This window comes from Heterocephalus glaber, unplaced genomic scaffold (assembly GCF_053883595.1).
Source record: "Heterocephalus glaber isolate CG9 unplaced genomic scaffold, H.glaber_assembly_v1.0 deba00001465, whole genome shotgun sequence".
Classification (NCBI taxonomy): Eukaryota; Metazoa; Chordata; class Mammalia; order Rodentia; family Bathyergidae; genus Heterocephalus; species Heterocephalus glaber.
In genome coordinates, this window is record NW_028258312.1 from 669,580 (window position 1) to 957,937 (window position 288,358).

General features: G+C 46.8%; 2 protein-coding genes, 1 long non-coding RNA gene and 1 other non-coding gene across 11 annotated transcripts; 2 read left to right on the top strand and 2 right to left on the bottom strand.

Moving 5' to 3' along the window:
* Positions 1-17,180: 17,180 nt before the first annotated feature.
* Positions 17,181-207,891, top strand: Nrg2 (neuregulin 2). 4 transcript variants are annotated; one of them, XM_087180791.1, is made up of 12 exons: positions 17,181-18,476; positions 168,876-169,047; positions 175,599-175,717; positions 184,182-184,302; positions 190,157-190,237; positions 190,609-190,667; positions 195,771-195,794; positions 199,760-199,862; positions 201,875-201,998; positions 202,289-202,416; positions 202,985-203,212; positions 205,979-207,891. In XM_087180791.1, the coding sequence occupies exons 1-12, from the start codon at positions 17,792-17,794 to the stop codon at positions 206,724-206,726; spliced, it is 2,592 nt and encodes an 863-aa protein (XP_087036917.1). In that variant the 5' UTR covers positions 17,181-17,791; the 3' UTR covers positions 206,727-207,891. The 4 variants fall into 4 exon arrangements, with proteins under 4 accessions (XP_087036917.1, XP_004841912.2, XP_004841913.2 ...); XM_004841855.4 differs by lacking the exon at positions 190,157-190,237 and having other exon boundaries at positions 17,184-18,476; XM_004841856.4 differs by lacking the exons at positions 190,157-190,237; positions 195,771-195,794 and having other exon boundaries at positions 17,184-18,476.
* A 2,206-nt stretch (positions 207,892-210,097) lies between these two features.
* On the bottom strand, positions 210,098-253,713 carry Psd2 (pleckstrin and Sec7 domain containing 2). 5 transcript variants are annotated; one of them, XM_087180793.1, is made up of 16 exons: positions 253,575-253,703; positions 241,591-241,837; positions 241,413-241,500; positions 239,691-240,140; positions 239,095-239,289; positions 236,599-236,679; positions 233,853-233,965; positions 233,170-233,232; positions 221,210-221,298; positions 220,220-220,263; positions 219,240-219,430; positions 219,001-219,071; positions 218,472-218,629; positions 217,527-217,671; positions 215,538-215,681; positions 210,098-212,235 (listed from the first exon to the last, which is right to left on the bottom strand). In XM_087180793.1, the coding sequence occupies exons 2-16, from the start codon at positions 241,784-241,786 to the stop codon at positions 212,038-212,040; spliced, it is 2,226 nt and encodes a 741-aa protein (XP_087036919.1). In that variant the 5' UTR covers positions 241,787-241,837; positions 253,575-253,703; the 3' UTR covers positions 210,098-212,037. The 5 variants fall into 5 exon arrangements, with proteins under 5 accessions (XP_087036919.1, XP_004841909.2, XP_087036918.1 ...); XM_004841852.3 differs by having other exon boundaries at positions 221,210-221,299; positions 233,174-233,232; positions 241,413-241,837; positions 253,575-253,713; XM_087180792.1 differs by having other exon boundaries at positions 241,413-241,837; positions 253,575-253,713.
* On the bottom strand, positions 235,500-235,572 carry Trnat-agu (transfer RNA threonine (anticodon AGU)). The gene has a single exon. It is a non-coding gene; the product is annotated as a tRNA-Thr (tRNA).
* A 5,343-nt stretch (positions 253,714-259,056) lies between the features above and the next one.
* LOC110348491 (uncharacterized) lies at positions 259,057-260,608 on the top strand. The gene is made up of 2 exons (XR_002393758.2): positions 259,057-259,236; positions 259,496-260,608. It is a non-coding gene; the product is annotated as an uncharacterized LOC110348491 (long non-coding RNA).
* Positions 260,609-288,358: the final 27,750 nt, after the last annotated feature.

The window sequence follows — 288,358 nt, forward strand, 5'->3', positions numbered from 1 at the left end:
CTAGTTTCAATCTTTGGCAGGTTGAAATCCAGTTTTTCCAACACCATTTATTGAACAGGCTATCTTTTTTCCAATGAGGGCGATTGACTCCTTTGTCAAAGATGAGGTGGCTGAGTATGTCTGGAGTTGTTTCTGCATCTTCTAATCTATTCCACTGATCCTTAGGTCTGTTTCTTTGCCAGTACCATGCTGTTTTTATCACAGTAGCTTTGTAGTATAGTTTGAAGTTGGGGATTGTGATACCCCCAGCCATGTCTCTGTTGCCCAGAATTGCTTTTGCTATTCTGGGTCTCTTCTTGTTCCAAATGAATTTTTGGATTGTTTTCTCTAGTTCTGTGAAGTATATTGTTGGAATTTCAATCAGCATTGCATTAAATCTATATAGTAGTTTTGGAAGTATGACCATTTTCACTATATTGGTTCTTCCTACCCAGGAACAAGAGATATCTTTCCATTTTCTTATATCCTCTTCAATCTCCTTCTTCAGAGTGCTGTAGTTTTCAGTGTAGAGGTCTTTTGCTTCCTTTGTTAGGTTGATTCCTAGATATTTCATTTTTTTGGATGCTATTGTAAAAGGAATTATTTCCTGAATTTCTCTCTCAATGGGTCTACTATTTGCGTATAAGAAGGCTATTGTTTTTTGAGTGTTGATCTTATATCCAGCTACTCTACTGAATCTGTCAATTAGGTCTAGAAGGCTTTTGACCGAGTTTTTTGGGTCCTCTATGTAAAGTATCATATCATCAGCAAATAATGACAATTTCACTTCTTCCTTTCCTATCTTTATTCTTTTTATTTCTTTCTCTTGTCTAATTGCTGTGGCTAATGTTTCCAGAACAATATTGAACAGGAGTGGTGAAAGTGGGCATCTTTGTCTTGTTCCTGATTTTAGTGTGAAAGTTTTCAGTTTTTGACCATTTAGTATGATGTTGGCTGTTGGTTTTTCATATATAGCCTTAATCAGGTTGAGATAAAGACCTTCTATTCCAATTTTCTGTAGCGTTTTTATCATGAATGGGTGCTGGATTTTGTCAAATGGCTTTTCGGTATCTATTGAGATGATCATATGATTTTTGTCCTTGACTCTGTTAATATAGTGTATTACATTTATTGATTTATGGATGTTGAACCATCCTTGCATCCCTGGGATAAATCTGACTTGGTCAGGGTGTATGATCTTCTTGTTGACACTCGGTATTCTGTTTGCCAGTATCTTGTTGAGGATTTTTGCATCTATGTTCATTAGGGAGATTGGTCTGTAGTTCTCTTTTTGGGTTGGGTCTTTCCCTGATTTTGGAATCAAAGTCACATTTACTTCCAGGAAAGAATTTGGAAGCCTTGCTTCCCTTTCAATTTCCTTGATGAGTTTAAAGAGTAATGGTGATAGGTCTTGAAATGTCTTGTAGAATTCATCAGTGAACCCATCAGGACCTGGGCTTTTCTTTGTTGCTAGATTTATTTATTACATTTTCAATTTCACTCATTGTTATTGGGGTGTTTAGAATTTCTATATCTTCTTCATTTAACTTTGGTAATTTGTATGTATCTAGGAATCTGTCCATTTTTTCTGTGTTTTCCATTTTATTAGTGTACAGATTCTCAAAGTAGGTATTGATGGTTCTCTGAATTTCTGCTGGATCTGTTGTGGCTTCACCTTTTTCATTCTTAATTGCATGTATTTGAGCCTTTCTTTTCCTTTTTTTGATAAGGTTGGCTAAAGATTTATCAATTTTATTTATTCTTTCAAAAAACCAGCTCTTCAATTCATTGATTTTTTTGTATTGTTCTCTTAGTCTCCATTGCATTGATTTCTGCTCAGATCTTTATAATTTCCTTTCTTGTATGAGCTTTGGGTTTGTTATGTTCTTCTTTTTCTAGGAGCTTGAGGCTCTGCATTAGGTTATTTAACTGAGTTCTCTCTGTTGTCCTAATATGGGCATTCACTGCTATGAATTTCCCATGTAGAACTGCTTTCATTGTGTCCCACAGATTCCTGTATGTTGTACTGGCATTATCATTTACTTGTAGAAACTGTCTAATTTCTTCTTTAATTTCCTCTGTGACCCATTGGTTGTTCAGGAGAGTGTTATTCAATTTCCATGTGTTTGTGGGTGTTTTGTGGTTTCTTATGTTATTGATCTCCAATTTTATTGCACTATGGTCTGATAATATACAGGTGATAACTTGAATTCTTTTACATTTACTTAGATTTGCCCTATGAGCTAGCATAATGTCTATTTTGGAGAATGACCCGTGTGCAGCGGAAAAGAATGTGTATTCTGATTTTGTGGGGTGGAACACTCTATAAACATATATTAAGTCCATTTGTTCAACAGCTTGGTTCAGTTTTAGAATTACATTGTTAATTTTTTTCCTAGATGATCTGTCTATCTGTGATGCAGGGGTGTTGAGGTCCCCCACTACAATTGTGTTATTGTTTATTTGGTTTTTCATGTCCATTAATATTTGTTTTGTATAGTTGGGGGCATTTGTATTTGGTGCATAAATATTTAGGATTGTCATCTCTTCCTCTTGGATTGTTCCCTTCACAAGGATGTAATGACCATCTTTGTCTCTCTTAATTAGTTTTGGTTTGAAATCTACTTTGTCTGCAAATAAGATTGCTACCCCTGCTTTTTTCTGGGATCCTGTCGCATAGAGAACTCTTTTCCATCCATTTACTTTCAGTCTATGAATTTCCTTTTGAGTTAGGTGTGTTTCTTGTATACAGCATATTGCTGGGTTTTGCTTCTTAATCCATTCTGTCAGTCTGTTTCTTTTGATTGGTGAATTGAGGCCATTAACATTGATAGTTATAATTGAGAGATATTGACTCATTCTTGCCATGATGTTTTATTGTTGGCTCTTTTCTTATTTTTCCCCCTTTCCCTTTAGTGCCTTACCTTGCACGGTGTCTTCTCTCTGTTGGCCCTCCTGGAGTTGTGACCTTCATTGTCTTTTTCTAGGATATTGCATAAAATTGTTTGGAGTGCTGATTTGGTGTTCATGAAATTTCTCCGGTGTTCTTTGTCGTGAAAATATCTAATTTCCCCATCGATTTTGAAAGATAATTTTGCAGGATACAACAGTCTAGGTTGGAAGTTATTTTCTTTTAGGGCTTGAAATACTTCACTCCAGGCTCTCCTTGATTTGAGGGTTTGTGTTGAGAAATCTGCCGTGATTCTGATGGGCTTTCCTTTGTAGGTGATTTGTTTCTTTTCTCTAACTGCCTGTAGAATTTTGTTCTTCTGTTGGGTTTCTGGGATCTTAACTATTATATGTCTAGTTGTAGATTTTTTTTGGTCATGGCTAGTTGGAGTTCTACATGTCCAATTCTCTACCTCTGTCTGGGAAGTTTTCTGCTATTACTTCTGTGAACAGTTTTTTTATGTCAGTTGTACTTTCTCCTGTTTTTTTGTGCACTCCTATCAGTCTTATGTTATTCTTCTTTGCATCATCTAGCAGCTGTTGGATTGATTTCTCATGGTCCCTTACTATCTTTAAGAAATTTCTGTTTTCATGGTCCTTAACTGCGATCCTGTCTTCTATATCTGATATTCTGTCTTCAGATTCCTTAGTCTGCTCTGCATGCTTTCAATGGAGTTTTTAATCTCCTGAATATCTGTTTGAATCTGTTTCATGGTTTCCATTTCTTTCTTATACTGGGCATTCCTGGCTTCCAGCATGTCTCTGATCTCATCTATTTTCTTGTCTGTTTCTGCTCTAGAGCCTCTAATCATGTCTTTCACTCTACTCACCATCTCTGTATTTATCTGGGAAATTATTTCTGCTTTGAATTTTTCTAGAGCCTCATGCATCTGCTTTGTTACTTTCTGTGCTATCAGTTCAGGGTGTCCAGGTGGTTGATTATCCAACTTTTCCACCTCATTTCCCCCAGAATTTCCTTTTTGTGGCATGGAAGCCTGCGTTTGTGCCTTGCTTAAATGTCTTCTCATTTTTGTTTTTGGTACTGTCCTTGGCTTAATTCCTGGGTTGATATTTCAAAATTGCTTAATGCAGGTATCTTTGTTGCTTGTGTTTAAAACCCTTGTGGAATGATTGCTTTTCAGAGGTGTCTTCCAGATATGGCTTGTGTTTAGGTTTTGAGGTGCTAATGACTCTGAGGCTATTTTATTTTCCTTATACCAGGAAGGAAAACTGATTAGATCAATCACAACATGTTAGGCCAAATGTTACAATGAGCAATACCATAGCATCAAGCGCAGCTTAGAAAATGTCAATTTGTGGTAGTTATTAATCTGTCACATTTAACTATGTGAAGTATAATCCCCTGTGCCTCTGTAGTGAGGGACCAGGTAGCAGAAGAGCCGGAAGGCGGGGTGGGGTGGGGGGGAATGGAATTGGGCTTTGCAAGCACCTGCGTGGCTAAGCAGAGCACCGGATGAAGGTGGGGCTCCAAGCCGCTCCCAGGACCTCACCGTGCTGTGGGCAGGAACCAGAACACAGTTGAAGAGCCTCAGGCTGCTTGGCCAACCCAGGGAGAGAAGTTCCTGATGAAGGTGGGGCTCCAAGCCACTCCCTGGACCTCACCATCATGTGTGTGTGTGTGTGTGTGTGTGTGTGTGTGTGTGTTTGTGTGAGTGTATAGACAAAAGAGAGAGGGAGAGAAGGGAATCTTGTGGTAATGAATGCCTGTGATCCCAGCACTCAGGAGGCTGAGATAGGAGGATTTCTGTGAGTCTGAGGCTCACTGGGCTACATCAGGAGTTCAAGGCCAGCCTGAGCTATATAGAGAGACCCTGTCTCAAACCTCCTCCCAAATAAAATAAAAAGATATAAAGAAGAAACCAATACCATTTATTAAAGAGAAATACAGTTGTTTCATAATACTTAGTCAGAAAATTAGCTTTATTAATAAGACTCTTCTTAAGCATTTACTATATATCAGACAGTGGCCTAAATTCTTTACATGAAGTATTTGATGTAATCCTCATAAGATAACCATGTGGAATAAGTACTGTTATTATCGCCATTTTTTCAAATGACGTGGAGGATAACAGGAGTAATTTACCCAAGGTCGTGCAGCTAATAAGTAGTAGAGTGAGCATTTAAACTCAGGCAATTTGACTTCAGAGTCTACCTTCTTAACCACAGTGCTGTATTGCTTTCTGTTTGATTGTGTCCATATGGTGACAGAAGCTTAGTGACCTCAAATGTCTGCCTCAGGCTTTTGTCTAAATTTAAGCCTCAGTAAGCCGGTGTCCCCTGGAGGGCTAGGCCTCTTTCCAGCGGTGCAGATTGAGGAAGGTGGTGGTAGAAGTACTGAGGATCAGAGGTGAAAATCTGCACAGAATTCTTTTTCTCAAAAAGTCAAACAGATATTTCTACAACTAGGATTTTTCTTTTTTGGCCTCCTAATAATGAAGGGAAAATAAAACTTTGAATAAAATGAGTTTTTCTTTAATAAAATAAAACAAAAACAATTTCCTCCTGCAAATCTCTGGTCTGGTAAAAAAAGATGAATGAAAGCTAAATTACTGTGGTCTTGAATCCACTGTCCCTCCCCTTTCTCCCATCTCTATCAAGAGCTTATGCTCCATAGATAGTCAATAGTTAACATTTGTATTTAGTTTCTCTTTTACTTGTTCTTTTTTTTTGGTACGGGGGTTCAAACTCAGGACCTTGTGCTTGCGAAGCAGGTGGTTTTTTACTTGTTCTTTGCAAGGATATCTTACCTTCCATTGTTATTACATTCAGTTTACCCTCAACTCAGCCCCCACTCCCTGCCTTTCCTGTCCTTCCCTAAAGTATGGGCGGTGCCAGTGGTTCTCTGGCCCTCTAGCCACCAATGGATTCAGTGGAGGCTTGCCTGGAGGGCAGAGGGAAGGGCAGGGAGAAGTGTTGGGGTGTTTCTTCTTCCTCACTTCTTCCCTACTTTGGGGCCCAGAGCTACCTGGAGCCCCTCCTACATGGTTCTAGCACTCAGAGGGACCAGAACATGTTCTTCACCCACCCTGCACATCTAGGAAAGGAAAGATGCCACCATTCCTACTACTGCCTCCACACACCTCTTTTCTCTCTTAACTCTGACCATGTCTTCATAAATAATCCCTTAATAAGTTATTTTTCAAGGGCCTGAGGCAGGAAGATTGCTGCAAGTTTAAGGGCAGCTTGGGCTATAGTGAGTTCAAGGCCAGTCTGAACTATATAGTGAGATCCTGTCTCAGAAAAATATTTTTAATAAACTGTTTTGAGTAGAATACTATTTCTTTCTTGGGACCCTGCCTGGTATATTTCCTCTGCAGTACTCTTTCTTTTTTCTTTTTCTTTCTTTTTTGGGTTTTTGAGACAAGGTCTCACTAGGCAGTTCAGGATGGTCTTCAACTCACTATGTAGCCCAGGCTGACCTTGAACTCATGGCGACCCTTCTGTCTCAGCCTCCTGAGTGCTGGGATTACAGGCACCACCTGTATGCACCACCACACCCAGCATTCATTCACTTTTCTTAAAGTCATGGAAGAGGCCTAGCTTTCCAAATCTGTATGGTATAAGATTAAATAGGTCCCCTCATGTAGACTGTCCCAAAAGTAGGATGATTAGATTTTATCACTGTGTTTCCAACATGGCTGAGGGGAGCAAGACTCTGAATGTGACAGACATGTGTACCCTGTTACTTGTATCAGAGAAAGTTCACTTTGCTTTTTTATGGCTTAAGTGAAATGACCTCAAATTTATTAATTCCCTATGCCCTGAGACTTTGATCATCAAGCAACCTTGTGATTACTAAACTGGTTTCCTAGGCTTGATCAAGAGAAAAAGGTATATTGGAGAGGGGGCACCAAAACTGGAAAAGTGTAGTCTTCTCTTATATTAATCAAATGGATTTCTTCTTCTTTTTTTATTAGTGTGTGTTTGTAGTGAATGCATATAACATATCTTGATCATTTTCAACCCCTTAACTCCCTTCTCTTTCCTCTTCCACCCCACTCCTGTTCTCCGACAGACTATCTTCTAGTTTTCTATCACCTCTCCTTTATTTAAAAGAAAAAAGAATACCATTTCCCATTCTCCCTTTCCATATGCTACCTTTTCCTTTCCAGCTTGAAGTCCTCCATTATGTTTTTTTCTCTTGCTTATGGCTTCTTCTCTGTGTTAAGATGAAGATTCCTGTTACAAGATCTGTAGACTAATCTGTACCCATTCTCTGATGCTGCATCCATACTCTGTTTTAATAGAGGAATCATTTTAAAGACCAGCTTCTGTCTTGGTGCTCTTATATCCATCCTTCTTGTTTTCAGAAGAGTTTCTGTTCTTCAATTATTCCCTTTTCCCCCACAACAATTTCTACCTTTCTATTGGGACATTCAAATTACCACACAAATATGCTCTAGCAACTCCTACATTTTCTATTTTAGTAAAAACCCTCCCTTGATTCTACTTCCTGCATCCCCACCTAGTGCTTCATTTCTCTATTCCTCTGCACTGAAAAAATTTATTTGAAAAAGTTGTTTATAGTGGTTGTCATCACTTCCTTACCTCTCATTGATTCCATTCTGGCTTCCATCCATCAATCCACCGAAACAGCTGTAGTCAAGGTCATCAGTGACCTACATGTTGGTGAATTCTATTGCTCCTTTTCATCTTATTCATTCTCTTATAAACATTGCACACAGTTGACCAATCTCTTTGAAAAATACTTACTTATCTTGGCTTCTATGACACCATTCTGCAATTTCCTTTCCAAACTCCTCCTCCTCCACTCAACCTCTAGATGCTGACTAAGCTCTAGACTTGCACCATCCACATGTAGCTATTGAGCACTTGAAATGCAGCATGCGTGAAATGAGATATGCTGCAACTATAAAATACACTTGATTTCAAAGGCTTAGTATGAAAGAAAGAATGTAAAGAGTCTTATTAATAATTTTTTAGGAGTTCATGTTCAGATGACAATATTTTGGATATATTTTGTGATTGAAGTTAAATTTCACTTGTTTCTCTTATTTTAAAAATGTGACTACTAGTTTAAAATTACACATGTAGCTCACATGTGTGGCTCACACATATTTCCATTGAACAGTGCTGTTCTAGACTCTCATTTCTGTCAACTTTCTCCTTTTATCATCTTATTTAGTTCCATAGCTGGTTCCATGGCTGGTTCCAAATACCAACTATATTTTGATTCCCCAAGTTAGATCTCTGACCCTGACCTCTCATTTGAAGCCCGGATTTACCTGCCCAGCTAGTACTTGAATTTCCATTTGCATCTCAGTATTAATATGTCTTAAATGGAATTTCTATTTCCTCCAGCCCTATTGCGTTACTTATTGAGTCTCCCATCTCAATCAACGGTGCCGTCATCTGTCCAGTTGCTCAAGCCAAAAACTTGAGTCATCCTTGATTATTCTGTTTTCCTCACCCACTTCATCTAATCTTCCAGCAAGTCCTACTGGTTTCACCTTCAAATTATATCATGAATTCCAACAAAATTTCTTCATTTGCACTGCTACTGCTCAAGTCTGGGCTACTGTCATCTCTCACCTTGACTACAGCAACAGCTTCCTAACCAGACTTTGATTCCACTGTTGCACCATTATAGTCTCTGGTCCGTATCTCAAGGCGATCTTAAAAAAACCCGCCAGATCATGTCACTCCTGTGACTCCCCATTTACTTAGAATAAAATCCATACATTCTATATCTCGCACAGCACAGCATGAGCCTGATCATGGCTTATTTTCCCCACCTCATCCCCTGCCACTCTTTTTCCTTGTTCTAAAAACCTCTAACCTCTCTGATCTTCCTTTTGTGCTTTGATCAAGTCAGGCTTTTTTTTTTGCCTCTGGTCCTGAGTATGGTTGGCTTCAAATGCTCTCCTCAAGTGCTCTGCCCAGAGTTTCATATGGCTGATCGATTCCTCTTCATTCTGCAGATCTTAGCTTAAACCTTGTCTCCTTACAGAGACCATCCTTGCAGGCAGTGACCTCTCCTAGTCATTTTCAATTCAATCATACAGTCTCTCTTTCATTCTTTCACTGAAATCTTTCTTTCTTTGTCTCCTTTTTAGTGTTTGGCTCTCCTTAAGAGTACAAACTCTTTATAAGCAAAGATTTACATGTCTTATTTGGCCTGAATTCTCAGTATCTGCTATAAAACTTGATTCAGGGTAGGCACTAAAAGTAGTTTTGATGATAAGTTCCAAAATAAATAGTAATCAAATGGATTTTTAAAATTTAAAATATTTGTTATTTTATTTTTTTTGTATTCCTGGGGATTGAACCTAGGGCCTTGAGCATGATGGGTAAGTGCTCTACCATTGAGCTACATCCCCAGCCCTCAAATGGATTTGAAAAAAAAAAGAATAGCTAGGTGTGGTGGCACACACCTGTAATCCCACCATTTGGGAGGCTGAGGCAGGAGAATCACTTCTGAGTTTGAGGCCAGCCTTGGGTAAATAGTGAGTTCAAGGCCATCCTGAACTACCTAGTGAGTCCCTGTCTCAAATAATGATAATAATAATGATAATTTTTTTAAATGAATAAAAATATTTTTGGAATGAACAGATTTATTTTGGAATGAATCATATGAAATGTCTTAGAAATTTAGGCATAACTTAAAGAGTTATGCATTAGTCCCTGACAGACATTAATCCTTGAGTTTGTTCTATCAGCAAATACTGAGGAGGACAAAGCATTGCAGAACATACTAGCTCTACCCTTAGACTTGGGAGAGCTGAGAGGGCAGCAGGACAGAGTCTCTTGAGAGGGAAAGGAGAGGAGAAAGGAGAATGGTCTGAGTGTGTGTGTGTGTGTGTGTGTGTGTGAGAGAGAGAGAGAGAGAGAGAGAGAGTGTGAGTGTGTTGGGAAATTCTAGGACAGGGGTTGGTTCAGCAGATAAAAGCTTACCTGACTAAGGGCTGGGGACTTAGCTCAGTGGTGCCATGCCTGCATTGCAAGTGCAAGGTCTTAAGTTTGATCCCTGGTACGGGGAGGGGGGCGGGGGGGGCTTACCTGACGAATTTTTCCTAGGTTTTCCTATAGCAGGAACCATGGCTATTAATTCTTTAACATCTAGTTCAGTGCTATCCAGAGTAGATTCATAATACATGCCTTTTGGTGGAATGAATAAATAAATTTATAAGTTATAATGAAAATTTAGGAAAGGTAAAATGTTAAAATTACTGACCTTAGGTAATATTGGAAGTATCTAGGAAGCAAATGAAAAAGAACATACACAAACTGAAAATTATGATATAGAAACACAGTTGAATTGGCTACTTAAAGGTACACTAGCCTGAAGATTTGGAAATAAGAGATTAATTTCTTCTTGTCCCACTTCATGCCCCCAGAGTTGAATCAACCTTAGAGTTCCTGTTGACCTCAGGAGAGGACTCTTAATACACAAATCAGGAAAACAGAGTGAGGGAGGCAGAATCTTTGAAAGTTAAACAGCAAAAATGTCCATCTCAAGGACATCTCAGTTCTTTCCCCACCCAAATTAGATGTGCTATAACATGCAAGAGAAAAGTAATGATGGTGTCAAGCATGACTATATGATCCAATTGTCATAATACAGGATGGATACATCTGAGTTCAGACTGTATTTCTGCTGTGGTCTATTTTAGGGAAATTCTGGATTTGAATTGAAAAGTGATATCTGGAAAAGAGATAATAATTTATGCTCACATAGCACTTTTCATCCAAAGGTCTCAAAGCACTGTACAAAGAAATAGGTATTATTATCCCAGATGGAGCAACTCAGACAGAGAGCCTAATGCCCTTTTCAGCAAAAGGGAATGGGAGCCCCTGGACTCCCCTGAACACAGCCCTAGACTATACATCATTGAATCATGACCTCTTACCCCCCATCCCTCACCCCTCATTACTGGGGATTGAACCCAAGACCTTTTCACTAAGTTGTATCTCCAGCCCCTTTTTAAAATTTTGAGTCAAACTCTTGGTCAAATGCCCAGGCTGAGCTCAAACTTTCAATCTTCTTGCCTCAGCCTCCAAGAATAAGGTTAGAGGCATACACTACTATGCCCAGGTATGAAGGACCTCTTTTGATTGGGAACTGGGACTATTAATGATGAGACTTTTAAAAAAATAAAGCAGAACATCTTAAGAATTTTAGCATGCATGCAAAACATGAAAATGGGCACTTTTAAAACTTAAATTTTGGGTAAAGTGTGACTTTTAAAGTAAGAAAGGTGGTTCTTATAATCAGACTATAATGGCTAACATGCTGAGCATTGTTCTCAGTGCATGATATATATCATTTTATTTAAGATTTACAGGGCCAGGGTTTTTGCTCAGTGGTTCTGCCACCTGCCTCACAAGCGCAAGGTTCTGAGCTCAATCCCTGGTACCCCCCTCCCCCCCAAAAAAGATTTACAACAAATTTAATGAGGTAGGAACTATTATCATTTTACAGTTGAGGAAAGTGAGAGAAATTAAGTAAATAGGCCAAAATGTCAGTTAAGCAAGAGGCACAGCTGGAATTCGGATGTAGACCCTTTAGGTCCATTGCTTTTGCTTTTAGGCAGTTTCTCTGTGCCAGGCACTGGGTGAAGCATTCCAAACGAACTATCTCATTTAATGTTCACCAGACTCTTAAGAGGTAAATATATTATTTCCTAATTTTACTGGAGAGGAAAACAAAAGCTTAGAAAGGCAAAATGACTTGCCCAAGCCCATATGTCAGTAGAGGGTGGAGTCCAGATTTTTGTTTGGTTTTTTTGTACTGGGGGATCAAACTCCAGACCTTGCACTTGCCAGGCAGGTGGCGGAACCACTGAGCTAAAGCCCTGGCCCCTGGGTTTTGAAAATGAAACAAAAGAGCACCAGGCAAGGAGTCAGGGTTTTAGGGCTGCTCTTGCCTCAAACTCAGCTGTGTGACTTTGAGCCAATCAATGGATTTCCACCGTCTCCATGTGTTTCCTCTGTAAAAGGAGGGCATCAACAACACTGATACTGAAGTTCTTCTCAGCGCTAAAATTCTGATGCTCAATATCTGTTTTCTCTTTAGTCCCTTGCTTGACAATACTTAGAGGAAAAGAAATTAGCCACACAGAACCTGAAAGTGCCTCTGAAAATCAAATTTAGAAAACAGATCATAAAAGGGAAAAATAATAGGTTTACAAAATGTCTTTATTTAGAAAGTAAGACTGTCCTGCAAAGTCTCTGGCTTGATTTGTGAGACTCTGTGACCAGATGAAGGTCATACAAATCTCCCTGCCCAGCCAGCACCCCTGGGGCAGAGAGTCAGGGAAGTTGGTTCTGGTCTTTTCTGGCCTGATGAGCTGGCTGAAGCTGGAAGAAGCCCACTGTGTGTGGGAGGGATTTGAAAGGAGAAGCCAAGCATTTCATGTAGGTGTTCTATCTTGAATTCAGAATGTCTATACCATTCTGTCTACTTCTGTTTTTGTTCTTAGTGATGATTATATAGTGACACAGTTCACTGCTGCCATAAATGAGTTTTTTCTCCCCACAGCCTGTGGTAAGCCATGGTGTAGTGAACAGGACTAGGTTCCATTTCTCTTTCTGATTCTGTTCAAAAGTGTAAGTCTGTATTTGTGAGAAATCTTGGCAAACAAAACAAAACAAAACAAAAAAAGTTATCTGTAGCTTCGGCATCATGAGAAAGTGACTTAAATTCTCTTAGTGCTCCCATTTTCCATATTTTTTTTTTTTTTGGAAAATGATGCGTATACTACTTGCTTCCCAGTGTTATGAACTGCAAATAGTATGGGATTTATGGAAGTGGTTTGTGGAGATGGAGATCTCTTAGGTGACAATGACAATGAGGCTGAGAGAATGCCTCTCACCCAGACACCTGGTGGTGTGCACGGGGCAGGTGATTCGGTAACAAACAGGCTTGAATTACAGTCTCGACTTTGCCTGTCATTTGGCAAGTTATTAAACCCCTGTAAGTCTTTTCAATTTGTAAAATGTAAAATTGAAATAATAAACATGAACCTCCTGACACAGGATAAGCAATTAATAAGGGGAGCTATTATTATTTTTATTATCAATTATTGAATTATGATACAGTTAAGAGCTTCAGAATATCAGATCTTATTTTATTTTCTAAAATGCACATACTAATTCACTTAGAATTCCAGGAAAAGACCAGTATGAAAGTGGGCTGTCCTCAGACGCCAGATACCCTGCTCTTCTATGCTAAAGGGCAGAGGCTAATGCTGGAAGTATAGCCTCGTACATATCACACCTAGGAAATCTGGACACCTTTCCTCTCTAAGTCCCTACCTTCTGGGACTGCAGGACTTCTGCTAGACCTTTGGCATCACCAAACTTACATTTGCATTCTAAGACCTTCTAAGCAGGATATGATTATAGAGAAACAATTCCTAATACTTTTTAGAAGATCTCATTTTAAGATAAAAATTTTTTCAAGAAGTTCTACTGGGCTGGGGATGTAGCTCAATGGTGCAATGCCTGCCTGGCAAGCACGAGGCCCTGAGTTCAATTCCTGTTACCAAAAAAGAAAAAAGAAAAAAATAATAATAGTTCTACTTTAAGTAGCCATTGTTGGACAAAATACCTGATAAAAATTCAACCACAAGGGCCAGAGATTTAGCTCAGTGGCGCCACACCTGCCTCACAAGTGCAAGGTCCTGAGTTCGACCCCCGGTACTGCAAAAAAAAAAAAAAAAAAAATCAACCAAAGTAAAAAATTCAAGGATCCTCTCTTTTAAAAAAATTTTAAAATAGGTATTACAAGAACTTGATACAAAATTCACAAGGTACAAAAAGAATACCATGAAAGTATTCTTGCATCCCATTCTTCAGTCACCCTCTGCCCTTCTCCAGAGCCAACTATTGTCTCAATTTCTGTTCCATCCTTTCAAAGGTTATGTATGTCCTACAAACATTTACATAATAAATTTTTCCTCCTTACTGGGGATAATTTTTTTCTCCTTACAGTGCCTCCTGCATGCTAGGTAAGTGTTCTGCCACTGAGCTCCATCCCCTGCCCTATATATTTATCTTTTACAATAAGACAAAAATGGTAGAATGTCTTACCATTCTTCTTCACTTTTTAAAAATTTAACAATGTTTTGGTATGTTTTTAAATGGATATACTTTTTAAAAGAGTGCATTTTGTTTTATTTTATGCTGCTGAGAATTAAACACAGGGGTTTATATATGCTAGGGAAGCAGTATTCCACTGAACTATATCCTCAGCCATCCTTTTTTTTTTTCTTTTCTTTCTTTCTTTCTTTTTTTTGGCGGGGAGGGGGGTGGTGCTGGGCATTGAACCTAGGGCCTACACACTGAGCTATACCCCAGCCCATTTTTAAATTTCATTTTTAAAATTTTGAGACAGGGTCTCACTAAGTTACTAAGTTGCTGAGGCTGGGCTCAAACTTGTGATTCTCTTGCATCAGCCTCCTAGAGTGCTGTGATTACAGGCCTGCAGTACCATGTCTACCTTCTGTATTTGTGTTTTTGTTTGTTTTTTTGAGACAGGGCCTCGCTATGTAGTTTAGGGTGGCCATGAATTCAGTGTGTAGCCCAGGCTGGTCTCAAACTCATAATAATCTTCCTGCCTCAGTCTCCCAAGTTCTTGCATTTTTTAATATAAAGAGAATCTTCTGTCTCACTTAGACATTCTTAGCTCTTTGATTGGGAATCACTGACATAAGTTAATTATCAATAACACTCAACATTAATTCTGGCCCTTACTTTGTGCCAGGTATTGTTCTAAGCCTGGTATACAAGACCCATAATCTACATTCTTCTAGTTTCAGTTTAAATATTATCTCCAAAGAAGTCCTGCTTTATCTATCCCTATCTATCCCTTTATCTCTTTATCTATCCTCTATCTATCCCTTTTTCCCTTGCTATTATTTTCTATCATTTCATCCTGTTGATTTCCTTTGGAATACTCATCACTATGAGCAATTAGTTACCTATTTGCCTGCTTGTTTACTCCTGCCTTCCCAACACAAGTAGTAGCTTTGAGAGCAGGGACAGAGTCCCTTAGGCTCACTGCAGTACACCAGGAAAAGTTCAGTGCCTTGGTACAGAGGAATCATGGGTTGAGTATTTATTGACAAGTACATAATGAGCAAAAATATCTAGCTTTCTGAGATATACTCTATTATTTTCTCCATTATTCTGGTGAGGAAACTAAGGTCTGGAGAGTGAAGACTCACCCCAAAGTTACTGAGTGACAAAATTGGTTGAACACCCAGCCCTGATTGACTGCAGAGCACAGATTCATCACTTTTCTGCTCCCAGAAACAGAATACTGAGTACAGTCATGGCTGTGTGTGAATATAAGTCCCCTTTTCTGACTGGGACTTTCTTTTCCATTGAGATAAGAGGGTAGAGTTAGCCATCCTCCTTATAGTAATGTTTTATATTTTGTGAGATCTGTGATCTATGAAAATGAAAGTGGGGTTCAATGAAAAGACCAACAAATTTGGCTTGGTGACTGATCTACATTTCTTTTCTCCATTTTCTATTTCCTTCACTGAAGGCTTGCTGGTCCTTGTTCTATGCCAGACATTGTGTTGGATGTAATTGGGATCCAAAGACTTATAGAATATAGGTCATAGTTCTAATCATAGAATATTAAGATGCCTTTCTGATGGGAGATTTGGGTGCATTAACAGCTGTTTGAAGTACTGGATGAAACATTATTCTGGTGGTGACAAGATTGGAGGTGATCAGTGATAAGGCAAAAAGTATTGCATGAGTCAGTGCCACACTAGTATTAAGTGTGAGGCCCACAGTAACAGAGAGGAGGAAGGGATTAATCCCATCCCATACATGCATGATGATGGAAGTGGTGGTGTCTGTGCAAGAGGTGGGAGATCAGATATGATGCTGAGCTAGGTCTTAGAGAAAGAATAGTTTTCCAGGTAACAAGGTGGAAGTGAGGCTTCCTAGACATGAGTTATCACAAACAGAAGCACTCAAAGAAGCAGCACAATGAGCTGAAGAATGCCAGGATAGAGGGTTGGCTCTCAAGATAGAGAACTGGCTGAATAAATAGAAGAAGCCTGTGAAGAGCCTTACTGAAGAGTCTGGACTTCACTCATGACAAGTGTGGCCGGAAACATCACTCTGGTGTGACAGAATTGGAGGTGGTCAGTGATAAGGCAAAAAGTGTGGTCAGGAGGCTTTGCAGTTGTTGAGGTGACAGATGATGGGGACTTAGATTTTAGATATTTGCAGCAGAGTTGGAGAGGAAGTAGATAAATTATAGATTTTTTAGAAGGTAGAGCCAAAGGACTTGGTGATTGATTGGATAAGGGACGATAAGAGAGTAGACTAAGTGACTTACTGAAAAGGATTAGGTGGCCAAGTATAAAATGATGCCATTAGTAATTATAGGGAAATTAGAGTCAGGTGTGAGAAATAATTTTGTTGGTTTTGGATATGTAGAGTTTGTGTCTTACACATCTAGGAGGAAAGTCTGCCTTCCTCTTTCCTTTCCAGAGTAACAGTCCTAGCCTAAGTCAGACGTCCTTGGGCCAGTTTCCTGCAGGCCCTAGTAAGGGATAAAATTCTCAAAGACCTCACTGGCATTTCTCAGCTCCATCTCCTTCGAGCATAATAACTGAGTATTAAACTGGGTATTAAAAACTCCCTGAGGAGTTGAAGGAGGCCAGGGCAATGGGGAAAAAAATAAGAATCAAGATATATTATGTAAAGGTACAAATCTCCATTGTTGAATGTCATATTGTATACCTAAAATGTACCAATAAAATTAATTTTTAAAAAAACTCCCTGGATCTCCATTGATAGAAGAATGGATTATGGATATACTGTATATTTTTAAAAATTGGACAATGGCTCCAGTGGAATAAACTTCTGGCTCTTGTAAGCATCAGATTTTTATTTAAAAAAAAAAAAACACATTTCTATCCAGCAGTCTCCTGACCATTTTTGGCTCTCAAGTGTCCTCTCTTCTCCCTTTGAGTTGATTTTTAAAAGAGAATGGGGTTGCACAGCATGCAGCCTGGTTACCCCTGACTACTGGAGAAAGCCTGGAGTTTTAAGGACTGGATCCTTTTCCAACCTCCACCTCTGATCAAGTGACCTCAAGGGTGCCACAAGACTCTTCGTAGCTCTAAACCTTTACAAAACGACAAGGCTGGGATCCTCCCCCACCTCAACTTGAATATCCAGCACTCACCAGGCGGTGGCACGGCCGAGCACGTGGCTCCTCTAGGGGCCCGTTTTGTTTAGGGTCCTCCTAGGGAAGGGGACAGCCGAGGAGGCCGAGAGGCTGGCGCGCCATCCTGGTCGTGGCCACCTCCCTGGTTCCTACCGCCAAGGGCCAAAGGCAGAGGAACGCCCTGTGTCCCACTCCCACGTTCGTAAGATGCTGTCAGAAGCCGCTCTCTCTTCTCCGCCCTCTCCTCACGCACTACCCCCACTGTCATGCCAATGAATCCCAAGAGCAAAGGGTGGCACGATTCCTCCCTCACGCCCCTGCAGTCTTGAAGGCGAGCACTAAAGCAGCACAGCCCCAAGCTTCCCCTGCAGAAGCCGCGCTCCACTTGCTCCGGGGGCAGAGGGGGCGCGACAGAGCCAGTGGGCGGGCGTCCCATCCTCCGCATCCTCCTCCAAGTGCAGGCGCGCGGGGAGGGAGCGCTGCGCTGCGCCGCGCTGCGCATCGCGGCCCGCTGGCTGCCTGCCCCCTGCCCGAGCTGGGCCACCTCCCCGGGCCGCCGGTGGAGGGCTATACGAGGCGCTAACGTAACGCTGTTTCCGGTTTTCCAGCGGGCTCTGTTTCCCCTCCCAAGGCGGCGGCGGCGGCGGAGCGGCGGAGCCCCCCAAATGGCCTGGCCAGATGCGGCAGGTTTGCTGCTCAGCGCTGCCGCCGCCGCCGCCACTGGAGAAGGCTCCGTGCAGCAGCCACAGCGACAGCAGCAACAGAAGCAGCAGCAGCGAGACGACCAGCAGCAGCGGCGAGAGCGGCAGCAGCGGCAGCAGGATCAGGAGCAGCAACAGCATCTCCTGTCCCGCTGCGCCCCCAGAGCCGCAGCCGCAGCCCCGCAGCCCCGCAGCCCCGAGAGCCGCCGCCCGCCCGCGAGCCACAGCCGCCGGCGGCATGAGGCGCGACCCGGCCCCCGGCTTCTCCATGCTGCTCTTCGGTGTGTCGCTCGCCTGCTACTCGCCCAGCCTCAAGTCTGTGCAGGACCAGGCGTACAAGGCACCCGTGGTGGTGGAGGGCAAGGTCCAGGGGCTGGCTCCGGCCAGCGGTGCCAGCTCCAACAGCACCCGCGAGCCACCCGCCTCGGGTCGAGTGGCGCTGGTGAAGGTGCTGGACAAGTGGCCGCTCCGGAGCGGGGGGCTGCAGCGCGAGCAGGTGATCAGCGTGGGCTCCTGCGCGCCACTAGAAAGGAACCAGCGCTACATCTTCTTCCTGGAGCCCACGGAGCAGCCCTTAGTCTTTAAGACGGCCTTTGCCCCTCTCGACACCAACAGCAAAAACCTCAAGAAGGAGGTGGGCAAGATCCTATGCACTGACTGCGGTGAGTCGCCCCCTCCCTCTGCCAGAGGAAGGGGGAGGGGGTGAGGTGGAGGAAAATGGGGGTGGGGCGGGGAGGTGCGGCAGGTGCCCAGGCCTGGCAGCGTCCCGCCGCTGGGGCGGGGGGGCGCCCCCAAGCAGGGCGGCTTGCACGGATGGTGAGGGGTTGGGGTTGGAGAGGAGGGTCAAGCGCAAAGTGTGCCAGGGACTGGGGGGGGGGGGCGCGGGGGAGGCGCCGGCCTGTGCCAACAGGGATCTGCGGCTGATGTATGGCATGTGGGGCTGGAAAGCTGCCATCATAGCCCAGTAGCGGAAGGAAAAACGGAGAGGTCCGGGCGGTGCCGTCCTGAGGCTCAGTGAGTCAGGAGTGACCCTCAGAGGCCTTGTGCGCTCTGTTCCCAAGGGCCTGCCTTGCCCAGGCTGGCAGGGTCTGCAGGAGCAGCTGGGCAGACTCCCAGGCTGTGAAGGCCTCCGTTTACAAGTTCTCCTAGGGAATGATTGCCCTCGCCCCCTCCTTCCTCTCCCGGGCTTGAGGCTCGCTGCTCTGCTCATCCTCACGGCTGGCGCAGGCAGAGTTGGACTTTTTCTGCTACTGTTTTCTGTCCTCCATGTGGCTCTGGATTTTTTGTTTTTTGTTTTTTTCCCACTACGTGATTGCCTGTCTTTGCTAAGTGGGTAGCACAGCCTTCTCCTAACCTGCAGGATCAGCGAGCAGATGCCTCACAGCCGTTTCTGGAGGATCTTACTAGGTCTTTGGTTGATGATGAGGATGAGGATGAGGATGAGGATGAGGATGAGGATGAGGATGAGGATGAGAATGATGATGATGAAATAAAGTAACTTACTTCTACTGAATGCTATAAGTTCAGCTCTGACATCTTGCTGGCTGGTTGTACTGACTGCATCTCTTATCTTCATGATGGTGGGTGCTGCACAGGAATGCAGGTGATTAGAAACAAAACACTGGCCAATAAAATTAATTTTTTAAAAAACACTGAAATCTGTCGATCTGGAGGTCTCCCATGTCATGTGGGAAGGCAAAGAAATGTCAGCTTAAGAGCTTTTTCCTCTTGTCCCTGAATTCAGTGCTTACTTCTCAGGTAGATATTTTAAAGAGAATTGTCCCCTCGGTGGAGTATTTGGTGTTAGTTTATCTTGTGCCTGTTCATACTGGGGCTTCATTTTGTCCCAACTAAGGCTAAATTTATGGCATTTGGTGTGACTGTGGGGTATGTAATCACTGACTTGGGGTAGATGTCCTAGACTTTTCTTAGTTCATATGTTTACCAGTTTACCAACTGAATCTGGGTAGTGTAAACAGGCTTGAGTTGCAAAATATGTGTAGCAGCTCATTGGAAGTTTTGCTGCCCCCATCTTTCTAGATCAATGCCTTTGACTTTTGGAAGCTTCTCTTCCCCGCTTTTCCACAAGGCAAATTTTAGGAGTTTAGTTGTGGGAGTATATCCAGGCACTATGTTAAACTGTGATCACTTTAATGAGAAGAATCTTGGCAGTGTCTTAAAAAGATGGGAAAAAACTTTGGTGATAACAGCAGTTTATGGGTCTGATATTACTCCAAGGAATATTGTTGACTGCTTTTTAATGTTGATTTTATGCTCTGAAATGTTTTATGGTGATAAGTTGGCCAGTTAAGAATTTTAAATTTTTTATTCTATTAAGTATTTTGTTTAAGATCCCTTGGGGAGCTGTGGAACTGTACCATGCAGTGGAAATAGATAGTAAAAACATTTACTGAACCTTGTCCAAGGACAGCTTCTGTTTTGGTTTTTGGTGAATTGCTCCTGAATATGCAAGTGCAAGCTCCACATGATCTGGAGCCTGGGCCACTGAGGACCTGAGAGTGATTGTCAGATAATCTCACAGAAGAAGGGGCTTCTCCCCTCATCCTTCTTCTCCTACTTTCTCTCAACATGTGCATTGTCAATTACATCTTGTTTGCTTTAATGAGATTTTGATAGCTTAACAGTTGAATGCTGAGATACTGAATGATGTGAGAATCAGAAGTACAGTCTGCTTTTAGGATATGGCCATCTCATTTTATTAAAATAGCATGTGTAGCACACTTCTCAAAAAGATAAATTTAGGACTGCAGTCACTGGTAAAGGGAAGGCCCTCACACATCATAAATTATCGAGGAGCAAGAATTGTATGGCAGTAAATATTTTGGAATGCAAAACAATTGCTTTGAATTGATAGTGTATAGATAAGTGTCTGGGGAGCTTTACATAAGGGGATTAGAAATTAAAGGTTGTATTTGTGAGAGGAGATTTGTGGAACTGGTGATAATATGGCAGAAGAATATAAGCTTATTTTCTAATTTTCTATTATGTGGTTTAAAAAACATAGACTGTAATGGTATATTAAATAAGGAAACAATAACCACAACACTTTCCTTGTGCTCAGCAGGAAATAGCTAACAAATTCATTTTCTGTTTTCCATTCTAAAGAAAGCCCTCTGGGCCATAGGGTCATTGAGAACATTTTCTCCTTGGAGCAGATTTGCCCATTGCAAAATAGGGAAATTGGCACTTGGAAACTGACATCCTGGCCGTTTATATTGAGCAACTGAAGTTGAATTGTTACTTTGTTTTGCCAGCTTCAGCTATGAGTGTGTCTGGGATTCAGAGGTTTGGTTCCTAAGGTCATCTAGAAAGCTGTGTTTAGGGGTGAGGGGCAAGACTTCGGCATAATGTAGCATATGCAGGGATATTTTGGGCTTAAAAGTTGACATATGGGGCCAGGGATTTAGTTCAGTGGTTCCGCCGCCTGCCTTGAAAGCACAAGGACCTGAGTTAGATCCCTGGTACCCAAAAAAAAAGTTGACATACGCCTCAGTAACATCAATGAAAGAGTCATATTGGACACCTTCTAAAGGTCCTCATGAGTAGCTAATTTCAACTGTGAAATGTTGACTTGAAGACTATACTCTCAGGTGGGAAATGGTAGAGAGCAGTGCTGCTGGAATAGCAATACCTGCCAGAGGGGTTTTTTTTTTTCTTTTGGTACCAGGGATTGAACTCGGGACCTTGCACTTGCCAGGCAGGCAGTGGAACCACTGAGCTAAATCCCCAGCCAGAGGGGCATTTCATAGATCTAACGTGTATCATTTATCCAGAAATACTACCTCTGGTGGTAAAGTTGAGTAAAATCTGTGCATTTCTAAGAGGATTGCATACATGAAGGTGTTTTCTTTGCCTCTGTGGAAAGGAGAAGAAAAAGAGTTAGAAAGGCCTCACAGGGATTAGCAACTCCATACCATGCTATGAAAACATCCTATTCTGCAAATAGTCCCACATTTTAAAAGATGGTTGCGTATATTTTGGTATAATTACACTCTATCTTGTTGCTTTCTTATATCCATGTTTTTAAAGCTGTTTCTCTTGTTGTTGTTGTTGTTGTTTTTTGTACCAGGGATCAAACTCGGGACCTTGTGCTTTCGAGGCAGGCAGCAGAACCATTGAGCTAAATCCCTGGCCCTCTCTGTTGAATAGACGCAATATATAGCATATATATATATATATATATATATATATATATATATATATATATTCTTTTCTTCCTTTGGGCCTTGCTGATTTTCACTTTTCCAGTGTATAGTACACACTACTTTGTTGTTAAACATGGACAAGGTGCATGGAGTGTTTGCATTATTTAGGATAGTTTTAAATTAATTTGGCATCCAGAATCATATATTAGAGGAAGGTAGTTCACAAAATTCAGTATAGCAAAAGCAACTGCATATTTTTAAAATGCTGTTTATTTAAAGAATCTTTTCTTCCCCAGCCAGCTGGAAACCCAGCTGTGCTGCAGCTTGAAGATGGGAAAGTGAAACTAGATTAGAAACTGACCAGTCCTGGTAGTGAAGAGGTTTGGTTAGAGATTTGGGGTTGAATCTTCATCTTAATGTCATTATTTCTTAGAGTGGCTGCTTTTCTCTTCAGATTTCAATTTTTGGGGCAGAAACAATACCTTATTTTGGGGGGGGGGGGTTACCAGGAACTGAACTCGGGACCTTGCATTTTTGAGGCAGGCAGCAGAACCACTGAGCTAAATCCCTAGCCCATCAATATCTTGTCTTTGGGATCTTCTTTGTCCTGGCTCTCCTTCAGTCCTTGGGCCCCACTTCTTCCTGCTCAGTGTTCTGTACTGTGCCTGGTTTATTGAAGGACTCTTCCTAAGTGTCTTTTGAATGGATAAAGTCAAGTGAAGTTCAAAAAGAAAGCCTCTAGATTCATGACAAAACAATCTAAACTCTGATATGAGACACGAAGTACTGTGCTGAAAGGCTGAGTTTGATGATAGCCTTTACCTGTCGCTATGGGAACATTTTTTCCAAAGGAGTCCTTATCAACTAGAGTACTTAAGCCACAACATGCTTAATCATTGCGCTGATTAGTGTTAATGGGATTTGAGCAGTGGAGAATAAAGGTTTTTGTTGGAGAAGATCCACTTTTTTGTAGGGTGGGAGGCAACAGATTACCACCATCCCACCTCCAAATTTAAATAAAAATGAAAAAAATATTAGTTTGAATTAACAAACAAATTGGGATCTAGAGAGGATGGTATGTTAATAGTCCAGGTGAGTAACTTCCTCTTGGCTTCCAATCAAAGCCAATGTGCTTCCTCTTTACCATCCTCTGTTATTTAGGACATTTACACCTTACTTCCTAATAACAGTTATTTTAAAAAATAAAATTGCGTTTCTATTTTTGGATATATAACACATTTACATGGCTCAAAATCCAGAAGGCACATAGGAATATGGTGAAGTGTCCCTCTTACCCCGTCCTCAGAACCTAGCTCTAAGGCAATTGTAAAATAACTCATCCTTGAAATGTGTATTTCTCTAAAAAACAAAATGTTTTTCAAAGTAGTCTATTTTTCTTAACAGATGAAGAATGTTAATTTTGCCATTCAGCCAATTTTATGGTAAAACTTTCCCAGGTAATAGATATTGTTTTTAATCTGTAGCCCATGGTCTTGACTATCTAGTTCCTATTGTATCTGAGTCCTTTTTTTTTTTAAATCTCAAGTTATCTAACCAAAGGATGCTCTTTTCCACTTAACCATTACCCTACTTTGATTAAGAAATGAAAATACCAATTTATTTTTCAGAAACTTATTTTTCAGATATTTTGCTATTAAGATATTTTCCTTGACAATGAATTTTGTATCTTCATTGGGATGCTCAAAGGAGCGATCCAAAAGTTTTTCACTGACACTTAGGGCAATAGCTCCACTCATAAAGCAGTTCATACTTTTTGTGTGTGAGTGTGGTACTGGGGATTGAACTCAGGACCTTGCGCTTTCAAGGCGGGCAGCAAAACCACTGAGCTAAATCCTTGGCCCGGCCTTGGTAATCTCACAGTAGCATCCATGTGGGAAATCACAAGATTTCATAAACAGAAAGAGAAAACTACACAGTACATGACTGATTAGATTTTTATTCAGAACCCAAAGACCCCAGTTGTAAATGAAGAGCTTGATTTTGACCAAACACAGATGTATGATTCCAGGGGGATTTAGCCCCCTGAAAATTGCTTTGAAATACGCTTATGAGGTAACTGATTTGAATATAGTGTTTAAATTTCAGAAGATCAAGGAATTGCCATTTGGATAAGTAGAAAAAAGTAAATGTGCAAATATCTAACCAGCAGGAAGTCTTAACTTTCTAAATCCTGTTGGCTTAGTGGCATTTGGTAATTCTGAATATTGATTTCGGAAAGGAATGGTGATATCAGTATCAGTGAGGTTTCCCCTCTGCAGCCTAAGAACTTGTTCTTGGTCTTTCTTTTTTTTTTTGAGACAGGGTCTCATTATGCAGTTCAGGCTGGCCTTGAACTCACTATGTAGCCAAGGCTGGCCTTGAACTTGTGACAATCACACCTGGCTCTTGAGTCATTCTTTTCAAAGCCCAAAGTGTTGTTAATATAGTTTGCACTAAAGGTAAAAGAAACCTGCCTTCCCCTAACACCCCCAATTTTAAGCTTGGATGGATGGATGTGGGATGAGGATTTTTGTCCTTTCTAGCGAATTAAGCCTCTCTACCCACTTACTTTTTGGAATTTGTACATAGAAATAAATCTACTTTATGAATTTCAAACGATGACATGGGGAGCTCTTTAGAAAACTGGGAAAAGTAGATAAATTGACCGTGGAAGTGCTAAATTATGACAAGTTTGAAAAATGACTGTCTTATATGAAATTAAGCTCTTTTAATAATAACAATGCACACACAGGCGAATCTTGCTGAGCTAGAGCACCATACAAGGCTCTAAGAACTTAAGTAAGCACATAGGATGATTAAAAGGCATTAGGATGACATGAAGAAGACATGCCGTACCCATGTAAGGAGCTTTTATCAATCTGGGGTCAAAAGGCAGATTCACCCTGATTGAGGTCAACTGCTGCTGATCAGCTGTGGTACTTTCAATAATTACGAAACAAGGTGAAATTAAGGAGCCTTTTTCTCAGGCTAGTTGCTGCAGGGAGCACGTTCCATATGTGTTCCAGTCTTCAGTCACATTCCCTTCCTACTCTGTATAGGCAGTGAGAGCCAAATAGCCTCTCCAGGGCCCTTCTCTGGGACAGAGGCCTAGCATCTCCAGGGCTTGCCTGTGCTGCTAGTTTCTTGGGGATGGGAGAGTTGTAATTTAATGTTTCATTTCTCCTAGCAGATGTTTCCAAGGTAGCTGAGGCACAGATATCCTGTAGAGTTTCTGTATCTACTAGCAGCACAGACCTCTCTCAAGGTGTGATGGTCAGGTCTACTTTTTATTCTTTGTCTGGAAACAGAATCATTTATGGCTTTCTTTATCATTCACAGATTCCCTGCCTTGTGCTAAGGACATTGGCTTGCCTAGCCCTTCCTTCCTTGACTTATTTTATAAAGACTGAGGATCTGTCTTTGTCCATTAGACTGAGATGATCTATTTGATTTTGATCTTGACATTGGCACAATGAATAGAAACCAAGATGAACTAATGCTTCTCAGAATTGAATCAATGGAAGGTCATCACATGGCTAAATACCTAGTGCAGCACATGGAAAAGTCATGATAGTTATCAGTGAATGGATGTTGCACACATCACTAATTCTGTTGTGACTTGTGATGTGATTTGGTATTCCAAAGGCCCTATTGTTTAAAAAGCTTTCTTTTAATTCCATCATTTAGATGTTTTGTTTCAACAAATATTTGAATATGTACTTTATGTAAAGAAATAGGTGCTTTAGGGGAGTTGCATCAGGCATAGCCCCTATCATCAATGAATTTACAACTTTGAAGTATAAAAGTATAACAGTACTTCAGCCTAGATTATGATAAATCCTATAAGATATGCCAACATAGTGCTTTTGGGAGGAGGAGGAGAGTTGTAAAGGAACGAAATCCTCCAGTTAGAGGATTAGAGAAAGTTTCTTGGAGATATAGTTTGAAACAAGAGTCCAACAGTCAGAGGCAGATGAGGTGAGAGTGGTTTGTGGCTAGAGAGAGATGAATCGATTGATTAAATCAGTCCCACTCAGAGAGCAGCATTCTCGGGAGAAGAGAGGCATATTTGTAGTTGACAAAATAGCAAGGAAAGGGAGAAAAGGGTGAGGAGGCTGGAGAGGTAGTTTCACTGGTCTTGAATACTAGACTGATGTGTTTATTTCTAGTTATGAAAGCAATATTTGAAGTTTTAGGTTAAAAGCAGCTTGTTAATGTTTGGTAGTTACCGGTGAACGGGTCTTGGACACATTTCGTTAACTTTTCCCCTAGTGTATCATGGTTTTTGGATGCTATTATAAAAGGTATTATTTACTTCATGTTATTTTCCAGTTACTCTTGCTAGTGTAGTTGTTCATTAGTATCCAAAGGGGACTGGTTCCAGGACCCATTGTGGATACCAAAATCCATGGATGCTCAAGTCCCTTAAATAAAACGTAGTATTTGCATGTAACTTACACACATAGTCTTCTGTAAACTTTAAATCTCCTGTGAACCCATGATACCTAGTACAATGTAAATGCTATATAAATAGCTGTCATGTAGTGTTTAGGGAATAATGACAAGGAAAAAGCTCATACTGTTTCAGTACAGATACAGCTATGCTAGGCTTTACTACATAGTACACTGTTGATAGATGCAGAACCCACAGAGACCGAGGGCTGGCAGAATACAATCAGACAATTTTTTATTTGTTTTTGCAGTGCTAGGGATCAAACTCAGGGCCTTACATATGCTAGGCAAGTGCTCTACCAGCCCTTTTTTTTCAGATGTTAACTTTATACTGTGTGACTTTAATACATTCACTTATTAGTTGTAATAAAATTTTTCCTTTTAAAAATTTTTTGTAGATTCTTGGAGCCTTTCTATGTATAGGAGTATGTTGCCAATGGGGGGGAAAGTTTACTTTTTCCTTTCTAATTGGTTCATCATTTATTTCTTTTTCTTGCTTTAGTGAGCCAGCTAGGACTTACAAGAATGATGTTGAAAAGGTATGAGGAGAGCAGACATTCTTCTCTATTCTTGGAGGAAAGCATTTACTTTCACTGTTGATTATGATGTCAGATAATGGTTTTTCATATAAAGGCCTTTCCTTTAAAAGAAGTCTGCTAAATACAGGGTAATGAGTAAGAGCTTGGGGTCCACAGTCAGATGGACTTCGGTTTGAAAATAATCTTTTGCATTTCCCAGATAGGTGATATTGGGCAAGTTATTGTCTTAGTTTCCTATAAATGGGGATCATAAGAACACTTAACAGGATTGCCATGAGTATTAAATGAGATAATGCCTGTAAAATGATTAACACATCAAGTGGCGTACATTTATTATTTACAAAATCTTATGAATACAGACCAGTGTGAGCAGGAAGACTAGGGAAATGAAAAAATTTAAATTCTAGAAGCAGACCAAGGGGAGAAAAAAGGGGGAGTTTTCATGAACAACTGTATTTTTCACTCAGATGTTCCTATTTATCTCTTGTTGAGAGTTACTGGGTTGGGCTGATAGAGGTGGTGGTAAGAAAATGATAGATTATGTGTGTGATTTTTTTTTAAGGGAAGCTTATGTGTGTCTCAGTGTGAATCCTGGACCCATGCAGATCTCAACTAGGACCCAGATCTTAATGTGCCCAAGAGTATGTGCTGGTCAATTTCTTGAGAAGTTCATAATGGGCATTATTTTCCTCTGTTTCACAAACGAGAAGACTAAGATCCATATTCCACCATGCCTCTTTCAAAATTTCAACATAGTTATGGGGTAAACCAATTTTTTCAGTCCTGCTAGCACTGCACTTTAACTTCAGCCAGTCTTAGCTACATTTTACACTTGTCAGGAAGAGTTGCTGAAAGTCCCTGGAAAATGGGACTTCCTTATTTTCAAAGAAAGCAGGGTCCCTCACCCACTCTGATTTGATTTGGAGGTTTCCAGATTCAGGGCTGAGCTCACACTGAATCATTCACATTCTCTCTTTCCTTGCTTCTGTACTGAGTTGGATCTGGTAGCTGCCTGTGGCTAAAAAGGCAGTGATAAGGGGTCTTGTAAGAGGTGGCATTTTTTAGAGTTTGTGAGGTTTTATTTTAGTTTGTTATTTTATTATTAAATGTTTGCAATACATAATAAATACATTCATCATGGAGTTATTTCAGTTTTAATTAATGTGTGGAACCTGATTAAAGTGTGAAATTTAGCTCTCCATAAGTGCTTGTAGGATGAAGACTCCTTAATATGAGGCCTTCTCTCTTTGTTGGGTATTGCTATCCTTAGGTGCTCTGCTATTAATCCCCTGTGTGGTGGCCCAAGCCTGTACTCCTAGCACTTGGAAGGCTGAGGCAGGAGGATCACTGTGAGTTTGAGGCCTGCCTGGGCTGCATAGTGAGTTCAAGGCCAGCCTGAACTGCACAGTGAGATCCTGTCTCAAAAAAAAAAGTACTTATTTTTTGTTATTCTTAGAGTCATACTATTTATGGTCTGTATCAATTATACAACACTAATCATTTGCCGCTATGCATTGTTGACTGTCCTTTAATCAGTATCTTATTTCTTCCACCAGATTATAAGATCTTTGGTGACAGAAATTTAAAATATGGGTAAGGAAATGTTTGAGTGCTTGCTACTGCTGAGTAAAAAGGCAGCAATGAGTCCATTTGATTTTTCTATTGACTACTTTTATCCTAGACAACTTTCAAAATCTCTCAAATGACACCCCAGCACAAGGGACTAGAATAACTATGGAAAATCAGATATTTTAAAAAGAGCAGAATTTTGCTTTTTAATCATGTTTCAGTTAGTTTTTTTTTTCAATAGTCCATAGGTTCTTTATTTTCTTGCAAGTAATTCTCTTTTTTTGAGCTTCAGAATTATCTCTGGGGCGTTTTCCTCACATGTCAATATTTTGGTTCGTGTTCCCTTTCTGTCTTGATTAGTTAGCATTCTGCAAAATTCACCAGTTTCACTTGCCACCTGAGATTTTTGGCTATTCCCCAAAATATCCAAAATATCCAGAACAATTCTGGTTTTTCATTAGGGTGTCCAATTGTACTCTGTTAACCTAACCTGTTCATGCTTCCAAGTAACTACCTTAAGAAGAGGCTTGACCACGTGCCATTTCTGTAGTAAACTGAAATCATAAATGTAAAGTACTAGGCTGCTCCTTTTTGCCTAGTAGATAGCTGAGGGGCTTCTGGAAGCAGTACAGGTTCTTAGATCATTGTTTTCTCTGAAAGGGAAGATGGTGAGAACCCAATATTTCTTCCTAATAGCTATCCTTTGACATATTCATTCTTTCACTCTTTCCTTGAATGAGGCATTTTCTCCTTGTCTGGTTGAAGTACTGGGTGGAGAAGTTAGGGTACAGGCTTCTCCAGATGGAACTGTCTTCCTGAGAACCCCTGGTCATGACATTGTTGGAGACCCTGGCACCCAGTCTTCTGGAGTCAGAGTCCCTTCCAGTGGTGCCTATGGCCACAGGTATAATCTCAATGAGGGGCACCTCACACACCTGCTTAGACTTCTAATGCATTTCACAAGCACTGCCCAATTGATAACTGGGTAGCTTTGTATGGCTTTAGAGAGGAGGATTTATTTACCGTTAGGATGGAACAGATTAGGTAGATCTCTGTCTGAATCTGTCTCTGGGTGAAAGAACACAGCAGGGCTGCAACCACTGCAACTTTCCCTGCATTGTTGTTGGTTGATTTGATTTCAGGGAAAAAATAATGAAGAGAAGAATTTTTTAGAAAGGAAAGAGAGGAGTCTCAGACCATGACATGATCCTTTTGTCACAGAGTGAACCAAGGCTCATAAATGAAATTTCTTTTGAAGAACAGTAGGCTTCCCTGCCAGACTGTTTACTATTAGTTGGTTTCTTTTTCATAGTTTCTTTTCATGGGTTTTGCTTCTGAGACTTTCTTACCTGAGGCTCCACCTCTCCTTCCTCTCCCTACCTCACTTCACATCTTCCTGCTCAGGCCTGCTGACTTACTCATGCTTGTCAGAAATGCAACAGCCACTCCTCGGCCCCCATTTCCAAGAGTCAGACAAATCTCCAGAAATTTCTAGTAAGAATTCTCAACCCTTTCTTGGACTTTAGATCTGATAGATCCAGTGGGGAAAGTGAGATCAAGGCTAGTGTAGGTTAAGAGCAAAACTACATCTAACAGGTCCAGCTACAATTCTCACAGGTTGGGTGCTTTTGGACAAAATGTGAAGTTTTTCCAAGAAGACCTCTCTCATACTTCCAGATGTCATTTCAAAGGGACTGCCTTCTCCAAGAAGCCTAGTGACATTTAGCATTTAAGTTGTCTTGCCAAGTGCCAACAGGGATCCCTTCCCAATGGTACCCCCAGGGCTCAGCACAGGGTGGTTCACGATAATTTTTTTTTTTTGTATATCCTTTTATTGGTACATTTTAGGTGTACAATATAATGACATTCATCAGTGGAGATATGCACCTTTACATACTCTCTTGGTTCTTATTTTTTCCCCCTTCCCCTGCCCTCCCTTCAACCCCTCCAACCCTCCCTATTTACAAAGACTTTGTTTCCGTTTTTTCATTTTCTCATATTAATTCCATTCCCTTCTTTCCTTTCCCCTACCCCTCCCACTCCCCCCTCCCCTTTGCCCCTTTTCTTCCTATTTCACATTATCTATTATACCTTTTAGTCCTTATTTACACTTTCAGTTTCTCACACTAGAGAACCTATTCGGTATTTACACATGTGCGTCCTGTTTATTTCACTTAAGAGTATCGCCTCAATGTGCATCCATTTAGCAATAAATGTCTCTAATTTCTTGTTTTTGATGGCTGAGTAGTACTCCATTTTATTTTTAAAAACCCACATTTTCTTTATCCAGTCTCCAGTTGATGGGCATTTGGGCTGTTTCCAAGTTTTAGCTATTACAAACTGTGCTGCTATGAACATGGGTGCGCATATATCACTGTAGTATGATTCTTTTAATTCTTTGGGGAAGATACCCAGCAGGGGAATAGCTGAGTCAAATGAGACTTCCAGTCCTAGTTCTTTGAGGTATCTCCATACTGATTTCCACAGTAGTAGCACCAGTCTACACTCCCAACAGGAGTGGAGTAGGGTTCCTTTTTCCCCACAGCCCCGCCAGCATTTGTTGTTGGTTGATTTCGGTTCACGATAATTCTGAGAAATCCCTAAGATGTGGAAGTGGGTGGTGTCACCCTCTGGGCAGAGCAAGACATTGCCTCCTATGAGAGAAACCTTTGCTGCTGTGAAAGAATCGAATCTGTAAGTTGGAGGAGGTACACGGGTGCCATCTTTGCTTCTCACTATGTAAATTACCCGAGTGGACTTCCACCATAGGTGGCATCAGCTCGGGTAACTGCAAGGGCAGTAGGAGCCGGGACCGGTTAGGAGTACTGCTGGCACCTCGACCACCTTTATCCCGAGTCTACCTTTGTCACCACACAGTGTGGGCTTTGCGCTACTCTGGGTGGTGTCACAACACAAGTCTTTCTGACTTGTACAGAAAGAAGTAAAAGTTAAAGTTGTTGATCTTATATTACTTCTGTGAAGGGATCACCAAAAACTTTAGTGTATATGTCTAAAAGAAAAAAGAGCCTAATCATTCCAGAGTAGAAGTGAATTTTGTCATTGTAAGAAGAACAGAAAAGGGCAATAGTGTTGCTCGGTCCACAGGACTCAGAGGGTAATCTCATTGATGTTACTCTCCATGCTGTGTTACAAAGATTACTCTCTTTGGAAGAGTTTGCTACTAAGACTTGTGATGGGGGAGAGCCTCATGGCTGGCTTGCTGTTGACATGGTCACCCTTAAGGAGAAGCTAGTTTGTAGATCCTGCCATGAGTTCCTCCATTGCTGTCATAGATGCAGTATTTGAGTTTTCTGCTGTGCACCTCACATGCTTTCTTCCCCTCCCCTTTCAGATCATTCCACCAAAGGCTCTTCTTCCTTTGGCCACCTTGTAAAGGATACAGTCCCAAGGGGCTGTTCTTGGTTCTCTTCTCACCTATATCCACCAGAATGAGTAACGCTACATGCTCTGGAGCTGGCCTTTTACTTGAGCGAATCTTTCACTGTGACTTACCAGCCATATCAACTTGGGCAGGTTAATCAACTTCTTTGTGTAAAACTGCAAAATGGAATTAATAATGCCTACTTCTTCTTCTTCTTTTTTTTTGGTACTGGGGATCGAACTCAGGACCTTGTGCTTGCGAGGCAGACACAGCACCACTGAGCTAAATCTCCAGCCCAGTAATGCCTACTTCCTAGCATATGATAAGACATGGTGAGTAGTAACTCAGTTCATGTGAAGTGCTGAAGACAGCACCTGCTTGGAGAAAGCCTTTGAAGCAGGCAAGCTGCAGTCACTGCTACTGTCAGGCCAGTCATTAGTGGACAGCAAGTGGCTTTGGATTCAGAATAACAGTTATCCAAATCCTATCTGTCTTCCTTGCTAGCTATGTAAATTTAGGAAAAATCTCTTAATTTGGTTGAGTTCCAGTTTTCAACTGCCTGTAGCACATTGTTTCATTTATCTATTGCTGCATAAAAAAACACCTCAAAACATAATGGTGTAAGCCATCACTGGTTATTTCTTACAGTTTCCCACAATTCTGGGACTTGAGGGGCTCAGCTAACAGTTTTAGTACCATTCAGATAGTTTGAGTCAGATGGTAGTTGGACAGTCAGGGGATGAGACTGGGCCATTCCAAAGTTTCTTCTCTGACATATTTAGTGGGTGCTGTTGGCTGGCTTTTATCTGGGAGTTTAGCTGGGGCTCAGGGCCAGGGCCCTTACCTGGGTTTCCTCACTGCAAGAGTGAGCATCCCCAGAAAGGGCCAGGCAAAAGCTATACTGACTTCTATCCTCAGAAGTCAGTCACACAGCATCCCTTTACAATATTGAGTTTGTTAGAACAAAAATATTAAATCCTGCCCAGATTCAAGAGAAGATACATACTCTGCTTCTGGATGGAAGGAGTGTCAAAAACTTTGTGGACATTACAATCTGCTCTCAGGTCCAAATCACATATATTCTTCATGCATGAAAAATACACTCATCCCCATCTTGGAGCTTCCCCCCCTCCAAAAAAAGGTCTCATTTATTATGGCCTCGGGCTCAGGCCCAGAGGTCAGGTCCCATTGTGTATATAAGGTGTAGCTGTAGATGGGGCTCCACCAGTGTGGTTCCTTGAGTACAGCAAGTTCAGCGCTGTTCCTCTTGTTCTAAAGACTGAGACTAAAGAGAGAAGTTATCTACCCTTCACCCTGAAAACAGTGCTGAGATAGATGTAGGATAACTGCTATGGATGACTCTTTTTTTTTAATGGTAATGGTTACATTTTTAAGTTTTTAAAATTAATTTTATTGGTACATTTTAGGTATACAATATAATGACATTTATCCTTGGAAATTTGCACCTTTACATAACTTCTCTTGGTTCTTATTTTTTCCCCATTCTCCTGCCCTCCCTTCAACCCCTCCATCCCTCCCTATTTACAAAGACTTTGTTTCCATTTTTTCATTTTCTCATATTAATTCCATTCCTGTCTTTCCTTTCCCCTACCTCTCCACTTCCATTTCCCCTTTGCCCCTTTTCTTCCTATTTCACATTATCTATTATACCTTTTAGTCCTTATTTACACTTTCAGTTTCTCACACTGGAGAAACTATTCAGTATTCACACATATGTGTCCTATTTATTTCACTTAAGAGTATTGTCTCAGGGGCCAGGGATTTAGCTCAGTGGTTCTGCCGCCTGCCTTGCAAGGGGAAGGTCCAGAGTTTGATACCCAGAACAAAAAAAAAAAGAGTATTGTCTCAGTGTGTATCCATTTAGCTATAAATGTTTCTAATTTCTCATTGTTATGGCTGAGTACTACTCCATTTTATTTTTAAAAACCCACATTTTCTTTATCCAGTCTCCAGTTGATGGGCATTTGAGCTGTTTCCAAGTTTTAGCTAGTACAAACTGTGCTGCTATGAACATGGGTGCACATATATCACTGTAGTATGATTCTTTTAATTCTTTGGGGAAGATACCCAGCAGCGGAATAGCTGAGTCAAATGGGACTTACAGTCCTAGTTCTTTGAGATATCTCCATACTGATTTCCACAGTGGTTGCACCAGGCTACACTCTCACCAGCAGTGGAGCAGTGTTCCTCTTTCCCCACAGCCCTGCCAGCATTTATTGATTGATTTCACGATAGCAGCCATTCTTTCTGGGGTGAGGTGGAATCCCAGCATTGTTTTCATTTGCATCTCTCGAATGACCAGTGATATTGAACATTTTTTCATATGCTTATTTGCTGTTTCTACTTCTTCATCTGAGAAATGTCTGTTCATTTCAGATGCCCATTTTTGGATTGGGTCTTTAAATTTGGGAGGTCTGATTATTTTTAAGTTCTTTATAGTTTCTAGATAGTAGACTTTTGTCTGAGGAACAGCAGGTGAAAATTTTTTCCCACATTATGGGTTGTCTCTTCACATCATTGGTGGTTTCTCTTGCTGTGCAGAAGCCTTTTAATAAGAAGAGATCCCACTTGTTGATTGTTTGTGCTAGTTCATGGGCAATTGAGGTTTTGTTCATAAAATCTTTTCCTACACCAGTGTCTTTAAGAGTTCCTCAGGTGTTCTTTGTCTTGAAAGTATCTTATTTCTCCATCAATTTTGAAAGATAGTTTTGCAGGGTACATCAATCTGGGTTGGAGGCTGTTTTCCTTTAGGGCTTGAAATAGGTCACTCCAAGCTCTTCTTGTCTTGAGGGTTTGCATTGAGAAGTCTGCTGTGATTCTGATGGGCTTTCCTTTGTATGTGATTTGTTTCTTTTCTCTAACTCCTTGTAGAATTTTCTTCTTTTGTTGGGTTTCTGGAATCTTAACTATTATATGTCTGTGTGTAGATTTTTTTTTTTTTGATCAAGGCTAGTTGGAGTCCTATATGCCTCACTTATCTGTATGTCAAGTTCTTTTCTCCTACTTGGGAAGTTTTCTGCCATCACTTCTGTGAACAGTTTTTTATGTCATCTGCACTCTCTCCTGTTTCTTCATTGACTCCAATCAGTCATATGTTATTCTTCTTTGTATCGTCTAGCCACTGCTGGATTGATTTCTCATTGTCCCTTACAATTTTAAAGAAATTTTTCTTTCCCTGGTTACTAATTGCAATTTTATCTTCTCTATCTGAAATTCTATCCTCACATTGGCTCATTCTGCTGCGTAAACTTTCAATGGAGTTTTTAATCTCTTGGAAATCTCTTTGCATCTGTTTTATGGATTCCATTTGTTTCCTATGTTGGGATTCCATCATGTTCCTCAGCTCCTCTATTTTTTTATTTTTATTTTTTGGTACTGGGGATTGAACTCGGGACCTTGAGCTTGCAAGGTAGGCAGCGGAGCTCATCTATTTTTTTTATCTGTGTCCTCTCTAGATTTATTAATCATGTCTTGCACTATGGGCACAATCTCTGCTGTTATCTGAGAAATTATTTCTGATTTCATTTTTTCCAGATCCTCTTTTCTTGCCAGTTCAGGGAGTCCAGGTGGTTGAGTATCAGATTGTTCCATCTTGTTTCCCTTTGGGGTTGCTTTCGGTGATCTGGGAGTCTGGTTTTGAGACTTGTTTAAGCATCTTCTCATTTCAAGGTGGGGGGGTTGTGTGCTGCTGGCACCCACGCGGCTCACCTCCTCACTGCTGAGGGCGGTAATACAGGGCCTGGAAGGTTCACCTCCTCTGTGCTGGGGGCCTATTTTCTTTTTTTAATGGTAATGGTTACATTTTAAAATTATTATATTTTTATTTTTATTTTTTTATTTTTATTTTTTTTGGTACCAGGGATGGAACTCAGGACCTTGAGCTTTTAAGGCAGGCAGCAGCAGCACCACTGAGCTAAATCCCTGTCCCTAAATGATTTTCTTTTTGAGACAAGGTCTTGTTATGTAGTTCAGGCTGGTCTTGAACTCACTATGTAGCCCAACCTGGCCTCAAATTTGTGGTGATCCTCCTGCCTGTGCCTTCCAAGTGTTGGGATTACAGGTGTGTATTACTGTGCCTGGCAGGTTTTTTATTTTAAAATTTGAAATAATTTCATACCTACAAGGAAGTTGCAAAAATAGTACAATGTTCCCAAATACAATTTTCCCAGCTTCCCCAAATTATAGTGTATAAAATTATCAAAACCAAGAAGTTAATAGTATTAATTAATCTATAAGATGTTATTCAGATTTTGCCAATTGTCTTACTAATGGCTCTGGTCCAAAATCTAATCTAGAATCCCACATCATCTATACTAGTCAAGTCTCTTTAGTCTTCTCTCTGGGGTGGATGTTACCATTGAGAAGTGAGGCCAGGGAATTAGTCACCAGTCCCTAGAAGACATGACATCTAACTGAGTATATGAGTAGGGTTACTGGCTGTGAATGATTCTCTACTGTTCTTGGTTCTGTCTACGATCCTGGTTCTGCCCTCTGAATTAGTCTTCCTTTTCTATAAAATGTAGACTGTATTTGCAGCTAAGTAGCTTCTGCAACCTGCTTCATCTCATAGATGTATCTTTCAGTCTAAGCTGGTGGTGTTCCTACTAGTACAATTATTTCTTTTTTTTCTTTTTCTTTTTTTTGGTACCAGGGATCAAACTTAGGACTTTGCGCTTGTGAGGCAGGCAGCAGAAGCACTGAGCTAAATCCCCAGCCAATACAATTCTTTCTTAAAATGTGTGGTTTTTCAGTGAAGCTTCTTGGCATATACTACACCAGACAAAAGTCACACCCACAAATCTTTTCGAGATAAACTCTTGCCTACATTGAGTGCCCTGTGAGGCTGCTTTTGGATGATACACTTAAGATTAGTAGAAGGATCTGTAAGAATCTTTACATCCTTAAGGTCTATGGATGGTCTCTTATGGTCTCAAGATTCTTTGTGACACTGTATTTGATCTTTCAAGTCAAAATATCTTATAAGTCAAAATATCTTAAACTGAGCTCAGTGTCTTCCTTACCATATCCTATTATGTTTAGGACATTCCCATCTGTCTATCTATTTATTTATTTATTTATTTATTTATTTATTTATTTGATACTGGAGACCTTGCACTTGCGAGGCAGGCAGCAGAACTACTGAGCTAAATCCCCAGCCCCTCCCATCTATTTAATTTCCCAAGCCACTACACATGTCAGAATCATCTCTGGCTCTTTTGTCACCATATCCCCTGTACACAGTAAATTGACAAATCATGACAGTTTTTACTACCACAAAATGTCTTCAGTCTAGTTCTTTTCATTCAAAGTGCCCTAGTTGGGTACTGTATCTCACCTAGACTACCATAGTACCACACATAGAATCCCTTACCTTTAGAGACTCTGTTCTCTTCCATCCCACCACAAATCTGCAATAGCTGCCCACTGTCAGTGGAATAGAGTGAAACTCTTTACAGGACATTTAAGGCTTCCCACAATTTGGCCCCTGTCTGCCTGTAAGCCTTTAGCCTGCTCTTCTATGCATGCTTTCTATTATAGCCAAATCATACTGCTTGAAAATTCCAAACAAATTGTACATTTTTCTTCTTTGTGCTTTTGCTCATTCTGTGTCCTTTTCTTGGCATGCTTCTCCTTTCCTACTCAATTTCCAGCCTCCTCATCCTTCCAGGCTCATCTAGAGCTCACTTCTCCTCACAGCTTTTTCTGATCTGTCAGAATGAACTGTGGCCTATTTGTCTCCGTAGCAGTTCAGAGCTTCTCTCTAAGCCTGGGGGAGGAGAACAGTGTGTCTCCCACACTGTGGGTGTCTTCAGTGCAAGAGGGAGCCGTGCCAGAGGATATATCTTATTTATCTTTTTGTGCCTTGCTCAAGTTAGATGGCTGACAACTGCTTGGTGATTTGAAGAGAGTAACTGTAGTACTTTACTTAGAATTAAAACTGGCCACTAATAAGCCTCTGTCTCATGGAAGGAGACTGAGCTGTAATATGTTGGTAGGTATATGAAGCCAGTTGAGGCAGCCACTATAGATGAAAGTTGGGGGTGGTTACAAAGTGCTGTGTTGGATTTTTTTGTTTGTTTTTTTGAGACAAAGTCTCACTATGTAGTTCAGGCTGGCCTTGAACTCACTGTGTAACCCATGTTGGTCTCAAACTCTCGGGGATCCTCCTGCCTCAGCCTCTGGAGTGCCACTGTACCTGGTTTGAAGTCTTTACTATCATTGTTTCTGCTATTTATATTTATAAACATCAAATCCCTGATATATATGTTAAAGCCAGTTTTATTAGAATCTGTGAAAAGCATCTTGAAGATTCTACTCAGAGATAGGAGAACTTGGTGGTTTTGTATACCACTGTTTCCCCATCACCTTCATGGTAATGGCCTACAATAGAAGCTCAATAAGTACGAGTTGAGGCGGTAATGAGCAAAGAACTGATTTCTTTTCCTGTGTCCCTCTGTAGGCTACCTACATGTGCCTGTTGGATACCTATATGTACCTATACGGCTATTCCGAATCAGTGGTGCATACACGTTGTCACAGCTAGTGAAGAATCACTTGAGGCCAGGAGTTTAAGGCCAGCCTGGATAACACAGCAAGACCAAAAAAAAGAAAAAAAGAAAACCAAAATAAAAACAAATTGATAAGCTGAGTGAAGGGTTATTCAGCACAAGTGATTTACCCAAGGTCCTCTTGATTCTCAGAACTTCCTGCTTTGCTAAACAGGAGTGGGGGATGTGTGGACAGGGTGACTGATAGCAAGTGGATGATTGATTTGCAGTCTGAATTGGGTGGTCAGACATTACAGGCTACCAGGAGAGTTAGGCTTATCCTTGGGTGAGGAAGAGGACACTAATCCAGCCCTGTGAGTTGTTTTTTTTTTTCTTTTGTACTGGGGATCAAACTCTGGACCTTGTGCTTGCAAGCAGGCGCGGTGCCACTAAGCTAAATCCCTGGCCTTGTTTGTTTTGTTCTTAAATGATGAGAATCCCTCCTGGAAATCTGCCTCCCCAGATTCAGTCTCAGTCACTGCTTTCTGTATGACCTGGTACAAATTGAACTCATATTTGGGGCTTTATTTTCAGAAAATTGTGGTTTCTTCTTCTGTCTTGAAGACTGGTAGAGAGAGTTTATAGCCAATTAGGAAAGGGGCATGGCATCAAAATAGAACCTGCATGGGTTTATAGTTTTCCTTTGAAAATTTTAGCAAAATTCTAGGCTGAGAGAGACACTATATGTATGGAATCCTGAAGCTAGACTTCCCCTGTATTTTATTCTGAATATCAAACCGAAGCTGCCTCCATGAGTCTGTGATTATGATTATTGCATGGGATGGGTTGGGGCAATTTAGGAAAATGGGGGCCTGACCTTCTCCTGCCTTCGAAATCCACAAAGGAGGGAGAATGGGGACATGATGAATAGTTGATCAAAAATGGGCAGTGTCCCTCCTAAATTAGGACAGCTGGTTCAATGATGAAATTACTTTACTCTGTCCCTAGCCCTCTGGACCAGATGCCATGAAAACAGAAATTAACCTCTGGCATTGGGCAGCTCTCTTGTACAGTGAGGGCAGCATATCTCTTCTCTCCGCCCTTGCCCAGCTCTGGGTTCCTCCAGGGAAGACGCAAGACTGTGGGAGGAGGGGGCTTATTGGCCCCATGCACTGAATTCGAGGAAAAGGGGCAGATTCCATTGACAGTTGTCTTGAAGGATGTCAGTTCTGCATCTGGTTGGATTTTCGCTTGTTCTTGGAGGTTCTGTACCTTCCTGGTTTTGGTAAGGCCAGTTCAAGGTGGCCAGTTCACCCTGCACTCCATAGATAGGAGAGTTGGGCTGTTTGATCTCTCTGATATTCCGGAGGAACTGATTCTGCTACAGGGCTGGCTGAACCATATGGCAGCCTAGATTACAGAGATTGTTGGCGTTTGTCAACAGCAAGAGCAGGCTTTTTGGCTATAGCAAATCCCCTAGGTAGAGTTGCCACACCATCTGTGATCGCAGCATATAGGATCAGCTACGTGGGCATGCAGTTCTGTTCTCATCTACTTCCTGCCTCCAAAAGAAAAGGAGAGGCAAGTTCAAAATAAAATATTGGTCAATAGATTTTTTTTTTTAGCTCTTTGATGGTATTTTCTTTGAAGTATGCAAGGGAGATCTAATAGTTGTGTATCTTGGTCATGAGAGATTTATGACTGAGTTGGGGATATCACACTAACAAGTAACATGAAGCAAAAGGTACATAGTAATTGCATAAAAGTAAAATAGAACATAGAATTCAGAGAAGAAAAAGACCAATTAGGGTTGGAGAGGCTCTAGAACAGAGTTAGGACTGGAGGTTTGCTTTGAAGAATGAATAGATTGGGAGGATTTAGGAGGCTAGTGAAAGGCTGCTAGGCAAACAGAAAACAAAACAAAAACAATATGAGCAGAGGTAGAAACAAGCAAGATATCTTTGCTGGACAATGAGGAGATTCACAGGTTGGAGTAGAGATATAGGTCGATAAGATTAGGGAAGCAGGACAGGACCAGATTAAAGAGGGTCTCTAGAGACAAAGGAATTTAGACCTGGTTCTAGAGGCGATAGGGCACCATTGTAGGTATTGGAGCAGAGATATGATACAGAGGGAGGAATGTTTACAAATTCTTTGTACATACAATTCAGAGTAGACTGGAATTAGGGAGGGATCCTTGTTCTGCAGATTAAGGAGGCAGATAGAAAGTCCTAGAAGCTACAGAAACTGTGGGAAGAGGCAGGTAAACTAGCAGTTTTCTTTCCAGAATCTGTGAGACTTGGGATGAGCTGGGTAGCAGGCATAAAGGAGAAAAAAGGGTCAAGGCTTTGGTGTTGGAAAGCTGGGAAGAATAATAGTGCCACTAATGAAAATGGAGACATTATAAATAAAAATAATTTTAAGGGGGAAAATGATGCGTTTGGCAAAGATTTTATTTACTTAACAAATACTTACATCATATTTATTATGTACTTGGCACTATTCTAATCACTTTCTAAATGTTAACTCATTTAGTTCCCACAATAACCATGTGAGATAAATATTGTTATTATCTACTTTATTACAAACGGGGAAACTCAAGCAAAGGAAGGTTAGCAATTTGCCCAAGCCCACAAACCTGTAAATAACAGAGCTGGGATTCAGAACCCAGGCCATCTATGCTAGGCTCGTTCTTGTTGATGGGAGACTCATGTGGAAGAACAATAGTAGTGTTGGATGCTTCTTCTGCTTAGAAGGCTTTGCAGAAAATATACAAATGAATATGAAGTGGCCATACCATCAAGGAGTTTGTAAAGATCTAGTGTCAGGATGGCATTTGTTAAATCATTATTGTGGATACTAAGTTATATGGTACAAAAGAAGGTAGCAGTTAAGGAGAGACAAAGAGCTAGGCAGAGTGGCGCAAGCCCATAAACCTAGGTATTCGGGAGATTAAGGCAGGTGGATTGCAAGTTTGAGCTCAACCTGAGCAACTTACTGAAACCCTATATCAAAATTAAAAAGGGCTGGAGGCATGGCTCTTAGTGGTAAAGTGCATGCCTAGAATGTGTGAGCCCCTGGATTTGATCCCTGGTGCCCCCCCCCAAAAAAGAGAAAAGACAAATATACATTTACCTAGGGATATCAGAAATGACATAAAGGAGAAGAAGGAGATGGAATTATAGAAAAAGTCTGACAGACCAATCAAGTTATATTTTGGTAGTTGATAGTAGGGAAGGTCATTCCTGGTAGAGATGAAAGTTTGAATGAAATCATGGAAAAAAGAAAGTTTCAAACCTGTTTTGAGATTAGCACACTGCACTGTACCTAGCGCAACACCTAGCTCTGCATGCCTGAACCTGGATGGGAGGTGGTTTTAGTTAGGCTGCAGCAGAAAGCCTGCGCTGAACCAGCAGAAAGAGGGAAGGCTGGGGCTCCCTTAATGGAGAGGAGGAGGCTGAGTGAGAAGGTGAGACTGGAGACAGACTTAGAGGTCCATGACATAAAAATAAGGTGAGAGTGGTCGATGCCATAAGAGCAGAAGACTCCTGGAGAAGTGGCTGGAGGAAAGAAGGAGCTGGGGCCTGAGAAGAGAGCCTTCTTGTTTTACACATGCAGATATCCAGTCTACTCTTACTTCAGGGCCTAATATTCCCTAAGGGAAGTCCTGTTAGCATGCAGGCTGTGGTTGGTTCTTCTCCTAGACTAGGAGACCACTCCTGGCTCTCCACCTTTGCCTTCAGGTCTCCCAGCATCCTGGAAAAGATGAAGTTCTTGTTCTTGCTGCCTGTGTATTCAGGAATCCTATAGTGCTTCGCCTAGACTCAAGAAGGAATTAGCATGGTATTAGGCCGTGCTCATGCTGTTGGTGCAGAGGTGCTATTTCAGGGCATCATGAGTCCCTTATAAGATATGGAGCAAAAGTGATGAGAATGTTAGGTCGTAGATCTTGGGGACAGGTAAAGAATGGTCCACTCCAGTATTCCATACCCACTCTATGCCTTATGATTCTTCTTAGGAAAACAGTGGTGAGTATACAGAGAAGTTAAAAACACAGAAGTCAGGCATTGCCTGTGGAATTCTTCATTGATAGCCCTAACGTCAGGCTAAGGAGAGAGACATCGGTTTAAACTCCAATGTGCTGCTCTCTAGCTCTATGACTTTAGGATGACTGACCTCTTCAAACCTGCTTTGTTAACTGTAAAATACGGCTAAGAATATTTGCTTTTCTTATCTATCAGGGATATTGGGAGGATCAGAGGAGATAATGTCCATGAAAGAGCTTTGAGATTGCACAGTGCATGCTGTGATTATTCCAGATACTAACCAGTCTGCTTATTCTTATAGATTAGTGCTCGGAGAGTTCCTTTTGCATAGCCTAGTTACAGTCCTCCTACCAAGGACTTTAAGGGCAAGGTCACAGAGTGCGTGTCCGAGACATGGGATAGACTATTTCCTCAGCCTGCTTCGTGGGCTCCAAGATGTACTCCCCACTGTTCCCCACCCCCACTCCCATACATTGGCCATCTTGGAAGTTTGACTATGCCTAATAATTGATGGCATAGTGTATATGATGGAACAGACTTTTCTTGAAGGCAGGTGGACCACATATGCAAATTTTCTTTTTTCTATCCTGAAAAGCTATTTTATCTCACCCTTTGTTAGCAGAAATCTTGCTGAATGCATCAGACCCTTTTGCTGCCTCAGGAAGTGTGGAACTCAGTCTGTCTTTCAACATCTTGCAATGTGTCATGGCCATCCTTTCTCACTGCACAGACCTCTAGAAGTAGAATGTTGACTTCAGCATATGTATCCTGATCCATATCTTAGGACATCATTTTTTTTTTTTTTGTACTGGCGATCGAACTCTGGACCTTGCGCTTGTGAGGCAGGCAGCAGAACCACTGAGCTAAATCCCCAGCCCAGGACATGATTTTTTAAAAATGTCTCTAATGACAATTTTGTCATCATTTTCTCCTTGCTCCTAAAAGTGAAAGGCAAGATGCATTTGGGTGAACAGATAGTTTATATTATCCAAGGTTTGACTGTTTAGGCTTCTGGGTATTAGTGAGGACCTGAATCCCCTACCACTGTCCTATAAACTCCTAAAATTAACCCCCTAAATGACAGAACAACCAACCTGATCTCCACCATTCTTCTCTTCAGTATAAATTTGGTTCTTGTTTTCTTTTTCTTTGTTCTTTTGGTGGTACTGGAGATTGAACCCAGGATCTTCATACTGAGCTATATGCCCAGCCCTTTTAAATTTTTTTAAATTTTGAGAAAGGGTTTTGCCAAGTGCCTAGGATGGGTTTGAGCTAATAGTTCTCCTGCCTCAGCCTCCCAGAGTGCTGGGATCACAGGTGTATCCCACCACACCCAGCCTAGTGTTTTGTTTTGTTTTGCTGTTTTACCTTTTGAAAGTTCTTCAGATTCCACTACAAATTCAGAACCTTCTGCTCCTTACCAGTGGTTTCAGTCTCTCATTGATTATCTGGGGTGGGGACTTCCCATCTTTTGAGTTGATTGGCAAGGGGATTTCTGAGCCCCTCACTCCTCACCCCTTGCTGACCTCTTGCTCAGGGAGTATTGATGAATTTATAATTAAGACTGTAAATCCTCAAGTAGAGAGGGGTATGAGAGAGGCACTAACATATTAAGCCTGTGCTTTTACTCTGTCTGGTTCTTACAACAACCTAAAGGGATGGGCCTTTGTTTCCCAGTTTTACATGTAGGAACTTGAGGCTCAAAACAGGTGAATTCCTAGCTAGTCATGCTAGTTGTAAATGATAGGGCTAATTTGAACTCATACTTTCTAGGAAGAACAAGCTTGAAGACAAGGAGAAGTGATAAGGGGACTGGCTCTTACTGAGCAGCTAGTCACTTCCCCCTGTAATATGGAGACTCAGGAGACAACTGTACTTGGTGGTTACTTAAAAAGTTCTGTGGTTGTTTTCCCTGCCCATCTCTGGCAGGTTGGTGACCTAGGCCCTCAGGTTGGAGCTGTGCTGTGTTTTTCAGCTTCTGCTTCCAGTGGCTCCTGATTCAGGTCAGATGCTGCGTGGTGCCCTAGAAACAACCGGGTTTCTAGCCCAGCATGAGTCCCTGGAGCCCCTGGGCCTGCTAGGGCAGTGCAGGCAACACCTTTCCCTTGAGCTGTGTTTGTTTCTATTATGTCATTTGCTTATTATAGGGAGCCTGTGAAGTGTTAGTTATCACTTCCCCGTGATTCCCTGCCTTTTCTTCTCAGTCTGTGTTCCCCTGTGCTTTGGGGACTTTGGGGGACAGGGACTAGGTAGTAGCATTCCAAATGGCCCCCTTCTTCATTTGGAATCAAGCTTTTCTGCTCATTCATTATCCCTTGAGGATGAGCTTTTGTTAGAAACTCTGGCACTGTGAATGAAACAGAGGCCCCCTGTGGTCTGAGAAAGGAGTGCCTCAAAGGGTTAAAAAGGGAGCAAACTGGGGAGCAGGGCCCAAATCAGGGAATGGTGGGATCTGCAGAGGATCTGCAGGTATTTGGCAGCCTCTGCATTTTGGTGTTCTGCTTCCTGTCACCTTGGCGTGCACTTGTGCTCTTTCTTAAGCTCTGCTTTTGCACATGGAGCTGATGAGGTCTGGTTCTAGAGTCAGAGCCCTGCCTAAGAGACAGGAAATTGGACAAATGCCTCAGATTTTAGACTTCGGGGAGCTGTCAGTTAGGTGACTGGGCAACAATACAGGAGATACGTCACTATGCACTAGTACACCAAATAAGATCTCAGTCTGTTAGGGAGTGGGGCTCTGTCCTAAAGTTACCATGTGAAGCAATGGGGTGTCTTTCCCCACTGACACAACCATCCCACATCTGCGTGTCAGTGCTTTGTGACACTCTTCTACTTCAGTGCCCTTTTCAACCACTTCCCCACATGAGACCTGGTTACATTTGGGCCATCTCCTGGAGATTTTGTCATATCTTCCATGAGTAGCCTCCAAACACGACTTTGATCAGCTTTGCCTTGATCTGAAGCAGCTCCCATTTTACATTGTTCCCACTCAGGGACAATGAGCAGAAGGGAGCGTTGTTTTTAAACAGGTGTCAAAAAAGGACCCTGGGATCTACATTGCTCATCAAGAACATTTGGGCCTATAGATTTTGAGGTTTTCTCTGGAAAACATTGGAAGCGTTAACCTTATGATTTTGCATGTTCAGAGGGATAATTATAAATTGCCGTTCGTAGTCACCCATCCTCTCTTCTGCCTCTCTCATGCAACAGACGTCCCTGTTGTCTGAGACCAGTCCTCCTGCTCTGTCCTATTGTCCATCACTTTCCACCTTCTCAGGAGCCTGACACCATTGATTATCCTTTCTCTTTGCCCTCCTCTCTCATTCTTCATTTCTACCCAGTTCTTTTCCATTTTTCAATATACAAAAGATTTTTCCATCTTTGTCACCTTTCTTTCTCCTCTTCACAGCTAAACTTCTTGAAAGAACAGTCTACATCTTGTTTCTATTTCCTTTCATGCCCCTTCCTCAATTCCCACTTCCTTAAAACTGCTCTAAGCCTCATCCCTGTCTTATTTCACCTCTCAGCACTTTGGTGCTATTGACTAACCCTGGCTTTTTGAAATGCATTGTTCCTTTGGCTTTCATTTTGTCACAACCTTAGTTTCCCTCCTGTAGGTAGAGCATCCTTTATTCAAAATTCCTGGGACAAGAAGTTTTTCAGATTTTAGACTTTTCCAGATTTTGGAATATGTATGTATACATAATGAGATATCTTGGGGATGGAACTCAAGTCCAAACACAAAATTAATTTGTGTTTCATGTATTCCTTATACATATAACCTGAAGGTAATTTATACTGGGAATTGAAAAATGTATTTTATGTGCCTGCATTTCTTTACTGTGTCCAGTAATATGAGCTCAGGTGTGGAATTTACCATTTTAGGCATCTTATTGGCCCTCAAAAAGTTTGGACTTTGGAAGATTTCAGATTCTGGATTTTGGAATTTAAGATATACAATCTATATCTCTCTGGTCATTCACATTCTGTTTTTTCAGCTCTCTACCAAAATTTTCAATGTGGATTTTGTTCAAGGTCTGTCCTAGTCTCTGTGTTGCTCCTATCCTCGCCTATGTGTTTCTCCTTAGGTGGTTTTCATTATTTCAGTTACTAGGTCCATGGAGACTTTCAAATTCACATCTCCAGTGCTTTAGTTGGAGACTTTAAGCCCGAGATTCATATACTTATCTTCTTGTTTATCTCCTCTGCTTACCCATTCCTTGTGTAGAGTTGATCTATGTACAGAACACATCTTAATTCTTCTTTTCATTCCTTTTCCCTTCCCCCCCATCTCTTGATCCCCTTCCCTTTAAGATTTATCTCCCTACTTCTTGTTAGCTACTTTTTTGGGGGTACTGGGGATTGAATTTAGGACCTTGCACTTGCCAGGCAGCTTGGTGCTGCTGAGCTTTGTCCCCAGTCCTATTAGCCACCTTTTATTTTGCTCTTTATTTATACTTTGAATTTCTCATATAAAAAACCCCACATGCTATTTAAGCTTGTCCATATCATGACCTTTTAAAAACACAAGTCCAATCATATTTTACTGTGCCACTCCTGCCGTGCTCCAATCTCCTCAATAAATATTAAGAGCAAACCCCTTGCATGGTCTGTGAGCCCTGTGTGATCTCACCAGTGTTGCCTGTCGTCTCTCCTCCTCCCTGTGCACTTGGCCATATGGGCCCTGGCATGACATGATATAGGGCATTTGTATGTGCTCTTTCCCTTCTCTGGAGTGCCCTTCCTTCTCCTCCCCAGTTGATTCCTGTCTGTCCTTCTCAGCTAAGCTCCAAAGCTACTTCCTTAAGGAAGTATTTTTGGAATCCCACGCCATAAAGACACCATGTCTGTTCACACAGGGTCACCATCCCTTCCACACCTCTTCTGTACTTACTCATGGTAGTAACTAAAACCTCTTTGATTCTGAATATCTATTCCCTCTACAGCATAAGATCCTGAGGGCAGAAACTGCATCTGTCATATCCACTGCTGTGTGCCCAGCTACAGCACAATGCCTGGCACATAGTTGACACTACGATATGTTTAAGTTCATGAATGAATCACAGCTGAGCTGAGGAGGACAGAGTCCAGATGAATTTGCTTGGAGGTGGATGGAGACGCTGCTGTCCCCCTAGTGTCCATTTAGAGAAGTCAGCAATAGTTCAGATGTACAAGGCCCTGGGTTCAATCTCTAGCACTGTAAGATAAGTAGATAGGTGATAGATAGATAGATAGATAGATAGATAGATAGATAGATAGATAGATAAAAGTTTACATTTATATGAATCATAGTTAGATTATCTGGTCCAGAATTTTAGTTTTAAATATGAGAAAACTATGGTCTAGAGAAGGAAGTCACTTCCCCAAGGTCATAGACTGCTGTAATAACAGAGTTAGAACTCCTGTCCCCCACTCTAGCTCTCCTGCACCACTCACCCCTTCCTGCCTCTCCTACAGGTGATGGGTCTGTACTCTCTGGTTAAAAGCAAGGCTCTGGAGTCAGAAAAGCTGACTGCTTCCTCCCTGACTTGAGGGTGTGGCAAGTAGGAGCCAGCCTGTCCTGCAGCAGCAGCAGCAGCAGCAGCTTCAGAGCCATTTCCTTCCCTCCTCTGTGTGGAGGTGGATGTGATTGTGGGGCTGCAGAGCTCCCTGAGCCAGTGCTAGGCTTACCTGTTGAGATGTGGAGCCCTGAAAGGAGAAGCACAAGGAATGTGTTTGCTGAAGTAACTTGATTTTCCAGTTTCTGAATTATCACAATTTGGGACCAAGAAATCTGACATAGGAGCTAAAGCTTGTAGCATCTGTTACTTAAAAGACCACAGAGTCCCCACTGAAAACCGTACCTATTCTGTCTGACAATAGAGCCTTGGGTAAGGCCTGCAGGGAAGCCCTTCTTCAGTAAGCTGTCCCTTCACACACACTTCACTCTAGCAAGGAGTAGCCACGGAGGAAAGCCGGATACTAAGGATGTGAGCCCCAGAATGCTGGCACCTCTCGTTTCCATTCTCATCTCACTCCTTTCCAATTTTAAAAAAAAGTAACCAGCATTTTCTGAATCTTTTTTAAAAATTAATTTTATTGGTACATTTTAGGTATACAATATAATGACATTCATCATTGGAAATTTGCACCTTTACATAATCCATCTTGGTTCTTATTTTTTCCCCTTCCCCTGCCCTCCCTTCAACCCTTCCACCCCTCCCTATCTACAAAGACTTTGTTTCCATTTTTTCTTTTTCTCATTTTCCCCTACCCCTCCCACTTCCCCTTCCTCTTTGCTCCTTTTCTTCCTATTTCTTTCCTATATCTATTATACCTTTTAGTCCTTATTTACACTTTCAGAAACTATTTGGTATTTACACATGTGTGTCCTATTTATTTCACTTAAGAGTATGGCCTCAATGTGCATCCATTTAGCTATAAATGTGTCTAGTTTCTCATTCTTTATGGCTGAGTAATACTCCATTTTATTAAAAAAAAAAACCCACATTTTCTTTATCCAGTTTCCAGTTGATGGGGAATTGGGTTGCTTCCAATCTGAAATTTTATTAATGTCTTGGGTACAGAGAGCATAAAGGTGCATAAGTCACATCCCTGACCATGAGGAGCTTAAAGTCTAAGTGGTAGGTAGAAAATTCATTTATTCATTCATTCATTTATAAAGTATTTGGTGTGCATCTATTTTGTGCTAGGTATTATACTGGGATTTTGCATTCTTTGAACAACATTTGAGTTTCTCCTCAAATATGCTTCCAGGTACCTAGAATACTGAACAGAAAATCATCTATGTCCTAAGGGAATTTACTTTCTGGTGATGAGATACCAATAATATAATAATAAAAATTAAATAATGTTTACTAGGTTTTAAGTATTACAAGGGGAAAAAAGGAATGAAAGGAGGTAATGGGAGTGCAGAGGGATGGGTTGCAGTTTTTAAAAGAGTGGTTTCAGTAGACTGAGTTTACGAAGTGACATTAGAGCAGAGACTTGAAGGAGAAAGGAAGCTAGATACGTGAGGCGTGGTGCGTTGGTGAAAGGAATTTCTGGAGAGGGAGCACACCTAAGGGAAGCACGCTCGGCATGTGTGGGGAGCTGCACAGAGGCTCCTATGGCCGGCACAGGATAAGCTGAGGTTAGAGAAGCAGCGGGGCTGGATCATATGGGGTTTGTAGGCCATTGTGAAGATTTAGCCTTTTTTTATGGTGAAAAGAGGATCCACTGGAGGGTTTTGAGTCGAGCAGTAATTTATTTGAAAAGGACCAGAAAGATTTCCAGGTTGAGAATTGACTTTTCAGGAGCATGAGTGAAAACAGGGAAACTAGTTTGGAAGCCACTGCAGAAATCTAGGTGAGAGACAATGGTGGCTTGTTGTACTGCGGTTGCAAAGGAGAAAATGAGAAGCTGGATTCTGGATAATTTTTTCAGTGCCGGGGATAGAATGTGGAGCCTTGTGCATGTTAGGCAAGGTTTTAGATATCTTTAAAAGACAGAGCCCAGAGGATTTCCTGATAGATGAAATGTGGAGTGAGAGAGAAAAGAAAGAATATTTTCTGTAACTTAGTGCCTATTAATTTTATAAAATACTGGATTTCAATGAGGTATTTTCAAATGTTTTTTTTTTTTTTTGGTACCGGGGATCGAACTCGGGACCTTGTGCTTGCGAGGCAGGTAGAGGAACCACTGAGCTAAATCCCCAGCCCCTAAATGAACATATTTTTATTATGTCTGTCCCTCCATTACCCTCCTTTATATCAACTTCCCCCTGCTCTTTATTCCTTTCCTCTTGTCTAATAATAATCTTCCTTATACTTCCCTGTCATCTTTTTTAGATTTTGCATATTAGGGAAAGCAAGGAATATTTGTCTTTCTGACTCTGGCCTATTTCTCTTAACAAAATGATCTCTTTTTCTGCATATGACATAAACTCATTCTTCTTTATGGGTAAATAATACTCCATTGAGCATATATATCACATTTTCTGTGTCCATTCACCTGTTGATGGGCAACTAGGCTAGTTCCACATTTTGGCTATTGTGAATTATGACGCAATTAACAATAGTGTATGGATATCCCTATAGTATGCTGACTTCAATTCTTTTGGTATATAATACATTTTCTTTTTTTTTTTTGGTACCAGGGATCGAACTCGGGACCTTGTGCTTGCAAGGCAGGCACCGTAACCACTGAGCTAAATCCCCGGCCCTTCAATTCTTTTGGGATATACCAAGGAATGGTATATCTGGAGTACAAGTTTTTGATCTGAATGATTGGAAGCATGATACTGGCTTTGAGAAGGGGAAAAGTGGGGTTAGATCAAAGTTTGAAGACAGTTAAGGGGTTTGAGTTTGGAGAGTTTGAATGTGTTAGGTGGAAAGTAAAACATGAGCTACAGATATAAATATGGGAATGATCAGCATATAGTAGGTAGTAGGAAAACTATAAAAATAGTTGTGATCATCAAAGGAGTGGGTGTAGGTAGGTACTGCAGAAAAGAAGTGCAAGGATTGAGCCCTGGGCACTATAGTGTTGGGGGGCGGGGTGAGTGGTGAGGTAGGAAGAAAATCAAGAGTGCAGTGATCTGCAAGCCAGATGAAGAACGCACCCCAGGTAGGAGGGAGAGGTGGACTGGTTCAGCGCTGCTGGAGGGCGGACTCAAATGAGCACCAGCCTCATTAACTACTGAACTGGGCAATGTAGATGCCACTGGGGATCTGGACAAAGGCAGTTTCAGTGTAGTGGTAGCGGCTGAAGCCTTATTTAACAGATAATAGAAGGGAAAAGAAGAATTTATTGTAAGTTTGTGGAAAAGGGGAATAAAGTAGAGTGGTAGCTCTTAGGGGAAGTGGAATCAGGAGAGTTTATTGTATTTTTTATTGTGGTAAAATAAAATACACATAATACAAAAGTTGCCATTTTAACCACTTCAACTGTATGGTCCAGTGGCATTAAGCGCATTCACCCTGTGATGCAGCCACCACCATTCATCTCCAGGACCTTTTCATCTTCCTAAACTAAAACGCCATTATTTTTTTAGTGTGGGAGGAGGAACAGCATGTTTATGTGCTGGTGTGTGCATAAGTGTGTGTGTGTGTGTGTGTGTGTGTGTATGCTCATGTGTGTGCGTGTGTGTAGATTACTGATGTAGGACAGTGAAGGGAGATTGTTGAGATGCTTTCCTGGAGTAGGGGAGGGGTGAGATGTGGCATACCAGTTGAGGGCTTGGCTCTTGGACCAGGGATAATTTATCTGCAGGAACAGGAGGGAGGGCAGAGTTCTGAGTATAAATGCTGACAGGTGCATAAATGTTGTAGTGGGAGTCTGTGGAATTTCTCTAACTGTTTCAATTTTCTCAGCAAAGCAGGAAACAAGGTCATCAGTGAGAGTGTGGGGGAGGAGTTGTTTGAAGTTTGAGGAGAAGGAGGGTGTGAAGTAGTCATCTTGGAGAGTGGGTGGGTGAATAGGATAAGCTAGGGAGGGCAGTATGACTGCAGACGCATTAAGGGCTCATCTTCAATTCATGGTCATGAATTTGAAGCGAGACCAGTGTGTGTAGCTGTGTTCTTTCCTCCAGTTACATTCAGTTGCATGGGTGTAAGTACTGGGCTGGATTTAACTAGAATTGTGATTTTGCTAAGTAAAGAAAGGGAATTGTAGTAAGATGGGTCATGAATGTAAGCTGGAGAGCAGGGAAGAGAGGACATCATGTTCTCTGTAAGAGAACCAGTAAAAAAAATCATGGTAGCAAAGAATTGGTGATCGTGTTAGGATAGAAGAATTTCTGAAGTCCAAATCCAAGAGAGAGTAAGCTGGAAGGTAGGATGTCACTGTTGGAAGGGGGAGATATGAATTTGAGATTACAGAGGAGTTGCAATTTTTGGTGATAGCAAAGACAACAGTTTAAGCATGAGAATCATTGAGTAGAGGGAAGTGGAGCACAAGACAAGTAGAGAAGAGATTAAGGAATTGAGAAATCAAGGTGCTGGAATGACCACTTCTGAGTAAAAGTTAAGACAGGGCTAGCAGACATGTGTCCTGCCCTCAAGTCCAGGCCACAAGACAGATAAGTCAAAAGATTTTATGACATGATGTGAAAAGTGCTATGATTTGAAAAGTGCAAGGTAAGGGGGATACAAATGAAGGACACCTAAATCCAGACTTTCGAGTTAGGGAATCTTCCAGGAGGAAAGTCATTTCAGTCAGGAGTTTGAAGAACAAATCCAATTACTGAGGTAAAGAGAGAGGGGAGAAGCACTCCAGGAAGTGGGAACAGTATTGTAGAGGGATAAAAGAGAGACAGGGTCTCACTGAAGTATCCAGAGAAGATCAATTGCCCCAATTGGCATGGCCAACCCCACTTGCCATGGGAAGGGATGAAAGATGAATTTGGGAAGGTAAGCTGAATTGGATCATCACTTAGGGCCTTGGGAGCAATGGGAGAGGTATAGATGGGCTGGGGAAGAGAAATGCTTAATAGATGGATGAATTTGAGCTGTATCCTCTTATCAGTTATCTATGGCTGCATATGTAATTATCCCAGAACTTGGTGACTTGAGATAACATATTTATTTTCTCATAGTTTCAAGGATCAGAAGGCCAGACATAACTGCTCCAACCTAGGGTCTTTCACAAGGTCACAAATAAGGTGTTGTTGCCCGGTGCTGCAGACATCTCAGGCTCAACAGGGGACTTGCAGGCTCATTCATGTGGCCATTGGCAGGCTTCACATCCTTAACCAGAGACATCAGTTTCCTGCCACATGGATTTCACCATAGTGTCGTTCATGACATGGCAACTGACTTTCCTTATTGTCTCTTTGTAACTCAACCACGGACGTAACATCCCATCACTTTTGCCATATCTGTTTATTAGAAGAAGCAAATCATTAAATCCAGCCACACTCAAAGGGAAATGAAAGCATTGCACCAGGCCAGAAATACCAGGAGGTAGTGTCATGGGGGACCACTCCAGGAGCTGCCTCCTACAGTTCTGAGGGAAAGTTCAGGAGTCTCTCAGAGTTGATGGCACAGAATTTTGAGGAAGTAAAAATAACACAGTCAATAATGATATGAAGGTGTGAAATGCCCTATGTGTTTCAAGTGGTAGAAGATACTGCTGATTAAGATAGGCTGTGACTGGAGGTCTTTCATGCTATGTGGAGAAGTTTGGTCTATACTCTTTACATCAAGAGATCCTTTGAGGGCCAGGGATTTAGCTCAGTGGTGCCGCACCTGCCTCACAAGCCCAAGGTCCTGAGTTCAATCCCTGGTGGGGGGGGGAATCCTTTGAGGGCTTGTACGTAGGAAATATTAGCTTTTGGACTTTGATGTCTGTATAGGGGACAAGTGGGACAAGGTACAGAGATATCCCATATCCCTCTCTCCTCACACATGCATAGGCTTCCAATCACGCCTGTCTGGTGACAGGGAGAGTGTGCTCCAGAGACAGGATCTAAAAAAGAACAGTGGAAGGATGAGGAGGCCATGTCAGTGGCAGTGAGCATGGCAAAGGGAACAGATCCAGAGAATGTTCAGACAATAACAACTCATGGAGAGCCTCCTGGGTGAGCATGGGGGTACCAGGTTTTCCTGAAGTCATCCACCCAGGTCACTGTGGGTTTCAGCTAGAACTGAAGGTACCTAATAGAGCATAAATAAGATACTGCTCCTTGTGGATGGAGGGGCGTCAGTCCTGGCATCTGTGGCCTTCACCTGTGAATTTAAGGCACACATTTGTAGTTCTGTTTGCTGACAGTAAAGAGGTATTTAGTTCAAAGCTTTCTTTTCCCTATATTGATTTTTTTAAATACTTGTTTTTCAGAGCAATTTTGGGGTCATAGAAAAATTGAGAGGAGGTACAGAGATATCCCGTATCCCTTCTCCTCCCACAATAGGTAGCCTTCCAATTATCAGCACCTGCCCACCCAAGTTGAAGATTTGTTGTAATTAATAAGCCTACACCTACATATCATTTTCACCCAAAGTTCATACTTTACCTTAGGGTTCACTCTTGGTGTTGTACATTCTATGCATTTGGGCAAGTGTATAAAAACATGTATTTAAGTTTCTTCCTTGTCTGTTAGTCTATTTTTCATTACTATAATGAAAGACCTGAGTCAGAGTAGTTTACAGAGAAAAGAGATTTATTTTGGTTCATAGGTCTGGAGATGCAAGATCTATTGGCCACAGCTGGTGATGGCCTTCTTGTTGGCAGAGTTCTGAGATGTTGAAGAATGTCACATGGCAAGAGATAGGGAGTGTGTGTATGGAGGCATGTATATCTGGTCTCTCTCCCTCTTCTCATAGAGCCACCAGGATTCAATCATGAGGGCTCCACTGTAGTGAAATTATCTAATTCTAATCACTTCACTTCCAAAGACCGACCATAGTCATATTGTTTCCATCCTCCAATACCTCACAGTGGGAATAAAATTTTAACACATGAAACCATGGGGAACATTCAGATCAGATCCAAACCATAGCAATATTTTCATGGCTTGAAACTCATTTCTTTTTAGCGATGAAGAATGTTCCATTGTCTAGATATACCAGTTTATTTATCTATTCATCTACTATTGTTTGCTTCCCAGTGTTGGCAATTATGGATAAACAATGACAAAACCAGATGCTCACAGGGATGTGGAGCCACAGGAACTCTCACTCTTTGCTGGTGGGAATGCAAAATAGCACAGGTACTTTGGAAGACAGTGTGATGGTTTCTTACAAAATTAACTTACTCTTACCATACAGTCCCGCAACTATGCTCTTTGATATTTACCCAAAGGAACTGAAAAGTTAGGTTCACACAAAAATCTGGACATAGATATTTATAGAAGTTCTATTTAAAGCATCCCCTCTGTGTAGAATCCCATTCAGAGTGTGATGGGGAGCACAGAATACAAGGTTTCAGCATTGAAGAGCTCTCAGTTTAGTTCCAGGTAAGAAGTAACACGGTTAGATTTAGGACACTGACTTTGAGGGAACTTTCACTCTGAGGCGAGATGAAAAGAGAGAGACTCCATGTGCTCCAGTTCTGTAGCAGCCACAATCTGACTTCTCCACTGGGCTCTGAAGAGTAGTGAATCCTCCCAGAATGCTCTGCATCTGCTTCTAATGGGCAGGCAAGGGCTTTTGCCTTTTCTATACACTTCAGAACAGCCTCCCAGAATTTCTGGGTCAGTTAGTACCACTGAAAGAAGGTTCTGGGCCTCAAGTTGTCATATGAGCAAGGCAGCGTTTCCTGTGCAGAGACCCAGTGGTGTTAATCCCTAGAGCCTACCACTGTTGAGCCCAGGGAAGCTCGTGGTACCATTTTTCTAGAATCTTCTGAGAAAGAGTAGAATCAGATTGGAGGATGAGTGCAAAGTGGCTCCTCTGTGCCAGAAATATTGAGTACTGAATACATTCCAGTGCCATGTGATTGCTTTGGACAGGCTACCTCATTCAGTACTTGTAACGACCCTGGGAGGTTGGTACTATTTATTGCTTTATTCCATTTTTCATATGGGAAACTGAGACTCGGAGAAGTTAAGTATCTTGCTCAAGGCTACACAGTAAAAGGCAGATGCAGACCTGTCTGACTTTAGAGCCCACATTCTAATCACAACCCTATACCTCCCTGTTTCATGCTCTTGTTATTATTTTTTTTAATCCATCAACCTTCTTGCTGTTTATACTGTTTGTCAGGAGGTCATTTTCCCTCTATTGCTCTGGTAAATAGGCCAGTCTCATTCCTTCTAGGTTTTAAGCTCACATTTAATGCCGACCCATCTGGAAATCATTGTAGTGTATATACATTTTATTTGATTTTAGGTTTGCTCTTTTGGTCACAAGTCAAAGTTAGAGTATCTTTAGCCTGCTCAGGTAAAGAGGAGCTCACTGTAGAGAAACCTAAAGTAAGGAGGAGAAAGGGATCTCTAAGCAATCCAAGGAGAGGATCTGTAAGAGGGCTGGACCTTAGAGAGACTAGCTCAGACCAAATAGTCTTTGCTCAGTCCAGTTTTTATTGTATAAAAGGTGCAATGAAGCAGTGCGTGGTCAGCTGTCCAGTGAAAGGGACCATCAACAATCTTCTTGCTGGGCTGAAATAATATTTTCTAGGCTAGTTGAACGATATTGAAATAGCACCACTCGGGCACCACACTTGAGGGACAGATCTCTGACTCCTCCATCTGTCTTCTGCTTAGACTCTGAGCTTCCTTGGTGGCTGCAGCCAAATGGGACATTAAAGTGTCAGAGGCTGTGAGCACCCATTTCTGTGTGGTCCCCCTACATCTGCATGAGAGTGACAACAGAGAGTCCAACAGGCCTGGTATGTGGGTCTCACAGCATTGGATTTCCTAGAAATTGAAATCTCATTGATGAACAATGAATGGAAGATCTGGGTTCAAGCATTGACTCTGCCACAGCTGGGTGACTTAGGACTGATTCCTACCTTTTCTAGGACTTGGTCTCCTGGTCAGTAAAGCAAGGGGCTTTGGGCCACAGTTCTTTCTAGCCCTTGAGTCCTGTGAGTTGCTAAGTTGGTCCCAAGGTCCCGAAGAAAGGAAAATGCTGGCATCACATTCTTTGCCTCTTGAAGTTCCTGATAAGTCTAAGTAGGAGATCCTTTAATGGAGAGCTTCCAAGAGGGGATAGAGTCTTTCTCAGGGTTTGAGTAGGGCTCTTCCCACTTCACTTACCCTGAACACACTTAGAAGTGAAGTCTAGCATGGCCACCTGGGGCTTGAGGTGTGGAGAGTGAAGATGCCAAGGAAGGATGAGCACACAGGACTCCTGCTCTGTCCAGCCCATCTCCCTGCCTGTGCAGCAGCTCCCCACTCACTCAGCCCATCTCCTGCATTTATGCTCTTGATCCTTAGCTGTGTTCTGTTTATGTCTGTTATGGCTCCGGAATGAAATGAGCAATTTACTTTTCTCCAGTTGGAAGCAGAAGGTTGCTTAATGTAAGTAATAAAGTCCTCAGTGTCTACACCCTGGAGCCCATTAACTGCCAAGTCAGACCCTGTTTGAAGCAGAAGGCACCATGGCTTGCTCAGGATTTGAGACAGGCTGGAGGTTCCTGATATACCTTCAAGCCACTTAAGCTTCTCAAAGCCCAGGAGTGGGGGATAGATTCATGATTCCCTTCTTCTAGAGCAGAGATTTTTAACAGTGATGCTGTTTGCCTTTTGAGCTGAATAATTTTTTGTTGTAGGGTGCTAGTTGAATATTTCCAGACATGCCAACTGTTCGTGGGGACAGTATCACTCCAGGTAGGAACCATTGCCCTAGAGCTGCCCCTGCTCATGCAGGCAGTTTGTGAGTTGAATGAGGCTTTTTGAACCAAGGTCCTTGACTTTTGGCTTCACTTTTTTTTTAGACAAAGTCTCATTATGTAGTCCAGGATGGCATTAAATTTGCTATGTAGCTCAGGCTGGCCTTGAACTCCCAATCCTTTTGCCTCAGTCTTGTGAGTGCTGGATTTGCAAGCATGAATCACCATTCCCAGTTTAGTTTCAATTCTGACTCACTGAAGATCCTAGGGCAAGTTGATGAGACTCTCTGTAATGAGGCCCTCTTATTTTCCTTATTAGAAAATTAGCATATGTTTGTTGGAGAAGATTTAGAAGTAACAGAAAAGTATAAGGAATTTGTCAACATTTCAGTCATCTAGAATTAAGCACCACTAAGGTATATTCTCTTTTTGCATCTTTTCTTTCCATGCCCCTCTCCCGCAAATATACACCCAATCTAGGTCCTATCTTACTTTATGGCAGATTGTCCTTAGAAAATGTAATTTTTTTGTGTGTACCAGGGAATGAACTCAGGACCTTATGCTTGTGAGGCAGTTGGCAGCACCACTGAGCTAAATCCCTGCCCCAGAAAATGTAATTTTTAATGGATATATATTAGGGCATCTAAGTATTGTCTCTTACTTTATTTAATCAACTTTCAGTTGTGGGACATCATTGTAAACCATTTTCTTACTACTAGAGATAATACTGGGATGACAACTCTGTACAGTAATTGTTGTGTGAGTCTGATCTCTTTGGGCTAATTCCTAGGAAGAGGGTGGTGGTGGGTGTCAAAGGATGGAAACTTTTTCAAGGCATTTGATATGTGCTATCAAGTTGCCTCCAGAAGGGTTGTGCATTCCACACCAGCAGTGTGTGAGAAAGCCCCTTCGGGCAATCGGTACTTACAAGGTTTCTTTGACAGCTCAGGCTTCCACTGAAGCTGCAGTCTCCATTTTGTTTGTAATACCTCTCGGGCATCTTACGAAGCGCAGTGGTAATCTGCTTTCATGGCACAGCTGGGCAGAGCATGTACTGAGATCAGTGACTGATGGGACATTTTAGTATTGTTGACAGAAGTAGGACCCAAGACTGAAGGCCCTCAGCAGGTCATGCCAAATGACAACCCTTTCTTTTTGGCTTGGCCCCAGGAATGGGGCAGTGGGTGTTAATGGCCTTTCTCTAACTGGACTTCTAAAGGGGCCACTGACTTTCACAGCCTTTGACCCAGATATTTTTGGTATCTAGTTTTCTGGAGTAGGAATCTAGGTGGCCTTTGTGGAAGGCATAGCAGGTCACATGTGAGGTGGAATTGGCTAGGAGTCATTACTACTATCAGTGAATCCCTCCCTGCCCCTGACACCTTCCCAGGTTCTTAAGTGTATTCTAAGCACTCTTAGTGAAGGAACTATACTTGAAGTGTCATTTTTCATCTCAACATAGGCCTACACAAGAACCTAGATGGCTGGTGGTGCTGTGGCGAGCTTGGGCAGCAGAGTGGCCCATGGCACCTGAGATGTTGGCCTAATGCAGTTGTGAACATGTATGGCTTTGATGGCTCTGCAGAGATTTTGGTGACCAGGAGCACTCTTGCCATGCTGTCTTCATCAAAAATGTAGTCAGCATGGACACTAGAAGGTAAACAGAAGCAGGCAGTGATGCAGTCAGAAACAGGCTTTGAAACCAGGACCTCACTGTCAAATAGAAGCGTAGCTTTAAGAGTAGAAGCAAGATCAGCTTATACTCACAGTGCTGGGAGGAAGATCTGGGTTGGCTGTGACACAACAGTGACAGAGTGACAGTGTTAGGAGGAGCACCAGCTTCTACTCCCTGACTGCCTTTCTCTGGCCAGTATAATGGAGGATGTAGGTGTCAGGGTAACTATGTGGTATCATTAACAGTAATTTCAGACCCATAATTGGGTTCTTTGATGTTCTGAAGGCATGGGAGTATTTAATGGTTTGGGGCCTGTCCTTTCAAATCCCTGTGTTAGGCCCCACAAGCTCAAGGCCTAATAATGCACATTGTTTTTAGGGGGTCTGCCCAATTCTATATCCGCTGAGAGGATGCGAAGTTCCTTCTATTTCTTTTCTCTTCCCCTTCTCCTTCTTCTTTTAGTACTGGGGATTGAGCCCCAGGGCATTGTCACTGATCTACATCCCCAGCCCTTTTTAAATTTTATTTTGAGACAAGGTCTCACTAGGTTGCCCAGACAGGGCTTGAACCTGAGATCCTCTTGTCTCAGCCTCCATGACACCTGGCTGGGTTCCTCCTATTTTACAGGTAAAAGAGGAAGGTGCCTAAAGTTGTAGGATGGTATTTAATTAATAGTAGCTCTAGAGACATAATGTTTTTTTAATTTTTTGTTTTGAACTAATTTTATGCTCCCAGAAAAGTTGCGAAAATAGTACAGAGAGTTTCTGTATGCCCCTCACCCAACTTCCCTAATATTAACACCTTATATAACCATAGTAAAATGATCAAAGCTAGGGAATTAATGTGGATACAATATTAGTAACTGTAAGCCTTATTTAAATTTCACCAGGTTTGCACTCACGTTCTTTTGGTTCCATAAGCCTCCCTGGGACCCCACACTGCATTTAGCCATTAGTTCTCTTTAATCTCCTCTCATATTTAAGTTTCTCAGTCTTCCTTTTTCTTCCATGATCATGACACTTTTGAAGACTGTTGATCAGTTACTTTGAATGCCCCTTAATTTGGTTTATCTAGTGACCTCTAATTATTGAGTTGAGGTTATGCTTTTTGACAAGATTAACAGAAATGATGTGTCCTTCTCAGAACAGTTTAAGGGTGATGATGACCTTCATCATCTGGTTCACTAGCACACGACAGATTTCTCCACAGTAAAGTTACTATCTTTCCCTTTAGAGCTAAAAATACCTTGGAGGATATACTTTAAAACCATGGAAAGTCCTTTTTTTCTCCAAATTGACCACTAATTTTAGCATCCATTGCTGAATCCTGTCTGCAGCAGTTGTTTGTGATGTTTGCCTGATGGTGATTTTCTGTCTCCGGTGTAGCTTCTACATTTACTAGTTGGAGAATATTTTATTGTACCTACTATAAGGTAAAGCTAGAGATACAACCTACATAAAGGGCATTATTCCTTGATCAAATCTTTTTTCAAGCATAATAACTCCTTTTAAAATGTGATCTATTTATCTCCTAGTCTGTATATTGCTTTCCTCTGGTGCTTACAAAAATAGTGCATAAGGCTCCTGCAAACCCCTACCCCAGTTTTCCCTAATATGAACATACTATATAACCATTCTATAATAATCAGAACTAGGAAATTACCTAGTTTATTTGAAGGCTATTAAACTAGGCAAGAGATCCTCCTGGCTTGAACCAAGTGAATACACGGAGAAGCTGATGAGAAGTAGTTGGTAAAGGTGGAACCTACAAGATTTGTGAAAGGATTGGATGTAGAGAGAAGAAAGGAGTCCACTGCAAGACTTCAATCACATCTGCAAAGCCCTTTTTGCCCTGTAAGATAAAAAGGAAGCCATCCTGGACTCCTTCCTCTCTTTTCCTACTCTTTATTCAATCTGCTCACAAATCCTGCCAGTTCCACCTTCAGAATGCTTACGGAGTCTAAGTACTTCTCATCACCTTCCCAATTATCCAAGTGATCTAAGCCACCGTGATCTCTTGGACAGTTGTTTCAGTAGCTTTCTAGCTGACCTCTCTGCTTCCACCCTTGCCCTTCTTTAGTCTTTTCTAATCACAGCAGCCAGACTGACCAAACAATCAAAACCAAATCAGCTTATGGGATCCTTTTGCTCCAAGCCTCACACAGCTTTCTTTCCCACTCAGTTAGGTGAGTAAATCCTCGCTCACTGTTCTGGTCTGTTCCATCTCTGATGCCAACTTGACTTCTTGATTTTTCTACTTTTTCCAACATGGGATTTTGGGATTTTTCTAACCAGCCAGACATGTTCCTGTCTCTGGGCCTTTATATTTTCTATTTCCTCTACTCAGAATGTGTTTCACCTAGAAATCTGCACAGCTTTTTACTTCTTGTTTCCTTTATCTCTTCCACTGCTACCTTCTCAGTGAGGATCCTCTTGACACCCTGTTTAAAATTGCAAACCCATATCATTCCCTCATCCTCTGTTTTATTTTTCACCTTGGTTCTTACTATTATCTAACAACTATATATTTTATTGCCTTATAAATGTTGTTTATTTCCTTTTCCTAGAATTTAGACTCTAAGAAGACAAAGGTTTTTGTCTTTTTTTCCCCTGCTACAGCTGAAGAGTGCCTGGAAAACAGCTGGTGCTCAATAAATATTTATGGAGTGAATGAACATCTTCTGCCTTTATAATTGGGCTATATATTTATCAGTTGTTTCCTGAGGCATACTCGTATTCTCATGTGCCACATGCTATACATTTAGGTAGATGAAAAGAAATTCAAGACATGACCTGCACCTGCAAGTTGCTTATAATTTGATTGGGTTAGTGGGATATTTGTGTGCATAAAGATAACTAATAGTATCACCCTAAGCTATAAGTTTACCTTAAATACTATAAAGTTTAGGGCACATTGGTAGTTACCAAGGACAAACAATATGTCAGACCCAGTTTTCTTTACAAGCTCTTTTAGGCTAGTTATGATGACGCAGAGGAAAACAAGCTCTACCCAACCAAACGAGTCAAGGGCCAAATAGATGGTGTGGATGCTGACAGGAGGCACCCAGAGGAGAGGAGATCATTAGCAGGGACTGCAGCATCAGGCTCTCTGACCAAAATCTCATCTACACTGAGCCTGGGGAATCCAGGGAAGTCTGAGAGATCTGATGTAGCTAGAAGATGGGGTGTGAGCATGTCAAAAAGCCAGAAGATGAGGCCAGCAAAGGGGCAGAAGGGGTCCCAGAGATGGGAAAGGGCCTTGGGTGTCAGAGTTTGACTTCTGTAGGTGGTGAGAAGCTGCTGAAAAGTCCTTAAGGGGGGAATTTAAGTGATCACATTTGATTTGGTGGAGATGGCTTAGGAAGGATTGAAGGAGGGAGAGCAGTTAAGAAGTTTCTGTAGGAGGCCTGAAGTATAACAGGAGCTGTAAGAAAAGGATGAAGGTGATAAATCCAAGTGAATGTGGTAGGATAAAAAGTAGTCACCTGTAGAGAGAAGGAGAATGGTTTATTGAATGATTTCTGACTTGAATGACTGGATAGTTCATGGATAATAGGAAGAAGAGTAAGGTAGGGCTTGGGACAGCAGGAGCAGTGTGGTTAGAGGTAAAGAAGTCCATATGATCACCCGTCAAGTCTGCCTCGGCCTCTTTGATGTCAGTCTGGTATCATTAGGATGGCTGCTGGGCTGGGAAGGACTGTGCCTATCCTAACTCCTGCTGCTCTGTGTCAGAGCTGCCCTCCTGCCCCCTGCCTCAGCATGCAGAGGAGTATGCAAAACCAATCCTGGCATCAGCAGGAGGAGGTGTGGTGCCTGGGAGCCTCTCCTAGGGCTCAGAAGGGAGCCAGCGGGGAGCAGGAAGGAGGCTTGCAGTGCCTGGGAGCCAAGTTCAGCTCAGCTCTATTTTGGGTGACAACATTTACAATGTTCCTTCACCCAGAATCATTCCGCCTGCCTGCCCGCCTTCGGTGTTTCCAGCTGATGGGTTCTCACGCCTACTTAACAGCTGGCTTGGTTCAGGGGCTCCCTAGCTCATCGACTGCTGCCCTTCAGTCCCCTCACTGTTCAGCATGATGCCTGAGTCCCTAGTGACCAGAATGCTAAGCTTGGATCTCCCAAGGCTCTTAGGCCGGGGAGGTGCAGGAGTAGCTCAGAGGCAGAGGGGGCAGGGTGGTCAATGTCAGGGTTCAGGCGCAGAAGCATGTGGGCAATTGACTTGTACTTCTGTGCTTCACTTCCCCTGAAAGACCAAGTTACTGAGGGAGAAAATGCATGATATTGATAATATTTTGTGTTTCCACATCTTTTGTCTAAGAACTTCCAGGCACAAGATCTGGAGTATGCTATTGTCCCAGATTGCCTGTCCCAGATTAACTGAATCTTTCGACATTTATAGGTCACATGTAGGGCTCTGCAGATATCATAGTGTGGAAGGGACAAGGGTCATTCTTTCATAAGAATTAAGACCATTACACGTTCATTGTAGAAAATACCTTGGAATACACAGAAAAGAATAAAAATGACTCCTAATTTTTGTACTCAGAACACTGGCTAGGAGTCTAGTGTCTCTTCCTCCTTCTTTTGTTCTTGGGTATGTGCATGTGTATGTTTCTGGGTATGTGTGTGTTTGTGTGTGGCTCACATGCATGTTATCTTTTCCCAGGTTTCCTCAAGGTACTAATAGGTTGGGGCACACACCCTCAGTGCTGAAGTATTCTCAAATGAGATGGTGGATGGGGGAAGATAAGACTGAGGTTGTGTAGTAATCTTCCCTCCTGAATGATTGCAAAGAGCTACAGAGCACTGGTGAAGAAACCAGTGCCTTTCCTCTTGTGAGATTGTTGGATAGGGCAATGTGAGCTAGATTTGCTACTGAGTTGGGTAACTAGCCAGGTGGATGAATGGAGAGCCAAGGATATTATGGAGAAAGTTTTTCAAAGCAACTTGGTATCCTTTGAAAAAATATGCCATAGGGCCAGAGTTTTAGCTCAGTGGCACTGCACCTGCCTTGAAAGCACAAGGTCCTGAGTTAGATCCCCAGTACCCCAAAAAAAAGAAAGAAAAAATATGCCAAATCACCATCAAATCCCCCATCTAGATTGTAAGCACCAGGTTTTCTACTGATACTTTGGTTTGTGTTCAGTTCAAAGCAGAACCTGATGCAAAGATTGGGTGCAGATGGTACATTTGGGGGTGATCCCAGGAAGCAAGGATGAGCGAGCAGCATGAGTGGGGATGAGACAGGGAAAGAGGGGGAACCGATATGAAGACTACTCTTCAGGTTCCTACTAAGTGCAATGGGACTCAATTCCACTAACACTGCCTAGGAGTCCTGCAGAATGAAATTGTTTGCTTCCAGGATGAGACCCTGAGTCCCTCATCCTGCAGGCAGGCTAGTTCCCCCTCTCCTCTGTCTGAGGGCTTTCCTTGCATGTCAGGAGAGGCACCTGTGCTTGAGGTGTGACCCTTGAGCAGGACAGCTGTGATCACACTGGGCAGCCAAGGAGATGTGGTGCAGAAGTCAAAGTTTTCTCTTCTAATTTGGAAATTTTACAGCCTTTCTTTATCGAGCAAGTTCTTTCCCTTGTGTTAACTGCTCTTCCTCTCTTCTCTTCCTGCAAGTCTCTGGTCTTACCCCATATTTCAAGGGACAGTATGTGTCTTTGACTCTGGATGCTGTTTGTTTTCAGCCAACTCCAAAATTCTGACTCACAATTCTTAGTTCATAAGTCTTCTTTTAGCTTTGTCAGGATCAAGTGCTGGGCCTCCTGGGGATTGAAAATCTCCCTCAGGTGACGCTGAGTCCTGCACTTCTTGCTGCATCAGCAGCAGGGACCAGACTCAAAGAATTAAAGAGGATGAAGAAAACAGAAGGAGTGAGGCAGATTATCTTGGGTCCCCTGGCTGGATCAGGATCAAGTTAAGAGACTGAGGAGATACTAGGTGGCTCTGAACTGGGTTTGTTGACCCTGGCACAGGCTTCCTGAGCACATAAAGTAATCAGATGGCTGGCCCTTTGGGGCTTTCTTGGCTTCAGGTTCAATTGAGATAATCAAGTGTTGACCACAATAGAGGCGTTTTGCAGTCCTCTGGGGGATTTTAGGAATCATGTTCTGACCTGGCAGCTCTTCTGTGGGCAGTATTGAGACTGGTCTTTCATTTTTCTATGGTAGAAACTAGAGACCCAAGGCTGTGTGATTTTTCACTGGTGACAGGAAGAACTAGACTTAGGCTTCCTGACTTCCAACCTAAAGGTCTTGACTTTTAACGCCCCACCGCTTCCTGCCAGTCCTGCTCACCAGCTTAGTAGCAGGGCACCTGTGTTCCTTGTTGTCTTCAGTGGGAACTTCCTACAAAGTAAGAACTGTGTGCAGAAAGAACACCCTTCCCTTCCCCCACATTACCACTCTTTGCCCAGGTCTAGGAGAGCAGGTATTTAACAAAGGTTCCTGGTTTACCTGGAAGTATGATCCTTAGGGCAACTGAGACCAGCAAGAAGATTAACTTTGGCCTCTCTCCTGGTGGAACACTGGCCTGTGGCATTTTCTCAATGCCAGGCTCCATTTAGAGGAGACCATGTCCATCTGTGATGGGCCATAGCCTATTGGCAGCTTTGGAAGTTCTGTCTTGATCTGCAGTATTTGCATGCTTGCTTTTCTTAGGAATCTGTTGCATCTTGGGGTCTGTTGAGGGTATCTTTGCTAACTACTGAGCCCTTGGCTCTGGGGGCTGTTTCCATCTATTTCAGCACTTTGGCAGATGACGCCCCATATGGAAGAGTAGGTTCTGCCATGTCTGTCCTCAGCCTAGGATTAGACAGTGGGATCTTCCCTTAACACTTAAGGGCAGGTCTGTTTTGCCGACCTTTGTTCTGCTTTGTTCTCCAATCACTAAGGAGCATTTGAAATGCTGTTTAGAGATAGAGGAAGCTTACTGTTAACCCTTGAAGCTCATGTTGGCAAACATGTATCAGATAATCTTCATGTAAGATCAGCCTATTTATTCCTGCTGCTCTTTGAGTATTAGTCTGAACTTTGATGGCTTACAGCCAAAGAGATGAGGGCAGATCAGAAGCACAGGGCCAGATATGAGTAGTGCCTTGGGATAGGTAAAGGAAGATATATAGTATAATTCAAGGAAAAAGGGGCACATGTGACAAAGACAGGCCAAGCAGGTTTAAATGTCAGAGGAAGGGCACATTGGCTCAGTGGGGCATCAGATTAGTTGGGTTTAAGAAAGCACTCTGGGTTGATCTGGTCTAGAGAAACCTTCCTGGAAGCAATGGCATGTAAGCCAGGTCCCTGAAGGGATACAAGCATTCTTGATGGTACATGTTATAAGTCTCTTCCTTTGAGTTAGGACTTCATTGCACATTTGCCAACAACAATGTTAAGATGAAGGGAATGAGGTTATTTAGTTAGATATTCATCATGCCAAAGACTGGGAACAACAACCAGAGCTGGAGCATCAGTCAACTAGACTCTGGTATTGTGGAATACCATGTAGCCACAGCACACCATTTTTGTAGATGCTTGTTTATTGACATCAAAAAGTATTCACAATAGGTTGCTCATTTAAAAAAAAAATCAGGTTTAAAAAATCAGAAGCCCAAAGAGGTTAAGTACAATATGAGTCCATTTATACTTATTCACAAGGACTAAACATAAACATGGCTTTTAAAAACCTTTTTGCTTTTACATTTCCTGATTTCTTATACCTATGTACTGACTTGAAAATAAAATGAATTCTAATGTTTTCCTTTCTTCTCAATAAAACAGTTGGAATACCCCCTAATACTTGTGGGAGGACAGCTCCAGAAGAGTCAAGGGTCCCTTGGGGGGGGGGGCGCTATTGACTCTGGCCTGCTCTTGTCTTTGATGCCTGAAGAGATAAGTCAGCTGGCTGGAGACCAAAATATGGGGAGCCCACTCACTTGTGACCCAAGGCAATGCTGGGATGAAGCCTCTGAGTGCTCCCTTTTAGTGGCAAGAACCTGAGTACTTCCCAGGCCCACTGCAGCTGGGGCTGAACGACCCCTGTCTGCACACGTGAGAGCCCTACTTCTTAAATGCAGCCTCTCTTGACTTGGCATTTTAGTCAAGAAGTCACTGCTGCCCACCGTCTACCTAATTACAGTGCCAGGAAGAAAAAGGCACTTTTTCAGGTTTGTGTCTCTCTGGGAAAGGTTAGGAGACGAGAGTGATGGAATCCATCCTTCCGCATTAGTGTGGGGCAGGCTCTCTATTCTCCGAAAAGCTTCTTCAGATGACCTCTTGGTCGAGACTCTGTGTCTGTCTCAGCAATCGCTGTCATCTGAATGTCACATTAGGACATTTGGGAGCTTCCTTTTCCGTCCCTTTCAGCAGGGTTGAGATTAATGTGTACTATATCCTAATTTGAATGCTTGTTTGTATTTTTAGAATACCCCTTTTATCACACATTTCCCAAATCTAAAATCTTTGTCTCTCCTCATTGCCTCTAGGCTCATCTCCAGTCCCAGCCTGCATCCAGGGCCTTTCACTTTCTGATTCATCTTCTTAAATCCTCTGCAGTTTGTCACAGCCAACTCACTGGCTCACTGGTCCTAGACACATGTGCCTGCTGGCTCCTGTGTCCCACTGAACTGCTCCCTTGCCTGTGTGGAACCTAGCTGTCTTTTCCTTGGTCAGCTTGAGTCTTTCCTGACCTTTGTCTTTCAGGGGATGTACCAACTAGTTTGTACCACCTTGTTTGTCATTTAACAATTGTGATGAAAAGCACAGAGTATTTACCATTTAACCACTTTGTATACACAGTTCCGTAGTGTTGAATGTACTCACATTGCCGTACAACAGATCTCCAGAAGTTTTTCACCTTGCAAAAGTGAAACTCTGTACCTATTAAGTGACAGTTCCTCATTTCACTTTATTTAGCATTTTATCAAGGACCGTGTCATGATATTGTGTACACTGAATTGTTTAATTCAGCTAGCATTCATTGATCACTGGAGTTCTAAGTAAGGCCTTGGTAGATTCTAGGGGAATATGAAGCCATTTAAGACACATCCACCAAAAGGAAAGAGATCCTAATTGCTATTGAATAAGAGGTTGCCTTTTCATTTGTGTATGTCTCCTGTCTCTAAATAGATAATATGAAAGTGACCTTATTATGAGCCACAATTCCTTTTTTTTTTTTTTTCGGCTCAAGGCAGAATAAAGTGACTAAATAAAGCCAATTTTAGTTGGTGGGTTACTCTGTGACACTCAGGATAGGGCTGAGTATATCCTTCCTTGATATTCACATATGCTGATGTAAATGAGTGCTTGAGCTATTTGAGGAGTCTTTATATTATCTCAACTAGATAATACTTTTTCTTTTGAGAAAGAAATTGCCCTTTCATCATAGTAAGGTTACTTTTATTGTTTTTATTTATAAATATAGTATATGCCTGTCAGAGAAGTAAAATAGAACAAAACAGAAAGCACAGACAAGCATAAATATTAGTAAGAGGTGTCATACTCTCCCAGAGATGACTGCTGTTAACCCCATGCTTCTGTCCTTTTGGATATTTAAGCGACCAGGGGGCTACTTTAGAAGTTCTATTTGAGGAAGGAAATTCTGAGCTGAGATGTTGAGGATACTAGAGAGCTTCCATGTAAAGATCAGGGGGAAAGCATTCTAGCAGAGAGAAAGTGCATGCAGTGACCAAAGCTGGGAACAACTTGGCATGTTAGAAAAACTGTAAGAAAATCACTGTGGGGCCGGGGATTTAGCTCAGTGGTTCTAGTGCCTGCATCGCAAGCGCAAGGTCCCAAGTTCGATCCCCAGTACCAAAAAAAAAGAAAAGAAAATCACTGTTACTAAGGGGAGGAGGAGGGGAAATTGTATATTAAGCGAGAGAGACAGATGTAGATGGGACTATTTGTAGGCTCTTTTGGGACTCATAGATCAGTGGTTCAAGCTTTGTATTTTATCCTAAAGTCTGAGAGAAGCCATTGGAGGGAAGTGACATGACCTGATCCATTTTAGGAAGATTGCCCTTGATAAATATAATTTTCTCAACCAAAATAAAAATAAAGAGCAAAAAATAAGTTAATAGAAATGAGGAGGTAGATCTTTTGGAAAAGGAAAGGGGACCAAGAGATGAAGGGAAGGAGAAGGAATGGAGAGGAGAAAAAGATGAAAAAAAGAATTAAGGGCCGGGGATTTAGCTCAGTGGTTCTGCCGCCTGCCTCGCAAGTGCAAGGATCCAAGTTCAATCCCTGGCACCAAAAAAAAGAATTAAAATGTGTTTATTATACCAATTCCCCACCGTGAATGTACTCATTACGTGCCACAAACATGTACTAATAACAATAAAAAGTTTAAAGGATAAAAAAAAATATAACTTTCTCCATTAACAAATTAAAAGAGAGACCCCCTACACACATAATAATTATCTCATTAGATTACAAAAATCAATGACCTCTAAAGAAAAACACCACACAACAAATGATCTGGTGTCTTCACTAAAATGGATTGCAAGAGGGGAAAAAAGAAATGGAGGGACAATCTATTGCTCAAAAGAAATCCAAAAGGCATAAAAAATTATTAGGCCAAATCAAGCCATAGTGTTTAGTTACTCATGTTTAGGTGATAAAACTACCAGAACAAAGTAAAGAGATGCCTACCAAATAGTTGGGAGAACAGTTACTCTTGGTTGGAAGAGGAGGGGCTTGTAACAGGGAAGGGACACAAGGGCCTTCTGGGATGACTGGGGTTTTTTTATGCAAAAGTGATTTAATGACTCTAAGCAAGACAAAGCAATAGAATTGTGCTTCTTTTGCAGACTGGGGACAATGAAATGTTTAGCTACAATTCCCCATAGAAACATGAAACAATATTCATACAGAATAAACACCCTCACAAATAACTGATGGGTGATGAACACACACCAAGTTTGACCAAAGCAAAACACAAACTGACAATTCTTGGCGTTATTGATATTTAAAGTTAACATACTTGCTGTATTTAAAAATTCTGGGATGACTGATTTTGCTTGTTTCAAGGCTGCTGGTACCAAGGTGTTTGTCTTACAGTAATAAAGTCTATTTTTATGCTGTTTACTATAGTTGTGTTAGATATTACAAAGCTTTTAAAAATCGACAACTGTTTATGATAAAGTAGAATGAAAGGGGATTTCCTAACCAGATAAAAGTGACTACCATATAAAAATACTAGAGCAAACATCTTTGTAAATGAGGAAATGTTAGATGTATTCACTTTGAAACCAGGAATGAAACAAGATGTCCATTACTACCAATGCAGAAAGCTCAAAGGGGGGGGGGGCGGTGCATAAGACTCAGAAAAGAGGAAATAAAATCGACATTTTTTGGTATTGTCTTTACAGTAGCCCCACTCCCACCCCATCAGCTTCACTTCCTGTAGTTTCAGTTACCCATGATCAACTATGAGCCAAAAATATTAAGTGCGAAAATTCTAGCAATAAACAACTTAGTTTTAAATTGTATGCTGTTCTGAGTAGCATGACATCTTTTTTATTACATTATATTGTTATAATTATTCTATTTTGTTATTGTTGTTAATTTTTTATTGTTAATTTTTTACTGTGATAATTTATAAACTTTATCCTAGTTGTATACGTACAGTATGGGAAAAAGCATCGTATGCACAGAGTTTGGTATTATCTGTGGTTTCAGGCATATGTTGGGGTCTACTGTATTTGCATAGAAACCCCTCAAAAATATACAAATTATTAAAATAATAGGAGAATTTAGCTAGTTATCTTGGAATAAGATGGATATGTTAAAAGTAATTTCCATTCTATACCAATACGTTAGAAAATATAATTAAAGAAAAGACATTTTAAAAACTATCAGAGAAAATCAAATATTTAAGAATAAATCAATCCGGGGCAGGAGATTTAGCTTAGTGGTTTCCCTGCCTGCTGCGCAAGCACAAGGACCTGAGTTCGATCCCCAGTACCAGAAGAAAAAAAAGAATAAATCAATCCTACAAAAGGTGCACAAATACCATAGATTTTTTTTTCTTGAGACAAGGTTTCCCAGGCTGGCCTTGAACTCACTACATAGCCCAGACTGGCCTCAAACTCACGGTGATCTTCCTCCCTCAGTCTCCCAAGTGCTGGGATTACCGGTGTCCACCACCACACCTGGCTAAAAGGTGCACAAATCATCTACATAAAAATGTGTGATTTCATTAAAAGATATAGGAAATTAAATAAATTGAGGGAGATAACACATTCATAGATAGGGGAAGTTAGTATCATAAAGATGTCAATTTTTCAGTTCTCCACTGTTTGATCTATAGATTTCAATACCCTAACAAGTTTTTTTGAGTTCTAAAACTCTGAAAAAGGTAGGAGAAAAGACTTGTTCTACCAAATAAAAGGATGTAGTATGAAACTAAGATAAGTAACACAGTGTATATCCACACAGGACAAACTGACCAATAAAATAGATTAGAAAGTTCAGAAATAGACTCATATAAATATGGAACCTCAGTATATGACATAAACAGCACATTACACCAATAGGGAAGTAAGAAACTATCATAAATGAAACTGGAAAAATTATATGTAAAAGGTGAAATTGGATCCCTGCTATAAAACATCAACCCCAGGTAGTTTGAATATTGAAATACAAAAATACTATATAGAAAGGAAAGCAATAGAGTGAGAGTTCAGGATAGTGGCTACCTGGCATGGCAGGTGGTAAGGAGATGACACCAATACAGTCCAAGTGGTAGATGTAAATGATGGTCAAGATCCTAGCCTTAGTGGAGTGTGGTGGTGATACCTGTAATCCCAGCATTCTAGGAGGCTGAGGCAGGAGGATTGCAAGTTCAAGTCCAGCCTGGGCTTAGCAAGATCCTGTCTCAAAACAAAAAATAAAAATATGCTGGGGAAGGAGTTTACTATAAAGGTTCTGGTTTCAATCTCCAAGCCTGGGGGAAAGAATCCTAATCTTTAAGTGGTGGTGGGTTTGTGGGTGCTCATTACACTTAAAAACAGCCAGGCATCAAGCCAATTAGCAAATAGGCAGCTCTGGTTGCTATGTGGGGAATGGATCGAAGGGTGACCATTCAGTGGCTGTTTACTAATCCAGGTGAAAGTAGGTGACACTTTGTCCTCAGATGGTGGCCGCTAAGATGAAGCATAGTGGGGAAAATCATAATGTATGTTGGAGATAGCAGAGAACTTTTTCTGATGCCTTACATGTGGGAGGTAAGAAATATTCTATTTTCTGAAGCTACATAATTTATTTAACAATCTGCTCTTATTGTATATCTGGATTGTGTACAATATTTTTTGCTCCATGAAAAAGGTCTAAAATGAGCATCCTTGTAGCTTAATCTTCATACAACTTGAATTAATTTCTTTCTTTTTTATGGTATGAGATAAGATTCTCTTTTATTTTATTTTATTGGACTTAACTTTTTTCAAGGCAGTTTTATGAGTAAAATTGAGAGGAAGGAACAGAGATATTCTGTATACCCCACACCCTTCCATACCTGCACAGTCCATCCCCAATTTTGACGGCCCCCACCAGAGCCGTCCAATTGCTGAAACTGTTGTGAACCTGCACCAACAAACACATCATCCTCACCCAGACTCAGAGCGCACATGGGGCCTCACTCTCTCTTCCTCAGGTTTGGATAAATGTACAGTGACATGTACCCACCACTCTAAAATCATTTTTTGTTGTTGTTGTTGCTGTTGTTTTTGGTACCAGGGATCGAACTCTGGACCTTGTGCTTTTGAGGCAGGCGGCAGAACCACTGAGCTAAATCCCCAGCCCCATACAGTGTATTTTTACTGCCCTAAAAATTCTCTGTGTTTTGCATTTTCATTACTCCCTTTCTCCACTCGCTGACAACCACTGATCTTTTTACTGTCTCCGTAGTTTTGTCTTTTCTAGAATGTCTTGTATTTGAAATCATACCGTACATAGCCTTTTCAGATTGGCTTCTTTCACTTAGTAATATGCATTTGAGGTTCTTCCATGTCTTTTAATGGCTTGGTGGCTCATTTCTTTTTAGCATTGAATAATATTCCATTATTCGGATGTACCATGTTTATACATTCGTGTACTGAAGGACATGTTGGTTGTTCCCAGGTTTTGGCAACTATGAGTAAAACTGCTATAAATATTCATGTGCAGGCTTTTGTGTACAGGTAAACTGTCAGCCACTTTGAGTAAATACAAAAGAGCGTAATTGCTAGATTGTATGGTAAAGTATGCTTAGTTTTGTCGGAAACTGCCAAGCTATCTTCCAAAGTGGCTGTACCATTTTGCATTCCCACCAGCAATGAATGGACATTCTTGTTGCTCCACATTCTTGCCAGCATTTGGCATTCCAATGTTCTGGATTTTGATGATTCTAATAGGTGTATATCTTGAATTAGTTTCTTAAAGCTCAAATTTCTAGAAATGAATTGCTAAATATACCAAAGGATATACATGTTTTATAAGGCTTTGACCTGTATTACCATCTTTCCTTCTGATAGTGTTTTCCTGCTTCCTGCAGTGGGCACCTTTAGCACACTAGACCCCTGCACTAGGTCATTTCCCGGACCATGCAATCCAGGACATGAGGTGACATAATCTCCTTTTTCTTAGAAAAAAAGTATTAACACATGGATCAGAGGCTCTTCTCTTTCCTGGCTAGTCTTCCACTCAGACGCAGCCCACTCCTAACCCCCAAAGAACCCTAGGGATTTTTGTTATTGTTGTTGTTGTTGTTTGTTTGTTTTTTTGTGGTGCTGGGGATTGAACTTGGGACCTTGTGCTTGTGAGGCAGGCTATGACACCATTGAGTTAAATCATCCCTGGCCTCGAACCCTAGGAATTTTTAACAAATCTGGATTTGTTTGTTTTTGAGTCAGTTGGGTAAAGACTAAACAAGCTTAGAAGTAATTTAATAATTAATCAAGTTTATATCTTTACCAGGCCTCCAGACCCACCGTGTTGTTTTATACAGTAGACACTAGCCACAAATGTCAAATGAAATTGGAATTGAATTTAATAAAAAATAAGTAATATTGGGCCGGGGATTTAGCTCAGTGGTTTCGCCACCTGCTGCATAAGCGCAAGGACCTGAGTTCAATCCCTGGTACCAAAAAAAAAAAGTAATATTGAGCCGGATGTAGTGGTGCATGCCTGTAATCTCAGCACTTGGAAGACTGAGGCAGGAGGATCACTTCAAGTTCAAGGTCAGCCTGGACTACATCATGAGTTCAAGGCCAGTCTAAACTGCATAGTGAGACTCTGTTTCAAAAAATTTTGAAAAATTCAGTTCTTCAGTTACATTAATCACATTTCAAACACTCAGTAGCTTCATGTGACTAGTGTCTACCATATTGGACAACTCAGATATGGAACATTTCCATCATCCCAGGAATGGGGATGGACAGCACTTGTAGCGGTTGGATTAGTCAAGGTATGGGGTTAGTGAGGGTGCATTATTGGCATTACTCAATATTACTTGCTAGATTTCTCCTTGCTATTCCAAAATCAGTTCTCATCATATCTCATTCTTTTTTACCTCTTCCGCTCTGATCTTGAGCAAGGGACTCTGATTCCACCATAGATAGATCTTTTTTTTTTGGTACCGGGGATCAAACTTGGAACCTTGTGCTTATGAGGCAGGCAGTGGAACCACTGAGCTAAATCCCTGGCCCTATAGATAGATCTTAAGGACTATGTGTGTGTGTGTTGTAAGTCTGATCACCAGTTTGTGTCATGCCTTGATCTAGGCCAGAGCACTTTACCTGCAATACAGTGTCCCAGGGCTGAGAATAGTATCTTAGGGGCTGCCCCCAAATCCAGGGAGGGTGAGTCTTTGTCAGGGTTTGCAATGGTCATAAGAAACAATGTTAGCTTGAAGCCAGAAATCCAGAATTCTCCATTCCTTCTTGTTGCCTCAGTTTCTTCTTGTGCAGTATGAGGATGGAATTGTTCCTCTGCATTTGGAGATGCAAAAAGGGAATGCTTGGGAGGATGAAGCTCCAGATTCTGTATTCTCTCCGCTCATCCTAGAGCTGGGGTCAGCTTCTGCCTGTGTTTATTATACCTTGCTTGTGTCCAGATCCTGGTGTGAGAAACAACTCTTGCCAGTGGCTTAAATATAGCCCTGGGAGCCCCAAATGCCACATTCTAGTCTTGGCTTGTACACTGACTCATGGTATGACTTTGAAAGTCACTTCCCCTCTCCTCTGAACGGGTCATCAGGAATAGGGGGAAGATAATGGTCCTGAGTCACCTCCAGAGAGGAGCTAATTATAATGGGCTCACTGAGGCAAAGAGGTGCAAGCTGAAAGGGCAGCAGAGGAAGCAACTCTGAGAAGGGGCCTGGCTTTCCCCCTGCTTGGTCAAGCTGTCCACTGTAGTCCAAGGCTGTTTCTGAAGGTTCCTTAAACCTCCCTGGATTATGAACAGGGAGATATGAGCATAAACCTGTGTGCATTTTTCTAGGGAGGGACCATAGCTTTCATCAGTCTCACAAGTTAAATAATCCCTAAAAGGTTCTGAATCACTGCCTTGGAGATTTGATTTCTTGGGTCCCTTGGGCTCTGAGCAGAGAGGAAACTTTCTTCTGGGGAACAGAGTGAAGGCCTGGCTTCTCCAGGAAGCCAGAGGGCACTGTTCTAAGTGTGTAGAACAACCCTGTCTTAAGGATTTGGTCGGCATGCATTTAATGAACTGATTCCAACTGTCTGGCACTGAGTCACCCCCTTGAGGTGGAAATGAAATGTTTTAGACTCACCTAATCTCCCATCCCCCACCTGTGGAGTCTGCCCCTCTAGATGTTTGGCCCTAAGTGACCTCCGTATCTCTGTAGACACGCCTCAGAAAACAAGGTGTGTGCCTGGTATAGTGTGCTATACAAGTCCCCAGGTGGAAAGGATATCATGACTAAGGAACAGGAAGACAATCATCTGTGGAGGCTATCTGGGGAGCCCCAAGGGGCAGCTGGATCTGATACTGATGTCCTTAACCCTAAATCACTTTGTGACCTTGCTGGTCACTTAGCTTTTCTGTGTTTATTTTATATCTGTAAAATAGACTGACTTTTCCTGTCCTAAAAACTGACAGTAACTATTGCGATAAAAAGGACTTTAACAAAAATTAGCATGTATTGTGGGGTTTTTTTCTTTTTCCTTTTTAAATTTTTTTATAAGTACATGTTTGCTTTACATAATGTTTACATCTCTTGTATGGAGTTGGTGCATGTACATTTCACATCTTTTTTTTTTTTGGTACTGGGGATTGAACTCAGGACCTTGAGCTTGTGAGGCAGGTGGTGGCACCAGTGAGCTAAATCCCTGGCCCCTACATTTCACATCTTCTTTTTTATATCCCCTTTGGAAATACTCATTGTAGGAAATATGGAAAATTCAGAAACATATGAGAACAAGAAAAATAACTTGTAATTTTACCAAAGTAAAAGTTTTGGTAATTTTCCTTCCAAATCATTTTTCCATGTATATATGTTTTTTTCCTTACAAAATCTTAATGTTCATATGATGTCATACACTTTTCTTATACTGCTACCTAATATTATAAAGTGACTATATATCTATGTTATTAATTGTTCTTCAGAAATCTTATTTTTAGTGGCTGCTCTTCCCTAATTTGAAGGTATCAAAATTTATTTAATAAATCCTCAACTGTAGGCCATTTATAAGTTGCTTCCAAATATTTCATTACTATAAATAATGCTATGTTGAACAACCTTGTATATAAATCTTTGTACCCATCTCTCTTGCTTTATAATAAATTCTCAGAACTGAGATTACGGGGCCAGAGTATAAAGCTGATTCAATTAAGTATTTTAATATATATTTATACCAGTGCAAGATATTATTGAGAATGATGATGCCTACCTGTTCATTCATTGTGAATATAAATCCTCATATGCCTATTGCAGGTGAAGCATTTCTGTGTGTTTGAGGTGGATGTTTCTGTGATGCTGGCACAGGAGGTGAATTTTGAATTCTACTATTGCAAAAGAAGTAGTGTCTATTTTTCTTTTTTAGAATCATCAGAAAACAAATCACTTATGGTAAGAAAGTTTCAGTAAGAATGGACAAGGAGTTTAGATGTGATGTCATTTAAAAAGGACCAACAACGGGCTGGGGTGTAGCTTAATGGCAGAGCCTGTACTCAATGTGCTGAGGGCCCTGGGTTCGATCCTCAGCACTATGAGGGGGAAGAAATGACAAAGAAGCTCTTGCCTATGTGTTTGAAGTTCTGAATTCCAGTCAAAATCCTATGTAACTTGTTTATAACATAAGCAAGTTAAATAATTTCTCAGACTGCAGTAGCCTCACATATAAAGTGGGAAGGCTAATTTTTAACCCATGGCATGAAAGATTATTGTGAGGATGCAGTGAGATTATAGGTATGTAAAAGCAACAGTGTAAGTAAAGTTGTTCTTTAATGATGATAGTGAAGGCTGAGGTAATAGCAGACTCCGAGGGAAGTGTCTGGGGCACTGAGCAAGAAGCAAGGCTGGGAAACATCACGAGAAGTTGGTCAGAGGTCTGGCATGGGACACCTGCCTTATAGGCTGGGCCTCGGGTCTGACCGTCTCCATCATAGAGACCACTCCTAGCCTCTGGCTACTGATGTCTTGACTTCTGAGAAGCCAAGACCTTTCTTAAGTGACACTGGGCACATTAGGATCAACTCTCTGGAAGTCTGGTTAAACGCGTAGCCACCTTCCCTTCCAAATCTGAAGGTAGGATGGCTCGTGGCTGTGAGAATAGAGGAGGCCTCCCTGAGCCATCCACTTACCTACAGGGGTGCAACCATGAGGATCAAGAAGGAATTTCCCTATGAACAGCTCCTCTCTGTTCACAGGAATGTGCAATGCACCCCAGCCCCCAGGAGCCAGAAACCTAGTGTCATAAACAGAGGCTATGGTACTGAGCAGCAAGGGCAGCTAATCCGCCAGACATCAGGGCTTAGCCTGGCAGCGATGGGAGCTGGGCTGATAAGGCTTGATAAAGGGGAGCGATGAGAGGAGAGGAACTACAGAGAGGGAGGCAATCGCAGAGAGGAGGCAGAGAGGGAGGAGGCTCTAGTGCCTGACGGAGGTGTATCATAAAGGTTACCCATAAATCATAAGGATCACCTCCTTCATTCTTTGGCCCTGGGGCAAGACCCCTTCCTTGTCAATCAGCTAAGACTTCTGCATGGAAAGTCTGGTCTTCAGAGCCTGTCTCCAGTTCAGTGGACCAAGGGGCAGCAAAGCACCCTGCATAGTGACAGCAAGAGGATACTACCTGAAAGTTGTTAATAATAAATATATTTAATATAATTTTAATACAATAATGTTAATATATTCAATATAATAATAAATAATAATTAGTATTATTACTGGCACTTTCTGAGCCAGCTCCAATCCAAGAGAATGTAGAATAATTCCAACTTGGTCTCAGTTCTTAAAACTCTAAAGCTGCTCTAATGCTTCTGTGTGGAACTGCCTGGTACCCTGCTGGTTGTCTCACAACTCTGCTGTGCTAATTGATGAAGACTTGAAGAAAAGCACCTAAGGAAGGTATGAGGTGTTCAAAGTGTGCTAGGTCGTGTGATGCAGGCCAGGGTGCTGTAGGAGCTCAGAAAAGCCAGGGGCTGGTGTGGACTGAAGTGCTTAGAACAGGCTACACACAGAACGGACTGGGACCCAGCCCATGAAAGTTTGTGTGTAAGAAGGGAGGGAAATGGAATAGAGCAGCTTTTGTAAGGATGGGAATGTGCTGGGACATAGGAGGAGCCCCAGCACTGTGCGGGGCAGCTGTGGGGCGAGTGGCTGGGGTAGAGAGGCAGGCAGCCAGGTTCAAGATGGCTTTGCACTCCAGGCAGAGGAGTGTGGGCTTGATTTTGGAGTTAACAGGAGTAGAAGGAACCCCAAGTGTGAGAAAGTGTGGGAAGCGAGGGTTTGTTGATGACTCCTGCTGAATTATTTCCTCTTTGCTCTCAATGAGGCTTCTTAAACCCCTGAACCATGTCAGGTCTGCTGAGAGCTGAGCTGTGCTCCCCCAAGCCTGTTCTGTGGCTCATACAGCCATGGGGTTTGCAACTGAGCCCCCTAGAAATCTTTTTTGTTCTTCACCTCCACTTCATGTCCCCTCTAGGTTAGCAGGCTAGGACAGGGGACAAGCTCTTCTGTCATGGGGCACAGATATGAACAAAACCCAGCCTCTGTCCTTAGAGCTTGCATCCTGGTAGAGCCAGACTAAATGGCACATGAAAAGCATGGCAAGCACACTGTTACTGGAAGCCTGGAGCCTCCAACTCAGATCTAGGTCTTCTTCACAATCCCTTGGAACCACCAAATTTAGGTGGCATCTGGGAGTCTGGGACCTGTCCCTTCCTTGACTTCTTCCTTGTTTCTGAGGGAACCCATTGTAGATCAGTGCCTGAGATAGAAGCAGAACTTCATCCAAGCTCTCCACAGCTACCAGGAGTCTCTCCAGATCAGTGGCTCATGTTAAGAGAGAGGAAGGAAAGTGGTGAAAGGGGGGAAGGAAGGTGGTGAAGGTTCTCTAAGAGTCTCGCAGTGGGGAGACCCAGGGAAAGCAGGCAGTGCTGAGAAGACTGGTCCTGCCCCCATGGCCATGCAGGGTGAGGGGGCTACACATTTCTGTCTGTGAACTCCAGCCCTAGGAGTCAAGCCACCTTTGCGAGAAGGGGATCTTGGGGAACATGATGGCAGTTCTAGGCAGTGCCCAGTTCTGGGTAAGCAGCCACTACTGACTGTACCCGATGTGAGCAGTGATCTGTGCTCGGCAGCAGTTCTGTCTCCCCAGCCTGAATCCTGCTGGCTCTATTCTGGGTCCTCATTTCTGGATCAGTCACACCACAGGAAGCCCTTCCTGGGGAGCCACTGTTACTGCTGATGCTTTTGCCAACTCTTCACAACCATGCTGCACCCTAGGAGCTAAGCCTAGTAACACCATCTCTCCTAGGAGCACTTACAGAAACTTCTGCACAACAAGGCTCCTTGTAGGGGATAATCAAGTTGAGATGCATAGATTTCAGCCATTTGGGACAGAGAAGTAGAAGTAAGATTCCTTAGGGAAAAGGAGCTACTTGGTGAGCTCAGAAAAGTATTAGTAGAGGATTTGTAATGGCAAGGGGAAGAGACAGGGAGAGAAAATAGGTAAAAATTCTGTGTTGAATCCAACTGATTGTAGAACTTAGCCTTGGCATTCAGATGGAGTCCGTCCTGACTGAATAGACATTCTCTCTCTCTCTGTGTCCCTTTTCCCAGAGATCAGTGGGGTTGAAGGTGGCTGAATAGCAGTCAAGAGACTTCAACTCTTTTTAGAAAGTATACTGTCTTCCCACCCCCAGCTCTAAACTTATCTGTCCAGGGATCAGTGGGCATGGTGGTAGAGGTCTGAACTCTAATTTCAGCAAGTTCTCTATGTCCTGGGGACAGCCTCAGAAGGAACAAAACAAGGTACAAGGCAGATGTAATTTTTTGTTGATGCAGTGAACATCATGTGAATTAGAAAGACAAATCTCAAAGAACTGGGGCAGAATGTATCTCAGGACAACTGCTTGTCTTGATCTGAAGCAGGGCTCCTACTTTTGCAAAAACAAAATAAAAGATAGATAATAGGAAACAGGGTCAAGGGGATCTAGAGTTGGAGGGAGGAGGAAGGAGGAAAATGGAAAGGGAAGCAATGAGGATTAAGATGCAATATGTACATGTATCAACTCCCCACATTAATGTATTCATTATGTATGGTAAACATGCACTTAAAAAAAAAAAAAAGAGAGCTGGGCTCTCACCTGAATGTCCCTGGCCCCCAGAACTGCTGACTTCTTCCCATTGTGGAGAGAGAATCTCATGGGCTGTCATCATCAAACCCATCTGCCTCCAGATGTTCAGGGAGTAAGAGGAAGGAAGAGGCAGTCATAAGCAGAAGTGGCACGGGAGGTAACAATGTAGAGAGGTGTTTTATGTAATCTGATGGGCCTTAGGGTTTGGGGGTTTTTTTCTGCATTTTCCAAATTTCTTAAGTTTCCAACAGAGCCCTTTGTATAATTATATATTACTACATTAAAAATTAACTTAAAACTTTGTGGAAAACCAGCAAACATTTGTTATCTCAGTTTCCGTGTATCAGTTTCTGTGACTTAGCTGGGTGCTTCTGGCTCTGCCGTGGTTGCAGTCAAGCCGTCATCCCCATCTACAGTCTGCTGGAGTTGAAGGTGCCCCTTCTTAGTGCATCCACATGCTGTTGGCAGCCTCGGATGATCCTCTCCTCAGGGCTCCCTTCTAGCACGGCAGCTAGCTTCCCTGGGCAAGCAATCCAAGAAGGATGCTGGTCTCTGACATCCTAATCTCAGAGACATCATTCCCATATATCTCTTTGTTAGAATGAGTCAGTAAGTCCAGATCACACTCAAGAGGAAAAGATTACACAAGGACATTAGTACATATTCAGTCAATTCAATAAACAGCACTCTGAGGCTGGGCACTCTTATTAAAAAAAAAAAAAAAAGAAGTTTATTTAGCTCACAGTTTAGGATGCTTAAAGTCCAAACCTCATAGCCCCAGTTTTGAGGGCCCTATGGATGCATCTAGCCATGGTGGTTGCTTCTTGGCAGGGACACATGTGAGAGGGGGAAAAACATAGAAGAACAAGAAGGCAGGAAGAATGGAGGTTTGGTAATAACCTTCCACTAGGCCTCTCTTCTTAAAGATCTAACAACTTCTTTTTCTTTTCTTCCTCCTCCTCTTCCTCCTCCTCCTTCTTCCTCTCTCTCTCTCTCTCTCTCTCTCTCTCTCTCTCTCTCTCTCTCTCTCTCTCTCTCTCTCTCTCTCTCCCTCTCCCTCTCCCTCTCCCTCTCCCTCTCTCTTTATGTGGTGCACTGAGCTGGAGCTACATCCTCAGCCCTTTTTATGTTTGATTTTGAGTCAGAGTCTTGCTAAGTCACTAAGCTACCCAGGCTGGGTTTAAATTTCTGATCTTCCTGCCTCAACCTCCCACAGTGCTGGGATTATAGGAGTGATCTGTCACGCCTTGCCCCATAACTTCATAACATAGCCACCTTGTAATCTAAGTTTCCAACATATGAACCCTTGAAGGAACAAACCACATCCAAATTATAGCAGTATGTCAGGAAGAAAAGGTGTAGAGTAGCAAGGGACCCTGTTTCAGATCACAGAAATGTTAATGGGTAGATTTAGCATTTGCATCTAGGTGTCTGTTCAACTGCACATTTAATAGTCTTTTTCTGATGCCTTGATGCCTGTGAGACCCAGTGCCTACTGATACTCATAATTGGGATCTGCAGCTAACCCGAGTTGACTGAACATTAATGGGTTTTGATGCTGGCTGATGTTGCTTGATTTTTTGCAGCTATTCCCAGATTCTCAGGGACATAGCTCATGATCATTCTCTCTTAATATGACAATTTCTGCTATAGTCCTTTTAATTTGTTTTTTTAATTTTTAAATTTTTTTTAATTTATGTTTTGTTGTTCCTTTTTTTTGGTACCGGGGATCAAGCTTGGGACTTTGTGCTTGCACGGCAGGGGCCAGAACCACTGAGCTAAATCCCCAGCCCTCCTTTTAATTTGTTTTTAAGTAAACTTTATTTTAGAAGTTTTAGATTTACAGAAAAGTTGCAAAGTTAGTCTAAAGAGTTCCCATATATCCCAACTAGTTTTGTCTATCATGAACATCTTACATTAGTGTGCTGTTTATTACAATTGATGAACCAATGCTGATACATTATTATGAACTAAAGCCTGTGCTGTATTCAGTCCTTTGTTTCATACATTATTTTGATTCATTCTTAGGCCAGTCCTTTAAGGTTGGCACTATTATCTCTGTTTTACAGCATAAGAAAGTAAAGAGGTTCAGTAACTTGGCTTGATCACAGAGCTGTGTAGACACATACACACATCTGAATGATGGTCTCTCTCACTTGCATGCAGTTCTCTTCCCCTCTCTCATCCAAGGAAAGTATGCACATAAACACTAGTCTGACATCTGGTCCTACCCCCCAGCCTGAACTTATAGAAAAGATAAGAACCTGCCAGGGACTGACAGTATTTTAGTACCTCCTTCTTCAGCTTCAGGCTTTTCATCTGTGAAACCATATGATTAGATTAATAAGCCTGGGTATCTTCTGGCTTTGACTTTCTGCAGCCCCGTGACTTTCTGGAGTCCTGTCCAGAAGACTTAGAGGCTGCTGGTGGGGAAACTGGGGATAAGGTTAGTTCTGTTTCCCCAAGCATAGAGAGTCACTGGCACTGTGGGAATGAGCCTGCACATTTTGTTTTGCTAACTTCTTTTGCAGATCAGTGCGATAGATCAGGATTGTATGGGATTGAGTTAGTTGACTGCCCCATCAAGTTAAGACCCAAGACTGCTGGCTCTGCATTTGAGATTATTGCTCTTTACTGGTTCAAAAGAGTTCAAAAACAAAGCCTCTGGAGAAGGCACCCTGAGAATTTTTTTTTTCTGGAACATTAAAGAAACCCTCTTGTTGAGGAGCTTTAGGCACTAAGGCAAGAATTTGACAGTTAAGACTCTGTCTCCTGATGTAAAGTGGTGGAGAGGTGACTTGTCAGAAGGTCCAGTGCGTTCCACAGTAGTGAGGGCCACAGACCTGAGAGTCATGTAGACCTGGCCTGCCTCTCATGGAGTGGTGACCTCGGACAAGTCTTTCAGCCTCTCTGTATCTCCATTTCCACACATGTGACATAAGGAAAATATAAGCACAGCCACCTCATACAGAAATTCCTGTAATTCGTGTAATAATTTAAGTAGAATGCTTAACGAGCCCATAATAAGTGCTCAACAAATGGTAAATATTTTTAGGATTTCTTCAAATAATACACCATAGAGTTTCCATCTTCCACATCTAAAAGTTATTCTTTCCTTGACTGTGAGGTCTCTTGCCCTTTTGGCATCAAGGCACCCATCTCTGAGAAGTGTGTTCAACCCTGGAATACACGGGCATTTTTCTCATGGACTCAGGTGGTGAGGGTGGGGACCTTTTGGGAATCACCAGCAATTTCCTTCTCTAGCAGTAGCAGAGGAGGCCTAGAGCCTTTGAAGGATGACCCCAGCCCAGTCCTGCCTGTCTGCCCTAGTCAGTCTGTGCTGCCTCGTTTTTCTCAGATGGCCCTTGAGCCCGAGAGGGACACACCTGCCTAGTGAGGTGAGCGGGCCTGTCCATGGGGCTCTCCTGCAGGCACTTCCCCAACCGGGCACCTGGCTTTGTGTCTGCCCTCTCTGGCTTGAGTGCTGTGCTGGATATCAGTTTCAGAGATGGGTAGTGAGGCCACCCCTCCCCATGAAACGCAGATGGGGAAAGAGGAGGTCTAGACCAAGCTGGGCTACATGGCTGGGCCAGCTTTTCTAGCAGGAGGCTCCCATCTCTGCCTATAAAGCCTTGGGGGATAGCAAATAGGGAAAGAGTGGTCTGCTGTAAGGACACACAGGCATTTTTCTCGTGGACTGTGTGTCTTACTGTGTCTTTACAGTACTGGGGAAGGTGTTTGGACCAGGTCTTTTGTTTGTTCATCTTGTTTTATTCCCTCTTTTTCACCGAAAGGCACAGCATTAGAGAAACTGGACTTGATTTCTATTCCAAATCCATTGCTGCCCAGAGTTAGAATTGGCTGAGAAATTCCAAGAAACAAGCATGAGGAACTACAAGAATATTACTGTATTTCTGGGGGTGGCCTGAAAATTTGTGCTCATGTAGTGTATATGACAAGTAGATATTTATAACATCCACAAGGCACTTGTGTATCAATATTCAAGAAGCCTCTTTTCCAGAGGCAGATTGTCTGTCAGCCCACATAAGGCCCATGGCCACATTCAGACCAGGAAATGGGTTTTCCACATACAGGGTACATTTACTGCACCTAAGGAGTCATTCCATGGGCCTGTCCCCTCTGGGCTTAGGAAGGAAGCAGCCAAAGTCTGTGGACTGGAAGCAGAGACCTCATAAGGTAGATGCACCCTGCAAGTGCCAGTCTGTGGAGCTGCTGTCCTCAACCTTGGTTCTGAGAACAATTGATCCTAAGGTCAGGGAGGAGGATTAGGTAATTTTTGAGGCCTATATCCAAGCTGGAGAAGAGAAGTAGGGGATGGTAACAAGTAAAAAGAAAAGGAAGTTAGAGTTTAAAATTTTTAATGATTTAGGCTTTGATTGGCAGAAAAAAAAATACTGCTAGGAGATTATATTAAAATATATATAAGTATGAGTCTAGTTGAGTATGTGATTGTCTTGTATCTGCTTCCAGATCTTCAAGGAAACCTAATCTCTCTTACCTATCACTTTCCATTCTATGATCTGGATGGCAGCTCATGATACTCATATTCATGGGTTACTGACTTACTTAAACTCCCTTTGCCCATTCCCCTGGCTCTAGTGATGAGTTTGCAGATTCCTTCTATGTTAGTTTGTTTTCCATGGCTATAACAAAATGGAAGGAGGCTGAGTACTTTATAATAAAAGAGGTTTATTTAGCCTCCAGTTTTGGAGGCCAAAGCCATCCTCTTGGCTCTGGTGAGGGCCTCTGGCTCCATCACAGCATGGCAGATGGCAGTGTGGTGGGAGAATGTGCACAAAGGGGACATCACATGGTGAGACAGGAAGCTAGAGAGGAGAAGCCAGTCTTGTTCTTTTGTAACAACCCACTGTTGCAGAAGCTGACAAGGGTCACTTGAGAACTACATTAATTCCTTCCAAGGGAAGCAGCCTCAGTGACCTAATCATCTTCCACTAGATCTCATACCTTAAAGGTTCCACAATTTCAGTAGCATCGTCACATTGGGGACCAAGCTTCCAGTACATGAACATTTGGGGGTCACCCTTGAATCATCTCTAGACCATGACAAGTGCTGTGCTGCCCTCCAAAACACAGTCCTTCCCCATTTTGCTAGGGCCAGATGCACTCCGCTTTGGAATCCAGGAAAGGAAAGAGAGAAATCTGTAATTGTTGGCATGTTATTGCTTTTGTGGCTGTTCTCTAGGAGAACAGGAAGAACAAAGTAAGAAAACTGTTTGGAGTTAGGGGTATATGCATTTCTAAACCATGGGACTATTTCTCCTTAATGAAGCCTTTACACACACACACACACACACACACACACACACACACACACACACACACACACACAGAGAGAGCAAATAGGGCCAGGCAGAACTAGGTATCTAGATACTGCAAGTGGCTTTTAGTTTTTTTAAATTTTTTAAAAAGTTGTATAGGAAGTACTTAATGTAGTATAGACAATGTAGAAAATATGGATGATCAAAAAGAAGAAAATTAAGAACATTTGTAATCTCACCCAGTAACAAAACTATAAACATTTTTAGGGTAAATTCTTCCAGACCTTTTGTTGTATATTTTAAAAAATGTTTTAAAAATAGGATTATATGCTTGGGATGTAGCTCAGTGGTAGAGTGCCTGCCTGGCACGCATGAGACTCTGGGTTCAATCCCCAGAACCACCCCCAAAAAACGACCAAAAAAGAAAAATTAAAGGGGAGGGAGGATGATACTGTGTTTGCTGTCTTGTAACCTACTCCGTATTCCATTTAAAAACTTGAGAAACATCTTTCTGTGGCAGTGGCTGTATTTTTATGTCATCATTTTAAAAGATCACATGGTATTTTATTGTGTGGTACAACTATAACTTATCAATTATTTCTTATGAAAATCTTGGTTTATTTTCATTTGTCATTGTTGTTATGCTGGTTTTACCTTTAGAAAAGGTTTTTTGCATATTCTTACTTCTTTAAGATGAATTCCCAGATGGAATTGCAGGAACTAAAGACATGCACATTTTAAGGCTTTTGATACCTACTGCTAAATTACAGTTCAGAAAGCTTGTACCAATTTATGCTTCACCACCAATCTGTGAGTGCTAATTTCTGCACACCCTACCAATGTTCTTTTTCATTTTTACAAATCTGATATGCAAAGTGTTATTTCATTTTAATTTATTTTGATTGCTATTTAGGTTGAACATTTTATTATGCTTGCTTATTAGCATTTTGTGTTTCTTTTATGTCTTTGTCCATTTTCCTATTGAGGTATTTGTCTTTTATTACTTTGCAAGGTTCTTAATATAGCAAAGCTATTAACCTTTATTTTGATAAATGTTGCATCTAGTTTTTCCCACTTATTGTCTGCCCTTAGGTTTGTGAGATTCTTGAGAATGGAGGATTTACTTTTTTTAAATGTAGTAAACATATCAATATTTTTTAGTCTCCCTTTTGATCCATGTTTAGAAATATTTTTGTATTCCTGTGTTGCATAAACCTCTAACTAAATCTTCTAGTGTTTTATTTAACATTTAAACTTTTTCACCATCCCTATTTATTTTTTACTTTGCAGTACTGAGGGTGGAACCCAGGGATGTCATAGCACTGAGCTGAGGATGTATCCTCAGCCCTTTTTATTTTTATTTTGAGACAGAGTCCTGCTAAGTTGTCCAGGGAAGACTTGAACCTGCAGTTCTCCTGCCTCAGCCTCCCTCAGTTCTATGATTGCAGGCATATATCACCATACCTGCCTAATAATATTTTTATATTATAGGTATATGGTATTTCAAAATTTAACTTGTTATTCCAGTACCATTATTGGATTCCACGTTTTGTTACTTAATATGAAATGTCACTTAACGTCCTATGTGTAATCTATTATATTACATTTTATATAAAGTCTAGCACTCTAAATGAAGTCTTTGTTAAACACTACAGTTGTTTCTTGGTTTTATAATGTGTTCCACTGATTGATCTATTCTGGTGTCTGAACCACACTTTTTCTTTAAGACAAAGCCTCACTATCTTGCCCAAACTGGTCTCTAGCTCCTGGAGGCTCAAGTGAACTTCTTGCCTTGTCCTCCCAGTAATTGGGGCTACAGGTGCACTCCGGTGCTGAAGAGACCCTCCCACCCTTCTACCACTAGGGATCTAACCCAGAGCTTTCAGTGCTAGGCCAGTGCTTTAACACTGAGCTATAACCCCAACCCCAAATTTTTCTTTATCAATATTTTTCTAGGCTATTCCCCTACATTTATTCTTCCAGATGAATTTGAGAATCAGTTCTGCCTTTGGGGTTTTTACTGGAATGGTCTTATAGTTACAGGTCAACTTGGGGAGATTTGCATTGTAAAGTTCTCCATTTTTCAACCTATTCCTATCTTTTTGTTTGTTTCCTTTAATGGAGCTAGAGCATGGTTTTTTATTGAGAGATTCCACACATTTCTTACTAACTTTATTCCTATCATTTTATTTTTTATTGACTTTATGAATGGTTTGGTATTTTCACCATATTTTCTGGTTGTATTTTGTTCACATACATGAGAGCTTCTGATTTTTTTATGTTGATTTTGTGACTGGATGGCTAACATGCTGTTTTCTTGCTTTTCCTTCTGTGAGTGTGTGCCAAAGCCATGTTTGACCTAATTTGAGGCCATTTAATTTCCTTCTGGGTCCAGGCCATAGCTCCTCCCTGTCATTCCCTGTCATTGTAACTTGGGGTTTAGGGAAAGAATGGCAGGCACAGTCAGGTCCTTGTCAGCTGCGCCCTAAGGATGGGCATGCTGTGAAACAAATGCCCACTTGGGTCTTCCCCTACTTCAGCTCTTTGGATGCCAGGGAAGTGACTTAACATCTAGTGAAAAATAGGTACACAAATTAAAGCTATGGGAGGTCTCAAGATACGGAGGAGGAAGACATTCTGATGACATGTAGTGCCAATCCGAGAATGCTGGGGAAACTCTCAAAGGCCTGTAAGTGTCACCAGCTTGATCTCTATAGTGGCTGACAGCATGTAAAGTGGCCCTTAATATGGCCTACAGCCAGGGCTGGATCAACTTTTCTCCCTATGTTAGAGAAACTGGGATCAAGCAAATAGTATTCCAGGCTGGTGTCCCCTTCCTTACTAACTTTCAAAACTTTCAGGAAAAAAAGAAGCCTGGTTCGGGGAAGGGCTGAAACAATTGCCTGTTTGTCAGGGTTCTGTGGATAGGGTTAACTAGGAATTGTCATCAGGTTTATGGATTCTACTGTGATCAGATATAAAGATTAGAGCTGCTGTTTCTCTCTGAGTTTTAGCCCTTGGGGATATCCTAGTCACAAACACCCTCTCAAGCCTCTCCCCTCTTTACTGTTCTCTGCTGGAGCCACCTCCTCCCATCCTTCCCTCTGGTCTTTCGTACACGGGTTCTCTAGAGACAAAGGTACCCTAAGAAGAAGATCATCTGTCAGGTCACAGGGATGGAATAGTTAGGGAAAGTCACAGACATGGCTTGAAGTGTAGAGCTGAACTCAGAACCCTATGATCAGCCAAAAAAGAGCTTCTTCGCCTGGATCTTCTGGTGCCTCACTCTGAGTGCCCCTCCTGCAGAGGTGGGGATGTTGTCTGGTCCTGTGACCCTATAAAGGCCACTTCCTTATATGGCATTTTATCGATCTGACCTTTATCATCCAGCCATGTGCCCAAACCTTATCCAGGGCCCAAAGCTGGTTATTCTGTATTCCCTTCCTTTTATCACTAGAACCCAATGCAAATCCGTGCTGCTTTTCGAGTCTCCAAAAGAAGAAAGCGTTACAGTCTTGGTGGGTATTTTACTCCAGTATTTTAGACCATCTTATTCCCAGGATGTTCAGTTTTATAGCTGTTATAGTCTTTTTGCAATGTAAAATCATTATCTTGTGGCATGAATTAGAGAATGTGGAGAGCAGTCGGACTTTTTTTTTTGGTATGGCCCTTTAGGGAGTTGAAAGAGTATTAAGTTTGCCTTTGAACTTTTGCCAGCACAATTAGGCAAGGATAATACTTGTAAAGTGAGGGACACAATACCTGGCACAGAGTTAAATGAGGTTGGTTGTTTTTATTCCTATTATTTATATTATTATTATTCTTTGGTCATGATAGCAACTTAGTTTGCAATATTATATAAGTCCATATGTTAACTAGAGGTATCGAATTTGTCCAAAAAGATAAGAACACAAAAATATTTCCTTTATCCTTCCTGTTTGAGAGGTAAGGTAATATAAACCAAAGGTCATCCCATATTATCTGGGGTGGGGCTAGAGGCCAGAGGTTCACTACTAAACTCCAAAATCTTTGAGGAGCAAGAATTGTGTCTTATTCATCTCTGAAGTCTCTCATGGCCAGCATATAGTTGATCTAATAAATGTTTGTAGGTGAAGGCAGGAACAGAGGGATAAACCATTGTGACCCCTCAGCATTGGAAGGGACACTAAGATCCCTGCATGGAAACCACCCCTTCAGCATCTCTGCCAACCAGGAGTGTTGCCCTGCTGGAAGGTACTTGCAGCCTAGCTGCTCACTCCTTTTGAAAGCTATTAATGGGGTTAATAAAGAGGAAATATTCCATCCATTGAGGGAGAATCTGTTTCTCCTTAATGTTCATCTCTTTATCTTATGTCTGTTCCTCTGAGCTACACAGAATAAATTTAGCTCTTCTTCCCAAGTCCATGTGTTGGAAACTTAATCCTTGATGCAACAGTGTTGAGAGGTGATTAAGTCATGAGGGTAGAGACCTTATGAATGAATTGCTATCATTTTGTCAAGAATGTGTGTTTGTTATAAAAGCAAGTTCAAGCCAGGCATGGTGGTGCATGCCTGTAATCCCAGTAGGCTGAGGCAGGAGGATTGATGCAAGACCCTGTCTCAAAACAAACAAACAGAAACAGAAAAACAAGTTCAACTCTCTCTCACTCCCTCACCCTCTGTCTTCTGCCATGTGCATTACAAAGGCCCTTTCTAGATGTGGGCCCCACTACCTTGAACTTCCTAGCCTCCAGAACGAAACTAAGAAATCAATATATGTCCTTCGTAAATTACCAAGCCTCAGGTATTCTCTTATAGGAGCACAAAACTGACTAAGACAACAGCCCTACAGGTATTTCAAGATAGTTATCATTCCGTACTTCTTTTGACCAAATCTAGAATTTGCCTCAGAAAAGCTGTAGTAAACACTGTGTCAAAGTCCTAATAGGTGGTTAAAAGCCAGGTATATTGGCCCTAATCTTGCAAGGTTAAATTAGAATGGTTCTTACTCAGCACTGACTGCCTCAGGACCAAAGTCTGCTCCCTGGGTCAGAAAAACATGGAATGGGCTCTGAGCTTCTTCCTCAACTCTTCCCCTTTTACCCAGGTCAGTCTGGCCATTTCCCCTTCTAAGTCCCTTTATAGGTTATAGCAGCTTCTAATCTTTTGCCAATACCTTCTGGCAGTATAGCATAGTGGTCAAGGCCACAGGCTCTGCAGCTAGGCCACCTGGATTTGTGTCTTGGCTCTGCCAGTCTCTATTTATTTGCTGTCTCTCATTTTAGTTTCCTTGCTTGCAAAATGAGATTAGTACCTGTTAGCTCATAGGGTCTTAAATTAGTTGGTTCATATAAGCACTTAGCATAGTACCTTTCATATAGTAAATACTGGCTATTATAAAAATTGTAGCTGCTCTTGCTTGTGCTGTAGAGAGAATCTTATATAAAATTCTGCCTTCACCCTGCCAATATCTTGTGTGTAATTATTGGCGTTCTTGTTTGTCACTAAGTAGACTGTGAGGGCCTCTTGGGGTCCTCTCATTTATGGGTTGTTTCTCATTCATTTTTGTTGCCACAGTGCCTGACATATATCATGCACTGGAGGAATGTTTGTTTAATGAGTGAAAAGCCCTGAGTTGGAGCCACCTAATAGTGTGAGACTTTGGACAAGTCATTTAACTTCTTGGAACTTGAATGTTTTCGTGTGCAGAGTGAGAATAATAACACATACCTCTCTGGGACTTCTAAAGATTAAGAGAGAATACATATGTGAAAGTCTTTGCTAAAGAGGAAAACCAGAAAGAGAAAGAGCTTACTCAGAATAGTTGAGCTTTAGCTCCCCGAAGGCTGGGATCAAGTCTTGTTCCTTGTTACCTTTTATGACAGCCACAGTACCTACCTTATGTATAGCATGTGTTTGTAAGTATTTGGTGAGATGGAAGAGTGGGTGTTGGATGGGTGAATGAGCTGAGTTGCACATACTCAGCACATACAATTGTGTTGTCTTGTTTTTCATACAAATAAGCTTTGTTTCCCCCAGACAACTGTGAGTTCTTAAGGGCTAAGTTCATGCCCTGAAACACTACATCCTTCATACTCTAGCCTGGGACAGAGGTTGCCCAGGTCTGGGCCTAGATCATCACTGGAGCTGATGGTGAGCTCCAGAATCAGCTGCCCCAAATTTCCAGCAGTTGGCAAGGGCATTCATTACCTGCTGGAGTGCCATATCCAGCATCTTCACCCTCTCTCCACCAGGTGGCGTGGCAGATTGTATATCAGATCCTGCGGGAGCCCTTGGAAAGGAGCCCCACCTCCTGGCTGAGACTGGGAGGAAAGCCACAACTCACTATCTCCTGCTTCCTCCCAGGTGAGAGCCAAGGGATGTCTTGCTGGCTGTGACGGTGATGGAGGAGCCTCATGGCAGGCTTGCTGTCTGAATCCTGTGCGGCCTGTCAGGGCCTCACCATGTGACTCCTCAGAGTATGTCCAGATGCAGCTTGACAGGAGCAGGCCTCAGTGGATATTAGTTGAGTGGAGGTGTCCTGGTGTGGATGCTGATGGGGCTACACTCAGCAGCTCCCTCCTGCCCATTCATCCCCTTCTTCCTTCCACCCACCCCCCCCCAGCAGGTCCCAGAGGGAAGCTGCTGTCTCTCTGGCCTACCCCTCTTTGGCACAGCCCTGCCAATTCCTCCCCTCACACACCTGAGATCAGGCTGGTCCCAGACCTGGCTGACAGAAAAGGACAGCATTCTAGTTCTGCAGGCCACTTTTCTGTGGGGAGGTTGCTCAAATCCTGCACCATTCCTGAGCTAGCCCTTGAGGCCCAAGGCCCCACTCATGAGACCCTATCTTCTTGTATTCTGTTTCAGCAGATGCTTCTAGCTTTTTGCTTCCACATCCTTCCTCCTAACTTCCTCAGATGGTCTGGTAGACATGTGATTCTGGGCCCAAGCTTGGTATTTCACCGGGACGGGATGATCAGAGAGGGGGAAGGCTGCTGGGTCTTACTGGGAAAGCAGAAGCCATTCCTTCTGAGACTCCAGCCTCTGGCGTCCACACAATCTCCTCCCTGGGACAAGGCCTTGGAAGGGATCGAACTGGTCCCATAGTCCTGTTCTCCTATTATGGGAGTGTGGACCAAAGCCCAGGTTGAAAGAATTCCCAAAGCTTCATGACAGGCTGGCACACAGCTCTAACTGAAATTCAGACCTTCTGCGTCTCTGATGAGGCCTTATTTCTGAAGGGCTAAGTGTCTCTCCCTTTCTTCCCCCGGCCACTAACTGCCTTCCTCTGGCCCCATAGCAATGCATAGAAGCAGTATCTTCATCTGTTTTTATTGTCTGACCTCATGGGAGGGGACTGTGGCCACCTGTGGCTGTCTTTGGGCTGCAGGCTAAGGAGGGAGGGGAAAGGGACATGCTCTTCAGTAGGGAGATTCTCTTGAGGGGCAGGGCCATGAACCCTGAAAGTGCCTGCATGTCTTTTCTATCCTTTGCCCAGGAGTCTTGAGTATCCACCTTGTGCCCAGAGCTGAGAAGATAGATGCAAATAGTCCCCGGAATGGAGGTGCTTGGAACCTAGAGATGAGGTTGACTCGTCACAGTTTTTCTAGATCCCATCCTCCTGGGCCCCAGCATGGCCTTCCCCTCTTCCTCTCCAGGCACTCCTGCAGCCCTACCCCTGTGGCTGCTCCGTGTGGAGACTCCTCACACTTGGCTCTCACAAGGCTGGCATCTTGGGTCTCCACCTCTCCTGGGTGTAATCTCTGGGGCAAGGGGCAAGCAGGTGCCTCCTAACCTGGAGCTAGGAGAAGGCAGGGACCCTCCACAATCCTTGTCTCCTCCAAAGCCTCTTTTGGAGCAGCACCCATGTTCTCCTCCCACAATGTTAGTGATAAGGAAAGAGCCACTTGCCTTGTGCCCAACCTGGTGTGCTCTAGCTTCCTTTTCTAAGCACTTAGGGGATTTTCTGCCCCACAAGCTTAGATCTCTTTTACCTTCCCCCTCATAGCTGTAGTGTTCCAGCCCCCTCCCCTCGCCAGATCCTCTGCCTGCCTCCCAGCTGCCTCAGCATCTCTTCACCAGCTCTGGCTACTCTGGACACTTCCTGCCCTCTTTGGTTAAGTCACATGCTCACTTATTTCTAGATACCTTCTTTTTTTATGAATGCTCTTTCTTTCCTCTTTTCCTCTCCCTACTTTGTCTGGCTAATTCGTATCACTCCTTTAGATCTCTCCTCCAGAAGAGCTCCCCAGCTCCCTAAGACCAGGCAGGTCCTCTGATCCTACCTCTCTGCCACTGCTGATTAGACTGAGGTGTAGTTATTTGTTTGCTGATACGTCTTCCTTTCCAAATAGGCATCTCCTTGAAGGAAGGGCCAGTTTGTTTGTTTGTTTGTTGTTTGTTTGTTTATTTTATAAAGGCATCTTCAGTTCTCTGTCACCTAGTAGATGCTCAGGATAGATTTATGGGATGTAGGGTGATCAGATGGGAGAGCGGGAGGGCCCTCGGGCCTTCCTTAAAGAACTTCCTGCCATTTCTGGTGTGACTCTCTAGGTCTTTAGGTATGTCACTTCTGTGTTTCTAGGACAGTGGAACACAGTGTGTGAAAAGTCTGTGGCCAGGGACCATTCATTCATTTAGTAAATATTATGGAGTCCCCCTATGTGCTGAGCATCGTACTGACACTGAGGACCCATAGTAAATAAGCTAGACATGGTCCCTAAATTCATGGAATTTAGGCTAGCAGAAGAAACAAATAAGGAAATACAAAAACATCATAATTACAACTTGTAAAAAGTCCTAGAAAGGAAGTGAATAGGCTGATATAGGACGAGTGCTAGGAGGAGTCTTGCTCGTAGTCTCCCATACCTCTTTCTCTGCACCGGCCTTGAGCCCCCACATTTATACCTGCTGGCTTTGCTTCAGTTTATACCCTGACCTTCACAAGAGGAGACCAGTGAGCACTCCTGCCAGCCTTTTCTTTTAGTGCTGTGTCTGGGGTAAAAGGCTGTACCAGGCTGGGTACAGAGCAGACTCCTTACTTTGCTGCTGCTAGAGAGGACTTCAGGATTCATGATCAGAACTGGCAGGGTCCTTCTGCCCAGGACCCTGCCTGGTGAATGTTCAGTCCCTAATTACACACTGGGCACTGGCAGCATGGGGCAGAATGGCCTGAAAGCTTAGCCTCCTGCTGGCACCTGGACCTGCTACTGCCATCACTGTCCTAGAGGACCATGGCATGGCTCCTCAGCCTGGTCTGGAGCTGGAGAATGCCAGACTCCAGCTCTATTAGCAGCTCTGCTTATACGAGCTGCTTTGTCTTCTGAGCAGCTGTTGCCTTCTTAGAAAACCTGTGGCTTTGGTTTGGGTGAATTCATCTTGGAAGAGTTGGGCTGACCTCTAGGATATTCTTCCCTGACAACCTGGGATGTAATGAGCCACCCAGCTCCCCCACCTAGTTCCCCTCTGGGCCACTCTTGCAGGCTCTTGTAGGTCTACAAGGGGAGCATGTACCAACTTGTGCCCAGAGCAGAGGGAGACTGGTTTGTGGCAGCAGGTGCAGAGCTAGAGGGTCAGTCTGACCATGTGGACTTAAGAGGGTGGTGAAGGGGTTTCTGCCCTAGGGCAGTGCTGACTTGTCTACTGTCACCAATGATCCTAGTGCCCTTGCATCAAGGCACCTTTGTTTCCCCTTCAGCTGAGAGAGTGGACACCAGCCCCGTGGTACAGGCTCCTGATGGCCTGAGGCCAGAAACTCTGCTCTCTCCCAGGGAGACACAATGTCTCCTGACAGTTGGACACAAACCATCCCTCCTGGCAAAAGCCTGGCCTCTGTTGGCTCAGGGGTTGAAGGACTGTGCTTTGGGGCAGGGGCCATGGGGAGAGGTAGGAAAGGCCTACTCACCTCCCTGAACTAAACCGGACTCAACCAATTCATTAACTTCTGACATTGGATGGAACAGGGGGAGCCTAGAAGGAGCCCGCAGGGGCCTTGGAGACTCCTGTGTTTCAGAGGGATAACTCCAGCATCCTTTGTTCTTTGGACCTGTCCACAGATGGTTGTTCTCAGAGAGCCAGAACATACTTCCTGAGCATGCATGTGACAGTGTTTGTGCCTAGGAGAAAGGGCATGTTTATGGCAAGGTTTGGAAACATGAGTGTGAGTGCATGTGCTTCAGAGGGTTTGTATCCTTCAGGCTCCTGTGCCTCTGTGAATAAGACTAGGCTGGACTATTATGACAGTATGTGATTCTAGTGTGAGCACCGATGTGGGTGCATATAAATGTGTGTGAACATCTGTGTTTCTGAGTGTGACTAGTCACACTTCTCCCTAGACTTCATGTATCTCTAGGCCAGGAAGGGAATACATAGGGTCCCCAAAGAGGAGAGTACACACTGAAGGGCCAGGCTGGAAATGAGAATTATTATTTTCCAGGGCCTCTCTTTGATCTACTTTTCTTCCCACCTTTCCTTGTCCTTTCACTTCAGCCTTGACCTGGAGGTACACAGAGCAAGAGAAGATCCTAAAAAGGGTTTGTGACCAATAGTTTTGCCAAATTTGGGAGCCAGGCATGGCTGAGCCTGTTGAAGAGTTAGAGGAGTGAGAAGCTGGGCAGCACAGAGAGATGTGCCAGTTCCTGGAACAGAGCTCCCTTTTTTCCTTGTTCTTTTTTCCTGGCTTGGAAATAATAGGTCTTCAATCTGAGATTAGGAGAAGAGGAAACAACTAGAAAAGGAACCAGTTTGAACAAAGACAAGTTGCTGGATGTGAACAACCCCACCACCGCCGCCCCTTTGCCATCAAGTGTTCTTACCTAGATTCGGTTTGGCACACTGGGGTGGGAGTAGGAGGAGTGGGGCAGGGAGCAATGGGGACATTTAAGGCCACCAGGCCTAGGGAGAATGACACCAGACCTAGGGGAGGACAGTGAGAGCAGATAAGAAGGCAGGCTCTAGAGTCAGACAGAGCAGGGTCCAAGCCTGTCCCAGGTATTTACTAGCCATACTACATGTCTCTGAATCTCAGTTTCCCCTTCTGTAGCCTACAGGACAAGATAAGGAAATGCATATACAGCGTGTGGCAGAGCACATGGTACATGATATGCATAAATGATGCCTGTTGTGTAGGATTAGCTCTTACCTTACATTAGGACCCTAGCATGAAGATATGGAGGAATTACATGGCAATACATCTTAGCTTTCTGCAGAAGAGACCCCAGCAGAGATGCCAGCCTGACTGGGATGGGGCTGGGTTTTCCTACCAGGGCTGGTGCCTGTACAGTTTGTAGGTTCTAGCACATATGCATATGCATGTGTGGAAGGCTAGACAAGCAGAGAAGAAACCCATGTCTTTACAGTAAGAATGTGGCCTAAGAATATCTCTAGACTGCCCTAGACAGTGACCACACGTGCATCCAGTCAGATTAAGTGAAGTTAGGGATGTTGGAGGACTTCTATTTGAGATCTACTTCATGGAGGTTAAGGGTTGTGCTTGTCTGGAAATCATTTGTTGGTTCATTTATCCACCATCCATTCATTCATTTGATAGTTATGGAGCACCCACTATATATGCTATGTCAACCATGGGAGCCTGGGGCCTGTAGAGAAAGAAATCGTTGAGAGTGAACATGGAGAAGAGAAAGCTGAGGGAAGAACCACAAATCACCTTTGAGTCTAGGGAGGGCTTTTATATGACTCCATCTCGCCTATGAACCTAGAAGTGGTATGTTTAAGCCGCAGAAGGAAGGACTCAGGCTAGATTTGGATTCTTTATTGAATTACTTGGCACTAGTTGTGGGGCAGGGAGCTTCCAGATATGACATCGTCAGAAGCCCCATTTGTTGGGATCTGGCTGGCCTGGGACAAGAGGAGGAGGTGACCTCTTGGGGACCCCTCCACACCCAGGCGTCTAGCATACTCCAACTGGCTTGGTTGCTGACTTATTCTAAGAACTTGGGCAGATGACTAAGCACTAATGAGCCTCAGTTTCCCTCTCTGTTAAATAGTGATGAGAGTGTTTCCTTTCAGGTCCTCCCTGCCTTCCAAGGCTTGGGAAGGGCAATGGTGCCCACCTCGGCATGGCTGTTTCGATTAACTTCAAGGAGCTTCTGTGAAGAGTCATAAGAATGACTCTCTGGGCTACACCTGCATGCCTGCCCTGAGTCCATCTGCTTCCTCCACTGTACAGCATCCCAAAGTACAGTCTGGGGACACTCTTCACCTTCTCCCAGCTTCATACGCTCTGTAGGAGTTGATTCCCCTGAAGATGCCAAGCCCCTTCCACCTCCACTTTGTGCCTGTTCTATCACCTTGCCTGGGACGCGCTCCCCAGTCTCCCCTAAGTGAATCCCACTCTGTCCTCTGGGTTTCTGGCCAGTCCTTCTCCCATTGGAGATTTGGGTTTTCTCCTTATCCTCCATCGTTTGTCTTCAGCATAGCTTTCCTCTTTCTATACTTCTCTTAACCATCCCCAATTCTGGCGTGTCTACCAGAGGTTCTGCCACACAGCAGTGGTGTGGAAGGACTATTGGGGACTGAACTTGGGAGAGCGGGAGCCTGAGAGAAAACAGAGAAGGGAAAGGATGCCGGTGGGAGGGGGGTCAAGGGCTTACTTGGAGCCAGATAGATGGAGCTTACTTTTTTTTTTTTTGTACCAAGGATCAAACTCAGGACCTTGCACTTTTGGGGCAGGTGGCAGAACCCCTGAGCTAAATCCCCGGCAAGCCAGATAGATGGAAAGAGGCAAGCATGGCTGGAGGTACAGCTCAGTAGTAGACCATATGCTTAGCATGCATGAGCTCCTAGGTTCAATCCACAACCAAGAGAGAAAGAAAAAAAGAAAGGGGAGAGAGGAAGGGAAGCAATGAAGGAAAGGGAAGGGAAGGGAAGGGAAGGGAAGGGAAGGGAAGGGAAGGGAAGGGAAGGGAGAGAAAGAGGCAAGCAGGTGAGCCTTGCACAGTGGTGCCTCTTCTGCCTGGCCATCAGTTTCTCTCCCACCCCACCTCACCCATGACCTGTTGCTCTTTGAGGTAATCAGGAAAGCAAGGGCCTTGGTGGAGAAGAGACACTTTAGGAAGCCAAGAGGCATTTTCTTGAGGCTATCTTGGTCCATTTCATACTGGGATCTAGGATGGATTTGTTTGTATGTTCCTAGGTTGGTGCTCATGCCTGGCCAGAGACCATTGAAGAGATGTCCTGGACTGGACTGAGGTGCTAAGGAAAGACCTCTAGTGTTAGGGAGCTGCACACAGCTGTTATCAGCTGTGCTTTGCTTCGCCAGCCACCCTGCCCCCTTCCACTTCCACTTCTCAGAGGAGACCAGGGACCAAGCATGTCTGAAAACAGAACTAGTGATGCATAGCAGGGATGGCCCCACAGGGCCTCCCTTTCAACACTGCCAAGGGAAAGGAGGGACCTGCAGCATTGAGCCAGATGTGGAGGTCACAGAGGAGTCTAGGCCCATGCTGGTCAGCCCCTTCTGGGTCACTGTCCCCGGGCTGGTGGGAAAGGGAGGGCCAGCCTTGAGAAATGTTTTATTCTTCTGGCTGCAGCAGTCTCAGACCATGGCTTCCACATGTTTCCAAACAGGCTTGATTTTCCTCTGGAGTGATGTGTCACATGCAGGCTGGAGCCTGAGTCCTGGCAGGAGGGGAGGTGGGGCCCGAAGAAGAGCAGGCGTGGGGTGAGGGACCCTGGGCAGCAGGGGCTCCACATGGAGAGAGGAAGTTCCACAGAAGCCTGTGTCTTACAACTGCACTCACACAGGGTTGTAGGGCAGATGAGGGCACTGGCAGGACTCCGCATTCTCCCTCAACCATAACGCCACTCATCTCCCCCACTCCACCATGACCAGGACCTAGAACCGTAAACAGCCTGAGTCAGAGCTGGGCAGAAGCTTATGAGCGTGTCAGTTCTGTCATTAACTGTAATAGAAGCATCTCGCCCTACTGCTGGTGCCTTTCATCCGGGCCCCTCAAAGAGCTTGGCAGAGCAGCAAGGGTTCTATTATCTTCCTATTACTAATGGAGAAACCAAGGCTCAGACGGGCCTGGCAACTTTTCCAGGTCTCATGGAGGAGTAGGCAGGAAGCTGGCAAAGCACAAACCGCAAGGTCTTGAGCTTGCTGGCCTCGCTCTCTCTTGCATCTCTGCTTCCCTGAAGATGTTGACAGGTACCAGGCTGCAGGGATGCAACTGCACCCTGAACTTAGGTGGCAGGTCCTGGGTTCTTAAGTATCTTTGTTTATACTTTCTCCCTTAAGTTGCCAATAGTGATCAAATAACAAGAGTAACAAATGCTATAATTTATGCAGCACTTACTGTGAGCCAGAAGATGCAGGTGCTAGTGGTATTTCATTTACAGATGAAGAAACTAAGTCAGTGAGAGTCAGGATTTTCAACCCTAGAAGTATGGAGCCATAGTCTGAATCACAATATTGTATTACTATTCCTGGACCATACCTAAGCCAGACCCTTCATGTCAAGACAGAACTTCCCTCAGCTCTGAAGAGAGGGGAGCTCTAGTCCCCTTTCTCATTCTCATTTCAGGGAAATTGATCTGGGAAATGATATCTCAAAAGCTTTGGCCCTGACCTTGGTTGTAGAAATGTTGTGGAGGAAATTCCTGATTTGACATAGTTTCTGATGCGTCAGAGCCTGGGAGCCAGGAACTGGTGTAGCATCCAACCCCTGCTCATCTTTTGCTCAACACCAGCTGTCTAGGAGCTGGGGGAAGGGGACTACCTGGGGCAGTGGCCAGCACCTTGTGTGCTCATGGAGCTACCCTCGTCATTCAAGACATGGAAAAAGCCTTTTCCTCTGTCTCCAGGCCCACTCCCTCTCCTCCAAAATGCCACCTTACTCTCAGGGAGGGGCACGCCAAAACGCATGCCAAAATGTAGGCTCCTTCTGGCTTCCTGGAGAGGCCCAGAGACCCTGCCCCAGTCCACCCTGAAGCATTTCTTGGGATGGAGATGACACTGCAGGTAAGAGCCAGGCTGGGGATCTGCTTGTGCCAAAGCTTGCTGTGGGGCCTAGGACAAGTCACCTATGCCATCAAGGGGCCTCAGTTTCCTTGCCTGTGAAATGAGGGTGTTAATCCACTGCACTCCGTTCTGTGCTTGGTTTCTGATTCCTGGATGCCTAGAAGCAAAATCTCTTTAGAGATGCCTGGGCTGGGTGCATCACAAAGTCAAATAATGGCCAGGTGACAGGAAACAGTGGGAAACTGCTAAGCAAGGTCACTGACCATTTCTCTTACATACTTCAGTTTTGGCTATTTGTAATTTTCTGAAAAGCTCATGGTTTGGAGATTATTATTTTTTGGTCATTTTTTCCATATTTGGTTGTGGCCTAGAGCAATGGTTTTTGGAAAGATAGAGAAAAAAAACCCTTCAGCTGTTTGTGAGCATTGCAAACACCCACAGAAAATATCCTTTTTCCAGTTAGAAGAAATAACAACATAGCTATGTTTTCCTTTTCAGCTCAAATGACTCCCAAATAACTCCAAAGACTTCAAACTTGGCTAGTAATTAATCCTTAATAAAGGGGACTGGACAGTGTGTGCTCTGCAAAGTTTGGAAAAGAAGATTAATTCAGAAAATTATTGATGCATGAAAAAGCTCTGCATTCTTTTCCTGCTTGCTGGCCCCAGCCTCTATAGAGCAGCCCCTTCCTAGGAAAGGCCACGAGAGCCCCCAGGCTCAAACTGTCACTCATGTGCAGTGACCTGGGAGCAAGGTGACTGCACCTTCTGCTCAAAAGATGCCCACCCTTTCCTTTCCCACTGCAGTGGTCTTTGCCTCTTTCACAGACTAGAAGGGAAGAGTTCAGGTTGGGCAAAGATGGAGTGTCTCCAAAGATAGAGACACTTCTTTGTAAGATTAATTAAACTAAGCTTTAAAAAGCTTACTTTTGAATCCTTGTCCCAGGAAACCTACAGGAAGCACCATAAAGTCCTAGCCCAGTAGTCCAGAGAAGTCTCTGGTTATGGAGTTCGGGACCCAGCAGGTGAGAATCCAGAAGTGCTGGCACTTAAGGACTGAAGAGATGATGGCTCACATGCCTTTGGAAAATGGGGCTCTTTCTTGGATGAAAAGGAAACCCTCCTCCCATCAACCATATCCCCTGGCAACATCCCTTAGAGATCACCTATCATGCCTCTGTCACCTCCCATAGCCTACCCGCTCTGGGTTTCTTCTTTCAAACTATTTTATCCTGTGTACTCTTAGCACTGCTCTTCCTCACTCTGACACCTACACTGCACCCCCCCAGCTCTCCATAGTTGTACCTCAAACCAGGAAATAAATGTCTTCACTCTGCATCTCAAGGTGGAGATTGGATCTGGGTGGCTTTGGGGTAGAGTGGAGAGAGGGAAAGGACACCAGAGGCCTGCTGTCATACTCTCCCCGTGTCCCTGGCAGACCTCCCCTTTTCTCCTTGGCTACATCCCCTCCAATACCCCTTTCACAGCCAGGGATCTGACTTGGCCTCCTGTTCCCATGATGATTGTATGTGCAGGTTTGTACATATCTACAAGCACACTTCTGGGGGCGGGTACCAGGGATTAAACTCAGGACCTGATGCTTGCAAGGCAGGCGGCGGCACCACTGAGCTAAATCCCTGGCCCTTACAAGCACACTTTTGACTGGGGTTTGGTGGCCAGCTAGTTCCCATCTCTACTGAACAAGAGAATACTTTGACTCTGGGGTGGACCAAAGGTAGGCATGAGAGAATACTGGGCCAGCCCTAAGAATCCTGCAGCCTAGAGCTAAGTCACCAAGGGAGGTGTGCAGGTAAGAGCATGGACAGAAAGATCTGGAGAAGGCCCTAACAGCCAGGAGGGTTGAGGATAGGCCCAGAGCTTGCCTATCAGCAAATCCTAAGACATCATTTTCTCACATCTGTTTCCACATCTGGAACCAGCCAGGATGCTTATTTCAAAGTGCTGATGAGGTCGGCCCTGATTGCCTCCGGGAGAAGGCTGTTTGGTGACACTGTCTTCCAGGCCCTGTCATCTTCTCCAGATGGTGGCCCGTTTTTCAGCTTTTCTTCTCTGGGCACACCCACCATAGCATGAAGCTGTCTGGAGTGCAGCCTTGCCCAGACCTCTTGTCAGGCACTAAAACCTGCCATCCATTTACAGTTCTTGCCAGCCAGCTGGTCTTCTGGGGCTTCCATGTCCTGCCTGTTGGGACTGCAGTGCTGTTGCCCAGCTGCTGTAGCCTTCCCATCAGATGGCCATATGGCCGCTGCTCCCGGCCTATAGCCATTGTCTGTTGAATCTATGTTAAGGGACATCAAGAGAGGCTACTCTTCTCCTGCCCTCCATCCCTGGAACCCAGCTCTGGCTCACATGGACCATCCTGTCCTCTTCACACCTTCGGAGAAGCAGCAGGAACCAGCAACCCAAATCCTTCAGGAAGGCTGTGCTGGGGACCAAGCAGGATGTTGGAAAGGCAACAGCTTGATCCTGCCCTCAAGAAGCTTAGTGCTAAGGCTGGATGGGGCCCTCTGAGGTCTGGGAGCCCTTAGAGGAAGTGAAACCCGTGCACTTCATGATTGGTGCTGCCTGGAAGCACAGTCAGAAAAAGAAGAGCACTATGAGTCAGGGGTAGGGAGGGCTTCCTGGTGAGGAGACATCACAGGACAGGGGCAGCCTGCAGCCTCTTAAACTAGTTTCCTGTATCATACAGTGGGTTGGGGGAGGGGCTGGACACCGCAAGTTGCTGACAGGGATTCCTGTAAGCTGGAGAGAGAAATGGAGGGACAGGGCACAGGTGGACAGGGTGGAAGTGCTGCCAAGAGGTGTCATTTGTGTCCTTTTCTTCTCAGTATGGGCTTCCTTCATCAGCATCCAGAGCCAGCCCCACAGCGGGTCCCACCTTCCTCTGCAGCCTCAGCCCCCATGCCCTCCTTCAGTGACAGCTCACCACGGTGGGGCTTGCTATGTGGTAGGCAGGGCACCTGAGGGTCCGGCTTTCAGCAGTTTATTCCAGGCTGCATGTGGTGGGTGCTGATCAATCCTCTTACATTTTGTCATGGTTCTGCCCCCTCCCTCATCTCCTCAGACAGGCACAACACAACAGAATCCGTGGTCTGTCTTCAAAGAGTATCAAATGGGTAGCTACTCGTTCATGTTCTACCTCACTGAAAAAGGGCGGTCAGAAGGCACAGGGTTATCATCTGAGGGACAAGTCTGGCAGACATAAAACAGTTAAGGGTCTACAGCATATGTTTTACTGCCAAAGTTAGTACCATGGCCTCCCATGATTCCCTGTGGCCCACAGAACTCAGCCCAGTGTCTTAGCTCAGCCTACAAAGCCTTTTCCATGGGGGACCCTGCCAACCTCTCCATCCTCAGCTGTCCCATTCCTCTTGCCACCCATTCTTAATCTTCCTGGAATTATGGCTGTTTGCACATCCGTCCCATCCCTAACTCTCTGTACAGCACCTTTTCCTCCCTCCAGTTTACTCACTCCTTTTCCGCTTCAGGATCCCACTGGTTCATCCCCTCCTCTGAGCAGCTTTCTGTGTCCCTCAGTGCTGACCTCCTCTGTACTCTAAGCCCAGTCCAATTACAACTGCTGTGTACTGTGACTCGCTCCAGACTATAAGCTCTTTGAGACCAGGACATAACTCTCATTCCTCATTTCCTCCGTGCTGCCTGACAAGGTGCCTAGCGAGATGTAGGGCACCCAACGGATGCCAGAAGGAGGGTGGTTGACAGTGTGATGACAGTCATAGATAGGGAGGTCAGGTAGAACTTGGGCTCAGCTAAGGCTGACTGTATGCTAAGCTCTGTTCCAAGCACTTTCTAATTTTATCCTTACAAAAACCCTATGAGGTGGCTGGGCATGGTGAAGCATGCCTGTAAAACCAGAACTTGGGAGGCTGAGGCAGGAGGATCACCATGAATTCAAGGCCAGCCTGGGCTACATTGTGAGTTCAAGGTCAGCCTGAACTACATAGTGAGACCCTGTCTCAAAAAACAAAAAACCAAAAAAACAAAAACCCTATGAGGTAGGCATTACTCCTCCAAAATTCTGCAGGTGAGCAAAGCGTAAGAAGGAAATCATAATGAGTTAGTAGAGTCATCGAGGCTTTGTCGGGGGTGGGGGGTAACCAGGGATCGAACTCACGACCTTGCACTTTCGAGGCAGGTATGGTAACAAGGCATTTTGATTGAAGAAAACTGTGTGGGCAGAGATATATGTGGGGCCCTTTGAGGGGAACAGCTGAGGTGGAGGGGTAGCTTAGAGAACCATGGGACTGAGAGGCAATCATGTCCAGGGTTGGCAAATCAGAGAACCTTTATATTGGGACTCAGAAGTGTGTCTTGGGGCTGGGGATTTAGCTCAGTGGTTTCACCACCTGCCTCACAAGCACAAGATCCCGAGTTCGATCACTGGTACAAAAAAAAAAAAGTGTTTCTTAATTGAGGCGTGGAGAAGCCATCACCAGTTCCACAGCAGCAGATTGGTGGGAACTGGACATGGCATGATAGATGAATGAGGAGACAGAAAACAGGCAAGACTGCCCCCCCGTTCCTCTGACCATTTGAATTCTTCCCTTTCATCACTGCACGTAGTGGGTCCTGAAATGGGTGACTTTGGGACCCCAGGGCTGACAGCAGTTGCAGGTCTCGTGAGGCCCCAGCCTGCTTCTCTCTGGCTTGGCTGAGGCTAACGGCTCAGAGCTGTGACCATGACATGGGCTGGGCTGGATTTCTCCTCCATGGCCACTTTAATGAAAAGCAGTTGTGTTTGCCATGAACGTGCAGGAGGAGAGGGGAAAGAACTGCCAGCTTAGCCCCCAGCCTGCTCTGAGTAGATCAGTCTCTGGTCTTGCTCTTCATCAGTGTGTCACCCCTCTTCACCCCTAGTGAGATGTCTCCCTGCCCTCAGCTCTGGCCCATTCTTCCTGGCTCTCTGGGTTTCCAGAGCAGAGAAGTCACATGGGATGAGGGTGGAGTCCCACAGGTGCTGGTAAGCTCGTTGTTGGGGTTCCTTTCACAACTTCCTTTACACACCTCCTCTCTTCCCACTTATCACATGAAGGGCTTGGACCACATGGGCTCTGAGATGCTTCTTGTACTCATGGGATTTTTTCTTTCTCATTCACCCTCCTTCCGTTTTTCCTCTTTGCCTCAGCTTCTCAGGGGCCAGGAGCCCTCCTAGGCCTGAACAGAAAATTGTCCTTTGTCATTTAATAATCTAGCCAAATCTATGTTATCTTTGAGACCCCCACATCCTTCAGGAGGCCTGCTGTGACCACCCTATCGTGTCAGTGTTCCCAAAGGGCTGTCTGGGTCCCAGCCCAGCCTCCTCAGGCAGTAAGGCTGCCCAGCCCTGCCATCCTGCTGTGTGCCTCTGTGCCTGGTCTGGCTGGTTCTCTGGGGATAGCAGTGGGGGTAGGGTGAAGATGGAAGTGAGAACAGTAGAGAGGGGAGGAGCAGACAGATTCTAGCACTTTCCCTGCTGGGAGCATGCAGATTACCTGGCTTTGAGAAGGCCAAGGAAAGAGGCCCAGAGTTGCTCTCTGGCTTACCTCTTCCAGCCCTTCTCAGACGCAGAATCCCCTTCCCGGATCCATTAACCCTGTATCTCAGTCACAAAGGCTCTGTTGGGCTGTGTCCATGGCTCTGAGCCTTCAGTGGCTCTCTTTGCAGAGCAGGCGCCACACCTCCCAGCTCAGCCCTCTACTCTTCAGGAGCACTTGGGCTCTTGGCGCCCAAAGTCAAGGGCTAGGTCAGACTCCTTCTCCAACCCATGCCTTAGTGCACTCAGTGTGTTAGAGGCCCACTGACGACTCTCACGCCTTGCTTTCTTCTCTCTTTATTGAGGCCCTTTTTTTTATGACGATGTTGTTGATGGCGCACATATTCCAGAGTAATATGTTCAGGATTAGGCTGCGCAATGAGGTTACGACTCCCTTTTGTCCAGCCCCCACCCAGGGGAGCTTGCCCTCCATCTGGCCAGCGCACATCTGGCTCAGGCTCACAGCTGGCCAGATGTTGCATCCTTCTGAACCCAGGCCTGTGGCCTCCTCGCTAGGGGCTGGAGCTGTGCATGCATGCGCACCCGCGCTCGTGCGTGCGCGCACACACACACACACACACACACACACACACACGCTCCACTTGGAGCACCAAAGCACTGAGGTCATCTGGCCCTCCAAGGGGGAGGAGGAGGGAGCTTGGCCTTGGCGTGATTATTCCTCCTCCACCGTGGTAGGGCAGGCAGGCTGTTGGGACACATCTGTGGAGGTATGTAAATATCAGGTTCCCTGCTTCCAGCCCAGACAGGCTAGCGGGAAGGACCCGCTTGACACCAGGCTCTGAATCTGGAGTGCACCCCCCCCCATCCAGGGGCCAGCTGCTGTCAGCAAATTCCTCCTGCACTTATTTTGGGGGTGCTCTTGGATCCTAAGCCACACAAATTCTCCCATCTCACCCTGAGGACCCCCTTGCACCTTTCTTCTCCCTGCCCATCGTTTTCCACTCCTGCTTCTCTTTCCTCTTTCTCTTTTCCCACCTCCTGTGGTCCACAGATTGTGCCATTTAAAGAACAAAGTGCACAGAGACTGGGCCTCGGACCCTCAAATAAGAGACATGATCTGCCAAATTTGTTTGCCCATTGGCGTTGGCAGAGGCTGGGCAGGGAGGGGAGAAAAAGGAAACTACATTCATTAGGTGCCAACTATGTGTCAGGCACTGAGCAAGGTGCTTTAAATATATTATCTCTGTTAATCCCTGCAACCACCCTGCAAGATAGATATTATTCTCTTTGTTTTACACACACAGAAAGTGTGGCTCAGCAAGGTTACCTTCTTTCCCAATGTCACATGGCTAGGAAGGGGCAGAACCAGAATCCCAAACATAGACTATTTGACTACAGATTATATGCCCTTATACAATGCTGTCTCCCTGGCAATTGAGCTGTTAAATGCCTTGACCCATCTGTAGGTCCTCCTTCCTGGCTGCTTCATTCCCTGCATCTTCCATGGCTGGGACCCTGAGTCTGGGAGCTTTATCCTTCCGGCCAGGCTGTGCAGGGCTTGCTGGGCAAGCCCAGGGGAACATGTACAGCAAAAAAGTGCTGGCCTGAGGGTAAATGTTGTAACCAGTGGGTTTTCTGCATGGCTGTTCAAGGGCCTGGGGATTCAGGTCTCAGAAACACAATTAGGAGTTGAGAAAGCTGGGCAGTGTAGGATGAAAGGCACGCAGATGGGCTGAGGAGGCATCTGTGGAGAACTTGGGAGCTTTCCATGGCTCTGAGACAGAAGGAAGCTCATTAGAGGGAAAGAAGGGAGCCACAAAGCCCTGGCTGCTATTGTTACCTTATCATGCCATCAACCCTCCAAAGCCTCCTAGCAAATGAAACATTCAAAGGTCCTCCAGGGGCCCCTCTTCCTGCCCATAGAGTGTGGCACCCCAGAGAGGCAGCAGGGAGTAGACAGGCGCCCTCCAGCCTGGCCTTGACTGAATGGGTCCCCATGGCAGTTCCAGCATATGGCTGCTGTGGGCCTGGATAGCAGGAACAGCGGATGGCCTTACCCTCACTTCCCAGTATACAGTTCAGAACACACAGACACAAGCACACATGCACACACACACACACACACACACACACACACACTGTTATATACCTTTTTGCCTCAGACACAACTGTCACAAAGAAAAGTAAGCACAGAAAAAGGAAGATACTTGTCCAAGGTTACAAAGCCAGCACAATTGTATCTTTTAGATTGGGAGGCCGCAGTGGGCAGGGGCAACAGCACAGGCTTGGGAGTCATCTAGAGTAGATTGAAAGCCACCTCCACCTCCTCACTGCAGTGTGGCAACATCTTGGAGGCATGGTTTCCTCTTCAGGAACTTGCCATGAGAATTAGAGATAGCATGGCAGGTGCTTGATGAATGGGAGCTGATCTGGCAGCAGTGTCAGGGTGTTGGCTGGCCAGGTAGTAGGAGTGAGGCTGGAATGGTGACAATGATAAACAAAGTGATGGTGACAATTATTTGTGAAGTGGACCTCAGTTTTGGGAATAAGAATGGTCTGTTCAGGTCAGATCCCTCTGAAAGTCCCAAATGGAACCCCTTTCCACTGTTCAAAGGGGTAGTTAGCAATGGGAGACCTGGCATGAACATGAGCAGTTGTCAGGTGCAATGAGATTGTGTGGACCCTGGTTCAATTCTGGCACCTAGAGAGGATTTTCCCAGGAAAGAGGGTGGCTATGATTGCAGGCAACTGCAGGAGGGATGGTCAGCTTGGAAATGATTTTCCAGGAGGGAACTGGTCACAACACAGCTTTGGAACCAGTGTCTTCCTAAAGAGAGGAGATGGGAAGGCACTGCCTAGCTTCCAGTAAAAGGGAGCATTCACCTCTCCTTGCACCAGGGAATTTTCTCCTTTTAAGAAGCTGAGTGTTGCTGAATGTGATGTTGCACACCTGTAATTCCAGCATTTGGGAGGCTGAAGCAGGAGGTTCGTCATGAGTTCAAGGCCAGCTTAAGCTACACAATGAGATCCTGTCTCAAAAAAAAAAAAGCTAAGTGTTCTGCAAAGGATATATAGTAGCCCTGGATGTGGGGCAGGGCTGGAGTGCCCAGCACTGAACTCCACCTCTCCAGGGACAAGCAAATGCTTCAGCTTTCCTGTAGGGTGGGCTGAGATGGTTCTGCCAGCCAGAGAGGGTCAATATGGACCATCTGTGTCCCTGACTTTAGAAGTTTGGACCCTGGTGCTTTCAGGGGCCACATTGGAAGTGTTGAAACCAGGCTTGGCCCAAAGACAGATCTACCCCAGGGAGCCTGAAATTTTTTTCTGCTAATGATCCTTTGAAACAGTCCTTTTAATCAGGTTTCCCTAAGGAAGAGTCTGGGACACCACCCTCTCAGCAAATTTTTACTTGTCTCTTTGTCACAGACACATTGGTCCCAGCAGCTTTTTGCTATTTAGACAGAGGCAGAAGCCATACAAAGAACACAGCAATTTTAGCTGTCCTTGGGGAAACTGCACCCTCTCAGCAGCCCCCTGCCCAGGCTTTGAGAGTTTCTGTAACTTCCTGTATCTTGTTCTCCAAATCCGAGTTGAACAGCCTTTGTGTGGAGGAGACTGGTACACATGAGCATCCAGCCATGGCCAGATGCCCAGCAGCCCCTTGTTTAGAGGCCACCTCTATGTGTAAACCTGAGAGATGTGACTTGTTTTGTTTTGTTTTGGGTTTTTTTGTTTTGTTGTCTTTTGTTGAGACAGTGTCTTGGTGTGTAGTTCAGGCAGGCCTTGAACTCACAGTGTCGTCCATTCTGGTCTTGAACTCACAGAATCCTCCTGCCTGGCTCCTGGGTACTGGGGTTATAGGTGTGCACCATCATGCCCAGTGAGATCTGACTTTTGATGGCTTGAGGAAAGTTCTCAGCATGAAATAGCAGCCATTCAGGGGTCGTTTCTTAGCATCTTAATCATTTCCCAGTGTGCGGTTCAGTGGTATAAAGTACATCACATTGCTGTGCAGCCATCACCACTATCCATCCTCATATCAAAGGAATCATACAATATCTGTCTTTTTGTGACTGGATTATTTCACTTACCAAAATGTCCTCAAAATTCATCCATGCCCTAAAATATGACCGAAATTCCTACTTTTTAAAGGCTGAGTAATATTCCCTTGCCTGTGTCTGCCATATTTAGTTTATCCACTTACCTATTAATTGATATTTGGGTTGCTTACACCTTTGAACTACTGTAAATAATGCTATTGTGAGCACAGGTATACAAATATACCTCCTACTTGCTCTGCACTTATTTATCTTGAGTCTGTATTCAGAAGTTGAATTGCTGGGACATATGATAATTCTTTTTTTTTTCTTTTTTTTTTTACAACAACCAGACTATTTTACATCCCCACCAGCAATGCATAGGGGTTCCAATTCTCCACATCCTCATCAACACTTGTCATTTTCTGTATTTTTTAAGTAATCATCCTAATAGGTGTGAAGTGGCATTTAATTATAGTTTTGATTTGTGTTTTCCTGATGATTAGTCATGTCAAGCATCTTTTCACGTTCTTCTTGTCCACTTGTATATCTTCTTCGGAGAAATGTCTTTTTAAGTCCTTTGAAAACTAAATTAAACCCATTTTTAAAACTGGGTTGTTGTTGTTGTTTTTAATTAACCGGGTGTTGTTATTTAATTGTATGCATTCTTTAGTCTCTTGTCATAAGTCTAAGTCTCTTGTCAGATATATTATTTGCAAAGATTTTTTCCAATTCAAGGGATTTCCTTTTTGCTATTTGTGTGTGTGGTATGGTGGTGGGGTGAAACCTGAGCCTTGTGCATGTTAAGCTTGCATTCTATCACAGAGCTACATGCCTAATCCCACCCCCCTTTCACCTTTTTTTTTCTGATAGATGGGATTGAACCCAGAAGTGCTCTACCACTGAGCTACATCCTCAACTGTCAGTTAGTGAGTTAGTTCATTTTGTTTTGTTTTGTTTTGTTTTTTGAGGCAGAATTTTGCTGTGTCGTTTAGGCTGGTCTTGAACTCACTATGTAGCCCAGGCTGGTCTTAGACTCAAGGCGATTCTCCTTGCTTCATTCTCCCAAGTGCTGGGAATACAAAAGTGCAACTATGCCCAACTATTTATTTATTTTTTAAATTCTTCAGATAGGGTCTTGCTGAGTTGCCCAGCTGGCCTCAAACATGTGATCTTCCTGCCTCGGGCTCCAGAGTAGCTGAGATTACAGGGAGGCGACACTGCACCCAGCCCCTTTCACTCATTGATGGTATCCATTAATGGACAAAATTTTTAATTTTGATGAAGTCCAATTTATTTAATCTTTTGTTGCTCATACTTTTGGTGTCATATACAAGAAATCATTGTCTAATTTGCTGTCACAAAGATATATTTAAACTATTCCAAGAGTTTTAGAGTTTTTGGCCTTATATTTAAGTCTTTGATCCATTTCAAGTTAATTTTTATATATAGTGTGCGATAAGTGTCCAACTTCATTCTTTTGCATGTAAATATCAAGCCAGCCCAGAACTATTTGTTGAAAGAATTAGTCTTTCACCACTGAATTGTTTTGGCACCTTGTTAAACATCAATTGATCATAAATGTGAGGGTTTATTTCTGGATTCTCAACTCTATTCTATTGATCTATATATCTATACTTATTCTAGTACTCATTGTCTTGATTATTGCAGCTTTAAAGTACATTTTGAAATTGAAAAATGTGAATCCTCCAAATTTGTTCTCCTTTTTCAAGATTGCATTAGCTATTCTGGGAGATTTTAGTATTAGCATGTCAATTTCTGCAAAGAAGCCAGTTAGAATTTTGAAAAGGATTTAATTAAATGTGCAGATCAATTTGGGTAATATGCTGTATTAACAATATTGAATCTTTTGATTCATTAATATGGGATATCTTTCCATTTATTTAGATCTTATTTAATTTCTTTTGACAGTACATTTTGTAGTTTTCAGAGTTTATGCTTTATACTTTTAGATATGTTATTCATCTTGATATCATTATAAGTGAAATTGTTTTCTTATTTTAATTTCTAGATCACTCATTGAAAGTATAGAATATATATATATATATATATATATATATATATATCTCTTGTATTCTGCTACCTTGCCAAACTTATTTATTAATACTAATAGTTTTGGGTCGGCAATTTAGCTCAGTGGTTTCGCCACCTGCTGCGCAAGCGCAAGGACCCAAGTTCAACACCCGGTACCAAAAAAAAAACAAAAAACAACTAATAGTTTTGTTTTTGTTCTTAGTGAATTCCTTAAAGTTTTCTATGTACAAGATCATGACATTTGTGAATAGTGAATATGAGATAGTTTCACTTCTTCCTTTCCAATCTGAATCCCTTTTATTTAATTTGTTTGCCTGTATGTTTTAAATGATTGGAAAAAATCAAATAATAATATTTATGATGTGAAAATTTTATGAAATCCATAATTCAGTGTCTATAAACAAAATTTTATTGGAATTAATAACCACACCCATTTGTTTTGATATTATTTATTACCAGTACATACTCATCAGGTCAAAATAAAAAGAAAGTAGACTTTTGAGGTACAATGAATTATAGATTTTTTTGTTATTGAATTAGATGACAATTATGCTTATTACATAATGACGTTATAGCTATGCTAAAAGAGTACCATATATATATACTTATGTGTACTTATACTTATATATACTTATATATACTTATGTGTGTATATATATGTATATATATATATACTTACCCAATTAAAAGGTCATCACAATATTCCCAACTCACAGAAAAGCAATGGTCAGAAAATTTTAAATTTTTTAAACCAAATGTCTCATTACAACAGAATTTCTCCGCAGAAATAAAAAATGAAAACTAGCCTCCAACCAAAGTAAGCTTCCAAGAGACTGACTTGTTAGCAAAGCAAGGAAAGCTGTTTACAAATAGTGAGTTAATTAAATCTGTTTGATTGCAGCAGCCGAAGAATGTGTCCAGAGAAATAAACTCACTTAAGATTATTAGCCTTTCAGCAAGAATAGTTGTTCAAAGAGCTGAGGACATTGGGAGCAACATAAATAGTAAATTTAAAGACAAGACAAATGATTTCAAGTGGTTTTCTTTGGCTCTGGATGAGTCAACAGATGTTAACAATATTGGTCCATTTTTATTGTTTATTTGAAGAAGGAATGCCAAATTTGAAGTGACTAAAGAGCCTGCAAGGGGAGTCCAGATAGAACAACTGTAGGTAAGAACAGTTTTTTAAAATACTCATTCAGTACAACCTGAAGTGGAATCTGCTAAGACGTGTTATAACTAATGATGGCAAAAATATGTGTAGAGCAGGGAAAAAAAGGATTATTCGGGCAAATCTATAAAATTTTTGGAAAATTTAAGGTGTTTTAAGCCTATGATTACTCTTATTATTCATCTGCAAGTGCTTTGAGGAAAATATTTTAGTCTATCATGTATTATTAAACAACGTCAATAGCGAACTTCATTCACTCTTAGGAACTTAACCACTGACTGTTCTGTGAATTTTTGACATAAATAAGAGCTAAAGATATTAACTATCCTTTCATATGGGATTTTGATGGCTTAACAGTGGTAAAATTGGGCTGGGGATTTAGCTCAGTGGTGCCACCACCTGCCTTCCAAGCGCAACGTCCTGAGTTCGATCCCCGGCACCAAAAAAAAAAAAAAAAAAAAAATCAACAGTGGTAAATTTTTTTTTTTTTTTTTGTACCAGGGATCAAACTTGGGTCCTTGGCTTGCGAGGCAGGCGGCAGAACCACTGAGCTAAATCCCTGGCCCCTACAGTGGTAAAATTTTATTGTGATTTTTTTAAAGCTCAGAACTGATACTTAGATTTTTCTGAATGAGAAAAACTGCCCACAGCTACTATTATCAAACACTACATGGCTCTGGAAATTAGTTTTTGCTGCAGACTTGCTGTTTCTTAATGAATTAAACTTATAATTATAAGGCAAAATAATGCTTATTTGTAGACTATATGTTGTGGTAAAAATGATTTGGGCTATAACTAATGTTGTTTAAATCACAAGTAATGTCAAGCTACTTTATGTACTTCTCATGCTATCAGAAGTTTAAACAGTAAACAAGACCTACATTCCCACGTGAATTTGCAGTAGATATGGTTTTTTTAACTCAAACTGTAGTTCCAAAAGTGTTTTTTTCAATGTTGCTGCAAGTGCCAAGGAAATTTCCATACTTCAAAATTCATTTAACTGTGCATTTGAGGAGTTTCCATATAGCCTTCAATTGGAAGAGATTAATCTGCAATGTAATGACAGGCTAAATGGCAACTATAAAGAGAAGAATCAAATAGAATTCTATAAATACCTCCCAGTGATGAATATGCTTAATTAAAATCATATGCTCACAGATAGATATTAATATTTGGTAGTACTTATCTATGTGAAAAGGACATTTTCAAAGATGAAATATGTAAGATCTTATTACGGATTAAAATTAACAGGTGAAAAAAAAAGTAAAATTAATAAATAATCTGTTTCAAATAAAAAAAAATTAGGTGAACACATGCAATTTATTTTGATAATAGGGTACAGTTACTTTATACCCCAATTAACTCAAATGTTATTCCCCTTAAAAAAGAATTCTATGATTCTCATTAATAGCTTGTATTAAAATGTTTTACTTAATTGTTATATTTTGGATTTTGTCAATAAAAATGTTAATAATTTATTTTGTCTTACTGTGTAAATACCTACCAAAAAATTCTTGGTTTTGCCTCTTCGTTCATAAAATTTAAAATCTTCACTTTCACAGAAAACGTTTCTTGACCCCTGGTTTAGAAGATGAAAATCTGTCCCCTACGCACTCCCACAGTCTCAAATTTGTCTTTTTGTGTTCCAGCTCCACAGATGCACCCTGTACTTACCTAATGTCACATTTTCTTTTGTTCCTTGGGATCTTTGTGTATGCTATTCCCTCTCTTTACAATGCCCTTCTTTTCTCCCCTCCTTCTCTAGGCTGACTCCTTATTGTTAGTCCACTTAGGTACAACTTCTTTAAAAACTATTTACTAACATCTCCTGCCACCGTGAGACAGATACCCTCCAATGAACTTCCACAGCACCTATACCTCCCCTATATCAGTAATCTCTTTTTTTTTAAGGTACAGGGCAGAAAATCCAAGGATTTATGATGGAAAATAAAACCTTCCGCCTATTTCAGGACTCCAGTCACTTACTTCCTCTTCCTAGAGGCTACCACTATTTCATTTTCTTGGGTATTCTTCTAGTCATCTTCCTCTAGATGGCACATACCTATATATTTCCTCTTTTCCTCCACAATTGATAGCACACTGTAGTGCTCCCCTCTTATCTTCAGGAAATATGTACAAAGACCCCAAGTGGATGCCTTAAACTTTAGACGGTACCAAGACCTATATATGCTTTTTCTTTGGGGGAGAGGATTTCTCAGTCAGGGTCTCACTATGTAGTTCAGCCTCACCTTGAACTCACTGGGTAGCCCAGGCTGGCCTGGAACTCACAGTGATCTTCCTGCCTTAGCCTCCCAAGTCCTGGGACTACAGGCATGCGCCACCACATCCAGCTAGCTATACTTTTTCTATACATACATTTGATAAAGTTTATAAATTAGGCTCAATTGGAAATTAACAATAAAATAGAACAATAATAATATATCTTCTCTCTCAAAATATCTTACTGTACTGTATACACCCTCTTCTTGTGGGGATATGAAATGATATAGTGCCTACAAGTGATGCAATGAAATTCAGTAAGAACCATAGACATTACTGCTACATAAGGGTTACTTGAACACAAGCACTGCAATACCGTAACAGTTGATCTGAAAACTGAGTCGGCTAAGACAAGTAGTATATAGAGCATGGATATACAGGAAGAGGGACGACTCAATTGGGACGGTCGGAGAATGGGAGATTTTATCACACTGCTCATAACAGCACACCATTTAAAAGTTGCAAATTGTTTATTTCTGGCATTTTCCATTTAATATTTTTGGACTACAGTTGGCCATGAGTAACTGAAACCATGGAAAGTAAAATCACAGATAAGAGAAGACTACTGTATATAAATAGTTCTGAGCCAGGTGTGCTCACACCTGTAGGCTCTCCACTCTGGGAGACCAAGGCAGGAGGACTGCAAGTTCAAACCCAGCCTAGGTAACATAGGGACTTAACAAGACCCTGTCTCAAAATAAAAAATAAATAGATAAAAAGGAAAGGGTTGGAGATGTAGGTCAGTGCAAAGACCCTGGGTCCAATCCCCACTATCACTACAAAAAGAAAATCTGTACCTAGGAGGTTTTTTTCTCATTTAAATATAAATGTTGGAGTTTATTTCTTACATACCTCGTAGAGGAGCCTTGTCCATTTTTTTATTGAAATAGAATTAATACACAATAAATGTCATCACTTTTAAGAGTACAAGTCAATAAGTTTTGACAAACACATAGCCATGTAAACCTTCCACAGTCATGTTTCAGAATACTTATACTACCCCAAAAACGTTTCCTAATCGTTGCTTTGCTTTCTGTCATTCTAAATTGTTTTTCTAGAATTTCATTTAAATAAAATCACACAATATGGATCCTAATGTGTTTCTTTTGCTAAGTATAAAGTTTCTGAGATTCTCCCCTGTTGTTTTATGTGTCAATTGTAATATTACATTGTATGGATTAGCACAATGTGTTTATCCACTCGCCCGTTGGACATTTTGATTGTTTTCCCTTGGGACAGTTAAAACTTCTATGAACACTTGTTGATTAAGACTTTGTGTGGGCATATTTTATTTTTCTTGGGTGAATACCTAGGAGTGTATGGCAGGATGGTATGGGGTTCTATATTTAATATTTTAGGAAACTGTCAAAGTGTACCATTTTACTTTCCTGGCAGTAGTTAATGAGGGTTTCAATTGTTCTATTTCTTTCCTAACCTTTTCTATGAGCTTCTTTTTAATTTTGACCATTCTAGTAAGCCTGTACTAGTACCTTATTATGATTTGAATGTGAATTTCTCTGATGACTAATAATGTTAACCATCTTTCCATGTGATTATTTGCCATCTTTTGGGTGAAGTAACTGTTCACACCTTTTGCTTTATTTTTCCAGACAGGGTTTCACTGTATACCTCAAGCTGGCCTCAAACTCACTACCTGTTTCCCTCAGCCTCATCAGTGCCGGGATTACAGGCATGTGCCACTAAGCAACTGCTTTTTTTTTTTTTTTTTTTTGGTTCCAGGGATCAAACTTAGGACCTTGCACTTGTGAGGCAGGCATGGTGCCGCTGAGCTAAATCCCCAGCCTTTTGTCCCATTTGTACTGGGTTTTGAAAATGTTACTTAGTTATAAGAGCATAAGAGCTCTTTACACACTCTAGACATAAATCTTTTGTCAGTTATGTTTTGCATATATTTTTCAACTCTCTGATTTGTCTCTCATTTTCGTAACACTGTTTGAAGAACAAAAGTTTTAAATTTTAAAGTATAATTTATTTTTCTTTTACATTTCATACATTTTGAATCCTACTTAAGAAATCTTTGCCAAACTCAAGGTAACTAAGAATTCTCCTGTGTTTTGTCTATGGTCCATTTTTACTTCATTTTTGTATATGATGTAACTGAAGGTCAGGAGATATACATATATATCTAGTTGTTCTAGCACCATTTGTTGAAAAGATTATCTTTTTTCCCCAAGAATCCCTTTGAATTGCTTTAGGGGCTTTATCAAAAAATCAATTTACTATATATGTGTGGATCTATTTCTGGATACTCTGTTGTGTTTATTGTAGGTATGTGTTACCTACATTCTTATTTATTATAATTTTATAATATCATTAAATCAGTAGTGTCAGTCACCAACTTTTTTCTTTCTCGAGTTTGCTTTGGCTATCCTAAGTCTGTTGCATTTCCACATAGATTTTACAGTCAGCTTGTCAATTCTACTAAAAAGCCTGAAGAGATTTTGATTAGATTTCACTGAATTGAAAGAGAAATTTATAGAGAATTTACATCTTAATATCTTAGTGACCCTTCTGATCCATGAATACATAGTATCTCTCCATTCCTTTAGATCATCTTAATTTTTCTTGGCAATGTTTCATTGTTTTCAGTGTGTAGTTTTACACATTATCTGTTAAAATTTTCCTATGTTTTCATATTTTTGACGCTACTAAAAATTGTATTGTTTAATTTTCAGTCATATTGTGGACTATTTCCATTATCCCAAAATGTTGCCTTGTGCCTTGGGTAATCACTATTACTGTATAGAAATACATTGGATTTTTGTATAATAACCATGTATCCTACCTAGACCACCATGTTATCTGTGAATAAAGAGAATATTATTTCTTTTCCAATCCATATACCTTTTTATTCCCCCTTACTTTTTTGCACTAGTCAATACCTCCAGTACAAATTGGGTAGAACTGACTCTCAGCCTTACTGCTGGTCTTAATGGAAAAGCATTTAATCTTTCACCATTAAGTATGATGTAACTATAAAATTTTTGTAGATGATCTTTATCAGATTGAGGAAGTTCCCTTTTATTCCTAAGGATTTATTTTTCGTTTGTCATGAGTAGATGTTAGATTTTCTCAAAGCATTTCTACATCTATGAAAATTGCCTGATTTTTTTAGTGTGTTTAAAAAGTGAAGGGCCAGGGATTTAGCTCAGTGGTTTCACCGCCTGCTGTGCAAGCGCAAGGACCAGAGTTTGATCCCTGGTACTAAAAAAAAAAAAAGTGAAGCTGGGCCTGGTGGCAGATGTCTGTAATCCAGCGCTCAGAAGGCTGAGGCAAAAGGACTGGCACAAGTTCAAGGCCAGCCTGGACTACACAGCAAAAGCTTGTCTCAAAAAAAAAAACAAAAAAACAAAAAAAGTGAATTACATTGATTTTCAAAAATTAAATCAATCTTTCAATCCTGGGGTGAACTCCACTTGGTTATATATATTGTCCTTCAAAATACTGTGGTATTTGATTTTCTAAAATTAATATTTTTTGTGTCTGTGCTCATGAGGGACATTTGTCTATAGTTTTCTTGTTATATCTTTGTCTGATTTTGGTATTAGGGCAAAGCCAGCTTTATAGAATGAGTTGGGAAGTGCTCATCTTATTTTCTGCAAGAACTTGTGTAGAATTGGTATTATTTTTTTCTTAAATGTCTGCTGGAATTCACAAGGAAGACCTCTGAGCCTGTAGTTTTGTCTTTGGAAGAATTTTAAATTACAGACTCAGTTGCTTTAAAAGATACAGGGCTATTTAGGTTATTTGCTTCTTTTTGAGTGAGTTCTGGTAGTTTACCTTTCAAAGATTTTTCCATTTCATTTAAGTTATTAACATAATATTGCTCATGATAGTCTCTTATTAACCTTTTAAATGTCTGTAGGATAGATAATGATGTTCCTTTTCTCATTGCTGATATTGCTAATGTATGTCTTCTCTTTTTTCCCTAATTGACTTGAATAGAGATTTATCAATTTTATTAATCTTTTCAAAGAACCAGCTTTTAGTTTAATTGATCTCTATTATTTTTGTGTTCTCTATTCCACTGATTTCATTGCTTATCTTTAATATTTCCTTTTCTGTATGCCTTGGATTTAATTTGATCTTCTTTTCATTGATTTTTCTTGAGAAAAGAGCTTATTTCATTGATTAAAATCTTTCTTCTTTTCTCACAGAATAATTTCACTCCATGAATTTCCTTCTAAGTACTGGGTATTAATCACCTTTTTCTTTACTGGAACAAAATACCTAACATCTGCAACTTAAAGGAGGAGGGGTTTATTTTTGGCTCATGGCTTCAGAGAGTTCAGTCCATGCCTGGTTGGCTGGCTCCACGGCAGAAACATCTGGTGGAGGAAAGCTGCTCAACTCATAACATCCAGGAAGCAAAAAGAGAGGAAGGAACCAAGAATAAGAACACATCCTTTGGGGCTGGGGATTTAGCTCAGTGGTTTCGCCGCCTGCTGCGCAAGCGCAAGGACCCGAGTTCGATCCCCGGTACCAAAAAAAAAAAACCCAAAAAACACAGCCTTCAAGGCCACACCCCTAGTGACTCACCTCATCCAACCAGGCCCCACCTCCTAATAGCACATTCAGCTATGAACTCATCAGTGGATTAATCCATTGATAAGTATAGTGCCCTCATGATCCAATCACTTTCCAAAAGACCCACCTCTGAACACATGAAACTTTTGGGGGACATTTTAGATCAAAATCATAACATACTCCATAAGGTGCATCCCACAAATTTTGATATATCATATTTTCAATGTTTTAGTTTCTTTTGGGATTTCTTCTTTGAGCCATAGGTTATTCAAAAATGTACTTTTAATTTATTTTAATTTATTATTCCATATATTTTTCTGTTGTTGATTTCTAATTTAATTTTGTTAGGATTAGAGAAAATACTTTGTATGATTTGAACTTCTTTAAATGTATTAAGCTTTAAGTTATGGACTAGAACATGATCTAGCTTGGTAAGTGTTCCATATGCACTTGAAACAAATATGTTCTGTTGTTCAACGGAGTATTCTATAAATGTTAATTAGATCTAGTTAATAGTATTATTCAAGTGTTCTGTATCCTTATTCATTCTCTGTCTACTAATTCTACCAATTATTTAAAGACAGTATTGAAGCTAGTTGAGGTGGTGTGAGCCTGTAATCCCAGCACTCAGGGAAGCTGAAGCAGAAAGGTTGCAAGTTCAAATCCCTGTTTGGGCAATTTAGTGAGACCTCATCTCAGAATAAAAAATAAAAAGGGCTCCATGGTAAAGTACTCTGGGATCAATCCCCATTGTGGGGGAGAGTAAAATCTTCAATTATAGTTGTGAATTTGTCTATTTATTCTTTCAGATCCGCCAGTTTTTGCTTCATGTACTTTAAAGGTGAATTATTAGATACAAAATCTTTAGGATAGTTTTGTCCTATTAATGAATTGACCTCTGTCATTATGAAATAACCTAACTTACCATTGGTAAGATTTTCTCTGAACTATATTTTGTCTAATATTAATATAATCAGTCACCCAAGCCTTCTTTTGGCTAATGTTAATGTCTTTTTCTATCTTTTAATTTAATTTATATAACTGTCTTTCTTTTTTATACAATTTGAAAATCTCTGCCTTTAAAATTAGGATGCTTATATCATTTGCATTACTGATATGGTTGGATTTAAATCTGTCATTTTATCATCTGTTTTCTATTTGTCCCATGCATTCTTTCTTCTCATTTTCCTCTTTTTCAGTGATTCCATTTAATCTGTCTTATTGGCTTATTAGTTATAATTCTTTGGTTTTCTTTTTTAGTGATTGCTTTAAGATGTATAGTATACATCTTTAATTTTTCAGTTTATCTTCAAGTAACTTGATACAATTTCACATATGGTATAAAAACTTTACAGTCATATACTTATTTCTATATGTGTTTATAAATTCCATAAGACATTGTTACTTTGCTTTAAATAGTTATGTTTTAAATGTATTTTAATACTAGACAAGGTGGCACATGCCTATAATCCCAGCTACTCACTAGGCTGAGACAGAGGGGTTGGAAGTTCAAGATCAGCCTGGGCAACTTAAGAGTAACCTGCTTATGTGTCACACACACTGGCTAGGTGTGATGACACAGGCCTATAATTCCAGTACTCTGGAAGATTGAGGCAGGATCCCAGCCTGGGCAACTTAGCAAGACCGTGTCTTAAAACTTTTAAATGGAAAAAAGAAAGATTGGGGGGTAGCTTAGTAGTAAACTGCTTGCCTAGCTTGCATGAGCCCCTGGATTCAATCCCCATTACTAAAAAAATTTTAACATAAGAAAAATATATTTTAGGATTTTCTGGATGTTTTTAAAAGAAAAAAAGATTGATTTTTAAATTTGATTTTATTATGGTCATGTATTTTTAAATCTGTTGATTTTGCTTTGTGGCTTAGTTTATCATCAGTCTTGGTGAGTCTTCTATGTGATGTGCACTTGAGTGTTTGTTTTACATTCTTCCTGGTATAATTTTCTTTAAATGACAGTTAAGTTAAAGTAATAATAATGTCATTTATTTCTTTTATATCTTCATCTATCTAGTCTATCAATTACCAGTAAAGATGTATTAATATCTCTAGCTATAATCATGGATTTTTCTATTTTTCCTTTTAGGTCTGTCACTATTTGCTTCATATATGTTGATGATCTGTTTTAGGGCTATATATATCATATATATTTATATATAAATAAATATAGGTATTTAAATATTTTGTTTCCTAATGTTTGACCTTTTATCATTATTATGTCCCTCTTTGTTTCTAGTATACTGCTTTTTTAAAGTCTATCTTGTTTTGCATTAAGAGAGCCATTACAGTTTTTTTATCTTTAAGATTTGCATAATTTCCAGCCACCTGCCTTTAGTTCTTACTTTTTGTTATTTGCAGTTTTACAATATCTTACTTTTAGCCTATTTGTGTCTTTGTATTTAAAGTTTGCCTCTTATAGACACCGTATAGTTTGGTTTTGGTTTTAATATAGTCTGAAAATCTTTGCCTTTTGATTAAAGTGTTTTGTCCACTTACACTCAATGTAATTATTATTATGACTGCATTTAGGTCTTCCTTTTTGCTATTAGCTTTTAATATTCCTCATCCAGTTTTCATTCATCTTTCCATCCTTCCCTGCCTTCTTTTGTTAATCATATATTTTAAAAATCAGCCAAAAAATATCTTTCTGCATTATTTTAAAAGATTACAATATATATATTTAAACTTAATTCAATCTATTTAGAGTCAATATTGAATTACTTCAGATAAAATATGGAAACCTGACAAAAATGTAAATCTCCATTTACTGTGCTCGGACCCCACAATCCTTAGTGCTTTAATGGTTATGCACATTACATTTATAAACATTTTTAATGCACTGATACAGTGTTACAATTTTTGCTTTAAACATTCATATATATTTTAAAGAAATTAAATTTTTTTTATATTTATGCACATATTTGCCATTCCCCAATGTTCTTCACTTTTTCCTTTAGATCCACAATACTACCTGGCATCATATTCTTTCAGACTGAAGATTTTTTAGTTTTTCTTGTAGTGCAGACCTGCTGGCAACAAATTCTCTTTTTGTTTTCTGAAAATGTCTTTAATTTGTCTTCTACTTTTTCACTGGATATAGAAGTTTTGGTTGGTGGATTTTAAAAAATACTTTCTTACAAAATGTTCTGGCTGCCACACTATCTAATGAAATAACAACTATTGACCTTATTGTTGTTCCCCTACATGTAACATGTCATTTTTCTCTGACTGCTCTAAAGATTTTATCTTTGGCTTTAGCTTTCTACAATTTGACCATAATGTCTTTAGGAGTTTATTTTCTTTGTGTTTATCCTGCTTGGAATGTGTTTAATTTTGGAGATCTGTAAATTGTTTTCCACTAAATTTGGTGCATTTTCAGCCATTATTTCTTTAAATATATTTCTGTGCCTTTTTATTTTTCTCCTCTTTTCATGATTCCAATTACATGCACAATGGATTGCTTTATATTTTCTTATAGATCTCTGAGGATCCATTCTTTTTTATTGAATCTTTTTTCCCTCTCTGTTCATCAGCTTAGGAAGCTTCTCATAATCTATCTTCAATTTAATTGATTAATTTTTCTACCACCTTCAGTCTTCTGTTGAGCATAGATAGGTAATTTATTTTCCTATGCTGGGAATGGAAACTGTGACCTTGCACATGCTAGGCAAATGCTTTACCATTAAGGCATACTCTCAGCTTTAGTGATATTGGGAAATTTTTTTTTTTGGAGGGGGGGACTGGGGATCAAACTCAGGTCCTTGCGCTTGCGCAGCAGGTGGCGAAACCACTGAGCTAAATCCCTGGCACTTTAGTGATTTTTATTTTAAGTTTTAACTCCAATTCTCTTTTTAAAAGTTTCTATGTCTTTATTGAGATTCCCTAGCTGTCCATTCATTGATAGTATATTATCCTATAATTATTTGAACATATTTATAATAAATCTTTTGAATTCTTTGTTTGCTAATTCCAATGTCTGCATCTACTTGGAATGCTTCAAAACTGACTTGGTTGTGCTTGGCCTTGTGCTTCACTCTTTAAACTTGGCCCCAGGATTGTCCCTAGGGCCTAGCAACAGAATAAAGGCCTCTTCTCTATTTCCTCTCTTTGTACGGTGCTTTGGGGAACCTCCTCTCATCCCAGTTTCTCCATATTGACTTTCCCAGTGACTGTGATCCTCAGAGATCGTGTTGATCTCAGAACCGCTGCATTTATAACCATATCCCAAAGTCTCTTGCTAGGTCACATCTTGTTGTTTGATAATGTTTATGTAATTTGTTTCCTAACTAGATCATAAGCTCCTTCAGGATTGGGAGTATGTCTTTTCCTCTGCAATTTCAATAAATTGAGTTCCTTATATATGATAGGTCTTATCCTGAACACTTTATACCATCATTTTATCTGGTCTTCATAACACATTGTAGGGTAAACTCATTATCCTCATTTTACATGTAAGGAAACTAAGGCTCAGAAAGATCAAATGATTGATTTAAAGTTATCAGTTAGTAAGAGTGAATGACTAGGCTAGCATCCAAACTCAGACATATCTATCATAAACCCAGTGTGCTTTTTGTTTTTTATTCTAGTTGAACTGATAACCTCTAGTTGGACTGGCTAACACTGGTAGCCTCTGGTAACTTGATGGCCACTGGTATGTTACCATGTGAAATAGACACAGATAAATCTATTGGTTCTTCAAATAGCATGTGGTGACTCAACATTCTCTGCACAACCTCTTGTTATTGAAGACATAGCCCATGGCCTGGTTATCTGCTTTAGCCTAGGCTACACTTTTCATCAGATCTACCCATGGACCTTGAACCCCTGCTTGGTAGCTGACACAGTCTTTGTTCTCCCCTGATGGATTTCCCTAGCCACATTTGCCAAGTGAAGCCATGAACAGGGACAGCGCAGGCAGTGAGTATCTGGAAGCCATGCACTTTATCATCAGAAGCAGAAGTGTGTTCTGCAGAGATGGGAAGCAGACCTCCTACAAGGAGAGAAAACACAAACCAAAGAGAACCTGCCTGAAAGTTTGAATTGAACTCTGTTCCTTTTCTGACTCTGAGATCTGGAGGAGTTTGGTTCTCTTTGTTGAATCATTTTCCAAACATACCTTGCACGTGGCTAAAACAGATAAAATATAAACCGTTTTTTTTTTCCCAGGAATTCTTCAGGACACATCTTGTTTGCAGTGGCTTACAGACATGATCTCCTCCTTGGTGCTTAGCCAAGTCTTTTGGTTTACTGGAAGAGAAAACCTCTTTTTTTTTTACTCACTTACTTCACTTTACCCCAGGGAAAGGATGAAACAGCACATGTGTAGAAAGAGGTCAATTCTGCTTTAGGCCAGTCCTCTTCTCTGGTCTGAGAAGGAGTAAACCCAGTCCTGACTTGGAGAGAAACTTAGGAAAAAGCAAAGGTGCCATAGGAAAACACTCTAATCCTGGTTTGTCCCACAAATAACCATGCTAAATTATTGGCTCAGATGCCTTCTGTGAAGCTGAAGGGAATGGCTTGGGTTAAGCACCATGTTGAAAAGATTCATGCTATGTACCATTATGAATTCAAACAAATGAGAGATCACTGTTCCTCTTTGGTAAAGCTGTCCTATTTGGCAATTTTTTTCCTTTTGCTCCAAGGTAGAGTCTGAATTGATTGAAATATCAAAGTGACTCTGCTCACTGACAAGGTGACACAGCATCTTATGGGGCTGGGCGGGGGGGTGACATGTGAGGAACTCAAGTAAGGCCAAGCCCTGGTCAGGGGAGGGACTGTTAGAAGGTCTAATTTCCTTGAGAAGTTGTGGTACTCAACTTTTTTTCCATGTTTCTTTTTAGAGATAGGATCTCTCTAAGTTGCCTAGGCTGTTTCCAATCTTTTGACCAAGGCTAAAAGCCATCTGTGGTTAAAAACTTTTAGAGAAAAACCTACAAATAGCCTCCTTTCTTCTGAGGATCTCATAGCCCACCCTTGATTTCACCTGTTCTCTTACCTTTCCCAGGAAGCAGAAATTACATTTTCATTCATCTGACAAGCACGGTGAACATCCTCTATGCTAGATGCTTGGAGTCCTGTGAGGAATGAGAGGAGGTCCACATAGATTAAAGATTGTGGTTGAGTCAGGGCAATGAGTCCATAAGAGTCACTATAATAGAAGATGTGAAATACTTAATAAAGACTCACTAATAGGAATCGACATCTGATCCTGTTCTATAGGATATGGTTAACACAAGGCCCTGCGCTATCCCTAAAGAAGGGTTTAGGAGCCAGAATAACCATTGGAAAGTAGTGTATGTTAGGGAATCAAGTAGCTGGAGAACAGACTTATGGGGAAGAACAATGACAGTGGACACAACATGAATGCCTTCAGTAGCAGGCCGGGGAATTTGGACACTGTTTTGACATTGATAAAGAGCTCAACATGGCTTGTGAACAATGGAATGACAAGATAAAATCTGCTTAGAAGATTAATCTGACAACTTTGTGTGAGACATTGCAGGTGGTAGAATAGAGACCCAGGATGAAGAAAAGTTGGGAGACCCTGGAAGGCTTGATGGTAACATTAGTGATGAGAATGAATGGAGAGGAAAAGGCTGATGGATTAGACAAACATTGTACAGATAGAATTAGCCAGACATTGCCAGTGACTGTGATGTCACATTGCAAGTCAAAGACAACTCCTAATTTTTCAGTTCAGGTGACCAAGAAAATGCTGAAGCTGTTAATAGAAATCAAAAAGTCAAGAGCAACAGGAGCAGGCTCAGGGAGAAAACAAGTTCCTTTTTAGTGTCTGAGCATCATTTTCCAGTTAAGAACACAAGATTGAGAAGGAAAGATTGGTCAGGAAAAGTCAGGGCTAGAGACACACTGAGTTGTCCTAGGAGAAGAAGTGGTTGTTCATGGAAGGATTATGGAAGTCTTTAAGGGGGGTGGAACTAAATAGCCCACACTCAGCCCAGTACCTAGCCCAGAGCAGCACTAATGTGCTTATGGAAAAGAGGCATAGTAAGTAAATGGATGACGGAGCCAAAGGCGGGAACTGAGAGCCACTTAACTGTATAGAGCAGTCACCCCTGAAGGAGAAAGAGAAGCAGCCTTCAGAAAGCAGGAAGAAATAGATGAGAAGAGGGAGCCCTGGGAAAAGCAAACAATGGAGGGGATTATTTCAGCAAGAAGGGGACCATGATATTCATTGCTGCAAAAAACTGGAGACCCTGGGGAGGCCATCAGGATGGATGGCTTCCTTAGTGTGAACTAAGCAAGTCACAAGGTATGGGACTCAGACCCTGGACATACATGTTTATTTTTCCTGCTTTGTCATCATGGTCATAAGAACATTGGTCAGAAAGAGCTAATGACAAGGGAGTTCCTTTTTGTCTTTTGCCTTTAGCCAATGCTTAGGAACTAAATGGTGGGGTGATATTGTGATGAATAGGATGAGGTTCTATGGATGAGGTTCTATGACAAAAGCACTTTGACTGGTGTAAAGTGCAGAATAGGTTCATTTATCTAGCACTGTGAAGACCACATCTTGGCTTCCAGAGAGAGGGTGGACAAAGACGTGAGCTGCTGGCCATCCCATCCAAGGCCAGTGAAATGATTGTGAATGGTTTCCTTTGGAAATATGGTAAGCAGAGAGTAGGGCCAGAGGGTGCTCAAAATTTGTTTTATAGACTTCACCAACCTTCTTTTTCTAATTTTCACTTTTCCTATCCCAGTATATTCTCTGAGGAGCTATCTCACAGCCTCTGGGCAGAAAAGTGGAGGGCTTCAGAAACAGGAGGGGGATTAAAGGTGAAGCAAAGTGAAAGAGGGAGGGGGAAAGTAGCTGCCTGGAACTCACTGCAGTGAAGGTTCCAAATAGGATGGGGCAATAGGGCAGAGGTGCGTGCGGCATCTGGGCCCAGAGCAAGCCAAGAATAATCACAGCAGGGAGGGGGGAGGAAGGAGAAATCACTACTCCCACTCGAGCCCGCTTCCAGAATGGTCTCCCCAAGAGGCAGCTGTGACCTTTGCCAGGTACCACATCCTTTTCTCTTTTTCTTTTTCTTTCTTTCTTTCTTTCTTTTTTTTTCTTTTTTTTTTTTTTTTTGAGGCAGGGTCTCCCTTTGTAGTTCAGGCTGGCCTTGAACTCACTTTGTAGCCCAGGCTGGCCTCCTCACAGTGATCCATCTGCCTCAGCCTCTCGAGTGCTGGGATCACAGGCATGCACCACCATACCTGCCTACCACATCCTTTTATTAGCTTCTTGGCCTGTTAGAATAAGACCACATGAGACTCTTCATCTGCAGAAGAAACGAAGGTTGGGTCAGCACTGTCATCTCACCAAGTATACTATTGGTAGTGAGTGGGCCCTAGGAACCATCCCCTCAGAAGCCTGGCAGTTTCTCTTCCTTCCATGGTCACAGAGGTGCTGTATTCAACTGACTGGGAAAGTGCTTGGAAAGTGATACACCTCATAGAATTGTAAGGAACTCATCAGATCGTCCACAGGTGAGAGAGCATGTAGGGAGCAGGGGAAGGGGACGTTACCAGGACCTCTGCAGTAAGTCCTGGTCTCCTGTGAGCCATGGCAGCACACGGCGAATTATAGCAAAGGTAGACAAATGAGACTGAGAAGAAGCTGAGCTTTGGGTCTGATCAGTGCTGCTCTGGGCAGCAAAGACAAAAGCCCCCTAGCTTGCAGCACCTTTTATTCAGTACACGGGGAGAAACAGATGTAACAAGTGAAAAATAGAGTTCAGTACTTCACATTGGGATAAACAAGGTGTAACAAAAACCTGGGGGGCAGTGGAAATCTAAGAACAATGAGGAATTATGCAGATGAAGATTTGGTTCCTCCCTGGTGTCTCCCATAGGTGTGGTCTTCTCCTGGAGATTGCAGCACGGGAGGAGGGGGCGGATCACTCAGGTCTCAGTTGTGACCAGAGGCCAAAATGCAATTATGTCTGGAATGTCCTAGCTGGGCTGTAGGCAGGAGAACTAGGCCTACTCAAATGATTTTTCCTAGAATTATGTAGCATTGCTCCCAACAAGAGCAGGGGCTCTGTCTTTGGAGAGATTAAGTGAACATTCCTACATCACTTTTGGCTACAGGTTGTCTCACTTGAGCCCAGAGCCTGGAGGCTGATGGTTCTGGCTTCATAAAGTGAAGAAGCAGTTTCCTGCCCAGGGCTATGCTACGGAGGCCCCTGTTCACCTTGCAGCATACTTGATGGAAGCTGTGGGTATGTCCTATGGACGGGGCCGTGAGCCAGGGTCCCAGCTACTGAGCTCATTCGCACTCACTGCAATGGTGAGAATCAGGAAGGAACAGACACACTGGCACCCCATTAAGAGTCAGGTTAGTACAGCCATATGTGACTGAGCACACCTGCCTCGCATGCACTGGGCATGTGCACCAGCACTCCCTCTTCTGTTGCCTCTATAGTGTCATCTTCCCTGGTTGGCACCCACACTGCCCTACTTAAAAAGTACAGTCAAATTCTAAATGCAGAGAACATTTAGACATGCCCGTACTCATGTCACAGTGACCCTGGCAGAGCAGCCAGGGCATGTGTGGCACAGCATATTACCTCTTGGGGACCTGAAGAAGAAAATATGTTGTGGATGGTGATGGTTCTCCTGTTCTTTTCCAGTATGAGGATGGCCCTGGGCTTTCCTCACCCTGCTGCCATGTTTAGGGGAATGAGGTGGCTGTAGTGGCCACAGTGGCCACAGTTGCCTCACCTGCTGGGTGCAGGGAGCAGGAATCTGAGGCGGAAGGAAGCAAAGTGAAGGTGCTCCGGCAAGAGACACTTTCCTGCATCCACTGATGGGCTACTAGGAGGACCCCATGGAGTTAGTAGAGGAGATAGGCCTGAGGGGATGTGCTGGCCAGGCAGTTGAGCACATATGGACTAGAGGATGGTCCTGCCATCTTCCCTCAAGCTTTCAATCCCTGCTGAGGCCCTCCCTCAGCTCTCAGGAGCCTGTGATGTGTGTTTTCCTGCCAGCACCTCTGCTAGCCTCTGGACTTCCTTTGACTTGCTTGGGTTACTGGGTGTCTTCTTTCCCCCACTCAGCTGGCTCAGGGGCTTGAACTGCTCTCGTTGCACAGCCCCCGACTCCAGCGGGCTAGGCTACCTACAGAACAGAAGGACCCCACAGGGACCTGTAGTTTAGACGGTAGTAGCAGCTGGAGAAAATGTTCACCAGGAAGGAACTGAAGCCTTCCCTGACCACATAGCTCCAAGTTTCTCTTCCTGTGACCTTCAGGGAAGACACATTCAATGTGCCCTTGGGATCTGAGGTTGTTAGTGCTCGGAGTGGCGTCATTTCCACTTCCACCAGTGTAGAATGCCTTAAGAGTGGAGCTGGGTCCACCCAGCACAGGATCAAGGCCTCGTAGGTGTCTGGTCAACAGTGACACAGCCGAGGACTGAAAGAAGACAGCTGACTGAAAGGGCTGATTTGTGTGGCACACAGTCACTCGGTGGATTTGTCAGTGTGGCATCACTTGGAACACAGACATTAACTCCACAGGAACTTTTCTACCTTTACACTGGTTGGTAATGAGGATTTAGCTCCTGACCAAGAAAATAACAAGAAAAGCAGACAGTGAAAGTTACTAATGAGCTAACAGACTCTACCGACCCTACTGTATCCGAATGCCTTTGTCAGCCTCACTTCTTCCTTGACCACAAGGATGCCCCCGGCTACTACCTGTCCATGCCCTCTATGTACTGTCCCTGGTCTTAACAAGTCCTACTATACTGTCCAACCTCTTCTCAAGATCCTCACACCAATGGCATTTTCATTCTTCTAACTTAACCACACTCACAAAATGTGTTAGCAGCTTGATGGCCTTGTGTTCCTCAGGATGGGCTCCAAGTGAACAATGGCCTTTGTCCTGAAGCAGCACTGAAGAGACCTTAGTGAAGTCTGGAGGGGAGGTGGCCCAGGGAGCCCATGCCAAGCCTGTCAGCCCAGGGACGTCATACAGAAAGATTCTGAAGGAAAGGTGATTAGCTGAGCCTTCCCAAAGAAGCCAAGTAAAGAGAACTCAGAAATATTCCTTTAAAAGGGAGCAAGAGCAGATGGAAAGAGGGTTCATATTAACGAAATCTCCGGATATTAAGGATGAAGTGAATGCCAGGGAAGGTTATTATCATTTCATTAGAACACAAAGGAAGAAACAAACACATTATTATGTGAAACCAAGAAGTTATGAACAAGGGAATCCAACAGGGAAGTTATTAGCTGGGTTAATTAAAACAGAACAAGCTGGTTGAGTAATTCCGTCTGTAGAACACAACAAGGAAAGCATAATTCATTGCCCTTAAGAAAAATACTCAAGATTTTATTCTTTTTCTCATTTACCAGAAATTCTGAATTTTTGATATTGTCCCACAAACCAAAAAGATTTATTCTGGTCAAAACCTAATTGATTTAGTTAACACCAAGATGTTTTGTCAAACAGAGTTCAATTCTGATCAGAAGAGATGGAAATCCCTAAGAGACTCCAGAGCCCAGACAACCAGGGCAGCTCCTGAACCTGGGATCAGGGACCCCTTCAAGGTCCCATCAGAACCCAGCCTGCAGGGTTAGGAGAGGTGGGGATGGAGGGTGGGATGAAGCATCGCTCATCCCTCCTAGTGACCCTCAGGAAGGCTGGACCAGGGCTGAGTCTGCTTGCTGCCTTCTCTGCCCTGCCTCCTCGTACCATCCCAAAGCTGGGAACTCTGGCTCAACATGTGCTCCTTTGACGCATCACAGCCAGTTCTTTGAGCTAGCACTGTTGCCAACCACCACAAGCAGCAAGTGACAACATGTCTGCTGTGACAGCACCAAGCCACCTGGTCCTGGGGGCCCTAGATCCACTCATTTGGATGAAGCTCATATATCTAAGTTTCTGCTCTCTTCAGGGAGCCAAGAAGTCCTGAACATGAAGGTCCCCAGCAGGCCAAATGGATCCCATCAGCTCTCAGGATTTTGCTGGTCTCTTGTCTGTCAGGCCTCATGAATTACAGCTGCAGCCTGGGTTTAGCTGAGCCCTGGGAGGTTGTTTTCCAAGGCTACTTCTCAAGTGAAAGTACCAGAGAGCTGAAGTTCCCAAGTTCTTTGACCTCGGAGCTCAGGTTTAAGACATGGCAACTGGAAGGGGCTTTGCTGACGGTATAATTCATGTAGATATTTTGTTGGCAGGGAGGAACCTGGGCCCCAGATGATAGAGAGAAAGAGTCTGAAACTTACCTGAGACCACAGAGCTGTCAGTAGCTGAGCAGGGCAGAAACCAAGGTTCGGAAGCAAGTCTAGATAACCTACTTCTGCCTTGCACTCGGCACACTCAGTTCCTCTATTTCAGGGCTGCCTACCACAGACGCACCTAGGAGATCCTGAAGAACACCAGATACATTTTAATAAAAGCTCATGTGACACAAACACATTACTGCTTCCTAATTGTCAGTTGCTTTTTTTAATTAAAAAACTTTATTTTCAGAGCAGTTTTAGGTTCACAGCAAAAAGAACATTAGAAAGTTCCTATATACCCTATGTCCCACACGTATACAACCTCCTGAACTATTGACATCCCCCTCCACAGTGGTACTTTTGTGACAATTGGTGAACCTACACTGATACATCATTATCATCGACTATCACATAATTGGAATCATACATTATGTAGCTTTTTAAGATTGGCTTCTTTTGCTTCATAATATGCGTTTAAATGTCCTAAATCACTTTTCATGGCTTTGTAGCTCATTGCTTTTTTAGTTCTGACTATATTCCGTTGTCTGGATGAACCAGTCTATTTACCCATTTACCTACTGAAGGACAACTTGGTGACTTACAAGTTTTTGAATGAGGTATAAACCTCTTATAAACATCTGTATGCAAGTTTTTGTGTGACTATGTTTTCAGCTCATTTGGACAAGGAACAAGGGACAGAATGCTATTGTTGGATATGTGATGAGTTTAATTTTATTAGAAACTGCCAGACCATTTTACAAAGCAACTGTATCACTTTGTGTTCCTACCAGTAATGAATAAGAGTTACTGTTGCTACACATCCTTACCAGTGTTTGGTTTGACAGTATATTGGATATTGGCCATTCTAATAAGGGTGTAATGATATCTTATTGTTGATTTAATTTGCAATTCCCCAATAATATATGATATGGAGCATCTTTTCATATGCTTCTTTGCCATCTATATATGTATCTTCTTTGGTAAGGCATCTATTCAGGTCTTTTGCCAATTTTAAGTGGGTTATTTTTTCTCATTGTTGATTTTTTAGTTCTTCATATTTTTTGGATAACAATCCTTTATCAAATATTTTGCAAATTTTTTTCCCTAGTCTGGGGTTTATCTTCTTGTTCTCTTAATATTCTGTCTTTTGCAGAGCAGAAGTTTTTTTAACCTCAATGAAGACCAGCTTATCATTTTTTTTCATAGATCATGCATCTGGCTTTGTAGAGAAAGTCATTTCCAAACCTAATACCATCTAGATTTTGTACTGTGTTACCATCTACTAGTTTTATACTTTTAAATTTTACATTCAGGTCTATGACCCGTTTTGAATTTATTTTTGTGAAAGTTATAAGGTTCTGTGTCTAGATTCAATTTTCTGCGGGTGAATGTTGAATTGTTCCAACACTGTTTGTTGAAAAGATTATCTTTGCTCCATTGTACTGCCTTTGCTCTTTTGTCAAAGAGCAGTTGACTATATTTATGTGGGTCTATTTCTGGGCTCTCTGTTCTGTTGCATTGACCTAATAGTCCATTCTTTCCCAATACCACCACCCTCTCTTGATTACTATAGCTTTATAAAAGTCTTAAAGTCAGGTACAGTCAGTCCTCTAACTTTGGTTTTCTCTTTCAATATTGAATGGGTTATTCTGAGTCTTTTGTCCTTCCATATAAATTTTAGAATCAGTTTTTTTCCTTCATTTTTATTTATTTATTTATTTATTTATTTATTTTTGGTACTCGGGATCAAACTCGGGACCTTGTGCTTGCGAGGCAGGCACCAGAACCACTGAGCTACATCCCTAGCCCTAGAATTAGTTTCTTGATATCCACAAAATGACTCCCTGGCATTTTTTTTGTGATTACATTGAATCTATAATTCAAGTTAGAACAGACATATTGATAGTGTTGACTCTTCCTTTCCTTGAACATTTATGTAGTTCTTTGATTTTGTTCATCAGAGTTTTACAGTTTCTCTACTCTAGATATTATATATCCTTTGTTAGATTTATACCCAAATATTTCATTTCTAGAGTTGCTAATGTAAATTATAATGTGTTCTTAATTTCAAATTTCATTTCCTCATTGCTAGTATATAGGAAAGCAATTGACTTTTGTATGTTAACCTTATGTCATACAACCTTGCTGTAATCACTTTGTCATTTGCTTTTAAAACTGATACCTTGGGCCCGGGATTTAGCTCAGTGGTGCCTCTGCCTGTCTTATAAGCCCAAGGCCCCGAGTTCAATCCCCAGTACCAAAAAACAAAACAAAACAAAAACAAAAACTGATACCTCCTCAGAAGATGATAGTTAAACTTATTTTAGTCACCATACTTTCTGGCCTCTCTGGGCTTTTCTATATGCTGATTCCTATGTTAGGAATTCTCTCTTCCTTTCCCTCAACCTTTATTCTAGAGAGCCCCTTCTTCAAATCTCATTAATCTTCAAGGACTGGGAAGTCTTCTCTCATTCTAAGTCTACATTAACTCATTACCCTCTACTTCTTTCCTTCTCTGGAAGATATAAGCCCTGTTCTCAAGAAATTTATGACTTATTGGAAGATAAACCACAGAGATGATAATAATTAATAAGCAAATGGCTCTTTTCTAAGAACTTTATCTATATTAACTCATTTAATCTCTACAGATATGGATATTAATGAGAATCTCTACCCAAAACGCTCAGAAACTCCCCTCAACATATAAACTAGAATCCAGACACGGCTGAAAGCTTTCGTATCAGTATCTAAATCTACTTTTCTAAGCTAAGCTGGTTTACTCCTGTGTCTCATTATAGTCTATACATTCCTACCTCTGTTTACTTGCACATGCTATTCTCCCTGTTTGGAACATTTCCTGGCATCTCATTTCTCCATCCTCCACACTTCTATATCATTTGTTTTCTAGACTTTTTTTTATGAACAAGTTTATAAGAGGAAGACTTACAGAGCACCAAACAAGCAAATCCTTAGTGTCTTCCATGGCCACTGTGGTTGTCTCTCATGTGGTCTCTGCCCTGTTCAATTGCTTTATTTTATCTATGATCTTTATACACTGACATATCCAACATATTTGTCATTGAAGTGGTTATCTAGTATTGCACTGTGTGTACACTCATTGTTTCTCTTTAGAGCCTTGTATTGGTATTCTAATTCAATTTGGTTTTCCCAAATATTTGTGTGTCAAGTATGTGTAAAAGACCATATTTCTTGCCTGTTAGTGAACTTGTCAAAGCAGGGACTGTCTTCAACATAGCTCTCTCCTCCACCATCCTTAGCTTGCCTGTACTAGTGCTTATTGAGCTCTGCTCATTTGAATCAAACTGTCACAAAGCCAGGCTTTCAGCCATGGACCTCATCCTCCACCTCTACTCTGATGCCCATAAAGGGCTAAGATGTTGGAAAAGAGAGGATCAGTACCCTTTTCCAAATGCTTGATCAGACTAACATTGCAAATCTCATCTTGTCACCTCCCATTGCCCCTCTTCTCTCCAGAGCATCTTTTAACCTCAGGGATTTGGGGAAGCTTGAAGATCTAAGCAAAACTTGAATCCCGCTGGGGATATAGCTCAGTGGCACTGCGCCTGCCTTGCAAGTGTGAGGCCCTAAGTTCAATCCCCAGTACAAAAAAAAAAAAAAACTGAAAGACTTGTATGTGAAAATTCTGAAAGAGAGAGAGAGAGAGAGAGAGAGAGAATCAGAAAACAATTATTTGTTTTTCAAAACAATTGAAGAAGGGTTTCCTCCAAGAAACACAGTTCCATCAGACACCATAGAATCCAGAGGCCAACTGTTCAGAAGAGTGATTTGTGACACTTTACTCCCAGGCCCCTCTACTGACCACTTCCCACCTTTTAGAGGTTTTTACTCTCCTGGTTGTTTCTTCAGTTGACTCACCCTATTCTCAGAAAATTCTCCTAGCTTTCCTCCTCCCCCACCCTGCCCACTGTTTTGCTCCTTCCTAGCCTGTAAATATGGGCATCTCCCTGTGAGTCTCTGCTTCATATTTTCTTTTCTGTATTAGTCAGTGTTTACTAGAGAAACTGCTATAACATGAGATAGACAAATATATAAGAATTTACAAGATTGACTTGCAGTGGCCACCCACAGAGTCAGATGTGGAGGAGTGCAGAGGGTCTGCACACTGGAGACGGAAGGATTCACTTGAAGGTCTGGAGCTCATTGCAGTGTCCTGTGCAAGTCTGTATCAAGAGGCTGATGGGGGCTGGGGATTTAGCTCAGTGGTGCCGCTGCCTGCCTCGCAGGCACAAGGTTCTGAGTTCGATCCCTGGTACCAAAAAAAAAAGAAGCCAATGGGTCTGCGATGGAAGGCTGAAAAGTCTATGCCAGAAGCCAGGAGATGATGTCCAAGGTGAAGGTGAAGACTGGAGCTCCTCTGAAGGAACAGAAGCAGATATGTCCTTCTTCATTTCCCCCTTATACCATCGAGGCGACAAGCAGCCCTAGGGTGTGAAATTGCTGAGCCAATTTAGTTGAGCTTCTCTTACTCAAGTTGACACAATGAATTAACCATCACAGCTGCCTGTGTCTTGCCTGCCTGGATGACTCTAATGATCCCTCAATAGTGATCCCTCAATTCTTATCTTCAACCCGGACCTCTTGCATTACATTTTCAGATATCTGCTAGACATGTCCTGCCGGCAACCCAGATCCTATCTGCCCACAGCTTGCCCAGCTCTTTCTGTTTACCTGTCTTCTGTCAGTGTTCCAGCCCCTAGTCTTCAAGGGGCTTCCTCAAGCTGCTTACTAACCTCGTCTTGGTCCCTCAGTTTCCTCTTATGTCATTTTGTTTGTTTGTTTGTTGTTGTTGGGGTGGTTTGGTTTGGTTTGGTTTGGTACTGGGGATCAAACTCAGGACCTCATACTTGCCAGGCAGGCACTGTGCTACTGAGCTACATCCCTGGCCCCTCCTCTGTCATTTGAAGATGGTGGTGCCCTCTCTGTCTCACTGAGAGCACTGAATGGGACAAAACCTATGGAAACATTTTTAAGCTGCAAAAGGGTGCACAAACAATAGATGTGATCGTTGTATTCTCATTTTTGGCTTTTTATGGGTCACCACATTCACTCCATTATCTTCCATTACCGTTTCCTTCATCCTTGTATCTCTCATCCATCTTTTTATCTCAATTCCTGTTATGACCACCAGATTTTAAACCCTTTCAACCCATTGCCTACCTGAGTTCTATATCCTCTAATTCAATAGTTCCCAGACTGCAGTCCACATAATGATTACTAGGAGGAACTTATTTTTTCAATGCAATTGTGAACTATGTGTGGTGACACATATCTATAATCCCAGTGCTCTGGGAGGCTGAGGCAGAAAGATTGCAAGGTCAAGCCCATGCTGGGCTATTTAACGAGACCCTGTCTAAAAATAAAAAAGATATAGTTCAGATATAGTTCAGTGTGAAGGCCCTGGGTTCAATCCCCAGAATCATAAAAATAAAATAAAATAAATAAAAATGCAATTGTAATCTCTTTAACAGTAGTTCTGGGACAACTGAATATCCAAATGCAAAAGAATACCTTATAGTATATATAAAAATTAACTCAATACAGATCACAGACTTGACTGGACTGAGGATTTAGTGGTTCCACTGCCTGCCTCGCAAGCACAAGGTCCCGAGTTAGATCCCCAGTACCAAAAAACTAAAAAAATAAAATAAAAAAAAAAAGACTTGATAGTAAGAAGTTAAGTTACAAAACACTCAGGATTAAAAAAAAGGTGTAAATCTCCATTTCCTTGGATTAGGTAATGATTTCTAAGATATGATGCTATAACTCAAGTGACAAAAAACATAGATAAATTGGAATTCATCAAAATTAAAAATGACTGCTCAAAATGATACCATCAAGAAAGTGAAAGACAACACAGATTGGGAGAAAATTTTGCAATCATATATGTATCTGATAAGAGACTTGTATCTATAATAGATAAAGAACTCTTACAACTCAATCCTATGAAGTTAAATGACCCACTTAAAAATGGGCACATATAATTTTTTTATCTTTCAATTATACCTCAATAAAGCTAGAAGAGAAAGTAGGTCAAGAATCTGAAGATAAATGTCTCTAAGGAAGATATACAAATGATCAGTATGTACCAAAAAAAAGATATTCTGCACCATTAATCATCAGGGAAATGCAAATCAAAACCACAATAAAATAATGCAATATTCCCCAAAATAGTTAACTGTATATTTTATATGGGTGAATTGTATGGTACTGTGTTTGAATTATATCACAATAAAGCTGCTTTTAAAAAAACAGCAAGATAACTACTTTCATCCACTAGAATATCTACTTTTTTTTTTTTTTTGGTACCAGAGATCAAACTCGGGACCTTGTGCTTGTGAAGCAGGCAGTAGAACCACTGAGCTAAATCCCCAGCCCTAGAATACCTACATTTTAAAAATCAGATAATAATAAAGGACGTAGAGAAACTGGAATCCTCATAAACTGCTGGTGGGAATACAAAGTGGTGCAAATGCTTTGGAAAACAGTCTGGCAGTTCCTCAAAAAAAGTTATCATTAAAAAAAAAAAAGTTATCATATGACCCAGCCATGAGAACATATAGCCACAAAAAATCTTATAACATGTTTACAGAAGTATTATTTATAATACCTAAAAAGTAGAAATAATCTACATGTCCATTAACTGATGAATATTGTACATAGTATGTGGTATATTCATATCCATACAATGGAATACTATTCAACCATAAAAAACAATTAAATATGAAAGCATGAATGAACCTTGAAAACATACTAGGTGAAAGAAGCCAGTCACAAAAGGTTGTGTGATTCTATTTATATGAAATGTCTGGAAGAGGCAAGTCTATAAAGACAAAGTTGATCAGTGGTTGCTTAGAGGATAGGGAAGGGAGCACTAAAGTGTGTAGTGTTTCTTTAGGGAATGATAAAAGTATTCTAAGATTTATTGTAGCGATAGTTGCACAAGTCTATGAGTAGACTAAAAATAGTTGAACTGTACACTTTCAAAGGGTCATTTGTATAGTATGTGAATTATGTTTCAATTAACTTTAAAATGCAATTATAAAAGAACAATTGATGGTAGAGACATGTAATGGAAAGTTTTAGCTGAGCTGGGGGTATAACTCAGTGGTAGAAAGCTTTATGAGCATATATGTGGCCCAACTCTGAAAAAAAAGTTTTAAGTGCCAGTTGTGCAGTGAGGACTGGATTCTCTAGATGCTCTAGGGCTAATTTTCTTAAAGGATGTTTCATATACCATCTGCAGCAGAATAGTAACAAATACCACATCCTGACTGCACCCCAGAGACTAATTCAGAGTGTTCTAGAGGGGCTCCATACTTTGCATTTGTTGCAAGCACCCCAGTGAGACTATAGCGTGTGGCTGTAGCCCATTTTGAAAAATGTTGTCCAGGTCAATCTCGATACCTCCAGACTCCTCCTGCTCCCTTCTGCCCTGCATTTTGTGGCCAGATGAGCTTCCGCGGGGTTGGGCTGGGGTTGGATCATCTCCCTGGTCAGAGCCCCTCAAGATCCCCTCATTTCCTTAGTGCCAGCTCCAAGCACTCCGCACAGCCTGCTGGCCACCCACTTTCCCCAGCCTTATTTCCCATGGCTCCCTACACGTGCCTTTATATCTGTCAGGCTGGAATCCTCCTCCTTCTCTGAGCCTACCTTTTGGGTTCCCACTCTGAGCCTTGCCAGGCTGTCCACACTCCAGGAAAGCTTCTCCTGCAGCCCCATCTCATCTCTTACATTACAAATGTCACCACAATTCTTTGCTGTTAACCAGCTGATCATCTAGAATTTACCACATAGCTTTTTGTAATCTTTTAAGCTATGTAACTCTGCAACTTGCAAATCAGACAGCAGGACTCAGAGTTGTTAGAAGAGCAGGACTCAGAGTTGTTAGAAGAGCAGGCCTGTGGAGCAGGATGATGCAGCCTGGCACCTGTCAGAGGGTAATAACTGAACTGGTGGCACTTGAACAGGGCCATCAGTGCATAGGATGTGGTGTTAGCCATAGTAGTGATGCCATTCCAGGAGCAAAGTTCTGGTGGTAGTCTCTTCTGCAGAGTTCAGCATCCTCCCTGTGAGCTAGAGATCTGGGGCCTGCATCAGATACTACTGGAATGTGGCAGGACCCGGGGTGGGGGTGGGGGTGGGGGCTGGCTACCACCAAGCCTGTCAAGCCTTGGCAGCTCAGCTGGTGCCAGTTCCTCATAGACACTGGAAACTATTGAGCCAAATCCTCATTTCAACTGGTAGCCCCGGACACAAAGGCTCTTGCCATCCCATTGTCCTCTACCCGCTAACTCACCCTGTCTCCACAGCAGGGAAGAAGGCGAGAAAGCCATTTATACCCTATTTGTTCATGAGCTCTTAAAAATAAAATAATGATGGTCAGATAATTATTTTACAATGCAAAAGAGCCCCTTGCAACCATTTCAGTAATTACATTAAGCCATTCTATTTGTAAGAAGCTAGTAAGAAGCAAAGCATTAATTACTATTTTGTCTTTCCTCTCACTACCCCTTCCCCCCCTGAATTACAGACACATCCCATGGCCACAGAGCCTGGGTGCAAGACAGAAAAAACTAGGTGATCCAGGACCATGGCTTGCTGGGTGGGGAGAATGGAGAGCAGTGGAAGGTCCCAGGGCTGTTGTAGCCCCAGTGGAACCAGCCTCAGGGTTACCATGGCCTAGGGCCCATCTCAAGGGGGCCCCAGTTGGCCTGACACCCATTCCTTTGGTCCTAGAGTAGAAAAGCTGATAGTTGTGGGGTAAGCTGAACCCAATGTGAGAATGTTCCAGGGGCCTCAGAGCTAGTGGGTGGGGCGGGCACCTGGGCAAACAGAACTAAGAAACGGGCAGGGATGAATCAAGGACAGCTTAAATATGCAGAAATGTAGCTCATACCTCTGGGCAAAAATAATCCCAAACAGAGTTATGTAATGGGTGGGAGGGATATGATAGGAGGAATGATGCTGTGAGTATATGTCAGGTTGAGTGAACGAGAGAGAGAGAGAGAGGGAGAGAAAGAGAGAGAGACTGGAGTGGGAGGAACCTGGGGGATTTGGCAGAGGAGCTCATGGTAGGGTGGGTATGCCTGTGTGTGTATTCATTTATTTGAGGGGGAGGCTTCATTCTTCTATGTGAAACCCTGGAAGGCAGCTAGAGAAAGGTAGCTATGATGATTGAAGCTGAGCTCTACTTAAGACCCCTGCAAAAGGTGTGGACTTCCTAGACCTAAAGGAATAGGGTCAGAGAAAAGGCTAGTGCACACAGATGTGGGGTTTGGGGGGGGTCTCAGTTTCCCTTATAAGTCAGTGCACCTTCCCTTGATCTCCATCCTCCCACCCCCAGCTCTCATCCCAACCCACGCTTCTGTATTGGAATCTTCCCCTTCCTTCTACAGGAAGCTCACCTTGATAGACCACCTAGTAAAACCTAATGCTCCCTCCAAGGAACTTCCAGGAGATTTAGTCTAATCCTCTCCTAGGAAATTGTCCATAATTGGACAATTATGCTATTGTCTTAAGTTGTGATTTGTGTCCTTCTGTACAAGTGTTATCTTCCTTCTGATTGTAAGATCCTTGAGGACAAGGTCTTTGTATCCTGTGATGACCAGCACTGTGCTGGTCACAAAGTATGTGCTGAGCCTGGAGACCCAAGAAGCAGGCAAAGGCAAGGCAGGGACAAGGGAACAAAGGTTCTGGTAGGCATCCCCACACTAGGGGAGACCTGGGACTAGGAAGTGGATTGGTGATGCTGGAGCTGCAGAACCGTTTAGAGGGAAGACTGTGTATAAAAATACATCAAAGAGGGACTCAGCTGGACATCAGTCAGAACCCCAAAACAATGTGAGCAATTAGACAAAGGCTTGCAGTAGACATGTCATTGACCACAGGTTGCTCCAGAGTGGAGGAAAGGGAGCCAGACTACTGAGAGGCCTGGGTGACAGAGGCAGAATGGAAAAACTGATGTAGGGGTGAGTATGGGTCCAAGAGGGCTACTGAGGTCAATGTCATTGTCCACCTCCTTATTGTCATTGTCATCCTGATGATGGGAGATATTGATCAGATGCTACTACACAGCATTTGGAAGCAGCCACCAGCCACATGCAGGTGCTCAGTGCTTCTGCAGCTCCGTGTGTGTGTGTGTGTGTGTGTGTGTGTGTGTGTACTGCTTCCCATGGGCATCCACATCCACAACTAGTGGTTGGCTTCCAGAGGTGGGAGAGTAACTGCTAGAGGGCTGGCTGAAAGGGCTGCAGCCAATGGCAAGGGACAAAGTTCCCAGAACTGGGAACATGTCTTGAGATTCTTTGAAGGTTTATTGCTAGGATGGCCCTTAGCATTTCTGTTTCCCCTTGGCTTGTAGACGAGTAGCCATGGAGGCCCAAAGGGACACTATGATTTCCCCAGTAACCATCTACAAAAATCTGACTGAACTAAAAAAAAAAAAAGGATGCCCCTATGCCCCTATCATATCTGCTTAGAATTTATAGATCCTGCTCTCCAGTGAATTGTAGTATTCACAGCAGCCAGGGGCTCCAGGAGTTAGCACCCTGAAAATTCTAGTCACACTTGCTTTGGTTAGTGCTAGAACTTTCACAAGCTGTGAATTAGGGCTTCAAGGAGAAGGAAAGAGGTGATTTGGGATAATAGAAGGAGGGCAGGACCAGAGTTGGGTCTCCAAGATCCCTGAGACCTGCCACAGCCACTATGAAGTTATCACCCATGAAGTTGTCCATTGAGAATTCCCAAGAGGTGTAAGTATGGCATTGGAACCAACACCCAGACCAGGCCAGGGAAATTGGGCTGTGGTCCCAGGAGCAGCCAAGCCTGGGGTTGCAGGGCTGGGCTGGGTAGGGCTAGGCTGGGCAGGGCTTAAAGAGAGAAGAGAATTTTTTGCCTCCAGGCTCATAAATGCCTATATTGGGCAAGGCCTCTTATTTCCTTGGGTGGTGACCAGGAGTCTCTCCAAGTTTGCCAGCCTGGCTTGAATTGTCTCCCTCTCCCTAGAAAGGGCCTTCACCTTCTAGAGGATCATCTGCAATCCTCAAGGGGTTGGGAATGGGTGACAGCTCCTCCAACTGACCTCCTAGAGCAGATGGAGATACATATGCAGATTCTGTCTAAAAGGGCTGGCTCCTCAGTACCTCTGCTAAACCAGAATGGGACCTGCAGGGCAGCAATCAGCTGCCTCTGGGAATCATGGCTCCCTTGGGTTGCTGATCCACACACAAAGTCCCCAGGATGGTATTGACAGTAGCTGAGCCCTTGCACTTGATCCCCTCAGCCCCCAGGGCAGCAAACAAGTAATTATGTTGTTACATAAATAATGTACTTACACAGGACTTGCTGTGTAAGTGCCAGTTAGTATTACTGCTTCTTAATTATGGAGTTTGCTTGAAAAGGGGGGTAGACAAGTGTGGAATCACCCCCTACCCTGGGGAAGACAGCCGAGCTCCCTCCCACCTCTCACTTCAGTGAGAACCGTACTTCTGGGTCACCAGATAAAGTGCTGGAGTCTTCCAGGTGTCTCCGTGCAGATGGAGCGATGTCCCCTAAGGCTGTGCCCTGGAAGAGACTGGCAGCGGAGTCCAGGGAGGTGCAGTCACCTGAGACTGGGGCTCAGGCCTCCCGCTGGCCCATTACCTCCCTCAGCTACCTCCCTCAGCCTAAAAGGGGTCCTCACGGACACTAAGGGTTCCTGCTAGGCAGGCTGAGAAGCCCCAGCACAAGGGCGCCAAGGAAGATCGAGAGGCTGGGAGAAGGCCTGTGGGCCAGTAACACTGCTTCCTTCTCTGACTGCCCTCTCCATTGAACCCTTAGTTTCCTCAGATGAGAGGATCTTTCAAGATCATCTAGTCCAGCCTCACATTTCCAGGTGGGGAGGCAGGCCAGAGAGGGAAAGTGACTAGCCCAAGGGCGTGCAGCAGGCCCGGGGACCCTGGAAGGAGAGCCTGGCCTGCCTCCCGGCCTCTGCTCTGCTTCCCTCTTTTGTCCTCTCCCTCACCCCCAACCCCCATCGTTGGGGCTGCTCCAGCTTCTCACTTCCTCTCTAGTCCTGCTCCCAGCCCTGCCCAGGCCTGCCTGTCGCCTCACCTCTCCCCTCGTCTGCTCTCCCATTGCCGAGTACCTTTCTTCTGCCGGCCCCTGGAGCCAAGGGAGGCTCCCCACTCTTCGGCCAATGCTTCTTCTCCCACCTGGTCCTTTCTAGGTTGCTCTTGGGGCTCCTCCTGAGATGGGTGTGCTCCTTCTCTTCCACTTCCTTCTCTCTCCAGAGAGGGTCTGAAATGAAGGAAAGAGATTAAACTCCTGAGCACAAAATCTCTTCTGGGTCTGGGATTGGAGGGAGTGAGCCAAGAGGAGCCACCTGAATGGTGGAGATAGGTACAGAGGAGTCCCGCTCTGGAACCGGGACTGCTGACCTAGTGTCCTGTGGGAGCAAAGGGAAAGGGGGTGGGGTCAAGGGGCATGCCAAGGAGGTCTGGCTCAGTACCTTAGCACTATTAGTATGCCCTCTGAGCATAGGGAGCCACCCGGGATGGAGTTCTTTTCAAGTGTCCTCATTTCAGAGAGATCAGAGAGTAATTTCCTCAGCCACCCGGTGAAATCCCTGTGAGAAAGACCTGTGGGCCTATTTCTTGGAAGAGGAAGCCAAGGGATGCTTGCAGCATCATAGTCTGTGGGAACTGGGTTTGAAGCCTCTTTCTGCTATTGCTGGGCTCTGTGAAGTTATTGCTCTTCTTGTCGGATTGTGTGCACGTGTGTTTTGTCCAAGCTGGCCCAATTTGAGGGGACCAGCCAGGGTTTATGGACCTGCGTGGCTCCAGACTCATGGTCACCCAGCATCAAGAGCTTTTCTTCAGTGATCAGGAACTCCTGCTCCTTCAGCCCCCCTGATTCCTGTAGCCTCTCTGGACTGGTGGGCAGAGGAATCTGGAAGACGACTCTGTCTTGTGCAACTTGTGTCCCTGGTGTGGTAAATCAACCTAATCTCAGGGACAAAACTGGGCCCAAACCCAGATGTCTTGGCTTCCACCCTAGCTCTTTCTATCCAGACCACACAGCTCCCTTTTTTGTGACCACCCAATTCTGTCTGAGGGAGGTTGAGACCCAGGTAAACCTGGCAGAGAGAGAAGAAACTGCTACTATTTACAGGAGCACCAAAACTACTGGCCGGGATGCAGATTTGGTGAGAGGCCTGTCCCTCAGCTCTGACGGGGTGGGGTGGGGGCTGGTCTGGCCCCCACGCCCTCCTCAGCCAGGACCCCTGCATTCTTAAGTCACAAGGGAATGGACTCCTCAGGCTTTGGGGAAGCTTGTGGCTGAGTGGGAATTTCTGTGGTCCTTCAGGGAGTGGCATTTTGCTCTGTCTCTTCCTCTGGTGGTCTCATTGGGCAGGAATTAGGGGAGAGAGACTCATGACTCGGAGGCACTAAAATGGGGGTGGCTGAGGGTAAGGGTAGATAGCCTCATCTTCTCTGAGGACTTCTAACTCACAGAGGAACATGTAAGGGGCTCAGGGATGGCTCAAGGGTGCCTTTTCCTGGTAGGGGATGGCATGGAGTGAGTCTCAAGGGACTGCTTATGGCTCTTCCTGGCCTGGTCACTGAGGCTGTCCCCAACAATTCCCTTGGAATAGTGGCACAAGGGGAGAGGGCAGCCCAGCTCAGTCCCCAGAACCCCTTTGCAGGAGAATTTTATAGGTAAGCCTCTTGGAGCCCCAAAGTCTCAGGTGGGGGAAGGAGTAGTGTGGGGTTTTTTTTCTTCCCCTTTTCACCCAAAGGCATTTTTGCACATGACTCAAACAAGTCTAAACTTTCCTAAACTTCAAAGTTTGCCCATGGCACGGCCTCAAAGTGGAAGGGAAAATGTTAAATGTTTGTAAGCCAGTCAAGCATTGTGTTTTTGCTCCTTAAAGGAATTGAATTAAGTGTCCCATTGTGAAACAGGCAGGGAGGAGCCTTCTCTTCTGGGTAATGTGGTCTCTCTGCTGTCCCCAGCCTGCTCGCTCAGCAGGAGGTTGTACAGGGCATCACACAACCTGTGGTAAGGGCAAAGAGTTCCTGTGGCAACAGGCCTGGCTCACAAGGTCATTTTCAAGCTTCTGGCAGGAGCCCTGGACCAGGCAGGGATGCTCCAAGTGCCAGGAGCAAGGAGACCAGGGCTCTGAGAGCCCTGTGGGCATCCCCTTGGTGTCATGGGGCCTTCACCACCTGCCTGTGACCTGGACACTGAGCTGTGGACACTGTGCAGGTCCTGAGGCCAGTGGCTGTCTGTGGGAGGTCCTTTCCCTCCCTCTCTTCTCATATTCTCCCAAGCAGCACCACAGGGCTGTGCTGAAGAGCATGGGCTGTGAGTACCCAGCTACATGGGTTCCTAGCTGGTCTGCCACTTACCAGTTATTGACTTAGAAAAACAACAATGACTTCACCTCTCTATGCTTTGGTTTTCTCATCTGCAAAATGGAATATTAGCAGACTGCCTCTACAGAGTGGTGAGGAAGCGAGTTAATCCAAAGTTAGCGCTCTACTTCCTACTATGATTTTCACTGCCTTTCCTCCTGACTCAGGCACTCCTTACCTGCCCCATAAAGCATTCAGGGCCTGGTACACAGTAGGCCCTAAAGGAATGTCTGATGGTTGCCTTGCCTCCCTGGCTCTTTCGCCTCCACTCTGTTCTTTTCATCCATCCTGCCCACTCCAGTCATCCTGCCACTCCATTGATTTTTCTAATGCACATATCATATCCTTCCTCCAAAAAACATCAGTGAATTCTCAGTATTTACTAAGGTCCAAAAGCCTGGTCCCAAAAACATGACCATAGTGGGAAATGGCTATGGCTTAAGCCTTGTCTTGCAGCTTTCCAGGTGGTGACTGAGAAATCTTATCACTCCTAGCCTCTTCATTCCCTCCTCTGTAGAATGGTGAACTTAACATGTCAGGGATGTCATGAGAACTGCAATAGATAGTGTGTAGGGTGCTTAGCACCTTGGGCTCTGGTAGCCTGGGAGTGGCTTCTGTGTTACTTATTAGGAACTCCCAAAGTTTCTTAGCGTAAACCTGGTGCGCTTATTGTCCCCTGAGCAGGTGCCCTAGATCTTTTCCAACACCAGCTGGAATTCCTCACCTGCCCCCATCAAAATCCTAACATCCCCCCAGATCTTCTTTGAGCCCTGCCTCACTCCACACTGTGTCTGCATCCCCAGCCCATGGAGAACATGCGTGCTCCTCTGGAATTTCCACAGCATCTCTAACTTGTGTCATTCATGGGATACCAAACCCTAAGCTGTTGTGCACTGCCAGAAAACTTGGGTCCAGGAAAAGGTATCATCAGTTGATCTACAGGCCCCCACTTGGAACACTGCTGCTACACTTGTCACTCTTTACTAGCTGGAGTGGTTGCTATTCTGTCCTATGGGGAGGTGCCTGCCACATGCCAGGCGCTAGAGTCACAGCTCTAAGGATATTTTAGCTAGTGGGAAGATAGACGTGCAAACTAAAAACAATGCAAATTAAAGTGTGCTTATAGAGATATAAAAAATATTCAGGAGACAGAGGATCTAATCATTGCCCTCTCCCACCCCTCCACTCACTGCTCAGAAGTGTCCCAGAGAAGACAGTTGCTCCTAAGAGAAAGCTCATTGTCTTCACTGGGCCTGCAATGTTGTGCTTGATCTGACCACAGTTTGCCTCCTCTCTAGCCTCCTTTAATATGTGTACCACCCTCCTACACAGCCCACACCCCATGTGCACACACACACACACTCACGCCTGATAGGCAGACACACACACACACACATACACTCATACACACACACTTCAGCAAACTGACTTTCTATTTTGCAAAGACACAAAAGCTCCTTCTTGCCTCAGGGCCATTGCACATGCTACTACTCCTGCCAAGAATACTCTCCCCTTTAGCCTGGCCAACTCCTACTCATTCTTCAAATCTCAGTTTAAATGTTTCCTAGGAAAAGCCTTCCCTCATGACAGTTTGTTTCCTCTATCAACCTGTGTCTCAACATACATAAATGTTTGTGAAGTGAGTATGCCTTCCTCATATTTAGCACTTATTTTAATTCATCCATTATTTGTGTAACTAGCTATTTGCCTATCTCCACCAAGCCTTCATGTTAGGAGGGCCAATGTTTGTTTTGCTCAAGTCATGTTCCCAGCACCTAGCACTGTGCCCAACACAGGAAATCTTGCATATTTGCCACATGAATGTTTGGGAATGTTTTCCCTGTTCAGAGGGGTCGGCTAGGCCAAGAAAGCTTAGAGCATCCCGGGCAAAGATTGAGATAGTGTGTGCAGAGGTGTGGAGAAGAGACAGAGCACAGTGTGTGTGTGGCCTACAGGTAGATGTGGCTGAGGCACAGGTACAAGACAATGATGAGCTGGGGCCTATGGAACAGGACTTCAGATACCTAGGAGGAGTTGTAACAATGAATAAAGGGATCTGGTTTGGGTTCTAGGAAGATCACTGGGGATCTTGGAGAGGTTAGACTAAGAGGGCAAGATTTCAAGCAAGGAGATCAGAGGAGGAGGGTGTGAACTGAGGCAGCAGCCAATGACTGGGGAGGGTTGGATATGAGTGTTGTTTTGGAAACTGAATGAACAGGTTGGAGACCTGAGATCAAGTTGTTGGCACTGGCTCTACCCAGGATCGGGTGTTCCCCCTCTTATGTGGAGTGAACCTACACAAAGCAGAGCAGGTACTCACTGTCCTTTAAGATCTTTTCGCTGTACTGGGGAATGAACTGAGGGCCTCATACATGCTAGGCAAGTGCTCTATCGCTGGGCTATATCCCCAGCCCTTTCTCTTACACTTGGTCTCCCCTGAGCTGGCCCCTGCTGAAACTGGCTTGAGCTCCAGAGATCAGCCCTCAGCATGGACATCACCACGATCTCTCTGCGCTCCCACCCCCCAAGTTTGGCCTCAGGTTCTGGCCAGGCCCTGGAACTCCAGAGTTCCTCACCTTGACCCAGATTCCTAGCCTCCTGCAGGCTCTTCTAAGAAGGATCCTGTCCAGAGAAGCCTTGGGACCCTCTGCTGAGGAGACAGGGGACTGGCTGGGATGATCTCTGACTGGGATTCTAGTAGGGATGGCTGTAAGGGGACACCTCAGGCAGAGCTAGGCAAGTAAACCGCAGGCTCAGGCTTTCTGGGAGCCAGGAGAGGGAGAGCCTTTCTTTGTAACCCTTTCCGCACCACACCCAGGCAGGAGGCAGGAGCCAGGCTGTCCTTGGCCACAGCCCTCACCCTGTGGTTTGTGGGATGGGGGGTAGGAAGGGGGGCAGCATCTGATTCGGCCTCACAGACCTCGGAGAGAGGAGCCAGCCCAGCTGCGCCTGGGCTGAGGAGTGCAGTGGAGTGGAGTGCGTGTGGGAGGGGGCTACAAGCCACCTGGAGCATCCAGTCTCCCAGCTGCAACATACCCTGGCTGGGAGGGCCTCCTAGCCCACAGACCTCCTGCCAGACCCAAACAGGGGTTCATTAAAGCTGTTCCTTAGATGGTAGTATCCCAAGGGGACAGAGGCCAGACCTCCAGGGATGAGTAAGCTCGGGGTCAACTGCCTAGCAAGGCTATGGGGACCAACTGCAGGCAGCAGGGGTGCTTCCTGCCCGCTAGGCTGGCCAGTAGGCTTGTTTTTGGTCCCTTCCTGGGCCCTTCTCTTGCTGTCTCCCCACCTCCATGGTGTCCTTAGCTTGGCCCTCGCTGGGGGATCTCTGCTCCCCCTCCCCAATCGTGCGCTGGGCCCCAGCCCAGCTCGAGCCCCCTCTCTGACCAGGAGGTCCGTGGCGCTCTGCTTGGGTGCCAGTCTTGCCTACATCGGTGGGCGCCGGAAGGGGCGCAGGGCCCAGACCCGGACGCCCACAGCCCCCCACAGCCTGAGCCGGTGGAGGGGGGCGGGGCCGAGGGCGGTGAGCGCGGGAGGGGAAGAGTTAAACCTCGCTGCTCCCCTCCCCCGGAGGGTGTGACCGGCTATAAGAAAGGCGCCGCGCTCGGGCACTGGGGCTGCAGGCAAAGGAGGCGCAGCGCGGCAGCGTAGAGCCGAGGCCGTCCCACCGCCGGGGACCCCGGGTAGAATGTCGGAGCCCAGGAGGAGGGGCCGCGGCCGCGGCAAGAAGCACCGAGAGGGGAGGAAGCGGGAGCGGGAGCTCGATCCCGGGGAGAAAGGTAGGGCACCTCGGCGCGCCCAGAAACCCCGTTTCGCTGGGAGAAACCTGCCGCCAGCTCACTCGCCCCCAGCGCCGCGCGGGTGAGTCTAGGGCTGAGCGAGCAGCGCCGGGGTGACAGGCACCAGGGGCGCGCGTGTCAGCGTGAGAGCGGCCGGCACGACCGGGCTGGACGCGACTGCGCCCGGAGTCCGGCGGTGGCAGCGCGCGCCTAGCCCGTCGGCCGCATCCCCACGGAAGGGAGCTGCACGGAGCGAGCACCCGCACAGGCGGACGCGGGGCCTGGCCTGGCCGCCGAGCACTCAGGGAGCTGTCACTGCCTTCCCTTCTCCGCGGCAGCCCGAGCTAGGTGTGCTCTAGTTTCCCCCACCCGAGCCACACCTCCATCGGTTCTGCTCGGAGAGTTCAAGACTCGGAGGCGATGCCCTGCTCGGCTCACGAACCCCAGGGAGTGGGGCGCCGCTGCTTCTCTGACCATATTTCCCTTAGAAGTTGGCCAGGCACGTGGCAGTTGTTCTCCTCTGATCTTCAGGAGTGAGTCCATTTGGGCCCAAGAATTTGCTCCTGTCTGAGTGAGCAGAGCCCAGAGCTGAGACTCCAATCAGTGCCCACCTTGGGCCGCTGCTGGAAGAAAGAGTGTGTTGGCCTTGGGCTTCCCAGCTTTGGGGGATGCACGTCCTCCCTGTAGAACCAAGCTTGCCTGGAGGCCCAGTTGGGGAAGCCCTGGATTCTCATTTGTTTTTTTCCTTCTGCAGGCGAGCATTTTATTAACGTCTACTTTGTACTAGTCAGCAGGCTAGGACAAAGCATGTTCAGATGCTTCAACTTCATTTAATCCCCATAACAATCTTGGCAGCAGGTGCTCCTGTCCGCGTTTTACAGAGAGAGTAAAACAGGCTTACTGGGGTTAAAGTCACAAAGTACTTTCCAGAGGTAAGATTTTGGGCTGCAAGTTAGCATTACCTGAACAGCTACATCCATCTTGCCGGATCTCTATTCACCCCCCAGAGTTCCTGCCTCAGCTACAACATAAAAAAAAAAAGCTTCAAAAGAGTACTTGACTGGAAGTTGGGTAGTTGCAGTCGTGCTTGACAGTGTAGGCAAATCCTTTTCCTATCCCTATTTTCTGGATAGTGGCAGGGATTGAAGGGTAGGTAGCCAGGCTCTGGTTTGTTTATTGAGAAGAGCCTAGGAATCCAATGCTGTCTTCAGCCTGATAAAGAGAAGTCACTATGGAAATTTGAAAGCCAAGCTGCCTCTTTGGCTGTTCCCACTGGGCAAGTATATCTAGGTGTCCTTCCTGAGGACTGTTGGTCAGCTCTGAGTGCAATGTAGATTCCTGAATTGTGGGGATCTGTAACCTGAGGGAATGCAAAGGTGCCTCTTTCCATGATCAGCAGTTCATGGATTTGGCTCAGTAAGCCACCTCTCTTACTGTCCCCTCCTCTCTCCCCCCACTTTTGCATCCTATGGAGACCTTGGAAGGCTGGCTAAGTCAAGTATTAAAGATGCAGGAACCCAGCTGGTAGCAAAGCACCAGCTCTTGGGCTTCAGAAAGCAGGAATCACTAGTGCAAAGGAAACAAGCATTCCTGCCACGAAGAGAAGGCTACTCATTGGAGCAGAGTTCAGGGAGTGGGTTAGAGGGGAGATTCTGTAGGCCTCTCAGTTTTCTGTTCCAGGATCTTCTCCCCCCCGTGAGAAAGTCCTTAATATGCCGTTATACTCTTACCCTCTGTCCCACCACCACCACCTCTTCTCGTTCCCTGCTTCCCAGGGGCCATCCAGCTCTTTGAAATGCCTTCTTTCAGGAAGTTGTCTGGTGAACAGATAGTAAACAGACCTGGGCTAGAGGAATTTTGGAGACTTGGAATTCTTTAGAGTGGAGAAGGCATAGGGAAGAGTCATGCTCCAGAACAAGATATCAGGAGAAAGTATCACGGCAATGGGAACCAGCAGTCTTGAATCCCTGGTATGTAAGTAGAGGGGTCTGATTCAAACCCAGCAGGATGGGTAATTAAGATAACAGTGAACTGCAGAGCTGGAAGCCTCCCCTTCCTCTCCCATCCAGCCAGCCTGAGGTTTCCAGGATCCTCTTATTGCATTCTCAGAGTGGCCAGTGGGCCAGAACATGGGTACTGGACAGTTGGAGGGAGTCTTAGCCAGAACTGAGCCATATTTTGTGGAAAGACTGAGAACTATAACATCAGCTTAGATGTGGGGAAGGAATTTGGAAAGTAGGAGGGGCAAAGAAGGGAAAGAGAAGGGGACATTAATCTCTTGGTTCTCCTTGATCCTTGATCACACATTCAGCAGCACCCTAGTTCCTGCTTAGAAACAGCAGGAGGGGGCATCCTCGCCCCACCCACATACCCAGGGACTCACTGTGGGGAAATGGGCTTTTCTCCTGCCTAGTGCAGGCCTGGGTGGGGCAGTGCTTGCAGGTGTGAGCTCTGCTCCATGACTCATGGAGAATTTGTGGGGCTGACGCCTGATATCCCTACATGGGGTTGCCCCCCCATCTCCCCTTATCCCACAGCCAAGGCCTTGTCAGCCTTGGCCGAAGTATTGGAGGAGGGGGTTATGAGTCCACTGATGGTGCAGTGGGATGGCACAGCTGGAAGCCAGGCTGCTGGGAGCCATACTTACCAGTGCCTCTGTGTGACCTGGGGCAATACCTTCCTTGTCTCCTGACCTCTGGAAATGCCCTCAGCAGGGAAGAGCTGTGAGATTGGGGGCAGGGAGATCTGGCCTCCCTAAAAAATGGTAGTCTTGCATTGTATTTTTTGTTTTTGTTATTTGCAGTACTAAGGATTGAACCCAAGACCATATGTGTGCTTAATTAGCATTCTGACAATGAGCTACAGGTCTGGCCCTTTTTAAATTTTTATTCTGAGACAGTCTCACCTGGCCTCAAACTTGTGATCCTCCTGCCTCAGCCTCCTGAAAAACTGAAATCACAGGCGTGTGTCAAGCCTGGCCTATGCTGTGTTGTTTTAAATACTGACTCTGGAACCAGATTCTCTGTGACCCTTGCAGGATCATTCAGGGTTTGATGCAAATGTCCCTCTGCTGAAGCCAGTGGAAGGACAGAGAGCAGGTCATGGTCTTTACCAGGATGTCCTGGAGCATGAATGTGAATGAGCATCAATAGCTCAGAGCTCTGGACACATCTCATTTGAATTCCCTGAGCACAAAGAAATCGTCACAAGATCTTTCTTTCCCATCTTTCCTATCTCCTGCCTGTGCTAAAACTAAAGTCCAGGCTTCTAGAACAAAATCCCATCATTAATCCGCCTGGGTCCAGATGAGAGGTGGGATGTGCTCCTGTGCATGTGTCTGAGCTGCAATTGATACTTGGTAGACTCCCCCACTTGCTTTGGCCCCTGGCTGACCCTGCTGGGCCTGGCACCTGGAGTGGTTCTCCTGCCACTCTGGTGCACAGCCTTTGTCTCACACATTGCTCTAGCTCCCTGGCACCTTGAGGTTCACAAAGAACAATAACAACAGGCAGGGAGTGACTTTGTACCTCCCAACAGTCTTTCATCCTGAGAACTCAAAGAGTTTACAGACCAGGACTCATCAGTCCTTAGCCCAGGTTCCAAGCATTTGGCAAGGTTGAAGAGGGGACAGGGAGCTCTAGTCTTTCCAGACTGGCACAGCAATGGGGCTGTTGGAGGGCAGTGAGTCACCTGGGATGGGAGAATTGGGTGGCCAGTAAGTCTGGGATAGGAGTCAAATTGGACTGTGGGCTTCAGATTGCAAACAGAGGAGACGGCCTCCCTTAAAAGAGTATGAGCTGGGCCCTTCCTTCCCCCAGGCAGAGACCTAGGCCCTCTGGCCTGTGTGGGTGGTGTGAACTGCTGGAGGAAGAAGCAGCATCTTGGTAGGAGAGTCTGTGGATTCAAAGTCCCGTGGACCCAGAGTGATCCCTGTTTCTGCCCTCCACCCCAGGTGGTAGGAGCTTCAGAGCCAGGTCAAGGCAGCCCCAATCCAAGGGCAGTGGCAGAGCACAGAGCATATGGAGGAAAAGGTGCTGACCCAGCACAGGCAGGCCCTCGCCCTGAACTCAGAGTTGGCTGCTACTACAGCTACCCTGGCCTACTCACTCCTCCAGCCCTCTTCTGTTCTCTGGTCACCAGGCTGGCCTGAGGAACAATTGATACTTGAAACAAGGGCTTTTTATTGTTGAATGCTGGCAAAACCTGAGACCCAGGACCCACTGGAACCATGTTCTTATCATATTTTCCTACCACTTCTGAGCTGGTAACACACCTTTCATCATGTAGAAGGAGGCAAGTGGCAGCGTACCTTACCAACCTTCCTCCAGCCAAGCCCTTCATTCATCCAGCCTTCCAGACCCCTAGCTGCATGCTAACTACACAGACTGCATGTGCTTTTGCTCACTTTTGTGTATTCAATTCTGCAAGCATAGTAGAAGTTGAGCTTCTACTATATGAATAAACCACAGCCCCTGCCCTCAGGGAGCTCAGAAAGACCAATCCTTACACAATTACCTATGATTAGAATGGAATATAAGACCAGAAGTAAATGTACAGTGTTTGGTAAGGAGAGGGATGATTTGTTCTCCTGAGAAGGACTAGAGAGGACTTCATACAGGAGGTGACCTCTGACCTGAGTTTGGATGGTGACTAGAAATTCACCAGGCTCTAAACAGGCCTTGCAGAAGTGGCACCATGGCCGTGCCCAACTTGCAGGAGAGGAAGCTATCAATTAATGAGCACTTTCTGTGCATCAATACTGATTCCATAGAGTACAGGTATTGTTTCATCATCCCTATTTTACAGATGGGGAAACTGAGATAGGGAAAGTTCATGACATGCCATTGATCAGCCATGAACCAGTGACAAGATGGGATCTTCAGCTGAGATTCACCCTCTGCCTTGCCTCAGCCAGGCACATGCACTTGCCTCCAGGTTCTTCCACACTCCGTGGCCCTCAAGACAAACCAGCAAGAGGCAGAGGACCCCTGTTGATCTACTTGTTGGAGCAGGCCCTCCCCCATCATATCAGCTATTCTGGTACTTACTTCCTGGGCTCTTAGGTAGTTGCAGATAAGATACAGAGGATACAGGGGGAGCAGGTCAAATCTCTGCCCTCGCCAAGAGCTTTCCATGACTGTGGCAGTCAGGTATGAACAGGAACCATGGGCCCTGACACAGGAGCGAAGCCCTGAGGCCCTGGGGCTCCACCAACAGCCAGGAGCTCTTAGGAAGATGGAAGCTATTATGAAGAAATGCCCCGGCCAGAAACCAAGCTGGTATCCAGAGAGTCTTGCCAGATCTAGTCCTATGTGAGGTATTCATGTGGTCCTATGGAGTCCCTTGGACAAAAGATGAATGTTTTGTATTAGTGGGATCTTGATTTAAAATATAAACTGGGAACTTGTTAGAAATGAAGATCTTTGACCCCCTACTCCTGACCTGTTGAATCAGAAACTGTGGGGAGAGGGTCAATAAAGTATTAGCACACTCCCCAGCTTGAGAACCACTGATTGGGCAGAGTCCTCCTCCTCCCTGGTGGGTCCCCATAAGGGGCCTCTCAGCTGCACTACTTCCCCAGCTCCTGGCTCAGGCAAGGTACTCCATGCTTGGGGTTGGGCTGTAAGCTGAGATCATGTCACTGGGGAATGGACTCGCCACCTTGTGGGATAAGACAGACCTAGGTAGGTCCCATTCCAGTTTCAAGGCTGACCCCAGCAAGAGGCAATACAGAATGGATGGAAGGAGAGACTGCCTCCCTTTTAAGGAGCTTGAGGAGGCCCTTGGGAGGAGGGCATGGGGTTAAGACTGACGTAGGGGAAAGGGAAGGGCAAAAGGGCTGAGCACTCAGACCAGAACAACCACTGGCTCAGAGTATACAGGCTGGAAACCCCAGGGCCCTAGGAAATAAAGTGCAGTCCTGAACTGTGTGCAGGAGAACCACCCAGGCCATAAGGTGATCTGCATGTCAGGCTACTGAGTTTGGCCTTCTCTGAACCAGGAGGAGGCAACAGGTTCTGAGCAGGATGGCAGCCTGGTCAGAGCCACATGCAGTGTGTAGAAGGATGGTTCTACATCAGAGGAGGGTTCAGTCAGGAATCCCTGTGATCGAGCAGCTGAGCAGTCAGGAAGTGTAGCTGGTGGTAGAAAGGTAGGGGGCTGTGGCCGGGACCTCAGGATTGCTCCCCAGCTGGAAATGCTTTGCAAGGGCTCTGGAGGTTTGGGCCTGGCCACAGGTCTATGACTTCTGTTGCAGTCAGCTGAGGCTAGATCTGAGCTCATAGTTCACTCCCTTCACTGTAGATAGAGAAATTGAGGCCCAGACAAGAAAGTCTCCTGCCAATAAAGCCAAGGGCTTGGCAGCTCCAGGGAAAGAATGAAGGTAACAGCCCCTAAAGTACCTTCCTTCCCTAGCTGCCTCACCTCTATACCATGCCATGCCTTGATAGAATTTCCCTGTTTTGAGTGCACTGTGATCTTCCAGTCTTGCTCCTATGAACCTGCTCTTCCCTTTGCCTGGTACAATCTCTCCCTTCTCTTTGACAAGTCCTGCTCATCCTTCAGGCCCAATGTAGGTTTTGCTTCCCCTCCTGGTCCCCAGAGTGGAAGGGAAGGTGAGTGTACCCTCTGTGCTCCACAACATACAGCACGGGCACCATAGGCCCCATCCCACCATGGGAGCGTAGCCCTGCTCAGCCAGACTCTCCACAAAGGTCTGAGTGCTCAGCCCATGTGTGACCAAAGGACCAAGCAAGGACCTTCCCTAGCTGGGACATTCTCTGATGGAGGCCAGTCTCCTGGAAGGAGTCTGCCCTGGCTAGGCTTCCTGCCTGGCTGGGGCCTCTGAGGGGTGGGCAGTGGAAGCCCACACAGGAATACATATGAAGCTAACAATTTTATTACCAGATCTTCTGTTCTGGGGCGCAGGCCTGTTTGGAATGAGGATGAGTTGGGGAAGAGTTCTGGGTGGGAAAGGGCTCTAAGATGAGCTGTCAGGGGACCCCGCCCTCCCCTGAGTGCTTGCAGCCAGCTCCATCTGGGATAATCTAGGTGCAGTCTGGTCCTCCATTACTGATTCATTTTTCAACTTGTAATCAGTGAGCACCTACTTTGGCCAGACACCAAGAGTGTAGCAATGCCCCAACATATCCTATCCCCATGCTCCCCACAGTCTAGAAGGAAAAGAGTCTGGCTTGCTCCCAGGTAAGAAGCCCCAGAAAGAGCAGATGAAAGGCACACTGAGTCTGTATGGTGCAGAGACTGCTTCTGGCTGGGTGGATTAGAGAAGGAGCAGTATCTGAGGAGCTCTTGAGGGATTCAGATTAAGAGGAGCTGCCACTTATTAAGCTATCTCTCTGTTCCAGGCACTGTGCTAAATTCTCAGCATACACTACCCCCGTCTAACTCTCACCACAATCTTAGAAGGTAGATAGGACTGACCCTGTTTCACAAAGGAATAAAGGCTCAGAGAGGTTAAGTCACTGGCCTAGTGATGCACAGGGACCTGTGTGACCTCCAGCCTGAATGGCTTGACCTCTCCATTCTACTTCCTGTGAGGGGAATGGAATTTGGGGGGAGCATGAGCAGAGTAGATTGGGGCAGGATAGAATATACACATTTGGGAATCAACCAGTGGCTTGATTTTCAAGGAATATGATTCCTGAAGGGAAGTGGTAGGGAAAAGTAGAGAGGAGTTTGGGAAGGGACCCACTGACTGGCTCAGCAAACATCCCCTGAGAGCCCTGGATGCCAGATAAGGGAGGAGATGGCCACCTTTCTTCTATAGACATCAGGGAGGTTTCTGAATAGTAGTGAAGCAATAGAGGCAAACCTGCCAGACACACCTGCTGGCACCGTGGTCCTGACAGATGATGGAGAGTTAGGAGGGCAAGAGGCTTAATGGAAGGTGAATGGACTTGACCTGTGAGAAAGTCAAAAGAGACACAGGGGTTGTCACAGATGCCAGAGTGACTGAAAGAGGGCACCTGAGAGCAAGAGCAGTCTTGGCAGAGGAGATAGAGAAACTGGATCTCCACCTGACACATCTGAGCGAGGGACTAAGTACCAGGGAGGGAAGCATTCATTCCAGGGTGAGTTCTTTCTAGGCCTCTCAACTTCACTAGCCTCGTCCAGGGACGGACTCTCAGCCCCCTACACCTCCAGAGCAGCTCACCAGGGCTCTCAGTGCTTGTAGACATTGGAGGGACAGAGACAGGGAAACTGTGACTGCCACTGGCCTGCAGCAAGCCTGCTAAGACCTTTCCTTGAAGCCCAACATTGCTTTGAAAACATCTTTTCTTATCTTAAAAATCCACATGAATTTGACATTCTACTCCATCGTATGTCTGTTTGTTTTAATACAGCAGTGCTGCTTTCCCTTACTAATGAGCTTGGCAAACCTTCCAGAAAGAGGCCCCAAGACTATCCGCTCCACATGTACTTCAGTTGAGAAGCCAATCTTTTCTGCTTAGATGGACAAGGTGTCCCCTTCCACTCCCTTCCCCAACCCCTAGACCTCAGAAACAACTTTCCCCACCCAGATAAGGGGAGGCAGGAAGTGCAGACCCACTGCATAGATGAGAGAGCCTCTGGGACCCCTCCTCAGCTCTCTCTGAGTTCCCAAGCAAGAAGTGGCCTAGCTCACCTGCAGCTAGACATCTCTATACCAGCTTGTGCTGTGCCAGAGCCCAAGTCTTTGGCCTAGAGCCCAGCCTTACCCGGTAGAGAGATTAACCAGGGTTTGTGCAAATGGCAGCGGCTCTTCAGGACTGTCCTCTCTGCTTTGCCCCAGACCTCTGCCATAGCAGCTGAAGAGATACTAAGGTCAGAAGTTCCTATGGCTCCATAGAGAACCCGCTGTAACTCCATTCCCCTGAAATAAGCAGAGGAAGTGAGTCAACTGAAGCCCCAAGAAGCCAAACTGCCTAAGAGCAGACAGGTGAAAAACTGAGACTGGGACGAAGACTTGAATTGCCATGTCCTCATCTCCCACCCTTTTCCCCTTTTATGGTGCTGCTTCCTGGAGAACCATGCAATTTCCCTACACAGGTGCCTCTCCCCCTCCCCCATCTCTGCTGCTCATGTACCTGTGGCTCAGCCCTGAGCAGAGATGGGGCTCTGAAGTGTGGACCTGCTGACCTCCGAATTGGACATCTCTACCCCTAGCCTGGCAGAGCCCCAAGCAGGCTCTTTCCAGAGATCTGAGGGTGAGCATGGTGTTAGCCAGAGCAGTCAAGCTGGCCATGCCCTGCCCCCCCAAAAAAAAATGTAGGGTTGGGTGTCAATGGGTAATGTTCTGGCTGGCCAGGTGAGGCTTTAAGAAAGCAGGAACATTTCTGTTGGTCTTGATGCTACCAAATTTTGTCTTCTCCTCCTCCTCCTTTCCCCTCTTCTCTACCTGCTCTCCTGGTACAGTGTCTGCTTGCCCTCTTTAAGTGTCATTTCCAGCAATTTTGGCCCCTTTTTACCTTGTAACTGAAGTGATAACTCCAGGGCTGGTTTTCACTGGTGCTGGGAAAGTGACTGTCATTGAGGCCACTTCCAGCTTTGGTGGAAGCCCTGAACAGAAGGGATAACCCAACCAGAGGTCAGGGACCATGTTGTCTTGTTTAGCCCCATAACCCTTGTGTCTGGTAGGTGCCCAGCACCTCACAGGGCCTGTTGCATGCGAATATTTGTCAGTTCATTTTAAGAGGAGGGCAAGACAAGCCCAGGCACCAGGCTGGACTGCTTGGCCAAGGACATGTGACCCAGAGAAAGCCGAAGCCCAGCTAGGCACGAACTTCTTTCCAAGGCCTGTCCTCAGAGCATCAGGTGGCCCTCTTCAGGCCACCGGGAGGATACCCAGCTCTCCATTTCACAGAGCAGGCCCTCTGTGCCCACTTAAACCAAGCTGTGTTTTTAGTTTAGTTTAGTTTTTTCTTTCTTTCTTTCTTTCTCATTTGAACTTGGAGTCTGTAATTAACCTCCAATAGGTTGCAATCACTTTGTAGGTGGGACAGGGGTGGGGAGGGGGCCAGCCAGCAGCCTGCCAGCAGCAGGACAGTGAGAGACTTTGATGCCAGGAAGGCTGGCCACATTGTCTCCAGGTATTGCCCTGCAAAGGAGACTGCTCAGTCTTAGTCATGAGGTGAGGATCATTATCCTTTTTAAGAGCCTACCGCTGCTGCTGCTACTACTGCTGTGATGCTGTTGCTGCTATAGCTGGTGCTGCTGCCTCCCTGACTCTGGTTGCTAGGGGCAAGGCAGAGCCAGGTTTTCCTGAGACAGGTTGCCTGGCCACGTCCTGGGCGTCTGTCTTGCTCTTAGATCTCTGCAGGCTCTGCACCCCCCACCCACTGCTGAGAGGAATGAGGTCAAGTGGCTGGCACAGCAGCACCTCCTGGCCTCGGGGCTGGGATGTGGGGAAGGAGCAGCGCTGGTTGTTGTTCTGTGTTGCTATCTATAATGAGGTGCTTTCCCCGGGATTACCTGTCAAACAGAGACAGGCCAGATGCCTTGGATTGACAACAGGTGACTGGAAGCAGAAGCCACTAGATACCTGATGGCCAACTTGTAGCAATGTAGGATATGTCCTGAGGTTTTATAGAACCTGTCATCAAGGAAAATCTTTCTGTGGAGACCTTGAGAGACCTCCCTTTTGGCCTTACAAAGCTGCCAGAGGCGATCTCCCCACACTTCCATATCGCCACTTCAGAAAGCCTGGTCCTGCTGCTTAGTTAATATTGCTCCAAGAAGAAGGGAGCTGGACAAACTGACCTCTGGGTCTCCCCACAACCCAAGCAGTTGGGAGCTCAGCAGAGGGGGCTTGGTGTGAAGAGAAGTCATCAGGGAAGGGAGTGCTGCTCCAAACCCAAGGGCCCACCTAGCCATCAACTTCCTGCTGCCCCTCCAGGGGCACCCTCCGGGAGTCAGATGTCAGGATGGTCATCTGGCAGGGGCTTGGGCATTTCTTCCCACTTCTTGTACACACCAAGCTTCTACTTGCTTTTACCTTATATCTCTCCTCTGTCCCCTCTCCTGTTTGCTTGGCCTTGAAGAGTCTCCTTTCTACTTGGGGAAATATGCACAAAACTGCAGGACTGCTGCTGCTCCCTTTGGCCACAAAGTTGAATTGACAGAGAAGTTTATTAGAGTCATGTTCATATTAACAGAATGCTGGAAACAACCTAACAAATTCATGTGAACAGTGGAATATTAGGCAGCCATTAAAATGATTTATAGCTATATTTGTAAATATGGAAAAATGCTTTTACAATGTGCTGATTGAAAAGAAAAAAAAGTAAGATCTAAAGCATTTAATAGAGAACTGTCTTCCAGGAGGTGTTTGAAAATGTGAACACTGGGCTGGGGATTTAGCTTAGTGGTTCCACCCCTGCCTTGCAACCACAAGGTCCCGAGTTCTATCTCCAGTACCAAAAGAAAGAAAATGTGAACAGTGGTTTTCTCTTTGGTGGTAATTGACTTAAATAAGTTTTTCTTTCTCCTTGTGTAAGTTTCCTACAACAAAATTATATTTCTCATGTAACAAAACAATGATAGAGAGGGACAGGCTTAACTTGGAGGGTGGGGATGGTCACTCCATTTATGTCTGGGACAAAGCACAGAACCTAGTGCATAGCGGGCACTTGGTAAATATATGTTGACAGATGCAGGATGAGGGCCTGCCCATTGCGTGCCTTGCGCTCTTGCCCTGACAGATCTCATCCATTCCGGAAGGCCCATTCATATCCCTTGCCCAAAAACACTCTTGGGACCCAGTATGAGATCTCCGTACTCCCACACTAACATGGGCATTCTGGGCCCTCGGCCATAAAAGAGGCACAGACAAAATTGGACCCAGCTCAGAGAGGGTCTCCAGGCTTAGGGCTAGAGCTGGCCCAGTCATGTCTGAGGCCCACAAGAATTGTCTCCAGGTGTCCAAGTTCTGCTCTGTGAACAGACACTGAGCCTTATCCCAGGTGACCTCAGGGGTACTGGATCTAATGACTAGAAGCCACAGACAAAGAAAAAATGGTGGCTCAGATTAAGAAAAAGCTTAAAATGCAGACAGTAAGATCAGGTCATTGCCCAGTTTGTAAGCCTCTTTCTGTCACACCTACAAAACAAATCCAAGACCATCTTCTCATGGTCACCCCAGTCCTTGCCAGAGAATACCTGACAGTCTCTGGACTCAGGAGAGAGGGTACAGGGGTCCCCCAGGCATTGTTCCAAAGGCCATCTAGTATGCATTCTTCTCTTTCCTGCCACCTGAGCTGCTGCACCTGCCTCCCACCAAGGAACTTCCTTGATGGGAAAAAAAAATACAGCCTACAAAGTTTGACTGGCCCTAGCTATCAGATGATTCTTATGAGGAACCAGTAAGAGCTAGAACACTCTCTGTAAAGAATATGGCATGATTTGTAAAGAATATGGCATATTTATCTTTATTTTGTCATTCTTTAGACCAGCACTGTCCAATATAAATAAAATACCATACACATGTGTAACTTAAAATTTTCTAGTAGGCACATAAAAAGTTAAAATAAAGATGAGCAAATCTGACTTCTTGTTCTGGTTCACACAGCCCTATGTCACCTGGGTTTTGCCTGCTTCTGCAAGCTCTCCTCAAGTCACCTCCATCTTTCACTCTCTTCCCAGACATCTAGGCATCTTTTAGGCCTGTGAACTCACCAAGCTAATGCCCACCTTAGGGCCTTTATCCAGCTGATTATCACTGTCTTGTCTTTCCCGATGATTACTTGCTGATTGTCCATGCCCCTCACTGAAAGTCAGGCTCCCTAAGAGAAGGATGCTTGTTCACTACTCTACACTCAGCACTTAGAACAGTGCCTGGCATATACTAAGTGGAATGCATTCAATTCAATTACTGATTCATTGAAAAGGAATTAAATGAATGGATAGATGGATGGATGGATGGATGAAAACAAGTGACTATACTGGTTGTTCTAAAGTGAGTGGACCATGAGAAGTAGCTACAGAGTCACACAGAGTCCTTAATGGAATGGGCTCCTTAGGATCTGAAATGCAATCCTGTGTTCTTCCTGGGGGCAGGGAATGACTTTGGAGCCTCCAGTTCCTTGGGCCCCAGAATGAGGGTCATGCCTGCAGTCTGTCTCTATGTGCTACACCCCTAGCCCACCACCACCGTTAACCAGTGGCCATCAACTGCGCAGTGCATGTTCTTGCATCCAGCTCATGTCAGGAACAAGGTAGAGGCCAGGGATTTAGCTCAGTGGTTTCGCCGCCTGCTACACATGTGCAAGGACCTGAGTTCGATCCCCAGTACAAAAAAAAAAAAAAAGAAAGGAACAAGGTAGATGGGTGAGCATAGATTTGTCCCATCAGGCATCACCTCCAGTCCTCCCCTGGGAGCAAGGTAGCCCATGTGGTGGGGCGGTGGGGGTCCCCTGTGTCAGAACTGTGGGAAAGTTCCACGCATTCCACTGGGGGATAGGGGTACTTTAGAGCCTGAGAAGAGCTCTCTGGGCCCCTGGTTCACAAAAGGGAGAAGGGCACTAGCTGGAGGCCACCACTAGCCCAAGTGGTTAAATCAATAAGTATAAACTGAACCTTTGACCAAAGCCAGCTGCACATGCAGATGTGTCTGTCTGTAACCAGCTGTACACTTAAACATGTTCGCTTTCCTGGAGAAAGATACCTGGAGAGACTTTATACCACAGGACTAGAGAGACTTTATACCACAGGACTGGACCACCGTCATGGGTTTGGCTTCAGAATGCCCAGCCCATGCTCCCAGCACCACCAAAGTGTTAAAATTTCCACATGATTCTCATTAGCATCCAGGGTTAAGAACCATGGTAAAGGCATGAATTGGGGGATTCCAGAGCAGACACAGGAGGCTGGGGTGCAAGTCAAGGAAGGATGCTGAGGCAGGACTCTAATCATGCTTAGAATGATGACGTTCTCAAAGGTCTAACAAATTGTAGATTGATGCGCATAAAACCTTTAGGTGAGAAGAGAGAGGAAGAAATAGCATTTCAAAATGTGAAAGCAGGTAACTTAGAAAAAACATTGTAGAGAAAGGTTAATGGCCTTAATATTTCTAAAGAGCTCTTACAAACCAATAAAAAAGATGAGGAGCACTCAGTAGAAAAACAGGCTGTAGACATGAACAGGCAGTTCCAAAGGAAGAAATACAATGGGCCAATATATTTAGAAAAGATGTTCAGCCTCATCAGTAATCAAATAAATGCAAATTACAACAACAGAGAGGCGTTATCTTTTGCCTAGCTAATTGGCAGAGATTGGAGACACGATAACACCTAGTGAGGGTGAGGCTGTGGACAAAACAGGCACCATCATTCACAAGGGCGTGCAAATTAGTGCACCATTTCCAAAGGGCAATTTGGCTGGTGCCAAAGCTGAGGAAGCTTGCTTACCCTTTGACACAGCAGTTCCGCTTTGAGGAAGAGCATCTAGGATAGGATTATTGGTAATAATAATAATAATAAGAGCAGCTAACCTTTGTTAACTGCCCTCTGTGTGCCAAGCTCTACATCCATTATCTCATATAATCCTCACAGCCATCATCAGGAGCCACTATTTATCACCTGTATCTTACAGGTGAGGAACTGAAGCGCAAAAGAATGAAGTCAGTGCCATGAGGACACAAAGCTAACAAGCTGCAAAGCTTGGATTCGAACATAGTCACTGCTCTCACAGCAGTGAACACCTTTCGTTCACAAACAAAAGCTGCACAGATGTCCCGGGACATTAGTGATGGGCAGGCAGGGGATGTGCTGAATGCTTCACAATAACAATCAGTTACATAAATCAGATGCACCCGGGGAAGAGTACTGCATAAGGATGAAAAATGATTCCATGGAAAAATATGTGTGGAAATGCCAGGGGTTTTTTATATGCATAGATCTTTGAATGCATGTCAAAAGAACTGATAAAATTGATCACCTGGAAAGGCAACTGAATGGCCATGTTCAGAAATGAGAGAGAGGGCTGAACTGAGTGGTACAACATTTGCCTGGCATACTTGAGACCCTGGGCTCCATCCCCAGCGCTACCCCCAGAAAAATTAGTTTGTTTTATATACTCATATAACCTTTCCCACTTCTTAAATGTTGAATCATATGAATATATTATCTATTCAAACACGTATGTATAAGCCAGGTGTGGTGGCACACACCCATAATTCCAGATTTCTGTGAGGCTGAGGCAGGAGGATAGCCAATTGGAGCCCAACATGGGAAACTTAGCAACTTAGCAAGAGCCTGTCTCAAAATTTTAAAATTGAAAAAGGATTGGAGAGGTAGCTCAGTATGAAGGCTTCAGTTCCACCAAAAGCCCAAAGTATATATCTACAAAAATATACACCACGGGATTAGCTCAGTGGCACCACGCCTGCCTCGAAAGCACAAGGTCCTGAGTTCAATCCTCAGTACCAAAAAAAAAATACACCTGTTAGTTATGTGATAGAATATGTTCCACTTATTTTCTTGAAATGCTACTAAGTGTTCCAAGAAAAAATGTTTCAAGGCTCTTACTTCAATCGTACTAAAGTTAATGAAGATACTGTGCATACCTACATATTTCCCAACCCAATTTCTTTCCTAAGGGAAACGTTTTTTCAGGTAATATCTATTTCACCTCTTCAGATACTTGTGTCTTATAGAATTCAGTTTAGGAAGTGCTATTATTAATGTTTACTACCAAAATGAAAGTGCATTCTTTCATTAAATGAGAGAAACATGCTACTGGCCCTGATCCCATTTGGTTTAAAAATGGTGTGTTGGGGGTGTTGTTTCTGAGTTTTGACATAATAGATGATTTTGTTTACTTCTTTTCACCCATCTGTACTTTTTGATTTTCTAAAATGAACAAAATTATTCCACAAAAAATCATTGCTTAAGCCCTTGTAACACATTGTTCAAGGTTTTCTCCCTGAGTTCCTTTTCTTCCCTGCACTTCTCACTCACCGACTCCTTACAAGCAGTGAGTCACAACTGAGTCCGGGGGCGGGGGGACCCTTATCTCTAGCCAGACCCTCTCTAGAGCCAGCTCTGGCCACTGTTAAAGCTCTGAGCTACCCGAGCCAAGATCAGTGTCCTAGACAGGCCAATCAGCCCCCACTGACCCTCCCTTCTGCTACGGGAAGGAGCTGAATCAAGGTCTCCAACTCTCAAAAAGAGACAAGACTGCAAAAGCAGACTCCGGCCTGCTACCAGCCTGAAACATTGCAAATTCAAGCCTCTGGGCTTTGTTCCAGCCTCTGGCTGCCTATAGCTTCTGTCAAGTTTCTGAACCGCTAAGTCTCATCCTCACCATAAGTGTCACTATGACACTTGTCTCAAAGAGCTCAGGGACCAAATGAGGTGTGCATGAAAGTGTCACATGTCCTGTGTACCCATACCCCCTCTACCCTAGTGTAAAGAGCTGTACCAATGGAAGTCATGATGTACCCCACACTGGCTTGCCCCCGCCTTCCTGAGAACAGGAGACGTTCTTCTGGGGTTTTTTTAGGTGGTAGGGAAAGGAGCAAGGGGATGAAGCATGAAAACAGATTAGTGTTTAGGAAAAATGGGGGAAACTCTCAGCTTTGCATCAATGACCAGGTCTGGGTCCAGAAGCACAACTGAGGGCTTGTGGCCCTTCACAGTCAGACTGCCTCACACATTTGTCTGCCCGGCCCCCGGACCACATGTGACTCCCCAAGCCACAGTGCTCCTTCTGCCTGTCTCACATTCCCCTCTTTTTCTAGACCTGTCCTTTAGCCTTTAGCTAAGTGAGCCCCATCGCCAGGGCTAGGGTGGCTTCTCCGGGTTCCACTGTCCCCAGGTCTTCATGAGGTATGCTGTGACAGCAGTGACAGGTCACACCTCCCCTACTAGGCTGGGCTTTGTAGGTGTGCTAGTCAAGCCTGTCATCTTGGTCTGCCTGTGTCCTCTGATCCAGCACACATTTGAGGGTTTGGAACAGGAGTTAGATGATGAGCACTGGGGTCATGATCTGGATTTGAACCTGTTCCATCACCCTCCCTTAGGGAAGTCTTCTGAGCCTCAGTTTGTTTACCTTTAAATGGGTTTAAACACTGCATTGGACTCATGGAGTTATTGTGATGGCTTTATAAGCTAAAATACAGCCCTCAGTACACTCTAGGCACAAAGGACACTCCGTAAGTAGCAGCACATTTGTCTCACTGTAGGTTCCATAAGTGTTGGTTGAGTTGAACTAAGAAATGATAGCAGGAGGGGCGGCTTCTGGCCTCACCCTCCCTCTCCAATCCCAGCCCCTATGTGTTCATGCTTTGTGCTGCCCTCACCACCACCACCACACTCACCTATTTGCCTTGTTCTCCACAGCCACCCGGCCTAAGTTGAAGAAGATGAAAAACCAAACAGGACAGGTCGGGGAGAAGCAGTCGCTGAAGTGCGAGGCAGCAGCTGGGAACCCCCAGCCCTCCTACCGCTGGTTCAAGGATGGCAAGGAGCTCAACCGCAGCCGTGACATTCGCATCAAGTATGGCAACAGCAGGTAAGCAGCGTCCACCCCAACCTCCATCCCACAGCTGCCCTCCCTTCTGAGAAGCAAGGGCCCAAGCTGGCAGAGCTCAGGGCTGAGCCCAGAGCCAGTGTGGATGGAGTCCCAGCCCCGCTGCATTGTCCCCTTCCTAGGCACCCCTACCCCTCTTGAACAGCAGACTGAAGACAAGAATTAAGCAGTTAAGGTCTCTGGGTGACTGGAGGCATCTTGTCTGTCAAGATCAACTTTACCAGCGAAAGTCCTTGCTTATCCCTAAAACTTCTTTGCAGAAGACCAAGCACAGTGTCTGAAAGCCCCTGAATCTGGAAATTGTTAGGTGAAAGACCCTGCAGAAAGCAGGGAGGTCACACAGGATAATGGGATGGTTTCTCAGCTTAGCAAGCTGCCACTTGTCAGAGAGTGTGCTAAGGGGAAAGAGAAAATGGGTTTTGACTAGCATTAGAGGAGTCTGTATCTCCAACAGTTCCCCCTGGCATGAGAATTGTCTTAATCTTGACTCAGCGCTCTAATGGATGACTCAGAAGCTTCCCAAGCCTCCATGCTGTGAAAGGTGGCCTGTCATCCCTCTTGGATTGGTCAGGACAGGGGCTTCGGGCACCAGGGAATCCTGAAGTCCAAGAGCAGCCCCCCATCTCGTGCTGCTGGCTAAACAGATGTTCTACCTAAGCATGTCTGCCCTGGGGACTGGGTGGACGTCCCTTTCTGACTGAGGGACACCCTGGCCTTTTCCACCCCCCACCCCAGAGTAGCTTGCAGCCACTCCCTTCCAGGTTGTCATCTTCCTCCTCATCCCACCCCACAAAATGCAAATGAAGATAATTTTAGAGAATGTCCAATCTGCCCATAACAGAAAGCAATGAAAAGAAAACCCCATCTCAGGTGGCACTTGGCTTTCTGTGTAGCCTGCTGCACATGTCCTGCCTCTGGGCCCACTTGTCAGGAACCCATGAAAAAGGAAGTGGGGGTCAAGGAACATCCTCTGACCCTCCTGTATCTGGTTCTCTTTCCAAGAGTGGGGACAAAGACAGAACTATTCACCCCAGAAAGTGGCTCAGGCAGAAACAGAAAGTAATTTAAGAAAGGTTTGGTTTAAATCAAAGGTTTGGTTTAGATCAAAGGTTTTGTGGCTGAAAGAAGGGCACATCCTAAGACAATCGTAGTGACAAGCCAGGCACTGTGGCACAAAGCTGTGATACCAGCACTCAGGGAAGCTGAGGCAAAAGGATTCCAAGGCTGACCTCAGCCTAGGCAACTTAGTGACAATGAGATCCTGTCTCAAAATTTAAAAAAAAAAAATTAAAGGCTGGAGATATAGCTCAATGCAAAGACCCTGAATTCAATCTCCAGTACCATAGAAGAGAAGAGTAGAGAAAAGAAGAGAGAAAAAAATTTCAGTAGCTAGTGGAGACTAGAGGTGGGGGACATTCCTGTGTGTCCTCAGTTCTACCATGTTGGCAAGAAATGCAGGGCACCTACCCAGCCACCTGAAGCTACCTGCCCCTTCCTTCCACCCTGTGAAGACGGCCCCAGCCAGGGAGAAGGGTGGACAGGCTTCTTAGAGCTGGACCTGGGAGAGGGGCTTCTGCCCCTCCCATCCCTGCATCTTCTGTCTAGATGGCCCCTCACTGCTTCCTTGAGATGAGGAAGTCAGGGGAGAGTGCTCCTTCTTGCCCTGCACATTACTGCTGAGCACATCCCCCAACCATCCATGCCCATCCCACAGTCCCTGCACCACACTTGCCCTGCATTCCCCCACAGACGTGAGTGCACACACACACACACACACACACACACACACACACGCAGCACCCCCAGAGCCCTGGCACTAACAACTCCCTCCTTCAGGTAGCTTCAGCTCTTGTCCCTCCCAGCACACACTCCTGTCACTTCACTTCTGAAGTGCTAACCCTCTAGGTTGCTGCTTCCTTGTCCTCCTCCAGCTGTTACCACATCTCCCGCCTTCCCTCCCTTTACCCTCCAGGAGTTTGTCTCTTGCCCGCTAGCTCCACACTCCCTTGTCCTCCACCCACACTGCCCTGCCCAAATCTGCCTTTTCAGTACATCCCCAGCCTTACCATGGCTGTGTCTCTGGAGAACTCCAGCAATCTCTGGACTCCCTGGCGCTAGGTCTCCAGGCCCCTAAACAGAGGTTGGTGTGGGGCCACCTGTTCCCTTGCCCTTGAGGGCTTCCCCCAGCCCTTCTGTGTCCGATCACTCTCTCAGACACTACCAGTGCTGGCCTGTCCCTGCTTTGGGCTGCCTGCCTCCCTCCCTCTCCAACTGTGGGTGATTTTATCCTCCCCTGTGGCTGTAAATATCTAAGACAAGAGGCTCCATCTCCAGACTTGATGGCTTTTTTGCCAGACACCACCCTAAGACCCCACAGGCATTTCTGACTCAGAACACCCCTGCCAGCTTCTCTGCCTGCCCTAGTTAGTCCTCCTGTGCCCCCTCTCAGCTGCACTCTAGCCCCCTACTGCCCAGCTCCTGGCCCCTCACCATCCCTCAGTCGGACACCACCCCTCTGGTGGGAGATGCCCTTCTCCCCACCCTGCATGCTGTTCACCTGGCCTCCCTGCCTTTGGCTCTTATCTCCACTGCCCCACACTTGAGGACTCTCCACATTTCTGGGTGTGGGTCCTCTGTTAATTCATTGCTGTATCTGATATATATTATTGACTATCAGCTATGCGCCAGGCTCTGTGAGTGCCTACAGGGCTTGATCTTTCTAACAAGGACACTTATGCAGGGTCATTATTTGGCAGGTCTAGAGAGTCTGCATTACACTGGGCACAATCTTGGGGCTCTTCTGACTCTTCCTGGCATGCATGTAACTACCCTGCTGTTCTTCGACCCTGCTGCACACCCAGCAGAGTCTTTGCTTTCATGACTCTGGACTTGGGCCAGGTGTCTCCCCTGTTTCTGCCAAAGTTCTCGAAGGTCCACCTTAAATGTCATGTCTTGGGAACACCTGCCCAAGCACTCTAGGCAGCACTAGTCTCCTCTGATAGTCCCTTAGACATGGCTTTATTGGATTGAGGGATGTTATTCCTTCTAACATGAGAGAGTCTCAAAGACTAGCACCTCCTTCTCCCCTATAGGCCTAGCGAGTGTTGAACTGGGGAAATTCTCACAGGACTGGCCCTCCTCTTCTGGGGGCAAGATCCCTCCAGGCTGGCCAGGATCCCCTTTGGATTGTGTAGCCTTCTGAACAAGTCACTTCCTGCTTAAGCCTCAGTTTCATCTGACAAATGGGTGACCCTGTCCAGACCCGGGACCTGGTCAAAACTTGCCCTGGGTACAGTGGACCCAGATCTGAATCATGCCCCTGGCCCCTACATGTCAAGGCCCTGCCTATGTGCTGCATGCCTGCTCTCCTGTGGTGGAAGCTTAGGCTGTGATGGGAAACTTTTTATTTTTTGGTACCGGGGATTGAACTCAGGACCTTGCGCTTGTAAGGCAGGCAGCAGCACCACTGAGCTAAATCCCCAGCCCTGAAACTTCTGATTCTTTGTGACCAAGGTCTCCTCAGTGTGACTCTGAGAGATCTGCCACCCCCACACACTACCCCTCCACACACATACTCTACACATCTCACCTGGTACAGAGGCCAGAGGCAGGGGCAGGAGTCTCCTTTCTGGCAAACTTCTCTGTCCTTCCTGACTGCCCTGCAGCTGTCTCCACAGCCTTCCTGGTGCTCCACCTGCCCAGGCTGCTTGGTCTTGGCATCTCTGCTGGCCTGCAGAGCCCCTCTCCCCAGCTGGTGCTGTCTGTCTCTGTGCCCGCCAAATGTGGAGTCTCACCAGGCCTTCCTGTGCCAGGAGAAAACTGCCCCCCAATCCCTGGGCACAGGGCCTTCCCCTACAGAACTGCATGTGCCCTTATTTATGAGGGGCAGGCTGGAACTCGCCCCGCAGGCAGGGGAGGGAGGTGCAGGGGAAAATGTGAGGCCGCCCAGATCTGTCCCTGGCAGCAGAGAACTGGCTGGGGAGGGTGGGGACAGGCACCCTGAGCAGGGGTAGACCTGGGTCAGCACATTGATCGGGCACTGGGAACAGCATCCCACCTGCCAGGAAGATGGGAGAGAGCCCAGTCCTTGGGGATTCCAGCTGGAACCAGGAGTGAGGAGAGAATGCAGTGGGCCCAGCAACTCCGTGATGTGAGAGGCTCACAGAGCCCCCTCATCAGCTCTACCCCTGAGCCTCTCCTTCTCTGGAGCCCACAACTAGCAAACCTGGAGGTCCCTGTGGCCCCTCCTTATTCCTCCACAGGGAGAGGCTCTCATGGAGCTCCTGGCTTCCTTGTCACAGCTCATGCATACAAGGGAGCCCTTCCTCAAAGGTCCAGCTTCCCCTTGCAAATACCCCATGAGCCCCTCTCCACCTTGTCCTGAAAGTCCCATGAATGCAGCTGTGGGTGACAGGGAGGGTGTGGCTCTGAGTCCCCTAGACATCAACCCTGTGACCCTCGCATGATCCCCTGTCGTACTCATCCAGTATGCAAAGAAGTGAGAGAAGCTTTGTCCTGGGGAAGCTGGGCTTTGTGGCATCTAATTAGGCTGTAGCAGGGAAGGAGATACAGTCTTGGTCAGAGGGGCCTCCAGGGATCCACTTAATGAGGCACCAGACTTTAATGGACAGAAGAGGGTAGTGGGCAGCCACCAGGCCAGGAGACCAAGACTGGCTTATTCCAGGATAGGCAGGGTGTAGTTAAGCAGCTGTCACCCTTACAAGGAAATCACAAGTGGGGTCTGTTGAGAACATTACAGCACCTTTATTTGGAGGTCTCAGGGTGAGGATGTCAGGGAAGAAGCCCACCTCTAGAGGCAGAGGCCAGGCCCAGGGGAGAAGTCCCAGAAGCATAGGCCAGAGTAGGGATTGTGGGCCCATTTGCATCTCCTCAACCCTGGCCCAGCCTCTGCCCACCTCTCCCCTCCTCCTTACCGCAACAGCATCATGGCTCCATTTTCCATCCCTGGGCTCAGAGCAGTGACAGCCCTCCTGTACCCTATCCTGTGTTCCACAACCCCTCTGACCCACCACGCACACTCTGAAAATCTGGTTTTTTAATTCATCCATAATGAGGAGGTTAGGGCTGGGGATGTGGTTCAGTGGCAGAACACTTAGCTAGCACATGCAAGGACCTGGGTTCAAGCCCCAGTACCACCAAAAAATAAAGGGGTGAATGTTTACACCGTACAAAAACACTTTCATGCTACTTCTTGCTTAACTCTGGGGGCCAGACTGGGGTCGTGGGCTCTTGCTTGTCCCCAGAGACCACTAGGGCAGGAGGGGTAAGAGCTGCAGAGCCCATGCACCCTGGGGTAGGTACAGGAAAGCTCTGAGAAGAAAGGAAAGTTTGGACCAATACTTCAGAAAGAAAAGGAGAACCAGCCCTGGGTATCATGGAGTTACAGTGCCAGGGGAGCCTGCTGGGCCTGGTCCCACAGTTCTCAGCATGCAGGGACTGGATGAAGAGGGAGCTAGCCCCAGCCTCAGATGCCCAGAGATAGCTCACATCCTCACCAGTTGTAACTCCTAGTCCTTCCTGTTACCTTGCTGAGTGTTCTTAGGCAAGTCAGGAAACCCTCTATTAATCAGCTTTTCTATTTATAAAGAAAAGGACACCTAGGCTGGCCCTGAGGACCAAGTCCAGGATCTTTTTGTTCCATTAGGTATGCAAGCTCCCAGCACCCAGAAGGCCACACGGTACTCCCTTAGTGACAGGTCTGCCAGAAGGGAGAGGAGAGCAACAAGTTGAGATCTAGGCCAAGTTGCCACCTGAACCTGTCAGAACTGTGACTCTCCCAGGTACCTGGGTATCTGAGTCCACTCTGCTGCTACAATAGGGTACTACAGAGTAGGCAATTTGTAAACATGGAAAGTGTATTAGGCTCAGTATCAGAGGCTAGGAAGTCCACAATCAAGGGCCTGCATCTGATGAGGGCCTTCTTGCTGCACCATAACATGAAAGAAGGCATCACATGGTAAAAGAGAATGAATGGTGAAGCCAAACTCATTCTTATAGCAAACGCATTCATCCATTCATGACATCTCCCATTAGGGCCCCCTCCCAACACCATTGCATTGGGGAACAATGATCTTTGGGGACATATTCAAACCATGGTCCTGGGAACAGACCCTACATATCCACAGTGACAAGCTGCCACTTCTAAAGAAGGCTGAGGCTTAGAAATGAGGGACATGGCCATGTGAATTCCTAAGGAGCTTGGCTTTCCTCCCTCAAGAAAAGTGATACAAAGAAATCCTAGCCCTAGGAATTGATATAAGAATTCCTAGATTTATAAAAGTATGTAGCCACTGGCCTCACCCTGAGTTGTCCTGAGGGCCCAGTTCTCCCTCCAACTCTGGGGTTCAACATTCCTCCTGGACCCCAGAAAAGACAGGTCTGAATGACCTACTTCCCACCCAACCTGCACAGCCATTGTGGCACTGTGGGGAAAGGTGACCACCAGGTGACCATGGGGGAGCCACGGTGGCTATAGCTCATGCCTGTACCTCCCCTTTTCCCTCTCTAACCAGAAAGAACTCACGACTTCAATTCAACAAGGTGAAGGTGGAGGATGCTGGGGAGTACGTCTGTGAGGCCGAGAACATCCTGGGGAAGGACACTGTCCGTGGCCGGCTCCACGTCAATAGCGGTAGGTGGCCTTCAAGGTGGGGAAGGGTCCTGGAGGGGTTTGGCAGGTTGGGCCAGTTGTCCCCCAGCCCTGGGGAGGCCCACACATGATCTGTCTTGCACTCAACTCCCCTCCCTCCTGCTGCTGCCATATCTAGCCTGAGATCTCAGTCGATTCAGAGAAATGCAGTCGAAGCATAAATGTTTAGCTTTGTTATCTGGGCCTGGAAGAGCCGCCAGCTCTCATTTTAAATACCCTGAAAACTAAATATTTTGAAATCAAGAGGTGGGGGTGGAGAGAAGGATATTTTTAGAAGGCAATTATGGGAGGTTGGGTTGCCAGGAGCGGGGCTGGGGGAGAGGCAGGCCCAGGGCTGTGCAAGCTGCCTGCCTGTTGCCGGCTGCTCAGTTGGGCACCTGAGGCAACCAGTCGTCTCCACAGGGCCATGGGGCTGGAGGCTTGGCTGCCTGGGACCCCTCAGAACAGCCTCCATTCAGGGATAGCAGATCCTCCCCATGGGCCATGCTGTCTCCTTGAAGACCTGCAAAGATGGGTACCTTGCAGCAACCCTTAGCTTCTTTTCTCTATAGTGATCTCCAGCTTCAGATCAGGGGCTACCTTCCTACTGGGCTCTTCTCTCAGGCCCTAGTTCTTCCCTTGACAGAAAAGTCACCTCTCCTTTCTGCCAAAGCTGCAAGTCCTCAGGCAGTGCCCCTCCACTGTAGCCCCAGTAGTCCAAGCCCTACAAATCACTGTCCTCCCAGAACCCAGATTGAGCATACCACCTAGATACCCGTCTGTTGGGGTTCACTTTTCAGTCCTGCCCCGTCACAAAATCTAATCTTGTATCTGTGATCATCTGCATATATTTCCAGTAGACAGCCTTCCAATACTCCACAAACCCAGCATTGTCTAAAAAATAACTTAAATATTTCCTGTCCCATGATCCTTAGAGGAAAAGCTCGCTCAGACCGTATTTGTCCTTTATCGATAAGGGATCCCCCTGTTCTCCCAGCTTCTTGGGCTCTTTGTTCTCCTTTGCTATTATGTCTAAGAAATCTGAGTGCCCATGCCCTGGGATCCTTTCTGGATCCTTCTCACTCCTATCCCTTCCATTCCAGCCCCACCTGAAGAGCAACCCTGCTCAGGTTTCTCCCCACTCACCAGCTTCAGAGCATTGCTTGGCCTTGTGAAGCGAACTCATCCAATCACGTCCCCACCCCGTGGAGCTACAAGACAAGGACTTCATTCTTACCATTCTGGCCCAAACCACAGTCACTCCCCTTATGTCCCATCCTTATTCTTTCTCCTATGCCATCTCTCCAGGAAGCCTTCCTCCTTGACCACTCCAGCCCACTGCAGTGTCACTCTCAGTTCAAGTCTTGTCCCAACTGGCCTGGTGTCATCTCTTGGTCACTCCCGACTGTCATATTGTTACTGACCTTTCTCTGTAGAGGTGAGCCACAGGAGTGGAGAGACCAGGGATGATGCTTGTCTCCTGAAAGTTTCCACGATAGGTACTCCGTATTGAGCCAGGCTTTGCATAATCTCTTGAACCCTGATCTCAGGCCCAGGATATATCTTATACATTATGGGTAACTCAGAGAGGTTAAATATTTTGCCCAAAAGAGCTATTCAATATAAAAATCATTGGCAGACTTAGCCTTGGAGCTCCATGGGTTATATCTAAACTGGTTACCGTTCTGACCTCAGTGCCTAGCTTACAGTAGGAATTGGTAAATGTTATACTAAAGAACATAAAACCTGCTCCAAAGCCTTTATTTACTGTCTCTTCCATGTCCCAGCCTAGGCATGGTAGCAATGGAGGTCCCTGGATCCCCGCTTCTCTCAACCTGTCCTAAGCCGGAGAAAGTGGGCTGTACCTGGGGCCTAGTACTGCTCATCAGAGTAGTCAGACATTCTCAGATCTACCTTAGATTTAGGGTTTTCTGTTTTTTAATTAAGACTTTCTTGGTTAGAACCAACAAGAACCCATCTTAAACCTACCTTAATGAATGTATTTATTGGCTTATGAAACTGGGAGATCAAGACGTCAAACTGGCCCCAAACACGAGAGAGTCTAAGAACAGAGAGGTTGGGTCAGGACACTTTCTCTTGCTGTGTGTTGGCCTCATTCTTTCCTACTATGAAACAGCTTCTCTCATGCTGGGAGCATGGAGTAGGAAGAGGAGCCCACCACCTCATCTCTGTGTCCACACATACAGTCACAGGGATGGATTCTGATCTGCCCTGCTGAGGCCACATGCCCACTTGGTCCTATCTCTGTGCTCAGGAGGGAGGTGCCAAGCCTGTGAGTGTGTGCAGAGGGGCCGTGAAGAGGCAGAGTGCCTCAAGCGATGAGCCTGCCAGAACTGTGTGGAGAAGCATTCCCTCGAGAACTGCTGTTCACAGAGAAAGAGGGAGAGAAACCCACAGCTATGCCCTCTCTGCTGCCCAGAGCCTGGGTCCTGAGGAGGTCCAGGCAGCTTGTGAGGCCCCAGATGGGCTGCAATCCCAGCCCATGCCCGGCTCCTTCAGCTTGCACCAGGCCATGCTCTTATCAGTTTGGAAACCAGATAGTAGGCCCTTTGGGCTGGGCACTAAGGGCAAATGTGGAATCCCAGCTGCCCACAAGGTTCCTTGCTGTTTGTTCCTGTGGCCTGGCAGGAGGGCAGCAGAGCAGGGCAGTGGCAAGAGTTCAGAGATCTGGTCTCATCCCAGCTCTGCATCAAGTGACCCTGAGCAGATGACTCCACCTCCCTAGTCTTCGGTTTTCCCCTTGTGCAGTTGATCTTTAAGCCTCTTCCCTCTAAAATTCTGAGATTCTGAGTTTGACGTTGAGGCTGACATCCTATGTACCTAACCAACATACACGTGCTTGTGCACATGCACACACACAGAATACACACCTCTTTTGCTACTCTGTACCATCCACTGTGATGTGGGGAGGTGAACAGGGGCACTGCAGGGGAGCAGCACGTTTTCCCACGCAGAGATGCCTGGCCTCCTTGTTTACCCACAGAACCCAGAAGACCTGCAGCAACCACACCCTGGGGAGGGGGTGGAAAGCGGGCAGCGGGCAGCTGTGCCTGGCCCCTCTGACTCATCCCAAGGTGGGTTGGCATGGCCCTCCCAGGCCCCAGGGAAACTAGAGCTACAGGGGTGGGGTGTCAAGGAGCCACAGCCTGCTCAAGGGCATTGCTCCTGCTCTTGAAGGATTGCTGCCCCTTTCAGGCAGAGCCTGATGCTCCTTCCTCAGATCAGAGCAGGCCCTCCTCGCAGCCACACCTCTGCAGGCCCCCAGGAGACTTCCTGCCTTCCTGAGCTGCTGGAGAAGGAGGAGGAGTCCACAGAAAGTTTGTGGAGTTTTAACAAAACATTCAGATTGGCCCAACTCATTTCTGAGCTACCTTGTCCCAGGTGAATGGGAACTCAGGAATGCCCTAAGGTGATTTACCAGTGCAGGTTATCAGGCCTGCCCAGAGGGTGGGCAGATTTGACCTGGGCTATCACAGGACTGTGCAAACCCTGGAGAGGCCTCTGGGCCCATCCGCTAGCTGGGAGCTTTAAAAGGTTGGCTGTTTGAACACATTCACAGGCACGCTCTCACTCACACATTCAGCATGACTCTGCTCAGAGGTCTGAGCAGAAAGCTAAAGCCAGCTGTGTTTTCCCTAACAGCTAAAGAGGAAGGACTGACGACTGTACCAAGGGGAAAGGACTGCCATACAGACAAGAAGGGAGTGTTAGCCAGGTATAGTGGTGCACACCAACAATCCCAGCACTTGAAAGGCTGAGGCAGGAGGATCGCAGAGAGTTTGAGGCCAGCCTAGGCTACATAGTGACCTCAAGGTCAGCCTAGAGTACATAGTGAGACCCTGCCTCAAAAAAAAAGGAAGTGTTGATGGATCAAGAGGCACTGGATTTGGACCTCACAAGAAAAGCAGAAGTTTTAACCAGTAACAAGGGAGAAAAGCCACCGCCGCCATGGGCAGGAGACAGCTCGGCAGCCTCAGCTCTGAGCTCCTGTCCTGGTCCTTTCTTACTCTTTTTTTTTTTGGTACCAGGGATTAAACTCAGAACTTTGCGCTTGCCAGGCAGGTGCTACACCACTGAGTTAAATCCCTAGCCCTCCTTTCTTACTCTTCAAGTGCCCTGATTAGCCCACTCACACCAAGACACTAATGGCTGATAATGATATTATGGGTTTACCCCTTCCAGCGTTTTTAAAATTAAATTTTGAGGTTAATTTACATACCATAAAGTTTACCCTTTTAAAATATACAATCCAGTAGTTTTTAGTATAGTTACCAAGTTATATACCCATCACCCCTAATTCCAGGACATTTCATCGCCCCAAAAAGAAACCCATGCACATTAGCAGTCACTCCCCATTCCTCTCTCCCTCCAGCCCCTGGTAACCACTAATCTCATTTCTGTCCCTGTGGACTTGCTTATTATAGACATTTTATATAAATAGATTCATGCAACATGTGCCCTTTCGTGACTTGGCTTCTATTTAACATAATTTTAAGATTCAGACATATTGTAACAGGAATCGGTGCTCTTTTTATGGCTAAGTGATATTCCACTGCGTGAATTACCACATTTTATTTACCCATTCACCAGTTTGGATGGTTGGGTCATTTGGATTGTTTCCTCATCTTGGCTATTATGAATAAGGCTGCTGTGGGCATTCATGTACAATTTGTTGTGTACAGATAGGTTTTTCAATCTCTTGGGAGATATACCTAGAGGTGAAATTTCAGGAGCACATGGTAATTCTAGGTTTAATTTTTTTCTAGGAACTATGAGACTATTTTCCAAAGCAGCTACACCATTTTACATTACTACCTGCAATGCTTCAAGGCTTCCAGTTCCTCCACATCCTTACCACTATTCATTGTTATCCATTTTTTTATTGTATCCATGCTAGTGGGTATGAATCACATCCTCATTGCGATTTTGATTCATTTCCCAATGATCTTCCAGAAATATTTTCATTTAATAGGAGACAATGATTTAATCTACAGAGAAGATATCATCAGCTAAGGACACCAAATTATCCCCAGGATGGCAGCACAAAGCACTTTTCTCTGAAGAATCATATGTATTTGCTTATTCATGCATTCAGTAAACATTTGCTAAGTACCCATTATATTCTGGGCACTCTGCTAGCCACTGGGCTTAAGTGAAGTATGACAGATGTGGTCCTGCCCAAAGGGATCTTATGTTTGGTCTAGTGGAGGAGCTAATAATAGCTCATGTAATTAGGTTAGAATGAATACTACAAGTAGACATATAGGTAGCTAACTAAAGAATAGGAAAGAAGCACGAACAGCTCAAGACTCTGGGAGAGGCCACTCTGAGACACTGATATTTGGGACATCCTGGGCAAGAGGCACCTGGCTTATTAGAGGAGCTGGGCTGAGACCCATGTGGTGGGGGCATACTAAAAGAGAGGGACAGGAGATGACACAAGGGAGGTGGTGAGGCTCAGATTCCACCTGAGGAGTCAGGGGATTTACTGAGAGTACAAAGGGAAGCCAATGGAGAGCCTTGGTCAGGGAAAGGAGTAAGCCAATGTACATGGTTTGAAGACCAGTGTGGCAGCTGCCAAGCAAAAAGATCAAGATGAAGATGAGCAGGAAGTAAGGCAAGGAAGACCAGAGAAGGAAGAGATATGGTGGCCTGGACTAGAAGAAGCAGGGAGACAGAAATTGAGCCTCTTGAGGACATAGAAGTGGCAATCTTTGGGGCTAGATGGCTTTAGGGAATAAAGGAGAAATAAAAGACATAATTGTGGCCATTTTGTCACAGACATAGAAAAGACTGGAGAAGAAGATGGTTGGAAAAAAAAACAAAAAATAAAACTCCCATTTAACCAAAAAAAAAAAAAAAGAAAGAAAGAAAGAAGAAGATGGTTGAGGCAGATGACAAGGACCCTGGCTTGGGACATGCTGAGTTTGGGTGGGTGGAGATGTCAAGGGAACAGTCAGACCCTCACACTTAGAATTCATGTGTCAGCTTCACTTCTCCAAACATAGCCAAACACAGTGAAGAAGTACAGATGTGCTGGCAGGGAGTGCAGACTTGCTGCACAGAACCCACATGTGCTAGGACAGCATGAGAGGGCCACAGAGTGTGCGCACCTCTGCAGCGTGCAAATCTCCCTGGCGTGGAGCTTCACCACCAGCAGAGCTGGGCTGCAGTGACTTGGGAAAGCCCTGCCACTATAGAAGAGTGGTTTTTCTGAGGTCAGGGAGGCCTGTGGTCATTATTTCCCCTCCTGGAACTAGCTCCCCCATTATATTCCCTTTTTGTGTTTCTGGGGCCCTGGCCCTTGTCCCATGATAATGTGGTTTTGGCAACCCTGGCTTAATGCACCACAGCTACCATAGGAGGGCACCTTCCTCCTCCGTTGTCCTCTGCCTCCCTAGGCCTCAATTGCCATAGACTTGTATGTGTAACAAGCCCAAGTGTTCAGCATCACATTCCTGTCCACTGCTCACTCAGCTTGGGTGGAATAACAATGAAGGCACAACAGCAGGCAATCTCTGCCACCCACAGCTGCAGAGGTAGCCACGGTAGGCCTGGCAAGTCTGGGCCAAGATTACTGTGGCTTACCCAAGGCCCACAGGAGGCCCCAGGCCTGAGGTCCATATTGGTAGCCATTCCTGTACTCGTGGCAGGCCTTGGTGTTGACATGTTCTTTCACAAAGGACTGGACTGCTGATAAGAATGCACAACTAGATGTCAGGAGCCCTGAAGCCTTGTCAAAACACACACTGTGACTCCAGACAGGCACTTTGCCATTCTATTTCCTCAGTCCTCCTTTGCAGTATAACTGAAGGGCAAGACAACCTCTAGGACCCACTCAGCAGCAATGGAACTTTATAACTTGCAGGCGCGGTCACCTCAGTTGTTTCTCTTCTCGATCCCTTTCTTAGTTTCTGGGTCTCACTGACCCGGAAGTGGGGCAGACATCAGCATGAAGCTTCCTCTCCCCAGCCAGCATGTGGGTCCCAGCTGGGTTTGTGGTTGAGCCTTGGATGAGACCTCTGCAGGGGTGGAGCTCAATGATGCCAGCTCGGCAGCAGGCATGATGTTCAGGGGAAGGTGGGAGCAGACCCTGCCCGCTGGGTTTTATCAGCAAGCTCCTCAGACATATACAGAGCCAGAGCTGTGTATACACTCCCAGTCCCCCACACCATCTGTCTCCTTACATGTCTAAACACTGAGGGCGCCAAGTGCCTGCCCTGGTCCTCCTCCTCTCACCTCCACCCCATTACTGAGGGGAACGACAGATACTCAGTACCCCTGAGGAGATAGGGCGGGCCAAGGTAGGATGGGCCACTTCAGGAAGAAGGCCACTGCTGGCAGTGAGAGGCCTTCAGAGCCCTAGAGAGCCAAGGAGAAAGTAGGAACCCTTTCTAGCAACCCAATCTGGACACACAGCAGAGGGCATCTATCTTATAGATGAAAACTGACATTTGGTGCAAGAATTTTCACTTGAAATCAGCTTTCTGGATGGGGAACCAGAGCTTTCATTATTTTCATGTTTCAAAGGAATCTGGTCAATCAGCTGTGCATAGTGTCCAGTCTTGCTGTCATCTAGTTTTCATACCCTAACTGCCCCCAAACATACAGTCTTTCTCTTCCCAACAACCTGAAGCCCATGATTTATCACCTGGGCTGTCCAAGGCCTGGAGACTCCCTCCAAAGGCAAAAGCCGATGAAATGGGGAGGAGGGAGTTGCCTGGTGTTGGGTGACAGAGCGAATACCCTGGATGCTTCTGGAGACAGAGCATAGGTACCCTTGCAGCATTCCAGCCTAGCCCTAGAAGAAAGGTGGAAGAGGGTGGATGCTACGGTTCTCCACATCTCTCCAGATAGTAGAAAGTGTCAGTGTACACAAGTGCCAGTCCCGATCCCTTCCAGCTGCTCCCTTCCAGCTGCCCCTGGTCTGCTGTGAAAACCTGAGCAGTCCAAGAGATAAGTGACTCCTCCCTACGCTGTTCCCCACACTAGACAGCAGCACCTCCTCCAACTGCAGTGGAGGCCTGGGGAAGACAGGAAGGAAAGGGCCTTTATTCCAAAAGAGGAAACAGTTTTTGCTACCTTTTCATCCCCTTCAAAAAAATGAAAGTCTTCCTGGCCTTCAGAAGGTTTGCCCACAGCATAGGTGCCAGGTTGCACTGGGCAGACAGAGCTTGTTTTTGGTTGTTTTTTGGGGGGGTACTGGGGCTAGAACTCTGGACCTTGCTCTTGTGCGGCAGGCAGCGGAACCACTGAGCTAAATCCCCGGCCCAAGACAGAGCTTGTGATGGCCCCCCATTTGCCTTGTTGAGCAAGAGTGACCCCTAGACCATCTCTCTTTGGTCATTCCTGCCATCTCTGATCTTCCTGTTTTGAGATAAGACATGAAGGAGGGACCCAGAGGTGGTCTCAGTGGGTCACTGGCACATGTCTCTCATACCCTCAGTGAGCACCACCCTATCATCCTGGTCGGGGCACGCCCGGAAATGCAACGAGACAGCCAAGTCCTATTGTGTCAATGGAGGCATCTGCTACTACATTGAAGGCATCAACCAGCTCTCCTGCAAGTAAGTGACCAGTGGGGGTGGGCATAGGGGCAAGGGTAGGGCAGGAGGTGCTAAGGCAGAAGTGGAGGGCTCTAGGAAAAGCGGGCCTCAGGTCACTGGCAAGGGGTCCCCAGGGCTTGTAGACAGGGAGTTTGCCCCTCTTCCTAGCCCTTTCTGGTATATAGGGAGATATAAGGTCTAGGGGCACAGGGGCTCCTGCAGTCCCAGTTTCCTAAGCCCCCACCTGCCCCATCTCCAGATGTCCACCTCTCATCAACACCCCAGAGGGACATAGAGATGCCAGTCTAAGACACTGGGCTTTTTCTCTGTCTTTCTGTCTCTATATCTCTGTCTCTCTTTCTCTCTATCTCTCTATTTTTATATCTATCTCTCCCTTTCCTTCCCATCTATTAGCAACTCTCTAAATTTGTTCTGGGTGGACATGTCCCAAGCTGCATCTCCCCTTGCACTGAGAAGCCTGGCAGGTCAGGCAGGTCATGGACCCCAGAGCTCTTGGCACCTCAGGGCCCCACTCCTGCAGTCTTGAGGGAAGAAGAGGGGTATTCCAGAACCCTGTGCTGACCTCAGATCTGGCCGATCTCCCTGGCCTACAGGACCTAGTGTCCCAGTGTGCTCTAGGTGCTGTGCCTCTTAGCCCCTAGTCCCCTTCCACAGAGTGAAGTGCCAGCGAGGACCCTGCTTTGGGTGTGGCCCAATGGAGGAGGTCAGGGTTGACCCAAGCAGGAACTCCTAGGAGCTCAGAACTGCATACTCCTGGTAGCAGATAGGCAAGTGGGAGAACGGTAGTCAGGAGAGCTTGTCCAGGCCCAGTGGATGTTCTGGGCAGCTGGCCCCAGGGCCCCTGGACAGATTCTACAGTGGACATGTGAGGAGGAGAAGGAGTGAGAAAGGCACCAAGTAAATGACTCAGGGTTTTCAAAGCAGCTCAAGCCTAGGGCCCTGGTGGGGTGCCAAAGCTGCCCTGTGCCCTTGGCATCTTGGCAAAGGCCACCAAAGTCCTGGTGGAGATACAGCGAGAGGGGTTTGAGCTCCCCGCAGACAAGATCAGACTCAGCCCTTCTGGCTCTCCTGCCTCTGGGCTCCCAGGCTGGAACGGCATCCCCCTTCCTGGCTGTAGCCTTTCCTAGGAATGTGGGCCTGGCAAGGAGGCCAGGAGATTTAAAGACCCCGCCACCAAAAGACAGGTCACAAGAGGCTGCGCCTGCACACTCACCCTCAGTGCAGGGCAGCTTAGCTGCACTGCTAGGCACGACTGTGGCTCTGGCCCCAGCTGCCCTCCTTGGCTGCTTCCTCCCTGGTCCCACCCTTCACCTGCCACCATCCCCTCCCCTCCTCCCCCATTCCAAACCTTAAGGGCCAGGCCCAGAACAACAGGTACTCCAGGGAAGCTCTCACCCTGACCTCAGTCTTTCCCTGCTTCTGCCTCTAAGGGCCACTTTCGTGTTACAGACCCTGGGGAACATTTGAGCCTTGAAAATGCTCTGAGCTCTTTGGAACAGACTTGCCACAGACTCATAAGGGTCCTGGAATCCCTCACAGAAATGGCCCAGTCCCCTTTTCTTTGTCTCCCACATCAGGCCTCTCCTCTTCCCTAGCCCCTTGAGTCCCTGACCCTTGAAAGCATTCAGCAGTGTCACTAAAATCATCCCTGGCTCCAGGAAGAAAAGGCTCAGTCCCTCAGGACAGATGCCAGGGCTGTGGAGGGCCCTGGGGGGCTGGGCTCCAGGCTAGAGTTCTGTGCAGGAAAAGAATGGATGAGATACGTGGGCTCTCAGTGGGCCCTGCCAGCAAGGCTGCACCCCTAGGAGCCTGGGTCCTGCCTGGTTAAATCTAAGAGAAGCAGAGCCCAGGAGATGAGCCCTTGTGAAAATGGTAGGTGCTGTTTCCCCTCCCCACTGGGACAACTGGCTTCACTGCTTAGAACCTGAGCTTTCTATCCAGACAGAGCCGCTACCTTCCATCTCAGCGCCCCAGGTCAGCCCCAGTCAGGGCTCCTGAAACTGACTTTCCTGACTCCCATTGTTGGCCTGCAGGGGAAAGGGACATCCCTGGTGGGGACTTCAGTCCTCAGAGCTGTGCTGGAGAAGGGCAGGGGGGAGGGGACTGGGCAGAGCCCAGAGGCCATTCTGGTGGTGGGTGAGCCGGGAGGGAAGGGGGAAGGCCTCTCTGGGTTCCTGCTGACACCTGAATGGAATAAAAAGGAAAGAAATTAGGAAACGGAACTCACGTCTTACCATTTGTGCTGTTTGTTTACTTTTTATTTTGATTTTTTTGCATTTCCGCTTAGCTTGGATAATGAAACTACACTGGTCAGTTTCATTCCAGTTTCTATAAAACTCAGTTTTCCTTCCTGGTTTCTTACACTTGTTGTTGTGTATTGGTTCAGAGCCCTGCAGGGAGTGTTGGAAAGCAGGCACACTCCGTAACCCTCCCGTTTTTCTAGAATTCAGTGCCAAAAGAAACAGTGTCACTGATACTGAATTTTGTTTTTGTTTTTGTTTTTTTTAAAAAAAAAAAGAAAGAAAGAAAGAAAACTTAAGGGGATCTGAAAATGGGAGTCCAAATCAAGATGACTGTCTCCTGTCTGGGCCAGACAGGGGCCTCCACACTTCCTCTCGCTGCTTTCTCCTCTTCTCTCCGTGTGTTTGTTGAGCACGGTTGGTGCGTGACTCTTGGGGACTGGTTCAGGGGATGATGACAGAACAAGACTCTCTTTCCAGCCCTGTGCACATACCAGTGCATGCCTCCCTCTCCCATCAGCTCATGCCCGCCCCGCTCCCCCAGCCCACCATGTTCAGGCACCCCCCCATCCCACCTCCATCTGCCTGCTCATCCTCACCACATCTCCACCTGCCCTCCATGAACTCTGAAGCCCTCACTCCTTCCAGTGCCTGGGGCACACCCTCATCTTTCATCCTTTCCTCCCCCCCTGGGTGAGGGCAGCACACATGGCATTATCCCCAGGCTACCAAAAGGAGAAACTGAGGCCCGGGAGGCAGGGTGGGAAAGGGGGAACGCAGAGGTCCTGACCTCTCTGTCACCCCAGATGCAGCCCATGGGCTCTCCTCTCTGCCCCCTCTCTTATCCCTGCTCTTCTCCAGCCCTGGGTACAGACCTTCCCAGAGTCATAGCTGATGACTTAGCAGGAAGAGCTGGGAAGGCTACTGCTCACTGCTCCTTTTGATCTGTCCCCTTGCCCCTGAAATTCAGAGTTTGAATGGGAACCACAGCCACCAGCCAGCTATCCATGCTGAGTTCAGACTCCCACCCTGGTTGATGGGTGAATGCACCCTGGACTCTATTACCCTGGTCTTGGGGGCAGGTTAGAGAGACCAAAGGCCCAGCCCACTCCTAGAGTGACCCCTAAGGAAACCCCAGCCTCAACAAGCAGGAGAAAGGAGAAAAAATAGGATAGGATTATCTGGGAGCCCCTGGAAGGAGATAGTGTTCTCAAAGAACAGCACCAGCTCCCAGTCCTCCCCACCCCTCACTCCGCCCATCCCCCAAGACGTTTCCTTGTTCAGCAGGAAGTCCACACTCTCTCAAGAAAGGAAGGCTAGCTCCAGAATGATGCACAATTTCAGGGGCACCCTTGTATTGTGGATGGTGTCAATGGTGCCTTCTGGAGTTGTGCAATTCATCGGCCATAAAAGATATGAGAGGGGCTGGGGATTTAGCTCAGCGGTTTCGCTGCCTGCTGCGCAAGCGCAAGAACCCGAGTTCAATCCCCAGTACCAAAAAAAAAAAAGATATGAGGATGCTCAGAACAGGTCAGAAGAGGGCACATTGGGTGTGAACTCAGGGACACAGGGATGTGTTTAGTTGTCATTGGTCTCCAAGGATCATAAGACAGCAGTCCAGCTTGTCAGCAATGGAAATAAATTGTGCTTTGTCACTTCCTGCCCCTGCACTCCCCTATTCTCTCTTTTTCACACACACACACACGCACACGCACACGCACACAAATTTCCCATCTTGGGTCATCCAAGAGTCAGACTAACCCCAGACACTGGACAAAGTCAAACCTATCTCTTTCTTACTCCTTTGTGGATTCCAAGAGTCATGTTGATAACTTCTGGGTCTTGATCCTCCACCACCAAAGGTGCTTCTGTTTGAAAAATCATTCTCCCCCTCTGTCCTCATTCCCTACATCAGTGTCCAAGCACAGAGGAAGAGGAGGTGAGCCTGGCTGGAGGTGTCTGGGAAACCTTAGCCACTCCCTCCGTCTTCCTGGGCTGAGATGATTAGGGACAAGGTCAGGGATCAAGGGACGGATTGATGAGGGAACCCCTCCTTGAAACTGTCACCACCACTTTCCCCAGATATTGCTCAGCCCTCATCCCACACTGGGCAGGTATACTGCATGCACACTCTCACCCTGCAGTGACCCTTTCTCCTTTCTCCCCTCTGGAGACACCACTGAGGTCCACAGCTCTCTGCCCACCAATCATTTTCATTCCCCACTTCCTAGGTTTGAGGTCACAGGGTTTTCATGAGTATCTGTCACAGCCAACGGTCACCTCTCACTGTTAAGTACAAGGGCCTTACTGCTGCTTGTATACACTAGAAGGCTAATGGGCAGAGCACTTTTACCTCTTGGGAAAGGTTAGGTTGATTAGTGTTGAACAGTGGCCTGTTATTGAGGGGACACTGGTGATGGGCTTACCTAGCTTCCTAGAGAAGAACAGGCCAAGGCAACACAGACCCTTTGAGTAGGGAGATGTGGGGAAGGGGTCAGGCCAGCCCTGTCCATAAGCTTCTCCTTATCTAGCTGGCCTTGCTGTGGTTCAGAAGAGTAACAGGTCTGGGCATGTCTCCCAGAAATCTGCAAGACAAAGACTTCCTTGAAGGGAGAAGTGGCAGCCAGAGAGCAGAAGGAAGTGTACCTTGGGAATAAGGTCAGGGAGATGGGAGTGGGGGGTGCCTTGGAACTCCAAGGAAGCCAAGATGGGAGAAAGGTGCAGGGCAGAGCCAGGCCCTCGAAGAAGAGCAAGTCACAGGGAAAGGGCAGGAGAGCCCCGGCTGGCTCCCTGGTAATTTCAGCTCCTCTCCAGCTTTCTCTTGCCCTACTAAGCTTTCCCCATGTCTATTACTCTAGAGGAGCCTTCCCCAAACGGTGTTCTACAGAATTCCTCTAAAATACACCTTCCACGTTCAAATAAATTTGAGACATATTGGAATTTTCAACTATTTTCTTTCTATAAAACTTTCCACAGACTTTCATATGCTAATGTAGACTGCAGCTCTATAAAGAGCCCTGGGAAGGGATTCCCTAAACTTATTTGGCCACAAAATCTCTGAGAGAACAGATCAAACATCTCCTAGGTCACTTTTGTCATGGGCACACAGTCTGGGAACAGCCTTCCAGAGTTCTGCTTTGAGCTTTCTGGGGGATGTTTCATGAATAAGAAAAGCTGCCCAGGGCACAGGAGAGAATCCTTCAACAGAGCCTAAAAGGAGTGGCTCCCAAGAACTTGGTATCCCTTTATGGCTAACTGCCTGGCACCAAGGGGCTACAGTTCTGGCTTCTGGGGCACCAGGCAGGTAAGAAGGAAAGCTCCATGACCAGTAGTTCAATTAGTCAATACCTCTCACCCCACCCCCACTTCCCTAAATCATCCTCCTCCCTGCCCCACCCCACCTTCCCCACACCCACGGAGCCACATCTATTAGAGAGATTTGTGAGATTTCAGAGCCCTCCACCCAGCCCCTGCTCCAGCCCCTCCAGCTACAAGTGTTACCCCAAGTGCCTGACTTGGTTTTTCTCATTCATCACTGTGCACTTTGATTTCTAACCTTAGCCTCGCGGATGATGCCAGTTTGTTCTGTGATTTTTCCCCTTTTCCTTCTCCAGATGTCCAAACGGATTCTTCGGACAGAGATGTTTGGAGAAACTGCCTTTGCGATTGTACATGCCAGATCCTAAGCAAAGTATGTTTGAAGATACAAACACAAGTCCCTGCTCCTTAGAAAGCTTCTGGGTGCAGTCCCCCCAATGTAGGGCCTAGGGCCAGGGGTGTTGGTTGTTTTGATCTTTGGCTGTTTTGTTTTGTTTCTCTTTTCTTTTTCGTATTTTGGTTTGTTAGTTCTTTTGTTTTGTTTTGTTTTGCTTTGTTTTTCATTTTTGGCCTAATCCTTGGGTTTAAAGTTCAGGGCTGCAGGTAAGGGGCAGAGTGGCAAGATCAGTACAAATGGTAACGGTGGCAAGAAACCCAGCTGGCATTGGCAGGAGCCTGTGCCGGGGTGTTGCAATGCCTGTGTCTTGCTATCCTGGCTCTCTCTTTCTGGTTTTCTTTCTTTTGGTAGGTGTCCTGTGGGATACACCGGGGACAGGTGTCAGCAGTTCGCAATGGTCAACTTCTCCAGTATGTCTCTTTCTTCTATTTCTTCTCTTCCCTGGTGACTGGCAGTCTTACCCTGTGGGAGGGATGGGGCTTTTCTTGTTAAGACTGGGGGGGAAACGGGGGTGTCCTGGGCTCCTTTCAATCCCAAGTGCTCACCAGAATCCCATGCAGAGGAGACCAATACACACACACACACACACACACAGACACACACACACCCCTACCCAATACGTTAACTATACTATACCGCCTGGGCACAATAATGCTGAGTTCTCCCTCTCTATGCAGTCACATACAGGCCTCTTCCCCACTTCTAGGGTCAGGCAGCCTGGCCAGAATGGGAAGAGCCATTTGCAGAGCCTTCCCCTGCCTCAGAAGGCTGTTTGAAGGTGTCAGGCTTCTGATGAGGCCAAGCAGGGAAGGTGTGTATGTATATGTTGGTATATTTGAGAGAGAGAAAACAGTCTCAAAAAACCTGTCTTCTGGTCTAGCCAAAGTGTGATTGGTTTGGGGTTCAGGGCCCAGAGGAAAGTTGAGGGAGAGCAGAACACAGCACAATGATTTCCATGGGTACCAGAGACATTTGTGTGGCTACATTTGTGTGGCTGGGAGTTGCTGCTGATGCTAAAAGATAGAGGGGATGAAAAACCAACAGGTAATTGGTGACTCTTGCCAGGACCTCTCTGGTGTGAATCCCCATCTTGGATTTCATTTTCTTCCTTTTCCCACTTCTGAAGTCAGAGGTCTCTGGTTTACACAGTTTAGGAAAAAAAAAAAAAAAAAAAAAGCCCTGCATCCCAGGGATGCAGCCATAATTGTGAGGTGCTTACGTTAGGGCCTGGGAGCAGTTCCTTCAAGCACCAGCAGGTGGTAGTGGAGCGGAGCAAAAGGCCGCTGGCTTGGTTTAGGACTTGGTTTGGAGCCCAGTGGTCTCTTGGCCTGCCAGGCCCAAACCATGTCATCTGTCCCATCCTACAGAACAAACTAGGCCCCTGCCCATCCCCCACCTCCTCCTTTCCAGAGTGGACAGCTGGGTCCCCCTAACTCCCAGGAGTTAGGAACCAGAGCATTTAACTGATACCTGGATGTTGGGAGGAAGAACTCTAGGAAATGCTAAAGTGGGATTCAGGGTCTTTTTAATAGCTTATGTGGTTTGGGTCACAGGATGTAGAAATGAACCTTCCCAGTCCTCCTCAGATGCCTGCACAAAACCCCAGAGATGTACTCTTAAACCTGAGCCAGTCATAGGAGCCTTCATGGGTGGGGGCTGGTGGGCCCAGATGGACACCGTGTCTTCAAAATGTAGAAAGCAGCACTCTGCTCAGGCCCCTCCATTAAGGAGAGAAGAGGCAAGGAGGCAGGGTGTAGGGATAAGGGCCTGTGGAAAGGGTATGTGGCCCAAAAGAATTCTCTAGAGCCTAGGCTCTGGAAGAATTTCAGAACCAGATCCAGGCTACATGGAGAACTGTAGGGCAAGAGTAGCCTCGAGAGGAGGTAGAACAGCCAGGTGAGCATGGGCCAGGTGGAGAAAGGCAGTTGGGCCCATGTTCCTTCTACCCTTTGGCGGAAAGCCTCTCTGCCTTGTGGGACTGTTCTGGACAGGCAGTCCTGGCCTGTCCCGAATTACAGCAGCAGAACCTCCAGCATTTGGGAGGCTGTCCAAGGCCTCTCTGCCAGCTGGGCTATTTCAGCTTTCAGCTCAGCTCTGCTGGGAAGGTCTACCCAGGAGCCCAAAAAAGAGTCTGCAAATGCAACCCTCAGCCCCGCCCCTGGCCTTCTCATCTGTGTTGCCAGTACAATTATTGTTACCTTTCTGTAAAGGACTCATGCTCTTAAAGCACTTTCCCAGAGAGCCCTTCATGTGCGGCTCTAGCAGATAATGACTGCAGAGGCAGTGTACTGTGCTCGCTAAGTTGCCAGCTTCTGGTTCCAAGAGACCAGGAAAAAAATTGTTAGTTGCCCAGCTTACTAGTTCTGGGGTCTTCTTTAATTCTCCGGATTTGTTTTCTCATTTGTAAGATGAGGATTACTTTTGTGCCAGTAGGGTTGCTAGGAGGATGAAATCAAGTGATGCATATGAAGATCTCAGCAGAGCACCTGCCATTGTCACTAGAGTACAATTTAATACCTGTCCCAGCTACAGCTGGCATTGGGGAGGGCTGAGGGAGCATCATCCCCCTCGAGGCTGCCTCCCAGCATTCCCAGCAAAGCATCTGACCTTAGCAGCCCACCCAAACCACCTTAACACCAGGATTTTTGCAGAGACTATGGAAATGGAGCCTGTGATCCCAATAGCACTTTGAAGCTCCTTCTTCTACTGACATCCCCGCTCTATCTGTACACCCCCATGTGAATCCATATGCATGCCTGCACACACATGTACAAACACATCAGCATGCACTTGCTTCTGCATGCACCAATACAAACACAGGAGCTTAAGTGCACACACCCTCACACACACATAATACATGGGTGTGGGCTGACATGCTTGCACACATGCACAGATATAAGCACACACACACAAACACAGGAACATGCTCACATTTGTACACATATTGTTGCCTCCTTGTCTGGGCTCCTTATGCATATGTGTCATGGATGAAGAATGTACATACTACCTGGGAAGCCTGGCCTTGCTGGGAATCTAGCTTCAAGTTGCCATGGTTGCTGGTTAATATGCAAATTTATGTCCAATAGGACCTTCCCATGACTTATCGTGGCTGAGTGGCATCCAGTGAACATGAGTAGGAGACTGCTTTCTTTACTGGGGCAGACACAGCCATAAGCCTCTAAGAATCCATCCCCAGGCTTGCAGGGAAAAGGCTGCTTACCTGGTGACTGGCCAGGCCTTTCAGTGACCTCACTAAGTATGCCAGCCACCACTGGTCCACCCTAAACAGTACTAGCCTTTGACTCAGAGAATACACCATCAGGAACCCTGGAAGCTGCTACTACTAAGATTGGTTCCCAGATGGGAGACAGAAGAAAACTCTCAAAGGGCTTCAGGAGCCTTTGCTTTCTTCTCCAAGTGGCCATTGTTCCCAGAAACAGCCAGTTTGGCCTGCCCTATTACTAAAAGGAGAGGACTAGCCATAGCTTAGCCTCCGAGAGACTAGAGATCTGGCCTCCAGTCTCTCTCTGCCTCTGGATTTCCTGTATGGCCTTGAAAAAGTGTACTGGCACCACTAGCCCCCAGATGCCTCATACAATATAACAACCTTGGCTAAAAGTAGGGTGCAGCCCAGCTCTTAGTATCTTGTGTGCTATGGTCATGCTGGGCTGTTCTCTCTCAGGGGAGCATGGGTGACTACTCAAACAATGTGAGTGCCTTTGAGCTGCCTGGAGGGTCCCCTGGGCTCCAGGATTAAATACTCCATGCACTGACCTGAGACCTTTTGAGTCTGTCAAGTTTGTTCATCTACTGGGCATGGCTAGCCACCTCCAGAGGGCCCTGGGAGTGAACAGACTGTACTTCGGGTGACTTTCTCCTACTTCCAAACAAAACTTCAAAGATGGCAAAGGAGGAGACAAAGAGCTCCTGTTTGGAAAGCTAGGATCAATATCAATACTTCTTTGGTGTGGTCTCTGCACAGAACTGGCAGGGGGCAGGGGGATCCGCCACAAGGCTCTTAGAGTCAGAACCACCTTGCTCCCTGGCTTAGAGCCATTCTGCTCTTCTGCCCTTTGCCAAATGTAGAACTCTCTAGAATCCCTTTCAGGAGGCAGAGAGAGAGAGATCCAGGGATGGATAATGCTCAGGACATCCTGCTGTTTGCCTAGGCTCCCCTTCCTTTGTGGCACATGAATACATCACACACAATGTTGTGCCCACCCAGGTCTAGCCAAACTGACTATGCTTCTGTGAAGGCAGAGAGGGAGCAAATCCAGGCCAGCAGAGTGATGCCCTTGCATGATGTGCTGAGCCTCCTGCCATTAGGCCTTGCTCACATCTACTCTGACAGTGTATGGGCATTTTCAACAAAACAGGCAACAGAAACTATAGCTTGCCCGCATTCACTGAGCAAATTAGGAATAAAACTGAGACTCAGACCTGTAGACTGTTGCCCACTGTACCTTAGATTGGGAGGTGAGCTTTTAAAAAATACCATTGAGATTTCGGGGCTCCCAAGCCTGATTTGTTTAGATGATTCCAAGTTTGCAAACTTCCCAGGATCCCATGACCCAGCCTGATCCTCATTTAACAGTTAAGACATGGAGACCTAGATAGTTTGACTATCACTTGGGACCACATAGCATTTCAGTGGCAAAGCTGGCCCCTGGGCCAGAGCCTTTATCTAACCTCTCAGTGGTGTGGGTGTCTACCCAACAGAGCCCTGAAATCCCACATTTCACATCCTGAAATGAATTTGTCGGCTGTGTGAGGAGTTCTTAGGTGAACCGACACTCTTCTCATTCTTCAAGTTGCGTTATGGTCTTCTAAATAGTAAGCTCAAGCTTGGGGCCCATCAGCCACCCCCTGTAGGGTTGGGGGGTCTAATGCAGAAGTAACCTGCTCCTGGAGTCTCCACCTCTTCAGGTTCCTGCTCCCCCAGTTGCCCAGGATCCTAGGAGATGGGCAGGCCAGCTAGGCCCAGGGGCAGGGCATGGACACCTGGCCAGTCTGGGGAGCTCACTCCCTCTTTCTACACAGAAGAAAGGGCCCCATGAGTGAGCCAGGTAGGCTGTCTCTGGGAAGGTTTGAGAGTGCTAAAGGGCTGGTGCTGGAGCTAGGAGGAGTGGACAGGGCACTTCTTGCTCCCATACCCTGTAGCCCTTTCCTCCAGGGAACATTTGCCAACTGACTCTTGCGCCTGTGCTTCCCTTCCCCACGCCCAAGTACTAACCCACTGCTCATCTCTAAAGAGCCTTCCCTGCCTGCGGATTCTAACACTGCCTCTCTCTATCCCTCTTGGGGCTCTTGGGGACTGGGCACCAGGGAAGGAGCTCAAGAGGCTGGGAGGGGACACTACTAACCTGCTTTCACCTCACAGGCTGGCTGCCCGGTGTCTGAAGAGTCCTGACCAACGTTTCTCTCTCTTTCCTTCTCTCCCCCGTTCTCCCCCTCTCCTTGTCTCTCTCCCTCCACCTCATCCCCCCTCACCCTCCTCTCTTCTGCACTGCCAGAGCACCTTGGATTTGAATTAAAGGGTACGGAACCTCTATGTATCACTCCATGCCTTCTGCACAGCACTTCTCCCCACAGTCTCTGACTCCCTGGGTGCTGAATGTTTGGTTTCCTTCCTAAAAACTGAAAGAAGATGATTCTAAAAATCGCCCCTCACCTCATCAAGATGTCCCAGCACAAACTATGTTGATTTGGGGGCAGACTAGAGCTCATGAACAGCAAGGTACCCCACCAATGCACAGTAGCAACCCCTTGAATAGGGGAGACCTACTGCTAGGAGGCCTGCATCCAGTGGCCTCCAGAAGAAAGATGAGGCCCTGTGGAGGCCCCATGGAGGGTCAGGATTGGGAAACCACAGAAGCCTGGTTTGGGGAGCTGTGCAGAGAGGCATCCTTTTTCTTCCAATTTTATTGCTGTTTCCTTTTCTCAGTTCCATTTCCATCATTTTTCATCTGCATCAGTCTGGTAGCTAATAACTCCCCTTTGCCTCTACCCCTGCCCCTGCCCTGTGTCTATCTGCTGGGCTTTGCCATCTGCCTGAGACTGTCACTCCATAACCTGTCCCCAAGATGACATGTGTGTGCATCTGTGAGAAAGACCACCAATGGTCTGAGTTGGGCTGGCCTCTGGTGCCTGTCCCTTGCCTCCCAGCTCGGAATCTTACAAGTATCCCTTGGCCCCCCAAATACCCTCTGGCCCCTGGAGGACTCTGTGAGCTGGAAGGGACTTTTTGAGGATCAGTGTTTCCAGATCTCTGGCTCTATACCTGTTTCCAGGGAGGTTCTGCCCTGGCCTCAAGTGTCTGGAGATGTCACAGCAGGAGATACGGAGGGCTCAGAGGTGGGGGCTTCTACGGGACAGAGCCTCAGGTTTGGGGCAGAGCCTGCAGAAATGCAAAGGCTGTTCTCACAGCAGGTTTGGGGAGGCCCAGCTGTTCTCAGTGGAAGTCAGGGCTCGAAGTCTGCATGTTAGTGTCTGTGTGTGCAGGCTGCAGGGGTGTGGAGAGGGCAGGTGGAGGCTGGGTGAGCTCTGTGATTGTGGCAGGGAACAGAGGGGTGAATCTGCATGTCTGTGCATGTGTGTGTGTTGGGGCATGGGCAATGTGTCCACTTTACACGTAGGTCTCAGAGCAGAAAGCTAGAGAGTGGGGGTGTGCTGGGGGGAATAGGATGTCATTGGGCTAAGTGTTGAGTGCTTATAGTTGGGGCTGCCAAGGTGCAGAGTGAGTGTGGTTATATGCAGATGTGTGTCTGGATCTGAAAAAGTGTGTGTGTGTGTGTGTGTGTGTGTGTGTGCTTACTTCCCTACACAACAGACATCTACTCTACACCAGAACCTACCAGTCACATGACATCCCTGCCCTCATTGCGCTCCCATTCATGGGTGAGACAGCAACAAATAGGAAAAACATCTGTGTAAGTGAAATACAGAAAATAAAGTGAGGCCATGAGCTAGTGCCTGGCTGCAGTAGAGAGCTAATGTGGTCCAGGAAGGCTTTGATAGTCAGCCCTGCAAGCAGTGAGGGAGGTGAAGGCAGGGGACACACAAATACAGGGATCAAGTGGTTGGAGGGAGGTTGCCTTGTTCAGTGGAAAGAGACTGCCAGTGACTCCCAAGTCCCATGGACATGGGGGAGAGGACCACAGATGAGATTCAAAAGGAAGGCTGGGATCAGGTAATCAGGGGCCTTGGAGAACATGGAAAGGCCTTGGGTTTTACCAGATTACGAGGGAAGCCACTGTGAGTTTCTAAGCAGAAGACTAAAATGATCTGCTCTACGGTTGTCAATAAATGTAGCTTTGGGTGGACAACAGCCATAGCTAGAGTGGGGTGAGGAGGAATAAAAGTACTACCAGAAAGAGACTATCTCCAGGTGAGAGGGGCATCATCCTGGACTAAGCTAGAAGCAATAGAAATGGCCATCATGAGCCAGGCATGGTGGCACACACCTGTAATCCCAGCACTCTGGGAGCCTGACGCCCAAGAATCATAAGCTTGAATCCAGCCTGGTAACTAGCAAGACCCTGTCTCAAAACAAAAAATAAAACAGAGCTGGAGATGTATCTTAGAGCAAAGACACAGGGTTCAATTCCTAGCCAAAAAAAGAAAAATGATCATGATGGTCAGATCCAAGACCTACTTGAAAGGTGGAGCTGAGAGGACTTATGGATGGATCGGGTATCAGGGGAAGTGGGAAGAAGGGGACCGATCAAGAATGAGTCCATGGGGCCAGGGATTTAAAAGCGCAAGGTCCTGAGTTTGATCCCCAGTACCCCCCCCAAAAAAAGAATGACTCCATGTTGGGGCCTGAGCTTCAGGACAACAGGTGCTATGCTACTGAGATGGGGTAGGCAGGGTAGCAAGTGTGGAAAGAGGTGGAGAACCCTTGGATCCCTGACTGATACTCAGGGAGAAGCCGTGGCAAGAGACAGAACTAGAGTGAATGCCTACAGCTGGGATTTGAAGTCCGTCTGGATGAGATCTCTAAGGGTGACAGGGCAGGTAGAAGAAAAAAAGAAGCCTGAGAGTCCTGGGGCCTCCTACCTTCTATCCCAAGCAGAAGAAAAGGAAGCAGCCACTAAGGCAGAAAAAGTAGCCTCCAAGTAGAAGGAAGCCTGGGAGAAAGTGACCGACCACACAAAGACCAGACACAGTGGGCACCAAAAGAAGAAAGTCAGGAGACCACAGACTTGGCAATGTGGAGGCTGTCGGTGACCATGACCAGAGTGGTCTCCAAGCACTGGAGGGGACTGAACAGTGGCAAGGGGAGAGGGAGGCCTAAAGTAGGTCTGCAGGCACAGAGCCCACATGGAGACGTGGGATGGCAATCTGGTTGACACCACCTGACAGTGGGTCAGTCTCTTGAGCATGTGTGTGCACAGCTACTGGATTGTGTGCAGTATGTGTGTGAATGTCTGGAAAGGGCACGTCTGTGACTCAGGCAAGCAGTTACTGAGGTTCATATGTCGGGAGGTTCTGTGTATAGAGCTGCTGGTCTGTGTGCCTGTGCATGGGAGATGCTGCAAGCCTGGGGTCCAGGACATTTTCCAGGGCTCCACCAAGGCATGAGAGTCCCACCTCAATTTACCCCTGGGCCAGGAGGAGGAGGCACGGTGGAGGAGCCAGCCAGAAGGTGGGATGGGGTAGCCTCTCTGGGTTGGAGCCTTGACCATAGCCAGTGCTATCCCCTTCTCCTTTCCATCCTCCTGGCTCTCTGTTTTAGAGGGGCAGGTTGGCCCTACCAAGCATGGAGGGTAGAGAGGTGAGTCAGGGCTTTCTGAGGGCTTCAAGTCCAACCTCACTCATCTCTCCAGCAAAGGCAGGGGCTGTTCTTGGCCCACAAAGACAGCTCTAGGCACCAGGCTGCTGTGCTGCCACTGCTGGACTTCTCACAAGCAGAGAAAGGAGGGTGCAGTGGACCGGGCCAAAACCTGACCAGGCTGAGGAGTCTCCCACACCCTCCCTGGACCCTGTCTCCTTGTACCTGCTCATGGCCCTGGCATCCCTCCTAAGTCTAGCCTCTGGGGCTGATGTGTCACCAACCCTTCTTAGGGAAGGGAAGTGGCTAAGCCAGCCTTTGCCTAGGGTATCTGTGTGCACTGCCATGAAGAACAACTCTCCCAGCCACCAGAGTTCCTTGCAGCTGCCAGACCACCGTGGAGCAGAGCAGGAGGCTGGCCAGGCTGGGTTGCCCTCCCCTGCTTAGTAGCCTTGGGAACTTCACCTCTCTTCCATCCCCTCCTATTCTCGGCATTTTTACTCACGTGCTTAGGGCTGGCACAGTTCTGGGAGCCGTGGCTGGGTCCAAGGCTGGGTGGCAGTTGGGGGGAAGCAAAAGGGAGTCCAGGAGCAGGCAAGAGGGAAGGGATGGACACAGCTGGAAGGACCTGGGCTGAGAAAGCCTAGGCTTGGGGGAGGGGTGTCTACAACTGCACCCCACAGGCTCTTCCTCCTGCCCCACCTCCTCACGTCTGCTCCGCCCCTGCAGAAGCTGAGGAGCTGTACCAGAAGAGGGTCCTGACCATCACGGGCATCTGCGTGGCTCTACTGGTCGTGGGCATTGTCTGTGTGGTTGCCTACTGCAAGACCAAGTAAGTGTCAGGTTCTCAGGCCAGGGACAGAACAAGCCGGGGTGTGGGGGGGTGTGGGAGGTGGCCTCCCAGATGTTTTTGTGAGGGACACACTCTTCACCTCACTGTGCCTAGCCTCAGCACCCACAGCCTTGTGTCTCAACGGCTGTGGGGTTAAGGGGCTGGGCTGGGAAACAGGGACAGAGAAGGAAAGACAGTCCCAGAGGACAGGACAAAGGGGGGTCATGGGCACCGGCTTTGGAAGAAGGTCGGTCTGGGTTCAAACCCCAGCTCTGCCATTTCCCATGTGACCCTGAGCAAACAGGAAACTCTCAGAGCTCTCATGGGAATAAGCCTGGAGTACACCTCAAAGGACACTGTGAGGGCTTGAGAGGAGGACATAGCTGAACCCACAGGCTCCAGGAGCACATGCCCTGTGGTGGGAGGCACTGGGGAGGAAGAGGGAAACACCAAAAAGGTTGCATTCCCGGAAAAGGCAGGTGCTTCAAAGGCCCTGCCTGGCCCCACCCTGGGAGCAGTTGAAACAAGAGCACAGGAAGGTGAGGCTGGGCCGCCACTGGGGGAGCTGTGGGGGCAGCAGAACCTTGGGGGAGTCAGGCAAGTCAGGTAGAACAGCTCTAGATGAAAGACAAGAGCAGATGGGGGCAGTCACAGCCTGCAGTAGGAGCAGCCCAGACTAGCTGAAGCAAAGGGCAGGCATCAAGGGAGAGAGGCAAGAGGCTAAAAAGGTAGCTGGGACCCAGATGCCATAGGGCCTTGAGCCCAAGATAGGGAGTTTGCAGGCAATAGGGAGCCAACAAAGGTTGTAGAGTGATATGGTGCAGAAAAATATATTTGTCATATTTGTTTATATCTGGAGGCCAAGGGTCTAGGTATAGCCATCACTTTGGGGTCTGAACCTCTGGGTCCAGACTAAGTACAATCCAAGGCCCTGCTGGCCTCACCTTGGATGAGTCCAGGACCAAAAGGCTGGTGGGGAGTAAGGACGGCATTGAGGCTCAGAGAACTCAGAGGAGGGGACTGGACCCAAGAGGGAAAATTGAGTTCAAGAAGTATGGAGAAAACAAGCCACACTCCATTTACTGCATTCTGACCCACACTGCTTTTACTCATTTCAACACACATTCTTTCAGTCCCTGCTGGACACCAGGCCCTGCCCCAGGCACACAGCCAACATCCTAAGCAAGCAGTCCAATGTCACAGCATGTTCTGGAGGTTCCTCACCTCAGCTAGAGGGAAGGAGGTGTTTTGCTGTGGAAGCAGCATCTAGGCTGAGACCTGGGAGATGAAGAGGCAGAGATGCAAGTGCAGGTCAAGGACTAGCATGTGCATTGCCCCTGAGGTCAGAGAGGGCAGAGGGTCAGAAACAGGCTGTCCAAGGATGCAGCAAGCTGGGGTGGAGAGAGGGCAGCAAGAGACTCTCGGGAGGGCTGGGAGGGGAAATGGGAATGGAGCCCAGTGACAGGTTTTAGACAAGAGGGGTCACATGATTAGAATTGTTTTTATAAAACAGATTTATCAAACATTTAAAATGTGCCAATATAAAATAATCCCACGGGCCCTGGCTCCCTAGTCACAGCACCTTGTTTTATTTTCTTTAATGAAAATATCTACTTCACTTCTTTGTTTATGTGTTTATCATCTGCTTTCCCTACTGGCGTGCAGTCTATAGGAGGCAGGGACCGTGTCTATCTTTGCTCCAAAGCAGTGTCTGGCACACAGTAAAAACTCAGTAAATACCAAATGAATGAATGAATGAATGAGGAAGGGAGGGATTAAGAGAGGGAGGGTGTCAGCACCGTGCATGAACAGCTTACATACTTTTAATGGTCACTAGTCTTTGGAATTGGTTTTACAAAAGGGGAAAGTGAAACGCAGTGTTTCCATAACTTGCCCAGAGTCACACAGCTAGAAAGCAGTGGGGTTCCTTGCCACCCAGGTTCCCTGTAGGGACATGTAGGAAAGTTCATTGTGGGAGAAGATGCAAGCTCATCTGCCCTTCCTCTGTGCAGAAAACAGCGGAAGCAGATGCACAACCATCTCCGGCAGAACATGTGCCCAGCCCACCAGAACCGGAGCTTGGCCAACGGGCCCAGCCACCCCCGACTGGACCCTGAGGAGATCCAGATGGCAGACGTGAGTGGTGTTCCCAGGCACCCCTCTGAGCCCTTGCTGGACATCCAGCCTTCGTATGCCCATCCCACCACCAGCCTGTTAGGTACTGACACCAGGACAGCTGGCCTCACCTCCAGTGAGGGGGACTGATTTGCTAGGGCCATCACTGCCCCAGCAGCAGGTCACTTCTCATCTAGTGGGTCACCTCCCAATCTAGAGCTCAGCATTCATCACTTCCCCTTCCCCACTGGAAAAGAGGGCCAACATGGTCCCCATCACTAACTCCTATCCAACTGTCTCTCTGTCCCCAGTACATCTCCAAGAATGTGCCAGCCACAGACCACGTCATCCGGAGGGAAACTGAGACCACCTTCTCTGGGAGCCATTCCTGTTCTCCTTCTCACCATTGCTCCACAGCCACACCGACCTCCAGCCACAGGTGGGCACCGCCAAGGCCCACAGAAACGTGTAGATTCCTGTCCTTTCATTCAAGCGTCCAGAGATATCTGACACCCTCTGCTGAATTTGCCACAAAAATCAGTCTGCCGGGGCTTTCTCTTCGGAACTGGGGTGGCCTGTCCACACAAGCATAAAAGTCACACAGCTGGAAAAACAACATGGCTGGGCCCTCCTTCCCTGAGGAAGACCATGGTGTAGTCAGGGTCCCATACACAGACCACTGGGGGCTGGGCTCCTGAGGTGGGAACTAAGGACCATGGCAGCAGAAGAGTCCGAGGCAGGCAGGGACTCTGGGACAAGGCTGGGGTGTTAGTTGCAGGGAGGAAAGGAAGAGGACTCTGCACAGTGCGGCTCACCATCCACAGGACCCCAGCCCTCCTTCTCCCAGTCTTGGGGTTGTACATTTATGATACTCCATGAGCCCACAGTGGAAATGCCAGTAAGCCAAGGGAGCCCAGGATAGGATGAAGAACCAGGGAGGGGGTGGCCATGAACCATACCTGTTGGGCTACCCTGACCCCTCACCTCGTCTCATCTGGCTTCCCCAGACACGAGAGCCACACATGGAGCCTGGAAAGATCTGAGAGCCTGACCTCTGACTCCCAGTCAGGCATCATGCTGTCATCAGTGGGCACCAGCAAATGCAACAGCCCTGCGTGTGTGGAGGCCCGAGCTCGGCGAGTGGCAGCCTACAGCCTGGAGGAGCGGTGCAGAGCCGCTGTGCCACCCTACCACGACTCCGTGGACTCCCTACGTGACTCCCCACACAGTGAGAGGTCAGTCCCAAACCCCCAGGCCTGGGCCCACCTTGGCCAAAGCGCTGGCCCTCAGGGGACTTCAAAGGCACTCAGAGAGCCTTGTCTCCACTGTTCAAGTGGGCAAACAAGGTCTCAGAAAGGTTAAGTGGTCTGCTGGGGGGCATTCAGCATGTTAGTGATGGACTGACCACGAGTTGGGCCAGTGGACCCTGGTGTGGAGTGACCACCTAGCTTAACTGTCCTGCTAAGACAACTATCAGAGTAGAAGGGGAAATTAATAACTGCACTGGACTATCAGGAACAAACAGGGGCTGTTCCAGACAACTGGCACCAATAGCTGCCTATCCCAGATCACACAGAGGTCCCATGTCCCTGCAGACACAGAAAGACAGGAAGGCTGAGTAAATTGGAGGGTGGGAAGGGAGGTTGCCTTTGAGGACACTGACCAGTGCAGGACAGACAAGCCAAGAATGATCGCTGGCCCTGGCAGCATCAGCAACAAAGCCCCAGTGTTTGAGGCACTGTTGGGTTCCTGAGCAGAGGGTGCAGGATGAACCAGGAAAGTCCCCTTCTTCCCTGACTCCAGAAGTCATGGGGCCCAGCCCCCACTTTGCTCAGCCCCCAGGTGGTCCTCTTCAAGTCAGGTCTGTGGGAGTAGAGTAGGAGAAGGAGCTCTATAAGAAGATCTCCAGGCTGGGGAGGCGATAAAGGAGCACATCGCCTCCTGTTCTCCACTCCATGTCAGGCATGGCTGGGAATCCAGAGATGGCCCACCAGAGATGCTCCCACTCAGGCACAAATCACTGACACTCACAGCAGCCTACAGAAAGTACTAAGCCCCGGACACCACACCAAGCCAGAGAAACCCCATCCAACTGCTCTAGGAAGCAACCAGGTTTTTCAAGACCAACCTTTCCAGCCTGGCTTTACCACCTACAAGATTTGGAGCAGGCTGACCACCTCTCTACCTTTTTTTTTTTTTTTGTACCAGCGATCGAACTCGGGTCCTTGCGCTTGTGGGGCAGGTGGCAGAACCACTATGCTAAATCCCCAGCCCTACCTTTTCCCTCTGTTGTAGATCAGGGAGCACAATACCTCGTATCCATGGTCCCAAGATAATATTCACAGAGCTCTTTGTTTCATATCTGTTGCTACTGTCACCAATAGTAGCCACAGAACTAGGGCTCCTTAAGGACTGCTGGGAAGGTGAGTAGAGAGATGGAGAAGGAAAGCCTTGCAGACACAGGGAGCCACTGGAGCTGTTCCAGCAGAGACACTGAAGAACATGGTTAGTGAGCAAGGTGCCTGGAGCAGGGCTGTGGGGAGCAGTGGAGATGGGTCTGAACAGGGATCCTGGGCAGATTCAACAGAAAACCCTCCTCAGGAGAGCTGGGACTTTTAAAAGATTAACTCTGGAAACTGCACAGAGTGAAGGAGAGACCCTGGGGTGAGAAAGTGCCCAGTGACACAGGATAGGGTGGAGGGTATGCTCCAGAAGAGGGGGACTGGTAGGACTTGGTGGCTAATCAGATCTGCAGCTGGGCAAGGTCAGAAAGAATGTAACATTGGGCTGCTTTCAGAGAGCAGTCGGGTACCTGACTGTCTGATAGAGGAGCATGGAAGGGTGGTCTATATCCTAAGGTAGACAGTGGTGGGGCAAGAGGCTGATGGGCTCACAGGGGGACAAAGGTACAAGTACCCAGGACCCAGACTGGGAGATATTAGCAAGGGCAAGCTTTTGAAGAAACCAGAGGTCGTTGGTCCAAGCAGAGACAACTCAGTGAGGTTGAGGACCCTGCCTGGGGTGTGAGTAGTCACTTCCCTGGGGCAGCTTTTGGCTTTAATATAGGAATATGGCCAGTGCAACACACACCTGTAATCCCAGAGACTTAAGAGGCTGAGACAGGAGATTCCAAGTGCAAGGCTAACCTGAGCAACTAACTGTATCTCAAGATATTTTTAAAAGGGCAAGCGCCGGGGATTTAGCTCAGTGTTTCTGCTGCCTGCCTTGAAACCTCAAGGTCCTGAGTTCGATCCTCAGTACCAAAAGAAAAAAAAAAAAAGGGCCATGGTGGCGCATGTGTGTAATCCCAGCAGGTGGGAGGCTGATGCAAGAGGATCAGGGGAGTTCCAGGCCAGCCTTCACCTACATAGCAAGACCTTGCCTCAAAAGGGGGGGTGGGGGACTGGGGGTGTAGCTCAGTGGTAGCTCCTGAGTTCATATCTCAGTGTATGGGGTGGGGGGTTCCTCATTGAAGCCATGAGGCCAGGGCTGGACTGTCTGGAGCACAGTGAGTTCAGATAAAAAGGTATCTGAAAGAGGACTAGTGAATTCTGGAATTGAACATTATGTGTCCTGGTTCCTACCTGGCCTCAGTTCAAATGCTAGCTCTCCACTTCCTAGCTACGTGAATCTTGAGTATGACACTTAAATGTCCTGTGTCTCGGTTTTATGTGTATAGTGTGCCCCTAAGAGTCTTACAGAATTGCTGTATTAGATGAGACCACACGTAAAATGCCCCAGCTTGAACCCATGACTGTGAGCATCGCCACAGCAAAAGACTGCTCACGGAGACTTACTAGGAGCTGACCCATTTCCAATACATTTTTAGAAACACCTCAACATCACGATGGTTATCATCGTGTAACAGTAAGGGACTGGTGGGGGATGAAGCCACTAAGAATTACCCGCAGGCTCCCTAGCAAAAAGGTTACTTCAGGTCAGGTTCGCGCTCCCCCACCACCACCCTCGACCCCTGGCCCACGCCTCTGCCTCTCCCGCAGGTACGTGTCGGCCCTGACCACGCCCGCACGTCTCTCGCCCGTGGACTTCCACTACTCCCTGGCCACGCAGGTGCCAACTTTCGAGATCACGTCGCCCAACTCAGCGCACGCCGTTTCGCTGCCGCCAGCCGCGCCCATCAGCTACCGCCTAGCGGAGCAGCAGCCGCTCCTGCGGCACCCGGCACCGCCCGGCCCCGGGCCAGGGCCGGGACCCGGCGCGGACATGCAGCGCAGCTACGACAGCTACTACTACCCCGGGCCCGGGCCTAGACGCGGGGCCTGCGCGCTCGGCGGCAGCCTGGGCAGCCTGCCCGCCAGCCCCTTCCGCATCCCCGAGGACGACGAGTACGAGACCACGCAGGAGTGCGCGCCCCCGCCACCGCCGCGGCCGCGCGCGCGAGGCGCGTCCCGCAGGACGTCGGCGGGGCCCCGGCGCTGGCGCCGCTCGCGCCTCAACGGGCTGGCGGCGCAGCGCGCACGCGCGGCGCGGGACTCGCTGTCGCTGAGCAGCGGCTCGGGCGGCGGCTCGGCCTCGGACGACGACGCGGACGGGGCGCTGGCTGCCGAGAGCACGCCTTTCCTCGGCCTGCGTGCGGCGCACGATGCGCTGCGCTCGGACTCGCCGCCGCTGTGCCCGGCGGCGGACAGCAGGACTTACTACTCCCTGGACAGCCACAGCACGCGGGCCAGCAGCAGACACAGCCGCGGGCCTCCGCCGCGGGCCAAGCAGGACTCGGCGCCTCTCTAGGGCCCGCCGCCCCCGCCGCCCGCCCGCGCGCCCCACTGTCTGGACGGAGACCAGAGACCAACGACTGGAGAGAGCAAGGAGGGCAAAAAAGAAATAAAAATATTTTTATTTTCTATAAAAGGAAAAAAGTATAACAAAATGTTTTATTTTCATTTTAGCAAAAATTGTCTTATAATTCTAGCTAACGGCAAAGACGTTTTTATAGGGAAACTATTTATATGTAACATCCTGATTTACAGCTTCAGAAAAAAAAGAAACAAAAAAAAGAGAGATGGGCCAATTTTTTGACTCTTTAATAGAAACCTATATTGTGGTGCCTTTTGCTGTACGCTACTCTGGGGCTCCTGGAGAGAAGTCTGTGTTCCGTGGAGTTGGGCTGGGGTGGATCCCGAGTTGGTTGGGGGTGAGAGAGCTCGGAAAGAAGAGGCTGGGGGCGGGGCCGGGGGGTTCTGGTAGGGTGGTAGGCGGTGAGCAAGAAACTGAGGTCAAAAGTAGCTTTGCCTCCGGGCCACATCTGGAGTCCTGGGCCCCCTGGGAGGAGAGGGCAGGATCCTAATCTTAGAGCTGGAATTGCTGTCAGGTGACTTCCAGGGAATGAAAAAGGCCCAGCGACAGCAACCTGAATGGGGAGGGATCCTCCCCGCTCTTCACAGCTGCTAAAAGGGAACAGAGAAGTTCCCTCAACAGCCGCGGGCCCAGGGAGGGGGCATCTCTGCAGGGGCCCAATGTTCACGCCTCCTCCTCCCCTTAGGCCTCCAGGATGCCCTCTGTCCTCCGCAGCACCTTTGTTTACAGGTCGTTTTTTCTATTTTATGCCTGCATGTCCTTTGCATTTCAGATTCTTTAGATTGGATGCATGGTCACGCTGGGACGGAGAAGAGCCACTTCACAGTATATTCTGTTCCCCTTTTAGCAATAACACCATTTCCTTCTCATAGCCAGCCCCCAACCCACCTGTGACTTCCATTCCCTCTCCAGTCTTGCCCTCCCCAACCCTCAAAACTAGATCCAATGCTAATTTGTCAGAAAAAAAAAAAAAATAGGCAATTGTTTAAAAAAAAAATCCCAAACAGAAACAAATGGGAACCCTGCCCTGAAATGTCCGAACACCTGACTGTTGACACTTGAACATTTTTATATTATAAATAAAATCAGAAATACCTGCTGTTTGACTGTGTGTGCCTAGCCTCCAGTTAAGAAGGGAGGACAGATGAGGACTGTGGTAAAGGGGAATGGATGTTGCAGTCAGTGAAGGCTGGAGAGGGCCAGGACAATCTGGGAGGAAGTGACCCTCTCTCTAATCTGCCTGGCCCCAGCTCCCAGGACACACTCCAACCCTCCTCCCCTTTCCAAAAACATTTACAGGTTGTCCACCCTGGCTGCTAGGGAACCTGGCCAAGAGACTACACGAATTGCTGCTCTGCTTCAAACTCAGTCTTAGAACTGGGGCCCAGTTCCTGCCCTGAGACAATGGGGCTGGACTGAGGCAACAATTTCCAGACCTGAGTAGTTGAGGAGGGAAGGGTTGTAAAGTTGGCCCTGGGGCAGCTGAGCAAAATGACCCTTGGGGTCTTGGTCACATCACAGGCAAAGTCCAGACATGCTAGGCACCGTAATGGGTCCCCTCACTATCAGGAAGACCACAGCAACTACAGCTCAAAAGCCCACAGGATATTGCTCTTTCCCCAACTTTATATCCCCTCCAAGGCAGGGCCTGTCTAAACCCACAGCCCCTGATGAAGGGTACATGATTCCAGGCATGGAGAAAGCAAATGAAGGTCCAGACTTATCCCCTCATTGGCTAATTTATTAAACCAGTGCCCAGCACCAGGAACCAGTAGGGTTCCAGTCAGAACATGAGAAAGTCTTCTCTCCTAAGAGCTGTGCCCACCTGTGGCTGTGTGGGTGGACAGAAGTGCGCACACACATGCACACCTGTGATTGCCCCAAGGGTTTTAGTCAAGAGACCCGCAGGAGGAACAGAGGTTCATGGTTGAGGGGGCCTAGGCACCAATAGGGCCTGAGTTTGTTCCAGTGCCAGCTCTTCTCCATTACTAGTTGTGTGACTTTCCTAGGCGGAGGTTTCCTCCACATGAATGATGATGCAAACACCTACCTCAAAGGGTTGCTGTGGATATGCTAATACTGCTCCTGGGAAATGTCTAGTAAGTGACTACTTCAGTGGCAGTGTTGACAGTATCCTGTGCCTTGCATCCTTGAATTGCACAGAGTGGCAAACACTGAATGAGACGGAGGAGGTGGAGAAAAATAAAGGAAGGCCTTTGTTATTGTACTCATTGTAGGAACACTGGGGGAAATACCTATTACAAAGGAACGAAGGAAAATAATGAACGAAATCCTGCACAAACCTGAAAATCATTGCCCTCTTGTGGGTCCCACCCAATAGTCTCCTCCAGGGCCCCCTGCTCTGAGTTTGCTTAAAAATTTTCTGAGAGCCAATAATTCTTTGTGACCACTGACCTCTACGGGATCCCAGATTAACTCTCTATGACCTCTTGGTAAACCCACTGACTTTATCATGACCCACTTTAGTGTCCTCATTTAATCCTTTGGGGGCTCAACTCACCAATCTCCATGTGGTCCCCTATTATTCAGAATGACCTCTTGGTGAACTCTTTGACCTTTACACAACCCCACTTGATATCTTCATTATCTGCCCTGGATTCTAGGATACCTGTCATACTTGGCCAAGAATCTAAGGCCACAATCTAATAAAATTCCTTGGTGCTTCTCCATCATGTCATCTATCCATATGTTTCACAGGAATGCCTGGGACCTGAGAACATGTTGACTAGAGACCCCTCTCCACTCTGCCTCTCAAGTGTCTGCCTTGGGAGACCTTTAACATGGCCTTTCAGGAAGTGCTACACTCCTGTTACACAAGTTCCCTTCCACCACCCTGTAGCCTGTTACATGTAGGGCATTTGGGTGGCTTCCAGAGTCAGTTTTCCTCCCTACTCTCGATGTTCTTTTTTCCCCTCTACTGGGTCACTTTTGGTGTCTCACCTCAGCCCTTCCCAGCATCCCAAATAGTAACTACCTGTCTCTTTCCCCACTAGATTGGGCCCCATGAGGACAGGTAGCTGGTCAAACTTATTCCTCATCACACTGTCCCCAGCACAGTGGGCAACAAGCATCTGATCCTCAATGAAGTCCAGAATCAAAGCACAAAAGGGTCAGCCCCCATAGGAGTCATGAGCCCGCGGCCACTATGCTGGACCACCAGGTGGCGCAAACCACTTATTGCATTTCACCAGGGCCTGGATTTGGATAGTCCTAGAAAATGAGCGTATTGGGGCAGAAGTTGTAGGGGGAACATGATGGTCCATTAGAATACAGGAAAAAAATAGTAGAACTTTGATTTAGATTTATTTTCATCTCCTCTTTTTTAAAATTTCTATTTTTTGTGTATGTTTTATATGTACATAGTATTTTAGTACAGTAGTACATGTGTATAATTTACAAATAAATTACTATACAATTAAGGAGGCTAACTAAAATTTTCTTTACTGATGGGAGGCACAGCTAGTGCTCAGGGAAGCACATCTGTTTGAAGCTGACAGAGCTCACGCTCTGTTGTTAGCACTCACCCTCATGAAGTGGTAGGAGGGATATGGACCAAAAATCAAAGAACCTTGGAGGCAGTGTGGAGAAATACAGTGAGGTTTTTTATGTTGTCATATTGCCTTTTCAATTCCATTTAAATGAACATTGACTTCCCTTGAGCAAAATGAAAGGACCAGATGGTTTGGTTATAAAACACTTCCGCTCATCCAAGTTAAATAATGTGGATTTAAATCACTACATCTCTCCACCTAGTCACATGTTCCTGCATCAAATGTGAGTGGGCTTGTAAATGTTAAGTACTTAGTTTCAAGGTTGGCTTATCTTATTAACTAAATATGTTACCACAGAGGTCAAACTGCTGGCCAAACTACAGAATCTATTTAAACATTAGGAAGAAGGGTGCCTTCACCCCATCCACTTGTTGGTCTGAGGAATACAGGTTTAATTTTCTGGTGGGAATGTAGTAAATGTCTCTATTCTTCCCACATATATCCTTAGCTAAGCCTTTTTTATTCCCTAGGAAAATGAAAGAAACATCAACAATCAGCAACTTGTCATTCCACCTTTTCCTAAGACCAAGAACTAATGGCTTCCAGAACCTTCCTCCATCACACATCTTTGGGCTGTTGACAGGTGGCTTTCTGCAAGGTGGAGTGTCTTTTATTCCTGCGAAGTTGATCTGTACAAGAGGCTACCTCTGGAGCTCAGAGACCTGGCAGCACCAACATAAAGACTTAAGTACCAACAGGGCCATGGTCCCACCCCATTCACCCCCAGGACACCCTTACAACAGAGGGGATGGCACACACATGTCTTGTCTGTTTAGTCCAAAACCATCAACTGGAACAACAGTTGTGAGTCACAGGTCAGCCGGAAGGGGAAAAGACAGGGTGGGGGAAGTCAGCACTCTCTCCATCTTCCCTCCTGGAGTGTGAGGGCCACCGAGGGCCACGTGGCAGCCCTTCTGGCAGACACACAGAGCTCCAAAATAGGCTTTTCCTTCATCTGATTTCATCCTCCAACTGATGATAGCAGTTCCAAAACCATCTTTAAAAGGGTTCCTTCTCTATATATAATTTATATATATTTATATATGTACATTTATGTCTATATAAAAATGGAGGCAGTAGTGGCCTCCATGGATGGGAGGAGAGCTGGGTGCACACGTGAGCAGAGTCTGCTTGGCACTGAGGCAGCCCACATCCTGGGTTATTGTCATGTGAGGAAGGAGAACTGCGCCAGCCTGCAGAGGTGGCTGGGAGGAGGAGGAAAGGACAGTGCTGGTGGTCCACGGACCTGTGGCTGGTCAATTCAGAGGATGGAGGAGGAAAAAGGGACAAGGGGTCCAAGCTGAGCTCCAGAGTCCAGGCCCACCCTCACAAACATGGGATGAGGGAGGAGCTCAGCCAGAAGAGGGGCCTGGGGAAGCAGCAGTCCTCCCAGTCTCTCCAGTGAGAAGGTGCTAGAGCATTCATGCCCTGGCCTACAAAGTGAGGCCCCATGTGGGGCAGGCAATGAGGGCTGGGGAGAGAGTCATGGCCAGCGATGGCCCAGGATGAAAGAAGCCCAAAGCCATGAGTAGCATCTCCATCTCCTTGGCCCACAGGGCTCTCCACACCCCTCTGGTTGCCTGTCAACTGCCTAGAACTTGGTCTGAGCAGCCACTGGCCAGGATTGTGCTCAGTGACCCCTCTGGGGGCATTTGCCTGCACATTCACACTGGTTAAGTATCAGCCCCAGTGGCTTTGCTGCAAGTCATAGGCCCATGCCCCTGGCTGAGGGCAGGGCTCGAGTGTGTCTTCCGGAGAGAAGGATCATCCCCTTCTAGGGTGGCCAGGCGAGCCTCAATCCGCTCCAGATCATCTGAGCCCACTTTGATTTTCACAGCCAGAAGATGGATGTAGGTCTCATAACGACTTTTCTGGGGACAGGGCAGAAAAAGGCCAAAAACAAGGTCAAAAGACATATAATAAAATTGAAAAAATTATTTGTATCTTGTATAACCAAAGACTAACATACAGAGAGTTCTCACAAACCAATAAAAGGAAAATAAACTGTTCAATAAAAATAAGCAAGGGATAGGCATAGAAATTTCACTCCCAATTTTGAAAAATGCAAATAATTGTCAATGATTTTTTTTGGCTGTGACACCAAAAGCACAAGCCACAAAAATAAAAATAGACAAAATAGTACTGCATTCCTGTGGCTTGTGTCTAGATGTCCCCCCAAAGCCTCAAGCAGTCATAGGTGGTGCATTTTCAGAGGTGACTGGATCTAGAGTGTGTGACACTGGGATTGATTCATGGTGCAATGCTAGGATCACAGGCACTAGGATTAAGAGTGTGAGTGCTACCTGCCCTAAGTAGTCTGGATAAGATGAAGGGGCCCAAAAGACACTGGTAAGGCCCTTTTGTTGCTTTGCTACTTTCTGCCTGCCATGAGCTATTTTCTCCTCTTTGATGCCCCTCTGCCATGTGCCACTCTGCCTTGGAGCCAGCCAACTATGGACTGAAACCTCTACACACTGTGAGCCAAATAAACCTTTCCTCCCTTAATTTGTGGGTGTTGAGCATTTTATCTCACCAATGAGAAAAGTAAGACATGTATCAAAACATAAAACTTCTAAGGGGCCGGGGATTTAGCTCAGTGGTTTCACCGCCTGCTGCGCAAGCAGAAGGACCCAAGTTCGATCCCCGGTACCAAAAAAATGAAACTTCTGTACATTAAAGGATACAACCAACAGAGTTAAACATCAACCTACCGAATGGGTGAAAATATTTTAAAATCACATATTTGGTAAGGGTTGATACCCCAAATATATAAAGATCACCTACAATTCAACACCAAAAAAATAACAACCCAATTTAAAAATGAGCAAATGACAGGAATAGATATTTCTTCAAAGAAGATATACAAGGGACAACAAATGCCCACAAATATGTTCATCACTAAACACTAAGAAGATGCAAATCAAAACCACAGAGATAACATGCCATGCCCATTACTCTGGCAATGAAAAACAACACAGAAGTGTTGGTGAGGAGGTAAAGAATTTGGAACCCCTGTACACTGCTGGTGAGATTGTAAAATTGTGCAGCTGCTATGAAATCAGTAATGGTTTCTGAAAAAGTTAAAAATAGAATTACATTCTGATCCAACAATACCACTTCTGGTTATATATCCAAAAGAAATGAAAGCAGCATCTTTATGTTTATTATAGCATGAGTCATAATAGCTAAATGATGGAGCAACCCAAATGTCCATCGACTGATGAATGAAAAAACAAAATGATTATATGCATATGATGGAATATTATTTAGCATGCTAAATAATAAAGGAAGCAAATTCTGAAGCATGCTAAAACATAGGTGAACCCTAGCATTATGCTAAAATATATAAGCTAATCACAAAAAGACAAGTTCTGCATGATTCCACATATATAAGGAATAAGGAGCACTCAACGTCATAGAAAAACACTGGATACAGTGGAACACAGCTGTAACCCCAGCTTTGTGAAGCTGAGGCAGAAGGGTCCCAAGTTTGAAGACAGCCTGAGGAATTTAGTAAGACTCACTTTCAAAAAAAAAGACTGGGAATGTAGCTCAGTGGCAAAGCAAGCACAAGGTCCTGGATTCAATCCCTAGTACCAAAAAAAAAAACAAACAAACCCATAGAGGTAGACATTAGATGGGTAGTTGTCAGGGGCTAAGGGAATGGGGACAGGAGTTATTGTTTAATGGGCACAGAATTTCAGTTTGAGAAAATAAAAACCTAAATTAAAATAGTAACAACATTGATTATTAAACCTGTCAGATTAGCAAAGATTAAACATTGGACAATCCCAAAAGGTGGTGAGGATATGGGGAAATAACTATTAATACACTACTAAAGGGGTTATTAACTGGTACTGACATTAGGAGAGAGATTTAGCAATATCTGAGGGTCTTGTCTCAACTTCAGAGCCTCACCAGAGTCAGGAAAGCCACGTTTCCTGAAGGACCAGGCACTAAGGGCCAGGAATCTTCTCTCCCCCAGCTCTGCCACAGCAGCGAGACCTTTCTTGCTTCACCTCCTCCTACCCCTACATCATGCCAGGTGAGACTGAGAGGACAGTACACTGAAGCTACGATCATCTACGTTAGAATCCCGACTCCTGCATTTCTTAGCAGTGTCACTTCTAAGTACTCTGACTTCTCTGAGCCTCAGTTTCCCCACCTATAAAATGGAGATAACAACACAGTCCTTTTCATAGAGTTGGTTCAAGGATGAAATCAGTCCCTAAAGGGAAAGGAGAATCAGGCCTAGCATTTAGCAAAAGATCGGTCACTGTAGCTTTGGCCATCACTATTTTTACACTGCAGAGCGTAGATGTGAGCAGACTTCAAAATGCTATCAAGCTTTCTGTTTTTCAAAAGGTCAGGGTCTACCTTGGGAACTCTCTTCTCTGCCCCACACCTCAATAGAAAGTTAACATGGAAATCTAGAGGTTGAGATTGGTGATGTCCTGCCCCTCCTGCTCTGAGAACTTCCTGGCTCAGTCTCAGCCTTTCCGTTTGTCTGTCTGACTGCCCCCATCTGCAGGGCAGTCCACAACGGACAAGTGCTTCCTGCTTCCTTCCCCAACCTGGGCCCCGATCCTTCACCTGACAAAGGCTATGCCTGGTCAGCCCCAGCCGCAGGGCATGGTGAGGCAGAATCAGGGCAGTGGGTAGACAGCGACAGCATGAAAAGCAGAGAGGTTAAGTTGCTTTGTTACTAAACATACGAGCAAGAGGAAAATGAGACCAGTGAGGGAGGGTGTCAGGTGGCCAGGGCTTGAGAGTTTTGTGGGCTAGTTGTAAAATCTTCTAAAGAAGCTGGGCCTGTCTGGGATGGGAGGTGAAGGTGGTTCTAGAAGGTGCCTGGAAGTTGGTATTGTTTCTGTTGGAGGCCCTAGTGTTCTTGGAGAGACCCAAGTGTAGATGCAATTGTTTGATCACCATTGGGCAGCTGAGCTGTGTAAAATTGTAAAATTGAGCTGTGTAAAATTGGGTAGCTGAGCTGTGCAAAAAACCCATGGTTCATCATTAGATTATACCTGCCTCTGGGGAGCACCCACAGTAGGGAACTCCCTAACTAGGAGCCCCTGGCTGTGGAAGGTGGTGGGAGGTACAGATTGGGGGGAACTGGCCTCATCCTCTGGTCCCAACCTCAACCCTTGAGATGCACCCACTGGAGGCCCACCTCAAACGTGAGATAGTGCTCCTTCAGCCGGTACTCCTCCGCCTCCTTGGACTTGAGGCCCCTCTCCACTGGGTGACACCTGTGCTCGGCCAGCTCGGCAGTCACCTGCCTCAACTTATTCTCATGAGACCGCAACTGCTCCTCCTGCAAAGACAAACCCTGGACCATAAGGCCCAACTCTTGAAGTCATGGGGCTGGGTCTAACCCCATACCACTAGGAGCTGCTTCACAAAAGGGAAATGGAGGCTGTCCAGTGTTGCCAAACCCATGGAGGTAAAGCCAGGCTCTGGACCCATGGAAGTGCTCCTCAAACCTTCTTCCCTCCCACCTTCCTCCTTGCTCTCAGGGGCATCCACTCTCTTCGGTGCCCCAGCAGCCTTGGGAGTGGACAGACTCTTACACTAGTATGTGCCCATATACACTCCATTCCATAGACACGCTCAACTCCTGGGAACTCTCACATGCACACAAACACATTGAGCCAAGCATCAGCCTGACCCAGTTAGCCCTGGTTCCATAGAACACATACATTCTCTCACATTCAGCCTCAGATGCACACGACAGTCACAGCTCCAGGATCGCACCCAAAGATAAGCTACGTCAGACAAGTAGAATCACATCCCACCCACTACGGTACATGCAGCCAGGGCCCTTGGTGCAGTATGCAAATTCTCATGTGTGTGGACACGTGTGTGAGTGCATGGTGTGCGTGTACTCATGTGCGCATGTGTGCTTCAGTGGTGTGTGCATGTGTGTAGAAGAGGTATTTGTGCATGTGCATACAGGTGCTCTGGGCAGATATGAAGCCTCCAGAGTTCCATGGAAAGACAAGGGCCCAAAGGGAAAGGAGCCAATGGGTGACAAACAGGAAGTTTGGTGCCTCCCCAGCCCTCTGCCTCTCAAGTTCCACCCCACTACTTATCCTTTCCTCTCTAAAAATACCCTGAACCCTGCAGTACTGATGAGATGGGTTCTTTTAAGGGATACAAATAAAGTATCTGAGGATAAGTGAGAACATCAAAACAGTATTTTTGGACATTATTTTTTAAAAACAAAAAATAACAAATGCTGGCGAGGATGTAGAGAAAAAGGAACCCTTATATACTGTTAGTAGGAATGTAAATTAGTATAGCCATAATGGAAAACAGTTCAGAGGCTCCCCAAAAAGCAAAAGCTAGACCTACTAGCCATCCCACTCCTAGGTATGTATCTGAAGCAAATGAAGTCCGCATGCACAAGAGACACCTGCATCCCATGTTTATTGCAGCACCATTCACAAAAGCCAAGATATGGAATCAGCCTAGATGCCCGTCAACAGATGAATGGATAAAGAAAATATGGTGTTAAATACACACCATGGAGTATTATTCACCCATAAAGAAGAATAAAATTCTATCATATTAAGTAAAATAAGCTAGACACAGAAAGACAAGTATTTCATGTCCTCACTAATTTGTAGAAACTGAAAAAGGGTTCCCTAGGGAATGGGAAGAGGGTTGGGGGGACAGCGTAGGAAGAGTGGGTGAGGGTGGAAGAGTAGATGGACATGACCAGTGCATGATATATGCATGTATGGAAATATCAGTGAATCTCATTAATTTTTACAGTTAATGTGTTGATAATACTTTTAAAGTTAAAAAAAGAAAAAGAGCACTGGACCAAGGGCAGCCAAGTCTCACCTATCCCTAGCTCCCCGTGACACACACAACCTCTCACACTTATGACCAGATGCAAACAACAACCACAGGGATGTGACCCACGCTGTCCACCACAAAATAGCTGGCCTCTGTGTGACATGTGGCCTTAGTCTGTGCACCTGTAAGTGGGGACGGGGCACATGGAATCGGGGAGAATATCTGCCCTTTCCTGGTGTCCTTCAGTCCAAGATCAGGTCCCCTAGAGAAACAACTGGAGTGGTGCTGTCAAATGGGGGCTGGGGGCTGGGGGCAGCAGCCTGGGCAGTGGCATCACAAACCCAGGAACTTGTACCTGGCAAAGACGAGTGGCGCAGGAGGGCAGCAGGGGCCGACAGAACTTCTTCATGGAGTTGACAGCAGCTGGGAAGGCTGGGGCTGAAAAGATGGTAGCCACCAGGTTGATCCTCAGGATCCAGGACAGCATTTCTTCCTTGCTCCTGGGGACAGGAAGGGAGAGGAGGGTGCCGGCTTCTGACAATAGGACTTCCTACCCCCACAAATGCCCAGCACTCAGTACCCAGCATTAGGCCTGGCACAGAAAGGGCACTCATACTTTTACATAGATGGGGAAAGGAGGGCAGGGTGGTGGAGCCAGTGGGGGAATGGACCTAGACAGAGCTGATGGCCCTGAAGCCCGTGAGCTCGGAAGGTCATGGGGGCAGTGGGCAAGTGGTGGTCCCCAAAGCCCTTCTCTCTTGCCCCTGCTACCTGCCTAGCCCTTACACTTATCCCCACCTCACCTACCCATCTCCCTCCTTTTAAGCTCATCTGACACCTGAAAACTCAATTTCAAGTCACAGAGGTATGAAGCACAGTGAAGTGAAAGGTAGCTGTTACAGGTCAACTGTAGGCAGACTCTTTCCTGCCTGACCACAGATTTGAAGTCAAGGATGATTTGTGAAGACTCCACTGTCCCCATCACTCAGGGATGTCGGCAGCCCTGACAGGGCTAGTGAAAGCATAGTTGCTGAGCCCCACCCCAAAGTTTCTGATTGGTAGGTCAAGGGTGGGGCCAGCAAGATTCCATTTCTAACCAGTTTCCACTGCATGCTGAGGGTACACACTTGGGAGGACCCAAAGCAGCAGTGGGCCTGTGCCAAGTGGACACACTGGCTCTGTGGCGGCTATGCATGGGAAGCTGAGGTGGGGACCTTGACCACCAGGGGAGGGCTGTGTAGAGCGTCCATGCTGCAAGGCCTGAGCCTAGTGAGAACAAAGGGTTCAGATTCCTACTTACGGGGCCTGGAAGAGGAAGACCCTCCAGTCAGCAGTCTTCAGCTTGAGCACATTGGACTTCTTGCTGTAGTCAGAGGCCTTGGTGGCCAGAGCATGATGCACCCGAATGGCATTCTTCAGGTCACCCTCTGACAGAGCTCTGTCAGGCCTGTACTCATCCTGAGGAGCAGGGGCTCTGTCACTACCAGGCCCTAGCTTATGGCCCCACATGTTCCACTCCCTCTCACTCTCTCCCTTTGTCATTCCATCTCCCTGCTTCCCAACAAGAATCACTCTAGGTACCCTCCTCCTCTACTCGTCTGTCCTAGAGGCCTCACACTAGGTATCCACAGAGTCACTGGGCATTTCAAAGACCCCTCCCAAAACGTTCAAAAGCCTGAGTGAGCCTGAGTCAGGACCCTGATGGAGGAAGGACCCAGACCACACCCCCTAAAGTTCAGGTCCTGCCCAAAAGCCCCTGAGTAGCACAAGGCAAAAGCTGGATGGGTCTAAACTGGTACTTCCTGGGAAGGACTCTGGGGCAATCTCACCTTCTGCAGGTACAGGATGGTCCCCTTGAGCACCGCGTAGAATTTCTTCCAGCCACGCTTCCCACGGGGTGCTGGGGAGGGGGGCACAAGTAATGCAGCCACAAACACCCATTCCAGTTTCTCCTACCCTACCTCCCCCTGCATGTGTACCTGCATGTGCATCCCCAAAGGAGTGGCCGAGAGGTGGGCCCCTGAGCCAACACCCCTCCCCATGCCCCTTTCCCCAGCCTGATACCCACTCCTCTTGCCATCCATGTCAGCATGAGTCTTCCGAGTCAGCACACCATGCTTGTAGGTGGTAGCACTGAGAGCCTGAGGGACATCCAGGAAGGGGTTGCCACCATCGAGGATCCGTGTCACCTTCTTTGTGCCTGTCCCAAACTTGTCATCCACCAGCTCAGACAGGGATTTCCTCAGCTCATCCTCATCACTAGGAAGGTACCAGGCTTGAGCACCACCTCAAGGGATCCCTCATCCCCATATCACATGTCCTCTCTCATCAGCCACCCTCTGTGAGCCAGTGTGGGCAGACAGACCACCTCATGCTGACAGAGGCCAGGTCAGTAGGCAAGGCTCATAAAGTCTGGGCTCACCATGGGATCCCGGTAGAAAAGTCTAGCTTTTCCAAAGGAACTGAGGTCCCTAAGCCTGTACACAGACCCAAAGCCACAGGCTTCCCTGGGGAGCAGGGCAGGGAGGGGTTCCCTCTAAAGTGTCTCATAGCTTCTCCAACCAGCAAGGTCTCCACCCCTTTCTCCAGATGCCTGAGCACCTCCAGATCTCACTGACCACATAGGGAAAGGTAAGTGACAGTTGCCCTCCCCACTTCCAAGACCAGTCATCATCTAAACATAGTCATGTTCTCAGGGTTGTAGGAGACCTGTGCCTCCTGCCTGCCTACCTCCCAAAGGGGAAAGTGCTATCACTGTTGGGAATTTGGAAATATCCTCAGTACAGAAAGCCAACTATGGATATCATGGAACTAAATTCACAGTTCAGTCTATTTGAAAGCAATGTAAACAGCATACACTGTTTAACAAGAAAGAACCCAAAAAGAAACTCAAAGATATATGTTAGCCAGCTGTACAGGGGGTTATTGGGGGCCTGGATTGAGAGGGATCAGCACCATGGAGAGTGGTCTGCATGACTAATCAGCACCCCCAGCTACTCCCTCTCTAAGTTCAATCTCTCAGTACCTGTGCCCACGGGCACTACTCACATAGCCCATTCCAGCTTTTCATTCTTGATGGAGTTGTAAAGGGTCTGGAAGAGAGGAGTTCAAGAAAAGAGTCAAAGAAATCCCTATCTACTCTAGCAATGTGGGTGCAGTGAGGGAGCACCTTTTCAGCTAATGGGCAGAGTAGGTATTTGATTCATATTTATTGTATGGGTAAATGAGTGGATGGGTTGCATTTAGTGGTGCAATCATTTACTGTCTGTCCCTCCAGGAGACAATAAGCTTCACAACATCAGGAGTTGCCTATCTTGTTCACCACTGAATCTCCAGCACATAATCCATGCTGAACATTTACTAATTTTCAGCAGGATGGATGGATGGATGGATGGATAGATGGATTGGCAGACAGAAATGGGAAGATGAGTGAGTACATAGATGTATAGGGAAATGGATAGGTAAGGTAGGTATACAAGTGAGAGGTTGGTGTATGGGACAATGTTTGGGAGTGAAGGTATGAGTGGTGGGTGAAAGAGTGGGTATGTGGTAAGGTGAATGACTGAGTGGCTGCTCCAAAACAAAGCTATTTTTCTTCCTCCAAGATAGAGAACTTACTAGGCTGGAAAGATCAGAGGTCTACTCCAGGCTTAAGCCTCAAAAGAAAATTGATTCCTTTAATTCCTGGTGATGTTGTAGGAATGAGTGGGCTTCTCCCCATTGTGCCAATGATGATGGTTATGATGAAGGTACTGGTAGTGGTAAAGGAGGTGGTGATGTGACTACTGGTGATAGTGATGATTATTTACTGTGACGGCAACATTAATAATTGTAGCATCAAAAACAAATCTCACAAAGCCTAACTAACTCAGGAAACACAGAACAATTGAGCTGGATGATATCTAACTCTGTCTCAAAGTCCTGGTGGCCCTGCCCCTGGTGTTAAGGTCCTGGAATGCCAGGATTTAGTGGGCCAGAGACTTCTCTCCACCCACCCATTGCACACCTATGGACACATGGACCCTAAGCGAGTAATACCTTCAGGAGGTCTTTGGAAAAGTCTTGGCCATCATTCAGCTGGTCCAGGTTGGCAATGAACTGCTGACAGGACATCTTCTTGCCAATGTTCTATTACGGAGAAATGGTTCTGTCTGAGAGTAGGGAAGGAAGCTGGTGTGGTCTCCACAGCCAGCCCTGCCAAGCCAGAAGGGATGAGGCAGCATCCAGGGCAGTAATGAAAACTGCCTGGACTTTCCTTTGTCTCCGAGAGTTTACAAAACTCTTTTCTCACATTCAATGTTCTCTTTGATCCTCAAGCATCATGAAAGGCAGGGTTCTCTTCAGATGAAGGACTCAGGTGTGGATGAAGTATGACAATTGACATTTGCCAGGTGCCTGCCATGTTCCAGGTTTGTACTTGACATGCATTATCTTATTTCCTTCTCCCCACCGAGTGAGGAAGCTGGGGGGCAGGAAGGTAAAATGACGTGCCCATGATCACACAGCAAGACAGTAAAAGGCCCAAGTGTGTCTGACATCAAAGCCCATATGCTCTCACCACTACTCCATGGTTAACTCTCCCAAGGTCAGTCAGCACCAGGACTTGAACCCAGGCCTCTTGGCTGCTGAGCAGAAGTTCTGTGTATTCCATCACAACCACCTCACCCTCTCACCTGCACAGGGGAGCAGCAAGAGCTCCAAAAGGTAGGTGAAGTAAGGGCGAGTTTGGTCTTTTGAAAGTCAAAAGTCAGTTTCCACCAACACAAATAGGGGCCCCATGCTAAGCCGGGCTGATACAAAGAGAACCAACCAGATGGCTCCACTCCCGGAACCACAAAGAGCCAGGAATGTACCCCCAAGTTCTGCCTTGTTTTAGCTACTGAGTAGCAGAGGGGTTTGAGCCCTCTAAACCCACACCTGATGCTCACACTTTCTGACTCTGCTTAGAGTATCCACACTTGAGAAAGCACTGAGCAATGCTTCATCTTTGTGAAGTTTTTGTGCATTGCGGTTTGCTAAAACCAATGTTTCCTCAGATTTACCTACAGAGTCTGAGTACTCCACAAGATGGGAATAGGAATTCTTGCAAAAAAGAATGTAATATTCAAATAAATGTATTTACATGTTTCAGAGTCTTTAACATGCCTGTGAGTGGCAGAGTTCTCCAGGGAGAGGATTCCAAGTACATTTATCCAAATTTGTTGATGTTGGCACCATTTTAGCAAAGCAAATTTATTAACATCATATGAAACATTCATAGACCACAAAACTAATTTGGAAAACAATAATGTAAGGCTTTATATGCTGACAAGCAAGAATATTCTACACTTTCTCTGGAGAGTTAAGGAGAAAAAATCCTCTCTGTGTCTTGACATGCATTTGTTTCACATATATACAATATATGTTTTTACATGTACGTAATTGTGTGTCTGTGCATAAGCATAGAGCCACATGGACATCCATCTGTAATAGAAGAATACAAAAGCAACGTTGATAATATTATCTTTGAGTTATACACGCTCACCATTCCCCAGACATTAGTCAGGATTGCAAAATTAAGTAAACAACTGGCAAGATTTCCAGTCCCAATAATGACAAATTATCTTGCAGCAGAAGAACCTTCCCAGTAGGAAAAAGTGTGAGTTGATATATTAATAAAACATCTGTGCAAAGACACTGGAGAAATATAAAAGCTGTGAGGACTTCAAGGGTAAAGATCCTGCCAAGAAGGGAATATGGAGAGTGATGTCAACAAGGAGCAGCTTTCCTCCTTGAAGCACTTACTGAGTCACAAGAGTGGCCCAAAGGCTGAGCAACTAGGTGGTCTTATAGGACTGGAGAACGAAAACTGGAGTTCAGGATCCACTGAGAACAAGAGACCCTGGGAAACACCCCAATCATACTTCAACAAAAAAACTGAAGAAAGGAAACACCAAAGAGAGTTCTTGAGGGAGAAGGAAAATTATTCCCAGATGGAAGCATGGAGAAGCAGAAAGAGTTGAAGAGCAACAGCAAGAGTGGGTAACTCTGAACACTGATGGTGAGAGCCGGGAATTTAGCTCAGTGGTTCCACCACCTGCCTTGCAAGCTCAAGGACCTGAGTTCGATCCCCAGTTTAAAAAAAAAAAAAAAGGAGTCACTAAACACTGACGTTGTAGAGAAATGGTAAAGTTTCCTGGGCAATGAAATATTTACAGATATAATACTTAAAAGCATGATAACAATAATAGGTAAGTTATATATCCATATAGCTGTATACAAGCAGTAAATGAAATTAAAATATCAAGAAGTAGTAAAAGTATTTCAGTAAGTCAGAGACGCATATTGAAAACCACAGAGAGAATTCTGAAAGAATGCACAGCTAACTAGCTAACAGGCAGGAACAGAATTCTAAAAAATACTTAATCCAAAAGTTGTCAAGAAAAGAGATAAAAGGGCTAGGGATTTAGCTCACTGGTTCCGCCACCCGCTTTGCAAGCACAAGGTTCCAAGTTTGATCTCCGGTACCAAAAGAAAAAGAAAAAGAAAAGAGAGAAAAAAGGAACACAGAACAGACAAGTTGAAGAGAAAACCGTGTTCTCTTGTACTTAAACTCAAATATATCATAATTCATAAAATGGTCAAATTAAAAAATAATATCAGCCCTTGTTTTTTTAAAGTATGTAATACAAGGCTGAGGATTTAGCTCCATGGTTCCGCCACCTGCCTCACAAGCGCAAGGTCCTGAGTTCGATCCCTGGTACTGAAAAAAAAAAAGTGTGTAATACAAAATACACACTTTAAATATAAAGGAGCAGACAGTTTGGAAACAAAAAGACAGAAAATAATATACTATGAAACTAACAAAAGAACTACAGTATAGTTACACTAATATCTTTAAGATGGATTGGAAGGTAAGAAGAGATAGAGATTACTAGAGATAAAGAGGAATATTTTCATGATGATACAAAGGAATATTTTCATGATTATAAACCTGTAGTATATACAGATAGCATACCTTCAAAATACAGAAGACAAGATTTGACAAAACCAGAAGAAAACATATTTGTAAACTGGTTGGAGATTTTAACACTGGAAGGTTAATAACATTTAATAACGGGAAGAGCAAGCAGACCAAAAAGACAGCAAGAATAGTAAACAATCATGTCAAAAAACTGTATAACCAAGAGGAAGTGGACAAATTCCTAGAAACACACACTATAAAACTAGTTCAGGAAGAAATTGAAAATCTGAATAGACCTATAGCATAAAGAGATTGACTCAATAATCAAAAAACTCACAAAGAAGGGCTGGGGATTTAGCTCAGTGGTTTCACTGCCTGCTGCGCAAGTGCAAGGACCCGAGTTTGATCCCTGGTACAAAAAAAAAAAAAAAAAAACTCACAAAGAAAAGTCTAAGGCCGGATAGCTTCACTGGTGAATTTTAAAAAACATTTTTTTAAAATTAAGATCAATCCTTTTTCTCCCTCAAAAGTTGAAGAAGAGGTAACAGTTCCTACCTAATGTCAGACAAAAACATCACATACCATCAATACCTCTTATGAATACAGATGCAAAAATTCTCAAAAAATCTTGGCAAACCAAATCTAGTAACTTATTAGGAGAATTATACACCATGGCCAAGTGGAATGTATTTTAGGAATGCAAAGGTGGTTTGATATATGAAAATCTATCAATGTAATACAGCACACTAACAGCATGAAGGAAAGGGAAGGACATGATCATCTCAACGGATACAGAAAAAGCATTTGACAAATCCAACACACTTTCATGATAAAAGCACTCAACGAACTAGGAATAGAAAGGACCATCTTCAAATGATAAAGAATATTTATGAAATCCCCAAGGCTAATACCATACTCAACAGGGAAAGACTGAAAGTTTTCCTCCTAAGATCAGAAGCAAGGAATAGCAAACAGACAAAGAAAAGCAAAAACACTAAACATTCATGCCAAAAAATTATATAACCTTAATAGACTATAACCTATTTCTATTCAACATTGTACTGAGAGTTTTTGTTCAGAGCAATTAGGCAAGAAAAAGAAAATACATCCAAGCCAGGCGTGGTGGCGCACACCTGTAATCCCAGCACTCGGCAGGTTGAGCCAGGAGGATCACTGTGAGTTTGAGGCCAGCCTGGGCTACATGGTGAGTTTAGAGCCAGCCTGAGCTACAAAGGGAGACCCTGCCTCAAAAAAAAAAAAAAAAGAAAGAAAGAAAATACATCCAAATTAGAAAGAAAGGAATAAAACTATCTCTAGTTGAAGGTGACATGATTTTATATGTAGAAAATACTAAAGAATCTACATTAAAAAAACAACCAAATTCAGCAAAGTTGCAGGATACAAAAATCAATGCAAAAATCAGTTGTATTTCCATATACTACCAATGAGTAATCAGAAAATAAAATTAAGAAAACAACTCCATTTACAATAGCATCAAAAAGAATAAAATGTTTAGGGATAAATTTAACCAAAGGGTGAATTATTTATGTACTCAAAACTACAAATGGTTGCTAAAAAAATTTAAAGAAGACCTAAATCTACAGAAAGGTATTCTGTGTTCATGGCTAGAAGACTTAATATTGTTAAGATGGTAACACTCCCAAAGTTTAGCTACATATTCAATGTCATTTTTTATGAATTCCCAATGACCTTTTATTTTTGCAAAAATGTAAACACTGGACCTCAAGTTCATATGAGATTGCAAGAGACACTCCACATAGCCAAAACAATCTTGAAAAAAAACAAAATTCAAAGGCTCAAGCTTGCTATTTTCAAAACTTACTACAAAGCTATAGTAATCAACACGGTTTGGTACTAGTATAAGGATAGACACATAAATCAGTGGAACAGAACGAAGAGTCAGAAAATAAATTTATAATTTAAAGTCAACTGATTTTTGTCAAATGTGCCAATACCATTTAATGAGAAAGAATAATCTCTTCAATAAATAATGAACATCTGAATGCAAATAAATGAAATTGGCTCTTTGCCTCACAGCACATACAGTAACTCAAAATGGATCAAAAACTAAACCTGTAAAACTCAGAAGAAAATATAAGAGTAAACCTCCATGACTTTGGATTTGGCAATGACTTCTTATTTATAACGTAAGTACAAACAACAAAAGAAAAAAGATAAATTGGACTTTGTCAAAATTCATAACTTCTGTACCTCAGAGGACACTATCAAGAAAGTGTAAAAACAACCCACAGATTGAAAAGAAATATTTACATATCATATATCTATCTGATTAGGACCTCGTATCCAGAATATATAAAGACCTCAGGATACAACAACAATAAGACAAACAACTCAATTTGAAATGGGCAAACAATTTAAGCAGACATTTCTCCAAAGAAGAGACACAAATGGCCAACAAACACATGAAACCTCAACACCAGTGGTCATTAGAGAAACATAAATAAAAAATACAGTAAGATATCATTTCATATTCACTAGGATGGCTATAATTTTTTAAAGAAAAAGAAAGTTGGTGAGGATATGGAGAAATTAGAACCAGGGTTATTTCTAGTGGGAATATAAAGTATGAACTGTGATCAAAATATACAGTGAATGTTTAAATTTTTAAAATTTTTTACAGTAAAAGATATTGCCATTGATCCCCTTCAAATTCTTCCCCTCACTTTGAACACACTTATTCCGTCATTCTTCCCACTTTCTGAAGCAGTTCTGGAAGTTCTCTTTCATGAGTGTCTTTATGAAGTATGATTAAAAAATACAGTGAATGCTGATGCCAAGTGCCATACAATGGCTTGTGAAAACATAAAAAGTGTCCTCATTCACCTTATTCACCAGATCTGGCACTGTACAACTCTGGCTCTTCCCCGAAGAAAATGACCATGAAAAGTAAACATTCTGAATCAATTCAGGACATTGAGGTAGCCATGGCATTATAACTAAAGGCACTCACAAAAATGGATTTCCAGAACTGCTTCAGAAAGTGACAAGAACGACAGAATAAGTGTGTTCAAAACAAGGGCAAATGTTTTGAGGAGAATTAGTGCCAATGTGTCTTTTACTGCAACAATTTTTTTATTTAAACATTCACCATAGTACACCAGTCACTAGGGTAAACATTTTGGAACTTCCTTAAAAGGCTAAATATAGAATTATCACATGACCCAGCAAGTCTGCCCTAGGTATATACCAAAAGAATTGAAAACAGATGTTCAAATAAAAATCTGTACATGAAGTTCATAGTGCCACTTTGGGGCACTATGAGGAGACACATTCATGATGCTAAAACGTGGAAACAACCCAAATATCCTTCAGCAGATGAATGGACAACAAAATGTAGCATATCTATACAGCTGCATACTATTTGGTGATAAAAAGAATGAAGTAGTGATACATGCTACAACACAGGGGAACCTGGAAAACATAACAAGTGAAATAAGCCAGACCAAAAAAAGGGACAGATATTGCATGAGTCTACTCCTGTGAAATATCTACAAGAGACAAACCCACAGGGACAGAAAGCAGATTAGCATTTTCTAGGAGCTGGGGAAAGCGAGGGATGGGTACTGACTTCTGGTGGGTATGAGCGCTCTTTTTGAGGTGATGAAAAAGCCCTGAAATTAGCTCTGTTACTGTCTGAAACTAGATAGTGATAATGGCACACCACTAATATACTTAATCCCATTAAATTGTACACTTTTAAAATGATTAAAATAATAAATTCTATGTTATGAGTGTTTTATCACAATAAAATATGACAGTAAGGCTATAAAAGATTTTATGACCCAAAAGATTGGGCTTTATTGGTATATGTAGAACATCATAATCAATAACTATAGAATATACTTTCTTTTAAAGTTCATATGCCATGTTTATTAAAATTGATCTCCCTCTACACCAAAAAGCCACCCTTAACAAACTGCAAAGGAATGAAATCACACTGGATAAGTTTTCTGCTTTAAAATATCATCGTCACCATCATCATCATCACCGTCATCCAGGCAAAAGCACGTGTACGGGTAGGGGGGTGGGGAAGATGTATCTAGATCATTCCAAAGCTCAAAGGAGTTACATGATTTGGGAACTCTGAGTTCCCTGTTCTTCCCTTCTTCCCACTTCCATTTGGGTCAACAGAGCCCAAGGGTTGCCCTTGGGCCTTAGACCTCAGCCACATCTTCTGTCTCTTGGCAAAAACCACTCACAGCCAATCTGGCCACAGCCCCATCCCACAGCCTAGGCCCTCCCTTGTCAGGCCAGGGTGACCATCTCCTGACACCCATCTCCTTACCCAGAGCAGAGGCTGGATGGGGCTGGGCTGCTGCCCAGGCCATCATCCTGATAGTGAAACTAGGTCACTGCCTTTGACACCACAGAAGTCCAGGTTTTATGGCTCCCTGCAGAAGCAGGACGAGGCAGGACAAGCAGGATGAAAGCACAGGTCATCTTCAGGGATGGGAGGGGCTGAACAAAAGTCCTCTGGACAAGGAAACACTTGCTGCTATTGCAAACCCTGACTAAGCCTTAATTACACTGTGAGGTTCTGTTGCCATCTGAGAGGGGCAAAACTCCCCCTTCCCCGACATGAACTTCAGGATAGCAGCCAAACCTCTGCGTCTATCCCTCAAATCCCCCACTATCCTGCCCCAACCTACCTCCCCAGCAACTCACCACCACACCTCAAGCAACCAATGTCTGGGAAAATTCAAGGTGATCCTGAAACACAACTCATCTGTTTCAGTTTGGACTGCCCTACCATCTGCCTCCCCTCTCTTTCTGCTTCCTGCTTGATGGTTCCCTGAACCCAACCCTCAGTCCATTAAACAATGCTAGGGTCTGTGCAACCAAAGCACCTCTCTGATTTCTCTCCTCCTCTCTATCTCCAGGTAACCCAAGCTGCCACATTCTTTACCTTGGAGGTTGAAAACCACCATGTTCTGATATTCCCCCCTTCCAGCTCATCCCAGGATCTACCACTGCCAACACCTCGTTTTAAGTGTACACTGCTGACCCATCTTCTATCCTTCCAATTTATCCATCTCTCAAGTCCTCATTCCAGCAGCCCTTTAAACCTCTGTTAAAATCCAAGTGTCCTGGGGCTGGGGATTTAGCTCAGTGGTTCCACCGCCTGCCTCACAAGCTCAAGGTCATAAGTTCTATCCCTGGTACCACCAAAAAAAAAAAAAAATCCATTCTCCAACATGGCCATGAACATTTTTTCTCTGCCTTAAGCTTCAAGATTCCCCTAATGGACATTATGGTTCCCTCTTCAATGCCTTCTCCTTTCTCTCTGGCCCTTTCTTTCCTTGGCTTCTAAGACAGCACACTCCTAATTTTTCTCTGACCTCTCTAGAGCCTCACAGTCTCTCCTGGTGCTGGGTTTCCTCTAAATATTGCTGGGCCTCAGACTTAACCATCAGCCTGCCTCTCTCCCCAGGGCACTCAGCCAGACCCATGGCTTTGGGTCCCATCAAGATCCCAGTAACCCACCACCCCCATCTCTTCAGCCTACACACCTCCACTGGGCCCGTCTCATTGATACCACTGTCCCCTCAGTGTTCCCATGTTGACGTTCAACAGACGTTGCCTTCACAGTATGTCAGAAATGGGATTCATTCCATCTCTCCCACTCACCACCCCCCACAAATATAAAAGTTTAACCCCCATCTCTTGAAATATCACTCAAGCTAGCCAGATGCAGAAGCTATCTGTGACAGTCAAACAGGATTTTCACCTTGATTGAATTCAAAACCACCTAGGGGATTAGTAAAGAACACTTCAGGGTATGTCTAGACAAGTCATGGAGGCATGACCTTGGCTAATATGTCTGTCTGGCCCCTTCTTCTCTAGCACTGAACCCCTGGTCAGAGGAATGAGAGCATTCCTCTGCCCAGCCCTTCCACCACAATACTTCTGTTGTGGAGACAGCCTACCACGGACTATGAAACTGTGAGCCAATTAAGCCTCTCTTCCTTTAATACACGAGTGTCATATAAGTTGGTGGTGTCAATTATTTTATCCAAGGACAGGAAAGCTAACCAATAAATCATCACTATTATTCCTCTTTCACTGACCAACCTTATCAGCAAGTCTTGTCAGATGGAACTTCAAGAGGTCTCCCTCTACAGTCCCTTCTCTCCATGTACACCACCCTGTCTGCCCAAACCAACATCACTTATGTCTCACCTCACCACACACTAGCAGCCACTATGGAAACAGTTTTGTAGATCTTCAAAACGTTAAACACAGAATGATGATACATATGATGCAGCAAGATCATTCCTAGATGTAGACACAAAGAACTGAAAACAGGTGATCAAACACAAACTTGTTCACAAACGGTCACTCACAGCTGCTCTATACTCGGTAGCCACAGGTGAAAAGCAACCTTCCTGGCCCCTTTTCCTGGCACTTTGATCAGATCTTCCCATGACTAGTCCTTGCTGATCCGACAGGTCTCTGCCCTAACCCTAGAGGCCTTCTCTGACCTGTTCATTCCCTTCAGGATCCACCCCTACTTGTAACAATTGTTTCCTTGTGTTGTCCATGTCCTCTAAATAGAAAGTAGACTCTCCAAGGCAGGATTGCTTTTCCTGTCTTCTTGTGGAACACAAAAGGTGCTCAGCAGACAGAATAGTTGTTGAGCCTCCAACCCCAAAAGTCCAGGCATGTCCTCACCCAGGCTATGCCCATCCAAAGAGTGTACACCTGCCCCTCCTGCTCCCCCTCTGAGCAGAACTCTTTCAGTAGGTAGAGACACGGCCTATATTCCTAAGATCCTCACATCCCACCAGGCACTCAGTCCCTGTCTAACAAGGGGCAGAGGGAGGGGAGGAACAAGAGAAACAGAACACAGAATGGGGTCCTCTGAAGAGCTCAAAGGACTGTGACCACCAGGTCTTGGACTCCTCATGTGCCATCTCCATACAGCCTCACAGGAACTATACGATGAAGAAACAGAGGCTCAGTGAAGGAAGTAGCTTGCTCCAGGCCACATGACTGTCAAATGGAGAAATGTAGAGAGCTCTGACCCAGAATCCTTGTTCCTGGTCATTGGGCAACACTGCCTGAAGAGAGATAGGAAGATACATGAGGTGGTTCATGCCTATAATCCTAGCTATTCAGGAGGCTGAGGCAGAGGCATCAAAAGTTCCAGGCCAGCCTGGGCAACAATAAAATTTTTGAAAGGGCTGGAGATGTAGCTCACCAGTGGAGCATTTACCTAGCATGAGCAAGGCCCTGGGTTTGATCCCTAACACCAATGAAAAAAGACAGAAAGTAGGGGAGGGGGGGACAGATTTCCAGTATCTGTTTGCAGCAAATACAAAGGTCCTGAATTCCTGATCTACAAAGAGTAGTTTCTCCTCACCTACAACATTAATGCAGGTCCTAGGCAGCTAAGCCCACAGCCCAGACTGTTCTCACCCTGGAGACCATGGAACAGGGGCTGCTGTCCCCACCAGAAGTGCTTAGCAGTAGATATGGCCACCCCAAGCTGGGCCCAGCAGCGCTGCAGCTTTGAGATTGCTCTCAGGCAGGCTGGGGTGGGGACAGGAGTGGAAAGGCACGTTCAGGGCCCCCCCTTTTTTGTACTGGGGATCAAACTCAGGCCCTTGCACTATCGAGGCAGGCAGCAGCACCACTGAGCTAAATCCCCGACCCTGGGGACCCCTTTAAGGGAGCCAGCAACACCTGTTCCCTAAGCGCCAGGAAGTGGTCTCGGGAACAATGGGTTTGTGGGCCTTGGAATACACACAGCTTCTCTCCCATTCTACACTCAGGCAGAGGCCCAGGCTGACTTCCCCAACATCACTGCACATGTGCTCATTACCCAGGCCCTAGCCCTCCTGGGGCCAGTGCCCTGTGAGCTCATGAGCCCGGTGCAGGCTGCTCCTCCTTTTCCCCTAGCCTGCTCCAGCTGCCATCAGACTGCATCTTCCACAGCCCTGGCTTTCCATGGGCCTGTAGGCTGGGCCCATAGCCTTGCCATCATTTAAGTTTTAATATAAATCATAAATACTACTGTCATTCTTATGTATTAGTATTGTTTATAATAAACTCCTTACTAGGAGCTGGGCCCTGACACTTGATGTTGTATTGATTACCGCTCTTCATCCTCCACAGGAACTTTAAGAAAAATCTTTATTCTCCCCACCAACAGATGCAGAACCTAAGACTCAGAGGTCAGTGACTTGCCCAGGGTCACACAGCAATGAAGGCACGAGTAGGATGTGAAGTCTTTCCCAGCTCTTTCTTCCCTCATATATCTAGATTTTCCTGGCTAACTCTGCAACCAGACATACTACCCTCAAGTCACAGAAATACCTCCAACCCAACAGGGGGCTCTGAGCACCACTGGGGGAGCGATGGCGAAGCAGTGGTTGGGTGGAGCCAGGTGGTGTGATGGAGGACGCAGAGGGTGGCATGAAGATGGGGTTACACAGGGCATGCACACCACTGGCTACACTTACCACCTGAGGGAGGACAGGAGAGCCCAGAGAGGGTCCCCGCAGCAGAGGAGAGAAGGAGGAGTTGGTTAGAGAGCCACAAGAAGAAGCACAGAGGCAGCCTGAGGCATGGAGCAGACCCAGCCTCCCAGCAGCACCCCACACCTGTCAGGCCATTCGAGGTTCTGACAGGGATGGGGTGCCGGGAAGGCATAACCTATCGTTTGATTACCAGGGGCTGCCTCACATGCTATTTCAGATGGCTGCACTCAGGCTCGGGGTGGAAAGAGCCCAGGCACTTTAGCAATGAGTGGCATGGACCAGCCTAGGAGCACGCATCTTATCCAGCACACCCTAAACTCCCACGGGCCCCAACCATCCTCACTGCCATGTGCGGGGCCAGAGCCCAGGCAGATCAAAATGTGCTATAACAGGACCAAATCTAGAAACCAAGTTGCCCAAATCCCAGATCTGCTAAAACAAACACAGTCAATGAGCAAGAGATCTCAGGGAGGGGGCTGGGAAAGGGTCACCCTGAGGGCGACTCAGCCTGCCACCTTCCTCCCCTCAACTCACATGTCCGTGCAGGTCCGTGTTGAGCAGCATCAGGGCACAAGTGAGCGTGTGGATCCCATCTAAATCAGAGATGGTAGCAGCGTCAGTGTGAGGGCCCAGCACATACCCCCCATAGCTGCCCACCTGTCTTCCTATAGCACCCGCCTGGAAACCCAGGGGACAGGAAGCGGCCAGCCACCTGCCCTCAGAGCTGGGGCCTGGGTGATGCTCCTGCCTGCCCCAGGTCAGGCCATCCCCTCCCTCAGAGGGAACCTGGGAGCTCTGGCCTGCTCTAGCCCATATGCCTGCCTCCTGTAGCCTAATTCTTCTGGAACCTCAGGCCCAGCAATGGCTCTGTGTCCTGGGCCATGTCTCTGCTTTGACCTGTGTCTCTTGAATTTCTGGGATTCAGGTCCACTCATAGGCCAAGTTCCCAACCAGGAGCCCCGCCCCACCAAGAATCAGCATTGTGACAGGGCACCAGGGTGTGTGAAGACCCGAAAGACCAAATCTCTAAGACTGAGGACTTTGAGGCACTGGGAAAGACAGTGGAGCGCTCTTGCCCAGCAGGCAGCCCCATCCATGTGCCATCTGCTATTCATTCAATGTTAGTTTAGCACCTACTGTATGCCACAGGAGTAAGAGAAGGCCAAGGCCCGAGGGGCAGTGGGAAGGTGGGGTGGAGCAGGCAGGGCCTTACCTTCTGAGGTGCTGTCATCAGGGTTGCACTGGCAGTACCGGTGGGAGAAATGTGTAAGGACCCGCTCACGCTCCTGCGTCTCCCCCATCAGCGGAAAGGCCTTCAGGAAGGTTCTGGAAGGCAATCCAAGGCAGCTGGGGGCCTCCCAGAGTTGCTGAGTCAGTCTGGGTCCTCAGCCAGAGTAGAAGCCCCACCACACACACATTCGTCCCAGCTCCTATTCCCCAGCCCACACTCTGCTTTCCCTGGAGCTTTTCACCAAGCCCCAGCCCAGCACGGCCACCACTAAACTCAGGCTGCCCCCCCAGATTTGCTCCCACCATCGTCCACCTCTCCCCACCTCAGCCCCTGAAGCCCTTCTACTCTGTCCTCTCAGCAACCTCTCATACCTACCTTTCCCTATCCACCCCACCACCCACCCTCTGTCCTTGTCTTCTCCCACCTGTCCCTCTTCAAAAGCCTGCACACCACTACCAGCACTGCTTTACCCCCAGTGCCATCTGTGGCTCCCCAGTGCCTGTGCACTTGAGCCTCAGTACTGGGCAAACACACAGTGCCTCTCGTCCAGCACCTGTGCCTCTGATCATGAGCTGGCCCCCCTGAACACTTTTCCACAATCTTCCTCTCCACCATGCAATCCTGAAGATTCACTCAGGATAGAGTAGGTGCTGCAAGAGACAGACACTTCCACTGAGAACAGTGGCAGCAATGTGTTTTCTTTCTTTTTTTTTTTTTGGTAGCAGGGATTGAACTCAGGACCTTGTGCTTTCAAGGTAAGTGGCGGAACCACTGAGCTAAATACCAAGCCAGCAATGTGTTTTCTTAAGCTGTCAGGAAACTGCTGAGGCAACAAAGATCAGAAAAGCCAAGATCCTGGAGACAAGAGGACTGGGGAGAGGGGGCTCATCTGCTGTGGCTGCTTTTACCTGAGACATTGCTGAGTAAGAGCAGAGGCAAGGGGCAAGACAGCAGGTGGCTTCAAAGGGCTGGAGAGACAAACCTGGATACCGGAGGGGCTGTAAGCACACAGCCAGGTATGTGCCAAATTCCAAAGAGCAAAAGGAAGGATGCTAAAAAGCTAAAAGGAAAGCCTCTGGGAAGTAGAGGACTATGTTCTTGGGTTTTCTTTTCTTTTCTTTCTCTTTGGTTTTTGGTTTTTTTCAGCAATCTTGCTACACTGAGGAGACAAAATGAGGATTCAGAATTCACCAAGGGGCAAGGTCCAGTGACCACACTAGGCTCCTGAGGAAAGTCCTGAGGTTTTTCCAAGATCAGGGCAAACCCTGAGCCCCACCAAGCTTCAGTGCTTTGTCTCCTCAGCCAGCTGTGCTTGGATTAGGACCATATCCAGGTTCCCTTCTAACTGCCAGTGAAGGACAGGGTAAACAGAAAGAAAACAAACAATCTAGGCCCACTATAGTTCTATATAGAGAGTAAAAAAATTACTAAACATGCAAAGAGATAGTATAAATGATGGGAAAGCAAGAGAAAAAACAGGCAATAGAACAGGTACAGATGATTCAGATGATGCCAATATTAGAGACAGCAAACAGGGACTTTATACTAATATGTTCAAGAACAGAGGTAAAGATGGAGAAAATTAGTGAAAAATGGAGAATTACTCAGAGAATAAAAATCTTTTTTTTTTTGTAGTACTGAGGATTGAACCCAGGGCCACTTGCATACTAGGCAAATGCTCTACCACTGAGCTATATCCCCAGCCTTTTTTTTATTTTCTTGAGATAGGATCTCCCTCAGTTGCCCAGGTTAGCACCAATCTTGAAATCCTCCGGCCTCACCCTCCCAAGTAACTGGGATTACAGCTATGCATCACTGACCCTAGCCTAGAATCTATTTTTAAATTTTAAGTAAGATGGAAATTCTAGAGCTGAAAAATATGATAACAGAAAGTTAAAACTCAGTAAATGGGTTTAATGGCATTCTGGACATTAAAAAAGAAAAGAGTAAGTGAAGTGAAAGCAGGTCAATAGAAAATACCCCACCCATAGCAGAGAAAAAAGAATAGAAACTACATCTTTTTGGGGCCAGGATTTAGCTCAGTGGTTCCAATGCCTTCCTCAAAAGCACAAGGTCCCAAGTTCAATCCCCGATACAAAAAAACATTATATATATAAATATATATATTTATATATATATATATTTATATTTATTTATTTATATTTATATATATATGAAACTACATCTTTTTAAAAAGTATAAGAGACACATGGGACACAGTGAAATGACCTAGCATATATGGACCACACAGCCTTTGCTCAGAGACTAAGGGTCCTGTCTATCCTCCTTATGGCCTGGTCCCTGCCACCACAGCCTGCTGACACTTAGCTTCATCCAACATTGCATCACCTCCTGCTCCCTGGAGCCTGCACCTGGCCCTCCTGAGGCTCCTCCCTGGTCAAACCCCAGTTAGAGTTGAGATCAAATACCCTCTCATTGAGTCATCTTGCACTCAGTGACTATGGAGAAGCCTCTTTACCTCTCTGCCCAGAATTTCTTCATTTGAAGAGTAGGAAGGATTGTGCCCACCTCACAGGGCTGCTCTGAGGATGCAGTAGACAGGTATGTAAAGACAGCTGCTGCTCTTGGCCTCCTCCCAATAGCGTTTCGAGAGGGGTCAGGAGACTTGCCTGAGGTTGCACAGCGAGTTTACAATAGAGCTCAGATGAGAATCCAGGTGTGCTGCTCATGCCACCTGTGGACATTGTCCCATCCCAGACCCACTGACCTGAGCGCTCGGTCCAAAGTGAGGCCGGAGAAGTCAAAGAAACTGAGGTACTCGCCAGCCACCAGCCTGCTGAACTCATTGCTGCCAGGAGAACACGAGATGTCAGTTAGAAGCACGGTCCAACCCAAGGCTGGCAGAACAACAGGGGATACCTGGGGATGGGCTCCAGTGTCCCCTGACCCACCGACCCAGATCTGCCAACCCGTAGGCTACCTCCCCTGCTGGCCATCAGGCTCTGACAGCTCAACCTCCGGCTGCAGGATCAGGAGGGCTTCCTGGAAGGTGATGCCTCAGTCAACAGGGAAAGTGAGAACCAATCAGGTGAAGGAAGAGGAGATGGGATGATACCAAATGCTCTGGACAGAGGAAACTATATCGAATGTCCAAGAAGCTACCAGCACAGCCATGTGGCCAGGGCCTGGAAAGCAGGAATGGGGACAGCAAGAGATAGGCAGGAAATAGGACTGGAGGCCAAAGGAAGGATGGTGACATGATTCCGCAGATGGTCACATCTGTATTGTGGACACTACCTGCTGCGTGGAGAACCCATGGGGAGGGTGTAGGAGTTGTTCGGGAAAGAGGTGGGCACATGATTTACGAAGCAGAATCTTCCAGAAGAGGAGACGGATCAGATGGGAACAAGACTGAAAAGGTGGAAATATCGGGGCTTGGGACAAAGACGGGGTGTGTGTACATCCATGAGAGCCATCACTCCCCAGTGGTCAGTAACAACGTGGTACAGTGAGAGCTGAGCCCACCTGAGAAGAATGAGCAGAGCCGGGTGACCAGGCGGGGTAGGGCTCTGAGGCCATCCTGGAGGCCAAGGAGGAGTGTGTCACAAAAAGACTGGAATGGATTCTGGTCAAAAAAAAAATCAGAACACATTTCCACCTGATTCTAATCAAGCCTCAAGGTCTCCCTCCCATTAACAGGATCCATGGGAAATAAAGGAACATGTAAAATAAAAGCTTGCAGGGGCTGGGGATTTAGCTCAGTGGTTCTACTGCCTGCCTTGCAAGCTCAAGGTCCCGAGTTCGATCCTCAGTACCAGGACAAATGGTTCAGCTTCCTCAACAAATGCATGCCACTGAAAAGGGGAGGGGCTGCTGTAGATTAAATGATACTTGAGAGATACAGGACCAAATGCAATGTGTGGACCTTGTTTGGGTCCTGATTTGACAAAACAATATTTTGAGACAATCAGAGAAAATTAAACATAAGCCAAATGTTGAAGATAATAAGGAATTTCTGTTAATTTTATTAGAAATTATAATTATATAAACAAACTCATCAGAGATATACACTAAAATACTTAGGAATCAAATGACATAATGTCTTAATATGCTTTAAAACATTCCAGCAAGCCTGGCGTGGCAGCACACGCCAAAAATCCCAGCACTCCAGGAAGTTGAGGCAGGAGGATCATTAATTCAAGCCCTGCCTGAGCAATTTAGTCATTTAAGGATTTGGGCTGTGATTTGGGGAGACTTTTGCTTTTCAGATGAGAGAGAGGAGCACCACTGACAGCTAATGGGAAGACAACTGCAGAGGGAGAAGTTGGAAGGATGGAAGGGTTCAACCACAAGAAGGCTCCTGAGAGGCTGTCATTAGGTTGGGGGAGCTCACAGCCGAGAAGGGAGGTGAAGCCATCTGAGTTGTGCTTTCTTTGCCAGGGCCTTTGGGGGACCCAATGTAAGAGTGATGTGGAGGCTACAGAGGGTGGAGAAGGCAGGATGGAGAAGGGATGGATCCAGGACCTGAGCCACCACTGGGGCGCCCATGTCAGCTCCAACTCATGGCCAAGTCCCTTAAGCCTCATGAGTGGCACTCAGAGTCCAGGCCCACTTCTGCCCACCTCAGAGCCTTCCTGTGTTGACAGGTAGCTCTCTGACAGGGGTACAAAAGGCAGGGGCCATGCTGGTGGTCAGACATGCTCAAAATGTGCCCAGTCTTCCTCAGCTGGAGTCCCTACCTGTTCCCTGAACCCCATCTTGCCTGTTTCCCCTTGCACCCACCTGCAAGCCAGGGCCTGTGCTCTGGGTGTCCCAGCACCTTCAGCTGGTCCCAATGGACAGAAGGGCTTAATGAGCCCCCTCCTGAGCCCTAGATCTCAGCCATTTCTCCCCCACACCCCTACACAAGCTCTCTTCTCTCCCTGGCCCCATTAGACAGACCACTAGCTCCTGTCCAGCAGCTCTGTCCTCACTACCATCCACCACGATCCCATAATTACAACCTGCATCAAGCTCCTCAGCCCTGAGGGGCCACCTGCCCCCACCCCTCCCTGAGAGCAGCAGCCCTCATCCAAGCAGCCCAGAAAGGAAAGAGATTTAGGGCGAGGCCAGGAATGAGGACAGTAGCAGGAGGAAGTGTCCTTGAAGGACTGCTGAGAGCCCCTGGTACTAAGCACCCCTGAGAGAAGCCACCACCACCCCCCCTTTCAGTCTAACGAAGACAGCGGTTTGCCTGGGAGAGGAGTTGTGGGAGGGCACTCACTTCTTGCCTAGCTGCCGGGCCACGTCACAGCGCTGGAAGCCTTCAAGGTGGTAGAGGCGGCGGGCCAGCCGTCGAGCAGCTTCATTGACGCCCTGGCACCCATTGGCCAGAGGGTCTGTGTTGCCAGGCTCCAGCCCCTCTGAGCTGCTCAGCTCTGAGTCCGAGTCCGACAGGCCATCCTTCAGGCTGGGATCACTGAGGATGGAGAAGAGGGAGATCAGAGGCCCAGGGACAGAGGCCCTGCATGAGGCCCAAGGGACTCCAAGGCCTCTGCAAACCCACTCAGGGTCCAGAACAGGGAAAGAAGCTCCACTAAAGCAGGAGGACATCAGTTCAGACTTTCATGGGAGCCCCTCACATGAAATCATGCCCACACCACAGCTCCCTGAGCCCATCTGAGCTGAGAAAAATGAAGAACTGAATGGAATCTCAGGACCAGGGAGGAAAGTCTGGAGGCAGAGGTGGGACAAGGGGACCTTGGAGAGGGCTTGTTGACTTTGGACACGGGGTCATCCTAACATGCTTTGCCTCTCTGTGCCTCAGGTTCTGTATCTGCTCAGGGGCTCCCCCAGCTCCCAGTCCAGGCCCTGCCTTACCTGGCTGAGTTCAGCAATTTGTCCGTGTCCTCGTCATCATCGTCCTCGTCCCCCCCTGAGCCCTGGGGCCCATCCTCATGAAATCCATTGGGCATGGTCATAAGAGACAAGCGGCTCAGGACATTCTCTGAGCGGCTGCTAGAGATGGAGCATCGCAGGGGGCTGCCCAGCTCCTGCTCACCTCCAGCTGCCCCCAGGTCTCCCTCAGGCCCCAGGTCTCCAGTGCCCAGCCCAGCCCCTGGCTCGGGGCTATCCCGGGCCCGCTGCTGGATGAGGGGAGTGAGTGGGGCCTCGAAGCTGACACAGCTGTCACTCTCATCAGTGAGGCTCAGTACGTCCAAGGAGTCCAGGCTGCTGTACTGGGTGCCGTGCAGCAGCTCTGACTCCAGAATCTTCTCAAACGTGGCACTGAAGCCGTCCCGCACATCTGGCTCCCCAGGGCCATCCAGCCTGTGGGATGCAAAGACCAGTCACCATCCTGCCCAGGTGTCCTCATACACAGGAGCTGGTCACAGCAGCAGTCTGCGCCTGAAGCCCCCTAGGGGCAGGGAGCAGGCACGCGCTGTGTCTTGCCCCTTTGTTTTTTCAGTCAACACTAACTGAGCACTAGGGGCCAGATGCTGGGCTGGGAACTGGGGACACAGCAGAACAAAGGACAGATGTGGTCCCTGCCCCTCGGTGCCCAACCCAGGCTCTGGCTTTCAGTAGACATCAGATATCTGCCTCAGTGAGTGACCGTGAGGCCTCTTCTTCCAGTCTGGCCTGGGCTCCCACAGCACTGTGGATGTCTCCTTATCACAACCAGTGTCACACTCGCTCATACTTTTGCTGTCTCCACGGCCTGGAGGTTCTTAGCTAAGCAAACATACAGCTCTCAGGGCCTGCTTTCATGTCACAGGCCCACACTGTGTGAGCCTCTCTTCTCCATTCTCTCTCCTCAGGGTGTCTCCTCATGCCACCCAGCTCTTACCACCATGCAATATTCTGTTTGTTCCCCCTCTTCGCTGCATGCTCCCCAGCTCCCAGCTCCCCAAACCAGAGCTTCACAGGGCCAAAGTCTGCCTGGTGAAGACACTTCTGCCAGCCCTGATCTGGGTACTAGAGACATTCAAATAAGACAGTGCCCTGCCTTTGGAGAGCTCTCCGCCCACTGTGAGAGCCACAGGTGGTACTGCCATCTCCCACCGCCCTGCAATTGCCCAGACCTGAGGAGTGGCTCCAACAGGGGCTGGAACACCATCACCCCCATTTCCAAACCTCTCTCTGCCCCCGCCTTTGACCATCCCAAATCAGCAAGCAACCTGAATACAAAGAGCGGTCCAAGAAGCCTCAGCCCTCTGCCCTCCCCGCCCACTCTGCTAGCTGCTGCCAGCTGCCCCAGACCCTGCCTGGATGGAACCATACAGCCACACACACTGAGTGCACGAAGGCTCGCAACCCCACCTGCTCACCTCCGCCCACAGAGGCCGACAGATACTTCACCTTACACACCCACAGGAGAGAACAAAAGTGCGCCAACAACTGCACAAGCCACGGACACAATGAGTCTCTGCTATTTTAATTCCTTTTCCTGGATCTGTTGCCCCCAAACACCCAGAAGCTAGACAAAATAGGAATATGAAGTCCCCATCTTATGTATGAGAAAAATAAGAAGGGGCTAGAGACCACATAGCCATGGAGCTGTCAAATATAGTGAGTCTCTATCCTGAGACACCCACTTACCCCAGCTGAGGGTCCTCAGTGTCTGGACAGAGCCTGCTGGAGACATCATCCCCCTCTGCCAGTGCACAAGCCCTCCAGGAACTGGACTCTGTTGAATTTTCCAGAATGTTTGTCTCTGGTCCCAGGGTTAGGCCATTGGTGAGGGAAAAGCTGAGGCTGAGGCCGGTGAGGGCCTCACCTTGGGCCTCTGTGGACTCCTCAGGGTCCAACAGGGTGTCCTTTTTCTCATGCGCTGGGCTGCTGAGGAGGCTGCTCAGACCCTCACTGGCTGCCATTCCATTCTGGGCCCCAGGCTCCTCCTCAGGCTCCAGGCTGGGGCCCCAGGTGGCACTGTCCTCTTCAGACAGTGCAGATGGAAGCTTGTATTCATCCATGGCAGACACTGCTTCCACCCTGTCCTGACAGCTCCTGGGACTCCAGTACACCTGGCAGAAGATGGAGAGATGAAGTCAGTGTGGGTCAGATAGGGCAGGGACTGGATGTCTAAACCCCAGTGGAACCAAGGCACCAAGGCAGCCTGTCAGGGCCAGGAACATTGCCACGACAATCTCCTCAGGACCCTCGTGTCTGTAGCCTCGGTTCAGATCCTGCCCTCCACCTCTCCCCTGACCCCTGGTCAGCTCCTTGTGCCCAGTCTCTGGCTTCCCTATTATCTCTTGTCTTTATTGTGCCCTCCAGGATTCCCAATGCCATCTGTGGAAGATTCAGGTGGGGAGGAACTGAAGAAGGGTAGAGCACCCCTTGTAGGCCCCATCCATTTGCTGGTGAGCGATGGAGACAAAACCCCAGGCTGACAGCCAGCCCATGTGCCCCTCTGCATGTTCTCTGCCCCACCTCCAGGAACCAGAGATCTTTGTGGTTAGTAGAGGGAACTGGACTTTGGACTGCCTTTAAGGTGAAGGTAAAGGAGTCAACAGAAGTGCAGCTTAATCATAGCATCATCCACCCCAAGGAAGCAAGCCAAAGCTAGGCCTGGAGACGCCATGAGCCATAGGAGCTCCAGTGTGGGACGCTGTCCAGGGTCCTGGGCAGGGACAGGGCCAAGCGAGAGCCTGGAAAGAACCAGGCTGCCTCTCCAGCACCCAGTGCCCTGGTTATGCTAGGGAAAAGGACAAAGGGCCTGGGATTCCCTCCACCTCTGAGCCCCACTGGAGCTTGCTCTGTCTTGAGGAGGGACTCATAGGAGGCACTCTGGGGAGAGCATTGCAAGGGGAGTCAAGCACTGCTCTGCCAACTTTCTCTGTGGCCTCATGTGTGTCTAGGTTAGGCGACCTCACTGCACAGCCCAGTCCGCTCCCCTCTGCTTTGTGCCAGGTGTTTTCCCTCCATCTCCACCCTCTGCCCTGCCATTGCACAGGACCAGCTCATGTTTCTCAGACTGTGGCCCCCCTGTCCCCTCTTTTTCTCTCTGGCTCCAGTCCTAGATAGTCTAGGCAAGCCCATCCACCTGACCTCTGCTTCGGGAACAGATCAGCCCCTCCCCACCCCCTAGAGAGCTGCAGAGGCAGGAATCTGGGCCACTTCCTCCCTCCCCTCTGTGGGCCTCGGCTATCCAGCACCACCCTCTCCTTTGGAGGACTGCTGGGTGCTCGGAAGAACCTGGGAGAGTAGAGAGATGGGTCTGCTTTCTGGGCTGCAGAGGACACGCTACAGCCACAGTGACAAGAATGGGAGACCCTCACATACTGTGTGTGTTTGCTCTTAAGTATTACCTGAGGACCTGTTAAAATGCATTCTGCCTGCCCTAGACCTCCTGAGCCAGGTTCTGCCAGGAAGAGATATGATGATCGGTGATTGTCATTATGAGGCAAATGTGGGAAACACGAGTTAGACAGCATAAGGACTTCCTACCTGCAAAGATGAACCCAAAGAGGAAGATAGGGGGAACTTCTAAGCCCCCTGAAGATGAGCTCAGCTACTGGAGACCAAGTAAAACTCATTTAACCCTTATTTTTCAAACATGGAGTGGAAAACAGAAGGGCCAGCTAATCTACGGATCACTCAATCTGATCCTCACCTAGAGTTTTGGCGGGGGGTGGTGGGGGTGTTGCTTTTATTTTTGTTTTGAGACAGGGTCTTACTCCATAATTCAGGCTGATGTGGCCTCAAACTCAAGGTGATCCTCCTGCCTTGCCCTCCTGAGTGCTGAGACTACAGGTGTGCACCACCATGCCAGCCTCACCTAGGGTTTTAACTACAGCATGAGAATAAGGTTTAACCAAAAAAACAAAACTGAAAGCCAGGCTATAGACTATCTGGGCCCTGAACTTAGGACACCAGGGACCCTCGGGGCTCAGCATAGAGTGAGGAATCTTTCTGGTATGCCCTACATCCCTGCTACTGGGGTTGCTATTTCAATCTGCTCCCTCTGGTTGTATACCCAGAGGAGGGAGACAGGAGGTCACCTCCTCAACTGAGACTCCTGGGAGAGCCACAGAGAGCATTTAGAAAGGAAAGAGGGGAGAGAGTGGGGCTTTGGGGCCCACTGCCGGAGTTCTAGTCCTCTGGCCTGCTTTTCAGCTCAGGCCCAGCATGAGCACTGGCTCTGGGCACAGGGTGTGAGCCCAATCCCACAGGATGTTCAGGCTCCCATGCCCATGGACAGAAGCTGAGCCTGAGGCCCCAGTGAAGCCCAACATTTTCTCAGTCTACACCAGTCCCAAAGATAGGGCTGTAGATGAACCAAGGACCTCCCAGGAGCTGCCTCAGGCTACTTCTAGCCCTACATGCCCTGCCATGTCCTCCTGCAGCTGACAGTGGGAGAGAGGCTCTGCCAACCCTGGGCACTGGGCCATGCCCTTGGTTTCTGGGATGGGCAGACAAGGGGCAGCATTGAGTTCTATTCTGGGCAGGGAGGTGGGGGGGGGGGGGCTGGAGTCCCTACCTGGGCTGAGAGCCAGTTGAGCCTAGAATAGCTGACCCAGATCCCCCTCTCTTGCTGAGGCCAAGGAGGGGTGCATAAAGGAGAAGTTCAGGATGGAGCTGTAAAACAGTGCCCCAAGTCCTCACTCTGAACCACTGTGCATCCTGGGCTAGACTTTGCCTCCTCTGGCCTGTAGAAATCCATCTGTAGAAAAGAAGCCTCACCTCTGTTTTCCTCCCCCTGGGGCTAGGGGGAGAATTTAAGATAATGAATGCTAAGAGAGCTGAGATGCAAGGAAGAGCAAACTTACCACAGAGGTCAAGAAGGAAAGGGCATGCTTCACTCTTTCCATCACACTTGACTGGTGGGGAGACTGAGGCACAAAACTGGCAAAGGCTTTGCCTGAGATCACACAATGAGTCCCTGCTTCTAGAACCAAGAGTGACCTCCTTGTCCAGCTAGATGGGCTGGAAGTGCGAGAAGAGCCCCAGTTTCCGGGCCCCCCACCATACCTTCCCATGAGATCAAAGCCCAAGTCCAACCAGGAGAGTTGGCCCAAAGCAATGACCCTGCCTGCCTCCAGCCCCTCTGTCAAGAGCAGGGGCAGGGGTGCAGCTGGGCCACCGGGCATCCATGCCAAGGAGGTGCCTGCAAATAACAGGCGAGCAGTGCCCAAGATCCTCTGCAGCCTCTCTCAGCTTAATCCAAGCCCTCTCCAGGCAGGGGCTCCACTCCCCACAGCCCTTGGGGTGACCTTGTGCTCAGCAGCCTCTTTTTCAGCAATAGCCAAAACAGGGACCATGATCATAGTGGAACCCTGGCTGGCATCAAGCCACACATATTCTGGGTCTCAGCTGCTCTGAACACAGCCCTGTCCCCCCTCCACTGTCCCCATGTCAGCTGGAGTGAACTGTGAAAACACATATTGCATCACATGCCTCTCTCATTCAGAACCCTCCAATGCTTCCCCTCACCCTTAGAATAGCACCCAGTCTCCCCAGCATGTCCTAAAAAAGCCCTTCCTGAGCTGGTTCTGCTGCCCTCTCACCATCCCCCCATCAGCCACTCTGGCCTTCTTTGTGCTCCCCGAGCTTATTCCCACCTCAGGGCCTTTGCACCAGCTGTACTCTTGGCCTAGAATGTTCTTCTCCTAGATCTGTAAATGGCTTTCTCTTCTGCCATTCAAGACTCAACTCTGATGCTCCCTCACTAGAAAGGCCATCTGATTGCCCAGCACATGCTATCACGTTCCCCTACCAAAACCAAACCAGAACTGAAACCCCTTTCTCTATCTGTTCACAAACTTCCTGCCCATCTCTCTGACACTTAGATGTGAGCCCAGTGAGGGTGGGGACCTCTCATGTTCACAGCTGTTCAGCAAAGCCTATGCCACACCTGGCACACAGTGGGTGCTTATATATATTTGTTGAATGAATAATCTGGGGTTATCATCATCCTCATTACTGGCAAAGGCTCAGAGGGGTTGAGCAACATGCTCTGAGATTCTTCTTGGAACACTAGGCTGCTGCAGGGATAATCATATGCTCCCTTCCATGCCAGGATCCAGGCCAGGGACTACGAAGCCCAAGGACAGGACCAGAAGTGGGGCCCAGCAGGAGGACCCCAGGATCCAATCTGCTCTGTCAGACTCAAGGACCAGTGCATGGGTCCAGGTACCTCCTCCTGTGTGCTTATCTGTGTGCAGTGTAGGTACTGTGGACTCATACACACACATACACACACGCACACACACACACACACAAAGTGTACACAGAGACATTAGAACAAAACAAAGCAAACAGCTGGCATGTAGGGAGTGCTCAGAACAGACCCTGGCCAGTTATGCCCCTCCCAGCTAGAGACCAAAGCTGGCCCAGGCCTGGGCACTCCAAGGCTCCACGGCTCCCTTGGGCAGGTCCCTGGATCACCCAGATGCCACACTCCCTCACAGCCTCTGCCAGCCAATGGGTCTGTCATCCCAGAGCTCCAGGTGCCCCCAGGTCATCCCGGGCACATGCTTCCTCAGCACACCCACCACCCAGGGCAGGGAGGAGCCCGAGCTAATACAGATGAGCTGTCCACCCAGGACATACCCCAAAGTGACCCTAATCCTCCTGGCCTGCTTGGTCTCCCCAGCTTGAACCACCTTGTGCGGCAACAAGTGCCTTAGAGACACTCGCCATAGCAGGTCAGCATGCAGGCAGACTGCACACTCAGAAAGGCCTGGCTTCAAATCCTAGCTCTGCTCCCCAGCAGCTACATGTCCTCAGGAGAGATGCTCGCCTCTCTGAGCCTCAGTGTCATCCTCCACGAAATGGATCATCCGAACACTGCCCTTGTCACAGGGCTGCTGTGAGGACTACAGAAGATGGTGTGTGCAGTACTCAGGGAAAGCAGTGCCTTCTAGAACCCTCTTGGGTCTGCAGGGGAAGCAGCTGGCTGCCCCAACCACAAATGGGACATTCAGAGAAGCAGCATAAAGCTCAGATCATTCAGTCTTGTAGACATTGGTCCCAGGCAGCTGTCAGAGCAGGTTCTAAAGCAGGGTCTTCAGAGGCTCAGACAGGGGATGGAAGCAGTGAAAGACTCCTGTGGGGGCCAGGGGAGGAACAGAGAAGGGACCCTCACCCTTTCCCAAGGAGGTGAGCACCCTACAGTCCTGCCCCACCAACACTCACACCTAAGATTAGGTTCACATTTATCTCTCCACGTTAAGGCACAAGAGCCACAGCAGGCATGGGGAAAGAGCCATGAGCTTGGGCCTCCCCGGAAGTGCTCATGCTCTCTGGTGTGTCCATTTGGGGTTAAGAGTGAGTCCACACCACCTGCTCTCCTCCTGGTGGTTTTGCCTTGGGGAAATCAGCCATTGCCTAGGGGTATGAGGGTTGGGAAGGCCTCTCCTCTCTCATGGTTGGGCAGGCAGCAGTTCCCAGGGATGGGTACATATTTGCATCCTGTCTCCATGTACCCTACAGCCCCCTGGGACTCTCAGGGACCCCACTCTGCAAAGATCATTCCTTGACATCTTCCAGCTTGCTCCTCTCCCTACCCCTCAGCCAATTTGCACCCTCATTTCCTTAGCTTTTGCATACATCTGCATTCTGGTTTGAAGAGCCCTTACCACTAATGAAATCCACAATGTCTGCTGTCAAATCCCAAATCACATTTACAGCTGGCAAGTCCACCCCCAGCTGACCTCATTCCAGGGTGAACCTTGGTTATCTGGAACCACCAAGGACCAGGCTGTCTTGGTGAATGAAGTCCACACCCAGACTGACCACTGATCTGTGTCCCACTTCAAAGCAAACTTGGGACTCGCCCTGCTTAGCTACAGAGGACTGACTGAGTGTGAGGCCTGCCAACCAGCCATGCCCTGGCAGGGGAGAAGGAGGGTGCCCCGGGTCCACAGAGCTAGGTCTCTCAGCTGTCTCCTGAGGCTGCTTCAATATCTGAGAGATGAGCCAAGAATTCCATCCTCTCCTCTCTCTGCCCAGTTTTCAATTCCCCACACTCTAGATCCTCATGTTCTCCATCCACACCCACCCCCAAGGGGGCCCTCTCTCCCCCTCCTCCTCCCACTCCACCCCACACTCTTCATTGTGTGGCTCCTCTGAATCTTCCCTTGCTAGTCCTCCCCTTCCCTGCCTTCCCTCCTCCTCTTCCTCATCCTCTCCCATCTCTGGATTAGGATTTTAGCTTGGGATCTGACAAACCTTGTGGCCTCTTAGGTGCAAACACCACAGGATGAAGTGAGCAGGTGTATGAGGGCCCATGCTGGGCCATTCCACAATCTCCTCATTCACTCATGGCCCACTGAAGAAGAGCTGGACACTGGTAAAGCCTCATCCCTCAATGGGCAGTGTATGGGGCAAGGGAGAATAGGACATAGATGTCTGGGACCAAGTTACCAGAGGACAGAGTTACCACTCCTCAGATATGGAAGACTGGGGAACAGGTCTGGGCAGGAAGATGAGAGCTTGGGGTTGGAAGTGTCCAGTGGACATGAATATTGAGGTGTAGAGTGGGCTCCTGCAAATTGGGAGGAAACTGAGGCTTGGGACAGCATACAGGTGGCACTTAAAGCCACAGAACTGAGAGATAGGTGTGATGGAGAAGCTGGTTGTGCAGGGGCTGAGTCTTCTGCTGCTCCTGTATCAAAAAGGGCAGAGAGGAACCGGCAATGGAAGGAGCAACCCCCAAGGTTCAAGAAAAACAAGAGAATGAGTATGGAAGTCAAGAAGTGTTTCAAGGAAGAGGGACACTGATGTTGTCGAATGCTGCTGACAAGGGCTAGGAACTGGCCTTTAGGGCAGCAGCATGGAGATCACTGGTGACCTTGAGAAGAGAGGTCAACGCAATGCAGGGGCAAAAGCGAAATCGGAGTGGAGACAGAGAGTGAGAGGAAGGGTGTGGTGGCAGTGAGTCCAGACAGTGCTTCTGGGAGGTTTTCCTGTAAAGGGGAGCAGAGAGATGCAGAGGTGCTAGCTGGAGAAGACAAGAAAACAATTTTACAGCAGGAAAACAACAGCAAGATGCCTGCTGGTGGGATCATCTGGTAGAGAGGAGGAAGCAGTCTGGCAGAGAAAGGGAACCGATGAGGCAGGGGCAACTAATGACTTGCTGGAACAATGTCCCCAAGTGGCACATGGGGACAAGACCTAGTACACAAGTAGAGAAGTGGCCTTAGCCAGGATCAGGACACTTTGCTCACAGGGCAGGAGGAAGGTGGGCCAGGGGTGCAGAATTAGGTAGATGGGTGAGTGTAGCACTGAGGGCCTGGGAAGTCAGGTTATTTTCTCAAAGGTTATCAGCTGAAAGGGTGGATGGTTATGGCAAGGTTGGGCTGAGGGCGGAAGAGGAAGTGTGAACCAGCCATTAGCATGGGGAGAGGTGATGGGCTCCACACCCGAGCTGTGCATGCTGGACAGCACCCCAGGCCCATCTGAATTCCCCAGGTTGGGCTTAAAGTGGGACAGTCAGGGTAGTGGCTTCCCATACATTCAGTGGCACAGATGCAGTCTGGAGCTGGCCAGATGCTGGATTTAACCAGGCCTGGGTTTCACCAAGCAATTATGAAGACACACAACAAAGTAAAGGAGTCTACAGCCATACTACCCTGAACACTCCCAATCTCGTCTGATCTCAGAAGCTAAGCAGGGTCGGGCCTGGTCAGTACTTAGATGGGAGAACAAAGTAAAGAGCTGGAGTCTGCAAGGAAGGAAGTCTCCTGACTTACACAGGCATCTGCCTTTGAGCTGGCCCCACCCCTGCTCAAGTCCCTCCCCTGCTGGTGTCTAGAAGGCCCCACCAATTCCCACTGTGTTATGTGGGGTCTTCCTTGGCCCTCAACTCAAAATGAGCTCCTGAGAGAGGGGGCCACAGGGGGAAATAGCCTCCCAGACACTCTTCCTCTGACCTGGAAGGTACCTCAGACCTCAGGCACTCAACACTGCCTCCTCCTTCACCCTTCCCAAACCACTGGTAGCAGCTCCTCCTGCCCCTCTGACCTCGGCTAGCCCAACTCAGGCCCCTCCATTTGTCTCCCTAACTGTTTCCTCACTCCATTCCCTCCCACCAGTGCCTCCTGACTGGTCTCTCTTCTGCCATGATGGCCTAACCAATCCCCCTTCTTCCTCAGAACACTGTGCCAGGATCACTCTCTCTGTAGAACCCTTAAGTGGCTCCCTGTGCCCCTGGGGAAAGGCCAACTGTGGCCCACATTCCTGTCTCAGCCTCCATGCCCTCTTCACTCCTTTCTCTGTGCCTCCTCTCTTCCACATCAACAGAATCCACTTGACTTGTGACCTCCCCACCCCATCTCCATAGGATCTCCACTGTCTGGCACCCGGTCTGAAGTAGAGGTCCAGTATGTTTTACTAGTGCGTGAATATGTACCCTCACCAGGTGAATGAAGCTTCTAGAGGTAGGGAAGTGGGAGGAACAGAATCAAAATAATGGGACCCCTCATCCAAGTAACCTAACTTATACCACCGACTACAGGACAAGCTAATAGCACGTGCTTCCTGATGTGACACACTGGGGAGTGTATGGAATTACCTATGGGATGTGTTTGCCCCAAGATGCTAAACCTGAATCTAATTATGAGCAAGTAAGAAGACAAATCCAGAATATGAGATATTCTTCAAGACTTCAAAACAGACAATGTCATGAAAAAAAAACTTTTTTAAAAATCAAAGGACTATCCAGATTAAGAGACATAATAACCAAGTAAAATGCATATTCCTTGACCAAAATTTAAAAATGTTTAAATAACCATGCAGAGCATTACTGGAGCAACATATTAAGTTAAATCATATCATTTTATATGGTTTTGTTTTGTTTTTTTTTGGTAACGGGGATTGAACTCGGGTCCTTGTGCTTGCGCAGCAGGCGGCAAAAAAAATCATAACATTAAATTTCTCAGATATGGTAATAGCATAGCCATTTTGCAGGAAAACATCTTGTTTCTGGAAATTCATGCTGAAGTATTCCCAGGCAAAGTGTTTGGTTGTCTGCAACTTACTTTCCAAAGATAGGTAGGTAGGTAGACAGACAGAGAAACCAATGTGGCAACATGTTAACAACTGGCAAATCTGGGTCTCTAGATAATGGGTGTGTGGTGGGTACCTGCTGCACTATCCAGAGTGACAAGGTAAGAAGTGAGGCCGCAGGAGGAAGGGGTATATGAAGATGCTTCAAAGAGAGCTGAGGTAGGTTTGGCCATGATCCTGCCCTGGGCTGGATGCTAGAGTGACACAGGTCAGGCAGGCACACCCCTGGAATGGCTCACCACCAAAAGAGGCCCAGAGCCCAGGAAGCAGATTCCCCTGGGAGCATACACCAGATGGGAACCAAGACTAAGAAAATGAGAGGCCCAAAGGATACCTGCAGGACGCCTCTTGGCCAGGGCAGGGACCTGGACCCCTCCCCACCTCTGCCAGCTGTGGCAGGAAGCCAGGTCTGGCCCCAGGCCCATCCCACCCCCGAAACACCCCTTGAGGGGTGACAGCCTGAGTGTATCCTCCCTTTCGAGGAGCCAGGCTAAATATGGAGCCTCAGACATAAGATGCCGCTCAAAACAGATTTTCCTGGAAAAGACCATCTGTCAAGGGAAGTCTAGAGCATTGTCTGTCTAGAGAGGCAGCGCAGATCTGCAAGCTAATGTCCAGAATGGGAATGCTTTCGTCCCACCTCCCTCAGAGACCCCAGTTTAGTGCCTCAGTTTCCTCAAGATCACCCCATGGCCCAGAGAGAGATGCACTCAGGCCCACTTTTCTCCTAAGCTGAATCTCCCGGGAAGAAGAGGATAAGGTTAGGGACATAGGTCTGAACATCAGAAAGTTCTCCCCGGTGAGAGAACTTACTAACTTCTCTGCCACTTACTAACCAAGTGACTGAACAAGCAACTTCTCCCTGAGCTCTAGCACCCTCTCCACAAAATGGAAGGAATGGCAGTGCCTCCATCTAAAGGTTGTGGGAGAGTGAGCACCTAGTACAGTGGTGCTGCTCAATAGATGGTAGACGGAAGTGGGGAAGATGACATCCCCCATCCCCTCTCTCTCAGTCCTGCCAAAAGCAGGAAGTCACTCTTTCCAGCTGGCTTTTCTCCCTTCCTTCAGGAAAGACCTCGGAGGCACTATGGGTCAGGTCCTCTGGAGCACTGTGCACCCCATAACCTGGAAAGCAGCAAGAGAGGGGCCCCTCAGCCTGGCACAGGGCAACCCTGGGACAACAGGATACAAATAACCCAAACACTGAGACTTCAACCTGCCAGGGGCACTACTGGGGGAGGCCTTTCAAGGTCATCCTCGTCACCCCTCCACCTTTAGCTGGGCTACCACCCACCCACTCACCTCAACATGTGGGACCCCTCTGAGGGTTCTGGCTGCACGCTGTGGGCCTGCCATGTTCTACCAGGACAAAACGTTGCAGAAGCCCCACTCAAAATCACTGTCTCTACCACTCAGCAGGAGAAAGGGGCTTCAGGAGGACAGATTTCTCCTCTACAGTTATGGGATGGGCCCGAAAGGGGTGGTGGCCATGTTACTGATTCAGAGAACCCAGGTCACAGAACTCATGGCTTCCCTGAGATTGGGCCCTAACCTCCCAGGAGAGGGAATTGAAGGACTGTATCTGCCCAGGGCCAGGGGTTGGCCTTGAAAGTGGTCAAAGCACCTCAGTCCCTGTCCTGTAAGCTGCCCAAGTGACTGTATTAAACAGCTCTTATCTCCAGGGTCTGGAAGGAGCTAGGGAACCCAGGAGAATCCAAGCACACCTCCCCTCAGACCCAGCTGCCCACCTGTGCTGGCCAAACTGGTCCCTCTTCCTGGTCCTGAGCCTGCCTGGAGTCTTGGACCTTGTTTCATTGTGACTGCTACATCTGCCCCCAGTTCTCTTCCTGCACCCCACAAGATGGCCCCGAGACAAAGGGGTGGGCATTGGACAGTGTCTCCCCAGGCCCATTCAGAAACAATGCCCCCAATTCTCATTCCAGGGAGCCCTCAGATTCTCCAGTGACAGCAGAAGTCTGGATACCACCTCCTAGGAGGAGGCCAACTGGTCAAGGTGGGCCCCACATCTGGACTCCCTGACCCACCCAGCCCCAGCAGCCTGCTCCAAGGCCCCCTCCCTTCCTGCTGCCGCCACAGCCATTATGTGTCTCCCGGCCTTGCCTGCTGCCTGCCACGCCCCCACGCTAGCCCCTGCTCTAGCGGTGGAGCCAGCCAGCCAGGGAGGCCAGGCCACCAAGCCCGGCTGTCAAAGTTGGGAAACTGGAAACAGAAATAAATCCTCAAAGCTGCTCTGTGGTGAAGGTGGCTGCTGGCAAGGCCCCAGCACCCAACACCCAGAGCATGGGCCACCAAACTGCCACTGGCACTCTGTCACCGCACACATTTACACTCAGGTTATACAAAAGGGGGAGGGGGATCCGGAGGCAGAGCCCCGGAGACAATTGGGCTGGCCAGCCCTGACCTTCCCTGGGGGCTGGGTTGGGCTCTTTGCAGTGCCCGCACTCCCTGGCCCAGACCCGGCCATCTCAGGCTTCCTCTCTCGGCCCCATCTCCATGACAACCGTATCCTTCGGATGCTCCAGCCACCGCAGAATTGATCTCAAAATGTAGCTTTGTTAGCAGACCCCAGCGGGCACAGAGGGCGGAGGGCGGCTCCTTGCAACCCTGCATGAGTCCCTCTGCCCACAGCGGGGACCCCTGCCCGTCCCCAGCCTGGCCTCGGGAGAGGAGGGGCGGGGTCCCGGAGCGCGCTGGCTCTGGGGACCCGGCGGCCCGCGCCCCACTCACCGCTCCCAGTCCCCGCCGCTGGGTCCGGTGTCTCACGGCGGGGCCATGCGGAGGCCGCCGCTGGACTGGCCGTCCCTCCCCGCCGCCGCCTGTCCCGGCCCCGGCCCGCGTCTGTCCCTTCAGGTGGCGGAGCCGCGGCAGTGGAGGAGCTGAGCAGGAGGGGGACGGACGGCAGGAGGGAGGGAGGGAACGAGGCAGAGGGGAGGGAGGAGGAGCAGGAAGGCCGGGGAGGAGCGGGGGACTTCGGGCGCTCGGAAGGAGGGCACAGCGGCCACCCCGCAGGTCCCCCGCGGCTCCTGGGCCCCCGAGCGCTCAACCTTGGACTCCGGCCCCGCCGGGGGGCGCCGCCAGTCCTGTCCTGCCCGGACCCAAGCTGGGCCCTTTAAGAACGTGGGGGAGGGACGCGCCGAGAGGACCCGCCCCTTCCCGGCCCCGCCTGCGAACCCCGGGAGACCCACCCACCGCCCCGCGGCGGGGCCCAGACCCAGCCCCAGCCCCAGCCCCAGCCCACTCCAGGTGAAGGGGGCGGCCCTCCTCCTCTTCCGGCGGTACCTGGGTCTTCTGACTCCTGCCCTCCAGCCCCCAACACACACACCCCAAAACACACTGCCACCCTGGACATCAGGGCAGGGGAGGAGTAGAAGTGTAGGGCAAGGTGGGGTCTCAGAAAGGAGGGGAGATGGGAACCAAGCTGGACAGGGCAGGAGAGAAGAAAGAGACCCTGAGCCAGGAGCGAGGAGGGAAGCAGTGGGTCCAACCGAGGACACCGCGCATCCCAGCGCCAGGTCAGGAAAGGCCACCCAGGTAGCTAAAAGATAAGGGGCAGAAAGAGTACTGGGGGCCGTGGAACCACTTCCGAAGGCACGACCTCAGCTCCCTCCCCCAGGGCTGGTCATGACCTTGAAGCCCTCCCCTGGGTCCAGGGCTCTAGCTCGAAAGAGGGTTGACCACACTGAACTTGGGCTAGACACTAAGAAGAACTTCCCGGCTGTGGGGACCTTGCAAAACAAGATCCCACTTCCCAGAGAGGTAGAACCCTCCCTACCTCAGTCCTAGCCGTCTGTCTAAGGACACCGAGGCTGGAGGAGGACTCAAGAGCCTGAGAGGGGGGAAATCAGGTCAGTCAGGCCCAGCCCCGGGAGACTGCTTTCCACTTCTCTCCCACTCTAGCCCTCAGGGGCTTTCACCATACCCAGCTCCTCCTCAGATCCTGTTCCACCCTCTGCCTGCTGGGGTCCTGATCCTGCTATCCTCAGTGAATTCCTGTTAGGTCCTCAAATCCCTCCTTAAATGCCTCTTCTTCTCTGATCTGCTTTAGAGACACACACACACACACACACACACACACACACACACACACACTTGAGGATTCTCTTTTTAGGAAACACAAGCAGGATTGGCTGACCTGTGAAGGATGTGTGACCTACTCAGGGTGCCATCTGAGTTGTGATTAGTCTCCCAGCCTCAAACTGGGCTATAGCTGGAGCTAGGGTTTCATCAACTATGAGGCACCCTCTGCTTTTAAGTGTGCATCTACTGAAGGCCAGAGTCCACACTGAGTGCTTCTCATGGGCCATATTTGATCCTCCAAACAATCCTACAGCCAATTTTACAGATAAAGAACCAGAAACTCCAAGAGCATACATAAGTCATCTGCTCAAGGGCTAGGGAGGTCTGAGCCCGTGGAGCTGCAGGGCAGTTGAGAGAGCACTCAGACCACACTCCTCACTGCCCATCCAAGCCTGACATGTACCAGCCCAGAAACCAGGGGGCCACTCCCTGGGCAGGGCTAGGGTCTGCCTGAAGGGCACAGAGGGGCATGGCTTCCTGCTACCCTACAGCCAAGGCCTGAGGACCAGCAGCAACAGGCCTCACACCCAGGTCACAGTGGGACACTTCTGGGTTTCCATTTGCTCACCTGCCCCAAGAGGATGGTAACAGCTCTGTCCTGTGGGGCTCCGGTGGGGACAAAAGGATGTGTTCAGTGCCCACCCACACGAGACCTGGCACATGGGGTGCTCCTCGGGCCATGGTGATTCCAGTTGTCATGGTGATTTATTCAGCAAGTGGGTTACTCCCTTCTGGTCACCTGACAGACTCTGGGCCCCCAACCCGATGGTTATGGGAAGGAGAAAATGGACGAGATGGAGGGAGAAAAAGACACGCGCTCCTCATCAAATCTGGGCCAAGCTGGTACCAGAACTGAGGCTCCCTGAAAATGCTCCTGTCCTTCACAACTCCAGGAGCCTGTCATAAAGGCCAGGAGTGGGGTCCCAGCCCAGACTCTGCTCTGCCTGGCCCTGTGGCCGTGGGCAGCTGTGCCACTCCCTGACCTCAGTGTCACCTCTTGTCCAGTGGACAAGCTCATGTCTCTAGGCCACCTGGGTTCCGAAGGCAAGGGCCTTGGGTGTGCTGGGCACAGGAGCAGGGAGCATGGCCATCACTCCTCACAGCTACCCTCACCCCTTGAAAGGGCAGGATCACATCCCCTACCCAGCAGCCAAAGCCCTGTGCTCCCAGCCCTCCAAGGAGCGGGGCCAGCAGCTCCTCCACTTCTCCCTCTCCAACCCACCTACTCACCTCTGGGCTCTCAGGAAGCAGGCACTGGAAGTGGGACAGAAGACCCCAGAACCACATGGGCACACACCAAAGGGTCTCCCCCACTGCACACTGCCCAGCCAGGGCTCCAGGGGAGAACACAGAGAGGTATGGGTGGCCCGGCTATACTGGGAGTGGTCAGCACCCTGGGCAGGAGCAGGGGAGCAGCTGCCAGCCTGCCACAGCCTCTGCCTCCCTGAGGCCCTGCCAGACACCTCCTGCCTGCTCGTGCCCACCCTCAGCGAGCAGGCCAGGTGTCCAGGGGGGAGAAGAGGCTGGGCCCAATACCTGCCCACTGGGGAGCTCATCTGGCCCCAGCAGAGACTTGGCTCAGGGCCCCTAAATTCCTCGCATCCAGAGAAGAGGGAGGGCCAGGAGGAGTGCTGGTGAGGGCTCCTCAGGGATCCAGACCCCCAACCCCAGCACCTTCCCTGTCCATGGCCCTCTCCAGATGTTCTAGGACCCCTCCCCCTCCCCTCACCCCCTTCCCTTGGGCACTGCACAAAGGCGCCTGGGCTGCACTGAGGGTGGAAAGGAAGCTGAACCCCAGCCTGCTTTCCTGTCACCATGCTGTGTGCCCTGGTACAAAGCTGCAGCTGCCAGGGCAGAGACATCTTTCTCTTTACACCAGAGTGTCTGTCTCTGTGTCCCTGCACAGCCAGGGCCGCCTGGAACAGCCACACTGACTAAGGTGTGTTTGAGATGTGTGCAAGGTGCTAGATGGGCTGGCAGTGGCGGGGTCCTCAGTGGCTGCCACACCCCCAAACCCCTTTTGGCCCCCTCCTCAGATGGTCACCCCCTCCTTGGGACACTCTCTGCCTTTCAGTAAGAGACTCCCTTTGGCCTCCCTGGCTGGACCTCCTGCTCTTCCTTTTCTAGCCCCACCCAAAAGTGCAAATGCCCCAGGGCTCTGTCTTCTGCACTCCCCTGATGGCCCTCAGCAACCTCCCCAAGGTGAGACCCGGAGGCCCCAGGGCCCACCAGGCCCTGCCTGAGCCCAGGCACCCTGAGCTCCTCTTCGGGTCTGGTCTGTCCTCCCATTGGCCCAGGCCCAAAGCCTGGTGCTGTCTTCACCTCCCTTTCTCACATCCCACATCCAAGCCCTGGACAGCTCTGCTACCACCGTCCTGGTCCTGGCAGAGCCACCTGAACCATCACTGTCACCGCCTAATTGGGTCTCTGCTTCCACCCACCCCCTGCTCCCCCCCACTGCCAGCGCAGCAGCCAAAGGGATCCCATGAAATGGAAGCTGATCGCTGCTCTCCCTGCTCAGAATCCTTCAATGGTTCTTGAGTTGCTGGGTCTTTTCGCCTTTAAGTCCTGTACAGTCTGGCCCCAACCCCTCCCCAACCCTACTCCTCTGCAGCCCTCTGACATCCTGCCCCTCCCACACCCCAGCACACTCCCACCACAGGGCCTCTGTACTGGCTGAGTCTCCTCTGCCTGAAGCCCTCCTCCCCCAGGTGTCTGCATGGCCTGCCCCCCACCCCCTCCAGGTCTCTCTCCCTGACACTCCCCAAAATACCACTGTCCCACTCTCACTTCCCATTTTCCTGCTTTCTTTTCCTCCAAAAGTGTGTGTGTGCGTGTGCGTGTGTGTGTGTGTGTGTGTGTGTGTGTGTGTGTCAGCATGTGTGTATTTGTTTTTCCAGTAATAGAGGTTGAACCTAGGGGCTTCACATAGAGCTACATGGCCTTTTAAAATTTTTTTGTTTTGAAACAGGGTCTCACTAAGTTGCTGTTAGTTACTTTTCTCTCATTGCTGAGACAAAATACTCAACACCCAAAGTTATGGGGGAAAGGGTTTATTTAGCTCAGTTTGGTAGTGGTTTCAGTTCATAATCGGCTGGCTCCAAGGCAGAGTGGCATGAGAAACAGTTCATGGCAGGCAGAAGGCAGCAAAGCAACAAAGAACAACCACAGCTCTTTCTGTCCCTTATATTTTATCCAGGCTACTTAGGGCAGGTAGCACTCACACCCTTAATCCTAGTGCCCTTGAGCACCATGAATCTATCCCAGCATCACACACTCTAGATCCAACCACCTCTGAAAAAGCCCCATCTATGACTGCATGAGGCTTTGTGGTGACATCTAGACACAAGCCATAACAGTTATTAAATTGCCCAGGCTGGGCTTGAGCACCTCCTGCCTCAGCCTCCCAGAGTGGAGTTACAGGGGTGCACTACCACATCTGGCCATAATGTTGTTGATATATTACTATTTCCTTGTTTTTTCTGGTTGTCTGGCTGCCTACCATCACGACCATCACTAGGCCATGGGCTCCACAAAGGATTTTGCTCTTTCACTCCTGTAACCCTTAAGGGCTAAAACAGTGCCTGCCGCAGAGTAGGCAGGACCCCATCAGCAGATAAGAACAGTGGTAACTCAGATACTAGAAAGGGGCCTACTTCGGCAGGTGGTGGAGAGGCCCCACGGCAAGCACCCTCCAGGCTCGCACAGGGCAGGGCCTCCCCACCACAGCACTGTCACAGAGGACCTCTTGCTCCTCTCAGAGTCCCCAGATCAGCCTGAGCCCAAGGCCAGTGTACAGTAGGGACCAAAAGGGGATGAACCGATGAATGAGTGAGGAGTCAAGGGCAGATCCCAAACAGGCCAGGTGATCCCTCGACAGGACCACAGGAGCCCATGCTGTTGGAGCCACAGAGGCCAGGTGACTCCTTGGAACCTACCTGTGACAAATGAGGACACTACCTCTGACATCTGTGTCAGCTAGGAGTGGGAGGAGGAGCAACCATTCCCCTTGGACAGCCCCTGGGGTGAGGGCCGACAAGTGCGAGGGAGGGGCTGCCCGTCACCCGGAACATCAAGGCCAGGGCAGACCCAGCCCCTACCGCCCCCCCCCCCCCGCCGCAAGCACACGGCCAGCACTGGTCAGGCCGGTGACAAAGCCCCGCGGGGAGTGCCAGGAACTTGCAGTGCCCAGAGCCAGCAGGCCGCCGGCCCAGGGCACAGCAGTGCATGGCCCAGAACTTCATCTGAGGGCCTTTGTGGGTCTCCGGGAGCCTGTCCAGGAGCATGCCGGGAACGGCCAGGGCGCTATGGGGTGAGCACCCCCTGCTTCCTGAGGTCCAGCTGGCCACGCAGGCCTGGGTGATGGGGGGCCAGAGGGAGGACCCTCGACCCCTCCTCCCTACCCTCGGGGAGGTCCCGCCACGCTGTCCCAGGAACTCAGAGCTGCTAGCACCAGAGTGGCCAGCAGGTCCCACCCCCCTACTGAGATCCAGGGAGGACGGGGCTAAGCCGGGTTAGGGCAGAGTTAGGATTGGGGCTGACCGTCTTCTCATTTCATGCGCTCCCCTCAGGAAGCTCGGCAGGGGGGAGAAGCGCAAGCCTTTTTCCAAAGCGAAGGGACCCTAGTACGGCGGGTCTTGCCCGGGCAGGATACGCTGAGCCGCAAGGTTCCGGGGCGCGCGGCTCTCTGCCGCCCTCTGCTGGCCGAATCGAGAATTACCGGAGCGTCAAGCCACCCGTCCGAGCCCCCCCGGAAGTCGTGGGCAAGGGCCACCCCCTCTTGCTCGCACTGAGAAAGGGAGACGAAGGAGGTCGTGTGGGACATCCGCCTGCCCGAGGTCCAGCCGCAGACGTCTATCACCATCCTCCGTGTCGTGATGCTTGCTCTTTCTGGAAGTCCTGTGTGTGGTCCAACCTGTGTGCTTCCTCAGCTTGCCCAGGCTGTCTTCGGAGGCCATGCTCTTACACAACACCGAGAGAAAATGAGGGCTCCCCCAACACCCCCATGGCGACTGAGGGCCCCTCTTCCCTAACCCAGCGGCCTCTGAGAATTGAAGGATGTGCAGGAACTTTGCCCCCCTGCCCTCCAGCCGGGACCTTAGGGGTCTAACTGGACGAGATCCGGAAGCCACCCCGCCAAACCCTCGGAGAGCCCTGCGAAGAGTCGGGCATTGAGGCTCTTTTGGGGTCTTGGCTCCACCTTCTGGTAGCTACAGGAACTGCACCTCCAGGCTGTCCGGGCGGGAACTCCTGGACATTACAACAGACTTCGATGAAGCCTGGGGCCCAGCTCAGCTTGGCACACATTATCCCATTCCATCCTCACAGCAACCCACGAGGGGCCGTCATTCATCCCATTTCACCTTTCAGGAAACTGTTGCTCCCTGAAAGTTATGACTCGCCCCACAGCTCTCTGCCAATATGTGGCAGAGCCCCGACTCCACTTCCTTTGTATTAACTGGGCTCTTACACCTGCACTGGGGCCCGGGAACAGCTCGCACTCTGAGGGTGAGGGAATCTCCCATCCTACTTCCCACGTCAATCTTGGGAAGGCTCCATCTTAGCTTAGCTTGCTTAAATTAGTGTCTCCATCCTCCCCTGAAGGTCTGAGAGGCCCTCCTGCCAGGGCCAAGACAAATCTGTTTTCATTCCATTATGGTTTGGATCTAAAATGTCTGCTGAAAGTCTCATGTGTGTGGAAGATGATTGGATCATGAGGGCTAATCACTGCTAAGTTCAAGCTCACAGCTAAAGGTGAAGATGAAGGGCTGGGGGTTTAGCTCAGTTGCACCGGAGTTCGATCCCCGGTACCAGAAAAAAAAAAAAAAGAATAAAGGTGAAGATGGGCTTGGTCAAAACAGATGGGTCACTGTGGGTGTGACTCCCATGCTCCTCCCTTCTCTTTGTTTCCTGTTGGCCATGGCGTGAGCACCTAGCTGTCTATCCTCCGACAGCCTGTTTCTATCTCAGAGCTGGGCGACAAACATGGACTAAACCCACTGGGAACTGGGACCCAAAATAAACCTTTCGTTAAGTTTCAGGTGTCAGGTATTCTGTTCCAGTGACAAATAAGTGACTAAAATGTATGTCCTCCTTCATCCAGCACTGGTAAGTGCCCTCCATATACCCAACCCCTCTACCCCAGGGCCGCTCACCCCATACATCCCTACAGGCCCTACCATGCCTTACTACCTGCCCAGTCCAGGAGCTCAGGGATGTACATTGTAAATGTTTGTTTGTTTGTTTGTTTGTTTTTGAGATAAGGTCTTTCTTTGTACTGCAGGCTGGCCTCGAACTCAAGGCAATCCTCCTGCCTCAGCCTTTTGAGTGCTGGGATTACAGGTGCATTCCACCACGCTGGGCACGTTGTAAATGACTGCAAGTGACAGACGCACAACTCAAAACTACCTGGGTGGAAAAGGGCTCATGTAAATGGAAAGTCAAGGCCAGGAACTGATCCAGCTTCACGCCATAGTGCCAGGCTCTCCATTTAGGCTTCCTCCACAGCTGTAGCCCAGTATGCCTCGGCACTGACGTCTTTTCCAGGCAGGCTCTTTCCACAGAGCATCCAGTGGCTAAGGCAGCACGAGCTCATGTCCCTCTTTGAGGGAAAATGCCTTTCCCATCCGGACAGGGGGAGCAAAAGTCCCAGGACTCTGTCTCCCAGCTCAGCCCTGAACAAACTAATACAGTCAGAACAGTCACTGCCTCCATGGAGTGGGGAGTGAGCTCCGCCCCAGGCCGCATGCGCGCTAATAGTGGGCGGGGACAAATCCCAAAGGAAAGTAGGAAGTCAGCCAGTAGAGGGGGCGACTGCTGCTCAACGCTCGCCTTACCAGACGTCCACATTTTCTGGGCTTTAATTTTTAGATTGGCGATTCCTTCTCAAATTATCATACTTCCTTCTTTCTTTTATTCATTCAAATATTTATTGAGCCCCTACACGTAGCACGCACTATTCTAGGCGAACCATATCAAGAAACAAGTCAGACAAAAATATTTACCTTTCTGAACAATGCTGCCAGTAGGGTTAGGAAGAGAGGAGTAAAAATAAACACAATAAATAAGTGATGTAAATATCTGTCAGGGGAGAGTTCCAGGGAGGAAAGAGCCAGTGCAAAAGCCCTGAGGTAGGTGGGCGTGTAGTGGGCATGTTCAAGGGACAAAGGAAAGGCTGTATGTGACAGCAGAGGGGCAGTAGGGCGCAGAGGAAATGGCCCCTTGTGGACATTCTAAGGACTGTGGCTTTTCCTGACATAAGGAGCCACCAAAATTTGGGGGCAGGCAGCTAGCTTGATCTGATTTATGGATTGGGGGGGGGGGTGTTTTAGACAAGGCCTGGATGTATAGTTCAGGCTGGCCTTGAATTCACTGTATAGCCCAAGCATGGCGATCCTCCTGCCTCAGCCTCCTGAATGCTGGAATCACAGGCTTGTGCCACCACACCTGGCTTGATTTATGGTTTTATAGGATCCTCTGGCCAGCCACGATGGTACATGCCTGTAATTCCAGCACTCTGGGAGGCTGAGACAGGAGAGTTGAAAGTTTGAGCCCAGTCTGGGCAATTTAGTAAAACTCTGTCTCAAAATTTTTTTAAAAATGAAAGGGTTGGGGGTATAGCTCAGTGGCAGCATGCCCCCAGGTTCAGTTCTCAATAAGGGGGGGTCAGTAAGGCATCATTGGGAGGCAGACAGAAAGTCCTGGGTTAGAGATACACATGGGGAAGAGGGGAGGTCACCAGCAAAGGTGGTGGGTCAAAGGCCATGAATGGAGCCCTGAGGCCCCCTCAGTAATGACAGAGGGGAGAAACAAGAAGGAACACTGAGGAGAAGCATCCGGAAAGGTAGAGGAAAAGCAGGAGAGTATGGGATCTGATCTGCTGACCAAGTGAGGAGACAACACCAAGGAGGAAGGGGATCCACTGAGTCCCTCGCTTCTGTCGGGAAGATGAGGCGGGGACACTGACACTGGATTGAGCAATGGAGGCCACTGATGACCTCAACAAGAGCCATGTTAGCGGGAAGGGTAGGCAATTCTGACGCAAAATATTTCCAGGCATTTTCAAGAGATCTGAAGGATGCTGTGCTGAGACCATGGTGAAGAGCCACAGCCAGATCCCAGTTCTGTGAACTTGAAGCCAGTAACATAACCACTGTCAGGTTGTGAACAAATAGAACAAGAGCCAGATGTGGTGGTGCACACCAGTAATCTCAGTCCTTGGCAAGCTGAGGCAGGAGGATCTCTGTGAGTTGGAGGCTAGCCAGAGCTACCCAGTGAATTCAAGGCCAGTCTGAACTACACAGCAAAACCCTGTCTCAAGGGCCAGGAATTTAGTTCAGTGGTTTCGCCGCCTGCTGTGCAGGTGCAAGGACCCAAATTCAATCCCCGTTACCCCCCCCAAAAAAAAACCTTTCTCAAAATAAATAAATAAATAAAATAAAACAAGGCCAGCACAAGAGGAAGTATTTAGAAGCATGACATCAGGTGCTGTCTTTGGCCTTGAACTGGGTGGTCCACAGGTTTTCATTTGTTTTTGTTACTGTTTAACCAGTGATTGAGATGAAGACCTACTGGCTTACTCAGTGTGTTTTTAGAAACTGGAAGATGAAGGGAGATGACATCAGAAACCAAAGACAAAAAAACTAAATGGTTAAGACCATGAGGTCTGGAGCCAAAATACATAAATTCTATTCCCAGCTCTGCCATTTACGACTAGGTCAGCTTGGACGAGTTACTTAATCTCTCCGTGTCTCCGTTTCCTCTCCTCTGAAGGGGGGATAATAACAGCTCCATCACAGGGCTCTTCTAAGTTAGCTCAGGGTTTGGTGAATGGCACATGTGTGTCAGTGTACTGGTTTCATGGTTATCAGGACTGCCTGGAGGCCTGGAGGGTTAACTCAAAACCAGTAAGATGGGATTTACTGAGGACAAATGGAAAAGCTGATATTCAGCTTCCAACAAAGCAAGTATGAAAGTTCAGAGTCCAGGAGCACTGGCTGGGCATCCATCCATTCGCCTGTCCATGAGGAACAGCCTGAGGTGTCCAGGTGATTTTCAGGGCAACTGCCACCAGCACTGTCACTATGACTGTCAGGGATGCTCTCCAAGGTGTGGCACCCTGAACTGAGGAGGTGACAACCCCACTGTGCTTGGAGCTGAGAACTCGGTGGTAGAGAACATCCTTTGTTAGTGGGAGAATAAAATGGATCGAGCAATGTCACAAAACTAAACTTACTCTCACTTTATGACCCAGCAGTTCTACTTATAAGTACCCAAAAGAAAGGAAAACACAGGTTCACACAAAAACTTCCATGAGAATGTTCACAGCAGCTTTATTTACAATGGTCTCAAACTAGAAATAGCCCAGGTGTCCATCAAGAGGCAAATGATTTAACAAACAATTATATATCCATACAATGGCACTCTACTTAGGAATAAAAATGGAACAAACCACTGATATGTACAATAGGATGAGTCTCCAAAACACTGTGATGAAAGTGATAAGCTAGACACAAAATAGTACAGAGTACATTATTCAATTTTTATGATATTGTAGAACAGGCAAAACAGTTATGGTAGAAAGAAATCCAGACAGCATGCTGAGAAGCCAACAGGGAAACTTTCAGGAGTGATGGAAATATTCTCTACCTTGATATGGTTGAATATACAAGTATATGTACTTGTCAAAATTCAACAAATGATGTACTTGAGATTTGGGCATGTATTAGTTAGGGTTCTGTAGAAGAATAGAATCAATATAAAATATATGTATAATTACACAAAGGGATCTATTTAGTTGGCTTAGGGGATCAGAGGTAGAAGAATCCAAAATGGCAATCTGTGCACTGTCAAAAGCCTAGAATCTCCAGTGTGGGAAAACCTGAATTTACAAGCCTGAAGGAACTGCAGACCAATGTCAAAGGCTGGAGCTCTTCTTCTTCTTTTTTTTTTTGGTCCGGGGGATAGAATTTGGGACCTTGTGCTTGCGAGGCAGGCGGCGGCTAAACCACTAAGAAAAGGGAAACACTGGCCAAGGATTTAGCTCAGCGGTTCTGCTGCCTACTGTGAAAGCACAAGGTCCTGTGTTCAATCCCTGGGACCAAAACAAAAAAAAGAAAAAGAAAAGGGAAACACGACCTCTTTGCTCCCCTTTTATTCTGTCCAAACTACAAGCCTACTGGTTGGTGCCATCCTCATGTGGGGTGGGTTTTCCTCCTCAGTTTGTTGGCCTACATGTCAGTCATCCACAGACACAACTGGAATTGACTAATCTGCTATGCAGTTTACTCAAATCAAATTGACATATCATGATGAATGATCACAGTGCATTTTAATATATATATATTATATATATTAATAATATATATATATTTTTCCCCCTCAGATAAAGAATTGGTCGGACAAAGTGGTGCACATCTATAGTCCTAGGTACTTGAGAGGCTGAGGCAGGAGGATCAGTTGAGCCCAGGAGTTCAAGACCAGCCTGGGCAACATACCAAGATCCTGTCTTTAGAAAAAGGAAAAAAAAAACCAACCAGACCTGGGTTGTTGCTCTGTGGTAGAGCACTTACCTGGCATGCATGAGGCCCTAGGTTCAATCCCCAGTACTGGGGGAAAAGAAAGAACCATACAAAAGTATTGAACTCCAATTAATGATATATATGTTGAAGTGTCTGTATGGCCAACTCCGTGGATATCTGTAGGTTGCTTTGATATGCATTCAAAAAAGAAAATGAGTTGATAGAGGAGGAATGCACAGATAATGATAAAGCTGATACACAATAATGTAAATTGTAAAATTTGGGTGGTGGCTATATGGGTGTTTACTGTGAAATTTGTTCAACTTTTTCAAATGTTTCCAATGTTAACAGCAAAATATAGGGGAAAGGGAGGCCAATGGCTGTGGCATGGGAAGTGGGCGCAAGGGCATGGCTGTTAGCTGCTAGGAGCCAATAGTGCTTCACCTTTGGGGAAGCAGAGTGTCAGCATGTATCAAAAGTGGTAGAGTTCCTGCCTTGCAACCCAGCAGTTCCACTGTTGGGATTTTTTTTTTTTGTACCAGGGATTGAACTCATGACCTCACACTTGCCAGGCAGGTGCTGTGCCACTGAGCTAAATCCCTGGCTCTTCACTGTTGGGAATTTATCCTAAGGAAACAAAGGTGGATGTGAGCAGGGTATAAGAATGTTCATTACAACCCTGAGTATAATGGCAAAAAAAAATTGTGAATGACTCAGAGATCCTAAAATAGGCCATTGGTTAAAGAAAATGTGTGTCGTGATGCACTAGAGTATCGTGCAACCATGACAAACAGTGGAGCACAGGGCTGGGGTATGGCTCGGTGGCAGAGCACTTTCCTAGCACACACGAGTCCCTGAGTTCCAACCCTAGCACCACCCAAAAAAAAGATGCATCACATATCACGAATATTTGCTAAAACGAAAAAACAGTCTCCACACACATTTAATAAAAAGAAAAGCAGGTCTCTGGGGCCACCCTTGACACCACCCGGTATGACATGTGGGGTGAGGAGCTGTTCGTGGCATCCCCGATCTTTCCATGGGATCTCGGGAGAGCTGGCACTGCAGCCTTCGCCTCTTCCTTCTGTAGGGCCCTGCCTGTGGGACACTGGGTCTGCCTGGCTCCCAGGTGCTGCCCTGGACTCTAGGCAGAGGAAGGCCGGGGAGGGTGAGCACCAGTGGTTGTTGGGAGCATGAAGGGAACAGTGCTTGGGAAAATGCTCCCTGCATCTCTAGCGTGGCCCTCTGGGAAGAGCATTCTCTTCTATCATCAGACATATTCCATTCTTTTTGTGCCAATCCTTGGTCTTCCAGAGCCGGCCTGTCTTACAACCAAATGGCCCTTCGAGGTATTAAATTAGACAGAAATTGCTTGTTTACCCTAACAGGCTTCCTACCACCAGCTTCAAGCTAACCTTGCTTTTGCCTCTTTATTTTTTCGTTTGGTTTGATTTTTTTGGTTTTTATTTTTTTTAAGACAGGGCCTCGCTATGTAGTTCAGGTTAGTCTTGAACTCACTGTAGCCCAGGCTGGCCTTAAACTCATGGCAATCCTCCTGCTTCAGCCTGCCGAGGGCTAGGATTATAAGCATGCACCATTACACCTACTCTGCCTCACACTTTAACACACACCTGGGTGTCACCTCAGGAAAAGCAACCCCAAGCAGCTAAAAGGGACTGTCTTTGGGTGGTGAGATCAGAAATATTTTTTTCCCTGTAACAACATATATTTTCTCATGTATTGAGAAAAATTGTCACCACAAATGGGTCCAGTCCCAACCACAATGTACCCAGTGGCAAGCTGCCTAGATGATGAAGTGCTGAAACCTTGTTTAGGGGAAACAGGGATGGGGGACACAGATTTCTCTGCAACTACCTGAGGCCTGCATGCAGAGGAGAGGCCACTTGTCCTGCGCAGCTCAGGGCTGGCTAGTCCCCACACCCACACGGCACAGAAGGCAACCCAGCCTCCCTAAAACAGCTGTATGGTGGAAAAGGCCACCTTCCGGGCACTGAGCTCCTCATCACTGTGCAAGCAAGATGGGCAGCCTCTGTCAGGAGGACTAGAGCGGAGATTTCTAGCCTGGCCAGGAAAATGGAACAACAGGTTCTGAGGTCCAGTGAAGAAGCTCAGGGTGAACTTTTAGCCTCCCTGGCCAGATAGCATTGTTTCTGTAGGGGATGGTGGTACACACCTGTGATCTCAGCACTTGGAGGGTGAGACAGGAGGACTGCCTCAAGTTCAAGGCCAGCCTAGGCTACACAGTGAGTTCAAGGCCAGCCTGAACTACACAGTGAGACCCTGTCTCAAAAAAAAAAAAGAAAGAGGGCCGGGAATTTAGCTCAGTGGTTCCACGCCTGCCTTGGGAACGCAAGGTCCCAAGTTCGATCCTCGGTACCAAAAAAAGAAAGAAAGGCAGAGGGGATAGTCAGGGAGGGCTTTCTGAAGCAGGAGGCCAGGTAACTGCCCTTCCACCCCTCAGCCTCCAGCCTGTGGGTGTACAAGCTGTTGCCCTTTTCCAGGTCATCCAGTGCTTTCTGGATGAATAAACAGGGCCTCAGCCCCTGCTTCACCACATGGTCTTAGATGACTTCCTGCTCCTCTCTGGTCCTTAGTCTGACTAACACTGAAGCCATCCATATCTTTCCCCCAAGGATGGCCAAACTCCCATCATCATGCTCCTGGGAGAGGCAGGATGCCGATGTTTTAGGGGGACCTTGGTTGTATCCTTGCCTTGGACCAGATGTTCAGAGGCTGTTCAGAGACCAGGACCCGGGGCAGGCTAGGGCCTAGACACAGGCTGCCTAGACATAAGCGACTGTAAGCACATCAGTGTGGTTACCATGGCGATGGGACAAACACCAGACCTCACCTCAGGCCCTGGAACTCCTCCTCCCCAGGGGCCTCAGCAAAGGGTCTCAAGTGCCAGCTGCCTCCCCAGGCTGTCCTGGCCCTGAGGGTGGGTAGTCTGATCAGAAGGGCAAAGGTGAGGCCAGGAGACAGAAGGACATACGGGCACTTCGCCCAGGTGAGTTCATTTAGGGTGCGGCAGTGGCTGGAGCTGAGAGGCCAGGCAGACCTGGCCTGAATCCCCTGCTAGTGACCTTGGTCAAATGGCTCTGCTGCTGTGAGGCTGTGCTGTGAAATGAGATGACTCCATTTTCTTCACACACCACATGGAGGCAGAAACTCAAACCACAGAGCCCCGCAGATGGTCGCTCTCAGCCATCTCAGACCGGTCAGAAGCTCTGTCCACCCCACTTCCTCTCCCTCTCCTCCCCACTCCCTCCGCCCATATCCACTCCCTATCCGAGCCCAGCCGCCCCGTGTCCGCGCCTGCCTTCGTGCGGCCCTTCCCGGTACTGCAGAAGCCCCGGCTCGCTTACCCGAGGCCCCAGTGTCCTGGCTCCCCGGCTCCCTCTTTCCCTCTTTGGAGCCCTCTCCTGATCTCAAGCCGGCGAGCTCCGGCCCCAGACCTTTGAAGGCATCAGGCCTAAGGCCCTAAATAGGGGTACCGGATCCTTCTCGCTGGGCGCACTGGCTCGGGCGGCAGAATGCACCGAGGAGGGGGCAATCTTAGTGATCCCATCAGGGCGGGATGCTGGGAGTCTCCGGGTGCACACAGCGTCTCCCCTGTGTGCAGCCCCACAAGCACCGGCCCCGCCCCACAGCGACATCACGGCCTGTCAGTTTTGTAGTCTGTCCATTCCGCTGAAAACCCAAAGATCTTTCCGTAGCCTAAAAGCCCAGCGCTCCCCACCTCTCAAACCACCCGGCCCACCAGCACCCACTCCGGGTCAGTGATCCACTATGCTCTGGCAAAACACGCGGCGCTCAGGCTTCCAGACCTGCGCACCCTGTACCCTGTCCCGAAACACACTGGCTGCCTTCCTCCCTTCTTGTGGGCCTCAATTCAAAGACAATGTAGAGTCCTCTGAGACCACTGGAGCTAAGAGGCTCCCTCCCTCCACTCCCACAAAGCATGTTTCCTCCAAAATGTGTATCCTAATCATTAGGGAAATGAAAACAAACAGCACAGTGACTTGTGGGTCCATTTTCCACTGTTACAACAAAAACCTGAGGGTCGGGGATTTAGCTCAGTGGTTTCGCCGCCCGCTGCGCAAGCGCAAGGACCAGAGTTCGATCCCGGTACAAAAAAAAACCTGAGGGGAGGGGCTGGGGATGTAGCTCAGCGGTATATATATATATATATATCCCATATCTCCCACCTCACTGGGAAAATCACCAGTTTGAGCCCAACTGTGGCAACTCAGCAAGACCCTTTCCAAAAAACAAAAACTAAACACAAACGTCTGATGGGAACTATATGAGTACATTAATCCCCTCCAAGGACATAATTATCTTCCATTAACTCCCACCCCTTAACATTTCCAACACACACACACACACACACACACACACACACACAGGATTGAACCCAGGGCCTTTGGACAAATCTACATCTTCAGCCTTTTATTTCTTATTTTTAATTTTTAGACAGGGTCGCACCAAATCCCTAAGAGGCCCAGGCTGGGCTCAAACTCACAATCGCCCTGCCTCAGCCTCCTAGGGTGCTAGGATTACAGCCAGGCACCACCACACCCAGCTCCATCACCTCTTAACACTGCCACACTAGGGACCAAGTTCCTTTCACATGAACCCTTCACAGCACATGCAAACCATAGCACAGGAGACCTGCTTCAAACCCACTAGGATATTTGCTATCAAAAAGAAAGAAAGATACAAAATAAGCATTAATGAGGACATAGAAAAGCTGAAATTCTTGTGCAATATTGGTGGAAACATAAAATAGTGCAGCCACTATGAAAAATGGTATGATGATGCTGGGCATGGTGGCACACACCTGTAATCTGAGCACTCAGGAGGCTGAGGGAAGAGAATCACTTCGAGTTTGAGGCCAACCTGGGCTGAACAGTGAGTCCAAGGCCAGTCTAAAGTACACAGAAAGACACCTTTGGGGGGGGGGGATTTCCTTCCAAAGAGCTGGGAGCATGAGCCTCTCAGAGGGGGATCTGGGTGGTGCATCCCCCCTCGGTCCACCACACCCTGGCCTCCAGCAGCTCTCAAGTGGCAAAGAAAGGCTTTCCCTAGGGAAAAAAACAATGATAAAAGAACCAAAAACAGAAACAAAGCTTATGTAAATACGAAGAGGTGAAGGGGTTGAAGGGAGGGAAAGGGAATGGGGAAAAAATAAGAACCAGGATATATCATGTACAGGTACATACTCCCAATAATGAATGTGATCATAATGTATACCTAAAATGTACCAATAAACTTAATCAAAAAAAAAAAAGAGGAGGAGAAAAAAGAAAAAGAAAGAATGAAAGAAACAAAGAAGAAAGAAAGAAAGAAAGAAAGAAAGAGAAAGAAAGAAAGGCATTATGATGATCCTCAACAAATTAAAGGTAGAATCACCGTATGATCCAGCAGTTCCACACCTGGGCATAGTCCCAAAAGAATTAAAACAGGGACTCAAAGAGGTATTTGTACACTGCCGCCCACAGCAGCAGCATCTCCAGTGCCAGGAGGTGGGAGCAACCTAAGTGTCCATCAGTAGTGGAGTGGATGTACAAAACATGGTGCACACAGTGGAACAGTACTTAGCTTTTCAGAGGAAGGAAGCGCTGCATAGGCTACATCACGGATGAACCTCGACAGCACTGTGCTAACTGAAAGAAGCCAGTCGTGAAAGGACAAATGCTGTATTTTATGTTATACATATATTGCTGCAATTAAAAAATTAATAAAATAAAAGGCACAGTAATGCATGCCAAAATCCCAGCTACTCAGGAGGCTGAGGGAGAAGGATCCATAGTTTGATGCCAGCCTGGGAAACTCAGTGAGACCCAGCCTCAAAATAAAATTTGTTTGTTTTGGTACTGGGGAGCAAACTCAGATCCTTGTGCTTGCAAGGCAGACAACAGAACCACTGACCTAAATCCCTGGCCCAATAAAATATTTTTTTAAAGGGAGGGTGGCTAGGGTTGTAGCTCAGTGCTAGATCGCTTGCCTGCCATGCATGAGGCCCTGGGTTCAACCCCCCCAATACCTAAATAAATAAATAAATAAATAAATTTTAAAAGTGCATCAAGAGGTTGATTTGCTAGTCAGGCGTGGTGGCGCACACCTGTGATCTTAGCACTGAGGAAGCTGAGGCAAGAGGATCACTGGGAGCTCAAGGCCAGCTAGAAGCTAGACCCTGTCTCAAAAAAAAAAAAAAAATCAAGAAGAGGTTGATTTGCTTGCCCAATCCTGCTGACTCAGTAACTGTGAACTCAGTAAGAGCAGGGCCATGTCTGCCTGGGGCACCTTCTATGTGCTGCCAGTCAGTGAAGATTAGAGGAACAAGACAGACAAAGGGTCCACTCACCTGGAACTCAGAGCCTAGCGAAAGGAGAGAGAGATGCTGAAAAACAAGTGAAGGAGACAGCTGTCACCAGGGTAGTGATGGGTAACAAACCCAGGCCAGGCTGGCTGGGGTCGAGGGTGGGGAGGGTCTGCTTCCGCCCCCCTGGCAAAGGTAGCGTGCGCTGGACTTTAAGGAATGGCATTTCCACGGCACAGAAGAAATCAGGACATTCGGGGTGGGGCCTCTCTGGGAGTCGCTGAGGGCTTGGGGAGTTGGGGAGGTGGCCACAGTCCTGGGACAACTTGGAATTGGTCAAGCGGCCCAGCTCCAGACCGGCCAAATCAGCCTTTGGCCCCTGGAGGGTGAGCAAAACCTGACGCCATCCGTCCATTCCAGAGTGGGCAGTGGTACCTCTTGCCACTATCCTCCCTCTTGGCCCTGCCACTCTTGGGATGCAGATGGGAGCCCAGGTCCCCATCAAGCCTCCCTGCAGGGACCTCTGTCTTCTCTCTTGCTGCCTTCAGTAATCTGGAGTCTGGCCTGCAAAGGATTCCAAGCAAAGCTCTCCCCTGAGATTCTCCTGCCTCATCCTCTCATCCCAGGCTGCGTCCCCACCCGCTCATCACTGCGCTTGGTCTCCACTCTGCAAACTGTCCTCTGCTCCACCAGGCAACAGCATCAGGCCTCACACCAGCCAAGGGCACGGGTGAGGGAAGAAGAGATGCCATCCCTGAGTGTCTGATAAAGTTCTTTGTTTAAAAAAAAAAAAAAAAATATATATATATATATATATATATATATATATATATATATATTTAAATGCTGTACAAAAAATTAAAAAATAAAGTGTAACAGAATGACTGCAGAAGGGGAAAATGTCCCTTGGCCTGGTGGTGCACACCTGTAATTCCAGCATTTTCAAGGCTGAGGCAGGAAGATCATTGCAAGTTCAAGGCCATCCAGGCTACATAGTGAGTTCAAAACCAGCCTAAACTACATAGGGAGACCCTGTCTCAAAAAAAAAGGTAGGGAAAGAATGTTCACTGGTGCAGTCAGGCACACCATCCCACAGGAGGTGACATTTATACTGAGGGCCAAAGAACAACAGAGTCAGTCCTCAATCATCAAGGAGATGTGAACTACAAACAGAAGGAAGAGTAAGTGCAAAGGCCCTGGGGTGAACATGAGTCTGGTCTGGTAGAAAATCAGCAGAGAGAGCAAGGCCCTGGGAAAGAGACCATAGCAGCCCATCCCCAGCCCAGCAGCCCCTCCACAGGCCCTGCCCTCAAGGTGTCCCATTTTAAAGGAAGGGAAGCAGGGACCCCGCTTGGCTGGGCAGCAGCCTGGTGGTGAGATGCCACCAAGGCCAGGACAGCAACAGCATCTTCAAGGCCCAGCCCCTGGACAGTGCACACTGGGAGAGAGCAAGACCCCAGGCCAGCCAGGAGGGCTTCTGCAGAAAGGGGTGGTTCTGCCCCTCCGGGGAGGGCTCACCCCTGTGTTAGTGAGTCAGTGCTTGGCTGGTCCGGAGAAACAGCTTGAGTCCCTGGCTGCTCAGGTCCTTAGGACACTGGTGTGCTCTGGGCCCTGGCAAATTCTGGTGGGAATGGAAGGCCTGGCCCCTCAGGGCTGTTGGGGGCCCCTCTTACCCCACTTACCCTAGACTCACTTTGAGCCTACCGAGCTCCCACACGTCATGGGTCCCCAGAAATCTGTGCTCCTGAACAGCAAAGCACTGTGCGCACTTGGAGCTGCTGTCCCACTGGACTTCACTAACAAACGGCAGATTCCAAGATAAAATGATTACAAATTTCAAGACAACCACAGCAGAGCATTCGCCAAGTGGGTCCTTGTGAGCCCAAGGCCCGTGTGACTGTGTCTGGCAGTGCCCTGGTCCATCCTCGCCCAGGACAGCTCAGGCCCCGCCCTCCCCTTGCCCAGCCGGGTCACAAGAGGAGGTGCACTGACAGGGTCACAAGCTCACCCTCAGCCAGAGATCGTCCCCATGGGCTGGGAAGTGTCCAAGCCACCTGCTCATTCAGTGCAGGGAGGGTGGCTCGGGAGGGGAGCAGACTTTGTGGAGTCACCTGGGGGTTACAGTGCCCCATAGAGAAGCTGTGACTGCTGAGAGCACAGAGGTTACGGCCTGGGCCCCAGAATGCCTCTGTTAGGCCTTATCCTACTCTGACCCTGCCTAGAACCTTTTCTGGCTCCCCATTGCTCAGGAGAAAAATCCAAACCCCATCCTGGAGCCTTCTGTCCCAGCACAGCTCATGGCCAGGCTCTCTGCTGCAGCCAAGGCCCCAGTCTCTTGAAGTCTAGGCTCTGGGCCTGCCCTTCCTTCCCTCTGCCTAGGACCCTCCTCCCGCCACACCTACTTCTGCCTGCTGCACCCTCTGGGTCGGGACATAAGCATCACCTTCTCCAAGGAAGCCTTGCTTCACTCCCAGGCTAGGTCAGGCACCTGGTCTTGGCTGGTCAGGCTCTGTGCTTCAGGATGACGCATCTTCCTCTCTCCCTACGCACAAGTTCGGTAAGGGTAGGAATCATCTCTTGTTCACTGTGACAGCCCAGGACCCCAATACATAGTAGGTGCTGCCTAATGGTTGTTGAATGAATATGTGAGCTCACAGGCAATGGGCATGCCAGACTCTGAGCTATTTTCTCACACATCAGGCAGTCAATCCAGGGAGTAGGGAATAACAAACACGAGGCACCAGTACAGTACATCTGGGCCTAGTTGCTACTTTACATTCCTAACCTCAGTTGTAGTCTCATCCAGCCCCAGAGGAGGAGGTGTTCTTCCCACCCATCTCCACACTGGTACTGAGTACTGAACCCGGCCGGAGCCGTTCTACCACTGAGCCAATAAAAATATTATTTTTATTTTGAAACAAGGTCTCACTAAATTGCCCAGGCTGGCCTTGAACTTGTGATCCTCCTGCCTTGGCCTCCAGAGTAGCCAGGATTACAGGCGTATGCTGTCACATCTGGAGGAGGAAACAGAGAGTGACACTCATATCCTCTCTTCTTGCCCCTCCCTGCCACTACTTACATATATCCAAGCCCCGACAGGGTGACAGCCCTGTGGCCTCTCAGCCAGGCCAGTCCAGATGTCCTCTCTCTCTGGCTGTCCTGGAGAGCACTCCCTCCCAGCTGGGTCCTGTCCCTGCCTTCTACCCCACTTCCTCCCCTCCCCAGTCTCTTCCTTCCTGCTCTGGGATATTCCCTTTGCAGGAAAGGCCCCAGGTTCCGGGGCAAGGCCCCTCTGTCCAGCTGCCTGGGCCAGGACACATGCTTCCACCATCAGCCAGTGCTATTCCCTCCCCAGGGTCTGGGGACCATGGGGGCACTACACAGAGAGCTCCCCAAGGCCCTCCCTCCTTCCCTCCTCCACCCCTAGCAGGGTCAGAGGACTCAGAGCTCATCCTGGAAGCCTGACATCATACACAGACCTACTAGGGCCTTTGTCACCCCACCTGGGAGCTGTAAGGACTGAAAGCCTTTTCAGAGCCCAGGGCTCTATGCCCACCTGGTATAATAACCTCTGAATCTCAAATGCTGGATCACTGCTATTATTATTTCGTTATCACCATCTGATTTAACCTTTGCAACTGTCCTGGGAAATAGGTGGAGTTTTAATGCTCATTTTATAAATGAGGAAGCTGAGGCTTCGAAAGAAGGAAGTCACTTGCTCAAACTCGAGCAGAGGCTTGGTGAATGCTGTCTTGACGCCAGGCAGAGACAGGCACAAAATCACAGATCTAACCCTGGAGGGTCCTGCAGGCCAAGGCCACTCCAACTCAGGACAGATTGCAAGAGTCTAACCTGGATCCCTCTTGCTGTGGCGCCATCCATTTCCTCCATACACAGAAAAGGAAATCCCATAGCGTGAGCAGGAGAGAGGGTGAAGCCCACTGCTCCAGGACTTTGTAAGATTGAAAAGATTAACTGCCCTGGCAGTTACAAGCCGGCCCTAGCAGGTGAAGACCCACCCAGGCAGGTACAAACTGGACCTAGCCAGGTGAAGACCCGCCCCAGGCGCGCCCCTCCCCAGCAACCCGGGAGTTTCATTGCTCCTTGGCCACCAGAGGGCGCGCGCCCCATCTCATTACCAAAGCCACGAAGGCGGCTGTGGCGGCCCGGTGGGGCTTGCAGAGAATGTGAAGTCGGGGTGCGGTCACTTCGGGAATCTTCCCTGGAACGCAGCCCCACCCTGGGCGCAGATTCCGCCTCTTTAAGGCAAGAACCTCGAAAGCTACCCCCTAACCTCCACCCCGACCGCGCCCCTTGCGTTGGCCTCCGGGTGACGGCTCGCACACCCCCTCCTGGCCACTGCGGGCACTACAGACTGGCGTCCTTGGGTTTTTGGAGAGCGGGAGGGGGACACCGCGCAAAAGGAATTTACCTGAAGGTAGAGATGGGCAGGGGGTGTGCAAAACGAGGTTGCAGTGGTTAGCACTAAGTACGCAGAAGTTCAGGGAAGATACAGGGCCTATGCTGGATGTTCAGGGCACAGGGTGGATTCATAGGGGGACTCGGAGCCACCAGACAGGTGCTGGGGGCGGTGGGTAGTCAGTCCCTGGGGAGTGTTAAGGGGCATTGACCCTAAACTGAAAGGAGGGCACCCAGTGGTTACTTGGTGGTCCCTGAGAGGATATTTGGAAGTACCGAGTAGGCACAGGGGTATACTGGATAGCCAGAGAACCACATGGGTACTGGGAAGTATTGGGCAGCACTGAGGAGATACTGTGTAGGCACCGGGGCACTGGGTGGGAATTGGGGGCCTGGGTCCACGCTAGGAAGCACTGAGTGGGTTTGTGGATGCGGTATGGCTCAGAAGGCAAGGGGGCACTGGCAGGATCACAGCAGGCACTGGGCCATGGGCATCATCTGCAAGCGGTGTGGACACTGGTGGACACAGAGTGGCTGATGAAGTCGCTGGGCTTGCAGGATGGCACTGCCAGAACAGCGGCTCAGTGCTCCTCCCAACAGCCGCTCCAACCTGGATCATTGTGCCATTTTCACGGCCAGGACTTAGATCAGAGATGTCCCTCCACCGGTGAGGGTCCCTCGCCCTGATCAGAACCTGTTCACGATTCTCTGGCCTGTTGGGAGCCAGAGGGAGGGACCGCCTATGGACAAGGCCCTCATATTATCTCCTTCCCCCAGATGGAAAGGGAAGTAAAGGCAGGTCAGCCTCTCGTTCTTAGAAAAATAAGGAGCCCCCCTCCAGGACCCCTCCCGCCAGGCTTCGGCCTCCAGGCCCAGCTTGCTGGCTGCTGGGCCGGGAGGGGCTGCCAGGCTCGGCCTCCTGCCCACTGCGGGGCGCCGGGGGAGGGCGGCGCGCCGCTCGAGATGCCGCGTTGCCATGGAGACGCTGCCGCATCCTGACTGCTCCTGGCAACGGGGTCCCGCAGCCAGGCAGGCGCTCGGCGGGGACCCCAGGGAGCGGGCGCGCCAGGCTGCCCACGGCGCCGCCAGACCCCCGGGACACGGATGCGGCTCCCCCGCCCACAGACACCCCTCACTCACACTCCCAGGAGCACATACATGTACACAGGCGCCCCAGCTGCATCAGTCCGAGCGGAACTGCAGCCCCCACTCATTAATTCAGCAAACATTTGCCTACGGTCTCAGTGCCAGGCGCGAGCTGGCCACTGCGGCTGCGGCGACGAGTCACACGGGGACGCAGCACCGCCCCTGCCCCCATCTCACAGCCTGCAGGGGCGGCAGACACAGAAACAGTGTAACCAATACTGTGACCCCCAACAACAGCCACCATCCATCGGACTGTGTGCTGAGCCCCCCTCACACGGCGTCTCGCCTACACTGTACCCCTCCTGGGAAGCACTGAGGACCCTCTTTTACAGAAGGGGAAACCGAGGCTCTGGAAAACTATTCATCCACCCCGGGTCACAGTTAGCATGAGGCACAATTGGCTGCCTAACTTGGATCTTAACCACTTCCTTCCTTGCACTACCATTTCGGAAAGTGATTCCAGAGCATAAATGAGGGAGGACCCAGCTCAGCTGGGGGAGGGAGGAGAAGAATTTCAGATTCAAGCTTGGGTCTTGGAAGAAAATACAAATCTGCCGGGCCAAGGGAGAGGAAGGCACCCTAGGCTGCAAGAACAGCCCTTGCAAAGACCTGGAGACTTCAGACTCCTGGCCAGTGTGGGGGCGAGCAAGGGCAGAAGACGTGGCTTGAAAGCTGATCGGAGGCCTGTCCTGGGTCTTGTGGCAGCCAAGGGGACTAGATGCCATACCTAGGGAGCAGGGCACGCCCCAGGAATCATGGAGCAGGGAGCCGTCCTGGAGGGGGTGAAGCTGGACCCAGATTGGCGAGTAGGCCATGGCCATCATCCTAGTGAAGGACCACTGGCCCTAGTCAGCTTGGGTCCAGAGAGGAAGGAAGCAGGACATGTCCTTCTTGCCTTCCCATGCAAAAATCCTTGTCTGAACCAGGAACCCAGGGAATGACCCCAGAGCTAGATGCACGACAAAGTGGGGGCCCAGGGAAAGGCAGGGTTCAAAGACAGTGAGGGCAGCAAATGGAAACAAGAAGAGGGATCCGGGATAGACCTCCAGGACTTCCAAAGAGGAATGAGTTTGAGGTTGGGAGAGGCCAGGAGATACTGGAGAAGAAAAGGGCTGCTCACAAATCTCACAGATCTGGACCTGGGAATAGACAAGATGTCCCTTCCAGACCCCTCCTGCCATGGTTATTCCTCCCTGGCCCCTGCCCACAGAGCCTGTTCAGGGCCCCTAACCTCCCCTCCAAGGTTAGCCTAATTTTTTCCCTTCCTGGATTCAGGTCATTGCTCCCCTTCCACTTCTCTCCTAGGCGCCTCAGAATGTGACTAATTCCCTCCCTTCATTTACAGGTCCTGTTACCTGGGAGGTATTTATAGCGCCTCCACAGCCTCCCTCCCTCCCCAGCGACTCAGCTGCTCTCCCCCCAGGCCATCTTTCCTCCCTCGGCCAGCTCAGTGCCTCAGGTCTAACATCTCCATGGCCAGCCCTCCCACACCTCAGTCCCCTGACGGGAACAGGGCTGGCTCTGGCTGGGAGGGGTGGGGGGCCTTTCTGAATGGAGGACTGGCTGTAAGGGGGATGCCCCTCCCCTCCTGAGCACCCCAAAAATGCATCTAGAGGACAGGCCAGAGGAGGGCCACCATTGGCTGGCCTCTTTGTGACCTCACGGTGCAGACTGATACTAATAACAGATAACAATTACAGAGGCCAGGTATTATTATTATCCCTGGTTTGCAGATATGGAAACCAAGCTAGAAAGGCCAAAGGACCCCGCTGAGGTCCTCAGAGTTGGGAAGGGTGACTACTGCATTGCAGAGCTCCTCCCCGGCTCTGGTGCGAAGGAACGTTGGGGGTGGCTAGGTACAAGAGACCAGGCTGCCTGACTGAACACATCTTGAAAAGCCAGCAAGGTCCCCTGGCACAGGCCGAGGATGATCTGCCCAAGCACTGTCAGGAAATAACATCAGATAGCAGTCTCTGGGCTCCAAGGCAGGGTCACTGAAGGGAAGAGGTGGGGCCCCAGATGCAGCCAGGACAGAAATGAAGGGAGCCCTGTGTTCATAAAGGATGTGTGGTGGGAAACCCTAACAGAAAGGAGGGAAGCCAGGCCCTTGGGGGACTTAAAGGTAGATAGGGCTGAGGCAGGGCCTGTGCCTTTTCACATCAGTCTCACAACTTCCCTGAGGCCCTTTCACGTGCTGGGGAGACTGAGACCCTGAGAGGTGAATGTTTAGGTCCTTCAAAATTCTCCAATACCATGACTTCACCCAGATTTCTGGGAATCAGGAAGGAATGGAGGGGAAGGCTGTGTTCAAATCCCAACCTTGACCTCACAAGTTTGATGATGCTGTGCTAAGGACTTCACCTCTCTGTGACTTGATTTCCCCATCTATTAAATGGGTTGACCTCACTTTGCTCACAAGTGGCAAGGGAACAGGACTGGCACATGGGAGGAGCTCCATAAATAGTGACAGGTAAAACGGAGGTTTTATTGTTCCTTGTTCTTTCCTCTATCTCGGATCTGAGCAAAGGGGCAACATCTCTTCCACAAGAGCAGGAATACTGAGGATAAGGGCTGTGCTCCACCATCAGCCTAACACCCATCTCAGATCTTGGGGCCAGGAGCGCCCGGCTGGCTACTGCTATCATGTCCACTCTGTCAGAGTATCATTCTCTGTGGCTATAGCCCCATCCGCACACACTCCCCAGGCTTTGGGCTCTTGTTTGGAGGAGCCACCCCCTCTCCCACTGCCACAAAGTCAAGCCACAAGCCTCATGGGGAAGGGGGGACACCCTGGATCCAGCAGTCCCATTCCCTCCACCCTACTCCTTCCCCCACCACGGGGTGCAGGAGCCAGACAGCAAGAAGACAGACACTGAGTCACTCTGGTTCCTGCTTCAGGGAGCCTGATCCATAACAGTTCAGCCAGCCCCTCCTCAGAGAATGTCAGGGGCACAGCCAGGACCCTGGGATTCTCCTGGCTGAGCATGGGCCTGAACAGGGCAGCACTAGGGGCCAGATTTGGGAGGGGAAGTGGAGGTAGGAAATGCAGTGCTCCAGTGGCTGGGCCCAGACAGAATAGGAAGTGGCAGGGGCAGGCAGCTGTGACCAGTCCTGCGGGTCTGGCACATGGCCAGGTCTCCACCACCCTGGGAGACAAGGAGCCCAGCCCAATTTACAAGTAAAGGCTCCAAAATGGAGAGCGATCCCATTAACTGTCAGGAGCCACACAGCACCCAGTGGGTGGGCTCAGGCAATGCCTGCTCAGACGCCCAAGTCCTTGATCCTCACATTCTGAGCACATGACCAGAGCCAGGGGGCATGGAAGCAGTCACCAACTCTGCCACACTGCAGACAAAGGTAGGACCAGCCATTGCAGAGGTTTAAGAGAGAAGGTTGGGAACAGAGCAGCAAAAGCAAGATCTTCTGGGCAATGGGTTATAGTCTGGGATTGAACATCAGAGGCCTAGATGCCACCCTGGCTAGCCCTAAGCTTGCTGTGAGACCTTAGGCAAGGCCTCTCCTTGTGCCTCAGTTTCTCCAGCGTTCACTATGGAAACTCTGAGCTCCAACATTCTCCCTATCAGCTCCAAGGCTCCTCGGCCACACCAGGAGGGCCAGCGGGCTGAAGGGCCAGAGAGGGGCATCTCCTCCCCACCCATGGGCACATAGGGTCCTCAATGAAGAAACACGGTGTATACAAATAATTAAACAGAAGAATTGGAGTGATTAGGGCAGATGATTATTGTCAAATTATGATTTATCTTGTAGTGGAATTAGTATTCCCCCAAAGGGCCCGGCGTGGCGCGGCGCCCGCCACGGCCCGTGATTAATCGCCATCTCCAGAAGGTCACCTCCAGCCACTGCAGATTAACTCAGTGGGGAAACTTCTTTCCGTAATTCAAGCTGTTGTTCCCACAACCTGTCATCCGCCTCGGAAAAGGACGATTTCGTCAGGAGCCCAGGGTGGGGGCTGGCCGGCTCCCGGGCCCCCCCTGGCTGCAGACATGATATATGGTGCGTCCGGACACGGGTGACCGCGAGGGGGGGTAGCGTCAGCCAGTGGGGTGGGCAGCGGGAGCCAGGAGTGGGGGGAGCGTGGGGGAAACGAGGCGCCGCAGAGCAGAAGTAGGCTGTGAGGGGAGAGAGTGCGCGGGCGGTGGCAATTAGGAAGAAAATTGGATTTTTCAGCGTCCAGAGGCAGCTGGGATCTGCAGTGTGCGGTGCAGCCGACACCCCCCCCCCCAACACACACAGCACCCAGCTCCAGACCAGCAGGGACTCCCCAGCAGACATGGACGATCGGGGGCACTGGGCCTCCTTCAGGAAGATGGAAGATAGGAGATAGCGAGCCAGCCCTGGGCAGGACAGAGTTCAGGCTCCCCACTTTGGCCTATGCCACCCCAGGTCTCCCCTTCAGTACCACCCAGAGCATGGGGTGTCAGCAGGCAGAGGCCCTGCCAGTGGGCAGGCAGAACCTGGCTGGGTTTCACACTGGTCACTGGAGAGACCCCAGCGGCAAGAAGGGTCCCTTGAATGATAGCAGCTTTCTGGACCTGAGCACAGGAGCCAAGATCCCATTTCCCCAGGGGGAGACACTGCCACAGCCCCTGCCCAATCCACCCAAGCCTGCTAATCCAGTCACCTCTGTCTAGCAGCCCCACCCAGGTCTGGTAGAAAGCTCTGGCTCCTCTCCCATCTCCAATCCAAGGAGAATGGTGGACACAGAGCCCCTACCTGCCTCTTCATCCCAGCCTCTCCCAGCTCAGTTCCCTGAGTGGAGGGAGGGGCTGATAAGGCATGAGCACCACCCATTCCCCCTACCTCTTAACCTGCTCTCCAGCCCTGCACAGGGCGTCTTGTGCCCATACTACAGATGAGGTGGATGGAGAAGGGCAACTTCCTGGTCTGAAGCTTTCCTGGCTCCCCAGCACCCTCGGGATTACCTCTAAGATCCTTTGAGGTCCTGCCCTTCTGGGGTCCAGCTGCCCTTTCTTTCATGAGATGTGCTTCCCATTCCCAGCTTTCAATCTGAACTTCTATTCGTCCTTCTCTCCAGCTCATCTGTCCCTGCAGGAAGAGAAGGTGCTCCCAGGCCCAGGGATCATGCTCTCCCACCTCCTCCACCAGACCAGGTGCTCTCTGGGCCTCCTACATCCATTTGCCCAGTGCAGTGCAGAGCAAGCCAGCCCAAGAAGGTACTTCCTCTGGAAACCATCTGTAAGACAGCAGGCTCCAGCGCAAGCACAAGGACCCAAGTTCAATCCCCGGTAACCCCCCCCCCCAAAAAAAGACAGCAGGGTCCAGGAGGCTGGGGAGGGACCTCCATTCCCCACTCCTCCACCTCCAATTCTCCATGTGTCAGACCCCAGAATTGAGGTGCTGGGGAGGCAGAGGTGGGGCCCCTCCCTGGCTGCCGCCCTAGAGGCCTGGAGGCTTGTTTTTAGTTGAGAACAGAAGCATGTATTATGTATACCGTGGTTTGCTCAGAACATTCTCTGGTCTGAGATATTTAGAGTTGTGAAGACCCAGCACTATTTGAGAGAGAAAAATCTATTTCTCTCCTTCTTGAGGGTGAGGGTGGGGAACAGCTCTCTCCCAAATCATTGGGACTAAACACTGGCATTTTCTTTGAGGGCCTGGCAGATACTGCCCCCTCCCGCTTGGGTCTGGCTAATGGTGATAAACATTCCTGCTTATACTGCAGCTGACATTCATGATACCCTTTGTTGCATTCACACACTGACTCCTCAGGAACAAGCTAAAGAAGCTCATTCACCCCATTTTACAGATGAACAAGCAAACCAGGGAGGTGAGGGTGACTTGCTCAAGGCCAAGGGCTGGAAGTAGCAGAGGTGGCTGTATGGTGGGGGGGAGTTCCTGTCCTGCTTCCCCCTCAGCCCACTCACTGGAGTCCTGGGTTTCCCACAGAGGTGGCTCCAAAGCCTTTATCCCCATCCTTCCCCAGACCCAAGTGGGAAGTGGGAGGAAGGCAGATGTCTTGAGCTCAGAAGCTGCTTCCTGTGAGCTCTGGATCCGGTTCTAATCCCAGCCAGGCCCCTCACCAGCAAGGAGCCCTGTGGTTATTTTACCTTTCTATGGCTCTGTTTTCTCATCTGTAAAATGAGTCCCAACCATGAGGTTGTTATGGGATGAATGTTATAGGGCTGTTATGTGGATGAATGAGTCTGAGGTCTGGGCTGGCAAATAGCAAGCATTATGAAATGTGCCTATTTGGGGTTGTTTGATAATGTTTATTACCTGGTTAATTACTTGGGGAGGGCTTAATTACTCGAGGGAAGACATGACATCCTGGTAACTTCACCATCTTCACCATCCTGGTAACTTCACCAGAAAAGGAAATTGAGTCAGAGCTTGTCTTTGAGGACCTCACCAGATTGTCCTGAAGACCCCCTAAAACTCTGTCCTTCCACCACCACCAAGAACCCTCCATCTCTCCCTGCCCGTGGAATCCAGCACAAAGGCCTAACCAGGCCAGCTCGTCCCTGTTCCTAAAATACTCTCTGCTGGTTCCTGTCTAGTAGGGGCCTCTGCCTACAATGCCATTTCCCTCCTACCTCCACTTTGTTATCAAAATCTTTCAAGGCTCCGCCTAAAGGCCACGCCCTCAGGGAAACTCGCCCCAACGCCTTCCCAGTCTGACCCCAGGTGCGGGCTCAGGACACACAGTGGGTGCCCGGTCCTTGGGGAGCACAGCCTGCTCCCCCACGCCCGTCGTTGCAGCAAGGCGGCCAGGCTTTGATCGGGCTGCCTCCGCGCCCCAAACCTGATTGGCATCGAATTACGCCGCGCGGCGCAGGGAGATAATGGCGGGAGGCGCGGCAGACATGAAAGAGGGGGGGCGCAGCGGCAGTCCGGGCCGTTGTTAATGACCCAATAAAAAGGAAGAGGGGGAGAAATAACCCTCCCTTCCATCCCCGCCCCCAAGACAGCGGCCGGTGCACACAAAGCTGCCGCCGACTCGGAAATTACCGTGGCTCAGCCCAGCGCAGCGTGACTGGAGCGGGGGTGGGCTCACCTGGCGGGGACGCAAGGGGGACGCGAGGGAGGGCGGGCGGCAGTCACGGGGACACTCGCCGAGAGCGGGCAACAGCCGCACTCGCGTGCACACACACCGAGCGTGTCCGTAATAGCTTTTGATCTGATCGTTGATTTTTGGATTAAGTGTGATTTTTTAAAAAATACGTATGACAGTGTTTTTTCGGATTGCTGAGTTGTTTTGGAGTCCTCTTCAATTCTGTGCCCACTCTAGCCCTCACATACAATGCCGTGTAGTCGCAAGTCCGGTGTATCACATACAGATGTAACAGTCTCACACAGTCACACACACAGAGACACGCAGTCACACCTAAAGACACTTTGGGAAACAGCCACACGAACACACACACACCCCAGCAAGGGTGCAGAGATGCTTACACAGAGACATATTCAGAAGTAGAATAAACATATATGTCAAAAATACAAGCGGGGAGGGCATGGTGGCGCAAGCCTGTAACCCCAGTATTTGGGAGGCTGAGGCAGGAGGATCCCCCTCGAGTTCAAGGCCAGCCTGGGCTAGACAGTGAGTTCAGGGCCAGCCTGAACTACAAAAGGAGATCCTGCCTCAAATTTTTAAAAAAAGACATACACACACACATGGGGCAGGGAAGGTGGCTCAGTGCTAGAGTACTTGCTAGAATGTGCAAGGCTTGGGTTCGATCCCCAGCACCACCAAACACACACACACACACACACACACACACACACACACACACAAATGGGGAGGAAACTCACAGGGACAGAGAGACCCATCACACAGGGATACATTGATACAACTGAAATCTATAAGGCCGCCTGCCTCATAAGCGCAAGGTCCCAAGTTCAATCCCCAGTACCAAAAAAAAAAAAAAAGAAATCTGTAGACAAACATAAGCATGCAGAAATATACAGGGACAAGTACAAACCCACATGATGTTCCAAAAACACACCCACACAGACAGCAGGCCCCTAAATAGTGATACACACATCCAAGCACCCCCCGAACAGTGCCTCTGGGACACACCACCTATGCCCTCAAGCCCCTCCATTTCACACCCTCATGGATTTTCCAGTGTGTTCCCATGAGACAAGGGTGTATGACGGGGCCACAGGGCCCAGGATCAGTCCACCTACCCCAGTGCATGGCAGTGGGGAGAAGTGTGGGCGGAACTGCTACGACAAGTGGTTTAAATGGTCAGAATCTCAATTATAATCATCTGTAAAATGGGGTTTGAGTCCTCCTCCATGTGATTATCTGAAAATCAGTAAGCAAGTAATAAACTTTGGCTACCATTCACAGGCAGACTCCCTGAGGTCCACACACCCTACACATACACACACACACACACACACACACACACACACGCACGCGCGCGCGCTTCTTTAGGTTCCCAATCTCTTTACTGACAGAAAAGTTTTGTCGATCTGAGCGCCTCATGCTGTAATCTAACGCAATTCTGGGCAAGGAAGGTCTAGGCCTTCCAAGGAGCCTCTCTTGCTCCAAAATGCAGCTGCCTGAGCACCAAGGCTTCTGGGTGCAGGATGGGACTCTCTTGTGGGATCAGGCTCTGGGTCAGCTTAGACATGGGTTGCTTCACTGAGTTCAAATCCCACTCCTACCTTGGGCAAAGACTTGGCCTCTCTGGCCTTTGGTTGCCTTCCTTGTCAAACGAGTTAATGGTATCAACACCCAACACCAGAGGCTACTGGAAAGATGAAATAGCTCTCCAGCTGAGCTCTTGAGCCATGGCTAGAGCTATTGGTCTACGGTGGGGTCAGAGGTGAGGGGTCAGGGTGCATACTTCCCCCACAACAGGACAGAGACTCTTGCTGCAACTCCTTAGGTGGACAAGGGGTCTTTAAGAGCCAAACCTCAGGGCCTAATTAATACAGTTAATCACAGGCCCAGCCATCCCACACTAGCCCTAGAGACAGCTGGGAAGGGAGGCCACAGTCAGCTCAATTACCCAAAAGGATGGCAGGGCAGGAAATGAGGTTCTTAGTAGCTTTCCCTTCTCCTGACATGAACACAGGCTTTCTCATTCTCTCCTCATCAAATCCCACTCTCCATCCCCAGATCACTGGGGAAGTCCCTTCTCATGTCTAAATCCAGTTTCTCCTGCTGCAGCTGTGAAAGTATTTAGATCTGCAGCCAGGGTCCTACTTGTTCCTAACCATACAAATTAGGCTGTGGTTTCCAAGTGTCTGGGCTATGTGAGGCAAGGTTGGATAGTGGTGGTGGTGGGGTAGATTGAGGCATAACCTCTTGGAATCCAATCTCTGACGCTGAAGAAAGGCAGGAATGAAGAAAGGGACTGGTGGCAAAGGCAGAAAGGCTTCCTTCTCCCTCAAAGGGGCTTGAGTGTGTGACCCTGTCTAGGGGAGGGCGGTACAGAGGGGCCAAGGGCTTCCACCAGGGCTGCAGCAGGAGGGGGTAGCCCACGCAGGCAGAGGCACTGCTGTGTTATAAATCAACCTCGACTCAATTAGAGCCTGTGAAAGGTTGTGCACACCCAGCAGAAAGCGCCACACTTGGCAGGGAGCCAGCTCCCTGAGGGAGCTGTGTGTGCATGTGTGTGCCTCATTGTGCAAATGTGTTTGTATGTCCTTGTGTGTGTGTCTGAGTGTGTTTGTACCATTCATACTGTGTGTTCTATGTATGCAGGGGGTGGGTGAGTGTATATGCCTGTGGTTTCCTGCATGTACTGTATGCTTGCACATCCTGTGTGCCTGTCACAGGTGTGTCTGTATGTACCTGTTCATGCCTATTCGTGCTGTGTGTGCACGTGTGTGTGTTAGTTGGCTGTCCTGATATCGCTGTGCAGCTGACTCTGAGCATGTATATGGCTGTGTCTCTCCTCTTGCTTCTATACATGGCTCCTGTGTGCCTCCAGGTATGAGCATGTATGTTTGTGACTGCCAGGGTGATGAGTGGAGTTGGATGGTGAATGCGGGCAGCATGGTGTTCTTTTTTTTTTGGTACCGGGGATCGAACTCGGGTCCTTGCACTTGCGCAGCAGGTGGCGAAACCACTGAGCTAAATCCCCAGCCCAGCATAGTGTTCTTGTGGGGGGAGCTCTGTGAATTTAGGGAGAGGCAGAAACGAAAGAGACAGATAGATGGAGTTATGGTGATCAGTCATGCCATAGAGGGGTGGCCCTAGAGTGGTCCAAGAGAAACCTTGGAGTTCATCCCGCCCTTCTCCTTCCCAAATAATAACAGGGCTGAGAGCATTTACATCTGGATTATCTCCTTGCACCCTCACAGACACACTAAAAAACATGTTCCATTATAATTCCACTTTGCAGATATGGCAACAGAGGCTCAATGTCTTGTTCTCAGATAATTAGTACAGCTAGAGTCTGAACCTGGGCCTGCCTAATTCTGAAGTTTTCACCATAATCATTGCTCCTTCCTTGGGTGTCCAGTGATTACACTCACATTCAGGGGAAGAGGTGGGGGGCCACCCTTTGTATGTACCGGTGGGCGGGTATGCCTCCCTATCAGCCCCAGCACTCTAAACCCCAGGCTGATGACCCCTGGGGCACAGCAATCTTAGATGCCAAAGAAATACCCAGTTGTAGGAAGGAGTAGAGACTAAAAGTAGGGGCAGGGGCATGAGGGGAAGGGGTCGGGATGCCTTGAAGCACCCATGGATACTTTTTGCTTCCCTCCCAGGAAGGAGGTGCTGCCTTGTGCCCGAGAGGGCTGGGGAATTGGGTCTGAGGTTTCTCAGAGCCAGGCTGGACCCTGTCTTCTCTTCACCCACATCCAGAGGTGTGGACCAACATGGTCCCACCTGTCCCTCTTCTACTCCAGCCACAGACAAATACTTTCAGACCCTCCCATGCCCCCAGGAACACTTGGGATCCTGAATCAGGACCCCTATGGGAGAGGTCTACACAGAAGCCAGTGGGGGCTCCTGACTTAGTTTTCTCTATTTGCAATGGCATTTCTTTGAGAAGGGT

What these genes read in the sequence shown, in the direction of transcription:
- Nrg2 (XM_087180791.1), top strand. Translation starts at nt 17,792, where the DNA reads ATGCGGCAGGTTTGCTGCTCAGCGCTGCCGCCGCCGCCGCCACTGGAG. An exon ending in GATCCTATGCACTGACTGCG is followed by an intron (nt 18,477 to 168,875) that starts GTGAGTCGCCCC and finishes TGTTCTCCACAG; the next exon opens with CCACCCGGCCTAAGTTGAAG. An exon ending in GTTGCCTACTGCAAGACCAA is followed by an intron (nt 199,863 to 201,874) that starts GTAAGTGTCAGG and finishes TCCTCTGTGCAG; the next exon opens with AAAACAGCGGAAGCAGATGC.
- Psd2 (XM_087180792.1), bottom strand. Translation starts at nt 241,786, where the DNA reads ATGGATGAATACAAGCTTCCATCTGCACTGTCTGAAGAGGACAGTGCC. An exon ending in GCGCCACTCGTCTTTGCCAG is followed by an intron (nt 215,682 to 217,526) that starts GTACAAGTTCCT and finishes TTGTCTTTGCAG; the next exon opens with GAGGAGCAGTTGCGGTCTCA. An exon ending in AGCACTATCTCACGTTTGAG is followed by an intron (nt 212,236 to 215,537) that starts GTGGGCCTCCAG and finishes CCCTGTCCCCAG; the next exon opens with AAAAGTCGTTATGAGACCTA.